General features: G+C 40.3%; 3 protein-coding genes across 4 annotated transcripts; 2 read left to right on the top strand and 1 right to left on the bottom strand.

Annotated features, from left to right (window-relative positions):
* Window positions 1–1,697: 1,697 nt before the first annotated feature.
* Window positions 1,698–10,238, bottom strand: LOC148821759 (uncharacterized). Its single transcript, XM_088931260.1, has 2 exons — window positions 9,855–10,238; window positions 1,698–6,494 (listed from the first exon to the last, which is right to left on the bottom strand). The coding sequence occupies exon 2, from the start codon at window positions 6,311–6,313 to the stop codon at window positions 5,117–5,119; it is 1,197 nt and encodes a 398-aa protein (XP_088787386.1). The 5' UTR covers window positions 6,314–6,494; window positions 9,855–10,238; the 3' UTR covers window positions 1,698–5,116.
* A 5,491-nt stretch (window positions 10,239–15,729) lies between these two features.
* Window positions 15,730–43,256, top strand: sacs2 (sacsin molecular chaperone 2). 2 transcript variants are annotated; one of them, XM_088931024.1, is made up of 8 exons: window positions 15,730–15,747; window positions 16,065–16,115; window positions 16,432–16,519; window positions 19,385–19,496; window positions 20,224–20,370; window positions 27,878–29,306; window positions 29,644–29,732; window positions 31,312–43,256. In XM_088931024.1, the coding sequence occupies exons 2-8, from the start codon at window positions 16,081–16,083 to the stop codon at window positions 42,273–42,275; spliced, it is 12,864 nt and encodes a 4,287-aa protein (XP_088787150.1). In that variant the 5' UTR covers window positions 15,730–15,747; window positions 16,065–16,080; the 3' UTR covers window positions 42,276–43,256. The 2 variants fall into 2 exon arrangements, with proteins under 2 accessions (XP_088787150.1, XP_088787149.1); XM_088931023.1 differs by lacking the exon at window positions 15,730–15,747 and adding an exon at window positions 15,752–15,788.
* Window positions 43,257–73,913: 30,657 nt separating this feature from the next.
* Window positions 73,914–195,062, top strand: nhej1 (nonhomologous end-joining factor 1). The gene is made up of 8 exons (XM_088931279.1): window positions 73,914–73,949; window positions 75,429–75,615; window positions 77,145–77,360; window positions 92,367–92,505; window positions 94,247–94,305; window positions 184,342–184,486; window positions 185,133–185,257; window positions 192,327–195,062. The coding sequence occupies exons 2-8, from the start codon at window positions 75,430–75,432 to the stop codon at window positions 192,426–192,428; spliced, it is 972 nt and encodes a 323-aa protein (XP_088787405.1). The 5' UTR covers window positions 73,914–73,949; window position 75,429; the 3' UTR covers window positions 192,429–195,062.
* The last annotated feature ends 13,351 nt before the right edge of the window (window positions 195,063–208,413 follow it).

Below are 208,413 nucleotides of genomic sequence, written 5' to 3'. Positions count from 1 at the left end.
TGAGATGATGTTGGACTTTACAACAGTCTTCAAAGCAGCCTACAAAATACCCAACCCACACCAACACTGTGAAAGCGCTGCATACACCCAAACATTCGACTGAGAATGAGGAATTAACCACCACCAGTAATCTAATCACTCTGTGTCTTAATTACAAACAGTAGAGGCACTTGATTATCATCAAAGACGACCCGGGCACATTTTTATAAAGCAAAGGTAGACTGTACCACACACATATACAGTATGTAACTGGGTAAAAATGAGGCACACAGGGTTTTAATATTGTCTTAAATCATGAATGCCAAACATAAATTAATCTTCTCACAAGGTTCCAGAGCTGGAGTGCTGTCTGTGTAGAGTTAGTATGTTCTCTCTGTGTTCACATGGGTTTCCTGCAGGTGCTCCAGTTTCCTCCCACAATCCAAAAACACGCTGGTAGGTTAAATCTAGGTTAAGTTTTGGGAAAATTGGCTCTGGTGTGAATGTGTGTGTTTGTGTCTGTGTGTGCTTTGTGATGGATTCGCTTGCTCAGATAGGCTCCAGCTCCACCATGATCCCGGACTGGATGAAGCAGTTACAAAAATGGATGGATGTTAAACAAAGAAAGCTATATTGTTTTCTAACTTAAATTTAATTGGTTCTTTTTTTTATTAAGTCTTAAAGTAGTCTTCAATTAAGCTGCGAGCAAACATTAAGTTGTGCAAGGTTGTCTCATTTTTGCAGTGCACAATCAGAAATGGATCAGCAATCCAAACCATTCAAATCCATATCTTTCGATTATGATTGTCCTCCATCACTTTATTACCATTTCAGCTTAATTGATCCTTTATCTTCTTGCACTTGTTACAGAGATATTATCCACATGCTGGGTTATGCCAGAAAATTACCTGATGTTCAGGTATTCAGCATTAAGAGTATACAAGCAATATAATATTCCTAGCGAGTCCACTTAACTGAAAGTCGCAATGTTCTCTCACTATCTTTTTAAGTACCTTTTATTGGACTTGATTCCCAATGTAGAGCCCTGTACAAAAGTTTATATACCTGTATATTGTATACACCGTATAATGCTTGGCCACCTACAAACAGTTGCACAATCCATTGTTTTTATTGTTCACGTACAGTTAATCATATCTAGGAATATGCAGGACAAATGCAATGTAAAAGCTGAAATGAAAAAAAAAAACAGTGATATTGTTCTTTATTGTGTAGGTGTTTAGTATAAAAGTCCTGCATAAAGGTGCATGTCTTTGGATTGACAATTGGTTATGCATAAAAAACAGAGAACAGATAAGAGGAAAGCATTAAAATTGGGGTGACAGAATTAATGCTGTACCACAGGGATCATGACTACTGCTTTTTCTGATTTATATTGATGATCCATAGTATATTGTTACGATCAAGCTTATCAAGATTATACTAAACTGGGAAGATTAGCAAACGCTGTAGCAGCTACAAAGTATATTCAAGCAGGCTTGACAAAGACCCAGACTGAGCAAACACCTGGCAGATTACATTTAGTGTAAATTAGTCATGGGTGAGGATGAGATCTAATTATCTACTTGCAAATTGGCTAGATGGGCCAAATGCCCTCCTCTGTTTTGTTACATGTCTTATGTTGATCACTTTTGTCATGAACTGACATTCTGGAATCACAAACAACTGAGACAAGCAAATAATGGGAGCAATCACTGGGATTTGTTAAAAGACAGTCTTCTTTAATCGTTAAGTATGCAGCAATCCGTACAAAACAGGTACTGTAAGTGCAAAGCAGGTATTTATGTTTTATATAACACTTTTCTATACTTGGTTGACATTCGTCTGCAGCCAGTTTACTAAGTGCATGTTCAAAAAAGCAAACTGTACAAATAATCTACAGTATACAGTATATTCTTCCATATTGTTCAATTGCACATCGTCATTGTTAGATTCTAATTCCTATTGACAGTGCTGCATCTGTGACACTATTCTTGTTACCGAACATACTGTAAACCAGTTCAATAAAAGAAGGAGTAACAATATATGATAGTCTTCTGCAACTCCTAAGAGTACCTAAGCGAGACACCCCACCCATTCAAGTACCAGTGATGCAAATATATGAAAACCAGGAGGGCTACTCCCCACACTCTGTGTATGACACAATGTGTAGGTAAATAAGGAAATTCCACATGCTGTCAACTGACTCAGTAAGGAACGAGCTTATTACTGGTGCTGGCTATTAACACTTTACACAGAAGGAAACGTATCAGGAAAGGGATGAACTGCACAGAGAAACCCGTACTGCAGTGCGCATTAAAGTAGAATACAGAAACGCCGACAAAGGAAAAGTTTCGTTGGCGATTCCAATTAGTTGACTGTGGTAGTTCTATCTCTGGCACAGTGGAATAATTTCCATGCCCCTTCTCTCCTAAAGGACTGTGTGGGGTGATTTGACTAATTCAAAACAAGATCCTGGCTGACAGTGTGACAGTTTTCAGTTGTAAACATACCTGGTTCCTACTTCTGATATAGAAGACCTAATCTTCTGTCTAACACTTTTTATATCATATAAGACTTATTAATGGATATCTTACATAGATAATAGATATCTGCCTCCACACAGCAGTAACTCTGGAGATCATGCAGATACAAAGCGACCAAAGGTTTTGCATTGTCTGCCAATCAGCATCGTCAAATTTAATTAACAGTCACCTCACCTGATATGCGACTTGAAGTTAACTTTACTTTTATTGATGCCTTACTCAATAATTCTTAAAAAAACAGAAATCAATGAAAAAGCAAATAAACAGGCATTTCTTGTAGCTTGATTCATGCAAACCGTTTGAGAAGTTAGGGAATTGATTTGTCTGGATATTGTTGTTATACTTGGCAAAACCATTGCGTCTTAATTAATAATGATACCTTTAGGTTTAGACCTTCATGTAAGCAGAGCTCCTGTACTGTATATGGGTTTCCAAATCTAATCAGTAAATATAGAAACACAGCTTGTCCTTTTTCCTATTTTAACACTGTAATCCTTATTTAAACTGAATTAGGTCATTAAACATATTACTCCTCCATCTGGCAAAAAAAAACGTTTACAGGGATTTAAAAGGAAAAACACTGACCCCCCATTTAGAAAAAAAAAATATTCTTACATGACTCACTTCTCATAAAAGAATGGGGGGAAAAAAACTGGCACAGGTGAAACTTCTGTGAGCGAACATCAGTGAGAGATGAGAAACAGCTGAAGTCACTGATCCTTAAAACCACTGATTTCACTGAGTGTTTTGACTCCACATGAAAAGGTTGTCGAGAACATTAGCTTCAGTCTTCTGCGTACATAAAAAAACAATAATGGCTTAAATTTAAGCCTACAGGTGGTGTGGCAGGTAGTACCACCCCCTCACAGCTCTAGGGTACTGGGTTCGAGCCCAGCCTGGTGCGCCTGGTGTGGCCCTTGCATCTACTTCCCATGTCCGTCTTGGTTTTCCCCAGGTGCTCCAGTTCAAAGACATGCTGGCTAGTTTAAACATTGTCTCCAGAGTGTCGCTGCTCGCTTGTGTGCCTGTCTGGTAATGGACTAGTGTCTCTTCCAGAGTGTAGTCCAGTCTGCATTCTCTGCCACAACCCCTACCAGGAATACTGGCTTTCTGATGATGGAATGATCTGCATCTACATGTTCAAAACAGACAGAAGAGCTGTGGAGACTCCAAGATGCAATAAATGTACTGTATATGGAAGTAGGTAGTTGCATCAGCATGCGCAGGCTGCAAACAAGGCTCTACAGCCGAAACATTGTCTCTCTTCTTTTCCTTTCAGCATGGAATAAACCTTTATCTCTTCCTATAAACATATATTGAAAGTGTGGTAGTTCAGTCTTGAAAGATTGAAGACAGCGGCTTGCTGTCTGAAGATTGCTGCTTCCTTGTACATCACTTATAATTAGTGTTCACTGTCAGGCATCTGCGCATGTATACTAGATATCTGACTTTTAAGATGTATTACCGTATTAACGTAGCTTATGCATAATTAGGTATTGAAGAATGGTACGGTCTCAAAATAAAGGAATATCCAAAAGAATATAATCCTGTATTATTTGATATAGTCTATAATCGACAGTTCCTTCCTCAGTGTCTAAAATTAATTCTTGACTTACTGTAAGTCTTCATATGCAGCTATCTAGTTTTCACTAGACAAGAAGGCAGCACCAAATATTGAGCCCACAATTACATCTAAGAGCTGACATTTTACATCGTTTCAGGTCCAGAAATCAAAGCACGATGAGAACAGAAGACTCTCATCTTTCATTCATCCTGAGCGCCTGATTGACGAGTTAGTCCACGTCGGGTCATTAAATTGCAGACTCTTATGCTGCTGTTTGACAATTTGAAATGAAAGGCTTTGCTAAGTGCGGGTTTTGTTATTTGTGAAGGCTGGAAATGGATTTATAAATTGAACTCATGATGTTTCAGCAACAAAGCACTGCCAGGCCCTTGTTGTGTTCTAAATCTCCTTTTAAACTTGAATGGTGTCTGGACCTTTACTGACCCCACGACCACTGAAAGTGGCCACCTGAAAACACTAGTCTTGAACATCGAGCATGTTTCTGAGAATTATTTGCACAGAAAATGAAAAGCTTAAGTGACTGAAAAAAAACATTTTCAAATAAAAGGATGAATGTTATTGCACTAAAATAGATCACGTGAAAATAGAATACTCTAGCACCCAGACCAAGATGCTTCCTTCTTAGCAAAAGCACATTTCTTATGACATTTTAAATGCTTATGAGGTCTTTAGACCCCCTCAGGAATTGCAGCTATATTTATCTCGCTATACATACAGTTTTTAGTACAATACAGTGCCAAATGAAAATCCGAATACAGTCAGAACCCTCATGATGCTCTGGTACCCCCCAGATACCACATCACAAAACAACTTTCAAAATTTTGCCTTACAGAAGAACCATTTTTGTTTCTTGACTGAATTTTGTTGAAAATAGGCACCGGTAATGTAAGAAATCGTGATTCACTACGCTACACATCCTGGGTTTTAAACAGTCTGTTCTTGTTAATTTAGCTATAAGCTGTGTGTTTGTCTAAGAAGACGGAAGTAGCCAAGTGGCCAGATGTGTTTATTACTTTCCCTTCTTGCCTTTTGCTTTGGCCCTCGTTTTGGCCCTGGTGTTGACCTCAGACGGCGGGGCAGGGGAGGGCTGCGGCTTGCGCTTAACCTCCACGTCCTCGTCCTCGTCGTCGGCCGCCGCCTCGTCCCCGTTCTCCTGCTGGTGCTGCCGGCAGTGGCGCTCGAAGGTGGCCATCTTGGCGTAGGTCTTGTTGCAGACCATGCAGTGGTAGGGCCGCTCGCCGCTGTGGGTGCGCATGTGCAGCTGCAGGTAGGAGGAGCGGGCGAAGGAGCGGTGGCACACGCCACATCGGTACGGCTCCCGGCTCTCGTGCGTCTTCTCGTGCTGCTTGAGGGAGGAGGCCGATTTGAAGGCCTTGTCGCACTGGGCGCACCGGAAGTTGCGTTCCCCGGACTCCAGGGCCTGGTGGGACATCAGGTGGGCCGAGGAACGGAAGGCCTTGCCGCATCTGTCGCACTTGAACGGTCGCTCGCCCGTGTGGAGCCTCTGGTGCATGATCAGCCCGGCCTTCTGGGTGAAGGCCTTGTCGCACTCGGAGCACTTGAAGGGCTTCTCGCCCGTGTGCAGGCGGCGGTGCGTCTTCAGGTGGGAAGCCCGGCCAAAGTTCTTCCCGCATTCGGGGCACTTGAAGGGCTTCTCCCCCGTGTGGATGGCCTTGTGGCGCACGAGGTGGGAAGACTGCAGGAAGAGCTTCCCGCAGATGCTGCACTTGTACTTGCGCTCGCCGGTGTGCGAGCGCAGGTGCAGGGCCAGGTGGGAGGAGGAGATGAAGGTCTTGGCGCACAGCGGGCAGCTGTGTGGCCGCTCGCCCGTGTGGATGCGCTTGTGCAGCACCAGGCCCGAGGAGAGGGCGAAGCACTTGTCGCAGGCCGGGCACTTGTACGGCTTCTCCCCGGTGTGCACCCGCTGGTGCTTGGTGAGCGCGGAGGTCTGGGCGAACGTCTTGCCGCACAGATCGCAGGTGTACGGCCGCTCGGCGGCGTGGGACATCTCGTGGAGCTCCAGCTCCGTCAGCTGGGCGAAGGAGCGCCCACACTCGGAGCACTTGTAAGGCCGGCTCACGAGCACGGCCTGACCCTCTTCTCCGCCGGAAACCGGGGTGCTGCTGCCAATGGACATGGTGTCCAGCACTGAGCTGTTGGGAACCATGGTGGGCAGGGAGTAGCTGCTGTTGTTCATCGTTGTCATCGTTTCCGTTTTCTTTGCTCGCGTGCGTGCGTTTTGTTTAACGTAACGCTTTCATGGTTTTCACAACGAATTAATTCCGCCTCCGGACTTGGTCGGGGTTTCAGGGTAAGGGTCGAGGTTTAAACCGTTAAAAATGACTTGCATTCTTAACGGGATCCAAACATGAACTCTCCTTCCAATTCTGCAAGACATAAAACAAAGGGACTGTAAAGCTGCCAACCACAGCAAATGATTCAAGATGAGCACTTTGCTCGTTGCTAGCATAGGTCTTAACCCATTAATACATTTTGGGGTTAGGGTTTTTACATAAAAGATACATGAAATGGATTCTGGCCTTTTATACCTAAAATTATTGGTGTATGATTTATGGAGTTAGCCGTTGTGTCATTACTGAAAAGGATCTCCCTCTTCATCAAGAACACGTTCTCATCACCTTTTGTCAACCATAGCTTCCAGTTTCTTATTAGATTTTGTTATTTATTTTAGCAGTGAAACAACCAAGTTGTTCTGCCTCTTTAGTCCCAAATCAGATAACGACAATTCCTTTGAGATTATATCACTTTTTTGGGCCATTACAATTTTCTTGTATTAGGAATTTGTCTTTTCGCATACCCCAGCTTGCTCTCCATGAGACACACAGACAGGGAGAGAAGCTTGGGGTCAGAGTGCAGGGTCAGCCATTTATACGGCACCCCTGGAGCAGTTGGGGTTAAGGGCCTTGCTCAGGGGCCCAACGGAGTAGGATTCCTCTGCTGGCTGCAGGATTCAAACCGGTAACCTTCCAGCCACAGGCGCAGCTCCTTAGCCACAGAGCCACCACTCCGCCCCTTTAGTTGATGTATTGTCTTATCACCTTAGTAGAAATATAAACTGATGTCTTACAGTATATGTCTACTTTTCAGCACAGCGTTACAGATGATTTAAGCTCATACAGATCAGTTTTTATTTTAATTTGAACTATTACACAATTCTGCAAGAAGTGAGAAAGCTTGTATGATTTTGTTCCTGGAATAGCTAGATCATTTCTGTATTACAGTGAAATAAAGTTTCAGATCTTTTAGATTTTAATAATACAAAACATTTTATGATGATGAAATTCCCATAGGTAGATACCTGGATAGATGCACAGTTTGAATACTCTGAATAGTTTGAATCCTGGATTCCTGACTGTCCCTGATGCTAAGCACTATACTATGGTGGATTAGGTCTCCTGCAGGTGAGCACCTGACTCAAGGAATTCTTTGATTAAAAAAAAAACATCAGATTTTTTAAATGAGTCTGTACTTTTTTACATCATCTGTCTTTGATTTTACAGGGGTTTAATCTCAATTGTTCTTTGCCTTATCATAAAAATATGCTTTGCAGTGATTTCAACATCAAAGGAAAGTTGCTAAATACAATAAATAATATTAAAAGCTTTTCAGAATTATTTGTCCTTCCTCACTACCAATTGTCTAGACAGGCTAAGTATTTTAGTTCTGAACTTCTATAATTAGATTAACTGAAGTCTTTCTTGGACTATGCGCTAAACAGCTTTTGGGGAGAATCTAAGCAACACTTTCCATACAACAACAAATGAATTACCTGAAAGTTTCAAATCAATTTAAATGCATGCTTATTCATATGCATTTTCTCTTCATCTGCTATTGAACCTCTAGGAAACTATTTTACATTATCAAGGACACTGGAACCCAAAAAGGTACTTAATTTAGAATATGAAACAAACTGTTATGTAATTTGTATTTAATTCATAAAGTATTATTGTTAATAATAGTGAAGACTGTATTAATGTGTTGCGGAACATAAAATAACTAGTGCAATCAAAAGATGACAATTAAAATAAACAGTTTCAAATGAAAGCTCAAGACACTATTTGCACTTCTAAAAGTGCACTTCTAAATTATTTTTAATAGCATGTTATTTTCGATACTGTTGAGTTTTTAGTGTGTCTGCATTCTCTCTGAAACACAGTTGAGTGCTTTAGTCTTACTAAAACTGAGGAAGAAGTTTTCATTTATTGCTATTTAAAACATTTTCACGTATGTGAAACACAAAAGTGTTCTGGTTACTAAGCCAGCTATTTTATTAATTTGAATAGGCGAGTTTAAGGCCCTTGTTAAAAGAGGACCAACATTTGCAAACATACTGTATAGGCTGTTAAGAATTCTGCAAGTTTTTAGTGGTAAGGATTGCAGGTAAGTAGCAAGGTAAATTTTGAATTATGAATCCGTTCTACAGGCAGATAATAATCAGGTGTAAATGGTGAATTTAAGGCCATCTGGACACCATGTAGTTTTTTTTAATATGCCTTCTTAACAAAATAAAAAATCCCAATCTCTTTTCTTTCTTTTTTTGCTCGTTTATTATCTTTACTTGATTTCTAGTTTTCTATCCTTTAACGTGCGAAGTTCCCCCCCGTTATATGTTTCGTATTGGCAAGTATTTTTGTGTGGCGTGTTTTCAGTGAAAAGCTGAGTCGACAGAGCGCTAAAGATTCCAAAGCTTTTTAATATGGTTCAGCTAAAGTCTTCAAAATGAATAAAAAAATCATTTAGGAAGTTTCAGGAATCTGGTTACCACAACCGCAAAACTGCATCATACTATAGACAGCTCTGCTACATATGGTGCTTTGTTGCACAGCTTATTTAATGGGTTTGTAAAGGCATACAGTATTATTGTTATGTATTCACCGTACAGTAATGGTAAAGATACTAGTTATATTATATATTTAAATAATACTACAATTATATTATATATTTGCACGTCTAATTTAGTTTTAATAGCTTATTATTTTCCATGCTGTTCTCTATAGTTGCGCGTCTTAGGCTCACTAAAACTGAGGAGGAAGTTTTAACTTTGATATGCTACTTGACAATAGTTTTTTTTTTTCCCCACGTTTGCAATATCAAAAACATTCTGGTTACCAAGAAAACTATTTTATGAATGCCTTTGCTCCACTACCAAATCTGTGGTACATGTCATGTTCGGGATTATTTTGCATGGAGAAAAGACGACGTGACAGCAATTACGGCTTCATCCTTACACACTGAATAACGCCTCTTTAAAGTGCTGTGAAGGACGACCGCATTATACACGGATTCCCCACCGAGCACAAAGGCATTTCGCTGCAAAAGTGGCCTGTTGTACGCCTAAATATATTTCGGAAGCTCGTTTTCAGTGCGCTGGAATGCAGGAATACAGTATGTGACCCCACGAAGGGAATATGGCAGCCATCATGGCCGGAGCATTCCTTTTCTGCTGAAGCCCAAAACAGCTGTGCTTGTACACTTTTAACAGAAAGACTGCTTTATGGCGTAACACACTTAAAAGTTTATGAAATTGCCCTGTCAATAAACCAAAGTAACTACCAGGCCCGTAGTCTTATCGGTCGCAGTGCACTAGCGCTACTGAGCAGTGATGAAATGGCTGCTGTATTCCCTTTTATTACAACTCCCGTCTAGTTCGTGCACACAGACCTCCCTCACATCAGCGCGAAAAAGAAAATTAAAAACAGCTATTCAAACGCAGACGAGTTACTTACTTCGTTTTTTTTTTCTCTGTAACGAAAGCCAAAGGCAACTTTGACGTTTGAACACAGCGGGTCGGTAGTGGGGATAGAAGGATAATAATTCAGACAAGGTGTTCTTTGGAAAAGGGAGATTGCAATAAAGCAGCAGTTATTCCTACATGACACTTGGAGCGTAGGTAGTTTTCCATACACTAGTTTATTTTCGACAACAAAAAGGCCTTTGCTATACATCGCTTAAGTCGTCCATGTCGTGAATCCAATAATTGATGTAGTTTAATTTTGTTTAATTTGGCGTTGACTACGACACAGATGCGTCTTCCTCCGCCTACATGTAAATAATCTCTGCCCGGTCAGCGCAAACATCAATGCATGGCATTTCAGCCATCTTGAATAGAGGAAAAACTTTGCTACTGTCAGGTGATTAAATGATAAACGTATTTTTTTTATGCTATCTATGATTTCATTGTCTTAAGCCTACGTAGCCTTCTGTTCCGCACTATGTATAATAAAATACATAACACTTCGTTGTCAGGGGAAAAAAATACCTTACGATGGTTTGCGAGATTTAAGTTGGGTAGTTTTTTTGTTAAATGCGTTGTCAAAAAAACGTCGTGGAATTATTTTTGATTTAATTTTTGAAAAACAGTGTCCGCTACACCTCTGAATTTAGAGACATAAACTTAATATATTTTTACGCCAACACAATAAATGACTCTACAAACAGATATACAAATACAGTTACCTTTACATTTATTCATACAGTACTCTAACATTTAATAAAGCCTTTCCAAGCTGGTTCACTCACTGCCTTAAACATTTATAACAACAGTATAAGGCAATATGATAAACATAAAATGTTTGGTGATTTTGTTTATTACCTGCTCAGATTGGGACATTATTAGTTTAAAATGACTTTTATTTTCAATTCCATCAAAGTAAGGTCAGCAGCGATTCACCTAAAGGACAATACAGGTGTGGGCCATGCATTTTGCAGTTATCTGCCCACTATTGGTTCAGCACAAATCATGGAAGTGGCAATTTGAATGCATAACTCTAGTTCTGTGCTATCCTCTATTAAACCAATACTTAGCACATTACTCTGAAAGCAACCCCATTTGGGTTCTATATCATGAATGAGTCTTTCTGCTTTAGTAGGTGTTTGATGTCAGCCCAATATAGTAGCCAGTATAGTGAACACCACAGGTGGACAAAACAGTACAGGTACTTACCATTCTGACTTAAATCATTTCTTTCCCAACAATCAAAAGTAGGTTAACATTTAACTGAGAAAATTCTGAATGTGCACTTTGGATGATAAAATTCACAACTCTTGACAAAAAAATAAATATTCATTTTAAATTTAACATTTTAAATAAATCAGACAAAACTTTCAACTGAAGCCTGAGTTGATAATTTTGTAATTTATCAATAAAATAATGCTCCAGCTCTCAATTGCTTAGCTGAATCTTGATATGTGATTGATATAATAAATAGCTTATGTACATATATTAGGGATTTAGACACGCACTACTACTGTTTTGAACTAATCAACTAATCAATTGCTTTTCATTTTTCTGACCTTTTCATTCAAAGAACGACTTTTCACCAGTTCTTCCAATTAAAAGAAATTAATTAATTAAGGAGCTGGGTAATGGGACACACTAGATTGCCTGTACCTTGAGTAGCACTGCTTCAGAGTATGGAACCAATCTAGACCAGACATGCTGAACCCTGGTCCTGGAGACTCCATTCCAGCTGAGCTCTTGATCCTCTTAGTGACCTAATGATTAATTTAAATTGAATTATTTTCAGTTCCTGAATATGTTGGGAGTTGCATTTTAATTGTGTTCCATACTGTAAGTAACTCAAGATCTTCAACTTTTGAACAAAAATATCTCAATATAATTGAGGACTCAGTAATGCAAAGAGCTCAGCTAGAATGAAAAGCAGCAACTATTTAGGCCACCAGTAGTTCCCAGGCCTGGTAGCTGACTACCATGTCTGCTGGTTTTTCTTCCAGTGCTAATTGATGTGTGATTGATACAGTTCAAATGTATTATTTCAGCACCTTCAACATATAGCACCTTAGGTTCAACCTGGGTACTCTTTTGTTTTCTGACTGAAAAGTTCTTAATACCGTATGTCATGAGTTTCTGATGATAAGACAGGTGCTGTATCAAACTGTCACTGGCCAAGTGACCAGGTTTGGCTCAAAAGAAAAGAAACTTCCACACAGCAGTCTTCAAATGCAAATAAAACTGGATTTATTGCCATCAAAATAGGGATAACAGAAAAAAACCCTCACAGGAGTACTGTCCACACCTTTCCTCCAAGGCACCCTCTCCACACTGAGCTCTCCCAGTCCCTTTTATAGTCCCTCCTTTTCTTAAGGACCATCCTCTTAAAGGGACTCGCTCACATTTTCTTAACAGAGATGGGCAGATTGATCAAAATAAAGTGTTTAACCATCCCAAAATAACTTATAAATTTTAACAGAGTCTTGCAACTGTGATATATTCACTTAAACAAAACAACTAACCTTACATCGGTGATTTATAGATAGCTCACCAGTAACCTTTCCCTTCAAGATCATTTGTGTGATACTACAAACAGGAAAGGTGACTGGTGGCCATCTTGATCAACACAAAACAATACTCCAACGGAGAAAAACACTGCAGTGATTTTAGGGAAACAACAAAAAGGGTAAGTATCATTCACACTTCATTCATATCACATACACTCTCTCAAACATACCAGAAGGGTAGAGGGAAATATTGGAGTATTTCACATTCAGAAAGAAAAAATAACAAGCACTCTGTCACACAGACATTCTGACTGTTTTTCTTCTCCTTGTGGAGCAGTCCATTTGGTTACATTACAAGCCACCCACCTGAGTGAAAGGAGTTCTGTAACTTTTTTGTACAGGGTTAATACCAACCCCAAATCCCATTCACCATTCTAGGAGCTGAAAGCATATTTAAAAACATTTTAAAAATAATTATTATTGACATTGAGTAGCCTCTGATGCAGTGGTCCATCAGGGCCAGAGACAGGAACAGCTGAAAAAGGCTCACAAAACCTCTTTTTAAGCTTTTCGTTACTTTATTTTTTAAAAAGGGTTACTTGGGTGGGAAAGTTTTGCAAAAAAGGTGAATTGTGTGCGGTTTTTTTTACGGACTGTACACTTGACAACTCAGATGACGGTTTGATGAATCAGTGGCTCATTTTGTGTTCACAATGAGTCTATGTAAATGACATAGGCACCGGCACCTGAAATTAATGAATGGCATCACGTGTCATGTTCCTTGACAGCTCTTTAAAGTCTTTAATGTAATGTATGTTTCTGAATTCATTAATCAATGTAATTCAATTGCAGATGGTGCCACGGACTCTAAACCCAACCAGCACTACACCAGCTGCCTTCATGGCCCTGGCTGTGGTCGTGAAGGTAGGAATAGCTGCAGGAAGAGGAAGGAAATGTGGGGCCTGTGCTCTGGTGGAAGATGGTGGGACCGAGGCAAGGGGGGTCAAACCTGGCTCACTCTCAAGGACCATGAGATGTTTGACTTTTGGACCCGTTAGAGACTGTCCCATTACTGGAGGGCACTAGGAACAAGGGGCTGCTGCTCTGGTGAACTTGTGAATGCCAGGTATGCTGCAAGCCTATTATAATCAATAATAATTCCTTACACTTATATAGTTCTTTTCTGGACACTCCACTCAAACCGCTGTACAGGTAATGGGGACTCTCCTCCACCACCACCAATGTACAGCCCCCACCTGGATGATGCGATGGCAGTCATAGTGCGCCAGTACACTCACCACACACCAGCTATCAGTGGGGAGGAGAACAGATTGATGAAGCCAATTCAGAGATGGGGATTATTAGGAGGCCATGATTGTTAAAGGCTATTGGGAAATTTGGCCAGGATACTGGGATAACAACCATACTCTTTTTGAGAAACACCCTAGGATTTTTGATGACAATGAATCAGGACCTTGGTTTTACATCACACCCGAAGGATGGCACTTTTTTGCAGTATAGTATCGCTATAAAGGGGCATTAGGACCCACACAGACTGCAGGGTGAGCGCCCATCAGGAGACACAGACACAAGGACACTTTTCTGCTGCAAAAACACTTTGCCCAACTTATAGCAGGTGATATATCTACTACCACCATGACAAAGGCCACTAGTGCCAGGTTTGGGGAATTTCATAAATTTAAGAAGTATCTAGTGACTAGTTACAGGGGTCCCAGTAGCAGTATCAAATGGGCTCACCTGTGATGTCCTTGGAAGTGGATGCTGTGGGATCATTTCCATAAACTAATTGAAGATAATCATGAAATCCTCATGGCCATCGCATGTTTAATGTCTTCAGAGTGATCCCTGCTTGTGGACGGTTGTGGTTGTTGCAGAGGATGTTGACTTGGATTGGAAACCTTGAGGAGCTCCACAAGGATCAAGGGAAGAATTTGGAGTCTTTAAGGTTTGACACCAGTGGTTTAAGACGTCACCTACAAGACCACTTCCCCCTGAGAACAACAGACTGGTGGAGCAGGTCAATGGGTCTCTGGCCATCCTGACCCCCGGTAGTAGCAAGACAGGAACTGGAATCCTTTTCATGCGGAAATCCTCAGGTTGCACCAGTGAAGGCCTCGTGCTTCATGGGAAGTTGCACATACTGGTGAAAGTGTTGTTTGGTCAGGCACCCAGCACAGAGCAGGCAGGCCTTGCTGGGACTGCTTGTGTCAAGGAGGTGGGGGGGGGGTGGTGGCAGGACGATACAGACATTTCTCCCAGAAGCCTCTGTCCCAGCAGAGTCCTGGCAGAAACAAGACTGTGACCTGCATTACTAGGACAGGAATTTCACCACAGGGGTACATGTCTGGTTTTACTGGAAAACAGACCTGTGACCACTGATGAAGAGGATGTTGAAGATGATGAGGAACAGCTGCAGAATAGCTCCTGGGGCAGCTACTCATGGACTCATAAAATGCAATAATATCCACTCTTGGAGGCCACCACAGCACCTCACTGCTTTAGACTGTTGTATGGTGTGCTTGTGTATCTCCAGCAGGGATATCTGTGCTGTACCCAGGCCTCAGGTAACTGGCAGACTGTGTGACCAGTATGACTCATCCAGGTGTTCCATGTGTTTGAGCAGTTAGGTGCTCTTGTTTTCTCATTTAACCTTAAGGCGATTAGAGCTCGTCAGAGAAAAGCCTCTATTGCTATTTAAACCCTTTGGATCTCTGCCACAAGCATTAAAAGAGTCTCCATATATTCAATTAATTCTTCCAATGCACATTTATTTTCAAATGCAGATGCTTGTTTATGATGATAAAATAGAAGGAAGCTTTGTATATTTTATATATTGTGTACATTAATGTATTGGTTGTGCTGCAGAAGTACGGGTATATTAGGGCTCTGGATTCCTACAGTACCATTTAAGGGTTCAAACCGGGTAAGGCACTGCTCTTAAACAAGATGGTACGCTCAAATGTCTTTAGTACGTTGCCCAGCCGTAATATAGAGGCAAAGACTGGGTTGAGAAACGTGAGGAAGTTAGTAAATCACATCGGCAAACGAATACGCCAGAAAGCGTCAAAAGGTTGCCGCACGTGGAAACAGACATCCTGAATATTGTCCACATTTTGACGCCTCAACACTGAAGCATAATCTGTGTGGATCTCAGTAGCTTGTCTGGCATTCTGCACAAAACAAATACGGCACAAAACAGAAAAAGAAAATGGGGCAATATTTACATTTCAAGGTTTCGATTCCGCGGATTTGTAAGCAAAGATGAAAAACGAAACTTAAACTGATGCCTTTTTAAAAGAGGAAGGCAAGGCTGCCGAGTCAATAAAACCCGGTGCGTCCAGGGTTGCAACTATTGTGTCGGTAAGTTTTATGTGGAGCCCACTCCATGTTTAAAAAGAAAGGTATTTATTTTAATTTCCAGGTCTTAAAATCGAAGTCTTTAATTTATTTTCCATGTTAATGTTATTGTAGTTGATAAAGGCAATTCTTAAAGTATATGTTTTTACATGTCATTTTCAGAAATTGTAGATTTGTACTTTGTGTTTGGAAACTTTTAATGATTTGGATGGTTGCATAAAAATACTAAAAAAAATTAACTTCTTCATTACTTTGAATAGTTGATATTTTGGCTTTACGTTTTTATTAGATTAATAACGTTATAGTATGTTTTTTCTTAGGACCATATGAAGAAACATGAGTGATACTGCAAGCCGAAGGAAGAAAAGGCAGTAAGTAAAATAAATCTTTTTTCCTTTTTTTAACTGGTTACGAACCCGCTCCCAACAAATGATGTAATAACGTCATAAACTATTTTATAGATTAATTTGTCCGCTTTATTATAGGGATGTACATGTTATTATACTGTATTTATATCATACTGGATGTATTCAAAAATTCCACGGCAAACGTTAAAAGCAAATTGGGTATAAACGTACGTTTTGGTACAGTTCTTAAGTTCGCTTGTAGTACTTATTTCGGTTAATTACGTTCACTTAAAAAAAAAGTCGTAGTAAGATCTTGGTTTTTTTTTGCTTGTCTTTGTAGGAAGAGGTTTGGGGGCACTTCGCCACCATTCCTTGACTACCTCAAAGATATTTTGCGCAGGTATCCAGACGGCGGGCAGATACTGAAGGTGAGATCGACACATTAGCAACCCTTTCTTTTCAGTAAACAATTTCTGCTTGTTTTTTCGTGTAGCAATACTGCGTTAGTGCGGCCTGCCATTAATTCCTGTTGTCGCACATATTCAGTGTTACGAATTTTCTAGGGTTTCTGTGTTGTCTTTTGCAGGAGACCGAGGAAAGGCATAACAGCATAAAAACGGTGATAGTGTAATCTAAGGTGTTTTTAAAGATGCCAATTGAGCTCCAGACAAACCTACAAATTAAAAAACAAACAAACAAACGAATAATGACTATAAACTAAAAATATTTAAAATATTAATACGTGATAAGTATTAATATTGTAGCGCCGCGGGTTCGGCGGGGATGAACGAAAGGAATTCAGGCGCTTTTATTGTGAGACACGCATATCAGCACAGAAGCAGCATGAAGGGATTAAACTCAAAGGAAGCAAGGTACAACACACTAGGGTCATTTGGGGCACACGTACGTAGGTACAGGATAGGGTGGTAAGTGGGTACAGGTATAAAAGGGGGTGCAACACCGGGGAAACTACATAAACCGGGGTGATCTTACAATTGTGTACACCTGTTCCACAATTGGTCAGCAGCACTGGCCAGTCTCTCCCCTAGTCCCCGCCCTGGCCACTACTACTCCCGTCCTGCCCTTTGCCATACACACTAGCTGGGCACTCTTCTACCACAAAGCCAGGCGAGGGCTCTTAAAGTAATGTAGACAGAAATCACTGGAAAAATTCTACTTGAAGGTACAGTAGGTGCTTTTGAAATTAAGGACTGAGCGCCGAAGCAGGTAAACCGGCTTCAGGGTTTTAGACTTCAGCTGGAATGAAAACGAGCACAGTGAATTCCTCATGGATCAAGTGCCAATTTTCATATCTCCTTGGTGTACTTTTACTATACTACTGTTTGAATAGACCAACTAACCTCATCAGCAGCCAATACAAATACACTGAAGGCTTGCTTTCTAAATCTTAAAACGATAATGGAAAAGCCATTAATCTAGCCACCACAAATCCTACTTGTTCAAACATGCTGGGGCACCCATGCCCGGTAGCTAACATTTAATAAAGGATAGTACAGATATATTTAAAGTGTTGCTAATAGGCAGAGTGCACTCAATGTAATAGAACCACCCACTTAATGTACTGAATGTCAGAAAACCCTTGGACAATGTGCTGGGTTTATTGACAAAGCAAATGGATGCACCCACATGGTTACATGAAAATTGGAGGTACTTTACTATACATAGTAACTTCCAGGTGAAGGGAGCTCTCATATTTCAGAATGGTAAGAATGGGGCTTACCTGAGTAAAGCGAAAAGCAGTGTATCCCGGTTGTGCTGCAACCTAATTAATTTCCTATACAGGTTTCGAACTCTTTCATGTAAGCTGACCGTCTTGGACTTGACCAGTGGTACCAGATAAGACCTTTCTGGCAGTGATAGTGAAGGTTGGGGGGAAAAAGAGACCCAGGCTACCAGAACAGAGAATCTACAGTACGCATGCAGAGCACAAATTAACCAGGCAGAGACCAATATACAACACTTATCAGCTTTTACTTTCCTGAAATGCCGAGGGACCTCCCTGTCTCAGTCCCATCGAATAAAGGGTCCTTTCAGCAAGCCAAAAGAATAGAGAATGTTTTAAGACACGGGTGAGTGCCTAAACACACCTTCCCTGACAGAGAGAGGCTAAATCATTATTCAGGAAGGCAACAGTTTCAGACTAGCCAAGCTACTCATGACTACTGTCACTGATTGTTGCAACTTGTTGTCTCGACTCTGTGAGACAACATGTGGAGGTGGATCTACCTCTCTGGTCTTCTCTTCAACGGTCAGTTCTCTGTTGGCCAAAAAGAAGATAAACTTCTTCCTCCCTGGCCCGCTCCTAGCAACCTGCACAGAGAAGACGACAGGTGGGCATCCCCCTTCACCTTAAGCAGGGCTGCACAAAGTAGAAAACAGAGATATCAGTGAGAACTGTTTTGTTAAGGCCTTAACAAAATTTAACACCGTCAGTTGTCTGGCATTTGCTAATAGCTCATTGTGCAAAAAGTTCAAAAAGAATGTGTATGCATCATTTTGTAATTTCACAAAATGGGACACCATTACAAAGGGTCTGAATACTTTTATATGGCACTGCATTGTATGGCATCTAAAGTCTAATTTGAAATAGTAGTATGGTGTGATTGGCTGTCATGGGTAACATCCATCCATTCGTTTTCTAACCGTTTCATCCAATTCAGGGTCACAGGAGAGCCAAGTACATGCAGACATGCACACACTCACACCAGGATTAATTTTCCCAGAAGTCAGTTAATCTGCCGGTATGTCTTTGGACTGTGGTTGCAAACATACACAAACCCGGTGAGAACACACAAATGTCACACAGAGAGCACCCCAGGTCTGGAAGTGAACCCACAGCCACAGCTTTGTGAGGCAGCAACCATGGGTAACATTAACTCTACATTTACAGCTAGGTAATTAAGACACTCTCTTGTGGATCTCACACACTACCCACAAGTTCTAGTATCAAAAGGGGGGAGGCCTCTGAGACCATGTACTGCATTTGGAAGTTACTAGCAAATTAATCCTAGGACCTCATCCGCTTGAAGAAGCCAAGGTATCGGCTTCTACAATGTGACGTCTGGACAATTTGGGCCGAAACGTCTTCTCCCACCTACAGACCAGTGCCAGACCCTTGCTGAAATGGAGGTGGTTTTCTAATGGAGTTTCCTTCATTATTTTATACACAGCGGAGGAGAAATCAGCACAATTTTGTTCTGTTGAAGGTGAGAATCCTGGCCACAACAATCTCAGAGTTGACATATCTCATCCTTTTATTGTGTCTGAAACAGGAGTTGATACAGAACGCAGACGATGCCTGTGCCACAGAGGTGCTGTTTATCTTTGATGAGAGAACATATGGGAATGAAACCCTGTGGAGTGAGGACCTCAGAGAATACCAAGGTACAGTGGGAAATATTATAAATGAAAGGTGTGGCAAATAATGTGAGGCTGCCACTAATAATACACTAATAATAGTGTTATTGTTGTATGGAGTGCAGCAGGGTTTCCAGTTTTTCACTGTCTTGAACCAGAATCACCTTTGCTGAACAAATTTACTTGCTAAAATTGAATATTTAAACCCACTTCAGAGATGCTAATCTGTTAGAAGTTTGACAATATACTGTACAGTATGAAACCTTTTTGACAATAGCCTTTTGTGTTCCTAATTATTATTCTCTTCTCTCAAGTTATTTTTGGACACCTGTTTCCATACGTAGTTGCAAATTCTGTGTTATGCCTGACAAAATATGTTCATGTGAAAGATTTGTAGATAACAATTCTCATGATTTGCTTATCACCAATACCACTCTAAAGATCTCTTCTGCTGTGGTTTAAATTATCTGCGTGTTCAAGTGGCCGTTAAGAACCGTGGGAGTCTCATTCATTCAGGAAATGCAAAGCAATAGAGTATGAGAGTTTGATTTTTATTCAGAAGCAAGATAAGGAATGTCAGCAGACATAGAAAACAAACGGTAGTTCTTAACAGTCTATCATCAGTGTTGCCATTAAACCTGCTACCCAAACGTGTCCACACAGCTCATGGCTCATGATTAAGTCTTAGTACTATCAATGTTCGAATACCTTCAATTTCAGTCTCTAAGTATCGTTTTTTCTTCTCATACTGTAGGTGCTGCTCTCTATACTTACAACAGTGCTGTCTTCTCTGATGAGGACTGGCTAGGCATTCAGTCAACTGGCAGGAGTATCAAACGTAATGATCCAAATAAAGTTGGCCGGTTTGGAATTGGATTCAACTCTGTCTATCATATTACAGGTAACAACCATTTAAATTAGGCTTACATTGAATTACAGTGAATTTATAATGCCTCGTAATATACAGCAGAAGAACCTGCCAAAGTACCTTTTAAAGCAGATTGTCAAAAATGCTTAATCTGTAGGCTTTAATTATTTTTGTACAGGAATTATTTATTAATCTTTCAAAACTGAATGGGGACTCCATATCTCATAGAAGTACAGTATACTGTAAATATCCTGGTGAGGACTGCAGCAAACCAGAACATTACTAGGCACCACAGGGAACAAGGCAGGGGTGAAAACACTTGACTAGGCAACTAAGCTCTGTTAAAATAGTCAGTCTAACCCAGCCAGTCTTTAGGAGGTGGGAGGACTTTGGAACTTAAGCAACACCACCACACCTTCCCTGCAGTATCTGCTTTATTAAATATTAAACTGAGCATCAAAGGAAAGTTATCACTCTGTTTATGCATGCATTTTGAATAGGATACTGATTTCAGATATTGAACCTCATTAGGGGAAAAGCTGATTGACAGGTTATTTAAGTTGTTAAATGTAAAGTCTGCATAAAATTAGGAGGAAGGAACTCCAATTGTAGTGATTCCTGTGACCTCACTCCCTACTCTTCCTATGTGCTCAACCTGATGTAACAGCATTCCAAACAGGGCACCTCACATCTTTATACAACAGCTTTCTTCTGAGATGAGAACATGACAGTTATTTTATAGTTGGTGTACCTGACTTAGCACTGAACATTTGTGGAATGAGTTGGGGCTAAGTGTGGTAAATTGGGCTCAGACACCAGAGAACAGACATGTGCCTGAGTGATCTCTACAAGAGAAATGGAATAAATTGCTGCTACAACCTGTCGTAAAGCATACATTGCAACTGTACATCTTGTTATTAGCCTTGTTATTATCCTGTTATTAGCCTGTGATTTTTACAGTAGCTTTTACTATCAACCCAATAGCTGTCAGACATTAGTCAGCATAACAATTATTAATATGTCAGTTCAATAAAAGGTTAGTGTACATTTAGACCACACGTTGATCAATAATCTCCATAGCAAATGTTTATCAACAATGAACTTACCACAGTAATGTTTCTTCATTCTGTGTTCTTCTTATGAGCTTCTTCTGGGTGCTCCAGTTTCTTCCCATAGTCCAAAAACATACTGGTAGGTTAACTGGCTTCTAGGATAACTGGTGTGAGTGTGATTGTGGCTGTGTGTCAGCCCCGCGACTCTGCACCATCCCTTCAGGGTGTACAGATGCAGCCATTCAAAGTGCGCGGTACAGACACGTACCGGAGGTGATTGGCTACGGCGTCGCGCAAAACCAACATCCCTCCCCTGTTCTCTCTCTCCCCTGGCGTTTGTAATCGTTTTTATTTTTAAATAAATTTTAGCAAAGTCATGTATTTTAAAAATCTTAAGATTTTTATATTTATGTCTTTATTTAGTGGTTTCATTAGTGACAAAGGCTAGTGACCTTTGTTTCATTAGTGACAAAGGCTAAACTTTCTTGGAAAAATGTCTTTTATGTAAACTATGTTTGCTATTAATTCATTCAGGGCTAAAATATGTTCATTGTCTTCAAATGAAAGAAGGGTTCCTTTCGCCGTGGTCGGGTTGAAATTAGAAGCTTGCCACGCCCAGACTGTTACACCAACGTATTAGCATGTTAAAGCGATTTCATTGAGGAGCCTAGCCTTTCTTAACTAGTACTGTACTTACTGGGTTTTTGAGGGGGGGGAAGGTGTCTTTCGCTGTGAAACCGGTTTAATTCGTCACAGCCAGCACTCCTGCAGAGAGGGGGGTTGTACTTGCAGTGTATACAGTAGATGGGAAAGCCAGAGCCGACCTCTACGCCGCCCACGTGTTATGCTCTTCCTTAATGTCTAAGCCGGAACACATGATTATATCTCATTTTGTATTTCTTAAAAAAAAATAGTTTGCCCAGCCTAACAGTATTGTTGTTATTGTTTTTAACCTGTAAAGCGCTTTGAGGAGCCACCTTTAAAGGCGCCATATACAATAAAGTTCATTATTATTACTATTGTTAATTTGCTGGACAGAGAGGTGAACATTATTACACAGAAGACAAAGAAAGCGATTTACGTTGCATTGTGCATTGTGCTGCTGTAATACAGTTTTAAATAATTAAAAGTCTAAACAGTATCAGCTTTATTTGTGGGTTTTAAATAAAGGCGATTTAAACGCGATTTAAATCAATATAAATGTTTATATTGTTACGCCTAGGTGACTATTCATTGTTATTAAAATGACTTAAATTCAAACATGTTGTGATATTTAGAAATATAAATTTGTTTGGTGCGAGTGAGGTTTTTTTCCCCCAACAACTTTCCAGAGGAGCTATGAATATTTTAAATAAATACACACAGTATTGCTCATAAGGTCTGCTATTTGAGGTCCAGTTATTTAGATGCATACATCTTATTTTATCTCAGCTTTTCAGCTGAGATACACAGATCATACATAAACAATGCAGTAAAAAAATGTCTCATCAAGTATTTAATCATTAGGTATAACAGTTTCCCTTTAGGCCTCTGAAAACACCACCTTCTACCTTGTGAATACCAGTACCTCCTAATTGTCTAAAGGCTTTATTTAAAAAAATTAAAAAAAAAACTGATGTGCTGAAACAGTACAATTAAACACGCTCTGCAGAAAAGGGGATGGTTGTTAGGTCAGCTTCAGTTTTACACGTACAGTACACATTTGATTTCATTAAAATTATGAGGTACCCTGTATCTGCAGGACTCAAGAGGCTCTCAGTCATGTCAATTTGCAGTTGATGTCTCCTAGAGGTTCCTAGATTCTTATTGTAAATAAAAGGAACAGCATACAGTGGGACTTTTTCAAAAACGGGGAACAAATTTCAACATCCGACTGCACCGAGCACACAAATATTGGTTCTAGCCTCCTGAATCACCTTTGGTCCCTGGATCATTGCTTTTAACCATTTACACAAGGTTTTTACTGTAAAGCACTTTCACAGCTCAACATAAATGGACCTTCTGGGGCACAGACTTTAAATGAGCTTTTTAAAAAAAATAGACTTTGCCTTTCCTGTTATAAGCTATTCTTTTAGCATATGACAAGCATGCCCTTATTATGGCGATATCCTCCTAAACATTGGAGAAATAACTCTAGAAGTTCAATTAAAACAGAAATGCTTCAAATCACTTGGGATACAACAAAAAAGTGGTGTATTATAAAGTGTGTTAAAAATGTAGCTAGTTTGTTTTCATACCTTAGATTTTAATAAAACCTCACCATTTAACACCAACAGGTGTTTTCTTGAAGTCTGCTAGCTTCAAAGTTTATGGTTTGGCTTTTGTGTATAATGATAGTGAACTGCATTGGAAATGTAGGAAAGTAAGCATTAATAAGCAGGAAAATTAAACCAAGAAACACCTAAAGTACTGGACTATATTGCAGATAAACTACCGATCTACCTTTTAAGCCTGTACAACCTGCAGAACTCCAGCTTTAATTGATTGGACTCAACAGCCTAAGTTTTAAGGTTATCCTTACAAGTGTGGAAAAGCATGGGCGTAATGTTGCAGCCTGCACTGTTGTTTTAGAAGTTGTTTTTTCCAGCTGTACATGAACATTTCTGTCTTGAGTCTTTCTTAACAATATGGTGTAAACAGTGTCTGGTTTCTACTGTGATTATTATTTCATTACTGAAGTAGCCTTTTGATATTTGCACAGTAGTTTTTGTTGTTATGGCTGTTTTCATATTCGTAGTTTTCTTCTGTTAAAACTTAAAAATCTCTCGCATTAAATTGGCTACAAATGCAAGAATTCAACCAGATATTCTTACTTGTAAAATGTCTACTGTTGCATTGCAGTTAGTTAATGTAGTTAGTCCATAGTCAGCAATCTAAACTTTATTGTTAAGCTTTAATGATTGATGTTGTACCAGTAACCTTTAGAAATACTATAGTACTTCACAAATGCTTTGTGTGTTTGGAAATCTTTTGAGTAAAAGCCTTATAAAAATAGGTTTAGTTTTTACAGGACATCACAAAGAAATAGGATGGTATAATTCTTATAATATAAGTGACCTCTTTGCTGTAGTATCTTTAGTATTATTTATTTAGTATTAATAATCTTCTGTGTAATAATGTTCACCTCTCTGTCCAGCAAATTAACAATAGTAATAATAATGAACTTTATTGTATATGGCGCCTTTAAAGGTGGCTCCTCAAAGCACTTTACAGGTTAAAAACAATAACAACAATACTGTTAGGCTGGGCAAACTATTTTTTTTTTTAAGAAATACAAAATGAGATATAATCATGTGTTCCGGCTTAGACATTAAGGAAGAGCATAACACGTGGGCGGCGTAAAGGTTGGCTCTGGCTTTCCCATCTACTGTATACACTGCAAGTACAACCCCCCTCTCTGCCGGAGTGCTGGCTGTGACGAATTAAACCGGTTTCACAGGTATTTTCAAAGTAGGAAGTACAGTGTTAACTAGTAGCTAGGCTCCTCAATGAAATCGCTTTAACATGCTAATGCGTTGGTGTAACAGTCAGGGCGTGGCAAGCTTCCAATGTCAACTTGACTCGATTGGAAGACAATGAACGTATTTTAGCCCTAAATGAATTAATAGCAAACATGATTTACATAAAAGAAATTTTTCCAAGAAAGTTTATAATAATATGATCTATAGTTGAAATCTGAGCCTAAATATAAAGAAAAAGCATTTTCAGAGAGCAATCACGCTGTGTTTATGTAGAAAAAGCGATTAGGTTTATGAGCAATCTAATTACCTATTCGCTTAAAACGCTATATAAAATAAAGTTTATTTAAAGATGAATGATAAGTGTCGCAGTTTAAATAATTTTCGTAGTAGGGCTTGGACAGATTCCAAGTGCATTTTTGCAATTTACGTTGCATTGTCCAATGTGCTGTTGTAATACAGTTTAGAATACAGTAAGTCTAAACTGTATCAGCTTTATTTATGGGTTGCAATTTAGAAAAAGTCAAAAACCGCACTCAAAATGCAATTTAGAGCTTTCTGGCAAGAGGAGACACCCAAATTATAATGTAACATGCCACTGTTTGTGCATGAACAAAGTTATACTGCTATTTTCCTTAGATACGCGATTAAAAAAAATAAATTTTTTGAATCCCCAGCGGAACACATTCCATAAGAATCAGCGCTTTTATATATCGCCTTTAAACACATATATTTGAACACGCGTTTACGATTTAAATCAAAATGCGATTCAAATCAATATAAATGTTTATTTTGTAACGCATAGGTGACTATTCATTGTTATTAAAAAGACTTAAATTCGATCATGTTGTGATATTTAGAGATATAAATTTGTTTGGTGCGAGTGAGGTTTTATTTAATCTCTGACCAAGGGAAACGTTTCATTTTTTCAAAGAAATGTTTGTTAAAAAATAAAGTCATAGTTCCATGGGATTCAATCACAGACCGTGTGACATGGGAGTCAGGAACCTAACCCACAGGTCACATGCTGAGGGCTGAAAAAGCACTACAGAAACATTATCGACAGACAATGTACAGATTTGATAAAGCTATAAAATAATGTAATTAGGCACAGAACAAGTTTACAGATCAGTACAATAATAAATGCTGACCATGACTTTAGAAGCATAAATTACCTTACACTCAATTTAAACACAAGCTGTCTTTAGCCCTCTAAGCTGGTTCATACAGAAATGTAGAGAACCAGGCTCAGAACACACAGCTTCATTAGCGAATACATATGCAGGACAACTAGAGAAGTCGTTTTACAGAGGATGGATTTTTAGAAACATCCCATCAGTGACATCACTGAAGTCAACTCCTAGGTAACTGTCGTGTGGATAGTTTCACAATAATCAGACAAAGGTTTAAGCATCGCTTGTTCTAGATAAAACTGCAAAAAAAAACAACAACCCATAATGTACTTCTTTGCGGCTCTGTTTGCCCAAATCATATATTCACAACGTGAAATTAGAAAATAATATTACGTAACCAAAATCCGCAATATGGAAACAGAACCTGTGTAATTGTTGACAGATGATGTACTCGTAACATTTTTACAAGACGAACTACAACATTTAAAAAATGACTTGTATGTACTTGATATCTCTAATCAATCCACTGCACTGCATTAAAACAAAACGAAAACTAAAACACCCTGGGCATACCGTTTCGCGCTTCTTATCAGTTGCTCAAAAGTAATTTGACCGTATGAAATGCATAATATAAACCTAGAAACATATACGTGAGCAGTATTTACGTAGTATCGGTGTCAAGACATACCTCTCAAATACTGTAAATCAAGTTAAAAATATCTCAAGACCGATTCTGGTCATAATGAAACCATGTTTCGTGTATGTTTTATTTAAAGTACCGAGATCAGCCATATACTGTATGTTTATGTTCCAAAATTAATATCGTTTATGGCCTTCACACGCGTTGCAGTATGCTCCTATTCTTTTTATGCTCAGGCACTAAGATTTCCCTTCAGTGGTAAAATTCCATATAAATATTCAATACTTAAACGGGCACAGTTAAGACATTAAATATACATATACATACTGTATACAGTACAGTTTGCATACGGTAATATGTTTATGTTCCTAAATCAATCTCTTTTATGAGCATGTGAAAGGCATGGCGAATCGATTCTCAAAAATTACTGTACTTTGCATGATTGGAAACAAATGCGTGATTGCGAAATGCTGTGGTGTTACTTTTACAAAGACGGTCAATGAAAAAAAGAATGTGGACCAGGGCAATACTTTGAGTTTACATTTACAGCTTGTCCAAGGTCATTCATTATTAATACTATTAGTAATATCTTCGTTAAAGACTTTGATGGCTACAGCTCAAACATGAGAGGTTGAGCTTTATTAGCTCCACCTTGCGGAAATTCCGGATACTATTATTTTGCTAGCGGTATTTACCGGTAACTCGCGGTATTTACTGGTAACTCGCAGTAGACTGCGTACAGCGTACCGGAAAATAATGAGGTATCGCCTGCGCATTTTGAATGGCTGCATCTGTACCTGCACACTGTCTTGCCCTTTGTTTGCTAGGATAGACTCCAGTTCCCCCGTGACCCTGAATTGGAAAAAGCAATTAGAAAACATCCGTTTAAGCGTCTGCAGCCTGTCCTTCCTCATGCTGAGGACACAGAACTGGGAGTGTTCATCACAGTATAAAAACAAGAGCAAGTTGAGATGCGAATGCTGGGTAGTAGGTACTTGGGCAGGTGGTAGGGAGAGGCTCACTCATTAGATAGATTTGTCTGTTCTGCCACTAATTAAGAGTTAACAACCACCAACTCGGTTTCATCCTGTTCTGCTCTTCCTCCATACAAATTCCCATCGGCCTAACCAAATTGCAAATAAGTGAGTCCGCGAATGTTAAATTCACAGATGTCAAGTCCCTGCTGTGGACAGAATTCTATAATATGCACAACTAAATCTGTATCAATCAAAAATGCTCTAACCCTTTTTGTTCCAGACTTGCCAACTATATTCAGTGCCAGACATCTTGGCATGCTGGACCCTCAGGAGACCATTTTTGGTGAAAGAGAAGGAGGGAACATATGGTCTCTTGATGATAGTGAGGACAGAGAAGAATTGCTGAGTTTGCATGATCAGTTCCAGCCACTCAAAGATGTGTTAGAACAAGTCTGCGGCCAGAGGTGGGAAGATGTCATCAGTAAAGACCAACACTTTTCTGGCACGCTGTTTCGATTTCCCTTGCGTGACAAGCCATCGGAGATCTCACCAAATTTGTACACCTCGGAAAAAATTACTCAGCTCTTTGATAGCTTCAGTGCCGATGCGGACATGAGTCTCCTTTTTTTGAGAAATGTCACTGAAGTCTCATTAATACACATTAACAGCCAGGGCAGTGTCAACGTCCATCTCAAGGTAACTGCATCAAAGCCCCATATCAGTGAAATTTTGGAACCAAGAAATGATGTACAGGCAGAGGCTTTAACATGGTTGAAACATATTTCGTACCATTCTTCAGATGACAGAGAAACCCAAAAACAATGGCTTGTGACATCTTGTTCTATGAAGAAAGGACATGTGCAACAACTTGACTCACTTGCAGAGAAGTTATGTTTCTCTCCTCAAGTTAGCCTAGCATTCCCCCTTGACAAAGAGGAAGGGTCGTTTAACGGGCGACTGAGCTGTTTTCTGCCTCTGCCTAACAATGAACCCAACAGGACTGGATTTCCTCTTCACGTCAATGCCTGTTTTGGTCTCACGGACAATAGGAGGCACATTAAGTGGCAGGAAGAAGACCAGAAGTACGATGAAGCAGCTCAGTGGAATGAGTTGTTAGTACAGACGGTTCTTCCTCTCGCCTACCTTCAGATCATCCTGGATGCCATTAACTTATCAACACAATCCATTCTACCAGCGTCCATTGTGTATGACCTGTGGCCAAACATCAGTCAAATGAAAGACAAAGAAAAGTGGATGGGAGTCACAATCGAAATCTTCCAACACCTCCTTCAGCTGAATGTTTTGTTTCTAGCAGGAGATGAAAAGCAGTGTGTAAAACCAGCAGAGGCTGTGTTTTTGCCTCCAGATGACAAAGACACTTCCATGATGAAAGCCATTGCTGATCTTCTAATCAAAGAGGGACAACTCCTGGTCAAAATTCCATCCCACATATTAGGAGCAATCCAGTCTGTGTTTAAGAAACCGCAGTCACTGACATTCGTCACTCCTGATTTTATTCGAAGAGTCCTCCACAAAAGCAACCTGAGCGGACTGTCTAATGAAGACAAACTGTTTCTCCTGGAGTATGTTCTGAGTGATGGGTGCTACCATGATCTCAGAGGGCTTCAGCTCATTCCTGTTAGTGACGGATCCTTCAGAAGCTTTGGAGATGAATTCGTAGCTTTGATCGAAAACGAGGAGTTCCCAAGGTATGTAACTAACATTAACACAATCTGTTGATTATTTCTACTTGTAGTAAATAACACTAACAATTTGTCATACTAGATATTTTGCAAAGAAATGATTGATAACAAGCACTTTTAATGTCAAAAAGATATACTCAATTTCTGTTCTGTGACATTAGGACTCTAGGACTTTTCTTGGTAAGATGTATTTTTTAATGATAAACAAGGTTTATAATTGTTATCATCATTTTCTTTTAGCATAAATACCATGAATACCATTTTTAATAAATCTGGTCCATTTTCCTTATTTTGCAAAACCTATTCTTTTAGCTAATTGAAAATGGTTTTGTTCTGTTTACAGAGTTCTACTTCCTCAATTTGAACATTTATTTTTACCTAAGGATATTAGATCTGGCATTCTGCACCACTTGAAGAAACTTGCGGAGAACAGTAAGACTTTATTTGTGTTTATTTAGTAAAAATGGTAGAAATCAGATATATATATATAAGTATTATATATATTTTAGATGATTCTGTGATCTAAATAACCCTTCAAGATCATGAATATTAGAAGATGGGACCCAAAAACTAAATTTTGGGTTTGTTTTCAGTTAATTATGATCATGAAATAAGGAACCCTAAAATATTAGCATCAAATTTGATGGAGGAAAACACTCCAATTAATGCATGTGATTACCCACTACATAAACACATACTTCATATGTTCACTGCAAATAAGGATATCCATCAAGCTAGAATGCAAAAAATTCCATTCTTGCTAAAGGGCATATCTGAGCCCCTGAAACGAAATTCGAGTTGCTGATACCTGGAAACTGTCTCTTTAGAGCATCCCACAAAATATCTTGGGATTCAGTGATTCATTGGTCTATAGGGAACATACATTCATTTTCTACATACTGATCCACCTAACTGAGCCCTACATGGGTAAATATAATCATTCGCTGATCAGATTTCAGCCTGGAGACTTGAGACTGATTCTAGAATAATAATAATAATAATAATAATAATAATAATAATAATAATAGTATTAAAAGTACCTTACAATTACAGTATGTAGTGCTTTTCTGGACATTCCACTCCAAGCACTTTACAGGTAATGGCGATTCTCCTCCACCACCTGGATGATATGACAGCAGCCAAAGTGTGCCAGTACTCTCACCACACACCAGCTATCAGTGGGGAGGAAAACATAGTAATGAAGCCAGTACATAGATGGGGATTATTAGGAGGCCATGATTGGTAAAAGGGGAAATTTGGCCAGGAGGCCAGGGTTACACGCTCTTTGCAAAAAGCACCATGTTATTTTTGATGACCACAGATAGTCTGGACCTCAGTTTTCTGTCTCATCCAAGGGCAGATCCCTTTTTATAGGATAGTGTCCCTATCACTATACTGGATCATTAGGACCCACACAGACTGCAAGGTGAGCGCCCTCTACTGGCCCCATTATCAGCTCTTTGAGCAGCAACTTAACTTTCCCAGGAGGTCTCCCATCCAGGTACTGACCACACTCATGCCTGCTTAGCTTCAGTGGGTTGCCAGTTGTGAGTTGCAGGGAGATATACTGTAGCTGTTGGCTATAGGTATGGTGGAAGCAGTGAACTCATTTTCATCATGAACCATTACAGAGGTGGTGGTGTCTTGAACAGGGCAGGTATCATCAACAGGCACTGAGAACGCCACATCTTCTACAGAAAAGAAAGCCTCCGACACCATGTCATTCCTTTCAGGCATACTACTCCCCTAATAAGATGCAGTATGCTTCATTCTGTTTGGTGCTGATTAACTTACTTTGAAAGTAAGACATACTGTAACCTCTAAACACATTTCTATGAAGCTCGACAGAGACAGTTTTCCAACCATGAGCCATATTCATTTATTCTGAACGAACAGAGCGATCACGCACATTTTGTACCTGTTTCAATCCATCATTCATGCTTTTTCAGTCCACTTGCCCTGTTGAGTGTCATTGTCATGTTTGTGCTATGTAATTTTTTTTTCATTTCAGATACTTTCAAGATATTCAATCTAAATACCCAGGTTGTGATGAATCTTGCAAAGCAGGGTTTACCCAAAGACTGGAAAGAGTGTTCTGGTCATGTGATTTGGGAAATTGGAAATAAGCTACATCCTCCCACTCAATGGTTGCAGGAGTTCTGGAAATTTCTCATCCGTCATTTTGAAGTCCTGGAGTACTTTGTTGGAATGCCCCTAATACCTCTCAATACTCTTCAAAATGATACACGTGCCATAACGTTAGCTAGGTTGATGCAGAACACAACTCTGGTCTTTCAGAACAGCAAACAGGCCAGCTTATCAGGAGAACTTGCTGCAGTTGTTAGTAAGGCAGGGGGGACTGTTATTTCTGAAAGGGACCAATGTCTGAAACACCAGGATCTTGACACATACATTCTGACACCATCTCCAAGAAACATTTTGCAGCTTTTTCTAAATTTAGGAGCTGATAGAGTGATACATGGCATCAGCTCATCATCATTCGAGGAAAGAGAAAAACTATTAATTTATTTCTCGAGCTTGGAATCTTTTTCCAATGCTGAAAAGCAACTTCTACTAAAATTGCCCTTGTTCCAACAAATGCCTTCAATCAAAAGTACGTCTGGGGGCTTCATTGCTGCTGGATCAAAGACTGCTGTGATTCTGAATTCCACCCCTCCACTCCCTGATGATCTTCTCATGCCAGACATCAGGATAAAGTGTGCAACTCAAGCAGAGGAGAGGATTCTATCATTAATGAAAATCATCCTCCTAAACACAGCTGAGACAGCCACTGTACTAGTGAATGGAATTGAAAAGGGCTTGTATGATAGACAAGAAACAGAGAAAATCATGGTTTGGATTTTAGAGTGTGGCATCTTTCTTTTCCCCCAGAAGCAAGATTTACACAGAAAATGCAGGAATCTGTGCTTCATTGTGACGAATGGAAGGGCCCCAGTGAAAGCATCCAGGCTGTTTGACCCTTGCAATGAGACATTTAAAGCTTTGTTTGAGCCAGAATTTTTTCCACCTGCCATGTTTTCTGGGAAACAAGAGATGCTGGATAGTCTACGTCTACTTGGATTAAAGTCAAAAGAAGGGGACATTAGTCCTGGTGATGTTTTACATGTTGCCACTCAAATCAGTCAGCTGCATGCAGTTTGTGCGGAAAAAGCTCTCACAAAAGCCAGAGCACTGATAAAAGTTTTAAACTCCACAGTTGTACTTTCAAACTTTTCAGAACCACAAATGCAGCAGCTTTTGAATACACAGTGGTATCCTTGCAACAGTCCTGGAACTGGCACTGAAAACCACAGTTCACTACTGAAAAGTTTCTATAAGCCAAAGGATATGAGAGATTCAAAGTACACAAATGTTGTGGGCTTTGTCATGCCTCTTACTCATGAACTGACTGAGAAAGCAAGTTTGAAACTTGGCCTTCTTCGGACACCCCCAGTAGAAAAAGTATTTGAAAACCTGTCTGTTTTAATAACAATGGTAAATGAAATTAAAGGTCCAAGAATAATTGAGAATTTGAATGTAATGCTACATGCCATGTACACATTTATGCAGAGCAAAATGGAACAGTTTAAGAACTTGATGCAGGACACAGACATACCATGGATATTGATTAATGGTCAGTTTGTTTCCCCACAGGATGTAGTTTTATCCCATCCCCCTAATTTAGATCTTGGCTATTACATTCAAAGGGTGCCAGAAGAATTTTTGAGGTATAGAAATTTGCTAACAACATTTGGAGTGAAAGATGCATTGTCAAAGAAAGAAGTTGTTGACATACTTTATCACATAAAACATGCAATTGACCAAAGGCATCCAACATTCGGTTCCTCCCCTGAACTGAAAGTGGCCATTTCAATTCTCAACTGGATGAGAAAGGAGAATGCAGCATTTACAGAAGATCTTCCAGTACCCGTAAGGACTGGGAATGAAGGAAAATTCAATCTGCAGCCCCTGTCTTCCACTGTCTTTTGCGATATTACCAAGGATGGTTTGGAAGACCTTGCTAAAGATGAGGAGGTATTTCATGTCATTCATGAGGAAATACCTGGAGTGACAGCAAAGTGGCTGGGAGTTCCCCTCCTTAGTACTCGGATACTAAATCCAGAATTCATTGGAATAGAGCAGTGTGGCCAAACAGAACCAATAACATTAAGAATCAAAAACATTCTTAAGGAGTATGATGAAGAACACGACCTCTTCAAAGAACTCTTACAAAATGCCGAAGATGCTGGTGCTAAAGTTTGTGGCTTTATGGTGGACAACAGGCAAAATAGAGAATCTTCAAACAGCCTTATAGACCCAGGTATGTCCTCCTGTCATGGCCCATGTCTTTGGGCCTTCAATAATGCACTGTTCACAAAAGAAGACTGGGTAAACATCAAAAGAGTTGGGTCTGCCTCCAAAGACAAACAAGTAGAGAAAATTGGAAAGTTTGGATTGGGATTTAATGCAGTCTATCATGTGACTGACATTCCTTCAATCCTGAGTGGCAAAAACATACTTATTTTTGACCCAAATATCACTCATTTGGAAAAGCACATTCTAAACAAAGGTAACCCTGGCATCAAACTTAACTTGTTCAATGAAAGGCTGTTTCGTAGGTTCCCTGGGCAGTTCAGATGTTACCAAGGAGTTTATGGCTGTAATCTTGAAGTAGACAGCAACCAGCGGTTCTATCAGGGAACTCTCATTAAATTACCTTTTCGGACACAGGATGAGGCAGAGACCTCAGAAATCAGTAAAAAAGTCTATGGTGGAAACCAAGTCCATAACTTAGTGACACAGTTAATGGAAAGTTCCCAGAATTTTCTACTCTTTCTAAAGAATCTGGACAAAGTGTCACTTGAGTTTCTCCCAAATACTGCTTCGGTTCCTCCTCAACATAAAGAGATAGACACTCGGATGACAGTTACAAGACAGGTTGTGACCACCATGAATGTACCTGATGATTTTCCTCTGATTAAGATGCAGCTGAATTCTCTGCAGTGTTTAGCAAGTCTGAATACAAAATACAAAGAGGTTATCAACTGCTTTGAGATAAATATTGTTGAAGTAGCCAGGAAAACTGAAGAAAATGAGCTTGTGAAATACTGGCTTCTATATTCATGCTTTGGCATGGGCAGATCCTTGGAGATGGCAGTAACTAAAAGAAGTGATCTTAGCTTTTCTCTACCAGTTGGAAGTGTTGCTGTACCTCTAAAGAAAGATCCAGCTGGAGTACATTGGGAACCTGACACAAGTCATTTTCAAGGCCAGATGTTTTGTTTCCTCCCACTCTCAATTTTTTCTGGCCTTCCAGTGCATGTCAATGGATCTTTTTCTGTAACATCAAATCGCAAGAACCTTTGGAAATCTGGAATAAAACACGTGTGGAATCAGGCTCTACTGGAAGACAGTGTGAGCAGTGCTTACATTACCGTCCTGGTAGTGTTGAAGAAAATGACACAGGAGGGGAAACTCAGAAATTACAATTACTACACATTTTGGCCTGACTTTAAAAAAGTAAGCACATCTTTTCAAGCACTGGTTGTTGCTTTCTACTCTGCAGTTGCTCAGAACTTTATTGGCACCCCTGTTGAACTCTTTAGCAACGGGCAAAACTGGTGCTCAATAGACAATGCCAGATTTTTGCACCCTGAAATAGAGAAACAAAAGCAAATTGGGCACATTGCATTAAAGGAGTTTTCAGACAAAGTAAAGAAACCTTGCTTAGCTGTTCCTCTTCCAGAGTGGGTGAGAAGCAGCTTTGAGTCAACTGGATTTGGCAAGGCAATTCAAGAGAACACATTTGACTGGTTTCAGTTTTACAGCAAAGTTGTGTTCAATAACCTACATGCCATGGATCCCAGAAACAGAAATGCTCTTGTCTTGCATGCGATTGACATGAATCATGAAGCAATCAATAATCTACTGACAAGTCACCCTTGCATTCCAACACAAGGTGGCAGGCAGCTCCAGTACATTGGGAAACTTGTGAATCCTGCAGGGAAAGTTGCTCGCCTGTACGAAAAGGAGGAAGGCCGTGTCCTTGAAGGAACCTCAAAAGACTTCTGTTCTCCTCAACGGATTTTTAGATTGCTGGAACTCGGAATGCTGAGTGATAGTCTATCCTTGACTGATTTAGTGGAAAGGGCAGAGACCATTGCCAGTGTATGGGAACGAGATAAAGAGAAAGCATACAAGCATGTTTCCTGCATTCTGGAGCTAGCAAGTAAATTCTTGAATGATACCTCCTCACCTGCCTGGAGAGCCCTAGGAAATATACCATTCATTCCAGCTTGCCTTCCTTTAATTGTCAGTAAGGGGAAAGAAGCTGTCACACTTAAGAAGCCCACAGAAGTTTACATTTCTAGGTTTTGGAATCTGGTGAACATGACACAGTTCACTGTACATCAAGAAATCCAGTATGCATACCCAATGATTTCCCATGATGCTGTACTAGTGAAACTGGGAGCTCTGAGTAAACCACCACTGTATACAGTGCTTCTTCAGCTGGAGATGGCAGGTGCTCTATATGAAGAACTGGATGAATCTCTGCTATCTGAAGTGGCCATTCAATGCTATAAGTATTTGGAAAATGTGCTGAAGGGAGATAAACAATCCCACATTTGTGTTAATAAAAAGGCACAACAATATCCCTTCATACTTATTGAAAACAAGCTTGTAAGTGTGAATACTGTGGCAAAGAAAGTGTCCTTTGATGCAAGACCATACCTTTACGAGCTTCCAAACTCTTTTTCCCAATTCAAAAACCTCTGGAAATGTGTTGGCCTTAAAAATGCGTTTACTTCACAAGACTACATGGCTGTGCTCCAAAGCTGGGCTACAAAGTACAAGGCAGCCGCCCTACCCTCTTGCGACCTTGAGATCTGTCTCAGAATTGTTATAAATGGCTTGCACGAGGTCCATGACAGCAGATTTACAGAGTATCTCTTGCCTGATAGCCGTGGTGTGTTACGTCTTTCCAGTCAGCTCTATTACAATGACAGTCCATGGCTGCCTGTTCCCGAAAGTCTCATTTTGTGCCATGAGCGCATTTCCCGTGCTACCGCCCTTCACCTGAAGGTACAAACAACTCGGCATCACATGCTACAGAATCATAAAGTCTCTGGATTTTCACCCTTTGCTAGCGAGTTTGGACAGCATGAAAAACTGACTGTGCGGCTGAGGAACATCATTGCATCTTATCCTTCCAAGAAGGACATCCTGAAAGAGCTCGTACAGAATTCCGACGATGCGCAGGCAACAGAAATTCACTTTGTTTGGGATGCCAGGATGCATAGCACAAGAAAAACGTTTGGAGAGAAATGGAATCAACTACAAGGACCAGCACTGTGTGTGTACAACAACAAGGTGTTCTCTGAGGTGGACCTGCAGGGTATTCAGCAACTAGGTGAAGGAGGAAAGAACAGAGCACCAGGGAAAATTGGAAAATATGGAGTTGGGTTTAATTCCGTTTACCATCTTACAGATTGCCCAGCAATCTTAACAGGAGACAAATGGCTTTGCATTTCTGATCCACATCTCAGCTATCTGGAGCAAGCAACAAAGGAACATCCAGGCTGCAAGTTCTCACTAGAAACAGAATTCAAAAATGCTTTTGTGGATGTGTATGATACATTCCTACCATCAGTCTTTAATCTTACCGAAGGTACCATGTTTAGGCTTCCAATAAGGACAGATGAGATGGCTGTGACGTCAGAAATATCTAACCACGCAGTCAACTCCAGTGACATTAAAGAACTTCTGGAAGCTCTTTCTGAAGACCCCGAAGGCTTGATTCTCTTTCTGCAGCACATCAGAAAAATTGAGTTCCATCTATTCAATAAAAGTACAAATCAGCTGCAGACACTGTTCACTGCTGAACTGAAGCTATCAGAAGACAGCCGCATAAAAAAGGAACCTTTTCAAAAGCATATGCAGAAGACTTTAGCTTCAGACTTTTCAGAAGGATCCGTAAATCCATACCAGATTATCTACACCATGGAAGTTTTATCTAATAAAAAAAACAGTCAATGGATCGTGGCAGAGCAGTTTGGGGTGCCTAGTCAACACCACTGCACAAAGAACACTGACTGTAAGAGATACGGAAGAATTCCGCACGGGACTGTTGCTGCCTGTTTGAATGCCGAAATTGAAGGAAAAGCTTTTTGTTTCCTGCCTTTGCCGGGCCATACAGGCCTCCCAGTGCATGTTAATGGAAATTTTGAGGTGGACACATCCAGAAGGGTCCTGTGGAAGGAAGACGGCAAGAGTGAGAAGACTGACTGGAATGAGCTACTCAAACTGTGTGTCATTGCACCTTTGTACGCTGACCTGTTGGACTACATTCGAGCAAACAACATTAAAGGTCTAATGTTGCCTTTGGATCTTATTGGTTTTAGCCTAGAGCACTTCTACTTGAGATTTTTCCCCCATGTTTCAGATCATGTAGCACAAGAGTGGCAAGGAATGATCCATGAGCTTTACAAGTCAATCTGTAAAAAACATCTGCCTGTAGTGCCTGTTTTATGTAAGTCAACTTGCCAAACTGTAAGAGAAACTTTAAAGCAATACACAGTCACCTGGTCTGCCTTTTCCAAGCCAGACCTAGCTGAAGCACCCTATTTCACAAACAAAGAGAGTGAGAGCTTTCTTCAGCTTTTAATGGATGTTGGAATGAACCTGGTCCCCAGTTCAAGGAGTATGGATGAACTACTGAAAAGTGTTAGGAAAGCAGGAGCTGAAGTCTTGGTACTTAACCCAGAGGCATTAAGAAACTATCTGAAGAAAAAGCTGCTGAATGACTTGACAAAAGCAGAAACAGTTTTGCCACTACCAGTCAGCCAGACATTAATCAAGAACAAGTTTAGATGTAAAACCCTTTTGGATTACTGTCTGAATGACATTAACGGGAATAATTCCAGTACTTTGGATGGATTGCCCCTTCTACTTACTCATGATGGAATGCTGAGGCCTTTTCAAAGCACGGCTGCAAAATTCCTCTCAAAGTTTGTTAAGTTGTTTCAAGGGCTAGAACACAGGTTTGCAGACTACAGCATTAACCACAGCCATTTTGATATTCTTCAAAATGCCAATTTTCTGAAAGAATTGACAATTTCTCTCTCAGCAGACTTTCTAAAAAATCTGCTCCGCACCCTTGTTCAACAATCTGAAGTTGATTCATGCTCTTCGCTGCACATTCTAAATGAGAGGCTGTCAAACTGGCTAAAACTTTTGTGGCAGTACATTGAGGATCAAGTCCATTCTGCAGCTCAGAAGAATAGAAAAAACACCTTCAACAAAGCAAAAGAGCTGCTTTCTGATTCTTCTATTATCCCTGTCATTTGCCCCAAACAAAATAACAAGCAATTACTAACAACCATGAATTCATTACCAAGTGTTGTTTTTGACTCACCGGAGATATTAATTGCTATTCTTTTTAAGCTGGGGTTTGTCAAAGTAGATCACTCCTTCTTCTCCACTGAATTTCTACGGTGCTACATCATGCCTGAGCTGCTAAATGTGGCTGATAGGAGTGCTGTTTTGGAGCAACTGTACTCACAACGAAATCTAGAATTTGATAAGCTTGGTAGCTGTGACTTGGACAGCCTCCTCTTGTATCTGCAGTCTGGGTTAAGTGCTTCCAGTAATTCAAACACTTACCTAAGTAAGCTGAAGTCATTGCCTCTGTTTGAAACAGTGCAAGGGAGGCGTCAAAGGATTGACAGGCACAGAAATGTGTTCATCCTAAACACTGAGCTCATACACACATTTTCTGACTTGTACCTAATCGATAACAACTCCATTTTCCTCAAACATACTTCAACCAACCTCCACTTGTCCAGTTCCATGAAAATCGACATTCTCAATGATGTGGAGTTCTATGTACAGTTCATTCTGCCTTTCTTAAGCAGGCTGACTGAGGCTCAGATGCTAAGTGCTGTGCGAATGCTGCTAGAAATACAGAACAACTATGAAGACTACAGACAACACAAAGACTGCATCCTGTCCCATCTGAGAAATGCGAGGTTCATAAAAGATATCCATGGCAATCTTCAGGCAGCCTCCTATTTCTATGATGATGAGGTTGAACTTTATCGGCTCATGCTCCCAGATGTACGGTTTATCCCCACGGAGTTTTGGTACAACATGGGATACACCCATAAAAGGGTAAAAAATCTGCTTAAGGATCTTGGGTTTAAGCATGCTGTATCAGAGGAAGAATTAATTGAATTTGCACAACAAATTGAAAAGGATGCCAAAAGGAACGTTTCTCTTGGACTGTTAAAGAGAAGGTCTACTAAACTTCTGGAGACCCTTTTGAATACATCCCAAGGGGAACTACATGCTAACGGTTTGAGCAGGATATCAACAATTAAATTTGTTTTCCCCCAGGAAATGCAAGAAGAACTACGCAGATACCATGAACCTTTTGCAAGAGACGAGGAAGCCGTGTCAATCAGCGGGTCACTCATTAAAATGGACTCAAAGTCTGAACTTTTAATTTGGACCTCTATGCCAATACTACCATTAGTCAATACTACCATAAGCCATGTAAATATACTGAAAGCAGCTGGAGCTGTCTGTAAGCCACCTACTGAATGTGTAATTCAGAATCTGAAAACCATCTGTCAAGTACTGTGCCAGACTCCTGCTATGATCCAAACTAGAGCCAAAGTTCTCCGTCATTCGTATGCATTTCTGCAGACAGTAGGTTTTGACGCTCAGTCTTTGACTGACCTGCCACTTATTCTGGTTGAAGAAGATGCTGCACTGGTTAAACCAAGCCGTGTGGTTCTGAGTGTGAAGGATGATAAGGATTTCAGACCATACTTATATAAAGTTCCTTTCAAGCTAGCAATATACATTGACTTCTTTCAGAGTGTGGGTGTTGCAGAAACCCCTTCTGCGAAGCACTACAGCAGCCTCCTAAGAGATGTTTATGAAGATTCATCTGACAAGCAAACACTAAATGCAAATCAGATAAAAACTGTTAAAAGAGCAGTGGAACATCTTTTTCATCTGTTGAAAGAAGAGCCTATGGAGCGCCAATTGGAGCATCTCAAACCCTTATACCTGCCAGCAACAAATGGCAAATTGTACAAGTCAGAATCACTGTATTTTAATGACACAGCTTTTCAGGTTAAAAGATGTGAAGTCTTAGAGACGAAATTGAAATTTCTTGAAAAACTTAGCAAGTGTAACCTCAGTAGTGATTCCTATGAACAACAGAAGCTGCTTCAGATGCTGCCTAAGGAGATCTGTCCTAAAATGCTGTCCAAGGTCACAAAGGAAGACCTCATGGATGCCACTTTGAAAGTGTGTGAACATGGAGAACACTGTGAATTTCGGGGCCATTTTGATAACCATTTGTCTTCATCCTACTTTCGGCATGGACTTGTGTGTCTTATAAGAGGACAATTCAATGGTAGTGTGTCTGAAAGTGATGTTGTTAAAATGTGTGAACATATGTTTTCCAAAATTCAGATCATCTGCTGTGAGACACTCGAAACAGTACTTTTACTTAATAATGAACCCCTCAGCAATACTGAAGTTGTAAAGCAAGTATATGTGAAAAGGAATCAAAATGGCTGCACTTTTTACCTGCTACACAAGAATGACATGATCCTGAAGGTAATATCTAAAATAAATGGCTACCTAGTTATGGAGATCAATGCCTTTTTAAGCAATGTGTTGAATCAGGAATCACTCTCAATTCTTGGGCAGCTGCTGGTGTGTGAAAACTTTGAAGATGTAAAGAACGTTTTAGAAGAGAGTGGTATACAGGACAGTAGAATGAAAGAGAATGGGCAAAGTGACCTGCCAGAGCCTGGCAGTATTATTCCCGATGAGTGGATTGACTCCCTTGACATGGATTTCCTCAATAACTTTGAAAAAGGAGAGTATGTTGGCTACAAGAAGCCATCATCTGAGGACGAAATTTATTGCTATGCAGTTGTTGTGGAAGTTGTGAATACAACAGAAAACCAAGGAGGAGCAGCTTTTCAAAGATATAAGATCAATATAGGGGAAGATGAGATCATTGAAGTAAGTTCCCTTGACCTTTATCAGTTTAAGAGGCCAAAGAGATCACCGTGTTCCACTAGAAACACCTGCAGGGCACTTGTTCTCTCTGAACATCCATCAGAGGCTCCACCTTCATCTGACAGAACCCCAAGCAAATCGCTGGAGGAGATTAAAAGAGAAATTGACGAGTGCTTGAAAGACATCTGGTCCCTGCTGGAGGAAGAAAGACAAAAAGCAATCAGACGTCTCTACCTGAAGTGGCATCCAGACAAGAACAGAGAGTGTGTCGATCTTGCCACAAAGGTCTTTCAGTACATACAACAGCGAATCAAAGAGATGGAAGAGGGCCAATCTGCAAATGATGCCAGAGCCAACAACTCCCCTTTTAGGACCCAAAGAAATCAGAGCTATGGAGGTTTCTACCAGCAGTGGGACAGGGAAGCATCTCGACATAAAAAAGGGAGGACTAGGTTCCACCAACGCTATTCCTCATGGGAATATAACTTCTGGACTTTCCACGGACGGCAACAGGAGAGGTCTAACATTCCAGAAGCTCAGCGCTGGTTCAGGCAAGCACAGTGCGACCTTGCTGCTGCGTCAAATGACAGTGGAGACAAAGCTTCAGAATGGCTCTTCTTCAAGGTCCACCAAGCTGTGGAAAAGGCCCTGATAGCTGCACAGTACAGGAAAAATGGTAACCAACCAACATATAGCACAATTACTCATCTTGCCCAGCAGGTGTCTCAGTACAGCGCTAAACTCAGCATTTTACCTGGCTCAGTAAACATGTTAAAAGAATTTGGTGTTGATGCCAAAAAGACTCAGTATCCCAGTTGTTATCCTTTACCACTTATTCCAAATGATAAGTACAGTTCTCAGAATGAAAACCAGGTGCTAGAACTGGCAAATGAGGTTTTGACAAAGATACACGAATTTGTTTCTGAATGAAAACTCACTTAAAAATGAAAGCTTTATTTTTTAAAATAATGTTGCTGTTGTCCCTTTCCCTATAATATCACTTTCTAAAGGCATGGTGACTCAAGAGTACAGTATGTATTATAAGCACATGGATATTGTTTGCTTTATATCCTTAATTGAAAAAAAAACATTTTGGTGCTAAACATTTATACTTATTTTTTTTACCTGCAATCCTAGATGTCTAGCATTAGAACTGAATTTGAGTTACAGCAAAAAATGCAAGTTTTAAAAGCTGATAGATCATTTCTGTCATGAGGTTTTCATGCTGATGTAATCTATGAGCGCACTACAATGAAAGTATGGTTTGAACTTTTGGAAAGGGTGTTCTAGTGAAAGTCTTATTTAAATGTGTGGTTTTGAAGAGTGAACTGGAGGGTGAAGGTCCATTACTTCACTTAAAAAGAAAACGTGTACCCCTTTGGCAAAAATTCACCCTAAAGATTAAGGATCAGTCACTTAAGTCTTAGCTTAAGTAAGCATTATTATTTTTGTATTCTTTTTATATTAGTATAATTGCACAGTTGTCATAGTTTATAATAAAATTATAATACAGTAAAAAATCCAATTCTATTTACCCTCTGCATGCTTTGAAAATTTTCTACTAATACTTTGCTTTACAGAAACAAATTTATACTCTATATGATGGTATCCTGTTATTATTGTGTAATATAATAGTGATTCTCGATGTACCTCTTTTATGACAGTGAAAAGGTTTCAAAAATGTAACTCCGATATCCTAAAATTACCCTAAACTTAATTAAATTTATTTAGATGTGTGCTTACATTGTTTTTAAAAAGTACTGAAATCCATCGTACAGTAAATTGCCCATTCTAATATGTTTAGGTCAGGTCTTATGCTCATTTGTACATGAGCTTGGTACCTTAATTCATGTTACACCTACACAAACCCAAAATGAATAGAGATATAACCTAATAAATTGTTTTCTAATCTATTTGTCAAAGCAGTGTGATTTTTTTTGTGACTTCCTCCTTATCCTATTGCCAAGAGGCTCAGCCAAGCAGGTTAAGACCAATTTACTATGACTAAAACATTCAATAAACATTTTCCATACCCTTCATTCTTGGGTGTAGTTATTTAAAGTAAAACCATACATTATCAGAAAGGCACTTATCCTGGTCAGTGTCACAGCAGCCTGGAGTCTATCCCAGAAGATTAGGGAACAAGGCTGGACTGACAGCACACGAATGACTGCTCTGTCCCGGACTGGGTTACAAACAGAGAAAGGAATAATTTAGAAACACAGTATTGCAGTGATTAGCATTGCTGCGGTTCAGGGTTTGATAATTGGGTAGCTATCTGTGTGGAGCTTGTAAGATCTCCTTGTGTGCACGTGGGTTTCCTCCAGGTATTCTATTTTACCACAGACCAAAGACATACTGGTAGGTTAACTGGCTTCTGGGAAAACTGCCTCTGGTTCGAGCGTCTGCTTTGTGAGGTACAATGTTTCTCAAATATGGTTGTTAACAAACTGATGTGTACATACACCAAAGGGATGTGGTTCCCTAAAAATGGGAATCCATCCTTGAGGCAAACCCTATTATTAATTTTAGTAGCTTTACTCACCTCTTTATCTTATTGACAGAATCCCACTAAACATAAAACAGATACAACCCCCACTCTCAGAGCACTGATATAGTGTTCTGTGTGTGGGGCATAGCCATACTGAAGAACCAGCAAAACCTGTAAGATCTCGTGTTGGTTCAGGAGAATATAGATACACCATTCTAGTTTGGGAGTTGACCGCAAACAGGATCCAGCCGTTCTGGAACCAGTCTAGTGAAAGGGACCACATACAGTACATTTGCAGGCTTAAAGGAATACAATCACACTGAATCCATTTTCATATCCTACAATATGAAATTCTACAGTCCTACATTTTAGTTGTGAACAAGCTACTTCTCCATGAGACGTGGAAAACATTTTTTATCAATTTCTGTAACATTATAGCAATAGCCTTTTGCTCTTTTCTTTTTAATTCTTAGTGTGCTTCCTATTTCACCGTGCCACAAGTCCTACTGTCCAGTTTTTCCAGTATAGAAAATATTACAAAGCATTTTCTATATATCTCTTCAGAGATATGAAACAAAACTAGGATATTTAAATTTAGCCTTTGTCACACTTCAGGACTCGACGTGAATTCTAGTCAGGAGAGCGTGTCAAATTTAACGACAGCAGTTGCTGAATCTCGCTGCCCTTTCTGTCCTAGAGGGTCTCAAATTCCACGACTAGGAATCGCAGGGGGTGACTACACGATTCCCGACTTTTCGTCACGGTTCCAAATCTCGTGTTGCGCCGCAAAAGTACCGCGAGGTCGCCTCATTCTGGAAGCCAATCAATGTGGAGCACACCGGAATAGGAAGAGGGGCACCGCGTGAAACTAAAACAACAAACACGAAACATCGAACAGACGTCTGTGCTGGCTCCAAAGTTCGACGAGCCTCTCCTCCATTTGCACAGTCCAAAACACTCGCTCTTTCCTTCTTTCCTCGCAGCCACCGTTGTTCTTCACCGTTTGTGGGCAATGTATGCATTGTTCTAACGGATAAGCACTCTGTCGAAGAAAAACTTAGAAATGGTCGAAGAAAAGTCTTCACTCAGGTTCGGTGTGGTCAAGCAGTCCTTTATTCATGCGCATGGGGAGGATATAATAATGCAGATCCGAGAGCAGCCTCTCATACAGATCTGTGAGTAACCACTCCACCGAGATGGTAAATGAAATGAGTTTTCAACAGCAAATTCACACAGGAAAGCTCACTCTTAAGTTTCCATATTAGGGGTTGTTTTTCTCTCTACAAACATTTCTTTGTAACTGACCACGTTCTTCTTATGAAGCAGTTTTACCTTGTATACAGACAAAAGGAAGTATATAAATAAAAGGTGTGAAATGAGCTAGACATTCTGCGGTTGTAGCATCAATATCAAAAAGTCAATATGCTTGCAATTGTTCTTTCATACTGTTGCTGGGTAAAAGGCATTTTTCAAAGCCAACTAGTCACTATCTTATACGCTTTAAAAAAGGTAAATGCTAAAATTCTTCCTCAACTCATTGGCTGTTGACTGTTGCAGACCCAAGAGCCCACCTCTACGATTTGAGTTTGATATTATCGCAGTGAGCCGCAGAGAGTCGTAGGGGCTATTAAGAGCACTATAACCAAGTGTCACACTACACAACTGACGGTAAAGGGTGCGGTACTGTGACTCTCTACAACTCGCTGTGATTTTCTTACGGTTATGGAAATGAAGGCTAAGGCTGAAAATCCTAGGAAACACCACGAAATGTGTCCTACACAGTAGAAACTGTCCCATTTCCAACGGTATCTGCGAAACTCTGCGAGTTTTAAGGCCTCGTTTCAAATTTAAAAAATTACTGAAACAGAAAATGGAAAGAGCTAAAAAATATTAAAATCTGTGAATCTCTATCATTCACAGTCAGCTTCAGGAATCTGAACTCTGGCTCGCTTGCCATTTACAATACAATGCGCATGACACCTCTGAAGGAGCTGGCAATTTAACACATTTCAAAAAGCAGGGTGTAAAATAGCAGATTCTGTATATGCCCCAATGAATGCTTTGAACTCTGCATCCGTAAATATATTCTTCAGCCAATGGCGTATCTCAATGGTGTCAGTAACATGACCTTGTAATTACAATGCTTCTTTTACAAGATCACAATGTCTTCACCAAGGGAAGACAAACATTAAACTTGTCATTACCCAACACCTGAACAGATTTTCTTAAGTTTCATTCAAGGCAAGAAAATAAACATGTAGTGTTTTTCTTTTTTGTCAGTTCATGTTCACAGCTAGGGGCAGTTGAGGTATGGCTAAATTCACCAAGGAAAGCCAAACATTAAACTTGTCATTACCCAACACCTGAACAGATTTATTTAAGTTTCATTCAAGGCAAAAGTGACTGACACTGGTCATAGTTAACTTAGGTTTAATACAATATACATGTATATGATTATATGTAATAATACATGGCTGTACATTAATATAAACACATTTTACACATGCCCAGCATCTAAAAAACTAGATGCATTCAAACAACTCATATGATTTACTCTGATCTTAATCACACAGCACCAAAATGTGATCATTCGATGGAAACTCTTACTCCAACAAATTTCGTTTTCATGTCTAAAAGCACGATATATGGTATGAACCTAAGCAAAGAGAAAGCATTGTGTGTAGACAGAGGGAAATAAAACTCTTACTCTCAAAGAAAATCCCGCGCCATGAAGCAAAAACTCAAAGCTCATCTGTGAGAAACGAGGTTCCTCAGAGAAATTTGGCCACTTCCACGGCGGAGAGCCGGGCGAAGAGGAGGGGAGGCTGAAACAACGGAGCGTACCGTATATTCAGTCCAACGCCAGGGCTGGATTCACAGTGCGAAACAGTGCATCATGGCAACAATACTGACATTCATGAAAAAAATAGTATTCCCTTCCTAAACAGTAGTATTCCCAGCTCCTTAAAAAAAAACCGCAGTGTGCAAGATTAAAAAAAAATAACCTGGTGTACAAATGCTACATCTTCTGATAAAATACAAGAACTATGCATCCAGTAGGGAGGCCTTTTTCTCTTGTAGCATGGTCTTCTAGGTTCTCTCTCCTCTCCTGTGAGCACGTCAGCACTTCCCTGACAAGTGGAAGACCACACAGGTGAGGTCTCGCTGGCCGGCTAGAAAGCCGTCCCTAAAGTGTGCTGCCTCTACCCCCCCCGTGAATTAACTGGGATGACGCCAGGGTCCACAAACACCACCAATTTGTTATATGCACAAGTGCAATGAAATGCTTATTTGCATGTATGCTCCGATAGAAAGACACCAAAACATGAACACAGAATAGCAGCAACAACAAATTCAATAACATACAACTTAATACAAAAAGAGAATAAGAAACCTCAGTGTGAGCCAGTGGTAGGGGTAGAGTTCAGTAACCTCACAGCTTGTGGGAAGAAACTGGCTCTGAATCTGGATGTACGAGCCTTTATGCTCCTGTAACACTTACCAGTGGGAAGGGGGGAGAAAAGTGAGAAACTGGGATGGCGGGTATCCTTATTGATACTTCCAGCCCTCCTGAGACAGCAAGTTGTATAAATTCACCACACTCATTCAAGGCCCCTCAGGACAATTCCGCATCACCCAGAGGGCATCTTGTACCTCCAGCAACCTTATTTACTGTATCTCAACAAATGCCCAGCCATCTACGTTGGAGAAACAGGAAGGAGACTCGGAGACCGTTACAGAGAACACGTCAGGGCTGTGAAGATTAAAGATCTCTCCAAGCCCACTGTTTCTCATTTCACCTCTGACGGCCACGACCACTCTAATCTCTCCGTCTGTGTTCTCAAATACGGTTTTCTGAACTCATACATCGGAAAGACTACCGAAACCAAATTTATCCTGCAGCTAGAATCACACATTCCCCCTTCTCTTAATGACAGACTACTCTTCTTTTAAATTTTCTCCATTCATTGGAAGTTTCATTTCACACCTCTCTACACCCATTCTGACTTCACACCTCTTGATTGGCCTCTCTTTCTGTCCCCTGCTCCCTCCCAGCCTTTGTTCTCCCGTTACATTAACTTTGCTTACTGCCTTGTCTCTCTCACACCTGAAGAAGGCTCCACGGCCAAAACGTTGTGTTTTCACTCTTCTTTTTTTCAGCATGGAATAAACCTATTACTTGTTCCTGAGTTGTATAAATGTCCACAACAGAGGTGAGCTCTACTCCAATGATGGACTGGGCAGACCTGATCACCCCCTGTAACGCTTTTTGGTCAGACAACAAGCTAATGCCAAACCACACTGTAATACTACACATGGTTAATTATTATTGTAATTAATAATAAAGACAATATAATTATTGGCTCCCTTGATAAGATGAACGAAAAGCCATATAACATAATACACAGCACAGATAATGACCTATAACAGGGGTTCCCAAATTTATGGGTCCGTGCCTCCTTTCACCTGTCAAATTTTCCACATGCCTCCCCTGTCTCAAAAATAAGTTCTATGGCAGTGCGATATTTTACAAAAGACGATAAATTTGAAAAGGAAACGATAGGTCAAAATAAAAACAAACTGATCCAATTTTTATTATTTTTAATCATTTTCAAAACCAAAAATACTCTTAAAAGCTCGAAATAAAAATAGTAAAAATACTTGACAAAACGTTATATTGAAATTATGTGAATAAACAGTTTGAAAAAATAAAAAAAAGTCTACATCTTGGTAAAATGCAAATAAAATGACTTTTAGAAAAATTACAAATTTAACATGAATGTTTTTTTTTAAAGGGGGGAGAAATACAATGTCTTTTTGTTGGTGCCTCTTAATGGGATGGGTGGGTTTGTTTTTCTTACATAATTCATCAAAGCTGGGTAGTGTTTCTGAAACGGCAATGCACATCTCCTTCTCAACCTTGATCCTTGATCTGATCTGTACTTGGAATTGATGACTGAAAACCCAGCCTCACAAAGGTAGGAGGTTGCGAAGGGAAGCAGAATTTGCAGGGCTCTGTTGCTTATTTCTGGGTGCTCCTAGGCTAGGAACGTTGTCCACAATTGTGCACGTGAAACCGAAAAAAGCAAGTAACTGTCGTCATACTTCCTGTATTTGCATTTCCATTTCTCTGCTCCGTGTCCTTCACTTCACGTTTTTTACTCATATTTAAAAACCTCTCCATTGCGCTCGTGTAACAAAAAACTCCCAAAATAACCACTCATAGAAACATGTGAAACACCGAAGCTGTACGGGGAGCTGCGGTCAACTGGTATACTGCTTACCAACTGCCGACTCTCGTGCCCCGTGCCATGTGACACAACCTTGTACCTACAAATCTGTAAGACAGGTCTTATTTTACTGCACAGTACATCATGCACAATGCTGTACAGGAGATTTCAGGAAACATCTAAAAAACATACCTGGCTGTTAAGGCTGAAAACAAAATTACCTTATTAATGCTGAAAGGTGAAAGTAATGAAAAACAGTATTTGATGGAACAGACCTATTGATTTAACTTTTGGAATGGACATAGTTATGACTAAAACAATAGCAGTAAAAATACAAAAAAAATGTATTCACAGTGCGATAGTGCAGTTTAGGCTTGGTTGAAGCTTCCTTGTCCAGGCCGATAAATGGGACACCTACTGTAATGAACCGATGTGCCTCCCTTGAAATGTAATTCCACACGCAGTTCATCCGATCGGGTCTGTGTGGAATTTGACATTCCTCGGGAGCTGAAGAAGCCAGGATATTCACGGTCATGAGTGATGACTATGTCCAAGTGTCCAAGCTCTTCATCCACAAGAGAGAAAGAGAGTGGTATGAGACGTTAGAAAGGGATAATGAATATAGTGGATACAGCATTTCTTTTTTTTTAAGTCACGTTCTTGGATTAATATGAATTCTCCAGGGTCTGTAGAGAGAAGCATTTTCTTCCAAATGCAGTGAAGACCGCATGGGTGAGCCCAGTTAAGTGCGCCCAGTGTTCCAGATGGATAAGGACAAGTCATTTTGGTGAGAAAAGAAGTTTAAGGAGAACATGCTCATTCCTGCCCTCCTGTCATTTTTCTTTGAAAACCGAAGAGTGGTTTTGCGGGCTATGATGAGGAAATGATTGGACGCCTCTGTAAGACGAAGTGGGGTTTTTGGGACTAGTGAAGTTTTCTCTGAAAGGAGGCCAACAGTATTATACAGCATAGGAGCCCGGAAAGGTTCTGTAAGCCTGCAACAGTGACAGAACACCTACTGTAAACGCGCACAGGTAATCTGGTGATACGCTGTATCTGGATTATATGCTGTGGTTCACTCCCTCAAATATCAGAAGGCTTTGTGAATGTAATTCCGCGTAGCTCCTCCGTATTCCGTACATGTCTGCACACAAGACAGGTTTCACCCCATGCATGCACACCTAGTGTTTTGAGACATTTTAACATGAAACATGAGTCTTCATTATCACGTATTAACACTGCTGACAGAGCCAAACATACAAAGAAATACATTTAGACATATACCAAACAAAAAGATGGCCTATTGAAGTTTACAAAAATACATGAAATTCCAGAAGTAAACATCTATTTATCCTCTAAAATGTCAGGCTGAATACACTCTTACAAGAAGGGGTGGATTGAGACTGGAGATGGAATTGAGTAGTAACATATCTTTCAACAATCCAATATTTTATGAGTAAGAAACACAGAGGAACACAGTATCTGGGCGCATGGAGAAATGTTAAATAATTTAGCAGAATTTGCAACTATGTGCTATATTGTTTTTTAAAGTCCAGTGTAGAACTGTAGATTAAAAAGACTAGTCAGAGCAAGACTTTTAAAACATCTGAAGTGTTCTTCTGCTTTTCATTTACAGGGTTATCATAACTGTCCAACAGGGTGACAGAAGATTTTACTGAGAAAATGAATTATGTGACCTAGTGGTGATGGCTGAATCCACTAGATGGCGCTGCCTCTTAGATAGCGGTGTCTCTTAGTTCCTGCCAGTTAAAGCATGCTGAGCAAGTGCAGTAGGGACTAGTAGCAGTGTGTTACAGGTGGAAAAAAAAACACAATTGCTGAAGAGAGTTGTGATGTTCTCAGTGAGCTGAGAGGTGACCTGCGAGCGGCCTATTTCTACAAACATTGCGTGGAAGAGCCACTACCGTATTTTGTGTAGCTAAATATATCATTCTAGGTCATTTCTTTTGTTTATTATTTCCAAACTAACAAAACAGATCAGACACAATACTTGCCTGAAAATAAAGAACCCCACAAATATATTTGTGTCCTGTGCTGGTTATTCTTTGCCAGGCTACAATTATATTGCAGCAATGGTAAAAGGAAACGGGGCCTGTGAATTTCAGTCTCCGAACACAGGCCTTTCGTGCACATTTCCATGCCAGAGTAGGAGCTGAAGCTGGCCTGCACTCTTCTACTGGCTGGCTGCTAGCAGCTGCGGAGACAACAATCTCCAGTTAAAATGAGAGGACAAGGATGCGTGGATGGCTGAAATACACACTGGAGATGACACTGTTATCTAGCTTTGTGGACACGATTTCATCACACACCCAAGCTGTAACTCGAAGATCTGAAAGTGGACAAAGGGTTTATGATTTATAGAATAATACCACAGAAGCACAACAATGTTTGTCAGGTGTCAAAAATTTGACAAAAATCCTTTGCCCCAAACAACTAACACAGAACAAATTAAGGAATCAAGTGATCAGGCTGAAATGTTTCAATATTTAAACCAGTGCAGTGACAGTTAAGTCATTTGTGTACTTTAAATGTTTAACAGGAGACTAAGAGAAGTGTAACAGATCAGGGAGGTGAAACACTATGCTGCTGTTTTAAATGATAACTGATAATATTTTATTAGACATCCTTCCCACTGCAGCTCTACATTGTAGCAAACAGAAGTGAAGGTACAATATACTGTATCAATTACAAAATCGAGCAAAAAAACTTTTTAATCATATACTTGTGTATACAGTACAGTTTCAATTATCCGACCTTCGATTATCTGACATTCCGTTTTATCCGACATAGCAGTCAATATGCTATATACTGAACTGTATGCGTGTCCGTGCATAATATTTTGCCCAATTCCATGCTGCTTTCTCTCAGTGCATTAAATACTGCCATTGACGTAGCTTCACTTGCTCGTTAGAGCTCGTACAGATGCAGCCATTCAAAATGCACGGAATAGGCTGCAGTAAAACGCGGTAGGCATGGCGCGACACAACGCGTCATAACGCGTCAACCGTAGTTATAATAATAGTATCTGGAATCACCTTGTAAAACCGCCAGGTGGAGCTAATAAAGCTTAACATCTCATGTACAGCATTTGAGCTGTCGCCAGAAAATGCCGGGTTTCGAATCCCGGTCACTGATGAGGGACAATCTTTTTCCAATTAAGAATTTAAGTAGTATACTCTTTAGACTTTTAATTTTAAACTGTGTATTACGGCATGTTAATCATTAAACATTAAAAAGGCGGTATATTTTATAAAAGCAAGATTAAAAAAAGTGCCATCTATAAAAAAAGTTGTATTTATTTAATACCACTTGATAGTTATATTAATAGAGATACGAATTTAAGTTGTATACTGTTTGGACTTAATCATTTTAAACTGTATTACAGCATGTTAAACATTAAACATTAAAAAGTTGGTAAGTTTTATAAAAGCAAGATTGCTCAGTTGGACAAGAGTACACAACCTTTCACCTTCATCATAAATATTTTAATTATGCATAAATACTGAGATGGATAGTTTTAGTAAGTATGTTGACAAATATCTGAATTGTTGCAAGATAAAATTGTATCCAGCTGTGAATCAGCTACGTGACCTTGCCCTTCGTGAAATTGTGGAAAAGAGGTTAAGTGGGCAGCATTACTCACAGTGTAGTGACCATAGAGTGTTTTAATACTCTGTACAGTATAACAGTATGAAGCAGGTATGTTTTTTTAATGTTTGTAATCGATACTCTTACAAGTACATTTTGTTTTCAGTTTACTTCTGTGTTTTAGCTGGTGGGCAAATGTTCGAGGTGAAAATTCTTCCACAAGGAGTGTACCTTCAAAGCAGAGAAGACCGCACCAAACTTTTTAGGCTCTGTATGTTGCTCAAGCCATTTCTCTTTGACACTTTCTTTAGTCATAGAGGTGGAAAGATGCCTCCCCTTTCCCTCTGCCTGCCTCACCTGTTCCCATTTTTAACCATTCTGTGTCCACAGCAATCTACAGCAAACGAGCCTCCTGTTCTATCTGCCCACACTACTCTGCCTGGCCACCAGCGCTCACTCACACCTTCACTGCTCACAAAGTGCTCTATTTTCTTGCCTACAAAGTCTTCTGCTCTAACAGGAACCAATTCCAAATAACTGTCCAGTTAATCTTTCCACAAATTAAACCACCACATTTTCCTAATTATATTTTAAAAATATAGTCTTGCCCACCTTGTTTCACTTCAACCACTGAGCCCTTGTACCACACCTCCCTGCCTCTCTCATCAAAAGCTTAACTCTCTCTCCTAACAAGTGTTCTATTTTTGTTAACATTGAAATTCTTAACCTTTCCAAACCAAAGTAGTTTTCTACCTAGATGTCCAGCCTTAACATGCTGCTGTGTAACAGCCTCCTTTTAAAACTATGGCTTTTCTTAAACAATACGTTCTGATGGTGCCAAATAATCTTTGTCTTCTCTTGATGTACTGTACCTGGTATTTTCTGTGGCCTGATGACAACACTTAAACTTTAGCTGTCCTCATCTAAGTTCCTCAGTTGCACCTTTATTTCCTCCTCACAAACTGCCCCCTGCTCTTTAACAGACGCTCTAGCTAGAGATAAACCGTCTGCTGTCGTTTGAGAATCTACTTTTGCAAGCCACTGCCAAGACCTGTTCACCTTGAACATGATCATACCCTCACTGCTCTTGTTGTTGTTCTGGCCTTAACATTAAGTTGTCAAAGTTCCAAAGCCCCTCTCACAGCTTACATTTGACGGTGATGCAGATTCCAGTTTTCTAAACAGCTCCTCTGGCACTTCATCATACCTGCCATATTCCAAATGATCTGCTGCCATCCTACAACACACCTTTGCAAAACTAGCAAGGATCAGTTCCACAGCCTGCCTAGTCATTTCCTCAAACTCAGGGCTCCTCAGTTCTGGGAGCTTCTGCAGAACAGGTCCAAAATCTACCTCTATGTCGGTAAACAAGCGTACCTCACCTCTAACTTACAGCTGTCAGTCAACCATTCTGTCAGCTAACACACGAGCTCCCTCTACCTTGCGTTCATGTATAAAACATGCTTTCTTCCCCAGAGCTTTCCAAAAAGGCACTGTCACTAACTTAGATAATTCCCTGTGTTCTGCATCCTACAATAAACTGACTTACACTCAAATCCCTAAACACTGCTTCTATTAGTTTGTTTTCATTACGAATATAAAGCATGAAATTCAGCAATTCGGCATGCAAAAATAAACTCTGCCTGCATTAAGGAATATTGCATTGATCCGGTTTCCATTAAAGGGAACCAGAGAGACTATCAGATATTCTCTGGCTCAACAACACAGATCTAAGCCGTCCAGATTAAACACTCCTCTCCCACCCTCTTTCGTGGATGGCTTACTGATCTAATCAATCTCACTGTACCACTCTCTCAGACTGTTCTGCGCATGTAATCTAGACTAACATTGCTCCCCTTTTCTCCACCAAAAATCATTCATGTCTGAAACAGTAACAATGACTGGATGTGCCAGTCTATCAGTAAAATGCAACCTACAGGACATTGATAACTCTGATCCTAGCCTTGTCTACCTCACGGGGGGCATCAATCCCATCTACAATTTCAGACAAGAAATCAGTTCTAGAAAGAGATTCTTGCAGTGTCACATTTATGACCGTATTTAGTGGTCTCATCCATTGATAAGGGGTAAATTATCATTATTATTAGCAAATTATTAGCAAGGGTAAATTATCCATTAGATGCTGCAAAGAAACGTGTCTCGCTTCTAACACTATATACTGTACGTACCAAAACATTGCCCTGGAAATCTTTCTAGCTGGATACCTACCAATCTACCCAAACTGTCCCGACTATTTGAGAAGCCATCCGTGCACTAACGCCCATGTAAGCTACTAAATCCATATAAGACTGTGCTATATTTTGCTTTTTCAACCCATTATGTGCTATTATTCTGACTCACTATTCTATTTTCAAAACTTGATATTCTCCCTGACAGAACTGCACCTGCTCATTTAGTTCCTTCATCCAACATACTAAACCTGCATCCAAATCGTACTTCCTTTCATAATTCATACCTGTCTGCACTTATTTATTTTTTTTGGTATAGGCAAACTTTTGCAACTGTAACTGCAATTCATCTATACTGTTCTCTAGTTCATCACTGCCTGCTGCCCAATCACTGCCTGCTCGCATTTCTCAACGTTTTGCTCAAGAGTCTGAATTTTACTCTCTCTGTCAAATTCCTGTCCAATTTTATGTCCTACCTTTTCCTTTAACCCCTTTAATTTTTTTGAGAGAGACTGAATTTCGGCTTCATTCAGACTTTAGTTTTCTGGAACAGTAAGATCAAGGACAGACGAGTGGAGAGATGGTCCACCTGCCCTGAAAGGATCACACCCTGCCCACAGGCACGCCCCTCCACCCACAAGACAGCAATGGAGAAGGAGGTGGAGAGAAGTGAGGCAGAACTAAATGTCATCAACAACATGAAAGCCGTAACAGACTCTGAAAATACAATTACTATGCAAAAGACAGAAGAGCACACAGTAAAGGATAGGTTTCAGAAAGAAAATTCTGAAGACAGGACAAATTCAGCTTTGTGTGGAACAGACACTCAAAGAACAACATCAAGTCCATCTGAAGCCCCACCTGTGCAGCAGCAATTCCTGACCACTGCAGAACCTCACAGCTCTGCACCTGACACAGAGGACCAAGCTCACCTGAGAGGACAGGAGGGCCACACAAATGGAGCCCCCAGCAAACCTCCCAAAGCCCTGAGAGACAAAGGGCTAAGAAATACAGAAACACAAAACAGACACAAGCCTGAAAAGGAAGAGAAGAAAAAGAAGACAGACGAGGAAAAAGTGGAAGCCATACATAACACTGAAACAGAAAGGGAAGAAAAAAAGCAACATGATGGAAATGGTAACACAGTCACATTCAGAAACAAGAGAGAGCTCACATCCAGTGCCAGACAGGGGTGTGGACCTCTACAACAATTCTCAACTCGGGGGCGGCTGCAAAGTTCAGATACAAAGTTGGGCCCCCCTGGCTTCTACCAGACTTTAGTTTTCTGGAACAGTCAGATGAAGGACAGACGAGTGTAGAGATGGTCCACCTGCCCTGAAAGGATCACACCCTGCCCCCAGGCACACCTTTCCACCCACACAGACAGTGAACAAACAAAAAGACAGCCAGACAGTGAACCGTGGAAACTCAGATGAGCTGAACGCAGCTCTAGTGCGGCACTTGCAATAAATTTACAATAAGCAATAAGAGCCGAGTTTCCCTTATTTATACAACTAAAAACCTGAATGCATTTTGTTTCAGAAATGTAGAAGATACCACCACAGGTTAGGAATGATTCCTGGGTACCTGACTCATTCACTTTCACCTATCAAGCTTGTCCTTGAAAAAGATGTCTGCAGAGACTGTACTTCCAAAATGAAGAGATCTGTCCAGCCTGGTGTGACACATGTATTTTTCTATCTGTAAATATATAAAAGGCAGACTTCAGTCAATGTTTCAATTCAACACAATAAAGTATCTACCTCATGTTTTTTTCCTCATGGACTTTCACTATTCCAGGACCAACACGTTTCTCTATTAAGTTCTTTATATTATACTAAGCAAATTATAAAGAAAAATATTGACAATACTTTCCTACTTATAACCATACGTTATGCTTTTACCAATACCCCTCAACAGCTTTTTGGACTCTAATTTACAGTCTATCAGTAATATTACAGCCCTACAATAAGTGAAATGATACAATAAGAACAATCACTCAACCTGATGAACGTCACATCAATACTTTTTCAATGTGATAGAAATTTCATAGATGTGCTCTAGAGAATGTTCCTTCCTTAAAACATATTACTATTCAACCTGAATTTAAAACAGAAAACACACAAGATTTATTAAAGGTGTAAAACTCTCAGCATTTTCCCTCATTCAATGTTCATGCAATGGATAGAAAATAAAGAGAGTTCATCCTTTACAATCCCTTGGATCCTACATGCTGACAGTTGAGTCTGCAAGGAAACAAACTTGCAAACAAACTAAAACAACTCAATGCAATAATTTGAATGGACTCAGACATCATACATCACGATGAAGCCGCTGGCTTACCTGTCCAAGAACAAACTGCCTGAAGACTGACGCTCTCGTGCTGGGTGAAAAGCAGAAGAGTTTGCGCCCCCTGTAGGGAGAAAAATAAATCAGCCGCTTTACTGAGAAAAAGGTTCAACAGATTCCTGGAAACTGAATGCTTTTTGACATATAAATGCATTCTGGATGTGTGTGGCACACTGACATTAGAGAAGAGCAGAGAGAAAACAGTATAGGGAGCCCAGGACAGAGGCCTAAGGGACTCCAGTGGAGAGAGAGTAAGGAGACGTCTTTCCAGGAGTCCTGGTGTGTGTATGAAGTGAGCAGCACCACAAATACTAAGATCTAAAGTACTGTATATAAATTACAAAAAGTCACCAAAGGCATACTTAGGTAAATATATTATGCAATTTACAAAAAACTTTCAGATCAAAGGCTTCCTATACACAGTCAGAATTACAGCACTTCAGATTTATTGCCAAATAATATCTCCATCTCCACAATACCGAACTACTGGACAGAATATAATACCACCACTACTGAAACATACACATGTTCTAAAATGTACAGAGATGTGTTTACATGAAGGAAAAGGTGGAAAAACACAAATAAGGCATAAGGGAAAGTTTGAAAAAACCATTACAATCTCTCCATTAAATGTTGGATCAAGATTTCTAAGCATGTGACATCATAGAAGACCCTGTTAGAAGACTGCGTTACCATGGTGCCGATGATGTCACTCAAAGAGTCTTGAAGACAACAGTTGTATTAATCTGCTTCTCAGTCTGAACATGGAGCTGCAATGGGAAACACACTGAGCTGTTTGCAGTGTTCCCCTTGTCAATGTACAACATGGGACTGTCAGAGAAACAACAATGTACAACATGGGACTGACATCAGACAGAGAAGCAAGCCTGAGAGGAGGAGGAGAGAAAGAGAAGAAAGGAGAGGAAGGGCGAAAGCCACCAAAAGCCTGAGACAGAACAGAAACAGGAGGGCAGGAGGAGCCTGGGTCAAGAGGACTCCTTCTGAAACAACACAGGGGGACAAAAGAGAGTCTGCTGCCAACAGCCCAGCTTGGCTGAGTCACTGCCGAGCCTCAGAAATTAAGCCCGCCTGTGGTGGAACGTATAACACAGATAAGATCCAGCAACAGGAGAAAGACAAAAACAATGACCAAGAACTTTCACCAACTAAGGAACAGGAACAAGAGATGCCCAACCTCACTGTGCCTCCAGAATCACTTACGGAACTAAAGGACAGGCCTGGGCCTCTACAGGAACCTGGGCTAGAGGAGAACTCCACCCCCTCTCAACTCTCACTACACAGACTGCTCGGAGAAGGACAGCCCAGGAATCAAACTGAGAACACAAAAGACAATCAGCAGGAAAATGAGCAACAAGTCATGGCTGACAATGACAGTAAATTAAAAGAAGAACGCACGATGAACATTGAGGATAGGGATGAGGAAGAAACTCCTAAAGAAAATCTGGACAAGGGAAACAAAGCACTAAAGAAGGCAGAAGAGAAAGAGCTGGAAACTACGCATAACAATGAAACACAAAAAGAACAAGATAGGCTACAACCTGAAAATGCTTCCAGGGATGAGGATAATATCAAAAAGGACATAGTAACACCTTGTCCAGCCAAGGACAATTCAAAGTCTGAAGCTGAAGACAAGTTCAGCCTAATTCCTGTGCTAGACTACAATCTTGAAAGCAGAAGACAAATGAATGACTGGACACCTGAGTGCTTTTACCTATCGCCCACACAAACACATGGTACAGGGACAACAGTGGACAACATGAGAGGGGACTGTGAAAAGACAGCACAAGGACTGCCAGAGCAAAACACAGAACACCCTAGAGACAGCTCTGAGGATGACATGAAGAGACACAAGACAGGAATGGAGAAGGAGGTGGAGAGAAGTGAGGCAGAACTCACTGTCATCAACCAAGAAAAACAAGTAATAGACTCTGGAAAAACAATTGCAATGCCAAACACAGAAGAGGACAGGATTCAGGACACAATAATTCAGGACAGGATTCAACAAGAAACGTGTGCAGAATACACAAATTCAGCTTTGTGTGGAACAGACACTGAAAGAACAACATCAAGTCCATCTGAAGCCCACCAAGCAGATGAAAAACTGTGGATGGAAGATGCACAAAGTCCACTAGACACTCAACATGAAGACATTAAAGAGGACAAAGACACAGAAAAACAAAACGAAGAGCACGTCAAGTTTAAGATACAAGAGAAATCATTAGCGACACAACAGAACAATCTACACATTGTTGCACAATCAAAGTCTCCAGCAGAAGGCAAATTCAGCCAACTTGCTGTCTCAGACTACAGTCTTGGAAGGAGAAGCCTCATCTGTTGCAGAAGGCAAAGGAATGACTGGAGAGCTGAGGGCTTTTTCCTATTGCCTACAGAGACAGAAGGCAGAGGACTGACAGTGGAGCACACGACACAGGACTCTGAAATAAAGGACAGCGCTGAGGATGACATGAAGAAACACAAGACAGGAATGGAGAAGGAGGTGGGGAGAAGTGGGTCAGAACGAACTGGCATCAGCCAAACGAAAACAGTAATAATTCTAATTCTAATGCAAAACACGGTGGAGGACATAGTAAAGGATGGGTTTCAGGAAGAAAACTCTGAAGTAAACACAAATTCAGCTGTGTGTGAAACAGACACTCAAAGAAGGACACCAAGTCCATCTGAAGTCCCACCTGTGCAGCAGCAATTCCTGACCACTACAGAACCTCACAGCTCTGCACCTGACACAGAGGACCAAGCTCACCTGAGAGGACAGGAGGGCCACACAAATGGAGCCCCCAGCACACCTCCCACAGCCCTGAGAGACGAAGGGCTAAGAAATACAGAAACACAAAACAGACACGAGCCTGAAAAGGAAGAGGAGAAAAAGAAGACAGAGGAGGAAGAAGTGGAAGCCATACACAACACTGAAACAGAAAAGGAAGAAAATAAGCAGCATGATGGAAATGGTACCAGTGGAGTGGAGGAGACAGAAAAAACAAAGAGCCAGTCAACAGGAAAATATGACGGCTGTGACAAAAATGACAAAGGTGAGGAGAGTGTGTTAGCAGAATGTAAGGAAGTGACGCTCAACAGAACTGAGCCCATGATGTTGTCTGGAACACAGATACAGGAAACAGTCTGCACTCCTGGAACTTCACAGAGCCCCGTTCCTGCCAACCTGCACCTTCACCCACAAGAAATACAGAGCGGGGAGAAAACTGAGGACGACAGGATGTTCCAAACCCAACAAGTAGACAAAAAACTGTGGATGGAAGATGCAGAAAGTCCACCAGATACGCAACATGAAGACTTTAAAGAGGACAAAGACATAGAAAATGACAATGAAGAACACTTAAACTCTAAAACACAAGAGAAACCCTTAGTGACACAAGACAACAAAAGAAAAAATATGCCACCTTATTCTCCAACGGCTCAATCCAAGTCTCCAATTGAACACAGGATCGGTCCACTTGCTGTCTCAGACTACAGTCTTGGAAGGAAAAGCCTTATCTGTTGCAGAAGGCAAAAGAATGACTGGAGAGCTGAGGGCTTTTTCCTATTGCCTACAGAGACAGAAGGCAGAGGTCTGACAGTGCAGCACAAGACACAGGACTCTGAAGTAAACGACAGCTCTGAGGATGACAAGAAGAGACATAACACAGAAATGGAGAAGGAGGTGGAAAGAAGTGATGCAGAACTAACTGTCATCAACCAAGAGAAAGAAGTAATACACTCTGAAAAAACAATGATGATGCAAAACACAGAAGAGGACATAATGCAGGACAGGATTCAACAAGATAAGTGTGCAGTATACACAAATTCAGCTTTGTGTACAAGAGACACTGAAAGAACAACATCAAGTCCGTCTGAAGCCCCACCTGTGCAGCAGCAATTCCTGACCACTACAGAACCTCACAGCTCTGCACCTGACACAGAGGACCAAGCTCACCTGGGAGGACAGGAAGGCCACACAAATGGAGCCCCCAGCACACATCCCACAGCCCTGAGAGACGAAGGGCTAAGAAATACAGAAACACAAAACAGACACAAGCCTGAAAAGGAAGAGGAGAAAAAGAAGACAGAGGAGGAAGAAGTGGAAGCCATACACAACACTGAAACAGAAAAGGAAGAAAATAAGCAGCATGATAGAAATGGTACCAGTGGAGTGGAGGAGACAGAAAAAACAAAGAGCCAGTCAACAGGAAAATATGACGGCTGTGACAAAAATGACAAAGGTGAGGAGAGTGTGTTAGCAGAATGTAAGGAAGTGACACTCAACAGAACTGAGCCCATGATGTTGCCTGGAACACAGATACAGGGAACAGTCTGCACTCCTGGAACTTCACAGAGCCCCGTTCCTGCCAACCTGCACCTTCACCCACAAGAAATACAGAGCGGGGAGAAAACTGAGGACGACAGGATGTTCCAAACCCACCAAGTAGACAACAAACTGTGGATGGAAGATGCAGAAAGTCCACCAGATATGCAACATGAAGACTTTAAAGAGGACAAAGACATAGAAAACGACAATGAAGAACACTTAAACTCTAAAACACAAGAGAAACCCTTAGTGACACAAAACAACAAAAGAAAAAATATGCCACCTTATTCTCCAATGGCTCAATCCAAGTCTCCAATTGAACACAGGATCAGTCCACTTGCTGTCTCAGACTACAGTCTTGGAAGGAAAAGCCTTATCTGTTGCAGAAGGCAAAAGAATGACTGGAGAGCTGAGGGCTTTTTCCTATTGCCGACAGAGACAGAAGGCAGAGGTCTGACAGTGCAGCACAAGACACAGGACTCTGAAGTAAACGACAGCTCTGAGGATGACAAGAAGAGACATAACACAGAAATGGAGAAGGAGGTGGAAAGAAGTGATGCAGAACTAACTGTCATCAACCAAGAGAAAGAAGTAATACACTCCGAAAAAACAATGATGATGCAAAACACAGAAGAGGACATAATGCAGGACAGGATTCAACAAGATAAGTGTGCAGTACACACAAATTCAGCTTTGTGTACACGAGACACTGAAAGAACAACATCAAGTCCATCTGAAGCCCCACCTGTGCAGCAGCAATTCCTGACCACTGGAGAACCTCACAGCTCTGCACCTGACACAGAGGACCAAGCTCACCTGAGAGGACAGGAGGGCCACACAAATGGAGCCCCCAGCACACCTCCCACAGCCCTGAGAGACGAAGGGCTAAGAAATACAGAAACACAAAACAGACACGAGCCTGAAAAGGAAGAGGAGAAAAAGAAGACAGAGGAGGAAAGAGTTGAAGCCATACATAACACTGAAACAGAAAAGGAAGAAAATGAGCAACATGATGGAAATGGTACCAGCGGAGTGGAGGAGACAGAAAAAACAAAGAGCCAGTCAACAGGAAAATATGACGGCTGTGACAAAAATGACAAAGGTGAGGAGAGTGTGTTAGCAGAATGTAAGGAAGTGACACTCAACAGAACTGAGCCCATGATGTTGCCTGGAACACAGATACAGGGAACAGTCTGCACTCCTGGAACTTCACAGAGCCCCGTTCCTGCCAACCTGCACCTTCACCCACAAGAAATACAGAGCGGGGAGAAAACTGAGGACGACAGGATGTTCCAAACCCACCAAGTAGACAACAAACTGTGGATGGAAGATGCACAAAGTGCAGCAGGCAGTGAACACCGAGACAAGAAAGAAAACAAAGACACAGAAAACAAGAACGAAGAAAACATACATTTAAAGATAAAAAAGAAACCATTAGCTATACAGGACAACAATCTGAAGCAGAAATCGCAGCACGGAGAGAAGAGAGATTTAGTGGCAGAAATGCCAACTAATCTCCCCCCTGTCAAAACGCCTCATGATGCAGCACAGGAGTCCGGCTTAAACACAGTTGAGATGAACTTTCCTCCTTCTCCTGAGCCCATTAAGCATCGCAGGAGGAGAAGAATCAGGGGCAGAAAGAAAAAGAAAAATATGGAGGCAGAAGGGGATGAACCTCCCCCAGCAGAGACAACGCAAAATAACTCCAAGGAGATGCAGTTCGATTGCCGTGCCAAGACAGAGGGAGAAAGGAAAAGACAGACAACCCAGACTGTCAAGGAGGAGAAAGTGTCACCTGAGCCCCTCATTCAGACAACAGGTGTCCACACTGGGGCCCGACAGGTCCAGCCTCAGATCTCACAGTCAGGTCCACAGCCTGGGATAAGGAACAGGTGTAACACAGAGCACATGTCTTCCTCCTCAGAAAGCCACTCCAATGGATCAGCTCACGGGGGAATATCAATGAATAGGAACACAGTCACATTCAGAAACAAGAGAGAGCTCACATCCAGTGCCAGGCAGGGGTGTGGACCTGCACAACAATTCTCAACTCGGGGGCAGCTGCAAAGCTCAGACACAAAGTTGGGCCCCCCTGGTTTCTACCGGACTTTAGTTTTCTGGAACAGTCAGATGAAGGACAGACGAGTGGAGAGATGGTCCACCTGCCCTGAAAGGATCACACCCAGCCCCCAGGCACGCCCCTCCACCCACACATATAGTGAACAAACAAAAAGACACTCAGACAGTAACAATGCACCACAGCAAGTCAGACGAGCTGAACGGAGCTCTAGTGCCACATTTGCACGTACACAAGGAGGAAAATGTAGAGCTCAAAACATACAGAACCAGACAAGCGGACCCAATGCCTGTCAAGTCTTTAAACACAAGAGGACCGAAGCCCACCTGACCTACTCTGAGGTAGTGAGAAGACAGTCTGGGCCTGGTGGGAAGAGCACTCCCGAGTCAAACCCCCCCATAGATCACAACGGGGGGAATCACTGAGGACCTGGACAACAGCCTGTGACCAAGAACACTGACTAAGCACCTAAAAAACTCTTCACTTCATTTCTTCAAAAATAAATTTACAATATGCAATAATAGCTGTGTTTCTCTGCTTTCTACACTAAAAACTTGAGTGCATTTTGTTTCAGAAATGTAGAAGATTCCAGCACAGGTAAGGAATGATGGAGAGACATGTGCAGTCTGGTGCGACACATGAATTTTGTGTCTGTAAATAAATAAAGACAGATTTTATCTATTCAATGCTTCAACAAGCTTTTGAAATAACTTATTTGTAATATATTAAGAAAACTATAAAGAAAATTATTGATATTACTTTCCTACGTATAACCATACGTTATGGTTTGGTTTCACCAATACCCCTCAACAGCTTTTTGGACTCTAATTTACAGTGTATCAGTAATATTACAGCCCTACAATAAGTGAAATGATACAATAAGAACAATCACTCAACCTGATGAACGTCACATCAATACTTTTTCAATGTGATAGAAATTTCATAGATGTGCTCTAGAGAATGTTTCTTCCTTAAAACATATTACTAATCAACCTGAATTTAAAACAGAAAACACACAAGATTTATTAAAGTTGTAAAACTCTCAACATTTTCCCTCATTCGATGTTCATACAATGGATAGAAAATAAAGAGAGTTCATCCTTTACAATCCCTTGGATCCTACATGCTGACAGTTGAGTCTGCAAGGAAACAAACTTGCAAACAAACTAAAACAACTCAATACAATAATTCGAATGGACTTAGACATCATACATCACGATGAAGCCGCTGGCTTACCTGCCCAAGAACAAACTGCCTGAAGACTGATGCTCTCGTGCTGGGTGAAAAACAGAAGAGTTTGCGCCCCCTGTAGGGAGAAAAATAAATCAGCAGCTTTACTGAGAAAAAGGTTCAACAGATTCCTGGAAACTGAGTGCTTTTTGAAATAAAAATTGACTTTGGATGTGTGTGGCACACCAACATAAGACAACGGGCTCTCTCAGCTGTATCCTTCTGCATTCATTGTAAAGTATTCTTGTACTCATACTCTTCATTTTAACACTTTTTTCCAAACATTTTAACATTTTCAAATTATACTCCCCATTTAAGTCCTAAAACTGATAAGCCAAAAAATTCAACTTTGATAACATCTTGTTTCCAAAGAAACATGCTAATGGGTCTCATGCAACGGCATTCAGATGAAGAATAGTCCCCAAACCTGCCTACAACATAATCCAACATTCACAGCTCTAATGACCAAGAGGTTGACTGATATTCATCCAGAACAATAGAAAAAGACAAAAGTTAAGACTACACTCTTTGAGGGCGACCATGAGCTACTCTGTAGGGCCCTGACGAGACAAATATCTAGTATGTGTTGACAGAAATGGATTCTATGCAAAATGTATACTTGAGACTTTACTATAAAGGAAAGGACTTTCAGAAATTCAGAGAATATGAAAAGGCCTCTGTAAGCTCTCCTGAATTCAGTCCTTCTCTGCTTCATGCAAAGACATTTTGTGGCTCAAAGCGACCATGGAGTATTACTGCATAAACACTGGTGGTGATGGGTATAATTCTTACCATGTGATTCATCGCAGCTTGACATTTCCTGAGGAGAGTGTGTCAGGGTAAAACAGAAACACCCTTTACACATTGTTTTAAACAATATAAGAAGGACCGGGCTGACAAGGAACAGAGAATGGTTGGCCGTACCTTCACTCCTGCTAGGATCCCTGTGGTCAAGACGCTAAAGTCCAGGTGCGGTAACAAAAGGGGCTGTTGGCTTTAATTCTGAGGAATCTTCTATCTGGGGAGGTGAGGGGCAATTTAAAGAAAAAAACATTAACGATTGCAAAACAGGTTTAAATACAAACATGACAAAATATTTTTCAATAAAAACATTAAAATATGATGTCGTTTTTTCATTCTTGAGGTTATGACTGTCAATAGTATGTGAATTTGCCAACCTAGTTCAGTTGTTAGTACCATATTGATGTAAGAATCTCATCAAGCAGCATACTGGACAGCCATAAGCTGAATTCTGTATAGTGTTGCTAATGTGGCAGAGCAAAGGTAGCGATGCACTGTGCACAGTATGATATCGCATTAAACACTGAAATTGGCTCCGTGGCTGAACCAGGGTGAAAAAATTGTAGCTCTTCAAAACGAAAATTGAACAGGTCAGCAAACTAGACAAGTCTAGGATTCTAATCAACACAATATTTCTCTCGGATGATCAATATTCTTAATTCCAAGAACCGGTTCAATTGGAAAACCTGAGGCAACAAATAAGGGGAAAATGCTGGACGTTTTAAGATATTTGAAGTACCTCCAGGATGGAGATTTAAGGACCAAACAGGAGGAACAAAGTGCATGTGGTAACCCTATAACGAAAACAGAAGTGCTGTATGTGTAGAGTACACACCCTATGTAAATACAGCAAATACTGTATCCTCACCTTGTACCCTGCTCATGTTTTCACATCCACTGCTGCTTCTTAGGATTTAAACAGCTTCATTATTGTTGAATGGTCAGGATGCACACTGACTCACTGACCTGTCGCTGGAAACACAGCACACAGAACATACTGAAATGCAGGGGGACCCCGCTTTTACGCCATTGACCGCACCCTAAAAGGGAGTCCAACAGTAACTTTCTAGTAAAATCATTGCAAAAAGTGGTTGTATTATATAAAAATAATTTGCTACATATGTTACTGTCTTGTTTTACACCTATGGGTGACTGAGATGTTGATGTGATTTTTACGTCTTTTCTATGCCCCGACATTACGGCCTCTGAACACAAAGCCCCCAACAAGGTTCAGAGAAACGTCGAGAAGCACAAGCAGACTACGTCGCCTTATAAGTTAAATGTAATTTTCCTCAATACAGTACAGGGTGTCCTTATTTATCACATATACAGTTTTCAATGTGACTTTATGTAGTACTGTACTGTACATAATAGTTTAATTTAAAAGTATTTTACTGTGTGTTGCTTTCATCTTCTGCAGCACAGCACGTTCGCGGTACACGACGCCATCTTGTGCGGGAACAGCCTCCCCGTCTCTGTCCGCCTTCTCTCATCAGAGTCGTGCGCGGAGAGTCACACGCACAATGTCTCTCTCGCTCGCACAGTCTGTCTCTTTTATTGTTTTCCATTTCCAAGTGTTTCCAGAACGTATAAAAGACGTTTTAATTACATGTAAGTGCTCAACTTAAGAAGTACTATATTACAGTAACCGTTCTGTTAATACACAGAGAACCTGAATGGACATTACTACTGTCGACTTGCAGTACATCATGCCCTGGTTCCTATTATCTTTTTAATACATTGGTACTTGAGGAGATATTCAGTATACAGTGTGTCGCACTTAAAGTCATCCGTAGACTATTGACTAACCACTGTTTCCATTATTTCTTGTGGGAAATGATTCCCCGCTTAACGTCGCTGTTTTACAGTGCCCGTCGAAGACGTTAAACGAGGACCCCCCTCTACGCAGAAGTCAAATACCGGCACTTCAGATTTTACTACAGTATGTCTGTGCCCGGGGTACCGCTACACTGGACTCACACAAATCCTGTGGTTCCCATGATAATCTTTTCCAGGTGAGGATAGTTTCCGTTACTCGAGCGGCGAGCTCCTCCCGCTGGTGAGGACCGCGTCTCCACCAGGGCTGTTTCCCACGCCTGCGGGAGCTTCTGCATATTATCTCACCATTTTTCACGGACATTTCCAACTATCCATATTTTAACGAAGTCAGGAAAACACCAAAGGGAATTTGATTTTGTTTTATATTTAGTTTATTTACTGATTAGTATAGAAGGATAATGTATAGTGACGTCCTGCCTGCTTTCTATTACAGTTTAAAACCCGAAATGTTATGTACTTCATAAATTACTTACCCAGATGTTAAAAGCAGCTAATATCCTACCAGAATTTGCTAACGTTAGCTTTTTACATAAATTCTGCTAAGTGTGAAAGTTATACATTTGTTTTAGGAAGCGAACGTCAAACATCAATGGCATTTTTCACGAGAATTTCTAAGTCTCTCCTTAATTAAAGGATATATAATCACCTTTCATAAATAAGATTGGTCCTTTGTAAAAGTTGTTCTCTGTGCCCCATTGTATCCAGTACAGATGGTGTGGATTGAAATAATCCAATCCGTTTAGTCTAAAATAATTTATTCACACTTACATGGACAGTGGCCTCGCAGCTATCGTCAGTATAATGTTCGCAGGCGAACATCTCTCTCCGTCAGTCCGACAGTTAACGGCATCAACCAGGGGTTTGTGTGCGAGTCTGTTGTTTAATTCGTGTCAGTGTGCACAAGACGATGAATTCCCGCTCTTTTTTATCAATTATTAATAAATATATTTTTTCCCCCAATATATTGTTTTCATGTCCAGTTAAATAAAGGAAGAGTTTGTAATTTAGTTCAGAGTTAACATAGTAATAATAAAGGTATATATTAGTGATTATGATAATACCTCAGGGGATCTCGCAAGTGCAGATGCCGCGCAGAGAAAAAAAAATGATGGAAACGAGAAGCTTCGGGATACAAAACGTCTTGACAAGTCAATCGAGAGTTAAGTCCACAGGTAAATATCTATTATGTCCAAGGAGTTTGTGACTGAAGCCTGCTATACGTGTTTTCAGTAGAAAACCTATCAAATGAGAAATACACTTGTATTAATATATATATATTTATTCTCTGGACTAACAGTGACGAAACTTGTAGTTAAAGCTATATGTAACAGGATTTTTTTTTTCATCTACAGCCAGTTCACTGAACCTTTCCCTGAGGCTGCGCCATCTTTCAAGTGTGATCTCCTCTTTTTAGCGCAAGTCCATACGCTATCTGATTATGATGAATTTGAAATATGATCTTCAAATCCTTTATCATTTTTAGAAATTGAACGTTCATGTCTCCACTTTCCACTCCTCATGCCAGAATGAAGAGGTCATACAAAATGTACTTGGAGCCAAATTCTTCTGATGCTATTCCATGTTCAACACAGCACAGATTAAATCTCCAGTTGAATGAAACTCCTGGAACCTCTTCTGAGATTGATATCACTCAATTTCAGTGATAGACAAGACCTATCTTATGATGAAGATGGCCAAGCCCAGCTACATGCTTCACAGGTAAACTATCATGTCTGATTACATTTTTGCTTGGGTTTTCTCAATTTTAGACACATTTCTCACAAGAGAAATATGTGAGGTCTACATTAAGTTTACCCACTGATGTTAACCCACTTCATTAAGTGATGAAGATGAAGAGGAATACTTCACAGATTTTCAAATTGATTCCTTAACTGGGTTATCGTATCATGAGCATGAACACACAAAATGATCCATTCAACATGTTTGCTCCAGCCCCTGATCTGGATGACAGGTTGTGTGATTTTGTGAATGTAACCAAAGCAGAGACTTTGCTGATGATCGTTTCTTATGCAATGAGGCATTGTCTCACTAGCATGACAATTGTTGATCTACTCCAGTTGATAAATGTGTTGTTTCGTGTGGATTTAGTTGCATATTCCAAGCATCTTGTCAAGGATGTCGGAAGGGACGTCCGTCTCCTGAGGACATAGGCCTCATCTCTGACATCTCCCGCTTCCTGAGCCCGGGGTCTGGAGGATCTCGCCCCATCACCCTTGGACCTCCATGTCTTGTCTCTCCGTGTGTTCCCCCTTCCGGGGATTTTAACCTTGTCGCGTCCCAGGATGGATTACTCGCTGATGGACTCTCGGACTGTGCCCTGACCTTCCTTTGGACCCGTTTGGATTTGGATGCCGTTCTTTGTCTCCCCCGTTCACTGTCTCACGGATTGTCACTATTATTTTGTGCACTATTAAACCCCTGTGTGTTTCATTTTACCGCGCCTCCTGTTTTCCCCAGCTCTTACCGCATCGCATAGGGTCTACTACAAGATCTGACATGGTCGTGACAACTAGAAAGACATGAATAATCACAGGGAACTAGGAACAGGACAGAAGTAGAGCGCTCTCTAGGTGTACTGGGCGTGACACTTCTGCTTTCAAAGATAGTCAACAAGTCCTCGCTGACCTAATTCCTTTTCTATTGCAAATCATACATTGGAACGTACTGCAGATTGGATGAAACAAAAGATAAACAATGTCCTCATTGTCACCAGTTTTGTAAAACAAATCATCTAAACCAAGGCAATTATTTTCATAAGTGTTCCACTCACGCCACAGCAGCAGTGTCTCCTTGAAAAGCCAGATGGGACAGATCTTGTGTCATACAGAACACCAAGAACAAACAGAGACAATGCCCTGTGTGACCTACTGTACAGTACTTGATGGTGAGCTGCACAAGCAATTGTCCGCACCAGGAAAGATTCTGAATGAAAATGTAAACTTCTCGTACACATTCAATTGTGATGGAAGTCCAGTTTTTAATTCATCCACATTTTCAGTTCATGTAATGATGAACGACTTATCCCCCAGGAAGTGAAGCAAACGCGTGGCACGTGCCTGTCTGTGGTTTGGTAAAGGCCATCCCATGGTGGGAAGTTTTCTTCACCAGGGTGTTGAGGACGCCAAGTCGTTGGCAGATGCTGGAGTTCAATGGATGAGAAAGACAACAACATGTGTAACAAGTAAAGTCATGGGACCGTGTTACTGTGTGGATTCTGTAGGGTCTTATGGTTGCAGTCCATCCTGGTAAAGTGCTTCTGAGGCAAGTTAAATGTCCTTTGTCAGAAGTGGAGTATCAAGACATATTTAATATGTAATAAGGTTGAGGCTCCATTCCCTTTTATTAACCTCCCATACTTCAAAATAGTTTGGAGCTTCACACCTGATTACATGTGTTGTGTCATTGTGTCCGTCCTTCGGATGAGACGTAACACCGAGGTCCTGACTCTCTGTGGTCATTAAAAATCCCAGGGTGTTTCTCGAAAAGAGTAGGGGTGTAACCCCGGCGTCCTGGCCAAATTCCCCATTGGCCCTTACCAATCGTGGCCTCCTAATAATCCCCCTCTATGAACTGGCTTCATTACTCTGCTCTCCTCCCCACTGACAGCTGGTGTGTGGAGAGCATTCTGGCGCACTATGGCTGCCGTCGCATCATCCAGATGGGGGCTGCATACTGGAGTTGGTGGAGGGGAGTCCCCATTACCTGTAAAGCGCTTTGAGTGGAGTGTCCAGAAAAGCTCTATATAAGTGTAAGCAATTATTATTATTATTATTATTATTATTGTTAATTTTGGGTGTCACACAACACATATCTGATATTTGGTTTCAGTCATTTGGGGAAGAGTTCTACCTACTGTACAGTAAGTACCCCATCGTGCATTAAACTCATAGATTCCAGACTCCTTAGTATTTGTTCACCACAGGATTTGACCCACTGACCTAGATCTGTGAAAGAGCGTAGATACTGGAAAGCCTAACAGTGGAGGAATTGGTCACTGTTTTACAGTTTACCATGCCAAAAAGGATTGTTACATGACAAATGTCTTAAACGTTTTGCAAAATTAGTTGCAGGCATTTATCTTCTTCTAAAAGAGCAAATGCTAACTGAAGAAGTTAATCAGGCAGACATTTTACTCCTCAAATCTATTGCTGGAATGCAAATTTAATATGGTGAATCCCAGATGACTTCCAATGTTCATTTATTGCTCCATCTAGCAGAAAGTATAACGTTCTGGGGACCCTTATGGGCTCACTCAGCTTTTGTGTTTGAATCTCGAATTTGAATCATTGAATCTTAAAATTGGAGAAAGGTACAACAGGTATGGCTACTCAAATAGTTGATAAAATTCTTCTGTTAAGATCAATTACCGTATTTTCAGACATGCATCCCATTCAGGATAGAGTCACTGAGTACTGTTGGCGACTAACTTCCAGTTTTAAACGGAAAATAAATTGTATGTACTGTAATTGAGCCCATGTCTGAAGACAGTGTGTTATTTAAGGAAGCTGGAAAGGTATCTCAACATCCTTAGTAGTGCACAATAAAATTATAATCAATGGGGTACAATATGATAGTAAGGAATACACACGGTCAGCAAAAACAACACAATTACACGACTGACTGGAGGTCAGACTGACTGCAGATTCAGTGAAATACATAAACTTTTCACATGAAATGGTGGAAATTATGTTAGCATCCTGGTCAGTCTCTTTAAGGTAAATGCTAGACAAAAAATGATGAACAATATTTCTCACATAAAAATGTGCTCTCATTTTGAGAGAGAGCAGTACATTGTTGATACGCATTCAATTTGAATTAAATGTTTAATGATCTCCTTTTCACAACAACTGTATGTTTGCTTGCTTCCCGATAAACATGAGAGATTGACTTGAAATATCATACACATATTTACAATTTAACAGCAAAAAAACAAATATTTCTGGTGTCATTAAGGACAGTATTCTGCACACTTTTTATAGAGGACATTACAAGAGAGTTTCATTATTGTGCACATTGTATCTGCAGGCTATTAAAGATTACTGGGTTTGACAGCTGTTCTGGCTAAACATTTGTCTCAAAAGTTGTAAGACTATCAGTTGGTATATTTATTTAAACAAAATGGCTGAAGGACATATAGGGTTCATCTGGGTCTAGTTTTGCTTATATCCTACAAACATGTTAAAGTAAACATTTTACTCAAAACTCAATAGTGTTTGTTTTACTGATTTGTGATTATAACCAGGCATATCTCAATGTACAGACTCTCAGCTTGTGACTGATTTTGTGCCAATAGGTCGCAAATACTATATACATTTGTTTAGAGAGGTGGAGAAAGAAAGAAAAAAGGGTGTAAAGCAAACATTTCCCACAGGATTATAATCAGCAGATTGATTCATTTTGATGTGATGCTAGTGGAATTTTCAATACAAAAGATTTAACTGGTTATATGTTATTGCTGTAAACATGAATCAATGTTTTTTTTTTCAAATGTGTTTGTTAACTTTTATTTTTTGCTCAGTAATAGAATCAAATAACTGAAGTAATTATGATGAACAACATCACTGTACAAAACCAGGGTGTTATGTTTCTGGCTTGAGATTCAGCTGTTATGTGACTACACAACTCATTCATAATATCATCTAGTGCATCTAATGAAGCACATTACATTTGCTCAAATATATTATTCATTATTTACTTCCCATCGATTTCAGTTTTTAAGTCTCTGTGAAGCATATCCATCCCTTGCTTTGACAACAACCAGCTTGAACAGCTCCAGCTTCCAGCGTGTCCACCAGCTCGATTTAAAAATGACCAGCTGTTTCCAGCTTGACCATTTCGATAACCAGCTAGACCAGCAACAAACCAACTTTGACCAGCTTGGATCAAATATGTATTTTCCACTGGGGAAATCGCTGTATTTATCGTCCATCAATTTTTTAAGCCTCTTTGTCCAATACAGGGTCGCCTACTGTATCTCGGCAAGCAACGGGCACAAGGCAGGATGGAACCGAATCCGCATTAGCAATTGGATCTTGAATCCCTATCAAAGGCTCAAACGAACTAATTGTGCAAAAGTGAATCAAATGTACACCCTTATCGATATTTAGTTTACTTTTTAAGAATTTGAATAATATTTACGTTTTCACAATTTACACTCGGAGACCTTATATTTAATCTCAGTAGGGAATCGTACTGTACCTCCAAGGTTTCCTGCTAGGACACTGGGAACTATTGTTATTAAAAAAGTAAAACCCAGTTCTCTTCCAAAAACTAAGAGAATTTGACCGGTTACGGATCTGAAGGAGTTAAAGAGAAATAACAGCTAACGCAAAACCCATATTAACCTGCTATCGGCAAGCGGAACTCAGTTACATTCACTCTTGTTTCTCAGACGAACTCTAAATTCGTCGGAGCATTAAGTTTACGTAAGTGGCTGAGTTACTACTGTTTATAGTTTGTTTTTCTAAACGTGCTTTAACACTACGTGTTAAATTATTTAAATGTAGACTATGAAATGTTTATTTTATAATTGAATGGTTGTGAAAGTGTAAAAATATTTATCATACCAATATTTATTTTGGCGTTTAATGTTTATGAGGGCTATAGGCTACATACGAATTACACACTCCAAACAAATACACGTGTTAAAATGATTGCCCTATCTCCGACAGTTTTAGGGAATTATACACTTTAAATATGCGAATTCATAAAAACAGAGGCGAGAACTTGCCGTGCTTTACAAGAAAATAGTGTTTAACAAAGATTCCCATTACATAGATTGTAGGTTCTCGAACAAGTGTTAAATTAATAGTTGTTATTAAAATTTGACCACCATCTTAATTATTTGTTCAAAAACAACAAAAAATCACGAACGGGGAAATGCTGATTAAGTCACCACAAATACAGGAAATCCATATTCAGAGTGAATTCTGCTTGCATATTTAGCAGACGATGGTTATCGGGTATGAAGATGAAGTATGTTATCTCAATGTTTACCTACGTCCTACTTTTATGATTTTTTTTGGTGCAGAGTTGTAGTCATGCTTGAAATCGCATTCTAGGGGTGAGAAACTCTGGTTGAATTGGCACGGAGTGACCCAGTAGCAGATAACCGACCGTGGCATTTCAACTTTTTCAGTTATCTTAAATAATCTTATATATCTTAAATAATAAATGTTCATCTTCATGATTGTGAATTTAGAGCTTCCTTTTGTCAGTGTGCTGTTTGTGTCTGCAAAACATTCCTGGTACTGGTGGTGTTACTAGGTTTCTAAAGTTGACCAGTTGACGAACAACTGTAGATGTAGATTTAACAGTAGTCCTGAGAAAAAAATACGTTTTATTCAAGAAGAATCTTAAGACGCCACACACTGTAAATGCATTACAGAGATACAATTAAATAAAAAATGAAAATGAAAAAATATATATAAAAAAAAACAACTGGTATAACTTATAAATTCAAAATTTTATATTATATAACATAAGTTTTTCATTTTACTTTACGCATGTGTATGGCTTTTCTCTTCTATAGTAAATACATTTTCAGTGGGTTTTCTTGACTAATGCAAACCTGTTTTTTTTTTAAAAAAATAGAGCCAGAGGACATGGGTTAGTGTATTAAAACTGTAAAGGAGTCATAAACTATCTAGTGAGGCTGACAAAGCTGATACCCTGAATATCCAGTATCACCTGGTTGATACTGGGTAAGTTTCTTGGATAAATTAACAGCTGGAAACAAAACAAGATGAATGGATAAAATGGTTTAGTTTCTTGAATGTGCATGTTTTTTTTTTTGGTTCCTGTTCTGATTCTGAGTGGTGTGCATGAGTAGGACAGACAATTTTAGCTTATTGTGCAATGTATTATGTCTTCTCAGTCTCATTATTTATGTCTTCTCCATGCAGGATGGAGGTCTCAGGCCACTCTCTTGGGGATTTGTCGTACCAGCCCTGGGTGCCCGTGGAAATCACAAACACTTGTTTTCTGGCCAAAGTTCATTTTGGAGAAACCTCCTACCAGCTGCTGCTATCAGACTTAGACTTGGTGTGGCATGAGCAATTAAGCACAGAAGCCATCAGACAGCGGGCACAGGTTAGAAAAAGCTTTGGTATTTAGTGATAAATTTAGTACGGGCAGCTTAGTGGCATGGCTGTTAATGTTGCTGTGTCATGCTCCCTGAGTTGTTTGTGTGGGTTTTGTGTCCTCAGCCCTTCCCAGATTCATGCTAGGCTAGGCTAATTGGCATCTCTAAATTCTCTATATTTTTGTGTTTCTTTTGATGGGCTGCTTTCCTGTTCAGGGTATAGTCCTGCCCAAATGGAATGCTAGTATAGTGGGCTTTGGGTTATTGTGATCCTTATAACAGGAATATGTGGTTTTCAGGTAAAGGATACTGTTACAAAGGGGGGTTATTCAGAAATAAAGTCATTAAAACATATAAACTTGAGTGGTAGATGTGATTTGGACACTTGAGTTCTTTCAGCGCTAGCGAAAGAGTCAAACTTGTATAGTCCAATATCTCACAAGGAATGATAGCCTAATAAGCAACACAAAACATTTACACAACGTACAACCTGAAATATTACACTGTACACAAAACCTCTTAGAGGCCTGCATCCTACAGACCCATAAACCTAGAGTGTTAGGCATGTAACTGAAAAATCCTGCCCTCTTAATAAAAGAGTACATTTTACGATTAAGTCTCTCTTCCTAAAACATGGATGCCCAGAAGGGACTGGGAATCAATCTCATTATTCACCAAATGAGGAGAGAATGTGTTTAGCCCGAGGATAGCACAGTAAAGGAAATCAGAATTTCCTCAAATAAGAAGGACAGCAGTCTCTCTAAAACAATGTTAAAATGACTTTGCCAGAATCTGGTCTCTGAGACTGATCAGAACGAGCTGCTCTCGCCTGGCACAATCCTAGAGGAGGAGGATGTTTCTTGTCCCTGTCTCATTCTTGCCTTCAATTTCTTTCCTTGTTTTGCTGCCATCATTTTATGCTGCGTGTTTCAGTGTTCGTTTTCACAATGAACAATTTTATCATTACAATGAACCAGAGCCATTCGCCAGAAATCTCTTGTCTGATCATCAGTGGTTACCCGTCTGTAAGCTCAGCTGCAGCTACGATAGGTAAACCCCTCCACTGAAACTCAGTGCATATTTTATAATAACAATACAATGTGAAACTACAAACATAATCAGTCAGAGCAGGACAAGAATCTCAGCAACATCAGTTGTAGTAGCATCCTTTTTTTCATCAATGTGTACTGGGAGGCTGGAGCACTGTGTATCAGAATCTGTATCTATGTATCTAAATCTGTAATTGCTCATTTGACAGACATGTTGTTATGTGTCCTTCAGAGATTATGGCTACAAAGAACCATTTATGATTGTAGGATGTGACAACAGTATGTACCCTTATACACTGGAGGAAAGATAATAAATAATACTGTATGTATTGTAGTATAAATAAGCAATATTACTAGAAACAAAAATAAAAAAAGTACCCTGACAACAATATGATTAACTCCGTTTATTTAATTTAAACATTGAGGCAGTAGAACCATCCCAGTGGTTTTACGGCGTGTATGGCTCATGTCAACTGCTTTCACTGCAGGAGCTGAACAGGCGTCTGACAGCCCCAGTATCGTCCGTCTTCCGTCACCTGCGTCAGGTGGCCCGGCCCAGACTGGAAGGGGCCGAGCACGGGGCGAGCGAGGCCGTGTTCTCGCACAAGCGTGTCCAAGACAACCTGCACGTGCACGTGAAAAGTGAGCTTGCAGGAGTGCCCTTCTACTGGGAGTTCCGGTGCACACCAGTCCCCGTCACGGTGGTAAGATCTGAATTTAAATGGCGTTTCATCGAGGGGGGGAGGACAATCAAATAACCTTTGCTTTTATGGGCCTGCCTGTGAGCCGATATTCATTGAACTCATTGCATTTTCCAAAGTACTTCCTGTATTGCTTTCCTTATGAGATCCTTCCTCCTGGAATTTGATACAGGTGGTCCCTGATATATGTGAGGGTTAGGAGCCGGAAAGTCACAAACTATAGTGAAACAACATATAAAGGGGAAGTTTTCCTCTTAAGAACAATGTCAATATGAAGGGCTCAGGACCGTGTACATTTTGCCTGTGCGACTTAAAGTAAGAGACTTTTTCCATAAGAATTAATATAAAAGTGTCTGGGTAGGGAGCATAAAATAAACAAAATGTGTGTTTCACTTGTAGCTACCTAATGCAGTACAGAGGGCCCTGTTATAAGTCCAGGTTATGTTCCTAAATAATGTAACTTTAGATGAAATGGCTTAAGGGTAAATTAATAGTCATAAGAAATAATAATAATAATAAACTTTATTTTATATAGCGCCTTTAAAGGTGGCTTCTCAAAGCGCTTTACAGGATGACAATAATAATAAATAAGAAGACTACAACAATAAATAAGAAGATTTCACAAGATAGGACACAATTATAATTACAACAATACAACAATAACAATAGAGGAGACCGTGGAAGGTGGTATTAAGAAGAGCAGAGGGATGAAGAATGGAACCAGTTAAGTAAAGGCTTTTCTGAAGAAGAAGGTTTTGAGTCTGGATTTGAAGGAGTTTAGAGAAGGTGACTCTCTAATATCCTTGGGCAAAGAGTTCCAGAGCTTGGGGGCATAGCAGGAGAAGGCCCTGTCGCCCATACAATGTAGACGGGCTTGGGGGACAGTAAGGAGGGCAGAATTTGAAGAGCGGAGGTTGCGAGGTGGGGAGTAGGGCAATAAAAGTTCAGACAGGTATTGAGGTGCCAAGCCATGTAAAGCCTTATAGGTGAGCATGAGGATTTTAAAGTCTACGCGGAATTTGACCAGAAGCCAGTGCAAGGACTCCAGGATAGGAGTAATGTGAACACTTGCACTAGACCTGGTCAGGATTCTGGCTGCTGAATTTTGGACATACTGCAGCTTGTTCAGAGTAGATTTAGATACCCCAGGGAGTAGAGCATTGCAGTAGTCAATTCGAGAGAATACAAATATGTTGATCAGCTTTTCAGCCACAGTTAATGATAGCATAGTGCGTAGTCTTGCGATATTTCTAAGGTGAAAAAAAGATGTTTTGACAGTATGCTGTACATGTGGGTCGAATGTTAATCCAGAATCGAATATAACCCCAAGATTATAAGATTAACTTGAGATCCTACCAGCATTCAGGTCTGACATAAGTTATAAAAGTGTACCTAGAACCCATAAAAACCAAGAAATACATGTAAATAGTTCCACTAACTCCATGGTGCCCCATTGTGGCCTTGTTGAAACCGACAAAGTTGTTCACTGCTTTAAGGTAGATCTGTTTTTCACGCATTTAGTTAGCGATCAGCCTTGGGTCTTTTTAAAAAAAAACTGTACTTTTGCCACAGACTAAGCATCAGAGCCTTTTGACTTTTGGGGAATGCGTGCTGGAGGGGGTTTCAAGCTTTTGCTTTAGGTGGGGAGGGGGTGAGGCTTCTTGCATTTTTGCGTTTCTTCTCAACACAAAAGAAAGTGTCCTCCTTCATTTATGTTTTCTGCGTGTAATGAGCAACTCAATGTGTATATGGTATGTGTCTTAGCATATCCTTCATCCTGGGGACACTTGTAAGTCACAGACAAGCATGTCGTGTGCTTGAATATAGCAGCCATATCACCCTGCAACTCACAGCTGACAGCCCACTGAAGCTCAGCAGGTGTGAGCCTGGTCAGTACCTGGATGGGAGACCTCCTGGGAAAAACTAAGGTTGCTGCTGGAAGAGGTGTTAGTGAGGCCAGCAGGGGGCGCTCACCCTGCGGTCTTTGTTGGTCCTAATGCCCCAGTATGGTGACGGGGACGCTATACTGTAAACAGGCACCGTCCTTCGGATGAGACGTAAAACCGAGGTCCTGACTCCCTGTGGTCATTAAAAATCCCAGGGTGTTTCTCGTAAAGAGTAGGGGTGTAACCCCGGCGTCCTGGCCAAAATTTCCCATTGGCCCTTACCAATCATGGCCTCCTAATAATCCCCATCTCTGAATTGGCTTCATCACTCTGCTCTCCTCCCCACTGATAGCTGGTGTGTGGTGAGTGTTCTGGCACACTATGGCTGCCGTCGCATCATCCAGGTGGGGCTGCACATTTGTGGTGATGGAGGGGAGTCCCCATTACCTGTAAAGCACTTTGAGTGGAGTGTCCAGAAAAGCGCTATATAAGTGTAAGCAATTATTATTCTTATAGACCTGTGTGCAGCACTTGATTTGGTGTGTGTTAAGAATCTGTATAAATAGCTGTTCATCGGGGTAAAAATAGCTTTGTATACAGCGCTTACCATACTTATTAAAACCGCCAATTACATTGGAACACAAACGTGAGAAAGGCGAATCTTGCTTAAAGATATCAGAAAATGTTGCATACTGTAATTGTAATGTATAGTTCAAAAGTCTTAGATTTCCAGAAGACAATAGGACCACATCATTCACACCTCTAAGCATACTTGAAATACAGTCCAGCACCAAACAAATCTGCATTCCCAATCTCCTCTTTGTAAGCACAGTGGACACCTCTGGAGCAATAATAATAATAATAATAATAATTGCTTACACTTATTTAGCGCTTTTCTGGACACTCCACTCGAAGCGCTTTACAGGTAATGGGGACTCCCCTCCACCACCACCAATGTGCAGCCCCACCTGGATGATGCGACGGCAGCCATAGTGCGCCAGAACCCTCACCACACATCAGCTATCAGTGGGGAAGAGAGCAGAGTAATGAAGCCAATTCATAGATGGGGATTATTTGAGGGTCAATAAATTGACCCTCAAAGTTTCCCTGTTTACCTGAGGTATAAAAGGAAGTAATACACTAAGAGAGCTGGCGTGGCATGCTTATGGACTACAAAAAGAGGGCTGACTGTATAGGAATCCACAAAAAGCTGTATCTATCACTTTTCAATGGAGTGTCGATTATTAAGAAACTGGAGGTTACTGGCGTAAAGGCATTCCTGCCAGGAAGTTGATGTAAAGTGTATCTCGCCGACATTTTCCGTGACACACGTGGTTTGGGAGGCAGCCGTGATTCCCAGGGCAGCGGCTGGAGATCTTTATCAGGCACTGGCATCTTCGGGATACAAAGTGTAAAAAAACGTTCAATTTGCTTTCGCACATGTGGCGTTCATGGCCAGGTTTCAGGGTAGAAGCCTCTGCACTTAAAAAAGGCAGCTGTAAAGATGATCTAAATGACAGTGGGAACCATGTCGTATGTTAAGATTCAGTGCAAATTGGAAGTTAGGGCATGCTCATCACCGCAGTGGTTGGCATAAAAGAGGGTGAAGCCAGAAGCCAGGGTGAACAGAATACCAGCGCAGTGCAGTACTTACAATACAGTGGCCCTGCAGTGCAAAAAGATAAACCAAACGGATGTGCTGCAAACACAGGCATGTCCACATTTTTAGTTTGCACCTCTACTCTTTTTGGTTTGTGCATCTTTTGAATTTGCATGCCCACGTTTTTCAGATGGTGCCACATTTTTTTTTCGCACTTCTGAACCACTGTACTTTCTGTATTACCCTATGGAAGTAGGTACAGTATGTTCCACCCTGGTTAGCCACAGATGTTCTCTTTAGACACGTTCAACATAATGTGTGGTGCCAAAACATGTTTTCATTTAGGCAAGTGACTAAAACGCCTGGTTTGACCAAGATCAGTTGTTCTCTGTTAGTTTATCGAGGCTTAGAGTTTTATGTAGCACTTTCACCTTTTTGCACACCAACTGACAGAAACAATACCAGAACACGTTAATATAAGTCCTCCGCTGAGGAGCTTCCAGATGTGAATGCAGAGCCCGAGATGAGAGGTGACTGAGCTAAAGCAAAAAGCAAAAAAAAAAATCTTACGGTAATATAGCAGCTTAAATGTATGGAGAAATATTGTGTTAAAGCAAATGACATTTTTCAGGGCAGTTCTAGTTTTGCTTTGCAAAAGGGTTATTTGTATTATTTCAATTGAGTTACAAATTCAATAAGAATACACTTGTTTCATGCTTGGTCTATCTGTGACTCCAGTGCAGTATGCCAACTGCTGGCAATGTTCCAGGTCAAAAATTTTGCGACTCCTTTTAGTCAGACTGTCAGCCAGATTTTGCTCTCCAGCTTCACTTATGGGTGTAATTCTCATATCTAAAAATGAGCACTGCGTATATGAGCTACACACGCTACACAAACGAGCGCTACTTTTCAGGTCAGTTTGAATGTTTCATCGCGCATGTTTTTATTAGCCTGTGTACAATTTTATTTTTTTTTAAAAGAAGTGCTCAGGCATCCTGGGGCAATGCAGTACAGACCTCACCATGCTTTTTGTTTTGTTGAATTTTATTTGCAAAAATGCAATGTTTTCATTAATGCACAGTCACAAAATATTGGAATATCAATACATTTACTAAGTGTCGTGGAATTTGATCAAAGAAGAGCCAGGAGAGGTATTCTCATTCGCTCAGTAAGGTCTTTATTCATATTGCAATATGGTAAAAAGGCCATCACCCGTCTGTGCAGAGAAGTGAAAGCTGATTCAGAAGCAAGCAGGGAGAGCCCCTTGTTTTATATCTTTTTTTTAAGCTGATGCAACACTTCAAGGACAGGCGAAGCAGTAATTTTCCATTCCTTATAGGTTTTTGGTTTAAGCAAAGAAGAGCAGTTAATAAAATAGTTTCTCATACTCCCTTCTTCAAGCAGCAGTAATAAACATTATTAAAACATCCCGTGCCCTTGACGAGTTGGGTGCTATCACACTTTGTTCTAAGTATCCAGCTGCTTCTGCAGCACAGCTCTGTCCGTAAACAACATTTTTAGGATAAAACACCTTTTCTCAATAACTTTCCATTACATAAGGATATACCTATTCTTTCAGACTCCTAATTTCCCCTTGAAAGTATTATTGCTTTTTCTGTATTCCCTGAGTGATATTTTAAGTAACTCGGGTAAGGCTGCACTCAAAATGTGCAGTAAATGGCCACTTACAGCCCAGAATCTGTTAGTTAAGCAGTTAAAATTCCAGCTGCGTCACGTTTGTCACCTCCTGACTGCCACATTTCCAACTACCGTGCCCGCAGCACTACCAAAACTTCATTTTGTCCATGTCCTGGCAGGCCACTCTGCCAAGCTCTGCAGTTATTTCTATTCCTGTGGTGAAATAATAATACCACGGACTGCCAGCCAACCTGTTATTTCAGACACTGCAATAGTACAGCAGTGTCATCTGGCGGGGCTGCTGGTAGCCTCTCATTCTTCCATTCTTAGCCTAGGTTGAAAGACCAAAGTGCTGCCAGTGGCACTGTGTCTATCGGTGCTATACTGCACCAGAAACTCAGGAACACAGGTAGAGCAGTGCTCTGCACCTTGCTTGTGAGCTGGTATCTGTGACAAAATACATTTGCAAAGATCCACACAGGCTATGAGAACAGTGCTAAAAACATGAAGCACTTGTTAAAATGTTCCTTTTATATTTCTGCACTAGTGCCAGCAGCCATGTCACCCTGCAACTCACAACTGGCTTCCCACTGAAGCTCAGCAGGTGTGAGCCTGGTCGGTACCTGGATGGGAGACCTCCTGGGAAAAACTAAGGTTGCTGCTGGAAGAGGTGTTAGTGAGGCCAGCAGGGGGCGCTCACCCTGCAGTCCATGTGGGTCCTAATGCCCCAGTATGGTGATGGGGACACTATACTGTAAACGGACACCGTCCTTCGGATGAGACGTAAAACCGAGGTCCTGACTCTCTGTGGTCGTTAAAAATCCCAGGGCATTTCTCGAAAAGAGTAGGGGTGTAGCCCCGGCGTCCTGGCCAAATTTCCCATTGGCCCTTACCTATCATGGCCTCCTAATAATCCCCATCTATGAATTGGCTTCATCACTCTGCTCTCCTCCCCACTGATAGCTGGTGTGTGGTGAGCGTTCTGGCGCACTATGGCTGCTGTCGCATCATCCAGGTGGGGCTGCACATTGGTGGTGGTGGAGGGGAGTCCCCATTACCTGTAAAGCGCTTTGAGTGGAGTGTCCAGAAAAGCGCTATATAAGTGTAAGCAATTATTATTATTATTATTATTATTAATTATCTGGGAGTCAAGTCACTGCTGACTGCCTGCCACAGAGACAAAGGGGAAGAAAATCACACGTGACTCTTGTTCATGCTCAAGGCAGGTGGAATTTTCACTGGTGTAATTAGAAAGTAAAATAAGCCAAAAGCTAAACCGGCCAGCCCTTGTCTACCAAATCTGCATGCAGTTCTGTTATGTTTTGCAATCAGGACCAAAAACAAAACAGAGTAGAAATTTATAGATGGACAGTTTCCTCCATATGTATTTATGCCTCCCATGCAATCGGAACAAAAGTCATCATTTATGGAAAAGTTGTATATTGGTAACGCCTCTCAAGCTAATTACATTATTTCTTAAGAGTATTAATTGTCCAAAGTCAGGGGTTCTGGATCGATAGGATGCCCCACCATAGGAGGCATATAAAGATCCAGAAGGGGCTGCAAGAGTTTTTTATATACAGTTCTGAATTTTTCCAATTATAAGGCAAGTTTTTACAGCATTTTTTTAAAGCAGAAATGTAAGACACACCTTCTTATCAAGCTTCTCCCGAGTTTTGGTCCTTGAGTCACTGACTTGTGTTTGCTACTAACCAGGAAAGTCTTCTAAACCAAATTTTAGGTACCAATATCCCATAGAGACAGACCAATCTCCTGCGAGTGATTGAATAATGGTATTGAATTGCGTCTCGTCAGTCTCCGTGCTGAATTCCAGAGATACTTCCCGGACAGAACGACAGCAAATCCTACTTGGAAACTTGTGGGAAATGCATGCATTTGTGAGGTTCAGCCCTCGCTAGAGAACATCCAAGAAGAGTTTTTGTGAATTAAAATCAGACACAAATGCCCAAGACATCTTCCATCAGTTAGTTTTGGTGAAGTTTTGGTTGAAATCCTTTCCTGTCTAACCAAAAGCAGGTGAGCAAGTCTGCGCGTTCTTGTCCTATTTTCATCTTCCAATCTGGACGAGACTGGATTCTCTGCACTTTTGATGATCAAAGGTAAGACTGGGACAGTCTTCATGTTGAAAGTGACTTGTATTGTGCTCTGTCTTCCTGAGAAGAGAGAGCTGAGAATTTTTAAATTTCTGGCAAATGTGCAGAATCCTAGCTTACACTGCTAGTGTTTGAAGCCAACTCTTAAATTAAACTGAAGTACAAATGTAAATCTGGGTCATACTATCTTCAATCTAGTTTCACTAGTTGCTACAGTAAAAATGTTTTATTGCCGAAAGATTAAGTTCCCATCAGCAATTGCAATTAAATTTTTTAAATGTTTAAATAAAATTATTAGCCCCGTACAGCACGGGGGAGGGCTGTGGTTTTGTGGTAACTGAAAGGGAGTATTGTGTTTCAGTAGCTGAAATCTGTTTCCCTTAGTCATTTTGCTGTACAGGTAAGTTGCGTTATTTAGGAGTGTAACCTAGACTTCTAACAGGACCTTTTTGTACTGCATTTTTTTAGCTGCAAGGGAAACCTACACTTAATCTATTTCATGGTCTCTGACTGACGTGGCATTTAGACCATTAATTCTTATGGGAACTAATTTATTAATGCTTTAATTCGCATGGGCGAAGTTTACTCTCTTCACTTTATAAACCTACACATTAGTTCTTGTGAAGAACAATTCTAACTTTATACACTGTTTTGCCACATGTCATGATCTTGTCATGTTGTCTAACGGGGACTGGCTGTACCGTGACAGGGCAAGAATTATGTTAAACAAGGTGTATTACTCAGTGACTGGCCCCGTTTCTAAAATTGTTTTAAAGAGACTTTGTTTTGGTCAAAACCTTCTTAGTCAAGGAATACAGTAGCTCCAGGATCCCAGGTCTTTTGAGATAAATATGCACAGTGGTGTGCATAAGGAAACTTCTCCCTTGGTAAGTTATCCAGCTTGGCCTTTTTTGCTTGTACTTTTAAATTTCTGTAGTGCATGAGCTTTGAGAGGTTTGTCTAATTGGCTACAAGTCAGCTATTTCTTGGAGATCTGTTGTATTCAGTTACATGAGAATAGGCTGGTCTTCTGTTCACTGTCCCCAGGACTAAATCACGGACGTTTGGTGACTGTGCCTTTTTTGTCGCTGCTCTAGAGTTGTGGAATAATCTTCCTCAAACTCTGTGATAGACAAATTCTTTCACTCTCTTTAAATTCACACTTAACATTTTGTGTAGGCCTCTATTTAATTGGCCTACATCCTTATAAACCCAAGTGCTCTTGTTATTTTCGTCTTCTTATTCCTTTTTATTGTACTTTTATTGTCTTTATTCATTATGTGCAGCATACTTAGCTTTCAAATTGCACTTTATAAATAAAAGTTATTTTTATATTTATTATTTTGTTGTTGTGTAAAAAGCCTTTGATAACCTAACCTTGTAACCTCATATCACTTATCCCTTGATGATGAATTCAGGCAGTTTGGCTTTTAGATAGATTCCTCCTTCTGGAGTAGTGTAGTATTATACAGTATCTCCACCTGGATGGCTTCATCTGTGTAGTTAAAATTGCATTATGGTCTGAGAGAACCATGGGGAAAAAGTGGTGTTCCCATAGAATTAAGAGTATAGTCACGTCTTTTTTGAAAGTTTTGAAAGGATGTGTAGTCTCTAGCAAAGGAACAAGTAAAGGTTTATTCATGCTGACACAGCTACCTACTTGAAATAGGTTCTAGCAGTTGATATTTGTGGACATCATGTCAATAAATGTAAAGCAATTGTTAAAGTTGCCCAAGAAACATGCTGTAGGCTTGTGTGTTGGCGACAATGAGATTAGATTGGTACATTATCCATATTTGTACTGCCATTGGCATTAGTTCTTTGATAAGGCAAGGTAGAACTTAGGGTCATTTGTGGTGGGTGTATAAACATTAATATGACACTCATTTTGCCACAGGTGTCACGGGCAGTTCTTTCCGGGCCCTATGCAGACGACACGATCCGGAAGGGAGTGAGGAAACACTAGGAAAAAGTCATGCAGGAGAGGGTATGGAGACAGGGGGCGTGTCCAAGGGGTGCAGGTGTCCAGGGAGAAATGTAGAAAATCCAAACGGGTATCCAAGACAGAAGGTAGAGTCCAAGGCCAGGGGATCCATCCAGGGAATTAAAACCAAGAACCGGGGCGGGACCGGCGGGGCGGGGAATCAGGAACAGAAGGTTAAAACCATAACGGAGCCAGATGCAGCAGGACCCCGGGCTCTCACGAAGCGGAATTCAATGAGGAACCAGGAGTGACGTCTGCGTCTGGCTTTGAAGGTGGAACGGAATTAAGAAACAGGTGCAGGTAATGGGGCAGAACAAGGAAGGGCTGGAGCGCCCTTAAGAGGAGGAGTAGCGATCGTGACAACAGTTTTGAAGACTGATTGAATCCTAGGGTCCCAAATGTGCCTCTTATAGTGACATAACAACATTGCCCCCATGCAGAACCCGAGTGTTCTTATATACAGGTACTAACTTTAAATCTCTAAAGTTAAAGAGATAAAACCATAATGTGAAACATTATCAATGCAATCCGTGCATTATTTAGTGCCTTATAAATTGAATTGAATTATGAGTGAATCTGCAGCAGCTCCAGGCAGCCAATGCAGCAAGGATTTATAGCAATATAAAAAGTACAAAGGTATTGACAAATCCGCAGATCCTTATCACTCCACAAAGCTGGCCTGTGAGGGTTTTTTCTCCCATCTCGGCCGTTTCAAACTTGTCGTTGGACTCACAGTGGCATCTCTCGCCTGTTTCCTGTCTGGGTCCCCAGTTTGGAGGGACAGTCTGATCTAGGCAGTGACTGGACGTATGATGCACCTTCTGTGTCTTGACAAACGGGCATTCTGTGCTCACAGGGATATTCAGTATTAAAATGGTCCCTTCTCCGGATCTGTGCTTTTCAATGACCTTATCCCAGAGAAGTTCAAAAAGAGAAACTGACGCAAAAGAGTTCAAATGATTAAGAATGGCTGGACTTGTTTAAAACCTTGTGCTGTTTTTGCCACTTGCTGCGTCCTTGGTTCGTCTCCGTCACTGGTTTTGATCAAATAGTGTTTTGCAAATGCCCTTTCGCATTTTATTCACTATGTACTGCCTAACAGAAATAGGAAGGCTATTAAAAAAAGTCCGAAAGAAGGAGGGAAACTGATCCTTGTGGTCTGTGCTTCCTTGTTTGGTTCAGAACGGCAGTGTGTCTGGGAGCTGGCGGCCTATGTTATGACCAGCACCGCAGTTGACCAACATAGTTACCATTTTTACACAAACCTCAACTTGAGCTTTTTTTCCCTTTTTTTCTGGCTTGTAGAGTTTCTGTTTCTGGCAGTGTATTTTTAACTGGTTTAATTTCATATTAGCTGTGATTTCAGCAAAGACACCCCTCTGTGCTTCCTTTTGCATGGCTTTTCTGTTTCAGTTAGCCAGCAGAAACACTGTATAATTAGAAAGTGACACTCTAAAACCATGTTCTTTTGTTTTGTAAACTTGGGTAAGCACTGCAAAATAGTTGCCAAGCAATTTATTTGTATTCCTAAAGTGGCTAAAGTGTGCCATGGAACATTATATTCTTGGGGAATAATTTTGTAAATGATAGAATAACCAAAATAAAAGCAAATAGCAGTGGCCCGTAGAGCTTGTAAATTGTTCGATATTGTAATTGCTTTTCTCATTGGCTTATTATTTAAAAGAGAAGATGCAGCTGGGTAATATATCGACCTTATTTCTACAGATCAATAATTGGGCGAATGAAAGCTGAAACAATTCAAATTTTTTTTCAGAACTGTTTATCAATCGTAATTAAATGTTAATAGGTCTGTAGAATTTCTAATGCTGCTTTAGTATTATAATACTGTTGATTACATTTCTTCTAGTCGATGACAGTGGAGATATGTGCAGAGTATTACAGAGATAAGAATATCACACACCAGTCAGTGAGTTTCCAGGTATTTTTTGCAGACCTAAAACACTATCTTACAATTAACAGCCCTCATTAATTAACCTTTACCCAAAGCTGGCTCCTTCAACACGTATGTTTGCTTTGTGAAAATATTTTCTTATCTGTATGCTAAAACGTTAAAAATTTGCTTCCGCTTTCAAATGCTAAAGTGTGAAAAATGTCATTCTCACTCCTAAGTGCCCTTTCAGTAGTTTTTAGTTCTGCTTCTGCCCCCTCTGACCTGGAAGGCACCAGCCTGCAAGAAGATAAAGTCATAAAGCTGGAGAAATCCGACTGTGGCCTGGGGTCGTTACACCTGACCTGGCTCGAGTGAATTTTAAACAGACACCTGCTGTCGTATGTGACACCTCAGAAATAGCTGAAAGGTGGGATAACATCAGGAGTAGCCTCTGCAGGCCATAAGGGGAATAATATAACATCACTTTATAAGCCCTATACAATTTCTTCCGTTAGGAATTCATCTTTTCGCATACCCCAGCTAGCTCTCCATGAGACACAGACACACAGACAGGGAGAGAAGCTTGGGGTCAAAGCCCAGGGTCAGCCATTGTACAGCACCCCTCGGAGTAGGATTCCTCTGCCGGCCGCGGGATTCGAACCGGCAACCTTCCAGCCACAGGTGCAGAGCCTTAGCCACAGAGCCACCCCCTGATCACTCTTAAACCCCCATTCATAGTAGTAACCTGGCTAGACTGTAAAACCCTCTGTAACACTTGTAATTCAGGGCACTGTGGGGAATACACCTTTTGTGTGTCACCTTTAGTGCTCTCTGGAAATGTATATTTGTATTACAATTAAAGTAATCTAAAACCTTCACTGGACATCGCTTGGACTCCTTGCATCCCTACAGAGCCATTCAGGTTGTATTTCAATACATTTTCTTAGGAGTCTGAAAAGAGTCTTGTTGAAGATGAGTGTCGTATTGAAAAGAAAACTGTGTATGGATTTAAAACGGTTAGATTCAAATGATACAATGTGTTCATTGTTAAAGAGATGGAGGACAATATAACAGCAAAGAAAGAAGTCTAGTTCAGACTGTTTTTAATATTCTGCAGGATTATCGAACTGAATTTTTAAAAATATGCAATTTAAAGGGAGCAGCCCTGCAGGGAATCAAAGTAATTAATAATAATTCCTTATACTTTTATAGCGCTTTTCTGGACACTCCACTCAAAACACTTTACAGGTAATGGGGACTCCTCTCTACCACCACCAATGTGCAGCCCCACCACAAGTGCTGTTACAGAATATACACAAACTAGTAAAATTCGCAAATGATATAAAATAAGATAAGATCACTTTATTGGCCAGATACAATTTCTTGTATTAGGAATTTGTCTTTTCGCATACCCCAGCTTGCTCTCTATGAGACACAGACAGGGAGAGAAGCTTGGGGTCAGAGTGCAGGGTCAGCCATTTATACAGCACTCCTGGACCGGTTAGGGTTAAAGGCCTTGCTCAGGGGCCCAACGGAGTAGGATTCCTCTGCCGGCCGCGGGATTCGAACCAGCAACCTTCCAGCCACAGCCACAGAGCCACCGCACTGTAGGGTGTCAGTGGTAGAGATTAGTAAGGGAATTGCAATTACAAAATTATGGATTTTTACAGTTAACATCAGTTAGTGCAGAGTGATCTATAGTGGTAGGAGGAATATACCCAACATATCATGTTACATAAAGCTGCACACGAAAGGGATTTCTTTATGTAGAGTCTACTGTCTTCTCATCAAAACGATGTTGGGTATAAAAGCGGTTAGTTTGATATTTCAATCAAGAGATTTCGTTTTTATTTTTTTAATCTTTCTAATGCCATGCTAAGACCTAATTTACAATGTTTTGGTGACCTTAATACAAAAAGGATTTGAGAAGAGCAAAAAGGGAGCTTCCTTGTCTCGGGGGCTTGTGCTATAAGGACAGGTAAAGGGAGCAAAATCTTTATAGGACATTAAAAGAAAATTAAGGTATGTAAAATCCCATGAACCATACACGCAGACCACTAGGGGGTGTACTGAGTTCTCTCTCCTTAGACATACGAGGATGAGGGTTCAAAACTGCAAACTAAAAAGATAGAATTGGAGATTCTTCCTTACACAGAGAGATGCAGATGTCTCTGCCTAGTGGTTGCAGCCTAACCTCTGGACTCCTTCAGGTAATGGTTGGACAAACCAAATGAGCAGGATAGGCTAAATGGCCTCCTTTCACTGTCACCTGTTATGTTTTATGTTCCCTTATCATCCCATAGCACCTTGCTACGCCCTAATCCGTGCCTATATTAGAATAAGACTTGGTAGCTGGTGGGTTTGATGTCATAGAAAATGTGACAAACTCCGTTAAGAAACGTTAAGTTGAATTTTATTTCGGAAAGACAAAGACTGGTAAGTTATAAGGGGTTTTTCATTTTCTTAGTCATCATTGTGAAGTTATTAAGGTCTCTCAGGCATTTCAGTTTTATACGGGATCATTAAGACACATTCACCAATCTAGTCGGCCTTGTGTCATTCAAGTCCAATGCTTGGAGGCAGATGGTGAGATTTAATTACATGCTACTCATTGCCCTGCAAAAGTGTTCTCCTCTTTCCAATAATGTCCCAATTTGTTTAATAATAATAATAATTGCTTACACTTATATAGCGCTTTTCTGGACACTCCCCTCCACCACCACCAATGTGCAGCATCTACCTGGATGATGCGACGGCAGCCATAGTGCGCCAGAACACTCACCACACACCAGCTATCAGTGGGATGGAGAGCAGAGTAATGAAGCCAATTCATAGAGGGGGATTATTAGGAGGCCATGATTGGTAAGGGCCAATGGGAAATTTGGCCAGGATGCCAGGGTTACACCCCTACTCTTTTTGAGAGACACCCTGGGATTTTTAATGACCACAGAGAGTCAGGACCCCGGTTTTACAGCTCATCCGAAGGATGGCGCCTGTTTACAGTATAGTGTCCCCGTCACTATACTGGGGCATTAGGACCCACATGGACCGCAGGGTGAGCCCCCCCTGCTGGCCCCACTAACACCTCTTCCAGCAGCAACCTTAGTTTTTCCCAGGGGGTCTCCCATCCAGGTACTGACCAGGCTCCCACCTGCTGAGTTTCAGTGGGCTGCCAGTGGCGAGTTGCAGGGTGATATGGCTGCTGACCGTAGTGCTAATACATATTTTTAAATGAATATTTTTGAATACTCAATCTTATGTGAAATACTTAAACTTAGGGAGGAAAGGCAGTTAAATGTTTGCAAAAGCTGGAGGGAAACATATGTTAGTTGTCAGTGCTGCTGGAAGCACCTTCGGCAGCAGTTACAGCTCTGAGTCACCTTGCAGTTTTGCACACTGTGCTGGCACCGTTTGTACCCATTCTTTGCAAATTTAAACTGTTTTATCATATTAGGTGTTTAAAAAGAACATTGCAATCAGAAGTCAAGCTAAGGGAGAGAAAGTTTTATTCTTAAATATTTTCAATGAAATTGTAATAATTACAACTTGATTAGGAAGTTAAAAGAATATATTTGTTTTTTTTTCATTAATGGTTTATTACAGGTGAACTTTTCATTGTTCAACCGTATTTAAAAGTTTAAGGAAAAATTAGTGAAGCTGTTTTCTTACAGTGTTGATTAAAATGTTTTTGCTAATTTGGTTACTTTTCTTGAGCAATTGTTTGAGTAACCTTGACCTTCGTCAATGTTAAGTACATCTACTTAACATTTGTTGAATGTAGGGAGAAATGTGGACGGGTTTAAAATGATTTACAGTGTTAGCCCACTTGCTAGATAAAAGGGATTATTCCCTTTCACTGTTTGCAGTTTTCGCTCATGAACTGTCCTGCCTTCCAGGTTTGTGAGCAGCTTGTACGCCCCCTGCTGGCCGTGAGCAGGCTGTTGCACTGCCAGGTGCAGGAGCTGACAGCCCTGCTTCAAAGGAAGGACGCGGAAATTCAAGATTACCGGGAGAGTGGCGCCGCGCTGAGCCGAGGTGAGAGCTAGTGGGAGGCACAGCGCTGTCATTCAGACGTGGGTGAAGGACAACGTACTTGTTGATCTTTTCTACCGTGCTCAGTTTTGGGATTCTTCTGTTTGGTAAAAAATACGCTTGGCCTCTGCAGCTTGCTTCTGGACCCCATTGAGTGCTGAAACTTTTCTAACCCTTTTTTCCCTCACCATTAGTTTTTTTTCCCCATTTTGAATGAATGGGGAAGGGTTTTATATACAATCAATGCAATGTTTTCACTTGACATTTAACAGCTGATCCACACAGCGCTGGTTTGTTTTAAAACTAGTATCCTGTAGTTTTCAAATTACTCTTAATGGTTGCCTATCACTTACCACACCATCCGACATTTAATAATAGTAAAAAGCATCATGTGATGAGACTATTGAATTGGAGTCAGATTATAAATTAACATATTGCCTATCACCACACCATCCAACATTTAACAGTAGTAGAAATCATTATGTAACTAGACTATTGAATTGGTGTGAGATTATAAATTAAAATATTTTAAATTTTGTATATCATCTTACATGTCCCCTAATCTCTGTATTTAAACATTTGTGCTGGAAAACAAACTAGATTATACTAACTAGTTTATATTTATATATATTTTTTTACTTTAGGCAGTTACCAGTTTTCGATGGGTGCTACCCTCAACCCATTAACTGTGCGAAGACAGGCTGTCAGACTGCCTCAGCTCCTCAGGTGGCAAAATGCACAAAGCCTTGTCAGAGAGCACCTTCATCAGATGGGTCACTCGTTATAATTGCACAGTCCCTCGCTTCATTGCACCGACATTCGAAGGACAGCACAGATCTGCGGGACTTGTCTGAAACACACAGACGCCGGGGGTCTCCTGTCCTGTCACTGACGCTGTTTAGCTTTTGTCTGGGTTTAAAAAGTGCAGACCCAGGTTCCTTGTCGGTCCTCAAAATGTACATTTTTATTTAATAAATAAAGATCACAAATGATAGGAGTCCATGTGGCCCACACAGCCTGCTTGATTGCCAACACTTAAAGGATCTGAGCGTCTCATCCAGCCATTTCTGGCAAGACACCAGGGTAAGATAAGATAACCTTATTGGCCATATACAATTTCTTACATTAGGCATTTGTCTTTTCGCATACCCCAGCTTGCTCTCCATGAGACACACAGACAGGGAGAGAAGCTTGGGGTTAGAGCACAAGGTCAGCCATTGTACAGCGCCCCTGGAGCACTTGGGGTTAAGAGCCTTTGCTCAGGCCCAACAGAGTAGGATTCCTCTGCTGGCCACGGGATTTGAACCGGCAACCCTCCAGCCACATGGGCAGATCCTTAGCCACAGAGCCACCGTTTAAACGTAGCCTGGCGTGCCAGTGTAACTTGTTCCCTTTGTGTAACTGTTTGCCTCCCTGTCTCAGTGTTGTAAGTGTTAAAGCTGGTGCACGTTTAACTGTTTTGAGGGTCCATTGGGTTGACTTGGTCAGTACCATTGAGGATTTTGAGCACACAAATCAAGTTGCTCCATAGTTCTCTCTGTTCAAGATCAGTTCTTTCCATCTTTTTGATATCTCGCCTCGGCACATGACAGTGTTATTAAAGGCTGTGTTTGTCTCATATTGAACTGCTCCTTTTGCGCTGGACAGTTCCGCCTGATATTTGTAGCATTTGTGCAAACGAGTGTTTAAGGTAAGAGCAATGTAGTTGTGACTCTCTAATAAGACTTGTGGCTTTAATTAACAGGTCGGTTGGAAACAGAAGTGTTTGTAGAGCAGCACTACGGGGAGCATTTCCTTTCTGAGGTGAGAAAAAAAATAAATCATTTTTTTGTTGTTTACTAAGGAGTTTGGGGGAAAAAGTCTGCAGTCTGTACATTTATAAGCAAAGCTCATAAAAATACTTGTGAATAGAATCTGTGTAGTCCTCTGATTTCTGCCAATGGGTAGGCCTCTCATGTTTTGCAAAGGGCTTAAATTAATTTTGCATGTATGTTCCGCTTTCATTGATTAAAATATAGAATGACAGCGATTTGTATTGGTCGATGTTAATGCCTTTATGTTCATTGTTTAGATCTTTACTCGTGGGTACTGTATATAATTTCATACTGCCCTCAAAGAAACACAGTTGCTTTTCTTTAGTAGTAGTATTTAATGTTCACTAAATAAGGAATTTTCACTTTTGGTCTAGGGAAAAGAGGTTCAATGTATAATAGTATATTGGATGTTATTTTTTATCTGCATTTAAAATTAATGCAAATTTGGCATATTAATGGAAAGCTGTGCATTCTACATTTAGGAATTTGAGCCTTTTAAGGCTCAAAGCAGTAAAGCTGTAAAGCAGTAGTTCTCCATCCTGATCATGAAGTACCCCTGTCAGTTTTAGTCTTCATTACAGTTTAGCTTAAGAACCTTTAGCTGAACTGTTTTTGAAAATGATGCTTCTGTACCTTAAATACTAACCTGTTAGGAGGGGTTCAGGAAACTTGAGAGTGAATTGAAAATCTGATGCAATGTTTTTTGGAAATAATACGCATAAGCGATTATTTCTGAATCTAAGACAAACAAGGAATTAAGTATTAAATTATTTCATCACAATCCACAACAAACTCCAGTTGACAAAGGGTGGAAACACTGTTTGTTTGTCCTTATGCAACTTACTGTATATAGTTTTTGTGTCTTTCTGTGCTAAGGTCTTCATTTGCAAAAATGTGAGACATGGTGCGGTATGTGGTGGTTTATATTTGAATTCTCGTGAAAGAGACTTATACCCAGACCTACGGTAAGCCCCCACCTATGAAATTGACTTCTTTGGCTGTCACAGTTTCAGGTTTGCAGAAATAAAAGCACGGGTTGTCCTGTGGTATAGCACTAAAAAAGAAGGTTCCTGGAGCTTTTGATAATATGAAGACTAAATATGTGGAATTGTGAAACAGAGCATGCTTTGGTCACAGAGGAAGAGTGCTGCTTTGATCAAGGCCTCTGCATAAAATGGAGGCAATTGTGGGCTTTTTTTAACCAAGGTGTAGTTTTGAGGGCTGGGTGTTGCTGTCCTCGTCAGCAGTGTCCTTCAGACTGGAAGGGCGAGAAGGAAGCCCAGATAAAATTATCCTAGGCTGGGAAGTGGTTGGTGAATAGTTCATCTGTTTACATTTACGCTGTTCACAGTATCTTTTTGTGTGATATTCTACGATGACATGAAAACAGTCCTTATTTATCATAGTGCATAAGAACATAAAAACCGAAAGGGACGAATTGAAGCCCACTTGACCCGTCTAGACTGGCTGGCTGGCTGACTGGCCGTAGTGTGCTTGTGGGTAAAAAATGTAGGTTTATAATTACCCATTTTGGGTTTTAACAGGTTGGGCCTGTTATATTACAGCGGTGGGAGAGTCTGTACCATGAAGGTGAAAGTTGTTCTGCGAGATAACCGCGTGCCTCTGTTTTCAGGTACTTGCTGAGTTTTGGCTCTATTTTCGGTTCCGTTTTTTATCTGTGCTTTCTCAAAACCTGCTGTGGGTCTACCCAATCAATATCTTGAACCCTGCTGAAACAAGCTCATTAGACTATATATTGAATTATACCCTTTTCTCATTAATGTTGTGCATATACTGTAGGAGTCATAGTCATATTGGTAGTCTTTTGACCAAGCTAGAAATGCTAAATAAGCTCTTAAGTATTTCAGGCAAGCAAAGTGGGGAAAAAAGTCAGCTTTTGGGGGTAAACTGTATTGTAGCCAAGTAGAGCTTTGTGCTCTGTTACAAAACGTAAGGAAAAAATGCCGAATGAAGGTTTTCTGTGTTTTTGGCAGCATTTTTTTGCAATGGAGGTGCCGAATCCACGGTTCCTTGTACTGCTCTAGGAGTGGTGAATTTCATTTTGGCGTTTTATTTTAAACCCGGAAATACTTTTTTTTTTCCTGAGAATTGTGTTTTTTATCACCAAACTCTTCTAACCTTTCTGATAGCTGATGGCAAGGTGGGGAGTACACCCTAGTAGGGGGTCATAATCACAGGCTGGCCCCTGGCTTAGGCGAACGAGGTGAATGCCTAGGGCCCCAAGGCCACCAGGGGGCCCCCTCAATGTGCAACACAACACAATTGTGTTTAAAACAATTCCCTCCAGTGTGCCTTCCTATTGCTGCTGTCCTGATCTAGGTTGTTAAAGTTTGTTCGATATAAATTGTGATATTTATTAATTATAATATATTATTAATATTATTAGTTGAAATTAGTTGAAGTATTGTTAGTGAAATGTAAGTGTAGTATTTTATTTCACTGATGTAGTAAATGACTCTCATCTTTGCCGAAAAATGACAATATCGGCGTGGTTTCAGCTGCTGCTACACTGAATGCTGTGTGTTTAACTTCAGGAGGTAGTAAATGTAATGAATGATCAATACAATTACTCGTCACAACATCCGATATGCAATGAAACGTAAAAAAGTAAACCTTTTATTTTCATTGCAAACCATGTTGTAATGGTTTGAGATTAAAAACCTGTGGTTGCAAGTGGTAAACATACATCTACCTCCAGAAGGACGTACCTGTCAGGCACAGAGAGAAGGAAGAGCAGGATAACCGATCTCAGAACAGAGCTTCTCCAGATCAGGTCACTGTAATCATGGATTTGTGTTTCATTTGGTTTTGAGTCTGTCAGATCAATGTAACTAGCAAGTGGTAGACAAGCCAGACGTATAATCTACTTGAGATATTTTATTAGAAGAAAAAGGATTCACGTTTCACGTAATTACTATCTGGGTGTTCAAACCCATGTGATCTTTGTGAAATGTGTGTTTCTTATTCTTGTCAGTTATGTATGATGTGTTCTTCAGAGCTGATTCCTAAAAGTTTTCTAGCTGGACAATTCATTTATTTAATTGCTCTAAATAGTCAAGTAATTTGGGGTGGGAGCCGATAATAGTACTGTCCACACAAATCATGATCTTGGAGGGGCCTCTTCCCAAAATCTTGTCTAGGGCCACTGAAAAGCTAGAGCATGCCTGCGGACAACTCTTCCACACAGATCATTTTTGTGAAAGCAATGCAATTCTGCAATTGAATTGAATTCTGTAAGCAAAGCAATTCTGTGGCCCACTACTCCGGTGTCAGCTAAGCCTTTCTGCAGGGCCATTGCTGTGATATGTGGCTTCCGCCTTGCATATCGGATCAGTTTCCAAGTAAGTAAATAGTAATTGTGGATTAAAATGTGCAGAAATGTGTCATGTTTAAGTTTGTACCCTGCAGAGGTTGTGTTAACTTCTTTTCACTTAGAGATTCAGTGAAACATGCAATTTGACCAGGGGGGGCCCAAAGTTTTGCATTCAACTGTACAGGTCCCACTTGGGATAATACTTAAGAGCTGTGAACAAGTCAACTCACATGGAGTCTCCGGTTCACAATGGAGAATAAGTTTGTTTTCCAGTGGTTTTAATAATAATAACATCACTTTATTAACCTTTTACAATTTATTGCATTAGGAATTATCTTTTCGCATACCCCAGCTTGCTCTCCATGAGGCACACAGACACACAGATAGGAGAGAGCTTTGGGTCAGAGCGCAGGGTCTGCCATTGTACAGCGCCCCTGGAGCAGTTGGGGTGAAGGGCCTTGCTCAGGAGCCCAACGGAGTAGGATGAGGTCAGCAGAGATAGTTTATCAAACTTTTTAAGAAGTCAGATCTTTCCTTTCTCTATCCAACCGATGCTTTTAATGCTCCTAACGTCACACTGGCCCACAGAACCAGTATCCCCCGGCTAAAACCAATTCTGTAAGAGAAGAAAAGTAAACACATACCAAAATAAATTTCCAATCTGAACACAGTGATTATTGTGACTAATACAAGTCACTACATGATCAATATCAAACTTATTAAAAAAAAAAGAAGAAGTTAGATTGTGTTATACTGTGTTACACTATGCCTTGTCCTCCGGTAAAATATCCTTTGGAGATCAGCTTTGACTGATTTGTAATGATTTTTAATACTGAAGGATTTTGTACACTTTTGGTTTGCTGGTCTTCTCATGTGTACACTTCTATTTTGCTCATGTAGCAACATTTAATGTGAGGGAGCTTACAATCGATGTTGTTCACACCAGTGTAACGGTGATCTCAGTCGGGTTCATGGGCCTTCATATTTGTGGTGATCTTTTCCTAGCAGCTTTTGAAATATGTCCTGTTGCAGTTCTTGCATTTGGATTTTGTATTAGGGCAATGCATGACATACTATCCAGCAGTGAAGGGAGTGTTGCAGCTCAACCAGTAATAATAATAATTGCTTACACTAATATAGCCCTTTTCTGGCATCCCACTCAAGGCGCTTTACAGGTCATGGGGAATCCCACTCCTCCACCAATGTGCAGCCCCCACCTCGATGATGCGACGGCAACCATAGTGCGCCAGTACGATCACCACACATCAGCTATCAGTGGGGAGGAGAACAGATTGATGAAGCCAATTTATAGATGGGGATTATTATGAGGCCATGATTGGTAAAGGCAAATGGGAGATTTGGCCAGGACGCCGGGGTTACACCCCTACTCTTTTCAAGAAACGCCCTGGGATTTTTCGTGACCACTGAGTCTGGACCTCGGTTTTACGTCTCATTCGAAGGACGGCAACTTTTTTACAGTATAGTGTCCACATCACTATACTGGGGCATTAGGACCCGCACGGACCACAGGGTGAGCGCCCCCTGCTGGCCCCACTAACACCTCTTCCAGCAGCAACCTTAGTTTTTCCCAGGAGGTCTCCCATCCAGGTACTGACCAGGCTCACACCTGCAGTGGGTTGCCAGTTATGAGTTGCAGGGTGATATGGCTGCAGTAGGTCAGTGATAAAGTAGGTTTATTGGAATTCATCTATAAGCCACTGGTGACAAGCTGTATGTATTCAGCTGTGCGTGCTTGTAGCATAATGCACGAGTTGCTGGATCAGTACTGTTAATCTTTTCCTGTATCATACTGTAGTTAATCAAAATGCTGCCAACAACTTTTACAAATTAATTACGTGGGTTACTGTGACCAAAAAGGTTTCAGATGAAAGCATAAATATCAGTTTCTAATAGTTACTTGCAATCCTTCGCCATCTGTGGAGGAGAAAACAAAACATTAGTAAAATAATTGGCATTTATACTTGTCAACAACATTTTGACTCACCCTGTATTACCAAGTTTGTGGTCTTTTGTACTTAGAAAAATTGTTTTTTTAACAGTTAATAGTCAAAGATTTCATTCTTTAGTAAGAATGGGGTACTTCTAGGTCTTATTTACAGTATTGTAGTTGAAGTTATCTTACTTGGATGTCATAAGGGGTAATTAAGCAGTAGGTATGATTCTGTCTTCTTGTGACGTATTTTAGTAATATGCCATTACATATTGCTACTGTCTTAATCTTTTGGATGTAACTCAATTCCATGTTATGTAATGTTTTGAAATCCCGAAAACCTGTTTTGGCTGGGTTTTTGCAATGTTTGCAGTGTGTTTTCAGATTGTCTCCCTTATCATACACCCTGTTTCTTTGAAGCCACTGTGTGAAAATATAGGTGCTGTCCCAGCACTGCCACCATATAAAGCTTAATCCGTGACGCAAATACAATTTTCAATGCGTGTTTTACGCCGTTTTAAAAGTCCGCTTTGAAATGGGGTCCCTCTTGCTTTTTGAGTAACTTTTTCTACCTCTTTCGTTGTGCCCGTGGCTGCTTCGGAACACAGTGCATCCCGAGACATTCCAGGATTCTAGAATGATATCACTCTAGGCAAAAGTCACGTGATGGGAGGGTTAAGGCAAAGAAAGTGTAGATTCCGTCTTACATTGAACCGCATAGTTGCCTATTTTGAAAAATGGGTGGAAAATAGACAGGGAGAATGCTTGTTTCCAAAATTGGCGGCGGGTTTGCAGCCATGTGCGACCTTGTTTGGTTCCGCAGCAGCTCCCAGATGTTGAGGTCAGCGTCCACAAAGCCAGCAGGCAGAGCCGAGCGCGGAGCAGGAGTAGCGGCAGGGCTTCCTGCCTCTGCAGCGAGTCGCAGGAACAGAGGGAAATGAAGGGTAGGATCCCCTCCACCTCCCTGGGAAACGGGAGTCTTGTTCGAAGTGTTGCTCTGTACTGGAATGTAGCCACATCCAAAAATGAGGAAGCCTGCTGTCCATCTGCCAGTATTGTCTTGTACAAAGTGGTCCTGAGAATATGCAGTGATTAAATAGGTGCTAGATAAATACATGCATTCCAGATTTAATGCATTTTGTTGTAATGTTTTTCAATGTAGTGTGAAAGAAGAAAGAATTAGTCAGACCGATGAGTAATAAAATCTCTTTGTGCTAAAGAAGCACGAAAGACAGGATTTTTTTTTGTCTTACATTATTGGGTGACCACAAAGCATTTGCCCAGTTATCATATAATTTCCCCTTAATTTGATCCTAGCCAGCAGTAAGTGAAAATAGATTTATACTGTAGCTATTAAGGGTGTCCTGTCCTTGAGAGGCTTTTTAATTTGAATTACTAAAGGCTCAATTTACAGTTTTGAAATTTAAAGACTAAAGGAAGAAATACTCAAATAAAAAAAAACAGTGTCTGGTGAGGTTTTAGGGATCAGTCAAGAAGTATGGTAATGATGGCACTTTGAGGAAAAGAGTAGCAAATTGGCAGTATTATTACTTCAGCTCCTAGGATCTGAGATTTTGACTGTTATGGTATACTATTGAAGCAGGAAGCTATAATGTTAATACTATTTAGATTCCTTAAATTCAGTAGGAAAAGCTATGTATTACTGCTGTCCTTTGATTTGCATGTGCTTGACTAATTTGATTAGTTATTCCTTACTATTCCTTTATCATTTTATGAATTTCCTGTTTACATTTTCGTTTTTCCCATGAAAATGTATACTTCACCGTTGTTGCGTATATTAATTACATCTGCTTAGGATCCTAGCAGAAAACGGCTTTTCTGCATGCTCTTCACTCCAGCGGATCCTACTTCATTTTAAGAATCTGTGTCTTCTGTCCCTTATTTGGGATGTAGGATGTCATTGGCATTATTATGTTAACACCAGCATTGGTGTGTTGCCTTGGATATAGAAACAAGGTTAGTTGTCTTTCTCTGGACTCCAAAATATATTTTAACAAAATTGACTTTTTAAACTGATTGACCAGCACTGGGTAGGTGTATAAGCAGGTGAAATCCCTAATCGACCTTGCACAGGAAATTGTAGTGTTGGAACGTGGAGAGAGTCAAAATTACAACGTTACAAAAAACATGAACCCCAAATCAAAGATGAACCCCAGATATGCTGACTGGAGCCTCAGGTTGTAGGGGTAACTCCTTTTCTAAAAGAAGTGGCACTGATTATGGGCACTTCATTATCTCGGACAACATTTGCCGTCCGCAACGCAAGTATTATCATACATACACCCTTGCTGTAATAACATTTTCCTAACAATTTGTCAGATCAGCAGTAATCTTAACAATAATGCCAAAGTCTCTCATTTTGCTTAGCACATGGGACATAGCAACAGTAACTAGGAGGACACATCTTAACAAGGAACCGTATGCATTAATTACTCCACTGTGAGAATGCAGCCCAGCTGTCAGTCAAGATATCTTAAGGTAGAGACATAGTAATTTTAAACATTCTGGCCTTTTCGCCAGTGTCATGTATATCATTAGGAATGCGCAGAGTTTAAGTTTGACTAGAGATGGCCCAGAGAAATATTTCATTTTCATGATTACACATGTACAGTACGGTCTTCACTTTAAATGGCGTTCTTTTGCATTCTGGAAAAAAACGTCTCCTCAGCCCCAGGCCTAAGCTGAACTTTGGCACTGAATGTTGTGGGAGTTTTGGTGGGCTTTGGTCCCCTTTCAAGTTATAAAGGCAAAGACTGGTAGCTCTCTCTCTGCACTTTAGTGTGGTCATTCAAACCAATTTACTTTGAAAAATTGGAGAGAGAACCATCTTAACCATTAATTCATAAATTGAAATCGGTAGGTATCCTACATAATACATGCACATACATGCACAACAGTTTTTATTTTTTTGTACGATAAGACTGCTTTAGTGATGTCATGTCACAGCTAGGAAATTACAGAGGAGATTTAAAAACCAGCCATTTTCTTGGCCAATAGCTGGCCTCTTGGTGTATTGGGTATGATCTAGTACAGTATGTACCGTACGACAAAACCGCCATCTTAGACACTTCTGGTTGAATTAATGCAGTCCAGACAGGTGCCGAAAGACTGGCCTCACTCTCTAAGGGCACCCTTTCTGCAGATTTGTTTTAGAAGGCAAGCCTTCGATAAACCCAAACCAAGCACAGGCAGGTAAATGCAACTGCTTTGTTTCTTCAAATGTGGGTCTTTTACGGTAAGCTTGAAAAAGTGCAATTTTTCCAAGTGTTCTTAATTGTACTGCGAAAATAAACATTCTATGGCTAGATAGAGATAGAGGTATCTTAGGTTTAAAGAACTGACGTACTCCAGCGATTTTTGATCAGGGTTCAGAGGAGACATTTTGAGAACCAAAGGAGCTACTGCAGGCTGCAGTAAGGTTACCAACCCCCGCTGTATTGATTTGGAGTGCTTCTGAAGGTACCGGTGATACCAGTGACACATGTTACAAATACATTTGGATTGAGAGCTGGTTCATGTTTAGAAAAGAGAGAGGATAGGTGATATACAGTATATGATATATGCATCTGTACAAGGACTGCTCTTGCTCATTTCTGTCAGCAGTCGAGAGTCTAGTAGGCGCTGAAATTACTAAACATGTACGTGATGCCACAGCGGTAAAAACAGCAGAAAGGTAACGAATGAGAGGAGGTCATTGGCCCACGTACCTTGTTCAGTAAGTAGCGGCCAATCCTCCAGCCTTTTCATGAAGGAAGCCAGGTTTTTCACTGGGCTTCTTCATCCCAACTCCCACAGCCCTTCTAGTAAAGAAGCACCTCCCGTTTTCAGACTTAAATACACTTCCTTGTAGTTTGTTTCCTCTGTTTTGTTTTGTTTTTTGTCTCTGGGCTGTGTGAAACCACAGCACCTGGAGGAAACCTGCGCAAGCACAGGGAGAACATACAAACTCCACGCAGACAGCACCCCAGGAATTGAACCCCGAGCCCCAGCGCAGCCAGAGAGCAGTGCTAGCTACTGTGCAGCCTCCACCACTTTTTTCCTGTTCGTAATTTCATTATATTGTGTAATGGCGAAATAAGGATAAACACACAAACGAAAGTACAAGGAGACAAACACAAACCAACAAAGCCGAAGCAATACGAAAACACACGAAGGGAAACTAACGAAAACGGAGAAGTGAAGCCGAAGCAAAACGAAAAGCTAAGTGAAACCGAAGCTGAGCCGAGCAGAACCGAAGTCAAGCGAAAGGCCCCTTCATTCTGAAAGCCACCAAGTTAAATATTGAATAAGCTGAGTTCTGATTGGTCGAGAGTTAATTGAAGATGACGTAATACGGAAACAATGGTGTAATGATGGACCAATGGGGGAGGGAGAACAATTAAAGTCTGAAGTGTGGAACATAACAACAAAAACACACATGGACCACACACCGGGACGTAACAGTTGTCAATAGCACATTCCTAACGCTGTATGTTAGGACTCGCATGTATATTGAGAAGTAGTTGCTGCACAGTGTAGCAGCGCAAGTAATTTACAATTAAACACTCAGGGCCGTCTAAACACTTGGCAAATGGCATTTGTAGAGCTGTACACAACAGCAGTGTATTACACAAAGGTAACAGAAATGTCTACCAATAATATGAAATGAAAGAAAATGAGCTTGACTTGTGAAAAATATTTTAAGTGTTTATGAGAGCCAGTTACGGCATTACTCTAGACAGACAGTGTTGGGGGGAATAAAAAGGGTAACAAAATTTTAGGATGGATACGTTGTCACTCATTTTGTTTTCTGAAATGATGAACAGTGCCCATAACCCAAATTGATAGAATATGTGTTTGGGACCACTTTCCCAGAAAGGTTTTCCAGTAAAGTTAAACCTATGCCCTTCTTTCATTTAAATCCTATATTTGTATCATTTAAATCAACTAAATAACACATAAGATTGATGTACAAATGCTGTGAGTGTTTTGCAACGTGATAGTTGTCCTTCCAGTTCTATGGTAAAGACAACTTTACTTCAGTTAAGAGTAGTCGTTGAGTTGGATTGAATTATTGGATTAAACCCACCTACTGTAGAAGAGATATAATGACCATCGGAATGTAGCTGTAGTAAGTGGGCCCATATTTCTGGCGCAGGATTCTTAATTGCTGTTGGAGAAAGTTTCAGGAGCCCGTCTCGGAAGTTAAAAGAAGTTTTTATTTCATGCGCATATGGGAGCGAAACACACAGAGATGCTCGGTGTGTTTTTCTCAAAGTAAAGAAACTAGAACAGCCCTTAAATATCTTTCTGTTATCTATCACTCTTCCCTGTGCTTACAAGATTGACAGTGTTCCATCTTCCTACTTCCCTATCTGCTAAAGATAACTTCTTTTAATGCAATTGGTTAGTTAGGTTTGTAGCACCCATTCCTATATAACAGTATAGAATTATACAGTAGCCTTGTGTCCAAAGTGTGTACAAAGTTCGCAGAGTCCCTCTCAACTTTGCAGAGCTTCGAAACATCTTATTTTCCCTTGTCCAGAACTGATCTGATTTACGATGGGTAGGCTTTGGAAGTACAGCGTCCTGTTGATTTCATGATTTCATTCTGGATTCCTCATTGGGCCATTTGAAAATCAATGACCATATTTTCGGTAGCTTAGGGACCAGTAGTGAGCAACTAGTTTCCTACTTCTGTCAGTTCCGCATGGACTGATCATAAGAACAGGTGGGTTCATGTGGAATGATGACCACGTTTAATCAGAAGAAATGCAGGTGTGAGCTTTTTCTTGTTTGCCTCTTTCTAGATCAAGTGTTGTTGTTTTGTGGAAGCAAATTAAAATGTCTGAGAAATAGAGGTGGAGCAGAAGTTTGTGGGTGTAGCTTGAGGCTGTAAATTCTAAACGCGGTAGGAAACTAAAAGGCTAATAGAAATGGGGCTTTATTTAACCTCAATAAATGGAGAATGGTGACCATTTCTTCGAGTTATTGCGCAACAGGTTAGTCAGTGGTGAGGGACAGGTGTGTGGTGGGCAGAGGGCTGTTTGTTATTTCATGGAGGAAATTAAGGCATCCTTTATTTAATCAAGGAGGCTCTGGTTTTGGTTTAGTCATGACAGGTGTTGACTAAGTGATGCTCTGTGCTGGGTGTGCATCAGGTGTACCACTTTGACTTCAGACCACAGAGTTCCAATTTTGTCTTGTCTGACCACAGTGCCACATGTTTGCATGTCCTTCACAGTAGCTTCTTTCTTGCCAACCTCACGGGGGTTTGGAGATGTGATTTTCTCAGTGGAGCGACTGGGATGTTGTTGACCCATGGGCATTTTCCTCCCTTCTCAGCCACTGAACTCAATTTAAATTTCAAATTTGCTGTTGGGCCCCGTTGTGGCATCCCTAACCAGTTTCCTGTTTGCCTGGTTGTTCAGTTTGGAGTGAGAGGCCGATCTAGGCCGTGTCAGGGTGCCTTCTACTTCTGAAGGATCAACTTCACCATGCTCAAAGAAGTATTAAGGGTTTTTTAATGGTTTTTATACCCTTCTCCTGATTTACGCCTTTTTATAGTTTTATCCCTTTTAAAAGCTGCTTGGTGTTCATGGATGGATCTTTTGTTTGAAATTATATGACTGAAGGACCTTACTGAGACACTAGAGTGTTTATTGCCGTATGTACAGGTACATTAGAATTCTTGTTTGCTCGTGGGATATACACAGTAGAGCAGACAACATCACACAACGCTGACAGTACTTTACAAACATAATAAAGAAATTATAGTTTATTGTTTTTATTCTGAAATCACGTGAACTGCTGTTATTACGCAGGCAAAGACCATTCAACTAATTACTATATGTGGCTCCTTTAGGTAATTTGTGCACCTAAATTCGTTTAGGTTTGCCACAACATAGGGTTTAAATACCTACACAATCAGTACTTTTCCAGTTTTCTTTCAAATTATTTATCTATTTATTGCTTTTTTTGTATTTTACTTTGAATGCTTGGAGTAAGTTGTATGTATAAGAAATATTTGCTACTTCAGAAAGCTTTGAGCTTTAAAGCAACAAAATGTGCAAAGTTAGGAATCCTTTTGGAAGGCATGGTAAATGCACATACAGGTTTTAAGTCCACTGAAAGGAGGGAGATATGAAAACATTTCCGGGCTGGTCAGTATGTGTGGAGAATTTAGGAATCAGTACTCTGCAGGATATTGTTTTGAGAGAGACAAAGGGGTACAGCTGGGGGCTGATTTATCTAAATATAATTTGCAGTTAATGAGGAATTGGTGTTGTTGCTGGCAGTATGACAAGGACAATAGACAAGGAAAATGAGCAACAATTTCTGAGCAGGTTGGAAAGTCAAGTGAGGTGTCTCAGTAGATTCTCAATATGAGGGAAATGGAAGAGCCCTTTGTTGAATATATACTCCATGGTTAACATCCAAGTAAATCTAGCTTCACAGTGGGGAGCAATTTGTATAAAGCAGATGAGGTATGCTGAAAGGGATACATTTTTAGGACTTAAATCGTGTGCTATAGGCTCCAAACCACTTTACATATTAATAAGCTCAGAATCTTGAGGAACAGCATCAGTGGTGGGTGACAAAAGGCAGTATGTACAGAAAAAAGAAATGCCATCCCATTGATCCAAAAACAGTTGTTATCATTTCAGCTGGTATCCACAGTGACATGATCTTGTAGAGAAGAAGCAGATCAGGCAGGATTAAGATGCATAGAATTATGTAGGCAGTCAAGTAGGAATTGGAGCTGAAGTTCTGTACAACAGTGAAAATGAAAGGTTGTGTTGCTAAAACTTGACACAGTCAAGTTTTTTTACTTTTTTCAATAATTTCATATTTCAGGTCTCTTGTCAAAATGTTCCCCTAGTTCAGTTAACTCAATTAAAGGGATAATTAAGGTGTGAGTAATTTACTAGACAATCAGGGTTAATTTGGGCCCTGTTCTGTATAAACCTCACAAACATTGGCTCTCATCAACACAGTGAGGTTCTCAACACACAGTATCCAGAAGCATGTCATGCCCCGCTCAGAAGATATTCCTGAAGACCTCCAAAAACAAGTCATTGATGCCTATCAGTTTAAATTGGGTTGCAAAACCATTTCTAAAGTTCTGGGGCACCACTTATCCACCATCAGAGACATAGTCTTGGAGAAAATGTGGGGACAACCGTGAATCTTCCCAAGGCTGTCCTATCAAAATCTCCCTAGGAGCCCAGCACAGCTAAATTTGTCCAGAAAGTCACACAAACCCCAGAACAAGATCCAGAGATCTGCAGGCCTCTCTCAACTTGGCTAATGCCAGTGTTCATGCCTCCACCATCAGAAAAGCATGGGGTAAAAATTGGTTTCTTGGGATGGCAGCGAAACTGAAACCAGTGCTCTCTAAGAACACTGATGCTTGTCTCAAAAAGTGCTTGTATGACCTCCAGAGTTCTGGAGGTATCTTCTGTGGACAGATCAGTCAAAAGTGTAACTTTTTATGTTTCATGAATGCAAAAGGCAAACACTGCATTCCACATTAAGAACCTCATACCAGTTGTCAAGCATGGTGGTGGTTGTGTCTTGGTTTGGAGGTGGTTTGCTGCGTCAAAGATCTGGACAGCTTGCTGTTATTGAAAGATGCATGAGTTCTGCTTTATCTCAAAGAATTCTACAGGCGAATATCAGGCCATCTGTCCATCAGCTGAAGCTGAAGTGCATTTGGGTCAAGGCGGTGATCTCAAAAATACAAGCAAGTCTGCAAGGGATAAAGAAGAAAAAATTCAGTGTTTTGGAATGGCCGGGTCAAAGTCGAGACCTAAACTCCATTGAAATGTTGTGGCAGGACCTGAAACAAGCAGTTCATGCTAGAAAACCCTAAATGTCACTGAGGTGAAGCAGTTTGTCATAGAAGAATGGGCCAAAACTCCACACAGCAATGTGAGAAACTGATCACCAATTACAGAAAGTGTTGCAATTATTGCCACAAAAGTGGTGCGAGCAGTTACTGAATATAAGGGGCCATTAACGCTTTTCCAGAGGAACATTGGATGTCTTAGTTATGAAATAAGGTAAACAAGCACCAGTCTTAAAGGGGGTGAATACGTTTTCACTGAACTGTGATTTTCACAGACCATCTGGAGATTAAAGACCTTTAGTACAAGTGTAAGAAAACAGCTAAACCATCCGTAGTGTATGCAAGCATGAGATCTTTAATAAATTAATCAATAAAGTTATCAAAGATGAAGAACCGACTGTCATATTTTGCATTTAACCAGTATGTACCATATAACAAGCTTGGCACACAAGCCTTTTTTTCTTAATTGGTATCAAGAAAAGTAGAGTGCTTATCTAATTAATTGCATTTACTTAATCTTTACTAAATTTAATGCCCTCACAGATGAAAAGGGAGAGTATCAGTTTAAGCTTAAAGGTTTTAGTGTTGAAAATGATAAAATGGTTAAATCCATAGAGTCTGAGAGTCTTTCTGAATTCCGATATAAAAATGACTGTAGCCTTTTCTGGAGACCATCTGCACATAACCTACCTTGGGTTGCACTGCCTAACTTCTCAAAAACAGCACAAGTGGGGGAAAAAAACAGTGTTTAAGTGGTGCTGTTTTGAGCCTATGACTAACTAGACATGAAACACTTCTATGATGCAACCTTGGAGAGTCACACTGTTCCCTTGGTTCTGATTAAAAAGCCAGCTTGATTTATTTTATTTATTTTTTTCTAAAGGTATAAAAACATAAAAAAAACTGCTTTTCACCCAAAAGAGCAGTGGTATAAAGGCCAGAATGACGTAGCCAGCCGCAGAGGCTTATAAAATGTGAATCATCTGGCACCCTCCTTTTAACCAAACCATGAAATGCTGGGAATGAGAGGGCACTTAATTTAGACCTGTCTTTCTTCTGTGGCTGACAAGTCTTGCATGTAAAAAAATATCTGGAGAAAAGCAGTCGGCACCAGCTTGTGTCCTTGGGCAGAGGATAAGCGTTTGTCCCAGTCATCTGCCATAACTAAGCCCCCCTCTTACCTGCACAAAGACGCCCAGTTTCTTGACAGTTGTTTTCACAGAGCTTGAACCAGTAGACAAGGTAGGGAGTGCATGGTATCCATATTAAAATGTCCAAATCTGAGCAGTCTTGACATAGAGATGTGCATTATACCAGTGGCGGCCAAACTGCAGCATATGATTAACTGGGCCACACAGGAACAAAGCAAAGAAACAAATAAATGATAATCAATTGTACTGTAATGGTATAACACTTTCTTTCTCGATATTTTTATCTGCTGTGAATTGTCTACATTTTCTGCACTTTCGTATCTTTTTAAACTGCATGTTTCGTTCAGTTCGTTTTCTGGGTATCATGATGGTGTTGCAACTTCAAATTTAAAGAATGATGAAGCGAAGTATCTTGGTGATAAAGACGAGTTTTTCTATGTAATAACATGAGGATGGCTAATGTATTAAATGACTGTTTCACTCAGGTGTACTGTATACCAAGGAAGGGACACACAATGTACCTCAGGCTGAGGAAACATGAAGTTCCAGTTTAAATAATATTTGCATAGACGAGCCAAAATGGTTATTAGGAGCACTTTAGATCAATCTCTGGATGGTATTGATGGGTGATACCCGATGGCGTTCTAACAATTGTACTCAATGAATAGGAAGTAGGTTAATGAGCAGATTGGGGTGGTGTAATCGGTCCCAGTGACCTGTGATGCTAATTGTAGTTTGTATCAATGATCTATTCTGGTATCGGTAGTGCACTAACACATTCACAAATCACACTAAACTAGGGGGATATACAGGAACTAAAGAAATTGAGAAAGACTAGAACTTGTTCAGGACGGAGCAACACCAGGCAGATAACATTTAATGGAGTTAAGTAGAGGTTGCTACATGCAGCTTATAAAATTAAAAACTCTAAATATAGAAAATGGGAAATGCCAAGAGGCTTTTTATGAGAAAGTCTAAGGTGTTTATGTAGATGTCATTTTCATGTTCCAGTTATACAAAAAACAATAAAAATGGCAAATAAGATGGTAATATATATAGTTATACTTGGAGAATTCAAATCAAGGTTTGATGTGCTTTAGAATGTGGTGTATGGTTTTGGTCTCCAAAATATAAGAAAGTTATTGCTGCTATTGAATGAATTCTGAGAAGAGCCTTCAGACATAGTATTGAGCTCAAAGCAAAGTCTGACACTGATGTGTTAAAATTAGTGAAATTGCATAATCTTTAGTTTTTAACAAAGAGAACTGAACAGAGGCTTGATTCAAGTATTCAGACTCCTGAGAGGTATTGACAAAGCCAACCTGATGGTCTGCTTCAGAATAAACAGTGGCACACAAACCACAGGACATGAGGAAGCTATATCCATTTAAAACTGAGACCGGGAGCCATGTCTTTGCATACAAGGTTGTGGGAGTATGGAACAAACCTCAACCCACAAGCCGACCATGTTGTTGAAGATAATACACTGATTTACGTCAGGGCTGAATTGCTTCGTCCTGGTTTGTAACCATTCTTATGTTTCCATGAACAGCTAATACAGTGGCAGCTGTACACTATCACTGGAGTGTGTTGCTCATATTGGACAGAACTAAAGTATCTTTAAGACCCAAACCTAAAAAAAAATTGCTAAACCTTACACAACAACTTAAAGGTGCCTGCTTTGATGATAACAGTGCTTAAAAACTGAGCCAGTTAGGAAACGTTTTAGTGTTCTTTTCATCTATGTTGAGCAAACGTTTATTGGTTAGTTGTATAATTATATACAGTAAGTTATAACGGCGAGATAATGAGGAAACTGAAGGAGGGGGTAGTTTATCATAATCACCATTTGCACAAAATGGAAACAGTTAATTATGTACTTCACCAGTAGGTATTTGTGCACCCTGAACCAGGAAACACAGAGCATTGAGTAATTAAATGTTAGGCTAGAGTTGGGAAGACAATAGTAGCTGTGTTGTCTGTACATTTTATAAAATGTAAAAGTAACTGTTCTCTCAGAAATGAAGCGTTGCAAAAAGGATGTTTGTTTGTTGCGAATCCAACTGCCTTTGAGTCTTTTTTTATACCACTGTGAAAGAAGTGAAAAGAGGGTCAGGGTGCAAAGAGCTATAAATATAAGAACTGTATTTTATTACTTCCTTAAATTATTTATTATACAGTATGGTTCAATTGGCATTTCTAACGCCATTCACTAATCACTACTTTTCTTTCATTTATATAAATTGTAGGTTGTGTACATATTCTTTACTGTTATGTCATTTTTGACATCTTTGAATTGTACTTTATAATGAAGTGCCACCTTTATCTGTGCTTGGCTTTGAGTGGGTCTTTCCCTTATATAAAGGAAACCCCCTAATACTTCAGTTCCCCCAGAAAGAGGATTAATGTGATCCATTGGTCCTAAAAGAGAAATATGCTGCAAGAGAAGGAGACACGTTATTTAAGATCACTGGCCATATACAATTTCTTGCATTAGGAATTTGTCTTTTCGCGGACCCCAGCTTGCTCTCCATGAGACACACAGGCACACAGACAGAGAGAGAAGCTTGGGGTCAGAGCGCAGGGTCAGCCATTTACACGGCACCCCTGGAGCGGTTGGAGTTCAGGGCCTTGCTCAGGGGCCCAACGGAGTAGGATTCCTCTGCCGGCCACGGGATTCGAACCGGCATCCTCCCAGCCACAGGCGCAGATCCTTAGCCACAGAGCCACCGCACCGCCCAATGACACAGCATTGAAGGCAAACAAATCTCCTTGATGCAAACGAAGGTCCTGGAGTTTCTTCTTGGCTGGAGTCATAGGCTGCAACCTAAACAGGATCCTGTTGTGTTCATTTAGTCACATTACACAACTCAAATCTTAAGACCCTTTGATAGGCTCTAGGTTTACTTTATAAAATGTGAAAATAAGACCCTCTTTCAAAAGAAAAAAAAAAGTTTTCCATTCAGAACATCTTTTTTATATGCAGTTGCCATGATCAAACATCTTGTGGCTAGTGAGATGTTTTATGACATTTTTTTAAATGGGCACATTATGGAAAACCATCATTTTGTGCCTATGTTTGTAAGCATGGGATAAAAAAGGCAATTTTAAACATACTTTGGCAAGCTTGGGTTCAGAAACAACCCACCAAAAATGCTAAAAAACACAGATATTTTAGAAAATAATACAGCATTGACTGAAAGTAGTCTAAATTCTCTGGGTGTCTTGTTGTTAGGAATTTTGCAAATCACAAGAAGGTAAAAATAAGCTATTCTCATTATTTTTAGGAAGCTCTCTGGCTTTGGGAGTGACCACTTTTGAACTGTATAAACAATTTTTGATTTGATACTGAAGACAACATGACTATAGTCCAGTGGAAATTAACAACTGTAGATTTTTTTTTTCAATAATCATGCAAATGATTCAAGAGGGAATTGTACTGGGGAGACCACTTGTCATCCACAGGCAGTCACAATTCTGGTATAATTTACGGATAAAAGTATTTACATAACTAAATACATCATCATTAATTTTGCTGATGACTCTTGTCGGTGATCTTCCAGACACTGATCGTGGGCCTGTGGTGGATCATTGTGTTGAATGGTGTAACAACTCCTTCCTCCAACATAATTTGTCAACTAAAGATAGCGCCATTGGCTATAGAAGGCAACCACCAACTGCAGAACCAACCAACCGTCACTAAGGAGCATGAAATTGAAATTGTCAGCAGTTACACACATCTTGGCACTTCTCTTGATGACAAACTTACCACTGAGCAAAACACAGAAGCCATGTGTAAGACGAACCAACAGTGATTGTTCTTCCCAGGAAAACTCCACTCCACACTTTTAACGCGTGTCCTACACCAATGACTTCATTCTGTAGAACTTCTGTTGAATCTATTCTAACATTTGCTTTGAGAACCTGGTTTAGTAACCTGAATAAGGTGGTAGCCAGCCCAATCTTTGGTGCACAACCGTTACGACTGTTGTTTCAAACAAATACTGCAGTGCAGAAGGCTAATATAATCATTGACTGTCATTACCACTTTTTGCACAGGCAATCTGAGCTCCTTCATCAGGGCAACGATTTAGACTACTCAGATTTATGTGTAATAGAGAGAATTTATCTTTTATTCCCATAGCTGCTAAACTACTTAATTTGGACAACTGATTGTATATTTTACTTCATTTATGTTTTCATCAGGCATGTGTCTTATCCATTTCACACACTGATGACCCAATTTCTTTATTTTGTTTTTTTTTTCTAAATTGGGAAGATGACTTAAGCAGCTCACTTATTTTTCTCATCTTGTGCAAGTCTGATTCTTATTTGTAAATGAGTGTATGCTGTGTTAAATGCAGTGTGTTATGTCTTTTACCCTGCCTGCAAAGCAAACATCCCATCTGGGACAAGTACATTTTAGTATAGCATAGACGTATCTCAATCAATTTTATTCTTATAGTGCCTTTCCAGTTAAAGGATTCTCGAGGCACTGTGGATAAATTGTACTTAGAAAAAAATAAAAATGAACAGAAGCAGAAAAAGGTTAGGAATTGAATGCTTTTGACAGCAAGGAAGTCTTGAGGCGAGACTTAAAAACATCAGCAGCGGGTGTGTTTTAATACGGTCAGGGAGGAGAATTCCAGAGACAGGGGGACACAGCTGAAAAGGCTCAGTGCCCTAATGTATGAAGTGAGAGCCTGGGAGCAATGAGGAGCTTAGAGCCAGAGGAATGCAGTGAGCAAACTGGGCCATGTGGGGATAGTGGTACATTGTTATTGTCTAAGTCTTGTGAATACAGTATTTTGCTGCATTTTCACCTCTGCTTGTTGTTGGAATGAACTACATTTAAAATTATTTTACGCTGCTTTTTCATATTTAACCTGCTAAGCAGTTTAATTTAATGTAGTTTTATCTGTTGTACACAAGTACAGAAGGGTAAGTAACCGTATTTCATTGTTCATTGAGCTCTGTGAATAAACACTTTGGGACTTTTGGCCTTTCATTACAATTGGATCTATACAGTCCCAGATGTGTCTGTATAGTTCTTATACTGTAGCTGCAGCGACACGTATCTTCACTGTACTGTACTCTGGAATTACTGATAACTACACTAAGTGAGGAAAAGGATCTGATATCTTGGTCTTTGAAGGTCCACCTTAACAGCCTGTTGGTCCCATAAGTAGCCATGGAGGTGCAATATGATCTGACACTGAGTGATCCCAGTGTCGAGGCTAAGATCTGCTCTCATGGACTACATATACAATCAGTTTGTGTGAAACTGAATTTTGTCGTTAATTTAATGAAGGTGAGTTGACCTCTTGTGCGGCTCCAGTGAAGCAGAGAGTGAGCTTTCACAACATGAAGCATGTTGGGAAATATTTGAAGCCAAAACCGTAAATAAAACTAGCCGTTGATCCTGCATTTATAAAATAATAATAAAAAGTATAGAGTAATGCTCTGCCTTATTGATTACTGTGAGGCTAGAAAGGAAGTGATAGTAATCACAGTAATCACACAATTGTCCTGCTACTTTTACAGAGCACAATATGAAAGTATATTGGGGTGATCAGGCTGGTGACAGACCCGAAACAAAGGGAACTGTAGGAAAAAATATTTTATTTTTCTGATATTTTGTATGTCAGATTGTAGTTGTCTTTTGTAGAGATGTTTATTCATGGTACTTTTTGAAACTGTTTTTGGTAATAGCAGCTCCCAATGAATACGAGTTAAAACAAAACCAAAACATACATTTAATTAATACAAAAACATATGTAGGGTACAAACTGGTCTGTCTCTGTATATTCATTGCGAATTTGACCATTTATGTACCTTAATTAACAGCAATGTAAAATAAAAAAATTGCATGATTTACAAAGTGACCTGAACAGCTCCATTTGAAAATGGCAAACATATTGTTTGCCAATTCATTTATTAACATAAATGTTACAAGAGTGGCAAAGCAGCAAAGTTATAAACCCTGCTCTCTGCCAAGTCTTTTAATGTGTTCATTGTCACTAATTAAGTCTTTTAAATGAGGCCCAGAAAAACAGCTGGTAAAGGTCTGAAGAATATTCTTTCTCTTGCAGTACACTAGAGGGCAGCAATATATTTAAATATATTTAAAACTAAAATGCTATCAATTATGTTGGTGTGCAGTACTGCAATAAGGCTCATTTTCAATAAACAAAAGCAAGACAATATCAGAAGCACTAATATATATTCTCACGTTCAAGTATAATCTGATTTACAACACGTTGAGATGTCGTGCTCACATTTATAATATAATTAGGTCTTGTTGGATTTTTGACAGGACTATCATTGCTAATACGTTAATCATCGTTTTTATTAACAAACCAAATGTAAATAATTTGCTTTGAATTTTGTCATGCCTTACTAAATTGTATAGGAGAAGAAAGCAATATGTGAAAGTAGTATACGTATCAGAAACCTTCTTTTTAGACAGTGTTTAATCAATAATATGTTCTGAAATATGCTTAATTACGAGTGATATTGGTAATCAAGGTGGTGTTAGTAGTGCCAGCCGTCTCTCCATAGTTATCTGGTATAAAAGCCCCACTGTATCAATGGTGCCAGTATCTGCACACACATAAACAGCGGATAGATAGAGGACCCATAACGGCTTCAGGTTTGTGTTAGTCTTTTTATTTAGTCTTTTTTTTATTTTGTTGTGTTCACAAAAAATCGACAAGCGCCTCTGAAAAACGAAGCCATCAAGATTAAGTTAATAGTGTTGACAATCTTTGTGCTATAGTTTATAAAACCAAACATTTGACAGGATTAAACAGTTAGTGCCAGAAAGCAAAAGCAATAAAAGCCTTAGAGTGTGATATACGTCAAAGACTCACAGGTCACTAAAAACAACAACGTGCAACGAGTCTAATCTTCTTTCTTGAGGTGTGCTAACTCCGACATCAATGTTTGGGGGAAAGAAAAGCGAAGACTGAAGAAATATGCTCACCACATTATCAGTGCATTGAATAGCTGAACGCATAAGCAAATAGATCCCGTTTTATCCATAAACTGAAATAGTGCTTGATGATAAGGATTATCTTTCACATAAAGAGGTATGTGAAGTCAGGTGGTTTCACAGAGGCAGATGGATAAGGAAAAGGCAAGCTGCAGGGACTGTGAACTTTGTAAGGAGTGTGCGGAAGCCAGCTATAGGTTTACTGGACATAGTTCCAAATCATTTATTTTAACTAGTCCGTGAAATGTTTCAATTAATTTGTTCTTGTATTTTTTTTTTATTGCCATCATAGTTAAACCTTTTCGGTAATGGATAATGACTAAAGTTACAGAGATTTTAGTAACCATAGTGTATTTGAATATATCTTTTAATCTGTTTAGAATATTTCCCAAAACTGTAAGTATATTGAATATATTGAAGATTCCAATGCGTACAGTGTTTTGTTAGAGTATTCAGAGACACTTTTTACATTTTGTCGCTTTAAAGCTTGTCGTCATGACACCTTGAAGTTGCAATTAATATTTGCACGGGCCATACCACACACTCGGAGCAAGGAAAGCAAAGTAAGGAGTAATTAATATGAAGGAAGAATGGAAAAGTAATGATTACATATGCATTCAGACTCTGGTGTAGCAATCCAGAGGTAATTTAAGGAGTCTAAAGCAGGTATATGCCCCCTTTCAATTGTGTTACCTTTTGTTGCCTTATACCTGGAAATTAAAATGCATTAAAATAGGTTTGACAGCTTTGATGGTATGCTTTGTTGGCTGTTAGGAGTCTAACAGTCTCGCATCTGGATTTTAAATATAAAATGTACTATTCATGGTATAAATTGAGGACATCGGAGTAGAGTCGTTGCCCCTGTGGATCGAGAGAAGCCAGTGGAGGTGTACCAAGTACAGCTCACTGGGAAGGAACTCCGGGGAAGACCCAGGACATGCCGGAGGGATTATATCTCTCAGCTGGCCTGGGAGCACCTGGGAGTCCCTCAGGAGGAGCTGGGACTGTTGCTGGGGAAAGGGATGTCTGGTCTGCCCTGCTCGGCCTGATAACACAGCGACACTCGCCAGAAGCAAGTCGTTAGAAGATGATGAGGACGGTTTCTTGAAACCAAAACGTGCAAAGCAAACCACCAAGATTAATAGAATATATTTGTGAAGTGGTCTGCCATGATAACAAAACCTGGTTGTTCACTCAGGATTGCAAAGACAAGGGTTAAGAAGATCAGACATAAAATATATTTGTCTGCCTTGTAGTTTATATCATCACCGCTGATATTTGTTTACATCAGTCTTATATAGTTAATCACATTTATGTTCTTCAAGGCAAGTACATATTCATTTATTAGTGGCAACTAAGCTTTATTGACAGTGTCTGGAATAAGAATTTCAATCTCAAGAATTATAACCTGAATATAGCCATTTTATACCCAAAGAGCCATTGGACAAATGTTTCTTCAGGAGTTTTGGACTTCCCGCTGAAGACGGAGCTGGGCTGGGTTTGTCACAGTGGTCCAAACTTCCTTCACCTGGCTGGGTCTTTCTAGTGCTGTCCCAAGGTACAGAGAGATGAAGGGAAAAGCTGTGCTCAGCTGCTGCGAAGGGCAGTACCCCAAGGAAGTTGGCAGTCGACTTACTGTAACTTTGGCTTTTTAAAACAGCCCCTGTACAGAAGTCTGATTCGGTTTCAGCTGCAAGTGAGACAGGTGGAAGAACTCTTGCTTCCCGGCTGTAGAGCTTTGCTGAACATGCACCGCTATTCAGAATGTCAACGAAAAGAGTCCAGATGTCTTAATTTTGTTGATCAGGCGAAAAAATAACCATGGTTTTGTGAGTCTCTACATTTCATCTCTTGCAAAGAAAATCTGGGGCAGAGTGCTGGTGTTAACCGAATCACTCTCACAGCCTGCGTGTGTTATAAGTTATAGAACCTTATTTTTTCTATTGTACAAGCCATTCATTGAATGTGTCTTAACATACTGCATCACTTGTTGGTTTGGGCTGTTCCTCAAACCAGTAGGGATGAAGCTGGCGAGGCCCAATGCCGACGCTCCACTAAGGAGGCTTCTTTGAAGCTGGAAGGAAACATCTCAAATTCTGCATGGGCTCTTGTAACGGGTATATGTCATTTATAATGTTTGCGGGATGTATAAGTGTACCAAAAGGTTTTATGGTTCAGAAAAACAAAACTGGAACTTTATACTCTAGACCCAACATCAGCTGAGTGTATCGCTCAGTTAGCACCATCCCTATTTTCTGTTGTGGTGGCAGCATTATGATCTAGTTCTGCTTCTCATTAGCATGGCAAGCATCTCTAGACTAATGGCAACATACAGTAGAACTAAGTGTTAGAGGACAGAACTGCTTCAGACCTAAAACTGGCTCACAATCACATAAGAATTCACCTTCCAGGACCATGATTTCAAAGCACATCCTTGAATTGTCCAGTCAAGGTCCTTCCATGCATCCTATTGAGGAACTACGGAAAGGTATGAAAACAGCTGTCCAAAAACGAGAGAATCTAAGCAAACAATGTGCAAAAATTGCACCACTCCAGTGTGCAAAGTTGATTTACCCAGAAAGGATTGTGACTGTATTTGTTTCTAAAGGCGCATGCACCAAATATTGAGTTCACATCTGGATACTTCTACACTGAACGCGTTTCTCCAGTTTTTACTGAGACGTGAAACATTTACTGTCAATTATCTCTGTTTGGCTATGCAGGTTTCGAATCTAAAAATATGTAGCATTTTGCAGTTTCACAAAATGGGTCACCATAAGAAGGGTCTGAGTACTTTTGCACTGGTACTGTATGTGTGTGTATACACATGAAAGTGGCTAATTGTTTTCTATGCCACAGCCATCTTGCAGCTAATTATAATCCTGCAGCATTTCATATCCTTACTATATGAAATAAACTATGTAGGGATGTCCTGGAGATTCCAATGTGATAGGGAGCTGCTGTTTAAATATCTTTAATCAATTAAGGTAAAAACAGCAAGATAAAAGCCAAAAATGGTCAAAAGTGAAGAGGGTGGTAGATATTAATACATTTCAACATTTGTATAACAATTCCTCTTCAAGGGGAAAATCTACATGTGATTAAAATAGTGGAGTTTTCCTAACATTTCGTCTGCCAGGTATATTCACTATAATGAATATGAAATGTTTCATGTTTGGACTTTAGGACGTAACAATTTAAGAAAGGTCTGCCAATAAGAGGGGGCCATTTGGACCATCCTGTTCATCTGATAGTTTAGTATCTATTTCATTCTACGATTGCATTTAACCTTATCTTTGGCCCCACATTTTGGCCCTCAACCACCTAGCTTGGAGCCTGTTGGTCTAGAAGATACCAGCTAGCTTGTGAATGAAGAAGTGCTTCCTATTTTCTGTCCTCAATAAACCCCTTTAAGTTTCCACATGTGGTCCAATGTCCTTGTTTTGCTACTGAGGATGCTAGAGTCCTCAAGGTTGAACCTACGGCACCTACATTTTGTATACCTGGAAAAAACCTTCCCCCAGTCTCCTCTGTTCTTGGCTGCAGAGATTCAGCTTTCTTAACGTGTCTGTATACAGCAATCCCCTGAGGTGAGGAATTAATTTTTTTTTTGCTCTTTTTTGAACTGTAAGGCTGTATCTTTTGCTCAGGTGTAGTGACCACATCTGAACACAGTATATTAGTGGTCTAACTAGTGCAATTTAGACATTAAGCATCACTTCCCAGGATTTAAATTACATTTAAACACATTTGCTACAGTATATACTCACGTATTCTGTTTGCTTTATATATTGCCCTGATGAGGATATTGAATCCTCAATCCATATCCAAGATTCTTTTCATTTGGAGTTCCTTACAGCTCAGGAGAACCTACCTCTTTCTTGCATGCTGCGCAAAGAGGAGATTTATTGAAAATATAAGAGCGTCTTCGATATACAATTAAGATACAGTTGTCATCTCATTTCCCTCTGTTTTGCTATACACCCAACGTGTCTGGAAAGTTGATAAGCAGGAATTATGGCTGCGCTCCTATATATGAAGGGAACATGCTTGTGGCTATGCTCTGGCGCTAGTAACATTTCCTCTTACTATATAGTTTCCATTAATGTATTACAACAGTACACGCTGTACTGTCACATGAAATTCATGAACCTGCTTTCAACTGATCTGTATTTCCTGTGTGCACGCTGGTGTTTAGTGTTTGGGCAAATTTAATCTAAGCATCGGTCTGTTTCTCCGTTTCACCATGTTCTGTGCTTCCTTTTTAAACAATTAGTGTCAATTACTGCCTTAGAAAGATTGTGTGGCCAAACCATTAAAAATAACTGTTGACAACATCCACAACAGGTTTTATACTGATTGATGATGAGGTATATGTGTTAATTTACATCATGTACACACATGTGCACCATATTTCACAATACACCAGTGTACTTTCTGCTATCTGCAATCCATGTTCTGTTTGCCATTTACTCCAAAAACAAATCAAGCTCTGACTCTGTATTTTTAGTCCTGCTGTTTTCTCTGTAGTGCATTTTTTTACTATGCCCTTTTGCAAGTGTTAGTGCAGTATCCCAAGTAGGCAAGGCACAATAATTTGTGGCTGTTATTGGTATCACGTCCTGCACGGTTTAAAACTTGTGATTTTCTAGTAATGGTGTCCGCAGATCACTTTGTTTTCAGCATGAACTCATGAAAACCCATTTAAAAGTAAAGGAAGGCAGATTAGCAAGGTAAGCTTATCTCTGTTTAATTGTTTTCATGTACAAGAATGAATTATTTTAATTTGACAGAACACAGCTGTTACATTCAAGTAATATTTCTTAAAGTATGCTTAATATAAAGAAACAGTTTTATATAAGTACTGTATGTAATACAAATAAGTGTATAATAGTAGTAAGTATATAATTAAAAAGTCTAATCTTGCACAATTTTGCCTAAGCATTTATTATGTCATCCTGTTTTTGTCATCTAATTATCTGTCAACTTTGAATCTTGTGTAAATAATATATTTTTCTTGTTTCTAATTCATTCCCCTTGTATGGTTTGTCTCATTCTCCATTAAATTCGGTTCTGCTGTGCGTGAGATGCAATGAAAATTAAACAGATGTTCTATATAATTGCTTTCCACAAATGTGCTCACAGGCACCTTCTTCTGCCAGCTTTCACTGTGTAAGATTCATCCTTGAGTTTGTGCTATATTCAGAAAGGTGTCTGTGGATGAAGGATGTGCTTTATTAGAATGACCTGACAACACGATTCAGCCTAATTTTATAATCGGAAGGAAAGCATTTTTATCTGTTAATTTAAATGACACTCTAGCCAGGGCATATTCCCATTGCAGTCATACAAGCTCAGCTTCACATTAGAGTGAGAAAGAAAACTGCAGTTGCAGAAATATTCTTTGGGATATTCTGTTCTTTCAGCTGGGAAATTAGTCCTCAATCCCATGACTGAGATGGGCTGCTACAAAACTTACTGAACTCTCCTGTTACCTGGGGGAAGACCTTGGACACCCAGATATTTATTTCCTATTAGCAAAGTTTCTCTTTCTCTCCTCCTTTCTTAAGGACTACTTTTATTTGTATATTTATTTCTGTTCTGTTTTTATTTGATCGTATTTTGTTGAATACCTTAACTATTGAATTGAATTTGCTTCCTGTAGAATTTATATGCCCATCACCCTCACAAGGAGTGAAGCGCTCTGCCACATACAGTAAGAAAACAACTTAACAGTTAAAAATGAAAACAGATCCATTGCTTGTTTTGTGTAGATTAGCCTGGAGTATTTTCAGCCGTGGCAGTAAATAAAAAGGGGAGTACATTTTAGATCAGTGAAATACCGAGTTAAGGTTTCTTAGGTATTTAACTTGTTTAAACAAATATCATGCAAACATTTGTGTGAATAAATGTGTACAGTTAGTGGAAATAAAATTGCTATACAATCATGTTTAAGAATGTTTTAATTATACAGTATTATAACATAGATTGAAAATTATTTGATAAAATTAGTATCAGTATTTTGTGCCCATCTTGCACGTCACTTAAAGGAAGCCTTGCATATACTTTTAGATTTGCTGTACTTGAGTTAAATCATCTTTTTATATTTCATTTTCTGTTAAATTTGGATAGTTACAGCCAAAAGCATAGCTAATAAGACCAGAGGTAAAGATTTGCAAGGAAACATTTTGTGTTGAATATTGAGAGGTTCAAAGTTGTGAACTCCTATTCCGAATCCTCCTTTTGGAATTGTTTTTGGATCGTAGCCCTTATATATGCCCCATACGTCTGACTTTGTGCCTGTGTGTGTATGTACTGTATATATTTAAATTCTGAAGCTTTCTGGTCTGGAAAAAGGAGGAAATGGTAAGGGGGTGTGCGGTGTGGTGACCCTCTGATGTAAAAACAGCATCTCTGTCAACAAAGTGTGAAAATTAGCCGCTTGTTGGAAGGGACTTGGCAGCCATGACCAGCGCGAGGGGGAAGGTGGCTTCTGACAGCAAGCTCAAGTGTGCGCTGAATCCCAGCCTTCTGTTTACACAGTACTGATAAATTTAGACTGTTAATGACAGCTCTGAGGTAGCTGCTCACTCGTGGAGCGAGCTTTAATTACCACATAACTCTTTTTTTTTTTTTAATGATTTCCTCCTGTTTTGACCTCGGCTTCAGCTGAAAGGTTGTACTCTTTCTCCTCCTTCCTCTGCCAAGGCTCCATCCTCTCTCCCTGCCCTCGTCCCAAGCTGTGCTGTAGTCTTTCCACTTTCTCTGTCTAGCTACAACCAAGAAGCCCCTACAGCCCGTCTTCCTTCTCTAACGTCTCTTACCAATTTCCTGCCTATGCTATTGCTATTGCCTCTGCTCTCTGCTTTGAAGGCCTGCCTCTCTTTGGTGATACCACTCAATTGCCTTCGGTTCTTCTCTCTTTTAATCTCCTGTTATCCGAGTTAATAATAATCATAATTACTACTAATAATAATAATAATTTCTTACACTTATATAGCGCTTTTCTGGACACTCCACTCAAAGCACTTTACAGGTAATGGGGACTCTCTTCCACCACCATCAATGTGCAGCCCCACCTGGATGATGTGATGGCAGCCATAGTGCACCAGAACTCTCACCACACATCAGCTATCAGTGGAGAGGAGAACAGAGTAATGAAGCCAATTCATAGGTGGGGATTATTAGGAGGCCATGATTGGTAAGGGCCAATGGGAAATTTGGCCAGGACGCCGGGGTTCAAGAAACACCCTGGGATTTTTAATGACCACAGAGAGTCAGGACCTCGGTTTTACGTCTCATCCGAAGGACGGCGCCTGTTTACAGTCACTATAGCTATATGTCACTATAGCTATATATGACTATAGCCCGTCACTATACGGGGGCATTAGGACTCACATGGACCGCAAGGTGAGCACCCCCTGCTGGCCCCACTAACACCTCTTCCAGCAGCAACCTTAGTTTTTCCAGGAGGTCTCCCATCCAGGTACTGACCAGGCTCACACCTGCTTAGCTTCAGTGGGTTGCCAGTTGTGGGTTGCAGGGTGATATGGCTGCTGGAATAGAGTTGGAAAGGTTATTGTCTATTGACAGTACTGGAACAAGGTACCCTGCGACTTTCGGTATGAAGTCCGATTATTTGTCCTGAAAAAAAACAAACATAACTGCTAATGTAAGTACAACTCCTAGGTATTCTATTTTTAATAATGCCATTTCAGTTCTGCCATCTTGGTCAATAAAACCTCAAATGATACTTTTGAACTTCTTTATTTTGAGGAGCAAACGTATTGGAAAGTGTGGCTGAGGTTTTGACCCAGTCTCTCGTTAGTAAGGTGTTTATTGTGGAGTAATTAGGCACATATAAAAGACTACCTGTCTTGCTTGGACTTTTTGGAGTCAGTAGTGAAAAGTCAAAAGGAAAACCAAAGAGCTTTGCCTTAAAAAAAATGCTTGGAGGCATCCTCAGCTCACAGAAGAGGAAAACATGTATTTCAATTCTTGCTTATGACCGGTGCTGATTCCTTTTGAGTTGGTGATGAAAAACCAGGGAACACATTTTTATGGACAGATGAGACCATGATAAATGTTGACCAAAGTTATGTAAAAGTGTGGAGAAAGAAGGGAACTGTAGGCACTCCAATACACCTCCCTGCATCCTGAAACATGGGTTTGGTCATGTCGTGACCTGGCCATGCTTGGTGGCTTCTGGAACTGGCTCAATCATATTTAGTGATGACGTCACTAAAATGGGCATCGGCAGAAATAAACAGGCAAAACGAATTCGTCTAATGTTTACAGAGACATTTTGTCTGTTTATTTAGTTGAAAACGCTTCCATACTTATTGGGCGTTGCTTTGCAATGAAAGGCAATTGCAATTAAGTTGATCAGGACAAAAAAGTGGAAAATTTTCAACTTTTAAGTCTTACTAGTTGATATTCTAGACTCCGACATTTAAATCCAATTAGGCATTTTATGGCTCGAGAGGGGAAAAAAAACTGGAAACTTGGAACATCCCAAGAATAGGCAAGAAAACATCACAGATGTTTACACGGAGTATTCAGATTACCTCAGGCCTCAAAGGGATATGCATCCAAATACTGACTTTTACACTGTTAAACATACTGAATAGGAGAGAGTCCCAATTCTTAAGGTCACTTTTAAATACTTGGATGAGCACAAGTATGTTTTTGCTCTAATATAATCAAAGTTTAATTTCATTGTAATATCATTTTAATTTGACAAATTTATTGTGCTTGCAGTGAAAAACACAAGCACTGGGACAGTGAAGTGAGACATGTCTTTTTTATGATGTATTAATGAAATTCGTATTTCGGTTCAATAGGTTAGTATCTTAGGAGGCAAAAGTATAGAATTTCAGCTTTTGCTTCTGGGTATTATTTTGTGTACGTGTTTCGAAATGTTAGAACAATGGAGTTTGTAGCGTTCGATCCTCCAATTTCAGGTGAACGTAAGTATCAGATGAATGACTGACAGGTGTTTCTTATTGCTCAGGTGTTCCATGTTGCATTGATTGTGAAAATATAACAAGGATGTGAGTGTATAACTGTGATGCCTGCCTTTTGAATTTGCCTTTTTGTTCCTGTCTCTTTGAGTTAACAAGCACAAACCAAGATTAAGACTAGATAATAATAATAATAATAATAATAATAATAATAATAAAAAACTTTATTTTATATAGCGCCTTTAAAGGTGGCTTCTCAAAGCGCTTTACAGAATGAGAACAATAATAAAAAAGAATACACAAGATAAAACACAATTACAATATAGAGACCAGACCGCGGATGGTGGTACTAGGAAAAGCAGAGGGGTGAAGATTGGAACCAGTTAAGTACAGGCTCTTCTAAAGAAGAAGGTTTTGAGTCTGGATTTGAAGGAGTTTAGAGAAGGTGACTCTCTGATATCCTTGGGCAGAGAGTTCCAGAGCTCGGGGGCATAACAGGAGAAGGCCCTGTCGCCCATACAATGTAGACGGGCTTGGGGGACAGTAAGGAGACCAGAACTGGAAGAATGAAGGTTGCGAGGTGGGGAGTAGGGTGATAATAGTTCAGACAGGTACTGAGGTGCCAAGCCATGCAGAGCCTTATAGGCGAGCATGAGGATTTTAAAGTCCACACGGAATTTGACAGGAAGCCAGTGCAAGGACTCCAGGATAGGAGTAATGTGATCACTTGCACTTGTTCAGGATCCTGGCTGCTGAATTTTTGACATACTGCAGTTTGTTCAAAGTAGATTTAGATACCCCAGCAAGTAGAGCATTACAGTAGTCAATTTGAGAGAACACAAATATGTTGATCAGCTTTTCAGCCACCGTTTGTGATAACATAGGGCGTAGTCTAGCGATATCTAGGGAGGTGAAAAAAAATGTTTTGACAATATGCTGCTCATGTGGGTCGAATGTTGCCAGAATCGAATATCACCCAAAGGTTTTTCAATTTAGACTGAAGCTCAAGTACAGAACCCTCTACAGATAGGGTTACAGCATTGGCTTTACAAAGTTGATGGGGGGTGCCAATAAGCATGACTTCAGTCTTGTCACAGTTAAGATGAAGGAAATTTTGAGTCATCCAAGTTTTTATGTTAGATGGTTGTCTATGGTGGGAAAAACAAGCAATTGTGATCAAAGAAAATTCCATTTAGAACTATTGCAGAGAGAATGGACATCACAATCTAATGGTTGGACATCAGTCAATCTAGAATGGCCTACAAAAACAAAACTACAAGTGGAGTAAGCAATTAGCAGACACCAAAGGAAGACACCAGTGGTGAAAGTATCTGTATGCAGAGGACATTGGCAGGAGAATTACAAGGGCTACACAGCAAGAAGCAAACCTTTGATCAGCACTAAAAAGAGAAAGGTGAGACTGGAATTTTGCAAAGATGAGCCACCGATTTTCTGGAACAAAGTGTTATGGGCACTTGAGTGAAAGGTAAACATTAAAAAGAGAGAGAGAGATGAAGTGCAGGTGATCATCAGCACACCACCTCATCTGTGAAGCATGGTGGAGGTGGTGTCGTGGCTCAGACATGCATGGCTGCCTCTGGGATCGTCTCACTGGGCTTAAATGATGATGTAACTGGTCGTGGCAGCAGCAGAATGAATTCTGAAGTGTACAGAAACATCTTGTCTGCCCATGTCCGAACAAACTCATTTTTCAGCACTTCACCCTGCAACAAGACGATGACCCAAAACATACTGCACACTTCACCAAGGAGCTTATCAGGACGAAGTGGAAACTTTGAACTGGCCAAATCAGTTTCCTGATTTTAATCCTATTGTGTGTGCATTTTACTTGCACACACAATAGGTGCATTTTACTACACTGTAGTCCCAAAATCCCACCAGCAAGCAACAACTGAAAGTGGTTGTGGTTAAGGCTGAGTAGAGCATCACAAAGGAACATATCAAGAGACTGGTGATTGTTGATGGCTCACAGACAAAAAGCAGCCATTGCACGCGTTGTATGCGATCAAATAACAGCTTAACATTAATTCAATTTATTTTGTTTCAATACTTATTCTCACCTGAAATTGGGGGGGTATTTAGTACAAAACATTTTTCGCCTAACATGGTATGCTAAAAATAAATATTTTGGAAAAAAAGTTGAGGTTCTCCTCATTTGCCTTGTATTGTATGAATCTTTTGATCTACAATCCAAATTTGTACTGTACACGGCAAAAATTAAAAATGATTTTCATTATCCCAGTACTTAGGGTTTTTACTGTTTCAATCGTATTAATCTCACGAGCACATGTACAAATTGCTTGAGTGTAAATCAAAAATAACAGTTCTGACTTTGCGGCCTCAATACATTTGGAGGGCACTGTATATAAACCCTGTTTTAAAAGTCTCAAAATTTATATCACTTATAATTACTGAATACAATTCACTTACGTTTTAGGGCTAATTAATTTTCAGCCTGTTTGGAAATAAGAGAACATTTTCTGGTCTTGGAGATGAATGTAAGAGTGCTAGAGCATGAAGATCTGTTGTGAATCCTTTGGGTGCTGGATATTTCTGTTCCATGTAAATCCAAGACCTTTCTCTGACTGAAGAAATTTTGAGACCTCCAATCAGGAATATTGTCCATGTGAAATGTTGTTGGAATTTAAGATAACCCTTATACTTGTAAAAGTATGCTGAGTTTTAATACATTTTCAGTGCACAGGAGGTTTAGTGCCATTAAAACTGGGCTTAAAATGCAGCAGTTTATGTCATAATGAATAGTATTTTGGATTTTAGAGACAAAAACACTGTTTTTATTAACACCATATTTATCCACTGTGTCCATCCATTGTTACAATTACTATAAAATAACAGTTGTATATATAATGCTACTGTATATATGAATAACAGAGAAAGGAATCTTGTTTTTGTAATTGACTAAAGTGAACATTTTGCTTTTGAAGTTAGTAGATACTTTAGGATAGATGACTAGTCTTTTTAAAAAGACTTACACCCTTAAATGTTTCTGAACTTCTTCTAGCACAAATGTTGTGTATATTTGATCAGACAAGAAATAGACTTAATTTCTTAAATTGCAGCAGAATAGACCATTTGCCACCAGTTTACTGCAGTCTTCTTTTTTTTAACACCCTGGTCCCCAGTCTTGTAGTATGAGGAAGGAATGTCTGGAGCTATGCAGTAATGGACTCATTCTAGAGCCCATTCTCAGACTGGCACTTCATGGTTACAGTGAGCTGATGCTCTGTATTTACACTGGCATTCTGGATCCATACAACACATAGAATAGACTCATTGTCTGTGAAAATTCAGTTTGACATTAAAATGAGTTTTGGCCACAATGCAAGTTTGTTGGGACAGGTTCTGCGGACGTAAGTGGCCCCCTTTCCCTCTTTTTTTTTCGTGCTGCACACCTTGCAGTCCAGCTTTAACCTGGTATACCCCCCCCCACACCGACTCCAGCTGTGTGTCGCCAAGACGTGCACTTTCCATCAAGCCTCATATTACTCAGTCCGTCAAGCATCAGAATTGACGTGCCCTCCTTGAAGAGGGTAAATGCGTTGTGCCAGGGATATTTGTCTCTCTCATCCTAACAAGGGTCTGCTTGTCGGCACGCCTGTCTCCATTCGGGGGTTTGAACCAAATCTTTGAGCTGAAGTTGCCATTAAATGCGACCGAGAATACTCGGAGAATACCTGCCGTCGGAGTTGGGGAGGAGAGCAGAGTAATGTAGCTAATTCATAGAGGAGGCCCCAATGGGAAATTTGGCCAGGACGCCAGGGTTACACCCCTGCTCTTTTCGAGAAACACCCGGGGATTTTTAATGACCACAGAGAGTCAGGACCCCAGTTTTACATCTCATCCAAAGGACGGCGCTTGTTTACAGTATAGTGTCCCCGTCAGGACCCACATGGACCGCAAGGTGAGAACCCCCTGCTGGCCCCACTAACACCTCTTCCAGCAGCAACCTTAGTTTTTCCCAGGAGGTCTCCCATCCAGGTACTGACCAAGCTCACACCTGCTGAGCTTCCGTGGGTTGCCAGTTGTGAGTTACAGGGTGATATGGCTGCTGGCTCCCAGGGATACTTGTCTGACATGATAAAAGTGTAAATGGCAGAACTTCATGGATCTGTACTGAAAGCTATAGTGTGATCTCCAGCTTGTCCGCTCGGTCAACAGACCCCCCCCCCCCCCCCCCCCGTATGCCTGTCCTCCAGATCACTCATTCGCCTGTGGGCCCCTTGCTGTGGACTCGCGAAGGGTGGACAGAACGGTCACTGTGTCTGCGTCTCTAAAGAGCGCGTCCAGCACTGATCCTCTCTCAAACAAAGAAAGCAGAACGGTCACCGGGCTTCAATTTGAGCTGCCCAAGTTGAGAAGCATTCCTATATGGTTCATTTTTGCTGTACCATGCCTACTATGCCTACCTCTCAAGCAGCCATATCACCCTGCAACTCACAACTGGCAACCCACTGAAGCTCAGCAGGTGTGAGCCTGGTCAGTACCTGGATGGGAGACCTCCTGGGAAAAACTAAGGTTGCTGCTGGAAGAGGTGTTAGTGGGGCCAGCAGGGGGCGCTCACCCTGCGGTCCATGTGGGTCCTAATACCCCAGTATAGTGACGGGGACACTATACTATAAACAGGTGTCGTCCTTCGGATGAGACGTAAAACCGAGGTCCTGACTCTCTGTGGTCATTAAAAAATCCCAGGGTGTTTCTCGAAAAGAGTAGAGGTGTAGCCCTGGTGTCCTGGCCAAATTTCCCATTGGCCCTTACCAATCATGGCCTCCTAATAATCCCCCTCTATGAATTGGCTTCATCACTCTGCTCTCCATCCCACTGATAGCTGATGTGTGGTGAGCGTTCTGGCGCACTATGGCTGCCGTCGCATCATTTAGGTGGAAGCTGCACATTGGTGGTGGTGGAGGGGAGTCCCCATTACCTGTAAAGCGCTTTGAGTGGAGTGTCCAGAAAAGCGCTATATAAGTGTAAGCTATTATTATTATTACCTGTGTTCTGCTAATACAGGGTCTCGAACACAGCTTGAGAGGTTTAGTAATGACCCTTGTCTAGCACTCAAGCCTCACTGGTTAAATGCGTCACAGCACGGTGCCCTATACTCGCATAGCTGTGGGCTTCTTTGGTGCACATGTCCCATCACCCGGTCTGTCAGGGGGAAATTCTTGATTCCGAGTCTGTTTGGCTTCCCTAGGGGCGTACCGATGGAAAAACAGTCCATTCCGGAAAGAAACCATTGACTAGGTGTTGTTGTGGTCAGGATGGAGATAGGAATCGCTTTGGAAATTTTGCAGCACTTTGTTGAGAAGGCGAATCTTAAACGGTATCATAACCGCATCGATCCCCCTCAATACACAGTCTGTGGAAATGAAGGTTTGATCCCCCTCAATATGAAGAAATATGAAGCATGACCGCAAAATTTGAAAGCAGTAGCCGGACAAGATTTTGGAGAAACTCTCCCAAGCTGGTGATCCAGCTGGTATCCTTAGAAATTTTGCCCCAATAATCACAGATTTTAGGCTTAGCATAAAACCTATGGCTATTGAGTCCGAGAACTTGGTTAGAATTAGTCTGTTCTTCAGGGAGCAGTCACTGCATCATGAATATAGTGCTAATGTTCAGGCTTGAAAAATGGCTTCAACGTGTCTGTTTTTTTCTATCAGTTTATATGATTAAATTGAGGGGAAATCATTTTAAGTGTCAGAATTGCTCCATACTCTTTGAGGACCTTATACCATGTATCCGTATCTCTTATGCTGCTGAGAAACTCTCTCTCTCTGCATGCCAGTTTGTAACACTCCTCTTTTCCGTTCGTTTGCCCACTCTTCCTGCATTGCGGCTAACGTCTCCTTGTCACAGCCCTCTATCAGTACATTCAAACCCCTCTGGACGCCCGCTGAAGAATCCAAGAAATTCCTCCTCACTGTCCCTCTCCCAGTTCTCCATGACTTGAAACACACTTATTCGCTGATTTGACATTTATTCTCTCAACTCTCACATTGCAATTTTAGCATCTTAGCATCTGTGCTAATTATCTATAATTAAATAGCAACAGCTCTTGTTGCTATTTGCAAACACAAAACCAAGCAAAGACTTTTTATATTATATGTGGGTCAAAAATATAGTTTTCCTTCTCTAAGCAATTGATTTGGTCAAAAAAACAACAACATTTTCCTTAACTATGTGTTTGTCAACAATAGATGCCCCTTGGCATTGTAGAATGGTAAGAGTTTGGGCGACTATAGTTGCCCAAAGCAATCAGTGGGTTAAAGAGTGACTGTAAAACATTGCGGTATCAAGTTACTAGAAAGCATGGATAACAAGTTAAGGGAAACCAAAACAGACCACTTGGGTCTTATGTTGAAATTTGAGAGTCATGGCCGGTCTAAAAATAACTAGCACGTGGTCCCAAGGGTCTTTAAGGAAGGAAGGTTCCCCTGGCGTAGATTTTAGGTCTATTGCGGACCATGTTGGCCAGAGCCATAGAAACCAATATTTTGATTTCTTTTTTCAGTTCACTTTTTTCGCCCGCTTCTGAGCCTGAAGGAACCTGTGACTCGCCCCTGTTAATTGGGAACTGGGAGCTGGGAGCTGATATAGCGATGAAACCTCCGGTGCAGTCGACAAATCTGTGGAGGCTGGTGTCTTTTCTTATTCTGGGCACGCTCCAGATGGCCCCATCTCTCATGCTGTTGTCCTGCTCCAGGCTGCAGAATAACATAGGAAGCCACTTGCGATTGCAGAAACCTGCTCTTCCCAGAGAGCAGTGCTTTGTCATTAGCGGATAACCCTACAGACTTGGCCTCCCTTCCCCCTCACCCTGTCTGCCTAAATTACGGGATTTCAAGAGCTTCCTGATTGTTTCAGTTTCCAACATATTGCATCTTCTGTTTTGAGGAAATCTAGAGGCAGCTTTTGGGTGGATATTTGTCTCTGTCTTCACATTGCTCTCCCTTAATTTCACTCTCTGTTTTGTGGCTGGTTCCTGTGCTTGTACTGTGGGGTGTGATGGTAGCATACTCTGTGCTGAAATGCCACAAAACAGCTGTACTTTGTGATCATTATGTTTTGAGGGCTGATTACTGTGAAGTGCGCAGGATTAATGCTAAATATGAGATCAGCAGACTGCATAGCAGCTGGTGAAAAGAAGGGTCTACATGAACATTAGTACTGAAAGGGACGAATAAGCTCTGCAAAGGAAAACAAGACTTTTATTTTCAAGTGGTAGGTTTATTCTAAAAGAAAATAATAAAGTTTGTGTGTTGGTAATAAAACGGTGAGATTGAAAATAGACTAATAACTAGGGTTCAAATTATTTTACGGTTAATTTACAGCACCAGCACTTGTACTGAAATAATGTGACTGTGGTGTTTATATTAAAGAAAGCAAACTAGAGCATTTTTGCTTTCTATAAAACAAATTTGATAGTATACTTTCATATCTTTAAATGAAAGTAAAAAAAGCTGTGAATGGATAGTGTTGGGTAGTATTTTTACAGTCTTCCTGCCTGCCAAGGTAATGTCTCTTATACAGCCCAAAATGTGAAGATGATCTAGAAGGAGGATTTCATGTGCGAGTTGAAATATGAGGGTACCATCCAGGAGTTTCAATCCAAGTGCAACATCAAAGAGGCAGCCTATAATTTTTGGTACAGTATGTAAAAGTCTGCTATCTTTGAGAAGGATTCCTCTTTAAGAGAAAAGTTTGCAGATTTTAGAAGAAGTAAAGGGATCCCCAATGTGAAATCGAGAAACCTACTAACTGAACTTGGAGAAGAGGCGGTTAATCAAGGGGTGAGTGTAGACACTGATGTGAAAGTCGCTTCATGCCAGCTCATTCTCGTCTCAATCCTGCCTCAGCTATCCACTGTATAAGAAGAAGATTCTGAGGAGAGAAGAATTCCAGTTTTCTGCTCAGAAAGTGATGCAACTGCATAGAAATCAGTGCAACTTTCTGAAGAAAAGGCCGGCTTAGTTTCGGAAAATGCTCCTGCCGCATGTTTGAAAAAAAATCGAGCTTGGCATCTTCACCCAAACCATCAAGCGTCCACATGGAGATTCCCCTTCTGAGGCAGAGGAGCAGTGACGTGTGTGCAAACAGCACAAACCAGTGAGAAGTCGAAATTACATTTGTTCATGGTGTCATTTTCAGTTGCATGGAGACTCTACTGTATAATTTACTATAGTAATATTTTCATAAGTTATAGTGTATCTTATGAACACCTTTGATGTTTGTTTGTAAATTTTTCATTTTTATGTTTTAAATTCAGTACCGTACTTCATGGTAAAGTTTACCGCTGTACTGCAATAGAAGGATTACAACTCAGTGTTGTGTACTGTTATTTTCTTTATTCTATAATAATACTGAGTTTTCATATTAGTGATTTATATACTAAGACGCTTAAATCTTGATTTCCTAATGGAAATCTTGGCCTGATGGTCAAGCTTTTACTCTTTTATACCTAACTGGGATTTTCAACCGATGTTCCTACAGCCATCAAGTAAATAATCGCGTCATCTGTTAAGATTAACACGGGGCCCTTTTCCGTTTCTTAAAACCTTCCTCTGCAGCCGATCTCTTGAAAAAACAAGGCCTTTGCTTGAATTCAAAACATCCGCACTCTGCAGATTGTGCAGCATCTATCTTGAAAAATGCTGCATGTTTTGTCCACTACACCTCCTTTCATTACAACAGAAAACGGTTTGCAGTGTCCACTTTCTGTCATGCTTTGTGCTGTTTATCTGGAACATTAGACACTGCACTGTAATGGACTGTACCGATCATACGAATGTGCTGATAACATATAGCGCTGTGCCAGTGGAGAGTGGAGAGAGATGTTGAAGCTTTGCCTCTCATTCGCTCAGCTAAGGATGACATTTCAAATCCCCTCCCCCTCGTACGGAAAGGAATACAGCCCAGGGATTTTCAGACCAATTATTTTGTTGGTATGAGTATGTCACCACTTGTTACTGACCATACTGCCACATTTTCCTAAAATACAAATACTGTAAAATAAAGAAAATAAGTTGACAAGATGCAGATGCAGATCTGCATAGATTTATTTCTGTCAAATTTAAAAGTCCACTTCCCTGCTGAAAGTCCAAAAGCAGTTGACGAGTCTACTGCATTTGAAAGGATATTCCTCGAAAACGAGACCTCCTCCGTGTAGTTCATACGTGTCCTGCATGTTTCTTTGCACATCTTTGTAAAGGAATAAAACTCCCCCACTGCACACTCTATTTATGACCATTCTCTTGATGTTATGTTCAGAATTAAATATTGTAACCCAGACAAAATCCGATGCTGGTAATATTTTTACCATTTTACTGGTTGGTACTTTTTTGTCAAAAATGATATTTCCGACTCGGAAGAAAGTTAGGATTGTGGCATGACCTGGCTGGCATCCTGCGTGTGATGTGGATGACCGAAGAGAAATTGCTTTTCCCTTACAAGAAGCAACTACACAATGGCACTGAACCAATGTACATAGAAGCTCTTAGTTATTAGGACTGAATATATTGCTTTACTGTTACGGTTTTCATACACTGTATTTTAGCCTTGAGGGAAGGAGATTATTCTTAGTAAAAGTGTTTTTCAGAAGGCTTTAAAATTTAATCAAGCCTACAATTACAGTTTAGCCCAGTCTCATCTTGCAAAGTATTTTTAACATCAGGTGCAAACTGACAGCTGAGCAACGGGACCAAGGTCAGATAGGATTGGTAGTTCTAGGCAATCCATTATCTTGAAATTTTGGGACCAAAAGCAGTCTTGCCTTTTTTTTCTTGAGTGTGCAACAAGTGCAGAGTCTAAATGTAGCTGACAGCACTGGAGCCCAAAGGGAATGCGATTTCCCATCCATTAAAGAGGCAGCTCTGTGCCAACAGGTTCCACACACGCCACTTGATTGGGCGGCTGCAGTATTAGAAACAGATCGTGGTTCCCATCTGCCGGCTCACAGACACGGCACCGTATAATTAGCGCCAACATTTCCAGGCGGTTTGCATTACCCGATGTGCAATCGAGAAAACCACTTGAAAGCTGCCCGTATTAAAGGACAAGTCTTGGTTGGGAGGGATTCTGTCATGCAACAAGACCATTCTTTTTAAAATCGGCCCACTGTATTAAGGGTAACCACTGCTTTAATCACTTTCACCACTGGAATGCTGAGGGGAGGAGACGGCAAGTTTTCAATTAAGAGCTAATTAAAGCGAGAGGTGACACTGGGCTATTACAGGGCAGGAAAACAGGACTGCCTTTCTGTTTCTCTCTCCCTTTCTGCTTTTTTGGCCTAGTGTTTACTTTTCTTGATCCATTTTCGGTTGCGAAATAAGGACAAAGTTAGTCTTTTTCCCTTTTCTTGTTACACTTTGTCTGGTACCAACTTCAGCCTTATCTTTCCCAGATTTTTCCTATTTATAAAGTAGAACAGTACAAGCAGAGTTCTGTTTTCAATCTCTTCATTCTCATTTACAGTTCGCATTCCCCAGTGTAAGCAGGTATCACCGTTGTTTTTAATTGATCGATACTTACTGTACCAGGGGACAGTTTGTCTCTCAAATCACTGCTGTGGATGCTTTAGAACACCTTAAAATAGGGTGGCTCCATTATCTGTCGTTTCATCCGCCCAGCAACAGAAAATTGCATTGTCGGCCTTTGTGAAATATCTAAAAGTTGAAGTCGAATCTAAGTTAATGCTCAAGTAATGCTTAAAAAATAAATAAATATCAACTGTGCCAGGAAAACCATGTTCGTACCAGAAGTCAATCAAATTTCACACTCCATTGACTCCTCTTAGCCCATTCTTCACAGTCTGTCCCTTAGTAGGAATCCATTGCTGAGCTGCTCACCATGTCTGTGGTTTGTTGTTAATTGATTCACACTTTTTACAATGGTGTCTTGTTGAAGGACAGTACTAACAGAAATATTTTCACAAATATATGGAACGAAGAAGTTGTACTATGCAGGGTTGCGGTCACAAAGGCACTGACCCACTTGGATATGTTTTGATGAAGGAAGGGAAGGAAGTAGGTTGATACTGTTTGGTCTGCGAGAAGGAGACATGGATTCATTGTAGGTGTTATAATTGTATTTAATTTTGTCAGTGACATCTTCATATACCAGTTATTCTTTTTGGCAGTTGGTGGAGCTTGCAGTTTTCTACTAATTTGGTCAATGTCTTGGTAAGAACAGCGTTTGAAAGTATAACATGTACACGTAACAGAGGGTTCACATTTGCTGAGAGAGCAGGGGTTTGTTAAAAAGCCTTTGTTACTTAAACAATTAGCTGACACTTTGTTATAAAAATGTTCGTTCTGCTTGTTATGTCATATTTTGATGTTTCATTGTTATTGAATCACAGGTGAATCAAGATTCTTCTTCTTCATAATAATAATAATTCAGTTGGCAGATGCCCTTAATGAGTGGGACTTACAAAACGTACTATAATATATCAAGTACATACAAAAGCCAAAATATACAAATGGAAATAACAGAGTGCGATTGGCAAATGTTAAACAGGGTGCAGAGTGAATCTACATGTCTACTGAGTGGAAAAAAGGAATCATTGATGATAGTAAAGAAGGGGTACCACTGACCAGGGCATGGAGTGCAGTATCAGTCAGGGCTCCACGTTCACAGCATAATGAGATAGATCGCAGGTGCTTTCTGTACAGATGAGTCTTAAGGGGATACCGAAAGGGGGGCAGGGATCGAGCTGATCTGATTTCATAGGGGAGATAGAAACGAACAGGCCTCGGTGTTGGGGGTGGTGGGAGAGAAGGAATACACTCTTTAGAAATCTTAATTTTCTATAAAGGAGATAAAACCAGAAGGACAGGCAGAAATGACCAGAGGTTTCGGAGTGGTTCAATAAGTAAAGCCTGGGAAGTGAAAAATAGTAATAATAATACAAATGAAATTCTGGACCCTCGGTAGGTTCACCCCTGCTCTTTTCAAGCTTCACAGGTAATGGGGACACCCCTCCATCACCACCAATGTGCAGCCTCCACCTTAGTGGACACCAGCTATCAGTGGGGAGGAGAACAGAGTGATGAAGCCAGTTCGTAGAGGGGGATTATTAGGAGGCCAGGATTGGTAAAGTCCAGGGGGAAACTTTGGCCAGAACACCAGGGTTCACCCCTACTCGAAAAACTGCCTGGGATTTTTAATGACCAAAAAGAGTCAGGACCTTATTTACGTCTCATCCGAAGGATGGCGCCTTTTTACAGTATAGTGTCCCCGTCACTTTACTGGGGCATTAGAACCCACACAGACCTCAGGGTGAGCGCCCCCTGCTGGCCCCACTAACACCTCTTCCAGCAGCAACCTTAGCTTTCCTAGGAAGTGTCCTATCCAGGTACTGGCCAGACTCACTCTTGCTGAGCTTCAGTAGTGGGCTGCCAGTTGTAATTTGCCCCGTGACATAACTATAGGCAAGATTAATTCATTGAGGGCTGCAGGTGGCAAAGCACCTCCAATTCACAATTGGTCAAATTTGACAAAGCAAATATTTCTCGATTCCATGTTGAAAGGAACAAAAATTAGAATGACCTTTACTAATTCACTACACAGCAGTACAAACCTCGATAATGGTACCCTAGCAAACCTTGGCTTTTTTAATGGATATACATTTTGTGGCTTAAACTTTGACATTAGTATGTAGTTCCACCCTCTAAAAGTAAGTAGTAAAATTCGAAATGAATACTGTTCGGACATCAAAGAACTTTAAAGAATATAGAGCACTTACATAGTTCATCATTATGTCTGAGTTTCTAATTTTTAACAGAGATACGGTATGAAAGAGAGGACTGTTTAACATCGCTCCTTAAATGGAATGCCTTGATTAAAATCCTCGTTTTTAGTGTGCAATTTTTTTTGTGTGTGTGTGCATTTACTGTTTTTACTTTTACTGTGGCTTCACTGGTTTTACTAATAATACTTCCATAATGTGCATTTTATAGAGCCTCATGTTATTTTGCTGTGTACTTCTTGTATTGCCTTGTGTCTTATTATTTCTGCTAAATGTCGCTGTTGCTTTAGCAGGGAACATTAGCTCCTGAAAAGCCTTGTTAAACCCAACTGTAACGGAGTGGCAGGGGGAACTACATTACTAGTGCACTGCTGTATTTCAAATCTTCATAAACACTGATATCTTTCTTCAGTAGTTTACTTTTTTGGGGAAAACGTCAGGAAACGATCCAAAATAAATGAAAGGCAAATGATTCTGGAAACAGATTAGAACAAGAAGCTCCAGAGCAACCAGGCAACACCAGCGTGTGCTGTATCTTCTTGAACATTTTTTTTTAAATCCACAGCGTTCTTTTTTTTCTTCCAAAATAAAAGAATAAAAGAGAAAAATATGCATTAATTTGACAAAAAGAAGGACTGAATTATTACAGAGGAGTACAAAAATAGGCCGTCTTTATTACAAGTTTGTCCACTTTGGTGGTGGAAGTAATTAGAGGGAATGTTTTTTTGCATATGAAAAGGTTGTGCTGCTGAAACCAGTAACCTCAATAAAGGCTGGATTAGAAAATGCATTTCTTTTTCCTTTTTCTTTTCCTTGTACTTTTTTTTTTGCAAACTTGTTTTATGTTTGGAACCAGCAGCTCTTCGGTGGCTAACTTTCTCAGCCCTGTGGTAGGAAAATAAGTCTTCTTGTGGGGAAAATGGAGCACCACTCCTGTACTTTTTCATGTACTGGTTGAAAGAAAAAAACTACAAGCTGTTTACTCAGATCTGAGAATTTTTTAGGATTTTGCGTCATTTGCAGTAATAATAAGAGGAGCCAGAACTCTAACTGCTACAGCCAGAAAATCACTCCATTTTCATTTTTCTTTTTTTATGTGATGTCCTCCACCTGAGAAATTCTACATGAGAATTACAGACAGTGATGTGAATGTGCTTCACACCATTACGTCAGTAGAATTTTGCAGTTTGCCATCTCTTCGATATCTTGTGGGGAATCTGTCTGATTTGAATCGGGCGAGGTTGGCTTTATTGATGGGCAACACAGCGGCATGAAATGCTGGGGCCCTGAGTTCATTTCCGGAACTGAAGTGCTGTGTGTGGGGAGTTTGCATGTTCTCCACAAGTTTGAATGCATTTCACCCGGATGCTCTGATGTCCTCCCAGTATAAAGACATGCTGGTAGGTTAGTTGGCTTCTGGATAAATTGGCCATGGTGTAAGTGTGCCCATTTCGGTGTGTGCCCTGTGATGATCTGTCTCCCATCCAGGCTGTATCCCACCTTGCATCCAATACATCTCCCCCACAACTCCGATTTGGGTATAGGAGTTAGAAGACAGATGGATGGTTGTATTGATATCCAAGTCCTTAATGAATAATAATTCCTTACAATTATAAAGCGCTTTTCTGCACAATCCTCTCAAAGTTCTTGGCAGGTAATGGGGACTCCACTCCACCACCACCAACGTGCTGCCCCCACCTGGATTCTCTCAGGGGCTCTCTTGACTCAGGACTCTTGTGAGTTGGCATCTATGTATTCCTCTCACACTTTCCTGGTATCACAGGCTGTACCGAAGATAAAAAGTAATGAGAAGCAAAGAAAGGCAAAGCACAAATCAAAATATCTGCCAGGCACAGTAGTAAGAAACAGTGTTCTTCAGGTTTTCCCTAAATTTGGTATCTTTCATAATTGACGTAATATTAATGTTATTGTGTGTTCAGCATTTGTGAAGGCGAAAGTAGCTTCTGTATGATCTGCTGAATGATCCAATTGAGGACATTCTGACCGGAGTTTTCCCGTGTAAAGTTTTTCAAAACAATTCAGATGCAGAGAAAAGCATCTCCTGATTTTCAAGCTGTCGCCTGACCAGTTGTCTTCCAGCAGCTGGTCAGGTGACTGAAATCATTCCCCCAGTGCTTCCTGGGGAATGTAGTTTAGATGAGGTGGCATCTTCTCTGAATCCGCTGTGAACTTACTGTATTTAAGTTGGTTAATGGAGAGGAAACCAAGGGTACTGATTAGGACTAAATGCTCAAACTAAGGTGGTGTCATTAGTGGAGAGCTACAGTAATCCATACTAGCTTATCTGTCTGATTCTGCCTCAGTGTTGCCTGCTCCTTGCAGTCTTGCTTCTATATCGTTGATCTAGATTCCAGTCTAAGCAGAAGTTGCAAATTAATTTCAAAAGGAAAAAAATTAGGACTGTTATACCACCAGTATAAAATGGGAAATTCAAGAGGCTAAGTATGAGATATACGTTAGTGTAGGCATCATTCCAGGCAAAGTTAAAATGTACAATTAAAATTGAGGGATACTAATGCTTTACTAGAGAGAGAGAGAGATCACTTTATTGGTCATATACAATTTAGTGTATTAGGAATTTATTTTTCACATACCCCAACTTGCTCTCCAGGAGACACACAGACAGGGAGAGAAGCTGGGGTTCAGAGGGCAGGGTCAGTCATTTATACGGCGCCCCTGGAGCAGTTGGGGTGAAGGGCCTTGAACAGGGGCCCAACGGAGTAGGATTCCTCTACCGGCCGTGGGATACAAACCTGCAACCTTCCAGCCACAGGCGCAGATCCTTAGCCACAGGGCCACCACTCTAGGAAAATACTCTCGTCAGCTTGGAGTATGGTGTACAATTGTGGTCACGTTACAAAAAAAGAGATTGCTGCTCAGGAGTCAGTGAAAAGTGACAAGATACACTCAAAGACTCACAGGAATACCCTATAATTGAATATTTTGGAGTCTTGATCAGAGGCAACTACAAGTAGACCTAATCCAAGCAATCAAAATCTCATTGACAAAGTTAACCCAGTGGAATTCCTTAGAATCAACAGTGAAACCTGAACTGGGGGGGGGTCACAGGTGAAAACTATGTGGACATGCAGTTAAACCGGAGAAGAGGAGGTGCTTCTTAGTACTTGTACTAGGTTAGAATCCCACATTCAGAAATGACCAGGACTGCCAAGTTTCGATTCAGTCAGGGCCATGGTTACCAAGACAGAAGCAGGTGTGAGAGCAGAATGGCAGTCCTGTGGCCTTCAGGGTTCACTCAAGGCCAGAACGTCCACTACAATACTGTAATACTGAAATTAATAGGCCAAACTGTTATGACACGAGTGCAGTTAGTGTTACTGGTCTAACAAAAGTCCCGGTACTATGGAAACAAAAGTCTAAAACACCACATCGAACTTGTGGCACTGGGAGATCAGGAGGTGGAATCGGTGATTGACAGTTGGAAGGCTGCCATGGTGCTCACACTAGTGACAAGCAGGGCCCCTGGTACAGGGTCTCAAACAGACAGGAAAAACAAATAAATGGCAGCCAGGTGGCCACATTTGGATTATGCAGGACTCCAGTTTTCACATACTGTATATTCGTGCTGCTGGTAGTAGAATTACACCCGATGCAGTGAACACATTTGCCAACAGACAAGGTAAGACTCTGCAGGGTGGGCTTCACGTCTCAAAGATGGGATTGTGGGACTCGTTGAGGATGTAAAAATAATCATTATCTAAAATCGGTGCAGAGGCCCATCACAAGAGTTTGTGAAGGTTTCTGAATATGCAGGTCTGCCATCTTGAATGAAGAAAGGCCACTTTTTATCCCACCTTTGGGTTACCCATTCCAGTACGCCTGCCAAGTATGAAGTTTCTCGATTTCTCAGTCTTCCAACTCTTAACAGTTTCAGACACTGGAAGAAAAATATGAATCCTTGGGAGCCAATAAGTAAAACTTGAGGACAGGGACTGAATAGGACTATATAGAACATGAGAAAGGTTACAGACGACGGGAGATCATTCAGGCCCATCTGGCTTGTCTGATAGTAGTTCTTGAAAGAAGCCAGAGTATCAGCTTTAACAGCATGGCAGGGTAGCTTGTTACAGTCTCCTAAGCCCTTTGGGTAAAGAACTTCCTCCTGTTCCCAGTTTTAATGCACTTACACGTACTGTAGTTTCTACACGTCCCCTTTTAATAAACACAAATACATCAAGTCTGCAAACAAGAGGAAGCCATTCGACCCAACTAGCTTATTTGGTTTTTAGTAACTACTTGATATGAGGCTGTCATCCAGCCATTTCTTAAAAGAAGCAATGGGTTATCAACAACGTACTGGGAGCAATACAGGACAAGCTGTCAGACAGTAATAATAATATTCCTTTATTAGCCCTATACAATTTCTCACATTAGGAATTAGTCTTTTCACATATCCCAGCTTGCTCTCCATGAGACACAGACAGGGAGAGAAGCTGGGGGTCAGAGCGCAGGGTCAGCCATTGTACAGCACCCCTGGAGCAGTTGGTGTTAAGGGCCTTGCTCAGGGGCTCAACGGAGTAGGATTCCTCTGCTGGCTGCTGGGTTTGAACCAGCAACCTTCCAGCCACAGGCGCAGATCCTTAGCCACCGCTCCGTATGACAGTGTACAGACCTGTCATGAGCCTCTGACAAATGACACCTGATGAGACGTCACCAATCCAGTTAGAGCACACCATGGGGCGATGGACAGGTGGCCAACAGGGAAGTGATCCAGAACAGCCAAGCAGTAGTTCCGTTGTAGCCAATCAACTGGCCTTTCTACGTCTAAAAATAAGAACTGCACATAATGCTCGCTGCCGAAAAGCTTGGTGCAGAATGCGGAGAAGGCAACGAAGGAAATCGATTCTTGAGAACGGTTGTTTAACAGTAGGTGGCATTTGCATAATTCCATTGAGTTATAGAGAGCCTTCGCAAACAGCTCTGTAAGTGAGAATAACAGTGGCCTATTGCTTCACCTTTATACATAACCTTTCTTTAAGAAGAGGCAAGTTTAAAGCTGGTTTTTTATCCATGTGCAAAGTTGATCTCCATTAAATTTAGTATTAAATGGCAATTTAATCCCACACTGCTAACCGTACTGTAGCTCCAGTGCAGTGCCATCTAGACTGGAAGTCTTAAGCATGTGCATGGGTTGAAAAGTTGCCTTGAATTCTTGCAGACTCATGTTAGTCTGTTCAGAATTGAGCGGTAGGGAATTCCGGTCAGTTTATTGTTTGAACTTGGTCATACGTGCGTGGACTTGTGAGATTTCACAGGGTTAAGGAGCAGATTTTGGTCCTTTAATTAACTGTCTTGTCCTGTATACCAGAGGTCATGCTTTAGTGCCTACATTTTTTTATAACGCGTTTTCAGAGCAATTTGTGACTCTTGGAAGGTACATTTTTGTCATATTTCCAGCTGCAGGATTGTAGTTTCTAAATGAAATGTGCTGCATGTTAGAAGCAAAAATATACAAGAATCCTTAATAGTAACCTATTTCTAAAGAAATCTATTAAACCGACAAGAAGGAAGGACTTTTATAAAAAAAAATAGATTAAGCAGAAGTCATTAGGAGTTCTTTGCTGAAGGAAATCTGATGTACAGACTGGTAGGAAATATGTCTGTGGAGGTAATGTTACTTATGATTTAGTCTCTTCACTTTGCTGCAGTGCAACTGTATTTTGTGTCAACAAAAGAAGCAAAATCATTAACTCCATATACTTCTGAAACGCAGACCACCACATAAATTTAAATCTTATGGCGAGGTCTAAAAGCTGTTGGAGGGGGTGGAGAGAGGGGAAGCAACTCTATTTCCTAATGTTTAGCACTCTGGACTTCAAATCCAGCTCTGAAGTAAAATTCGAATTGTTTGTGTTATGAAGATGTGCCGATGTCAGCAGACATTAGATGAGTGTTTCCTCAAGTAAAGTAATTGGAAATCGAAACGTTTCGTTTTTTTGACGGGTGACTTTGCAGACACGTCAGTTGTGAATGGTATTCTAACAACAAATCTGATGTTCCTATATCTCACATATAGGAAATTCCAGTGTAACCTTTACACACAAAAAGCAGTGTAAGTAATGGGTAGCTTCATTATTATCGGAACTGAAGAGATTTATTTTTTAAATTATCTGTGATCTTCAGGCATGCTTAAATTGAACTACACGCAATTGTTTGATGATGTAAAGCATTTAAAATTGCGTTCCGGAGTGCACCTTTTTAGAAAGCAAATCTCATTTTGTCAAAGGGAGATCCTGACAGTTAAAAGTATTTTATGATTTTATGTGCTACGAAAGTAGATCTATTAAGTATACGTGTGATGTTATTGTAAAGCCACTGAGCATTCTGCTCATCACTCAGGCTAATACAGATGGGAGCCGTCTGTGCACTGATAAATATTAAGAGTTAAGAGGCAGTAGCATTAGATTAGAGTACAGTCTTCACTCTTTTCTTTCATTAGACAGAGATGAGTTGGTTTAACCCATTATGTGCCAAGCAGTTTCTTGTCAATGATATATTGCAGACTGAACTGATTTAGTGAGAATGGTATGAGTAGCACCTCAGTTGGCCTCTTTAATGATCAGTTTCATGGACATCAGTGAATGTGCAACTGTATTTTGTGTCAACAAAAAAAGCAATTAGCAATGTGCTGTGCTAATAATTGAGTACAACAGACCAATATATGTGGAGGTCCAAGTGTGATGATCTAAGCAGAAATGTGTAGTCGGTATAGAACTTTACTTACTGTATATAGATTGATAGCGTACTGACTACATGACTCATAATTGATCAAGTTAACAGCATCTATATCTCCCTTTCTGTGATTTCATTCCGATGTGACAGCATTCAGGCAGAACAAAGCAGAACTTCAAGCTCCTTATGTAACACCATTTCCTGTTGGGAGATTCCAATGTAACGTATGACATGATCTCTGCATGTGCCACATATTACCTAACCACATGACAGTGTTACCCCTCTGCTCTGTTTTTGTGTCGTTTAAACTGAATGACTTTTAAATCAAAGGCTCTCTATATCCCCTTGACGCCCTCAAAGATCATGGATTAAATTGACAGCACTTCCGCAGGAAACAGTGGAGCTAATCAAATCACTTGCTCGTTTTATACACAGCTGTTAGTAGGGGGCAGAGCTCTGCTTTTACCCAGAAGTCTGCAGTGCTTCTCCTCCTGGTTTCAGTCAGATGTACCTGTAGTGGCGAAAGGTGCATTCCCCAGGAGGCTTGGTCTGGCAGGGTGAAGGGACACTTCCTGTCCAACCTTTTGAGCTGTGATCCAGGTGGTGTCTAGCCCTTACACTCTTGTACACAGCTAGGTGTTCTCTGGGACTGTTAGCCCTTCACAGCCTTATGGGAGATTCACCACCAAGATCTATCTCTTTCACTCCACTGCTAGGTTACTCTGTCAATCTCCCTTCTGTCTCCTAGCAACCTCTGTAATCAGGAGGAAGGCCACGCCACTCCTTAACCAATGAAGGGTCTTTGCACACAGCTGCCATCTCTGGTCTCAGCTGGAATCATGGTGTAACCAGAGAAGAAAAGCATGTCTTCTGTTCCTCTGTCCTTCTCTTGCCCAGGTCTTCACAGACAAAAAGCTCTGTGGCTTTTCCTTCCCTGATACTTTTAGGGCTATAAGCTGTTCATGACCCTGTCTTTAAGTAACACTGATAGGCTGAAAGTAATGAACTTTTTTCTTCTTGTAAAAAGACAAAGTGACCCGATTCAAGCATTCAAAGTTTCCAAGGCATTGACAAATTCAGCCCAATAGAGTTCTTCGTAATTTACAATGAAATGTAAACCAGAGGCCAAAAATGGAGACTATGGTGGTACTATTCCCCTGACCAGAGCAGCAATGCTTGTTCGTAATGTTTTCCAAAACCAAGCAAAGTTTTTATAAGATTTTCACGTACCTCCCTTAATTTGTATTTTTTCATATTTTACTACCTTTTCTGTATTCATTTCTCCCCCACATCCTTCAGAAGAAGTTAATCGTGACATCCACGCCATTGTATAAAGATTCCTCACAATTTCTACAACAGCGAAACTGAAGAGAAACGTCATTAATACACCGACTAACGACTGGAAGTAAACCAACATGCTACCCTTTTTTCAATCTTCTTAGAAGTTTTTGTCGCTTTTCATATGTTTGCGTTTCTATTACCGTGCTCTGGGTGTGAGTCGCGAGGCAAAAGTACAGTAGGTGATCTGGAATTTCAGATCAAGATGATTTGGATCAACCGATTTACAAAGAAATGTACAGTATGGCTCGCTCTTGCAGGATAAAAAAAAACAGTTCAGAATGGGATACAGAGGCACGCAGGGAGAGATTCACAGAGAGTACGGTTACTCTGCACAGGCATTCCCTACAAGGGTAGTCGTTGTGATCCCACTATGGTCAACAGCAAACATCTCGCAGCCCCCACCCACTGAAGGTCAATATTGACCTGGGGTTAATTATAACTGCGCTGGGATGACAGCACAGAGCTGACCTTTTCGGACTTCTAATTTATTTTTAAGTGCGTTCATATATTTATATGATTTAGTTATTTATTTTTCTGTGGGCTTTTTTTTTTATCATGTGAGAGGGTTATGAGCGATGGAGAGCATGCAAGTGAGAACGAAACGTCTCAAACCAGAAAGGACTGTTATGTTGTTGGGGTTTTTTTTCTCCTTCAACTTAGGTTCCATTTTGAAACCAAAAAAAAAACAGGAGGCAACAGATAGGCAAGTGTTTCATTGGTGGGGGATCGTCACAATTTTACTATTAATCCTCACCGTTCTATAGATAGCCTCACAGCATGAATACAGAAATTTACAGTGGATTTAAGTATTTCTGGAATTAAAAGGTTTCCTGTATAAATTGGACTGGAAATTGGGTAATTATGATTAACTATTACTATATATCAGCATATTTATATATATTATAAGAATGTATATTTTCTAGCCTAGCACTTGTTAAATGCAAATATTTGCATTTAGTTTCTGAATTCCTAGTAAATCAGTAATGTAATTGGATTTGAAGGTATTTGCTTATTTTTAAGCAACATTAAACACATACTTTAATCAAAAATCATAATTGAAAAATATGGGACTGTATACTGTACCACCTAGAGTGTTTTAACTTTTGTAATAACACTTTTTTCATCTTATTAATTTATAAACAGCCTTGAAATGAAAAACAGTGTGAGGAGTTATAAAGGGACAAGTGTTACAATACATCCATCAACAATTTATTCAAAGCCTCCACTGGCAGTTTCAACCAAGCAAGACATCTACTCATACAGTTTAGTATGGGTGTGAAAATCCAACTTACAAAGCTCGTCATTTAGCAAAGCTTAATTCAAATAGGTTATAATCTCCAAAAGATGTGATTAAAACGATTCAAGGCGGCTGCACATAAGTAGCAAATATGAAGTGTTGTAACTGTTAATCCATCACAGTTTCTAATTAAAATCTAATTGATTTATTGGCCAGTGTTCCTTGTCTCTACAAACGTTCTCCTTCAAACACAGTAGAAAGACACTCCAAGGCTAGGTCCATTATAATATTGCATAAGTCGGCCATCTTTCAACTCATATTAATGAATTGTGTTTTGGCAGTGTAGGAACAGCAGTCTCATTTCGTGCTAAGCTGTCAATCACTACGAAAAAATTGTCGTATTACTCTGTTAGCCCACACGTATAATTACAGCTGGCTGTTACTTAATATGCCTTAGTTGGGTTTCTGGTTTTATTTTTTCTTTCTTTTGCTTTATGAAGGAGCCCAATTGGTGGATCCTGTGATACAGGATTATAGGCCCCCACCGAATCCCCTTGTGTCACAACTTTGTATACAGTAGCTTGGTTCATTACGCCGGCGTCACACTACACGGCTTTTCCTAGGATTTTCATCATTTACATAAGCGTAAGAAAATCACAGCAAGTCGTAGAGAGTCGCAGCGCGCACCCGTTACCGTCAGTTGTGTAGTGTGACACCCCCAGCGACTCGGTCATAGCACTCTCAACAGCCCCTACGACTCTCTGCGGCTCGCTACGACAATATCAAACTGGTTTGATTTTCTCGTAGCGAGTCGCAAAGTCGTAGAGGTGGGCTCTGCGCCAGTCGACAGCCAGTGAGCGCTCATCCGGAAGTACAGTGCATGCAATGCCCACAAACTGTGCCACTGGAGGAGAGGCTCGGTGAACTTTGGAGCCAGCACAGACGTCTGTTCGATGTTTCGTGTTTGTCGTTTCTTTACTTTCGCGCGGTGCCCCTCTTCCTATTCCGGTGTGCTCCACGTTGATTGGCTTCCAAAATGAGGCGACCTCGCAGTACTTTTGCGGCACCATACAAGATTTGGAACCGTGATGAAAAGTCGTGAGGGAATCGTGTAATTAGTCACCCCCTGCGATTCCTAGTCGTATAATTTGACACCCTCTAGGACAGAAAGGGCAGCGAGATTCAGCAACCGCAGTCGTTAAATTTGACATGCTCTCCGACTAGAAGTAGTGTCGAGTCATGTAGCGTGACGCCGGCATTAGGCTACACTTTGCAAGATCATTCCCTGGTAGCTATATCTATTAAGATCTATTAAGATACCCCTGCCACCACAAGTCACATTTGTTGCAGGTCTCCTTCTCTGAATGCAGACCGACACAAATTATGGGTTGTTCCTCCAGTTCACAAGTTCTTGCCATCACTTTTCAAGTAGAGTAGATCTTACGGCATTATTGCTTATCCCTACTGTCCTGTTTTGGGCAGTAGAGAAGAAACCCTTGGAACTGCGCTGGTTAGCAACAAGAGGTTCGTAAGCTTCCTAAATCCAAAAGCTCTCAATAGGAAACAGAATGCAGTAACTAATTTTTGGTCCCTTTCCTCTTCCTAGACAACCATTGCAAAATGATATTCACCATTTGGTAAATTTTTAGTTTCTCCTAGTGCCCAGTCACTGCTTTTGTACCAGTGGCTACTATGAAGTGTTTAGTAATTATCAAATGTATTCTATTGTTTGGCAGAGATGTGGAGGATGGGGGTGGTTTTCAGGTTTCCTTAATTATGTTGGTTCAGAGTTGATTCTAGATTTCCCTTGTTAACTACAGTATAAATCAGGGTCACATGAAGGTCTTTCTGCACTAACCAACAATACTACCTAACTCCCTTTTTTCTGTGGCTTGTATGCGACCTGATCTGATCAAAACATGTTTGACATAAAACTCGCATAAGATTTACTATGAAACCTGAAGCATAACGGTAAATATTAAAAAATGCATGAAAACTATGCAAAAACATGACATTTGTGTTAAATCTATCATATGGACATAAATGTATCTGGAGAAACATGATTTGCAAAAAAAAAACGTTATGCACCTAGAAGACATAACGAGATGAAAACCAAAAGCAATAATAAGTGGTAGAAAAGCAGATGAGTATGATTTTCACAGAGACCTTGTCAATTTAGCACAAGCAATGACCGGATGTTCTGCCCTGCAGTAGTGGGAAAAGCGCTGAGTAAAGGTTTTTTGAGCTAGTCTCTCTCGTTGGAATCATGGATGCCTGCTAAGAAGATATTTCTAAAATAATATGTTTTGTAATGTGCTTAGACTAAGCCAAAGAACATTACACTGATGTAGTTTCCTCTGGTGAGTTCCTGTCCAGCTCTTTGGCAAATTCAGATGGATTGCAAGTCGCAAGGTACAATATCAACACAATAAGACACATCAGTAAAAATGGTTGTGTCTGTAGATGCTTTTCTGGCAAAGATTCAGTCATCTACAGATTTTACTGTAGGAAAATGAGAAAAGTTGATTGAAAAACCTACACACCTTTCTTCCTCTAGCTCAGAACTAGTTTAGTCTTTTTGATTCCCATTGTGTTGGAGCCCTGATTACAGCTCCACCTCTAACCCTCTAGTTCCATTCCAGACTTATCAGCAAGCTTAATGACCTGGGTATCAGCACTTCTCTTCTGGATTTCCTGACTGGCAGACCTGTGAGGGTCGTGGGAAAGCTTTCTTCCCCACTGACCATCAATATAGGTGTCCCTCAGGGTTGTGTGCTTTGCTCCCTGCTGTTCTCCTTGTTTACCCACGGCAGTGTGGCCAAACACAGCTCCAACTCCATCTACAAATATGCTGATGACACCACCATCACTGGCCGAATCACCGGTAACAAAGAGAAGGCCTACAGCGATGAGGTTAGGAACCTGGTGGCACGGTGCTTTGTCAATAATCTCTCCCTCAACCTCGGCAAGAGCTGATTGTCGTTTTTAGAGAGCAGGGTGGGGAACCACACTCCTGTTCACATCAATGGGGTGGCTGTAGAGATGGTGAGCAGCTTCAAGTTCCTGGGCGTTAACGATTTAACATGGTCCCAGCATGTAACTGGAGCTACAAAGAAGGCACTTCCGCAGACAGCTGAAAAAATGTGGTTTATCTTCAATGGTTCTTACTACCATAATACAATAATATTGAGTAGTTTGATGTACTAATTAGAGATCATTAAAAGTCAGTCATGCCACTTGTGTAGGTGCACTATTGAGAGTCTGACCGGACAGGAAAGCATTACAGGGGTTGATCAGGTCAGCCCAGTCCATTACTGGAGTCCAGCACCCCTCTATTGTGGACATTTATACAGCTGTCTGGTCTCAGGAAGGCTGGAAGTGTTGCTAAGGATAATAATCATCCTGGTTTCTCACTTTCCCCCCCCCTTTCCACTGCCTTTATGCTCCTATAATGGTAAGCATTATAGGAGCATAAAGGCACGAACCTCCAGATTCAGAGACAGTTTCTTCCCACAAGCTGTTGGATTTCCCTACCACTGGCTCACACTGAGTTTTTTTTTCTCTTCTCACACTGCTTGTGCTGACTTGTATTAAGTTGTTTCTTAATTTACTTGTTGTTGCTGCTGCTGTGTGATGTGTGTATATTTTGGTGTGTCCTTAAATTTGTTGGATGGGAGCATACATGCAAATAAGCACTTAATTGCACTTGTGCATATGACAAATAAACTGAACTGAACTGTGAAAGCCAAGCAACTACGTAATGGTCTTGAATACACCATTATTCCCAGACATTTGCTGAATCTCAATAATATTGAGTAATTTTGATGTACTAATTAGAGGAGATCATTAAACCACTTTTGTAAAAAAAAATATGACTTCTAACATTCTAAGGGGATACTGATGCTTTAGTCGTAGCTCTGTAGAAAAGCTCTATTACTGTCTTTATGACAGTAGTGCCACTATTTACAGAAGCATTGAATTGAATGTATATACTCAAGAAATGCCTAAGGAATTTAAGTATGTGTGATATTACAAATGTTGATAAATTACTGAGATTAATATATATTAAATTATACTTGTAAATTAGGTGTACTGAAAAGCAGTAATACAGTATTTGTCATGTCTATGTGTAAGACTTTGCCCCGCTATATAGAGACAATTGTACTGCCTCTCCAGGTAACCCTAAACCCAATTTAAAATCATTTTATATGTTTAAAGAAAAAGATCCTTACACTTATATTTTGCCTTTTTGGACAATATGTAGCCCCCAGCTGGTGAGCCAAAGTGCACCAGAATGCTCACCACACACCAGCTATCAGTGGGGAGGAGAACAGAGTGATGAAGCCAGTTCATAGATGGGATTATTAGGAGGCCATGATTGGTAAAGGCCAGGGGGAAATTTGGCCAGGACACTAGGGTAACCCCCCTACTATTTTCGAGAAACACCCTAGGATTTTTCATGACCACTGAGATTCAGGACTTCAGTTGTACATCTCATCCGAGGGACGGCACCTTTTTGTACAGTATAGTGTCCCCGTCACTATACTGGGGCACTAGGACCCACACAGACCACAGGGTGAGCGCTCCCTACTGGTCTCACTAACACCTCTTCCAGCAGCAACCTTAGTTTTTCCCAGGAGGTTTTTCCTATCCAGGTACTGACCAGGCTCACACCTGCTGAGCTTCAGTGAGTTGCCTGCTGTGAGTTGCAGGGTGATGTACCTGCAGGCAAGAAAATTTTTTCATTCAAAGAATGAATCAGTTTAATGATTCCAACAAATATATATACATTGGCCTTAGTAGTTCAAGTAGGTAGCTGCATCAGCAGACGTAGGCTGCAAAGGAACAAGTTTTATTCCATGCTGAAAAGAGAAGAAAATAAACACAACGTTTCGGCTGTGGAGCCTTCTTCAGGTGTCTTATATTATTATATTCAAAATGGTGATGGGGCTCAAGAGATGTTCACAAATGATTTACTTTGGAAACCGTTGATAATTTAAAACCCAGAATGTTTCTGGCTTTATTAAGGCATTTATCACATTTAATAATGCACTATTTAACTTAATTATAGATTCATATTTATTTATGTAATTATAGATATGTAAAATACATTAAAAAAATTCCTCAGCTCCATAATGATTATTCTTAAATCATGATGAAGTATTACATTTCTCATATTTTTACATGATTGTTACGTTACGTGTTGAGTGATTATATTTTGTGTATGCTTTGTAAATATTAATTGACCTATTTCATTGTTCATTGTTAAGATTTAAGGGCACAGTTACATTTTTGCAAATTAAAGGCCACGTACGCACCATATTGAAATCAAAATGTAGGATGTGTGCAAAGTAAAATAAATGAAGACTTAGCTCATTCTTAGTGCGGATTTCTGCAATTTCCCTCACGGGATCAATAAAGTATCTATCTATCATCTATCTATCCCCTCAACTCTCCAACTACAATATATATTGTTTGTATATAGTTTCTCTATATACACATAAAACCCATTTGAGAGTTCTTTCCTGGCACAGATCTCCTCAGCTCTCAAACACCGCCCTCTGCATCTAGATAAAACCCCTGAGATTTCACCAAACAAAATCAATTATCCCCAACAGGTGAGCTGTTCAGATGTTGGTCTTTGAGGTGATTTCCCAGGCGGCCTCTAGTGGCCTCTCTATTGTCATTACACCTCAAAGAAAGGCAGCCATCCACAGCACAGAGGGCCCTGTTGCTTCTTCCAAAAAAATGGCAAATGCTGCAGAGCTGGTGCTCTGCAGAGCAGCCTTTTTCATGCCTGTTGGAAGGATAATGAAACGTTTTCCTGCAGGTGGCTTTTGCTGTGAAATTAAACTTCACAAGAGCAAAACCATCATTCTAAATTGATCTACCCCAAACTATGTTAAAAAGACTGAGGACTTAGGAAGTTTAGACTTGTGCAAAAGATCAAGTTTGTGCATAGTTTTGGTTTCCCTTTTGTTAATATGGCCCATGATGTGATTTGTCTTTACCATGTTGATTATTTGAGATAAAAAAATATTCGTACGGTGACATATTATTTTACTTAAATGCGAGTCTGGTAAGCCAGCATATAGTAAGCAAATACAATTGCTACATCTCTTCGAGATTAGAGAACATTTTTATTTCCCAACTCAGAATATTTTCACGTTCATACCGTGTATGTTGTTCTTATCTTTGTGCTAGATACATAGATTGTAACTGAGTCATTCCTGAATTGCAGTATACAGATTTAGTGGGAGCTTTCTTGGTTTTTAATTCATTTAAAGGTATGAAAAACTTAAAAGTAAGAAATGTTTATTGGTTACAATCTTAGTTATGCATATGCATTTTATATTTGGCCTAATTTTGTACTGGGAATTTGTATCGGATGTGCAGTGTAAAAGGTAAAAATAATTTGAAAAGCATCCATCTTTACCCTAGTAAGTTCAATCAACACATCGTAAAAGTGGAGCTGCAAAAATTTAAGAATGCTTAAGTTAGTGTAAACTTATCTGGGAAATGTTAACATATTAGATTGTTATGGGGCCTGTAAAATGGAATATACTAACTACAGGTTACAAGGTTCTGTACTTTGATCCAGTAATGGGTAACACAAAGAAAATATTTTTTTCAAAGAAAACAGAACAAGCATATGCTAAATATCATTCAGTTAATTCTGTTCTTATATAGTGCTTTTCAATCCAGGGCATTCTCAAGACACTTTACATATTATGCATATAAAAAAGTACAGTCAGCAACAAAATACCGTAAAACCAGGAATGTAACATTAAAAGAAATAAATTAAGAGTTGAAAGGATTCAAAAACAAGTTCTGACACAACATTTAAAACGGTTAACAGAGGCTGCATTTTTAATATGGTTGTGAAGATTACAGTGGTAAGATCAGTCTTCTGTTTAATTAACAATTAACACAAAGCAATTGAACAAAACAGACAGTATTTAACAACTGAACACATGTTATATTGTAATACTGATAGGCTAAATATGCTATAGCTATCTTTTTGTTTTTTCATAAGACTGACCTTTATATATGGAATCCTAGGTTTCTGTGCTGATGGAACAGCTGAAATTTAATTCAAGACCTCAGCTTTAGCAAATGTTCAGTTGCCCTGATATACAGTACTACCATGTATTTCTTCTTCTTCATCTGCAAGTGAGAGGCGGTCATTAAGCCCATCTTGCTTGTTTGATAGTTTAGTATTTAAATCCGTCCAAAATTTCATTCAGAAATTTTGTACAGGTGGCCAGAGTTTGGGCCTCATTAATCTGGCAGGGAAGCCTGTTCCAGAAACTGATATGTCTTTCCTGTTCTCTGTCCTAAATGATTCTCCCTGAAGTTTTGAACTGTGTCCCCATGTCCTTGTTTCACTGCTGAGTGTGAAAACAGTGGCCTGTGTTGAACCGGTCTATACCCATTGGGTTTTCATATAACAGCTGAATCTAATCTCTCAATCCCCTCTGTTTTAGCTCCCTCAACCCATGCATATATGGCAGTCCTCTGTGACCAAGAATAATTGTGTTGCTCTTCCTTGAACTCTTTCTATGGCTATAATATCTTTTCTGTCATATGGTGACCAAGCCTGACCACAGTGTTCTAGATGAGATTTTACTAGTGTATTGTAAAATTTAAGCCTGATTTCCCTGGATTTAAATTCCGTACATTCTGCAAAGTACCCAAGCATTCCGTTTGCTCTTTTATTGCTTCACCACATTGTCTTGAGGATATACAGTAGAAGAATCCACAGAGGTGACCAGATCCTTAGGTGCTTGGAAACATGGAACCTGCAGCTTGGAAGCTCCCATGTGATAATAATAATAATAATAATAATTGCTTACACTTGTATAGTGCTTTTTCTGGACACTCCACTCAAAGCGCTTTACAGGTAATGGGGACTCCCCTCCACCACCACCAATATGCAGCCCCACCTGGATGATGCGACGGCAGCCATAGTGCGCCAGAACACTCACCACACACCAGCTATCAGTGGGGAGGAGAGTAGAGTGATGAAGCCAATTCAGCGATGGGGATTATTAGGAGGCTGTGATTGGTAAGGGCCAATGGGAAATTTGGCCAGGACACCGGGGTTACACCCCTACTCTTTTCGAGAAATGCCCTGGGATTTTTAATGTTCATTTACATCTCATCCAAAGGACGGTGCCTGTTTACAGTATAGTGTCCCCGTCACTATACTGGGGCATTAGGACCCACATGGACCGCAGGGTGAGCACCCCCTGCTGGCCCCACTAACACCTCTTCCAGCAGCAACCTTAGTTTTTCCCAGGAGGTCTCCCATCCAGGTACTGACCAGGCTCACACCTGCTTAGTTTCAGTGGGTTGCCAGTTGTTAGTTGCAGGGTGATATGGCTGCTGGTGATGTCTGTATCTTACTGTATGTTCCTGCTAATAGCGTGGGTCACTTGACACTTCCCAAGGTGGAATTTCTTTTTCCAAGTGTCAGCCCAATCCGTGAAGTAATTTGGATGCTGCTGTTTCTAGTGTCTGCCGCCTCCCTTATTTCAGCATGATACTGATTTGATTAGTTTGCCAGCTACACCAGAATCTAGATCAGTGAAATAGATCAGGAAGATCAAGAGACATAAAATGGATCCCTCCCTAAATACAGTTAATTTACTAATAGTGCAGTACCACACTAGTCACAGCTACCTACCCCTTAGATGTTATGATCCTTAAGATAGTACGTGGTTTCCTGTTTGTTAACTAATTCACAGTCAATATGCATACATTATTGGATTCTTATGGCTATTAATTCAAGAATAAAAAAACATGTGCTTTAGTGTTGTCTAATGTCCTTCTTGTTTGTCGGAATAATTCTAGCAAGTTAAAAAGCACCCTTCTGAACCTGTGTTGGTTTTCTCTTATAATGCCCTTTATGTCTAATTAGTGTTCTAATTGAGCTCTCATTAGCATTTCCATTTCCAAGTGATTGGTCTGTAGTTTCCTGGTTCAGTTCCGTACATCTTTTTGTTGACTGGTTCTAAATTTGCAGTCTTCCAGTCTGTGGGTAATGCTCCATTCTAAGTTCTAAGTGAAATATGTAATATTTTAGCTAGGGGTCTGTGAATAACATGCCTCATTTTCCGTAATTATGACTGGGAAAATACCATCAGGCCCGGGTGATTTATTTTTTTTTGCCATCATATCCCATCTAGAACCTCACTATTTTCCTTTTTCTAGCCTCTGCACCCAGTACAGTCTCATGGGATAGCCTGAGCCTGTCCCAGCAAGCAGTGGGTGCGTGGCAGGATACACTCTGGACAGAACGCCAGTCCACTGCAGGGCACACACAGACAAGGACACGCAAACACTCACACCAGGGGAGAATGTACAGTACAAACTCCATGCAGATAGCACCTCAGGAATTGAACCCTCATGGCAGCAATACTAAACACTGTCGGTGTGCCACACCCTTGTTATCACTTAAGCCTGTGTTACCCAGAACTATTGGAGCTTGCAAGGGTCATGTTATTGACATCTTCTATTGCAAACTCCTGTGTGAAATATTTATGTAGTATATTAACTGTATCTTTATCATTATTATTAAGTCCTAGAACTATTACTAATCCCCAGTTGTAGACTGTTCCAACTTTTACTGTTCTTTTACTGTCATAGTATTAAAAAGATGTTTCACATTATTTTTGCTTGCAATATTCTTTTCTATTTGTCTCTTGACAAATGTGGTATTTATTTCAGCTGCACCTGTAGGTCTGAAGAATATATTCTTGTATCTCTTGTACTCTTCTATCTCTGAGTCGCAATTTAATGTCCTTTGTAAAGTGCTTTCTTCCATATGATATATTTATCAATATCTCCATTAAACCATTTAGGCCATATTTTCCTGAACTTAGACTTAACTGTTTTAGGAATTAAATTCGTTTTGAGCCTTTAACATTGTTTTTGAAGTATAGCTATCCTTTTTCTATTGAGTCTGGTTCCATCTGTTCCCAGTTCACTGCTTGTAACCTCGGTCTCATTCCTTCATTTTCTGTTTTTCTAAAATTACAAACCCTAATTTTAGACTCACGTTTTTTGAGTTTTTAAAGTACACATCAAAAGATACCATATTATGGTCACAATTTCCCAGTGGTTCTATCGCATCTATTCCCTTAATTATATCCTGTTTGTTTGAAAAGATTGTCAATAAAAGCCTATTGCCTAGTTAGTGCTTTTATAAACTGTGTTAAGAAGGAATCATTAACCATTTCAGACATCTCAATTTCAGCTTCTCTGTCCCTTATCATAACATCTCAATGAATGTGTGGAAAGTTGACATTTAGCAGTATACTGTAAATGACCTTGCACTTCCTCATATAATACAATATGCTACTTGCACCTATATCTGCCCTTGGGGGTCTACAGCGTTGACGTATTGAAAACACCTTTGAATTTCTATTTTTCCAGTTCTTTAGTCCTCACAAGTTATTTTTTGGTTCGTCCCACAATAATTCTGTCCAGCCTTGCCAAAAAATCAGGTGCTCATTAATTTCAGATTTCTCTTCATTTTCCTCACCTAAGCATGTTTCGGTCGCTCATATACAGTAATGTCGAAGTTTCCAATCAATGCAGTAGCTTCAAGTTCCATGTGTTTATTCCATGTGTTTCAAGCATTGAGGTATAAACATTTCGGAATGGAGCGAGGTCTTTTGCTTTGAATTTGTATTGATTTAGACACTCAGCTCCTACGTTTACAAATGAAATCCTTAAATTGGAATTGTCAACCTATATTTTCCTCACACCTGAAGAAGGCTCCACGGCCGAAACATTGTGTTCTCTTTCTTCTTTTTTTTCAGTATGGAATAAATCTATTACTTGTTCCTTTGCAGCCTACGCATGCTGACGCAGCTACCCATCTGAACTATATTTTCCTATGGCTTGTACACACCATAACAGCTGAGTAGTCCGCCATCACCTCCCTCTTACTGGGGAGAGTTAGAGAATAATCATAGGGGTAAGGATACTCAAGGAGCTAAACACATTCATTTTTATTTTTGAAGAGAATTAGGAAGGTTTGTCTGGTCAAGTCCATGCCTGTATAATTTTTTTAAAATTAAAATTATTTATTATAATAGCATTTACAGAGGAATCTATCTTAATACATGGGTATTGAAATGTTTGACCAACAGCACAACTGAAGGTAGGCTGTCTTTCTGCATTGCAAAATGTAAAGGCTGTATTATAGACTTGGATCAATCAAATTTATACTGTGATAGTGCTCTAAAGAAGCAGATGAGGCTGGGATTGACCATGGAATGAGAGGCTGAATGTTTTAAATGAAACAAATACCACGTATTTCAATTTTTTAATTGTGAACCATAAACTTACAGGTCAGAGACAAAATGGATTGAAAAGAATTCAAAGTATTTATGTACAGTAGATATGTACTTATGGAATGTGTGCCTTTCATATCTTAATCACACACTGTGGTAATTAAATCAACAGAAAAGATAAAGAAGTTTTTCCTTTCTCTTCCTGTCACCCAGACAAGTATAAAAGACACCATGACCATCTGTTTGCTCAAAGCTGACTTTCTGAGGCAGGGAGCAAACTGCACCTTTTATCAGTGGATACAAAATTCCTGATAGACTGATAAAGTTCTGGGACGTTGGCTTGTGTGTCTGGAAAAGAAGGTGTTACGTGTGATTAAAACACATTCCAACTGGCTACCAAAGCAGATTAAGAGGAAAAAAAAATGAACCCAGATTTTGAAGGCTTACTAAGTTCTACAGAGGCTAGACACAAAACCTTTGTATAAAATTGTTGCAACTGGGAAAGAAAGTAAATTTTTCAAGTGTTTTATTACTAAATGCACTGCTATCTCTGATAACATCTGAAAGCTGATGTCCTTATGTAATTAAATGCTGAATCCCTGAATGTATGTTTTATGCAGAGACTAATGTCATAACTAATTAGGCACTATGGCAAGTGTTTATGCCGATATACTTAAATGTAAATGTGTATCATTAATGTGTTATTCTTGATGGTATTTGTCTTCACGCGAATAGTAGTGCTAATCAATCAGGCTGCGCTGGTGAGAGGGAACAAGTCAATAATCCTGACTGGTTACAGTTACAGAAAAGATGTGTATTATGATACAGTGTAAACTATTTATAACTGGAACCTGTCCATTATGAGTGATAAAACTGTTCATCACCTACTTGCCATATGGCTTCTTACACAAAGTACTCATGTTCAAGAATTAACCTCAAAACTGGCTCTGGCGGTAATATAGTTTCGATCACAACCTTCAGAACTTAGAATTGCACCTCATAGGTTATAGCAGTACTTTATTCGCCCATATTGTGTTTTTGTCTGCATGGTGAAACGTGGGCGCAATACTGTCTGGTCTTCTTCAAACACTGTTTCAAGCTAGGTAGGTATCCTTCTAGTGAGAATAGTCCTGTTGCCCTAGATGTGGACAGTAGTGTGTAATGACCAAATAATGGGGTTTACAGGTTCAGAGAAATTTCAGGAGAAATGTAATGCTTTTCCTTGCTTGGCCAGAGTCACTTTCTGAAACAGTCTGTGGGTATAAACATGTACAATTTCATGTAATTCCTCTATGCTTCATGTAATTTAGTTTAATGCATATAAAGGTAACAAAAGGTTAATGGGTCTTACGCATACTTCTTAAGAATGTGAGTTTTCGGGGACAGAATTTAGGAATGGTTGTGATTTTGCCAAAAGGTAGCTAATATCCACTGGTAGCACTGTTCAAACTAGTAATCCAGTATCTGCAAATTTTGAATAAACTATCTACCACTAAAATCTTCCCTTAACTGCAACAGGTAATAACTTACATGAAATCAGACATGTGTTGAAAGATCATGTCCGTACATGTCTGTACTGTATTTATGGGCATCTATGCACACATACGTTTTTAAATTTAAAAACCAGTGCATCACATAATTAAACCTGAGGTTCAAGCAGACCATTACAGTCACATGATAAGTACATGATTGCTAGGTATACATACAAGTACAAGCCAGCGAAAGCCTCAGTCTGCAGACAGTTGTGCCACAAACAGGAGGTTAATTAGAATGGATAGACACTGAAAGGGGATAGCTGGCCAATGGTTTATTAATGAAAGCCAAGGTGCAAGATATGCTGAGGTTACCGATTAACATGGTGTTAACGTGTTTCAAAGGATAGTGCGGAAACCAAATCCAGCAATCAGCTGAAAATATGGCAGGAGGAGAAAACGTATCTGAGGAGTTTGTCAGCTGTTATCTCCACAGCACATCCACAGAACCAGGAGCAGAACCCCCACTTCACCTAGAGCCATGTTTCTAATTCTTAGTCAGAAGCCATGTATGAATGTGACGTTTCACTAAACTGTTTATATAAGCCACAGGAGAATCTGGCCCAGCTCTCTTTCATCACAGTTGGACATCTCTGTGGCCATACTGTTTTGGGGGATTTTGGGACACACCTGAAGAAGGCTCCACGGCCAAAATGTTGTGTTTTCGTTCTTCTCTTTTCAGCATGGGATAAACCTATTACTTGTTCTGTTTCTGGGGATAACCAGCATGGGTCTCATAGAGGGAAATAATATAAAATCTTTTTTATTTTAAACCTATGTTCTGTATTTTTTATATTATAGCTATGTAAGTTGGAACCACCTATTATTTTGACTCTTGTCTCACATCAGCATCTGTTGTGCTGCACGGAGAGACATGTTGTTCTGTAAGACCCCTCCGTTGAGCCATTCACTTCTTGACACTACAAGCAAGCCCCATGGCACTTTGCCGGACTGTTCAGAGTGAATGACATCTCTTATCAATCTTACCACAGTGTTGTAGGATGTAGTCGAGCTCTCAAGATTATAATATCAATCTCAAAGCTTTATGCTCAAACCAAGATTGCTGGCCAAGCATTTCTTGAAAAGTTTCGAACTTCCCGGTAAAGACTCTGTGGCCATCTCTGTGCCAGCGATGTCCAGTGACAGAAGGTGTTACGTAGCTGGTGGCTGAAGACAGCTCCTCAGGAAGTTAGCACTGTTCTGAACTTGGGTTTTAAAACAGTCTGTGCCCAGCGGCTGACTTCTCTGACCTATGACCTCTGACTGTTGCCCTCAATCACCTGACCTCTGACCGGAAGGCAATTCAGATATGTGGCAGGAACTCGGTTCATCCCAAGTAGAGCCCTATTATGGAATATGTATGATGGAGAGAGCGGATAGTGTGAAAAAAGTGAGCTGTGCTGTGGCTTTTATAACGGGAAGTGACAGGTGGTGATTGGTCATGACATCATAAGGCGTAGTGGTTTTCTCCACCCTTCAGCTTCCTCATTGGTTGGCCATCCTTTGGGGTGAATGACTATGACCTCTGACCCGTGGTCCTAGTAAAGAGGATCGGCCTTCATGTTTGCCAGAAAGCCATTCAACTGGACCATTCATCTTTAGTGATGTGGAGAATGGACTCAATTCCCAATGTCCTGGTCTGTGTTACACACTTAGGATTTATTGCTTGTCAGAGAGGTCTTTTAGCTGCATTTTTACTTTAAGTGCTTCACACAGAGGCCTACACTGCTAGGTTACTGCTTGGTCAAGGCAACAGAAAGGCTATTAGAAATCTTTAATAATATTTCATTCCATGGTTAATAATATGCCTTGCTATGTACTACACCTCCTTAAATTTAAAACCCTGAGAATTAATTGTGGTACAGGCAGGTGATCAGAAAATTCACAACCAGCCTTCACAAGTGGAACATATAATAGTATTTTGAAAATGACAGTTCTAAAATAAAATGCTGAGGAGAGTCTGGCTAAGGAAAACAAGAGTGTAAGGTAACATCTTCATTTCCATATGTAAAATGGAACTATCATGAACAATTTGCAAAAATGGAGTGACGATTGTGCACATAGCAGTTTCCAGTTCTCATTGCCCCTAACACCATTGCTGTAATTGTAAGAAGGAGAGGAATCTCAGTCTCTTTATTTTATTTAAATGAGGAGAAAATAAAATACACGTATTGTCTTTGGCAATTGTCACATAATCACAAATCGCAAGGTCTTAGTAAATTACTAACATTAGTTAACATTGCTGCCTTACAATGCTGGGTTCAACTCCTAGGGTGTTATCTATGTGGAGTTTGTATGTTATCTCTGTGTTGGCGGGGGTTTCCTCCAGGAGCTCTAGTTTCCTCCCACAGTGCAAAGACATGCAGGCATATCCCATGCTTTCTTTTAACATGCTGATAGGTCAATCCGCTTCTGGGATTGGCTCTGGTGTGAATGTGGCATCTTGTCCAGGGTGTATCCTACAGTACTTTGTGCTTGTTGCTTGTGAGATACTGTATATATCAATAAAAAAACCATACATAGAAAACCAGAACTTAATTTGGCTCAATAGAGACACCAGTGGTGTTGATAGGATCACATGGCGGCAACACAGCAGAAAGAGGCACTTGGGAACCTAATTGGACAATGCTCACATGGAATCTGCTGAAGGTGTGATCAGTCTGGAGCTCTACAAGAGAGCTGTTCAGAAGAAAGGGCAGCTCTCCTGGAGGCAGTTCCAAGCCTAAGTCAGGGTAGTTCCTCCTAAATGTGCAGGCAGGGAGTGTTCATTGCCCAACAGGGAGGAGCTACCAGATTATGAATTGGCACTACCAGAGAGAGGGACCTGTCCTTTCTGTCTTCAGAGGATAGAAATGGAGTAAGGACCAGACATCGACAGAGGTTTCCCGTGTGCTACAACCAGGTTCACCTGGAGAAAGACTTCCATAGCAAGAGAAGCTGGAAAGAGTGTGACGTGAATGCCTTTCTTTCACCCAAAACTCCAGTATAGTTTGAGCGATAGAGGAGGAGTTCTCTAAGCTGAGATACAAGGGACATAAAACTAATTAGCAGTAACAAGAGGTTAGGAGTCTGAACCACAAAAGCATAAGCTGCACGTAATGGAAGATTACTCCTGTAGGGCAGAATTTGGGAGACCGACAAATCCAGAGTGATTACCCTGTGTGTGTGAGACAGGCTCCCCGAGACAGAGGAAAGCCTTGTGAGTGAAAGACAAGCCTGGAAGAAATCCGAGAAGTTCATTACATTATGTCATGCAATGTTGGATGTCTGGTTATGGAGGCAACGTAATTTAGCACCTGCCACATGGAAGAATTAGGGATAGTGGGTCAGACGGTCTTCAGGGTTAAGAAAGCTCTTCAGGTTCGTAGAAACAAATCAGATCAGCACTTTATCATCAAATGGTTTCAAATGGCTTGTTAAAATTATGTGCTAATGCAGCCTATTTGTTTGACAAACCTTAGTCTTAGGGGTATGAGTATCTTTGATTTTTGTGTTTTTCATCTGACATTTCCTTCCCAGAAACCATAGTGTTCACTAGATACAGTATAAAATATGTACACTGGCATTGCTGCTACTTGAATAGGCCATGAAGCAGTGTTGAATTTTCTGAAGGGGTGACCAACAGCCATTGGTTTTGTAGCAGAAATAATGAATTATAGAGTAATACCTTTTGTGTACAATGAATGTTATCTAATACCAATATTCTCTAGAGGCTATGTTCTACAGACCCAGAAACCCAGCTATGCTGACGTTGTAGCCTGAAAAAACAGGCCAGAAAGAGAAATCAACATCGTATCTTCATAAAAGAGCAGGACTCAGTCGCCCTTCCTACCACAGGGATGCTCAAAAGTGGATGGGGATCAATCTCCATAGTTGGACGTCTGAACCACGTTTCCCCAGGAAGCTGTGGAGAATGAGCCGCTGCCCTCGGTCACCTGACCTACGACTGGATGACAGTATGTCATGTGACAATTAAAAAGCAGGAAGCAAAGGCTGCTGGTTAGATATTGCTGCTGGAAGAGGTGTTAGTGGGGCCAGCAGTGGGCGCTCACCCTGCGGTCCATGTGAGTCCTGATGCCCCAGTATAGTGACGGGGACACTATACTGTAAACAGGCGCCGTCCTTCGGATGAGATGTAAAACCGAGGTCCTGACTCTCTGTGGTCATTAAAAATCCCAGGGCTTTTCTGGAAAATAGTAGTGGTGTAACCCTGGCGTCCTGGCCAAATTTCCCATTGGCCCTTACCAATCATGGCCTCCCAATAATCCCCATCTATGAACTGGCTTCATTACTCTGCTCTCCTCCCCACTGATAGCTGATATGTGGTGAGCGTTCTGGCGCACTATGGCTGCCGTCGCATCATCCAGGTGGGGCTGCACATTGGTGGTGGTGGAGGGGAGTCCCTATTACCTGTAAAGCGCTTTGAGTGGAGTGTCCAGAAAAAGCACTATATAAGTGTAAGCAATTATTATTATTATTATTATTATTATTATTATTATTATATGACTGCTGTCTGGAAGACGGAAAGCAAATCGCCTCTTGTGCGACATCACCAGAGGGAAGGGAGAAGGAAGCCACTGACCACGGGACAAAAGGAACTTGTGAGCTCAGCTGGCAGTTTTGGAAGTGTTTTAAGAAGAGTCTCAGTGATGGGAGTTTTGAGAAGAGTTGCTTAAGAAGGCAGTAAGCAGCTTCGCTACCTAGCAGTATTGATAGAGAGGAGCTATTTGAAAAATCCTTTTTTGACAGCCCAATACCCCATGTGTCACAAGAGCTTGAAATTTACTTGTCCATTGTGCCAGTTGTGTTTATTTTGTTTTAACTGTGAATACACTCATCTTGTGATTTCTGTTTTCATATACTTTATCGCAATTAGATGCCTCAAATAATTGGTTGACCACTTCCATGGTTTTTTTTTTTGCGTTGGTAAGTGAAAAACAGTGTGTTGTAACCCAAAATACTTAATTGGTGGGAAGAGAAAACATTCTTTCTATAGCAAATCAGCCAGGATAAAACCAGTGGAATGTTTTCAGTCATGTGTGTTTATACACAAAGACTTCAGATCTTTTTATCTCAGTTTTATGTTGAATTTTTGTCACATTAGTGTCGCCGAAAACACCACCACACCATATTCTTGGTATGGTATGGCATGTGAAGACCTTATTTAAGTATGTATTTAAATATCTATTGCACATCTGCATGCATTTACCTGCATTCCTTCCTCTTATCATTGCATGTTCCGAAGTGTTTCATACTGTATTGAGTTTTATTCAGAATCAGCGAAAGAAGTAATTTTCCCAGGTCAGATCAAGATCCAGAGATATTCTCAGGTTCTCTCTTGTGGGATGACATTACAAATTAGCACTCTTAATTGGGAATCAACAAGTAAACAATGGGAAATTAGAAAACGGAAAGAAAATTACCTATATAGATCAGCTTTATTTCTACTCTGTTGGGTGTGTTTTTCCATCTGATAATAAAGGGAAAGAAAAGCCAGCAGCCATGTCACCCTGCAACTCACAACTGGCAACCCACTGAAGCTCAGCAGGTGTGAGCCTGCTCAGTACCTGGATGGGAGATCTCCTGGGAAAAACTAAGGTTGCTGCTGGAAGAGGTGTTAGTGAGGCCAGCAGGGGGCGCTCACGCTGTGGTCCATGTGGGTCCTAATGCCCCAGTATAGTGACAGGGACACTATACTGTAATCAGGCGCTGTCTTTCGGATGAGACGTAAAACCGAGGTCCTGACTCTCTGTGGTCAGCAAAAATCCCAGGGTGTTTATCGAAAAAGAGTAGGGGTGTAACCCCGGCGTCCTGGCCAAATTTCCCATGCCTCCTAATAATCCCCCTCTATGAATTGGCTACATTTCTTTGTTCTCCTTCCCCCCCCTTCCGACGGCAGGCGGAGTGACACGCCGGTTGGAGTATTCTCGGTCACATTTAATGGCAACGTCAGCTCAAAGATTTAGTTCAAACCACCAAATGGAGACGGGCATGCCGACAAGCGGACCCTGCTGATGCGGGATTAACACTAGGATGAGAGAATAAAGGGAAAGAAAACACTTAAACTATTTAAAGTCTCCACTAAATCTGCCTCCTGGTATATTGGCAGTAACATAGCATATACTGTAATCAGTAAATTGACTGATTATATATAGAACAAGAAGTGAGATGTACAATACAATATCAGACTCTTGGTTGACACAAAAGTCAAAATGTGCCTGGTTAGGCATGAACCAAAGAACTGCACCATCTTGGCAACAGACCTGCAGAGTACTGTAAAATATACTGTATACCCACATTCCACCCAGTCCGAAAACACATGGGCCTTGCCACTGTAATGCCTTTTCATGACGGACAGTGCAATCAAACTGTACTGGGCTGCAGTTGTCAGTGGAATACTCCTTCAACGTGTATCGGTATTGTCTCTTGATTGTCATGAGCACCAGATTCTGAAGAAGTGAATGTTTTTTCTACAAAAAAAAAATGAGTGGGTTGACTGAACTTTTCAGTGGATTAACTGCGAATGAAATGGAGATGTTCAAATTATAATTTTTTTTAGTTAAACCCCGTAACACGAGGTCCAGGAAAGAGACGTCGCTGTGAAGGCAGTGTTTTATTTGCGGCAGGTGGCGATGTGAATCCAGCTCGGAGACATCAGGCCGCTCAGAGGTTGAGCAAGGCTGCACTTTCCCCTGTCCCTGACCCCTGCCAGACAGCATCTTTTCCAGCCAGAAGGAGGTCAGCTGGGAGTCAGCCTGCCTGCTGAAACCTAGCACGCGCAGGCCGAAAAACAGGGGCCTGGCCACTGTAATCCCTTAACAGTGATAGCCATGTAATGTTTTAATACCCATTCGAGAGGCCTGGCTGTAGGAGACTGAGAGGAAAATAATGTCACCTACAAATGGAGTAGCACTTTATCAGTTTACCACAGACATGCAGGGGGAATCACTTTTCCTCCTCAGCTAGTATAGAGCTAGAAGCTTTCTTCACTGTTCTTTGACAGTCCTCAATCCTCTACCCATGGTTCAGCTCATTAAAATGTTCATGCAGATCTCATTTTGTTTTAATATATGATACCTATCTTTGTATGATATGATCTTTATATGATTCTTATCTTTGTAATAGTTTATACCTAAAAGAACATTTAAAATGAGTAATTGGAAAAACAATGAAATGTACAGTAAATACAGCCTTTTCAAGTATTGCGTTGTTGTACTCGGATGTGATGAGTCACCAGAGTAGTTGTATGACTAAAATATGATTCAAGGGGTAGTTTTTTTTTATCTGACTGCCTCGAAGGAGGCATTGGGAACAATTCCAGTGGTTCAGCAATAAAATGGAGAGAAATTCAAATCCAGTGGAGATCTAAGATCACATCAGAAAGCTTGACATAGAGACAAGAGGCTTTTAAAAGAGACACAAGATATGGCTGTGAGGTAGAAAATAACAACCCCTGTGGATTTGAAGAAATGACCTAGCAAGTTCCTGTCTGTTTTTAGTTTGTTTATATGCAGACATGGAATATTTAGTCTGGTGTTTGATACTTCTTTCACAATCTCATTGTCTGCTCATGTAAAGCATGCTTACCAAAGATTAAATCGTAAACATGATTACCGCAGCCATTCATGTAGTCATAATTGCTAGAATAATACAGTATGTACAGTAATAATAGTAATGCCACCTGCAGTAGTCAACATACAAAGGGATCTGTGATATTTTAATACAACAGTTTAATATGTGCACCACATAATTTCATGATTAGCCTTAGTTTGTCTGAAAAAATAGTGCTTCTAAAAAGCTGTCGCTGTGGCCATAAAGTGTCAGCATAAATAGAACAAACTACTGAAGATGCAATCTGCGACAAATATGTTGATGATACTCTGTCACAGAATTAAGGGGGAAGCACACAAAATGATCAGGTGAACATGAAGAAGAGTGAGGAAGACTATACAATTAGTGGAAGATCAGTCAAGGATATAATGAGATCTGTCCACTAGAGCCACTGTCAGTATGTAGGCTTCTAAAGCTGGTGCACACATAACAGTGTTCCAGTGTAGCTGTGTTGAAGATGCATGTCTCGGTGCAATATTTAGTACTCATTACAGTTGCAAAATGTCGTTGCGATTATTGAACAGATGTAATTTAAGAAGCGCAGTCCTGCTCCTTCTAGGATTCAAACATGACTGCTCCCTGGCATTCCCAATGCCAGGCCCAAGACAGAGGAGAATTCTGCTGTACCAACAACCTGGACTTCCTGCTAGGGGAGAATTCAGTGCTGTCCAGTTTCCAGGAGGGTGACATCATCTTCTTTCTTAGGCCCTGCGCCCCAAATATGTTCTGCTCCACATGACTTCTAAAAGCCATGCTATTAGAAAATAAAGAAATAGTAATGAAGTAATAATTATTGCTTCCATTTATAAAGTGCTTATACAGTGAGTGCATTCATATGAATGATGACCCATTTTATCCACCATTGAAGCCACCTGCGAACATCTAGCAACCTACAAGGACACAGAATAACAGGTGGAGAAGCCAGGCACTTCTTCATCCTCTGAGTTAAAGGAGAAGCAGAGAGGAAGCCCAGATTGTAGAAGCCCCCCCCCCCCTTAACAATGGTTTTAATATTTCTGCTTCTTCAAGAAGAAAGATTACAAATGAAAGGAGGCAAAAAACATCTGGGCTATAAGTGCTTCAGGATAAAGTAAAAGAAGAGTGGCAACATACTAAAGCATGGAGACAATATCTGTTGTTGGGAGCCATGTAACCCATGTATGAAGCTTGTGTGGTTTGTAGTATCTAACTGAACCAAGGATCTCCTCCTGTTGTTTCTTGATGTGGTAGCATCATCCTTCACAGTATGGCCGAAGTAGTGTTTTTCACAACCCCTTTTGTTTTAAATCCACTTTCCCTCGGTGTGCATTAGTGTTCCTTCAGATTAACTGTCAGTGGCTTTAAGACTAGTGAATATTTGAATCCTCTCTGGTTGAGACTATGAAAGATTGAGTTGTTTTCGCGTGTTGGGGTAGGGCAATATTTTGAGGACAGGAACGTTCCTGGTCACTCTTCTTTGGACAGGTTCAAGAGCAGCACTATCTTTCAATAAAAAACAAAATTACATATGCAATATAATAAATCATTACAAGTGAGTTGTACAAATTTAACATACCTTGATTTACACTCCACATATTTAACTATATACAGTATCTGTACATCATTTTCATTCGTAGAGCTTTCCTGCATCGTCTAGAAGATGGAAATGATGTGTCGACATGAGACTACCTCTTTTTCATAGTGAACTTTGTGACGTTCAGTTTCCCATTGAATAAAGTCCGTTTTTGCTTTCCGCAGTAAATACTTTGAACTTGTCTATATTCAATATCATCAGCTAGTTGTTTGCCCAGTTTTGCATTCTATCTAAATCTTTTCAGATGTTCGTAGCATTTTCCACTGTGTGTTAATCCCTCTGTTATGAAGACCTGATTACTAACTATACCAAAAAAGATATAATTGATATACATTAGGAAGAGCAGTGATCCTAGTATTTGTGCTAATAGAATCATCCCAATTTGGACATTCACCCCCAATCTGTATTTTGTTTTCTATCCAATAACTAGTTCTTAATCCAAAAACATGCATTTCATTAAATATATAATGCACACAATGTATTTTTATGAGAAGCTTTATCAAAGCCTTCTGAAAATAATGATATATCATGCTTTTTTATCTATTACTGATGTGGCTTTCTTCAGGAAACTCCAACAAGTTAGTTAAGCAAGATCTACCTTTACTAAATCCATGCTCATTATACTCTAGAATCATACTGTTTTAGTTTTGTTCTAATGATATTTTCCATAGCGGCAACTACATACAATAGAAATAAGAGTAATTGAGTAATTAAAGTACTTCGTTTCATCACTAACCTTGTGGCACTGGGACACTGGGTTCAAATCCTGGGGTGCTATCTGGGTGGAGTTTGCATGTTCCCCTCGTGTTGGCGTGGGTTTCCTCCCACAGTCCAAAGACATACTGGTAAGTCACTTGGCTTCTATTTAAACCTGTCCTTATGTGCGTGTTGGTGTCTGAGTTTGCCTGTGATGGACTGGATTCCTGTCCAGGGTGTATCCTGCCTCGTGTCATTGCTTCCTGAGATAAACTCTGGCTCCCCTGCATCCTCTCAATCTTGTGGGAGGAAACCAGTGAGCTGGATAAAGTGGTCAGAGAATGAGGAAGTGGTTTTGTCATATTTTGTGGATGTGTAGTACTTTACCCTTTTTCCACCAGGAGGTGTTACCCCTGTCTTGAGTAAGTGTTGGATGGCAGTCCTATACTGTACATATACAGTACGTCTTTTAAAGCATCAGCCATTTGACAACACTTGACTTTTATATTGATTGTGTACAAGAGCTATCCAAATTGGCTTTGAGTTTCTGTGACACAATGATTGTCTTATGGCGTTGTTAATTCCTCAGTCAGTACCGCTGTACTGCTTTGACAGAGGCTGTGGCTGAATTGGAATTTGACTCTGTATCGGTGCAGTGTAACGGTGTAATGTCTAGTATTAGACCTGTGACATGGCCCACTGTCATTCATCTGTGTGTAAGAGTTCCTGTATGGGCTCATTATCCCACATGTAAGTTGGACAAATAAAATGAATTATAAATATAATTACTCTAGTGTGTGGCTACCCTATACCACTCAGTAGGGTGTTTTACCATCACTTGGAGTGCGAACAAAATTTGAGGGAAAATTGGAGGGAAAAAAATGAGGAAGTCTCTTTGTAAATAAACGTTTTTTTTAGAAAAAGCTCTTTGATTTTGGACCCGGTTTCATTCCCCACAGCCCTCCCCCAGGCCGGAGCTGCGACCGTATTGTTCGGCTGGGATTTTGTCAACCACGAGCCAGCTCCCTGCCCTTCGTTCCCCGACCGCCGTTATTTCCGTCCGGGCAGCCCGGGGGGAAGCGGAGCCGTGCCCCCGGCTCCTCGCGTGATGTCGCGGCTGCCGTGGGCTGGCCCTGCCGCCATGTACACACTTGCGCAGACTTTCCAGTTGCCTGTCCCCGGCTCTGGCCTGGGGCAAAGTCAGAAGCGGGGCCCTGTAATTAGAAGTGTGGCAAGGCCGTGGGCTCTTTGAACTGCAAAATGCAGCTGGCCGCAGCGAGGGTGACTGTGGTGTGCCACAGAGGATTGGGCCTCAGGACAAACGGGACCGATGCAGGCATGTGGAACAAGTGGAAGGTGCCTTTTCTCCTCTCTTTCTTACTTGTCAACAATGCTTTTATCGCAGGCTTTCCACATATGCTGCACGGGGATTCCCAAAAGTCATCCCACTACTTTTAAACCAGCCATTTTATTGCTTTTACTGCTTCTTATTACAGAAAAAAAAAAATCATTTAGCTGAGTATGTGTGTTTGAGGTGTTGGGGTCCTTGATTTTGCGTTTAAACGTTTTTGACATTTAAAAACAGTTTATATTGATAGGTTATTGGTCCTTTTTCACACTGTTGCAACTCCAGGTCTCCCACTTTGTACTAGATTTGTGATAGATCCCTGCATACATGTGGCCATTGACATGTGACATTGAGTTGTGCTCCTATGTCTAGCATCAGTGTCTAACATACCGTGTGTATGGAATATATTTCGTATTGCGTTCCTATTTGGCAAGTCTAACCCATTTAGTACTTAGTAGTTAATTGTTCCTAGGGTCTCATCCAGATTTCTTTCACAGTTTCTTGAAAGAATCTTAAGATGTTGATGTCAGTATCCTGGCTAGGTGCTGTACCTTGTTCCATACTCCCACAAACCTTTGCATAAAGTACTTCCTCCTGTTGTTGGTTTCAACTTCCATGTAGTTTCCACCTGTCTGCCTAAAAGATGGAAATGATGTGTCAGCATATACACCTGAGACATGTTCATGAGTAGCCTCTTCTAGATCAGCATTGTGCGCGCAGGGTTCAAGACGTTTTCAGAAAGTTGCTTGTTAAATTGCGGGCTTATGAAAAATATATAAAACATAATTTGGAGGATGTTTCCTTCATCTTCACTAAATTGGTATAATAATTTAGCATTAAGCTGGTTTGAACAGCAATTGGTTAGTCCACATTAGTATAATATAACCTTCTCTGTGTCTGTATGGATATAATGTATGGTATGATGTTGGCATGTTTAGATTAGTACAGTTTGGTGAGTGGGAATGAGGTCTCTGCTCCCTAATAACTGCTCAGCTCCCTGTCTCTGTGTATCCAGCTGTGCTGGGCATAATCCAGTGGATACAGCCCAATTCTCCACAGGACCAGTTTCAGATATCCATCTTAACTCCCACACAATCAGCTAACTTCTCTTGGCATTAGCTCAATGGCCTGTAACCTGAGTGTGCAGAAAGCAATCTCAAAATCCCTCAGACAGACTGCCTTCTCTCAAAGATATGCACTTTCGCTCATTGATGAGCACTTATAAGATGCAATGTAAATGCCATGAAGCGTACTGCATAGCTTAATGTATGAAATCACATGCAGCATTTATAGAAAGTCTATACCACATTTCTACAGTTCACCTTTTATTGTCATATAGCCTGGAATTAAATTCTGTTATTTTTGTCATTTATCTAAATATCCTACTGCAAAACTTCCAAGTGGAAAAACTATTCCAGCCATACTTATAGAGCCAATTAAAATAAATATTGAAATAGCTTGGTTGGGTAAGTGTCCACCCTCCTTGTAACAGCAATCTTAAATTAGCTCAGGTGTAACCAGTTGCCTTCAAAATCCGAAACCAGGTTAATTGGCCTTCACCTGTGTCACATCGTACTGACTGACACAATTTCAGGATAAATCCGACAGTTCCTGCTGGGTAGTGACCCTGCCTAGATCAAGCCATCCCTCCAAATTGGATGACACTGATCAGAGAAGCTGCCAAGAGGCTAATGGCACCTAATGGAAAAACTGCAGGCTTTCGTGGGCAAGACTGCTCAAAGCATGCATATACTGTATCTACAATAACACAGATCTGGCCTGCGTGGCAGGAGGTCAGGTAAGAAGCTGTTATTGGAAAAAAAACAGCAACAAAGCATTTAAGTGATACTGTAAACGTGGCAAAGGGTTTTATATTGGCGCAAAACTCAGCACAGCACATCACACAAAGGCCATCCTCCCTACTGTGAATAGTGATGGCAGCATCATGATATCCACTTGCAGCATCCGATTTTGTGCCCTCTCACGCTCATTCTCACAGGCCTCCTCTGAGCTCTCTAGAATCCTTGCTTCTTATCTGCAGGAGACGATATGCTGCTCCCCTGCCAGGCCCTGAGGCCTCCCATCAGCCCTGGTTCAGCCGTCAGGCCCTGTTCCTCGGCAGGGCCCATCGAGCCTGGCGAAGCCTACCTGCCCAGCACTTCCGGTGTTCTCGATATAGCTTTAGCCATATTTTCTACGAGCCACCTTTGCGCTCTGAGGCCCACCTGCCTGTTAATCAGCTCCACCTGTTGCCCTCTCTGGAGTTCTCACTGTCCTTCTACTACTTGAGGCAAACTGCAATACTCTTCCTCCTGACTGTGGAAGGACCATTAAGGGTGTGTCCTCCCTTGTGCCTGTTTTATCCCCTGCAACTCTTTAGTGGTTTTTATGGATGGACTGGTGTTCCTTTTTCCTTTTAATATAGTTATCTGTTCCTTGATCACGTTATAAACCACTTGGAAAATATAGAGGGTCATTTCGTGCTGAAGAGGAAGAAGAAAGGTGAAACGTTTTCTTCCCGTGTGCAGGGAAACTGAGGAGAGAGCAGAAGTAGGAGCCGGAGGCACAGGGGGTGTGAATACAGCGTGACAGTGGATGGGGGATATAAAGGGGATGGGAGAGATGAGGCCAGGGGGGCAAATTCCAGAATTCCTTTCCCTTATTTCCCCATAAACCCTTCATAAAAACTCGACCACTAAAATATTTGTCTTCTTTCTTTTCACTCTTCCACTCGGGGTTAACTTCTCTTGAGCAGCTCTCAGTTTAACGTAGCTCCCCTCTCTAACCAGAATCTGTATCATTAATACACACCGGGAAGATGAAGGGAATCTCCCTGTGCCTTTGGAGTTATTCATGGAAGTCCGGATGGTACAGTAAATGGAAAATTGTTCTCTGTCCTCCCCTTTGCTAATGAAGTCTTTCACGTCAGTCAGCGTTTGAATTTGTCGCACATTACCCTGGCTATAGCCGCACGTGAAGCTAAAGTAGATCTCTTGGTTTATGAAGCCATTGTGTACTGGGGTTTGGAACCAATCTTTTCCCCAAGCTTTAACAAAATCCCACAAACTTTGTTTGATGAGAACACAGCAGCAAGCGCTGTTGTAATGATGAGTAATGTCCATGTAATCTTTGCTCCTGAGATGGACAAGGATGAACTCATGCAACTAAGCATTCCCAGTGTACGATGCATACCCACATCTGCAGAGATAGACTGCTGTCAAAACTAATGTCCCACCTGCTTTACTGTGTAGGAATATTTGACTCGACTGTACCTGGACTGTCTATAGAGGGATATTCTCCAGTGTTACATCTTTCTTTCTAAAAATAAGCTCCGTTTCCCAACTTCTGAGGAAAGAGCTAAGCAGACAGACGGACAGAGGGAGAGGGCCTGAGGTTTACATTGCGGTGTTTGTGCAAACCCTGGAGTTATTCAGGGACATTCGAAATCCTGTCAGCATCCCCTAATTACACACATTTATATCTGATATTTTCTTAGTGGCCGGGTGATGGACGTGGAGAAATAGTCCAGTGGCAAATAATGATAGAGGCTCAGTCTCTCCTTTTCAGCAGCTCCGATTACTTTGAAAGCGTTTTGTTTGCTTTTCAGGCAGTCATCCTCAGGATTGCCACTTTTAGCCTTTCCTCAAGCTGACTAGCAAGCGAGGTTGCTTCAGTGTTCCGACCAGCGCTTTGCTCTTGATCTTTTTCCCTTGTGATTGTTTTTTTCCTACGCAGAAATGTGCGGGCAAACACAGCTTGATATTAAATGCCTGTGCGTCACATTTTTGATACTTGGACCTTGTTGATAACTTTTCTGGTTCTGAGGTGGTGATGCTGGAAAAATGTCCCAAAGGCCCAGAGAGTTTGTGTTGTCCTCGATGAAACAGAGATATTATCTGGACACAGTGGATCCTGTGGTGAAGGTGAATTCGCGTGCTGCTATAGGCAGGGTAATGTGCGACGCTGACTGACGTGAAAGACCCCATTAGAAAGGGGAAGAGCAAAGAACAGTTTTCTATTTACCATCCAGACTTCCGTGAAGGCTTCCTGTGGTACAGTGAAAACAGCGGTGTTGAAGATTTCTTCACGTGAAAGCTACGATCTTTTAAAACCCCCAGGACATATAGTGAGACAGTGCAAAACAGATTCAGCTCGACGTCAAAAACCAGAATTGTCTTTCTTTTAAACTGAAGTGAGCTGCCTTGTTAATTCTAGGAACTGAGTGTTTAATAACAATTGTGCCAATTAAAGGCAGTTAATCCACTGGATGGATGCGTTCCTGTTACCTGTGGGGGAATTGAGAATACATGTGAAACCACATTGCTAGTCAGCCTGCCCTCGTGTTTACAAGCAAATACTCCAGGATTGGGAAATACATAACTTTCTATTTTGTCATCTTCTTTTTGTCGGTTAGCGGGGCTGCCCTTGGCTTCCCATGGTGCCCCTCTGGTGTCTGGTGCCCATGTGATGACCCAGTGATGTCAAACCCACTGGAGAGAAATGAAAGGGCCCGGTTGGCATCTTTTAAAAGGCACCCATCTCTCCCTTTGGCCTCGGTGGCCTTTTATTTTAGAGGGCAAATTAATAACTGTACAACATCAATGACTCTCCAAAAGGGCCTGGTTTGCAGGCTGAACAGCCCTCGCAGCCGAGAAAGACACTGCTTGGGATCTTTTTTTTAGGATCACCAAAAAGAAATGGTCCTTTTCTTGAGGGTAAAAGGGATTTCTTTGCTAGATTTACCACTTCTGAAGCATTGTCAAAAGCCAAATTAATACAGAGGCTGTTTTTTTTTTCTGAGGAAGAAAACATTTGTTTCAAGGCATTTTGGAGTTTATTATTAGCTGAGTGTATATAATTGCATCTCTTTTTTTTCCTTTTAAGAAGACAACATGCCCCTTCTGGTATATCATCTGTTTGAAGTAACTTCTGACACAGATGTCGTTTTAAACCCAAGACTACACAACAAAACAACCAGACAGCTAGTTAACAACAGGTGTCGTTTTGGGGCTGCTGGTATAGGAATGCATGGAGGGATGCAGGAGAAATGATGGTTTCTAATTATATTTATCTGATACAGTTTATATGTAGAAAAAGAAAATTGTTGTCCCTGTTTTGTATCTCCCGTCTGGGAGTGGCAATAGCTGATCAGCTTTGAGTCACTACTGCAGTCGTCCATGTTAATCCAGCGTGCCAAAAGGTGCTCTGTTCTTTTCACATTGTAAATCCAAAACTGATACATCAAAGCTTATGTTTCCTTTTGGGGAAACACAGAACTGTAGCTGATTTAGTTAATACCACCTCAAGGTGCCTCTGGGACTTGTAGATTCCAACAGTTGTATTATAATCCGGTGGGGCGATTTGGCACACTACGTTACAAATATCTCTTGGTGACGGATCTCAACCACGTCTCCTCATTTTATTCTGTTTTCACTTACAGGAAAACACAGCATGTACTTGAGCTCGGAGAAGAACAAGAGGACATTTGTTTTTCTTACAGTCTGTTTTTATATTGCTTCCATTTTGATGTATTCAGCTTTGATGTCATACTCTCATGTTATAGGGAAAGGATACAATTGAGAGCTCTAAATGTGTTCAGGACATTTTAATGTGAGTGGTTTTCAGTGCTGCTTCTTTGGAACTCAGGACTAGATCTATGTCCAGTTTTCTCACACAGTCCAGACACACATTCTCTAGATTAATTAGCATTTCTCTGTGTGTGTGCACTCTGCTAGGGGCTGGCGCTTTGACCTGTCTCTGCCGAGTTTGGTTTTGGCTCGATACGAACCCATGTTGGACTAAACCATTATTGAAAATGGATGGATAGACTTTTTATACTTTTGGATTGAGGTTTTATTTAATTTTATTCTTATCCAAAAGGAGGAATGGAGAACATCTCTAGATAGAAGTATACACTGTATCTCGGCAGATGTGAGGCCAGTCAGTACCTGGATGGGAGACCTCCTGGGTGTAATGGATATTATCTTTAGCTTTTAGTTCATAAAACTGTAAAGGTTAATAGAGGACTTATTTTTTATCCCCAAAACTATATACTGTACTGTACAAGCCTTTCCATGGTTAAGACAGAAATATGAAGTTACAATGACAAGTGTGTTTTCTGTAGTATTTTCTCCTAGAGTAAGCTAGCAGCCATATCACTCTGCAGCTCACAACTGGTAACCCACTGAAGCTCAGCAGGTGTGAGCCTGGTCAGTACCTGCATGGGAGACTCCTGGGAAACACTAAGGTTGCTGCTGGAAGAGGTGTTAGGGGGGCCAGTAGGGGGGCGCTCACCCTGCATTCTGTGTGGGACCTAATGCCCCAGTATAGTGATGGGGACACTACACTGTAATAAAGGCACCGTCCTTCTGGAAAACTCGCATACGAATGAAATGTATACGAATATTATACTGTATGTATACTGGGGTTACCAAAGTATACACTTGATGTTCCGAGTATACACTTGACAGAGGCCCCATTCTAAGACTTTTAGTGCTGGAATCAAGTGTGATATAGGCACAGGGGTGGGTTTTTGAACAGTGTAACTGCAGAAAATGCCTTTCGCTTAGGAAAAAGGCATTTTTTTATGAGTCAGAACACAGGTGACGAGGAGTGTGGAGAAAAAGAAAGGCAAGCAATAGAGAGAAAGAGCAGAGTGAAACTAGAAGAAACCAGAGAAGTCTATAGAAGAAGAACAGCAGAAGGCAAAGAAATAGCTGTGCTCACTATACACAGAGGTAGGAAAGAGTGCAAAACAGAGCAGATTTGTTGCTTTAGTGAAGAGGCCATTGACTGAAACTGTGCAGGACGGTCTTTCATGAAAACTCCAAAATACACTGAACGTGCTGATCCATAGGCTCAGCATCTTCTTTACTCTGAAAAAATCTCTGGTCTCTACAAAGGCAGAGGTGAAATAGATAAATACTACAATTTCTAATGCCTCCATATCGACTTGCAAACCAATTGTGAGCTTGAAAAGTAAAAAAGTTGAGCCGACATTGCAATGAGAGTTATTTGCAATATGAATATCCAGTAGCCTCAGACAATGCAATCTCAATCTTAATGCCATTTTTGGAACAAACTACCTTTGTAAGTTTTTCAAGTTTGACATAAAAAAAACAATCATACAATATCTCAATAGTTGCGTAAGAGCTCTGAGTTTGACTATCAACAGTTTTGCACTTTGAGGAAAACTTAGTATAACATTGAAATAAGTCTTGTTTCTAATATTAATAATGTAAGAGGGAAGTGTGCTGCATTTGTGTTCTGTAAGGATGAGGTGAGATGGAAAAAGTGCATCAGATCTGCTTTTTGTCGTCTTAGTAACTTCAGTTCATCCGAGTGACCAAATTCAGTTCCACTTTCCAAGTCAACCTGAGCATTAAGGTCAGTCTAACACTTCCTGTGTACCCCCTGGTCACATTTATAATACTGTATGTTGTACCAGGAACGTGAGGTTGTGAACTTCAGTTGTGCCACATTCTGTCCACTTCTCTTCTTCACTGGACTCACACGAACCGGTAACTCCGTTGTACAGTGTGCATTGCTATAGCATGAATGATGCATGCCTATTATAGTTTGCCTTGAGCTTTATGTGTCATGGTCCTTATATGCTACAGTAATTTGTTTAAAATGATTAAGAGATCCGTCCATCCATTTTCTAACTGCTTTATCCAATGCAGGGTCATTGAGAGCCGGAGCCTAACCTGACAAGCAATGAGCACAAGGCAGGATACACCCTGGATGGGCCACAGAGCCTAGTGACATACTCACACACACATTCACAGCACAGACAGTTTTCCCAGAGGCCAGTTAACCTACCAGCATGTCTTGGGAACTGAGAGAGGAAATTCACTGCCTGAAGGAGGGACTCAAATCAGAGTTTACAGAAATGGATTGTATTTATTCTAAAATCACGTGAACCACTAGTATTGCCGGAATAACTGTGTGACTTGCTAAGGAAATGTACTGTAGTGCACCTACTGTAAAATGATTTGTTTTACACATAAAAGGTTTGAATACTGCAAGCATGACTTTTCATTTTTCTTTAATATGATCAATTTCTTTTTTTTATTAGAATACAATTTGAGTAAAATGTGTGGAATAGGTGTTGTATTTAATACTGATTTATTGCTACTTCAAAGTGTCATCACTTAGGAAAGTAACAAAATGTTAAAATTGTCAAGGGTCTGAAGAACAAGACACTGTATATTGAACCATATTTTGTCCTGGAAGTACTGAATACCAGTGCTGGAATGCATCATGGGCAAGGGCAAAATGGTAAGAACGGCCTCCTCGTTTGGGTAAATTTAAGAAAAAAATGACAATTTTTTAACAGAATAAATGGCCTTTCAGAGTTCTGACACCGTAATAGCAACGGTAACAATACATTGCAAGTTTTAAACTGAATAAAACATTCTCCAAAGATGTCTTTGACAAAGGAGGGACCCAGTGTATATTCTGCTGGTCAGTTTATGAAAAAATTGGCTCCCTGTTTGCTGTGTAAGGTCGACAAAAACACATTTATTTGTATGTTATTTAAATAAACAAATACAGATCTGACCAGTATAATTACGCCTCGAGTTATTCCTTCCGAAAATGCTGGGCGACATTTTCATGAGGTAAATATTTGAAGAGCTAATTTGGTGACTTAGTCCGAAAAAGCGGAATATATGCTATCCAGGTGTATTCTTAAACCCATCTCCCCCTCTGTTCTGTGTGAGTGTGAAAACAAACTCGTGTTAGGTGCAAACAAGCCTGCTCTGTGGCGGAGTACACAAGAAGCAGAAAATAAATCAGAGTAACAGATTCCAAATAATGTCCTAAAAGGGCGGATTGTTTACATTCTGTGATTTTTTTTTCCCATTTAGTTTTACACATTGAGTTCTTTCCTGGTGATGTTTGTTTGTGTTCCCTGCTGGGAGGCTGTCTTTCCACTGTGTGTCCTAAGTGGGGTGCATGTTGTAAGCCACAGTGACTGTGGCTTTCTGACTCCTATGAGTGACGTCTTTTGTGTAGCCGGCGACCTTTGACCCTTGGAAGTCAACAGAAGCTTTACCCCCCAGAGGACTTGATGTGACCAGATCTTTTTTTATTCATTAGTCTTTATCTGTAATGTTTCCTAATGCAGTGTACTATACTGCCATTCAGCACACGAAATAGATCATTTTAAAATGTCAGATTCAAAAAGACACAAAAGGATTTAGGAATTCAGAAAAAAAAATCAAGGTGCTGAATACTTAAGATTCATCCACAGCCTAGTTGGACATTTTACGCAGATTTGGGACTTAAACATGTATTCTTCAAACAAAGGCTAGCAAAACAGCATGAATTTAGCTCCTTTTCAGCCATGTTTTTGATTAAAATATATCATTGAAAAATGATGTAATGGATATTATCTTTAGCTTTTAGCTCATAAAACTGTAAAGGTTAATAGAGGATTTATTTTTTATCCCCAAAACTATATACTGTACTGTACAAACCTTTCTACGGTTAAGACAGAAATATGAAGTTACAATGACAAGTGTTTTTCCTGTAGTATTTTCTCCTAGAGTATTTGACTGATATGCATATTGTCTCTAAAGGATGAGGTACTGAATCAGTGATAATTGTTTAATGGTTCAGCTGTTTGGTACCATATTATGTTTGATGTTGACACCCAGAGATTTAGGCTGGATCAATCTGTGTGAGTTGACAGTTTTCAAACCCTGCTGTTCAATAAAGTATATTTATGGTCTCTGTGATAGAAGTTACAAATTCTAGTCAATCATACCTGGCAGAGGTGAAGGTTAAACATCGAGCTGCTGAGAGGAAGGCATTGTGGTTAAATGTTTCATAGCTTGCATTAAAAAACATCTAAATATAGCCTGTTCTTGTCAGATCTCAGGCGCTGAATAGGACTGGCTATTTACAGGGTTGGGAATGGAAGACCTCTTATGAAACCAAGGTTGCTGCTGTAGGTCCTATTGTAAGTAGCATCTAGACTCTGGGATAAAAATTGCCAAATCAATTGTGTTGCAGGAGGTGTTGTCCTTTAAATGAGAATTAAATCAAGGTCCTAGCTGCTTGGTCATTAAAGGTCTCATGGCACTGTTAGAGTAGAGGAGCTAATCTTAGTTCCACTGTTTTCAGTTGGTGAAGTTGTTTCTCAGTTCTGCACTTGATCTGCTATATAATGAGGGTGCTGGTTACTGTGTGTCATCCAGGTGTTTGCTTGCTTTACTTCGGTAGTGGGTGCAGTAAGTTCCCTCCTAAACGTAAAGTGCTTTGGGTCTTTTTGGGATGAAAAGCACTGTATACAGTTAATGTTATTACTTAAAGTGAATAGAGAGTTACTTTTTGGACATCCTGCCATTTTTGTTGCATGCACTGACTGTAACACAGCTAGTCCTCGCTATGTAAGTAGAAGGAGAGAATTATTTTCATGCTTCATAGTTATGGGAAGGGAGTTCATAATGTCTTCATGCTAAATCATTAGAGACTTCTATAAATATAGAACAAAGACAAAGACAGTATTTGGGAAAAACAGAGAAAGGTGAACAGAGGAAGAATTAAAGGTTCTGGTTAAGTAATCTGAACATTATGTTAGAGAGCTTACTTTCTTGTTTTAGAAAAGTAAATTCTGATTTCGTGTACTGGGGAATCCTCAGGCTAAAAGCATTCTCTCCTATTTTGTAAAGTGTTTTTACAAGAAAATGCTAGCGCCTTTTGAAGTCCATGTTGCAGGAAGGGAAATTTAATTCTGTGCTATATTCTTTTATGAGGATGTGGGGTTTCTCTTTTTAGCTTTAGAACCACAGTGTGTTCAGGTTACAGGGCTATAATACAGGGTTTCGAGGTCTGTAGGACGTAGGTCTCTGAAATTGATTGATATGGATATAATGTGTAACTAGTGTATACTGTAGAACGTTTTGTGTTGTTTAGTTGTGTTATTGTATTGTTAATATTTAGTTGTTTGTCTGTTCGCGTTTAACTATGATTGATTACTCTTTCACCAGAGCTATGCCAGAAAATATTAATAACTCATATGCCTCACATTTTGCCTTCCACTCAGGTACATTTTATTTTATTTAACTGCTCTCCCTACCTTGTAACAGTTCTTTTTGCTACACACATTTATTCCCAGAATACATTTCTCAGGATGTGACGTTTTTTCAGAAACACTTTTCCAATGGCAGATCTGTCATCTAGTTCCCATATACAGTAGTTGTGCTTTGAAACCACAATAAATGAATAATTATACACATGGAAGGAGTGTGCTTGATTTACTTCACAATTCCTACAAAATCATGCTTGTGTACTTATACGACCGCAGAGGCCTACCCTTTGAAAATAAGCAGTAAATGTGACTCTACAAATAATCAGATTTCTACATTTTTATATTTGAAAAACGTTTAAAAACCTTTTCTAGTAATTTCTGCTATGTATTTCTCACACAGTAGACAAGATGCAGAGGACATTCTTTCAAAACAGATATGAATCATTTCATTTTTATTGATAAATTAAAGCTCTGTGCTCAATCGCCTGACCTACTTGCTTTCCATGTTCTTGAAGTGCCACTTCACATATCCAAAAAGAGCTGCCATAAAAATCCTGGTTTTGCTTTGGTGTACAGTCCTGCTCTGAATTTTCAGAATATATTTTCTCACATCTGATCAGCAAAGGTATATTATAGCGTGTTGTCCTACATGGGGTTACGTTTCTCCAGAGCGGTGTGTGAGGCATAATGCTTTATGTAATAAACGGAGACATGAACCAGGCCATGTGAGGTTACCCATTCAGACGTATACTATCGCACACAATTGAAAGGCCTTACCTTTACTGACTGTGTATGCAAATCTAATAATAAATATGTTATACGATAAAAACGTATAAGCATTTGTGACAGTTGCATATAGTAGATAAGCATTATTAAATGCTGATGAAACTGAACTGAGAAAGAGGATAATGTAGGATAATGCAGGGGTGTTAGAGAGATTCTAGGACGTGCATTACTATGGACTTTGGCAGACCACTTTCGACCTTGTGCAGTTCAGGTCATTGTTCCCATCAATATTTTCACATAATCATATTGGTTTGATAAACCTGCATTGGCAAAGTGTTGACTTGACTGCCATTCTATAAAAGCCTTGCAAAAGATCAGACTAGGAACTTAACTCTCGCTCTCTGAAGGACGTTTGATTTCCTTTCTGAATGAGAAACTTAAACAAAAGAACATTGCACAGAAGGAAAACAGGCCAAAGTCTATAAAGCACCACATTATGGAGATAAATGTGAGTTTACAACAACTACGTCGGACAAGTCCGATGAAGGAGTTTCTGGTTGCTTTGCTGAAAGAGATTGAGTAGATCATGAGAACTGAAGGTGAGATCACAAACTAAAGCTTTGTTCCTGGGAGACCTGTGAAATACAGTACATATTTCTAGTTTGTATGTAGCATGTAGTTTGTTTTATATACATTGAAAATGGCTTGAAATCAAATGTACTGCATTTTTATTGTCTTTGTAACTTGTAGGCCAAGGGCGTGGTGATGTACAGTTTCAGCGTTTAAATGCATAATTCTCGGTGTGCCTCTCTGCCATCAGACTTAGAACCCTTTTATGATTAATCAAACCTGTTGTCTTTCTTCTGTCTCAGAGGCTGTCGGAAGTCTCCGCTTTGCAGAACTGTTATGGGTTCAACCAGGACATCCAGAAGCTCTGCACAGCTGTAGCTGCCTGTGCGGCAGGTCACAAGCGCAAGAGATCTGACAGCCATTCACAAAACAGTCCCACAAACTCGGGTGCGTTTCGACAGAATTCTGCTTCACCCCGGCAGCAGAAAATCAGTTTTATGGCATGTTGATCTGTGATTTCCCTCTTGCTGTCAGGATTTCTAGTTAGACCATTCTGAAAAAGGATTGAAAAAGTCCTTTGATTTGGGGAAAATACTTTATAATGGTCTCGAACAGATAAGAAAAATTACCAAACATACACATCAGCTAATTAATTAAATGTATACTTCATTAATCATACTTTATGTAAGAAAATAATGCACGTCTTATTACACCACAGAAATTACGCAGCACAGTGAATTTCCAGGGCTGATTCTCTATGTGTGTGAATGATTAGACAATTATATTTTAATTTAGTATAGCGAGGTTACTCCTCTAAGTGTGCCACTTATTATCGTGTATTTATTTTAGATGCTAAATTTGATTGCAATTTTTCTACTACTCTCATCACACAGGTAACTGACTAACTGATAAATACACAGGTCACTTCCAGATGAGAGTCACAAGGAACAAGTGTTGCACAGCACTCATACTTGAATTCATTTTTTTTAATTTGCTTTTAACATTAAGTAACAGGTGGGATATTAGCTTTTAATAAGATTCAAGATTCCTTTCTCTGGTTTTAATGTATATCTTTTGGGACTGTCTCTCACAGGGGAAACTTATAATGAATCCACTGTTCCGCATCACGATGAGAAGTGTTCTTCTGCAGAAAATGCCCAAGAAAAAGCAGAGGAAGTTACTTCTTCGGGAGTAACTGATGGATTCCAGCAAGAACAGGTCAATATTTTCTAATTCAGTTTTTCCGTGTCCATTTCTGTCCTAAACCAGGTTAAAGGTGAGCAGAGACATGAGGGAAATGACCCATTATCCAAAAATCTACAATACACAGCAATATATTTAATAAGGAACAAGTAATAGGTTTATTCCCTGCTGAAAAGAGAAGAAAAAAAACACAACGTTTCGGCTGTGGAGCCTTCTTCAGGTGTGGCAGCTGGATTCCCTGGACATAAAGTTTCCTGCCAGAGACATTTTCACCAGGTCTTTTAAAATATATTGAATAGTTTTAGAATGTATTTTACTGTAATCGCACTCATGAATTGTCTTTGATAAGTTTCCATAAAGTATCACAGTGTGGAAAGTGTCCTGTGTTAAAGGGCAGACTCAGTCAAAGTGAAAGATTAAACAAATAGATTCCAATAAATGTCTGTTCTGGTAATATAAGAAGCAGAAATATCTAAATATCTTTCGATCAGTAAGGCCCATTTATACTGTAAGTGAAGGAATCAGCAGCACAAGTCCCAGTATAGCTGGCTTATCTTAGACACAAATCACCCACAATTAAGACACTTCATTCTCCAGATTGTATGCATCTAAACATCCACCTGTTTTCATTATGTCATTTCTACTGTTGAGGGGACAGCAAAACTTAAAACACCAGTAACGCTGTTGTGTCCTATTTTGACATTACTTAGTTTACACACTTCCTTGAATTATAAATGGGTGAGACAAACTGACAGATCTCGACATAATCTTAAAACTGAGCCTACAGTAGCTTTGGTAGTTTGTTTTACTTTCTTTATTTTCATAAATAAGTTTGATTGGTTAGCTGATAGCACTCTGGGGAAAAAGGACGAAACAATCTCAGCTTACTAGTCATTCTTGGAACTTGACTTACTTGTATCTCTGGCATTTTATATAGTCATTCATGATATTCTTTTGGAAGACCTGGTGAAAATGTCTCTGGCAGGAAACTATATATCCAGGGATTCCAGCTGGCTCAGTGGTTAGCCTTTCTGCCTCGAAGCTCTGGGGCCCTGAGTTCAGTTCCTGGGGTGCTATCTGCATGGAGTTTATATGTTTGTCCCTGTGTTTGTGTGGGTTTCTACTCAGGTTTCCTCCCACAGTCCAAAGACATACTGGGAAGTTAATTGGCTTCTTGGGAAATTGGCTCTGGTGTGAGTGTGTTTTTGTTTGTATGGACTGGCGGGACGCCCAGGGTGTTTCCTGTCTTACGCTACCTCTATTGGATAAGCGCATTAGAAAACTGAAAGGATGGATTAACAAATATATTATTAAGATATAGAGTTCAGAAATAAAATAAATACTTTTCATAAAATGTATTAAAGTACGTTATTAAAGTACACTTATCTGTATTTAAATGTACTGTACTTTAATTAATTAGAAATGAGAAATAATGAGAAATATTTTGCCAAACTTCTTTCAGGAAGACATGAGAGTGTGCTGTAAAGCTTGGGAGATATTCAGATGAAATATACTGTATAGTTTTCATAGAAGGAGATGACTTTTAGAATCTTTTTGTGCAACAGGCAGAGAACAAAGTAAAATCAACTACAGGACTGGGAACTGGGATTTTTCAACAGTATAAGGGACCTAAATCAGGGAGTTTAGATCACAGGAGGTTGAGAGGAAATTTGATTTGCATTTATACTGTAAGATCCTAAGGGACAAAGACACATAGTCACAACTGGAAACTGAAAAGGAATTGAATTGTAATGCACAAAATCCAAGCTTTATTTATTTTACAGTCCAGTACACCAATAAAAACAAGGAAGACAAACATTACCAACAGAGAACAGGGTACAATGGTGATGCAGGAGATAAGAAAGTGACTTTACATTGTTTGAGAGTGATATTGCAGAGGAGATGAAAGATTTCCTGAGTTTGACAAATTCACACCTTTTAAGACAGACACGTTTCCCAGACGGGAGGGGTGTTCATTCCCAACGGAGAGGGTGACACACACCTCATGACACTCCTGGCCTTCTTTACAGCCCTTTGTCTGTAGAGGATATTTGAGTTGATGTGATTTGTCCACTAATTTTCCCAACCTAATACAGCTGACAGTACCAATGTTGCCAAACCAACAAGTGAGACAGTACTGTATGTGAAGACACTTTCAATAAATGACTTACATAAACGTTTTTAAAGAGAAGTGTGTAAACACTTCTTTACACAGGGTTGTACAGTAGGTGTCTAGGACAAGCTTTCCAGTCAGGTGGTGCAGGTCCTTACTTTGAGTACTCTTAAGAAAGAGCTGAGCAACATTTGAGTTTCAATGAGCCACAAACTTGCCAAACAAGCAAGATGGCCAAAAGGGCTCTTTTTGTAGGCATTTATTATTTTCGGCTGCCATGCATACACAAGTTTCTGCCGTGTTAATGCCCAGTGTATACGTTTGTGTTAAGCAGAAGTGACCAGTAGTTGTTGACTTACGGTATGGAGCAGTATAGATTATAGTAGTTCAGTTGGGTTTAATTTTTCATTTTAATTTTGAAGATTAAAAATCTCTCCAAGCCCATTGTTTCCCATTTCACCTCTGACGGCCATGACCACTCTAATCTCTCCGTCTGTGTTCTCAAAGACGGTTTTCCGAACTCATACATCAGAAAGACTACAGAAACCAAAATTATCCTGCAGCTAGGATCACACCTTCCCCCTTCTCTTAACGACAGACTACTTTTCTTCTAAATTTTCTCCATTCATTGGAAGTTTCATTTCACAACTCTCTTCACCTATCCTGACTCCACAGTACCTGATTGGCCACTCTGTCTGTCCCCTGCTCCCGCCTCTTGCTCCTCCTCTCTCCCAGCTCTTGTTCTCCTGCTGCATTACCTTTGCTTACTGCCCTGTCTTTCTCACACCCGAAGAAGGCTCCATAGCCGAAACATTGTGTTTTCTTTCTTCTCTTTTCAGCATGGAACAAACCTATTACTTGTTCCTTTGCAGTATAGATTATATTCACTATTACAGTAGTATGTTTAACAGTAACCATGGATTATTTAAGGAACACCATTCAAATCTACTGTATGTGCTTTGTTTCTGAGTTACTTCTAATACTAAAGATGGCATTTTTTGCCTCTCATTTTACTAAAGACATCCAGAGCTCTCTTGTTTGAAATAAAAAAAAGGAACAAGATTCATAACATTAAAATAACCCTCCAGAAGAAACTTTTAAAGTCTAAGTGCTTGATCAGCACTGATCCCTGTGAGGGCTCAGTGTGTAAACTGAAACAATAGCCTCTCCGAATGTTTGTTAATGCGAGTCTCTACTGTTTCTAGAAAAACAAATTTGCAGCAAAGTAATGGTTACATTATTTTGTTATAAATGCAAGTAAGCAATAAATCTTTTAAAAAACTCCTTTTTTTAATTGCATCTGCATCATGATGATTTGTGGCATCATCCATATAAAAAAAAAGAAAACTTACAATGAGAACAGTTTAATCTCTAACAGATTGAGGTCTTACTGTACAGTATATGCGCAAACACTTTTCCTGTTTTATACTCCATTTTCTGTTGAACCGGAATATTTTTTTTCCATGTAGCATTCCGTGGAGTACCCTCGTTTTTCCACTTCTTCATTTTTGTTTAAAAAAATTCTAAAAATCCTTCGATATATTATCTTGAAAATGTGCAGCTCAAAGGACACAGACCCCAAGAAGGGTACCCTTCAGGATCACCTGAAGAGGGCTTGATGACCGCTGTGTTTCTCCTTCCCATTTTTCAGGATGGAACTGGCCTTTACTTTTTATCTTTGTACCCAGTGCACACAGCCCCTCCAGTTGAAAGTAATTTCATAAATGCTGCTCCTACTGGAAAAATAGGTCATTACTTACCAGTACTTAACAGTTCAACATACTATACTTATGCATTCGCATGTTTTGGGAAGAAGTTATTTAAAGCTGCATAATTCTGTGACTTGTACTGCATTTTTAAGAGAAAGCAGTAAACTGAACAGCAAATGCAATACAACACTTTTTCCTGCACATCACTATGTTGGTCTCACAGTACCACTCCCTTTCAGACATTTCCTTTAATATTACAACAGTAACCAGCTCTCCATACCAGTTGAACTGATTGCTATTCAGTTACAGTATGCATTTATTGTAATAAGTAATTGAATCATGTATAGGAAATACAGAACACCAACAATTGTAGTGTACACTTATTCAGTGATAGTTCTAAAAAATGAAAAGAGAATATCTGAAGCTCATCTCGAAGTGAGGCGTTTACTCAAAAAGTGGTTGCCAACTGCAACATTTGGTATATACCACTGTGTGTGTGAATTTCAACACTCTTCTGGCAAACAGGAATATTTACACAAAAGATTAGCAACTACAGTCTTATTCCCTTTAAAATTAAGAAAACCTCAGACTCCCCTGAGACATAATTACTGAAAACAATATGTTCCTTCAATAGTTACCACTTGTGACGCTGTATAAGGGTGTGTTTATTTGTGAAGTCTGAGTATAAACCTACAAATATGGTCACATATATTTGTGAGTTGTCAGACTTCTAAGTTTTTAGCATTGTTTTAATGAATCTGTCAGAAAATGTAAAATTTTGAAACCTTACCATTTTTCAAGGAAGAGGAGAAAGGAACCCCCTGCTCTTTCACACTGGTATCTACCCCATCTCAAAGTTAATCGCTAGAAATATGATATGCTTGGTTTAGAGTTACATTGGCACTTTTAGGTTAAACTAGAAAATTGGAAATGAAGTGATGATGCAGATAAACTGTAAAAAGCAAAATATAATAATAATTGCTTACACTTATATAGCGCTTTTCTGGACACTCCACTCAAAGCACTTTACAGGTAATGGGGACTCCCCTCCACCACCACCAATGTGCAGCATCCACCTGGATGATGCGACGGCAGCCATAGTGCGCCAGAACGCTCCCCACACACCAGCTATTAGTGGGGAGGAGAGCAGAGTGATGAAGCCAGTTCATAGATTTTTAGGAGGCCATGACTGGTAAGGGCCAATGGGAAATTTGGCCAGGACGCCGGGGTTACACCCCTACTCTTTTTGAGAAACTCCCTGGTTTCCATCCGGGTACTGACCAGGCTCACACCTGCTGAGCTTCAGTGGGTTGCCAGTTGTGAGTTGCAGAGTGATATGGCTACTGGCCATATTTGCAAAAATATTATTTTTACAAAAGAAAATACAGCCTAATACTCTAAAACACTTACAGCTAAAATATAGAAAACTGTCTTAGGGTAAAAGGTGCACACCTGGCCTTAGGATATCATTGAAAATCCGAGCAGTACCCCAGTACGGGCCACAGCTAGTTATAGTTACTTCACCACAGCATCCATAAAGCAACTACACACTGCCTGCTGCTGTGCTATTTATACTCTCACAACTGGCTCTGTAAAGGATCTCTGCAATTCTCCTGTAACCACATACTCTTCCAGAGCTCCTGGTGGCTGGTGGGATACACAGACTTGTGTCATACAACTGCAAAATACTGTATATCTAAAATATTCTGGTATTTCAAAATCTGGTGGAAATCACTTATCGGATTAGGAAAAGTACATTATAATCTTTACTATCTGGCCTCTTACTAACTGGGATGCTCGACTAACCGGCATTATCTCCATCTGCCAATACAAAATCATCCTTTACCATCCAAGAAAATGTCTGGTCCTGTTTGGCTTGGATCTTCACTTGGTCAGTGCTGTCTTTCCGTGTGCTCACTGACTGTAAACATAGCGCAGACTTAAGGTATCATCTTGGCCTTGATTCATCAATAAATATTTACACCATCCAGCATTCTGCAGGAGGCCTCAGTCTTGCTCTGCATGGCCTTGTGTGTACATCTTGTCCAACAGGTGCATTGTCTGGAGCAATTTCCTCAGTGTGTTTGCAGTGTTACTTTTAGTTGTGTCTGAAAAGAGTTCTAGTGACATGAAAAGCAAGCCAACACTAGCAATTAAAGAAGAGTTTTTTTGCAGCACTCTTGAGTTAGTTTTATTATTGAAGTACTGTACAGTGTTCTATAATGACATTTTAAGTGTATATTTTTGTCTTTTACATTAGTCTAATATTGTAAGTGCGAAAAGAGCTTATTAAAGTGTTTCGACTTACATAAATGTCGACGTATAATTGTACAAAACATTAGTATTATTGATTATGTGATAACATACAAGCACAAAAGTGTTTAAATACTTACAGTATGCAGTAATGACTTTTTCCATCTTTTACATTGTCTGTCTTTATGTTTTATGTTTATGTCTTTTTGCCTTGTGCTTTGACTGTGTGCAATAGGTTGTGTATATCACAATTATTAATTGCTACTTCAAAGTGTCATGACTGCAAGCTTTACAGGGACAAAATGTGAAAGCTGAGCAAGGTTCCGAATATGTTATAAGATACTGCATGAAACATTATTGAAACATGCATCCGAAATACAGGACCACCTTCATGGACAGAGGATCCTGGGAGATAGGCACTATGAATTAAGAACATTTAAGTCTTTCTTCTCTTTTTAGCTTTTGTAAAAAAAAAGCAACAGTCATGAGCACACACAGAGCAAACAATATGGCGTTTTTAGGTTTGTAGAAGGCTTGAAAAGGCTGGTTAATTGTTATTACAGGAAAGACTTGAAAGGACTTGGAATACATAGAAAACAAGAAGCATAGCTAAGGGGTGAATGCCTAAATTAGGGTGACAGATTTGGAGGAGTACCACAGGAATCTGTACCAGGGCCCCATTTCTTCTTTCCTTTTTTTTATTGCACTTTCAGACAATATTAAAATTATTGTAAGTAATCCATACTCGAAAATGTGTAAATCATCTGTAGTAAAAGTAAAAGCATCAGTGGTATTGATGAAAGTAATAATAAAATCATCTTCTTCCCCAGGTGTTTAGTAAATTGATTTAAAGGGACTTTTAGGATTTTAGGACCTCAAAAATCAAATCTGTAATAAAGTCTCTCATTCACTTCTAATCAATCGAACCCTAAATAATTGTAAGTATGCCTTGAGGCTGCTATTAAATACATGTACTGATTAATTCCTGTTTGATATCCTACATCCACAGACTGTAGTCCTAGGCTCTGTATCTGGGACTGAGAAAATCTCCAGCTCTCAGCGGACTTCTGTGAAACCAAAGAAGAAGAAAGCCAAGGGACTGTTTGGCTGAACCAGACCTTCCCCGCCTCACTTTTATTTTCCTTTGACTTCATCTTCCAGACGTCTTTGGTGTGTCATTTTAAATACGCAGTCTCACTTCTCTTTTCTTTTAGCACATATTGATTGTGAACATCTATTTTTAAATCATGTTTCTGTTTTTAATTGCTATCGCTAAATGTACTTTTAAACATGGCTATTTATTACCTGGGGTGGTTTTACGTCAAAATCAAAGCATGCTCAACATTAAAGGTCAGATTTCTACATTTTTTTTTTTTAAATGAACTTTTTCCTCTGTGTTTTAAAAAAAAAATCCACCTAGAGTAATATCCACACACGCACTCCATAAAACGTACATATAGTTCACTGGAGCCCAGCTCACCTCAGTTTCGTCGTACTCTTTCACAGTGAAATATGACCACAAAGAAGAAATTCATTATTCATTAATAACCTCTATAAAAATCTAACCTCTATGAATTGCCTGCACTTTCTAAACTTTTAACAACAATTGATTTTATGATGTTAGATCACAATTTCAAGATCAAATGATTTTATCAAATAGTACACAAATACAGAGATTGTACAGGTAAAAAGAAGTCGAAATGGATTTCGTAAATGTGTGGTAGAAATACCAGCTTCCGCTATTAATCTGCTGTCTAGTATACATATACTAGGCTTGAAACCTTTCCTTTCCAGCATACTTTCCTCACGTGCCACAGTACTAGCCAGGCTACAGCGTACCTTACCTGTTGTTGTGCTGATACCCTTGACCACTTCTGTTTTAGTCTTTCGGCTGCAAAAGCCTTCTGAATAAAGTAGCGCTGCCTGTAACCACAACGCTGCCATCTTCCGTACCTGTCTGAAGGGCCTCAGTCATCTCAGCTGTTCACCTTCCGAAACCGAGCAGCTTTCGGACAAAACATCAAATTCACCCGCTGTGGCCCTTCATAATTCAAAACCTTAACGCAAACCATGACTCGCATTACTAAGACACCTTCAGCAAAATTTGGGATGGGATACAGTCCTGGGTAAGGTTCATAATTTAATGGCCAGTGACTTTGAAATACTTTTGACAAGAAACCAACATTGGTCCTGGTACTAAATTTAAAATATATATACTGTATTTCCACATGGAAGACAGGCATCCACTTTACTGACCCTCTCAGAAGGTCCTGACCATTTCATGACCTATAGACCTTCCAGTGTCCCTCAGGCTATCACCTACCTACTTGTTACGTGGGACTTATTGACTTCCACTTTTTGATAATACCCATTTTTTTAGCGCACACATTTAATCGGAAAAGTAACATGATTACAAAATGGGGTTCCTGCATAAACCAAGGCTTCCATTTTATTCTGAAACATCAAACTGGCACTGTCTTAAGGAGGTCACTTAAAGACGTACAGCATTTAGTGCTGTAGGACCATTTGTTTGCAGTTAAGTTTGTGTATTTGTAGTGTCTAATTTCAAGGGTAAATTATCTCAAGTGGCTCTGAAAAGATGTCAGCTCTAGGAAAACTTATACAACATTAGTATTATTCAATTTATACTATAACATTGTATATAATATGCATCATGTGTTAATAGTCTCCCTACGCTACTGCAACAACTAGAGGGTAGGGGAAGACAGCACTCTGAGCCTCATATCTACTATCTAAGGCTTACAGTATATGTTTTCTTCCTGACCAGAACTCCAGAACTTGAATTGGTGGTGGGAGGTAGGTAGATATAAACAATTAGGTTGAATACTTGAGGAACCAGCTGTAAGCAGATGACCAATTGTCACAGTACACCATCAGTCCAGGTCCCACTTTTATCTCTGTTGCCCTGTTCCAGGTCCAGTCTCAGACTGCTCAGCACTCCCACACATCTAATGTGTCACATAATCTAATGTGACTGTGTGGCAGTTGAGGTGTGTCTAAGGTTGCCATTCAATCTACTGTATGATTCAACCTATGATTGTCACCTGCTATACCGTATGTGCTACAGGCAGGAAAAAATCAGACACACAAGAGGAATAAAAGCCCCCTCACTTTTGTAACCCTGTGACAAAAGCATTCAGGAGAGACAGGAATGATGGGAGAAGTGCAGGGCCAGATTTTGGTGTTTGTAGGCCCTAGGTACTTTTACTCGGAAATGTGCAAAAAGAGGGGTAAACGCCAATTGAATTACATCGATTGACATGATGCACTTGAAACTATTCTAATGCTAAACCACATGACTGATGGAGCGAGTTGAGCGACCATCACGTGGGTACTTCTAGTTTCTAGAACAGCTTCTAGATAGCGTACTAGTATTGGTTTGGATGTTGTTTCAGCTCGTTTTTCTTTAGTCACTAGTGTTTCCCTCCTTCGTAGGCCCTAACAATTTAGTAGGCCCTAGGCACTGTGCCAGCACTGGAGAAGTGAAGGTACAGTATGCATTAAAAAACATTCACGTGCAAGAACTTAACTTACTAAGAACCTAACTTTTTCCTCACATACTTGCCTAGCTGTTGCGTGATGAGACTGCCATTAGTCTGCCTTGAAGTGGCAGATCTTTTTAAGTAGTACTTGTCCCCTTTTCCACATGCAGTGCATCAATCACAGCTCTCATATGTATGTTCAATTATATCACCTGTTGAGAAAAATAAAAGTCCTACTACCTGAGCAGTCAAAGTTGCAGCTGTCGTCTTTTCTAAGGGGATCTATCATAGATGGAATGGAAAAAATGCAAACAGGAAACTGGATCATCCCTGAAAATATGGGTACATCATGCAAGTTCCCCCCAGAAGATACCGCTTCACATCCAGGACCTAAAAGCTTAGAGGCAGTAGTACTAAACACCACCCCTTCGTGCCACTTCCGAGGGCAAAACATTTTATGCAGTATGAAGTTATAACCTGCGCATGTAAAGGTACTTTTGCAATATTACTGCGGATGTTCTTGTAACTTGTTTTAAGTACTGTACGTACATGGTATCTATTTAAATATTTTGTCTTTCTTTTTTAGTGTTCCATTGCTTAAGAGTGGATAGAAAAGCTTAGGTTTTCATTCCTAATGCCTTTGAGACAGAACCTAGCCTCAACCAGGGTGCTCCTAGGGGTTAGCACACACAAAAACACACGATGACTGTTAAAAGTCAGTGCTGGGGGATTTACTATTGGCCATTTCAGAATTACAACAAAAGAAAAGCACTCAAAAAATTCCAAACTACTACTGACACAGTGAACTCCCTTCATATACCAAATGCGAGGCCTAATCACACCCATGTGAAGATGGGTCCTTCACCACTAATCTAATCAAATGACCCAATCACCACCAGCTGTGTATATTTACATGGTGTAATGCCATGGAGCATGGGAATGCCGAGGGGTGGAGCTTCTCTCGGGAGAAGCATGTGTTTCTAAGCAACCACAGCTGTAAAAGCTATCTGTTCTGATGAGACACAGCTGTGGGCGGTCCTATAAGTGCAGGCTGGCTAGGTCTGACCAGCCTCAGGGCTGAGAGATGGTAAGATTGTGTCTCTTTTTTTCATATGCACTGTAGTGAGCAATAGACTTGGCTTGGGAGAGAGACAGAAGATCTGGGTGTGTTTGTCTCTCTCATGCTGAGGCACAGCAGAGAGAGTGGTGGGGCTGAAGAGAAGGGAAACAGGTTGGCTTTTGTTTTTGTGCCAGTAGTGGGCTTGATGTTGCTGTCGTCTTTGTGTGAGTGCAGGCAGCTCTGTATTTTGCACAAGCTGATTTGCAGTCCGTGAGAAGAGATGGCTACATGTGTAGCAGCTGCAGATTTAACAGAATGCTGCCAGCTGTGTTTGTGTTAAAGTGAAGCAGGCTGCAGTGGCTTATGGCAACAATTCTGGTGCTAATTGTCATTCAATTTAATAATTGGGATTCAGTTTGTGTGATTGTGAAAGATAATTCAATCTTATCAAAAAGATAATTTTGGTAATAATAATCCTGTAGGGGATTTGGGATTGGGATCTGGCTTATGTGAATGGGAGTGAGTAAGAGCAAAAGACCCAGAGAGGTTTTGATCTTTAAAGAGACAGCCATTTTAGGGGGCTAAGAAGGTACAGGGCTGTTGAAGAGACCTCTTGTGAATTTCTGTGTGATAAAGGTAAGTCAGTATGGGAAGGGGGGGTTAAGGAGAGGGGTCCTTACTAGTGAGTGTGTGATGGGGAAAGGATCCTGTCCTGCTACTAACCTGTGGCCTGTCTCTTAAGGATGTACTGCCACCCTATGGAGGGTGTGAGTGGGTGTTAGGCTGCCCTGATAAGCTTTGTGTAGTAGGGTTATTGTGGCAAACACAAGTATGTGAGAAAGTGGTAAGCTGTGAGAGAGCAGTGCACAGTCCGCAGAAGATCAGGTGTGATCCCTATCTGTGACATTAGGGGGCAGGAGGCTCTGGGAGAGATGGAATCCAGATAGGATCAGGATCAAACTCCACTTGTCTACAGACTACTTTGGATGACATGAGCAAACAAGATGTTTGCTCATGCCATCCAGATGTTGTTTGCTCTAATGGGGAACATATTGCAGCACTTTTGAGTAGAGTGCAGGAAAAAATGGAAGTAATTCTGCAAATGGTTCTCACAACTGGCTGTGATGGGTGAGTTCCTCATCTCGGACCTGTGAGGATCATACTCTTAAGGGATGCCTGCTTTCTTGGCTTTGTGAAAGATCAGAGGCTAATCTCTAGTGAGTGAAGTTGTAACTGCCTTTTCACTACTGGTTTGCCACAACCTTATTTTAGAATTTTACAAAAGCTGTGAAGTTTTGAGTTTAAACATGAGGAATCTTATCCAACTCAATGTGATTCTTGCCTTTTTACATACAAACTCCAAGTAGCTCTTTTCTTCTGCCATTTCTGGAAATGGTTGTGGTTTATAAGTGAATTGTAGTGCTCCAATGTTATGAGTACATGGTCACGCTGGAAGACTGTGGACATGGTAGATCCTAGTCAACTATTCTACCATTAATAGTGCCTATACAGATTGTTCTCAGGTGTGGGTTAAGACTGAGTCCAAGGCTAAGAAGATACTTAAAAAATCCCTTCCATAGCTATAAAATAGGCATGAGTCAGTGGTCAATGGTGTGGCATGGGAGATGTGCATCAATATCCCAATTTTGTGAGCTTTACTGTGAAGGAAAAGACAACCAGGATACCAAATGGAGAATTTATATATTAAACAAGGTAGAGACCAGTGTGCAAAGTTCATCTCCTTTACTTTATGATGCACTGGAAGACCTCTCTCTCTCTGTTGAGCAGAGGTTTCTCTGAGTGAGACAATGCAGCCAAAATGAAGAACCAACCAAACACACCTCCCTATCAGAGATTGGCTTAGAGCTTCTGACTAATACTTGGTTCATGATGGCAAGCCATATAACTAGCTAGATGGATTAGCCAAGCTATGCAAATGTTGGATGATAGTTTGTGTGCAGGTGGCTCTACTTTCAGGTCCATCTGCAATGGTCAGTTGTCATCAGATTTCCTGGCGAGATTAAACTGCTTCCACCCTGATCGTCTAGCAAGCTGAGCAGAACAGAAAAAATGGGCACCCCTTCCCACTTGGGGAGAACTTTAAGAGATAATGGATGAATCCTCCTGAAGCAAAGAATACGCAATTTACCTTTCTCAGCTTCCTAGTGTATGTTAATGGCTCCTTGTGCCTTATTCTGGCATAGCAGGAATGCTCATATTGTATATTGTGCCAGAAAGGTGGCCTTGCAGCACATGGCGTTAAAGAGCCCATGAAAGCTGTAGAGTCTACTGTCCAGGCAAGAAGAGATGTGCTACTTGCATGCAATTACTATGCAAGACAATTTTGTTACCTCTCTACTTGAGCCTGAACTATAGTGGAAGCATGGACTACTCGCTATATTTGGAACAAGGCCGCCAATACTGCATAAAGGTTAACAGTCCCGGGAAAGGCAAGTCTACTTTGACAACAGTATAGCAAGGCAAGATTAATATGTCCTCAGGGTCTAAGGGAATTGTGCCAGTTGTACTTGAAGAACAAGAGAATGTTATTCAGAAGCAACTGAGGCAACTCTTCCAACAGTCATTCAAGACGGGGTTAGTACCCAGGGAATAGAGAATTGGTAATGATCTGTACATAAGAGTGAGATGACAACTGAAGTAAGTAAATACAGACTTCAATTGCAAGTATAGTAATGAAATAATTGTTAGAATGTCATTCAAAACTTACGACTTAAATTGGTGAATGATGTTAAAATTGTATGATGCAATCCGAGCGCACTTCAGATTTAACACTAAAATGTGCACCAGAGGACAAGTCAAAACTATATGGATCCACTTGAGGATCACAAGGGGGCCACAGCCTATCTTGGCAAGCAAGCAATGGGTACAAGGTGAGGTACAGCCAGGATAGGACACTAGTCTGTTTAAGGGCACCTAGAGACACGAACAAGCTCCCACCAGATCCAATTCCCCAGACACCATAGAAGGTTGATTGGTATATCTCCAACTCTCCCCCAGGTCTTTAGACTGTGGGAGAAAACCAGCCAGATCACCTGGGGGAAACCACATGAACATGGGTGAACATGCAAACTCCTCACAGATAGCACCCTAGTAATGGAATTTGACCCAGGGCAATGAGGCAGCAATGCTAGCCACTATACTGGTAGAACCTAATTTGAATAATGTGTACAATTTACCGATCGGGAATTGGTCCCGATTGAGATCAACCAGGCGTTCCCCATTTTAAATGAATGTCCGTGACTGTGACTGAAGGGCTTAAAGAATGTTTTAATGCTGAACAGAGAGGAGGAAAATATTCAGAATTCTCAAAGGTAACCCTATTGGCCTTGGAATAAAGTGAAACGCAAGCCACAAGAAGTGGTTACCTGTCCGTCCACCATGTTGTTCAATCTGCCACCCTGGCTTCCTTCACGAAACACCTGAAACAATGATCAGATGGGCAGAATAAACTCAGTTTGTTTGTTTTTTCTACTTTTCACTGTATGGTTATTTTCTTTCACACTTCTGAAAGTGTCTCCTGATTGAAAGATACCATATTGTGCCTTCCTGAAGTGAAATATATATATATTTTTTTAGTTAAGACCTTTTTCTGTTAAAATTTAAAAATTGCATTTCACTTAATAGTTAAAGATATCTGCATTATTGTTCAGGCTTTTTTTTTTGGATGACCAACAATTTGGGGAGCTCCTCTCCAAGCTGTTTCAATTATTCCTATAAAGTCATAGTTGCCTGATCATGCAGTAATGTTAAGTTATTGTGTTTAATTTCCTAGGCCTTGAACTTTGAGGTATAAGCATTTAAGAATGGAAGAGCTGTTTATTTAGGTTTTTTTTTTCTTTGTTGCCCAGCTCCCTAGTTAGTCAACTAATTATACCTCTTGTTTTCCTCGGCTTGACTGTGGCTCCAGTAGAATTCCTGAGAGGGAACTCATGATGTCCTGCTCCCTAGTATACAAGGTAAAACCTTAAATGTTTTGCAGGGCTATTGGCCGAAGTACTCCTACAGTACATTTCCTATGCCCTGGACCATGATCTGCCCCTGCTCTGACTGGGAGTCGGTCATCTTGCTTGGAGAAGACCGCAATCTGGTCACCAGGCAGTCCTCATAGACAGTATTGCTATACAGTATGTATTGTACAGTCTTCTACACTATCTCTAAAGTCCTGGACTAACACTATCTTCTGTGTTACTGAGAAAGTGGGATCCTGGGGGAATGCTTCTCCATTTTCCAGAAACCTGTAGGTCTTGGACTTGAGGTGCTCGCTCAGCTGATGAACTCCCTATGGCTATCCCTGTGCAGAAAGTTAATTAGCCTGCAAACCACACACTGCAGTAGCCTCATTTAAAAAAAAATTCTTTGCTTGTGCTCTTGAGTTATTTCAATGTTAATCTGTATTTAAACCCAGCCCAAAAAAGAAAAGAAGATGGAGTAGTTTGTTTGATGTCTTCAACTTTTTAACTTGACCTTTTCTCATGTTTTTTCCATGATCTCTGTATTTAAGTTATTATAAATTTTCATGTTATACTAATTCATCTTAACTTTATGCTTGCAATTATATGCACTATGTACTGCTATATGGGTTGTAGTGCTTCCTACCTCTTTCATTTAATGGATTTTAAAAAACTTAAAAGCTGAGCTTATGTAAACCATAGGGTCACTTTATTTTTTATTACATATTAACTTTTATAGTAAAGGCTTGTGTGCATTAAGTGCATATACTGTACACAGCATTGTAATTAAGGAGTTTAAATTCCCTCTTCTTCCAGGGGGCAGATCCTACTCTACTCTGCGTGGTGGGGGAGTACTACTACAGAATACGTCTTTCCCTAACCACCTACTCTGTGTGAGGTTTGTTGTGGTAACAGGCTGAGCAGGACAGGACAGGCCAGGCTTTCCTTTCTCGAGCAACAGCTTCTACTTTCTCGCTCCTCCTGATTATCCCACCCCAGTCTGGGGTGGGTCTGCCCTGGCCTCTTTCCACTGTGCCTGGCTGTACACGGTACACCTCCATGGGCTCCTCTTGATCCAGAGGAGAAACGACTCTCTGCAAGCTATCGCTGGACTGCCACCCCCTGACAGAGTAAACCCAACAAGCCTACACTGAAACCTCCTTTCCGCTGCTTCCAGCTGCAATCTTGTTCTTTCAGCCACTACCTGCAGCTTCTGCTCATAACTAAGGATGGAGATGGAGGTCAACCAAAAACAACAAAGAGCTTTAAACTTATCCCCTGCTTCACCACCAAAGCTCGGCACAACCTTACTGTAGCTAGTGGGCCAACTGGCTGGTCAGTCTTGCAATCCCCTCTACCCTCACTCATGAACAAGACTCCAAGCTACTTAAACTCTCTCAGGGGGAGCAATTCACTCCCCATTAGGACTTTGTCCTCTCAGATCTACTGTAGGATGGCAAGCCATACTTCAGCAGCACCTACAACAAAATACCCTAGGGTACTTGGTCTTAAACTTTCTCCATATCCCCAAAACTCCCATACTCTCTCGCATTTCTGTGAGAAGGTAAAGAGTTGGTTTACTGTTCCATGGCAAGGAGGGAATCTGCATTGTTGCTCCTGTATCTGAGGCTGAGCTAGTGGGTGGAGTCTCCTTTCAGAACAAGGTAACAAAACTCCCAGTCAGGTTTGAGGTTTTCTTGGCATAAACTGGCTGACTTGGGATCTGCTGCAGTTTCTCCAATAAGGTTTAGGTCCAGGCTTTGACTTGGTCAATAACAATGGAAATGAACAAAAATATTTATCAGCCATTCTGCTATAGATCTGTTTGTATATTTAGGATAATTGTCTTGCTGCATGACCCACCTTTGTCTCCGCTTCAGCTGATGCTTGGACAGTCTGATGCTCTTCTCCAATTTGCTGATAAAACACAGAATTCATGGTTCTGTCAATGACCAATGGACAAGCCGTCTGGGTCATGAGACAGCAAAGCAGCCTCAAACCATGATACTCCCACCACAATGCTTGAAGGTTGGGATGGAGTTCTTCTGTTGGAAGGTGCTTGGTTTTCGCCTCGCAAAATGTCTCATTATAGCCAAGAAGTTCAACTTTTGAGCTGTCCGTGTAGAAAACATTCTTCTAATAATCCTTGAATGTGGATTGTCCGGATACTTCTTGGTGAATGTGATATGGTCTTTTTAAAGCAATGTTTTCTTCTTGGCTATCTTCCCATGAGAATTATTCTGTCAGACATTTCCTGAGGTATAAACACTAACATTAGTGGCACAGAGGAGAGGACTCCAGATCCTTAAATGTTACTCTGGGGTTCTTTGTGAAGTCCTAGATGATTTCCCGGGGGTCTTTTGTTGAGACTTCGGCAGGACAAACAAGACAGTAATCTTGGACAGAATCACTGCAGTCTTGCATATTTTCCATTTGTAGACTGACAATGGATGGATTAGAACAGCAAATGTTTAGATGTCTTTTTAACCCTCTCCAGACTGATGAGCATCAACTACTTTTGATCTCAACATGATGACATGACATATTTCCACTTGCCTGTATGGTGAAGACAACACTCACAAAGCTTCTGATCATCATATAGGACAAGGATACCAAAATTCACTCATAACCTTTTATTTAACTGCCAGAGTCGAATTACCTCCTTGATTGTGCTATCGGTTAATTTATTATGTTTCCCTTCCCACTTTCTTAATTATTGTTTTTTAACTTGCATCTCAAAAATTTGAATTGGCAAATACAAATCCTTTTAGTTATCTTAGACAAGATTGGCTTTGATAAACAAGGGTACAGTGGTAAGAAATTATAATTCCCATAGTATATTGGGATAAACATTTATAAATGTTTTCTCATTATGGTACAATGTTTGACCCTAAATTCGGGGTTAGTAATCTTTCAGAAAGAGTTAGCTTGTTTTTACAGATTTGCATGCCATTGACACTTTTTAGTGTCAATAATAGCCCTTCTTACATTTTAATTAATGAAAAAATAATATGAAAATATCTAAAATTGATAGATTAGTATGCACGTCTTACCGTTTAGTGTGATCCTTGCAAAACAAAATTCCATGTAGCTACAAAATCCACGCCACTGATGTGACGATTTCCTGATATTTTCTTTTCTGGTCAAACAAGACAATTTTCATATCTGACAGAAAATTCTAATGCCAGTTCTTACATGTACACTCCAAACTCAGCATCAAGAGTGATGCTTTAACGGTTATTTAACATGTTGGAAATGGAAGTAAGTTGATGTGTTAATGCCCAGAGAAAAAATGGTAGGTTTTGCAAGACATGTCTTCCACATTTCTAAAAGACCGATAACACCTTGCAGACAAAGGCTGAGTTCATTCATATGCCTGGTAATGTCGGCTAGAACCATTAGTTTTGCAACCCAGTTTTTCATCCCACAGTTAAAGGTAAAAAAAGAGCACAAACAGCACAGTCTTTATGTTGAACAAATTAGGGCTTGGCGATATGGCCAAAAACATTATCAAGATAAAATTTTTTATATCAGTCGATATCGATAATTATCATGATAACTGTCAAATCATTATTTCTTTCAAGTTTAAAGGCAGATTTTTTTTCTCCTGAGTGAAAGTTGAAGAAACCAGACAGTTAATTGGTAAATTAAACAACTCTTTATTTTAAGAACACAACAAACACTTGCCAAACAGCATAAACATTAAACAAATCTGTTAGCTGCCCGGTCTGCGACACGCACTCGCACATTATTTTGTGCGCATGCGCAAAGCATAAACGTATATCAAACATTTATTGAACTTTTGTTAAAATTATCTTCTTCTTCTTTTTCACAGCCTTAGTCCCAGACTGTCCTGGGGTCAGCTGCTCTGGTTGCTCTTCTCCACTAACTTCTTCCTCACTCACTTCACATACCTCCATATCTTTTCTCACACAATCTATCCATCTCTTTCTAGGCCTGCCTCTTCCCCTGTTACTTTCCACCTCAAATCCCATTACCCTCTTTGTTACTTCCTCAACGTCCCTCCTCATGATATGTCCATACCACCGTAACCTCGCCTCTCGCATCTTCTCAACCACATCCACCACCCTACATCGTCTACGGATTTCTTCATTTCTGATCTTATCAGTCATTGAAATCTGCAGAATCCATCTCAACATCCTCATTTCAGTTCTTCTCATCAAGTTCTCTTCCCTCTTTCCAACTGCCAAGCATTCAGCTCCATATAGTAGTACAGGTCTAATCACAGTCTTGTACATTTTGCACGTTAACTTTCTAGGAATTTTCCTGTCGCAGATTATTCCAGTTATTTCTCTCCACTTGTTCCATCCAGCTTTCACTCTTTGTTTTAGTGCCTCCAGTGTTTCTTCTCCCTTTTGTTAAAATTATATCGAGGAAAATTATATCGCGATAATTATCGTTACCAAATTATCGCCCAGCTCTAGAACAAATCCATATTCATTTCGCCAAAAGAGCTCACATGAGCGACATCCACCCTTGCTTTCAAGGCAACGGTCGTTTTGTCCAAAACGTTTGACGTGACTCTTAAGCGTAAAACAAATTATCAGCAGCACAGATTGCAAGCTTTCCTGTGAAAACCTTAGCTTAGCCCTGCTAAAAAGAACTCGGGAAATGAACCAACTGAATAGCTTTTTCTATGCCAAAAAGCTTTCAGTGGGAAGCACACTGTAAAGAATTATAGTTAAAGTTTTTTCAAACTTAGTTTCTTTATTGCTTATTAGAGTTTTATTGCACATGCTGCATTAAAAATCCCTTTGCATCCCAATAACAGTATACATGTCATAAGCTGCTGGTTCCTGCACTAAATGATAGATCAAGAGCACCTCAGGTACAAACCTGATCTGCCAAGATATGTCTGATCACTCTTAATATTCCATTACCTTGGTCCTGGGATTTAGGATCCAATGAAGCATACTCATGTTCATGTGTGCTAGGTACTGTATGTGGGCTAGGGACACCCTGAAGTTCATTTTGTTTTCCTCTCTTCTGTGTCCTCATGGCCTACTGTTGCTGTACAATATTATACTGTTTGTCTGTATATATTGTCTATACTACTATATTGTCTGTATATATTGTAATATTGCCTGTATTGGACTGTTCTACAATTCTATACAGTATGCTGTGGCAAACTGTTGCTACGGGTGCTATACCAAGCAATTGATTGAATAGTGAAGCCAAACTCAAAGTCTGGATGGATGCTACAAAAGTATGATCAAGATATTCTCTTCAACCGACTGGAGAATGGATTTCTCTGAGAAGTGCATTGCCAGTTAGACAAAGATACAAAAACTGGGATGGGACTGAACTCTCCAAAGAGAGATTCGTCAGGCAGAGGCCTTCGGTGTGGAGACATTTCCTGCCAAACCACCAGACAGCACGGGACTATAGCACCGAGTCAAGCCCTGGGTTGCTTGACACAGCCAGCACAGACCCTCAATATTAAGATGGACCACAGCTAATGAAGTTCTGAGAAGAGATACTGGCGACCCCTGTTATAAGTCGGCCCATTTTACATCATTTTGCTATACATCAAGATATGCTGGTCCCTTATCCTGACCTAGATTATAATAGTTAATAATAATAATAATAATAATTGCTTACTCTTATATAGAGCTTTTCTGGACACTCCACTCAAAGCGCTTTACAGGTAATGGGGACTCCCCTCCACCACCACCAATGTGCAGCCCCCACCTGGATGATGCGACAGCAGCCATAGTGCACCAGAACGCTCACCACACATCAGCTATCAGTGGTTAGGAGAACAGAGTGATGAAGCCAGTTCATAGAGGGGGATTATTAGTAGGCCATGATTGGTAAGGGCCAATGGGAAATTTGGCCAGGATGCCGGGGTTACACCCCTACTCTTTTCGAGAAACGCCCTGGGATTTTTAATGACCACAGAGAGTCAGGACCTCGGTTTTACATCTCATCCGAAGGACGGCGCCTGGTTACGGTATGGTGTCCCTGTCACTATACTGGGGCATTAGGACCCACATGGACTGCAGGGTGAGCGCCCCCTGCTGGCCCCACTAACACCTTCTAGATCTGAGCTTGCCTGTACAGCCAGGATTGCTGATGCAATTCAAGAGCGGAAAGCACAGCTGAGCAAGAATACTTAACTCATGGAGTGAGACCGTCTGCTGGGGAGGAATGTGATGCACATCATTGACGTCTATAGAGAAAGAGGAACAGTGAGAGGAAGGTGGAACTGGGTGGGCTCTCGGATACTTGAGTGGTGACTTGATGTTGCAGACAAAGCTAGGAGACCCAAAAGGACTGGACTTTGCTAGAAGGACAGCCCCACCTGAAAGTCAGGGTCACGTGTTGGGGAGATGGCTGATGTGGATGTTGAAAGTGGTTTAGAGCACAATATAGCCTGCACTCTCACCTAGAAGGCCTTGGCTATAGCAGTGATCTGAGACTGCTCTCTGGATGCTTTTATCTACTGTATGTGGAACTAGACCTAAGAGACGTATGTGTGAAACACGAGTCCTTTCATGTCTTTTAAAAGCTCTATATGTATTTGAAAATGTGAGCATATATTTACGTTGTCAACAAAAACAGCATTACTTTCAAATACCAAAAATGCATTTTATTATTTTACTTTTCAGTGTATGTTTTTTTTTAATTTTCTCCTATGTGCTACTCAGTCTTTAAGGTAAATTGGCAATACTGATTTTTCTAAAAAAAAAAGTCTTATAAACTCTAAATTAGACCACTTAAAGGCGCTACACCAAACCTTTTGTCTTCATTATTGTTGTAGATATGAACAATATTAAAAGGCGGGATATTTACAAAATTCATCTGACCTAAACCATATACAGTATCAAATTCCCGAAACCCAGAGGAATCTGATTTTGAGAGGACTGTAAGATTGTATCGGGTTGATAAACTCGTTTGCCAGCAATATTTATATGGGATGCCACCTGTTGGGAAAAGGTGGTATTGCAAGTCATGAGACAAGGTACAGTTTATTCATTTTCAAGAGTACATTTTAAATAAAAAATTAATAAACCAGGGGTACCATTTTTTCTCTTGTATTATTTGAAATAAACATAAAATTGGTTAACAAAAAGGTTTAAATCGGTAATATAATAAATGGAATATTTTATGACTGTCACTAGATTAAATAGTTGCGGGTTTATTTCAAGGCGTTTATAAGGTGAGGATAATGAGATGATTAGACGAAGTTTTGCCGCTGAACTTGACGTAAGGTGCAAAACTATTCCAGGCAATTGATTTGTTTGTCCTTGCTTAGCAGGCCAATAGGTTTCATAAAGGTCTGTCATAAGTATTTCGTTCAGCTTTGCCCTTTACCCTCATATAAAGTGTATGCCATAAAGAAATGTGATTTAGATGTTTTCTCAACCATTATGCAATGATCCAAAGGTCTCACAGTTTATAATACCGGTAATGGCGCACTCTATCAATTGCAGCGTGCAAAAACTGGAAATAATAATTAAACTATGTTTTTCTTTTAAGTAGCCGAATCTCTTCTCCATTTTAATTAGGTCTTTATACAATATAAGAAAACCCATATTGTTAAAACTGCTGTAATTAAGATAATCTTGCTATACTTAACTTGACAGACGTCGATATTAAATACCACGCTATAGTACAACTTTTGCGTCTGAAAGGTGTAAATACAACTGAAAATTGTAATTGTAATTGACAGCACTTGTAACTCTAATTGTCAGTTATATATATGCGCACTCTAACTCTCCCAAAACGCGCCGAAATCTAATTTGTGCAGTATTAACAAGACCTCTAGTGAATAGAATCTCATGAGGATTGAGTTCCTATCGAGCACATCTCTCATTCGCATCTTTTCAGTGTCGGACTCTTTTAAAAATGGAGACAAAACGAATTTTAGTTTGAGCTATCTAAAGTGTTATCAACGTAAATACGCGGCAAGCTTTTCCTACGTAGTGTGCATCACAGCGATCAGTTTTTTTTTGTAAGCAATTACAATGGAAAAATGTTTAGAACTTGCAGACGATGTAATCCTTTCTTTCCCTCAACATCTTCCCTGAAGAAAGCATCGGTGTTTTTCTACCAATATATTTTAACCATTTTAAAGATGCTTATAACATAATTCTTAGACATTCATTAACAATCTTTCACATTCGGTGCAAAGGTGAGAATTGTGTTGGCAGAGTTTTGCTCACACGTTTTACAGGGAGTGGAGAGAGTACATTCTAGATTATTTTTCAGAAACGCATAATCCTATATTTAATTTTTCGCAACGCCTTGGAGGAAACACTGCATTTACTGCTGTCCGTCTGAAGAGTTTTAATATCTTTTGGAGTTTTCCGCATACTGTACATCTTTCCCCTGGCGTCTCAAGATTAATTTGCCTTATTTTTAAAAAAAAATGACTCTTTGTGCCTAAACTACATCAAAAACGGAATGACTTTACGCTCATAGATGTATTATGAGGAAAAAACAAACAGGCGCTTATATCCCAGGCATGTAGTCCAACGCCAGACACGACCAAAACACGGGGGGGGGTAAAACGCAAAACCCACAGGTGAGTGGTCG

This window comes from Atractosteus spatula, chromosome 13 (genome assembly GCF_055471065.1).
Source record: "Atractosteus spatula isolate fAtrSpa1 chromosome 13, fAtrSpa1.hap1, whole genome shotgun sequence".
NCBI lineage: Eukaryota > Metazoa > Chordata > Actinopteri > Semionotiformes > Lepisosteidae > Atractosteus > Atractosteus spatula.
The sequence above is the reverse complement of the archived record's forward strand: the minus strand, read 5'-3'. Positions and strand labels throughout refer to the sequence as shown.

Bases quoted from the DNA above. Each gene is read 5' to 3' on its own strand.
- LOC148821759 (XM_088931260.1), bottom strand. From the start codon at position 6,313: ATGACAACGATGAACAACAGCAGCTACTCCCTGCCCACCATGGTTCCC.
- nhej1 (XM_088931279.1), top strand. From the start codon at position 75,430: ATGGAGGTCTCAGGCCACTCTCTTGGGGATTTGTCGTACCAGCCCTGG. The intron at 77,361-92,366 runs GTAAGATCTGAA...CCTGCCTTCCAG, and splicing joins CACCAGTCCCCGTCACGGTG to GTTTGTGAGCAGCTTGTACG. The intron at 184,487-185,132 runs GTGCGTTTCGAC...TGTCTCTCACAG, and splicing joins AAACAGTCCCACAAACTCGG to GGGAAACTTATAATGAATCC.
- sacs2 (XM_088931024.1), top strand. From the start codon at position 16,081: ATGAGTGATACTGCAAGCCGAAGGAAGAAAAGGCA. The intron at 16,116-16,431 runs GTAAGTAAAATA...TTGTCTTTGTAG, and splicing joins AGCCGAAGGAAGAAAAGGCA to GAAGAGGTTTGGGGGCACTT. The intron at 20,371-27,877 runs GTAACAACCATT...TTTTTGTTCCAG, and splicing joins CTCTGTCTATCATATTACAG to ACTTGCCAACTATATTCAGT.